Below are 235,357 nucleotides of genomic sequence, written 5' to 3'. Positions count from 1 at the left end.
TCTCTACACTGTGTCGGAGCAGTGGATCTCCAATTCATGGCTTGATGAGGTCACATTTGGTGGACGGGTTCCCTTAATGAGTGTTGGTTTCTTCCTCTCAATCTGAGGGCGTTCTTCCACTGGCTTGCTCAAACGAGACCCGGGCCCGGATCTCTGTAAAGCTGCTTTGTAAACACCATTAATTGTAAAAAGCCTATAGAAACACATTTGAAGGTGTGTGCTGCTGGTACGAGTGTGTTGTTGGTGTTAACACACATCAGTATCACTCCTAGGCTGAGAAGGGGTCCACCCCCCCCCCCCAAACAATATCCAGAGCAGGGAAGGTCTCGATGATCTACGGGCTCTAACTGTGCACCAGCCAGGTGGGTCTACAAGAGAGGGGTTTCTAATAAAGTGGCCAGTAAGTGTACATACAATGTAGGTATCTACTGGTGTTGTGTGAAGTGGAGTGTGTGGAGACACTGTGGGAAGCTGATGGGGAAATGTCAGCCTATTGTACCACTGCAGTTCTGCATCAGCTCTAACGCACTCAAGGGTGACACTCATTAGGATCCGGCTGACAGGAGTAGCAAGAAGTGTGTGTGAGAGTGTGTGTCGTAGCCATTGTGTCTTATCGTAAACCCCCAAAATCTCCAGCGAGGGTCCTCATTTTCATGTCTATGAGGAGCCGCCACTCCATTTACACTTGAGATGCAGGCCCAGAATGTGCTTTATCTAGAACCTCATCATGACACAGACTGCCTGCTTATCAGTTCATCCCATGACATTGGAAGGCAATATGCCCCCTAGGTGTTTAATACCAATTAGCCATAACATTAAAACCATGGCTCCAGTCAAGGGGTGGATCTACATATTAGGCAGTAGGTGAGCGGCCAGTTCTTGAAGGTAATGAAGGTGCTGAAGCAGGAAAAATGGGCAAGCGTAAGAATCTGAGACACTTTGACAAGAACCAAACTGGGAGGTTCTAGACAAGCCAGACTGGGTCAGAACATCAGGCAGGTCTTGAGGTGTGGTGTTCCCGTTATGCAGTGGTCAGTACCGTACCTACCAAATGTGCTCCAAGGAAGGACAACCAGTGAACTAGCGACAGGGTCATGGGCACCCAAAGCTTATTGATGTGATCCATGGAGGTCTCCCCTCCTCACAACTTACAGGATTTGAAGGATCTGCCTCTAATGGCTCGCTGCCAGATACCACAGGACACCTTCGGAGGTCCTGTGGAGTCCATGCCTCGACGGGTCAGAGCTTTCTGCTGTCAGGTTCAAACGGGACATTAAATCTGGAAGCTCATTCCTGCCAGATAGAGGAGAATTAATGTCATTATTAATGTCATCAAAATTCAGCCTGATGTCATATCAAATGCACTATATGGGCAAAAGTATTTGGACGCCTGCTCATTCATTTTTCCTTCTGTAATCAAGGGTATTAAAAGAGTTCATCCTGCTTCTGTTGGAGTAACTGTCTCTACTGTCCAGGGAAGAAGACTTTCCACTAGATTTTGAAGGAGGAGCATGGCTGTGAGGATTTGATTGCATTCAGCAACAAGAGCGGTAGTGAGGTCCAGATGTTGGATGATGATCACCACCCCACCTCATCATCCCCAACTACCCGACTCCTCATCCCAAAAGTACTGGATGGAGCTCCACCATCCATCATTCCAGAGAACACAGACCTTCCACTGCTCAACAGCTCAATAATGCTGGGGGGCTTTTTATATATACCCCTCTACTAGCCCACACCTGGCATCATGTTTATCTGCTCCAGAGTCCTATTCTATTGGCAGTGTGTGTGTGCATTTGCACATCTGTGTCAGCAATGGGTGCAACTTAAAGTAGCTGAATGCATTGATTAGAAGGGAGAAGGCATGTATTGATGAAACTTAATGTGAACCTAATGCATGAATAGCCTTCATGTATATCATTATTCCTCAGCTCCGCCTCAGCGTGCAAACAGCTGAACACTGTAGAACAGTGGATTATCTCCCATCTGCAGATTCCCTTCTCCAGAATGCTTATAGAGCTGTAGGTCCGGATGGTGAGAGAGTGAAAAGCTTTTATGTGGGATGGTCAAAACGCGGTGAAAGAATGGCCTTCTGCTGTCAGCCTTTTATTGCAGATCTTTCTTTTTTTTCCATCGAGCATTTTCATAGTTAGCTGCTTGACACACTGTGGAGGGCACTACAGAACATGCAATCCACTATTGCCCAAGTAGAAATTCACCATGGCAACCGTGCCACCGCAGCAACTGGAGCGCCATTCTCAGCAACAGCCGACTCTCAGCACGGCTCAGATCGAACCGGGGCTTTGCCTGCTGCAGATTGGGCTTTAAATATGCACACCAGCACCTCTGCATTATTAAAGGCTTGATTAATAATGGAATAAACATATGCACTTCAGTGTGTGTGGATATACATTTGTGTAAGACCAGTGTTACCATGTGTGTGTGTGTGTGTGTGTGTGTGTACACGTGTGCAATTAATTTATGCACTAAAATGTGTGTGCACGTGAGCTATGCATGCTTGGGTATTAATAGACACTGCTATGCTTGATCTGTGTTATATATGCATCACTATAAATAGGCACACGTGTGTGTGTGTGTGTTTGTGTGTGTGTGCGGGCCTGTGTGTGTAAACCTATGTAAGTTAAGGCAGTCACAGAAATTGTTTCAAGCTAACATTAGAACAACCCCCAAAAACATAAAGTCAGTGCTCAAGGAGAGTGTCTACCTGTAATTAACTCTATATAACATTAGAATAAACCCAAATAAACATAAAGTCAGTGGTCAGCAAGAGTGTCTACCTGTAATTAACTCTATATAACATTAGAATTAACCCAGATAACTGTAGTCAGTGGTCAGTAAGAGTGTCTACCTGTAATTAACTCTATATAACATTAGAATAAACTCAGATAAACATTGTCAGTGGTCAACATTAGAATACACCCTTATAAACATAAAGGCAGTGGTCAGTAACAGTGTCTACATGTAAAAATCATATATAACATTGGAATAAACCCTAATAAACATAAAGTCAGTGGTCAGTGAGAGTGTCTACCTGTAATTAACTCTATATAACATTAGAATTAACCCAGATGAATGTAGTCAGTGGTCAGTAACAGTGTCTACATGTAAGAATCATATATAACATTGGAATAAACCCTAATAAACCTAACGTCAGTGGTCAGTGAGAGTGTCTACCTGTAATTAACTATATAACATTAGAATAAACACAAATAAACATAAAGTCAGTGGTCAGCAAGAGTGTCTACCTGTAATTAACTCTATATAACATTAGAATTAACCCAGATAAACATTGTCAGTGGTCGGTAAGAGTTTTTAAATGTAAAAATCATATATGACATTAAAGCACACCCTTATAAACATAAAGTCAGTGGTCAGTAACAGTGTCTACATGTAAAAATCATATATAACATTGGAATAAACCCTAATAAACATAACGTCAGTGGCCAGTGAAAGTGTCTACCTGTAATTAACTCTATATAACATTAGAATAAGCCCTGGGAATTGGAACTGGAAATGCTGGTCTTCCTTCAGAAGAGAGCTGGGTGCACTAATACACTCACATCCAAGTGTACAGTGTATTTTGCGCAGTGCTGTATATAGGACAGGTTTGTGCTGGATGTGTGAAAATGTGTGTGTGTGTGTGTGTGTGTGTGCATATGTGCAGGATATGTGTTTTCTCAGAATGGGCTGAACGTCTGCTCTGTACACTCTGAAAAATGTGATTAAGACCCAATAAAGCAACTATCATCACATAACCTCGCATCACATACTGTACTCTAAAGCTGTGGGAGGAGATTATAGATTAGATCTGCAGAGAAAATCCTGCTAAATTTGGATTTCAGTGCAGTTCGGACAGACAGAGCGGCAGAGTGGAGATTTTGCATCCATAAGTGTCATAATCCAACCCATCATACAAAACCATGATGAATATTAAGTTAAAAGCTGTCAGAAGTATTGGCATGCATTCCTCAGGTAGAAGTGAGTGGAGATACTAGGTTTTAAAAGACTTCTATAGAAGCTGAAGTATCAACTGAAGCTTTTTACTCCAGTAAAAGTGTAAAAGTACTGGTTTCAGATCGACTTCAAGTAGAAAAGTAAAAGTAATGGAAGGAAAACAAAGACCGAAAGCTTAGGCCGCGCCACAGGGGTCTATAGTGCACTACCCCCCCCCCAACCCCCCCTCCCCAAAAACCCATTTCTCTAAAAGTCATAATGAGGAGAATGATCTATTAAAATGTTGATGTTAAAAATGTTGGGCTGCACTAGGCTCCTGTTTCAGCTGCAGATCTGCCCATTGAAAATGAAGCATTTCAGTAATATCAGCTCTATTAAAGGAGCGTCTCTGTGCTCTACTGAGCATCAACATGAGCTTCATGGAGGAAAATATGAGGAGTCGTTGTCTAGAAGTTCTGTAAAGCTGCAGAAAGTCAGACTTCAGAGGCGTGTGATCAATAAGCTTTATTGGAATGTAAATGTGGGGCTCAGTCGGGACGTTTCACTGCAGCTCTCTTGAGTCTCTGCCACGGACACAGTCTTCATACTAGACTACAGACGTCTGCTGTGAGCTCGCTGGAGAGGGACGGGACGTGTGCAGGTGTGATGGATCTCTTATAAACCAATAGGGAGTCAGAATGGTGTCTGTTTATACTTCTCATCCAATCAGGATCAGATTCACAGGATTTATCTGGAGAGGGTTTTTATTGATGACGAGCCGGAATGAAAACAAAGGGAAATGAAATAGGAGAACGAGACTGTTTTTAAAATGTAAGGAGGAGAAAGTTCAGATAATTGGGGGAAAATGTAAGAAGTAGAAGTAAAGAATTACTCCAGTAAAGTTTAGATAACCAACATTTCTACTTCAGTAAGATACAGAAGTATTTGTACTTCATTACTTGACACCTCTGATGAAATTATTATAATGATAATCTAATGTTATGAAACTGAACTACCTTCTTTATCTGCATTTAGTTTTGTCTTTTTGGGCCTGGCACCCTAAAAACTTTTGCCCCATTAAGACAAAATATTTCAGGCACTCCTGCTTTAGAGTTAGTAACAAATCACAGGCCCTGTCCTTGCACTCTTCTTGTGTTTGGACATTTCCCAGAATACTTTACTCTGGATTTAAAGAGAAGATAATTGTCTCAGATCATAATTTCCACACTAACTACAGACACTAAGCACCTGATGATCCACAGCGCCATCTGCTGACATATCTTAAAAAGTATTCAACTGTAAAATAATTTCAATTTGAAGTTTCTGTAATTTCACACATCAGTTTTTCCTCTATGCAGCCTGAGACTCAACAGAGCCCAAAAGCCCAAACATTAGAAGGTGAAGAATATCAAATGTGTAGATTTTAGTATTTAGAATGTGTTGTCAAATTAAACACAGAGGTAGATGTCAGATAGATAGACAGATAGATAGATAGATAGATAGATAGACAGGTAGGGAGATAGACAGACAGACAGACAGACAGATAGATAGATAGATAGATAGATAGATAGATAGATAGATAGATAGATAGATAGATAGATAGATAGATAGACAGGTAGGGAGATAGACAGACAGACAGACAGACAGATAGATAGATAGATAGATAGATAGATAGATAGATAGACAGACAGATAGACAGACAGACAGACAGACAGACAGATAGATAGATAGATAGATAGATAGATAGATAGATAGATAGACAGATAGATAGATTTTTTGATAGATAGATAGATAGATAGACAGATAGATAGACAGATAGATAGATAGATTTTTTGATAGATAGACAGACAGACAGACAGACAGACAGATAGATAGATAGATAGATAGATAGATAGATAGATAGACAGACAGACAGACAGATAGAGAGATAGATAGATAGACAGATAGATAGATAGATAGATAGATAGATAGATAGATAGATAGATCGACAAACAGACAGATAGACAGATAGACAGATAGATAGATAGATAGATAGATAGATAGACAGACAGACAGATAGATAGATAGATAGATAGATAGATAGATAGATAGATAGATAGACAGACAGACAGACAGACAGACAGACAGACAGATAGATAGATAGATTTTTTGATAGATAGACAGACAGACAGACAGACAGACAGATAGATAGATAGATAGATAGATAGATAGATAGACAGACAGACAGACAGATAGAGAGATAGATAGATAGACAGATAGATAGATAGATAGATAGATAGATAGATCGACAAACAGACAGATAGACAGATAGACAGATAGATAGATAGATAGATAGATAGATAGATAGATAGATAGATAGACAGACAGACAGACAGACAGACAGACAGACAGACAGATAGATAGATAGATAGATAGATAGATAGATAGATAGATAGATAGACAGACAGACAGACAGACAGACAGATAGATAGATAGATTTTTTGATAGATAGATAGATAGACAGATAGATAGACAGATAGATAGATAGATAGATAGATAGATAGATAGATAGATAGACAGACAGACAGACAGACAGACAGACAGATAGATAGATAGATAGATTTTTTGATAGATAGATAGATAGACAGATAGATAGACAGATAGATAGATAGATAGATAGATAGATAGATAGATAGATAGATAGACAGACAGACAGACAGACAGACAGATAGACAGATAGATAGATAGATAGATAGACAGACAGACAGACAGACAGACAGATAGACAGATAGATAGATAGATAGATAGATAGACAGACAGACAGACAGACAGACAGACAGATAGATAGATAGATAGATAGATAGATAGATAGATAGATAGATAGATAGATAGATTTTTTTGATAGATAGGCATTTTACATTGACTTCCATTTAAAGTTACGTTTAAGTTAAGTTACAAGGTTTTTGCATGGCAGAGACTTTATACATGTGTAGAGAGTGTGTGTGTGTGTGTGTGTGTGAGTGTGTGTGAGTGTGCTGTGCAGGCTCCGTGCTCTGCAGTCAGTGTAAAGGGACTAATTTGCCAGAATCAATCTGTCACAGAGCCGATCGCCCCGAGAGACGAGCTAATGACAGCTTGCTAGAATGCTGTGGCCATGACGATGGCGTCAACACACAGCGGTGTGTGAACTCAGAGTCCAGCTCGAGATTACAGTCACACACTGGAAAACTGCACTGGGTCTTTTGAATAATTTCACATGGTCAGTCTGACACCCCTGTTTTCTGTGAATCACTATCACTGCTCTCCAGGCCCTTTACCATCACTGGCCACTTTATCAGAAACCCCTTCCTCTGTAGCTCCACCTTTCTGGTGTAGAGTTAGAGGCTGTAGCTCATCTGTAGATGCCCACAATGTGTTAGTCATCCTCTAGGCCTTCATCACTGGTCAGTTTCTGACCACAGAGTCATTTCCAGCACTCCAGGTCCAGAACCGCAGGGACGTGAGCTTGAGAGGGTGACAGATGTGCCAGTATGTGAGTTGACGACTGAGTGTGAAAGGCAGAGGCCTTCTCAGATGTGCTGGGTTTATGAGGATGACCAGACGCTGAGGTTGTTTCACACTGACCCTTCAGATGCCTTCCTCGTGCAGTAAACTCAGAGACGTCCAGATTTACAGCTCATTGCAAAGCAGATAGATGGACAGACAGAGTGAGTGGAACTGTGTTCTCTGGAATGATGGCGGATGGATGGAAAAGTGGATGCATGGATGGATGGATGGATGGATGTAGGGAAAAGTGAATGAATGGATGGCACCATCCAGCCACCCATCCATCCACTTTTCTATCCATCCATCCATCCACTGTTGCCCTCCATCCATCTATCCATCCATCCACTGTTCCCCTCCATCCATCCATCCATCCATCCACTGTTCCCCTCCATCCATCCATCCATCCATCCACTGTTCCCCTCCATCCATCCACTTTTCTATATATCATCCATCCACTGTTCCCCTCCATCCATCCATCCATCCATCCACTGTTCCCCTCCATCCATCCATCCATCCATCCACTGTTCCCCTCCATCCATCCATCCATCCATCCATCCACTGTTCCCCTCCATCCATCCACTTTTCTATATATCATCCATCCACTGTTCCCCTCCATCCATCCATCCATCCATCCACTGTTCCCCTCCATCCATCCGTCCACTTTTCTATCTATCCATCCATCCACTGTTCCCCTCCATCCATCCATCCATCCACTGTTCCCCTCCATCCATCCATCCATCCATCCACTGTTCCCCTCCATCCATGCATCCATCCATCCATCCATCCATCCATCCACTGTTCCCCTCCATCCATCCATCCATCCATCCACTGTTCCCCTCCATCCATCCATCTTCTTTTCTATCTATTCATCCATCCACTGTTCCCCTCCATCCATCCATCCATCCATCCACTGTTCCCCTCCATCCATCCATCCATCCACTTTTCTATCTATCCATCCATTTACTGTTCCCCTCCATCCATCCATCCATCCATCCACTGTTCCCCTCCATCCATCCATCCATCCACTTTTCTATCCATCCATCCATCCACTGTTCCCCTCCATCCATCCGTCCACTTTTCTATCTATCCATCCATCCACTGTTCCCCTCCATCCATCCATCCATCCATCCATCCATCCATCCATCCACTGTTCCCCTCCATCCATCCATCTTCTTTTCTATCTATTCATCCATCCACTGTTCCCCTCCATCCATCCATCCATCCATCCATCCATCCATCCATCCATCCATCCACTGTTCCCCTCCATCCATCCATCTTCTATCTATTCATCCATCCACTGTTCCCCTCCATCCATCCATCCATCCATCCACTGTTCCCCTCCATCCATCCATCTTCTATCTATTCATCCATCCACTGTTCCCCTCCATCCATCCATCCATCCATCCATCCACTGTTCCCCTCCATCCATCCATCCACTTTTCTATCTATCCATCCATTTACTGTTCCCCTCCATCCATCCATCCATCCATCCATCCACTGTTTCCCTCCATCCATCCATCCATCCATCCATCCACTTTTCTATCTATCCATCCATTTACTGTTCCCCTCCATCCATCCATCCATCCATCCATCCACTGTTCCCCTCCATCCATCCATCCATCCATCCACTTTTCTATCTATCCATCCATCCACTGTTCCCCTCCATCCATCCACTGTTCCCCTCCATCCATCCATCCATCCATCCATCCATCCACTGTTCCCCTCCATCCATCCATCCATCCACTTTTCTATCTATCCATCCATCCACTGTTCCCCTCCATCCATCCATCCACTGTTCCCCTCCATCCATCCACTGTTCCCCTCCATCCAACCATCCATCCATCCATCCACTGTTCCCCTCCATCCATCCATCCATCCATTCATCCATCTTCTTTTCCATCCATCCATCCATTCTATATACACACTACCAGTCAAAAGTTTTAGAACACTCCCTGTTTTCCCAGACCATCCAAGACTCCCAGACCATTCACTTTTCCCTCCATCCATCCATCCATCCACTTTTCCCTCCATCCATCCATCTGCTTTTTTATCCATCCATCCATCCACTTTTCTAGGTATTTTTCCATTTACTCACTTTTCCCTCCATCCATCCATCCATCCATCTATGTTTCCCTCCCTCCATACATCCATCCATCCATCTATGTTTCCCTCCATTCATCCATCCATCCATCCATCCAGTTTTCCATCCATCCATTCATCTCATGTTTTATGCATTTCTGTCCCTTGACAAATAGAGAGGCAGAGGCAGAGAGAGAGAGAGAGAGAGAGAGAGAGAGAGAGAGAGAGGCTTACACCCGATCTCAGGATCTGAGTTGTGACCACCGCAGGTCTTAATACACACCCTCACACTCTCTCCTCTGATCAATAAAGCCGGGGGAAGGGCAGGCGTGGAGGCTTTATTGGATTATGACAGTAAAGTGGGTTAAGTAGCTTAATGGATGGCAGACACATGATGGGCATCGGTCTGCTGCAGGCCACAATGGGCTCCTTCTCAGAGAGGGAGGACACAGTTCATTCGCTTGAATGGAGAGAAATAGAAGTAATAGAAGAACTGAATGGTATTACTGAGCTGGAACACAGGAACAGGAGCCTGAATGGCTGAATGTGAAATCAGAGAAGCGTAGATAAGAAGGCTGCTGAACTTCTGTAACCCATAATTGAAGCTCCAGAGCTGGTTATGCCATTATTATAGAACAGCATCAGCAGGAAGAAGAACCTCACGGGTGAGGGCTCACAGTTTAACACACAAGTCTGGCCTATAGTGACAAAAGTATTGGGACACCTGTTTATTCGTTATTTCTTTTGAAATCAAGGGTATTTAAGAGAGCTTATTATGCCGCTGTTGGAGTAACTGTTTCTACTGTCCAGGGAAGAAGACTTTCTACTAGATTTTAGAGGAGGAGGAGCATTGCTGTGAGGGTTTGATTGCATTCAGTGAGGTCAGAATGCTGGATGGCGATCACCACCCCACCTCATCCCCCATCCCCAACCAACTCCCCAACTCATCCCAAAAGTAGTGGATTGAGCACTATCCATCATTCCAGACAACAGTGATTGACAGGCCCAGGTGTGTGTAGCTCTGAATGCCAAGATCAGCTTGAGTTTAGTGTCTTAATGGCCACCTATGTTTTCTCCAAAAATCTGGTCGTAAATACCGCCACTGACCTTGGTGGTCATATGTGGAGGAGTCTTGTCTCATGTTGTGGTAGTTGATGAGGAGGAACAGGATGTCAGATGACAGATGCAGCCAAACAAGCATCAGGTTCAGTTATTTAAATGGAGTGTTGTTATTTTTACACACAAATCCTCTACTACACTAGGCAGGCTGGGTGCATGGGTGGATGGAGGGAAGCAGATGGATGTATGAATGGATGGAGGGATGGTTGGGTGGATGGATGGATGGAGGGAAAAGTGGATTGATGGATGAATAGAAAAGCAGATGGATGTATGGATGGAGGGATGGTTGGATGGATGAATGGATGGATAGATGGATAGATGGAGGGAAAAGTGGATGAATGGAAAAGCAGATGGATGTATAGATGGTTGGATGGGTGGATGAATGGATGGAGGGAAAAGCAGATGGGTGTATGGATAGAGGGATGGTTGGATGGATGGATGGAGGGAAAAGTGGATGGATGGATGAATGGAAAAGCAGATGGATGTATGGATGGGTGGATGGATGGATGGAGGGAAAAGTGGATGAATGGAAAAGCAGATGGATGTATGGATGGTTGGATGGGTGGATGGATGGAAGGAGGGAAAAGTGGATGAATGGAAAAGCAGATGGGTGTATGGATGGAGGGATGGTTGGATGGATGGATGGATGGATAGATGGAGTTAAAAGTGGATGAATGGAAAAGCATATGGATGTATGGATGGGTGGATGGATGGATGGAGGGAAAAGTGGATGAATAGATGAATGGAAAAGCAGATGGGTGTATGGATGGAGGGATGGTTGGATGGATGGATGGAGGGAAAAGTGGATGGATGTATGGATGAATGGAAAAGCAGATGGATGTATGGATGGGTGGATGGATGGATGGAGGGAAAAGTGGATGAATGGAAAAGCAGATGGATGTATGGATGGTTGGATGGGTGGATGGATGGATTGAGGGAAAAGTGGATGGATGGAAAAGCAGAAGGATGTATGGATGGAGGGATGGTTGGATGGATGGAGGGAAAAGTGGATGGATGGATGAATGGAAAAGCAGATGGACGTATGGATGGTTGGATGGGTGGATGGATGGATGGATGGAGGGAAAAGTGGATGAATGGAATAGCAGATATGGATTGGATGGGTGGTTGGATGGTTGGATGGGTGTATGGATGATGGAGGGATGGATGGATGGAGGGATGGAGGAAAAAGTGGATGGATGGATGAATGGAAAAGCAGCAGGCTGGTTACTTTTTACATTGCAGTTTGCAGAATTTCATGATGAACTGGCCAATAGAAATGCTGCACAATGACTTGGAATAAGATGTTTTAATTAAAAGGTGAGAAGGGTTCTCCTGTAAATTTGCTATTTTATAGATACAAGGTTTTTGTGTAACATTCAATTCTTAGATGCATTTAGAGCCCTGATAAATGGACACCACTACACTTACTGTCTTCTCAGTTAACCTATTATGTTAATGTTCAGACTGTCAGCCCTAATTTCTAATTTCTAAGATTTCTAAAAACAAATAGATCCAAACCACATTCAGTCTGGATACTCTGGATGTTCCAATCAGATTTCAAGATTTCTTTCAGCTACTGACAAAGAAATGCACCCATTGCCGACACAGATGTGCAAATGCACACACTAGTCCCTGTAGAGAAGCACTCTCCGGAGCAGATAAACCTGAACCTATTGCCAAAATACTTAAAGGGCTAGTAGAGGGGTATAACACCCCCTCAGTATTGAGCTGTGGAGCAGTGGAAGAACTGTGTTCCCTGGAATAATAGATGGTGGAGCTTTATCCAGTACTTTTCCTGACCTCACTGACCACACTCTTGTTGCCGAATGCAATCAAATCCTCACAACAATGCTTCTCCAAAAGCTAGTAGAAGGCCTTCTTCTCTGGACAGTGGAGACAGTTACTCAACAAAAGCAGGAGAAACTCTTTAACACCCTTGATTTCCGAAGAGACAATGAATGAGCAAGTGTCCCAATACTTTTGTCCATATAGTGTATTAATCTTGAAGCGCTTGTTCCGGTAGCATTGTTGTCAGAAATGCCTGAGGGTCTTCTTATCACTCAGGCATCTGAAGGATGGCAGATCACCAGGGCCAGGATTGGTCACCTCTGCCCTACTGTGTCTTGCAGATCTCTACTCAGAAGGTCTAAAAAATAAATCCTACATGTCCTTCATTAGAGGCTGCAGTAGGAATGTCTCACCCTGTTGCTAACCTCCTTTTTACAGGCCATGTAAATATACACAGTGGCTCGTGTGTGTGTGTGTGTGTGTGAGAAAGGTTGACCCCTGACTGGACCCTGTGAGCTGCTGCATGTCCAGATGATTTATAACACTGTTTTCCAACTTTGGAAGCAGAGTGTTCTGCTGTGGTCAGACCATGGTCAGACCAACACACTGTCCTTCATTCCTACAGTAACGTTCAGCAGGTCTGAGGATGCTGCTGGTCCGGCATGGCGGTCTGAGCTTGTGTAACTATGCAGCAAATGTCAATATCTTTTCATTATCTGCCACCATCGTGGGTGGGGTTCCTCAGGGCTCTGTGTTAGGGCCCTTTCTTTTGTGCATATATCAGTATTTTCAGAGTGGATGTGTCAAAATTGATGTTATTGTTTTCTTAAATGTTTATTTATTTGCTTTCCACCTCATAAAATTCATAAATAATCTAGAAATGTATCAGTCCTGTATCAGGTCATGGTCTTTTTTCACTTAAGGAATGAACACTAAGAGATTTGGCCAGTTATTAACCTAAATGTGAGGCTTGTATTGATGCGAATGCCATAAAAGAGCCATTTATGGTTCAATAGAGAACCTTTTTAATGAGAAAGGTGCGAGTGTGAAGAACCGTTATATTGATGTATTTACAGTGGTTCTTCATGGAGGCAAAATTGGTTCCTCTATGGCATCCCAAGTGCTCCCAAGCCAGCCATGAGATATAATCCCTCGAGCAGGTCCTGGGCCTTCCCTGGGTCTCCTCCCAAATAATTGTCCCGGTCCACCTCCAACAGGACGTGTCCAGAGGCCATCCATATTAGCTTGCCCAAACCACCTCAGCTGGCCTCTGGGACGACCACCAATAATAATAAATCCTTTGCTCGTGTCGACTGCTTCTCGTTTCAGCAGCGTGCAGTACTGTGACTGTCCACCAGCTGTCTATCAGAGAAAGCCTGAAGAAGCTTCACCCAGAGGGAGATGTTTTGGGCCCCACCCCTTTCTTAGACTCCTCTTCTTCACCCTCACCTTCATCCCCCTCCTTAAACTCCTCTTCTTCACCCTCATCTTCATCCCCATCCTACCCTCCTTAAACTCTACTTCACCCTCACCTTCATCCCCCTTCTTAAACTCCTCTTCTTCACCCTCACCCTTATCCCCCTCCTTAAACTCCTCTTCTTCACCCTCATCTTCATCCCCATCCTACCCTCCTTAAACTCTACTTCACCCTCACCTTCATCCCCCTCCCTAAACTCCTCTTCTTCACCCTCACCTTCATCCCCCTCCTTAAACTCCTCTTCTTCACCCTCATCTTCATCTCCTTCCTTAAACTCCTCTTCTTCACCCTCACCTTCATCCCCCTCCTTAAACTCCTCTTCTTCACCCTCACCTTCATCCCCCTCCTTAAACTCCTCTTCTTCACCCTCATCTTCATCCCCCTCCTTAAACTCCTCTTCTTCACCCTCACCTTCATCCCCATCCTACCCTCCTTAAACTCTACTTCACCCTCACCTTCATCCCCCTCCTTAAACTCCTCTTCTTCACCCTCACCTTCATCCCTCCCTTAAACTCCTCTTCTTCACCCTCACCTTCATCCCCCTCCCTAAACTCCTCTTCTTCACCCTCACCTTCATCCCCCTCCTTAAACTCCTCTTCTTCACCCTCATCTTCATCTCCTTCCTTAAACTCCTCTTCTTCACCCTCACCTTCATCCCCCTCCTTAAACTCCTCTTCTTCACCCTCACCTTCATCCCCCTCCTTAAACTCCTCTTCTTCACCCTCACCTTCATCCCCCTCCTTAAACTCCTCTTCTTCACCCTCACCTTCATCCCCCTCCTTAAACTCCTCTTCTTCACCCTCACCTTCATCCCCCTCCTACCCCTCCTTAAACTCTTCTTCTTCACCCTCGCCTTCACCCCCCTCCTTAAACTCCTCTTCCTCACCCTCATCTTCATCCCCCTCCTTAAACTCCTCTTCTTCACCCTCACCTTCATCCCCCTCCTTAAACTCCTCTTCTTCACCCTCACCTTCATTCCCCTCCTTAAACTCCTCTTCCTCACCCTCATCTTCATCCCCCTCCTTAAACTCCTCTTCCTCACCCTCATCTTCATCCCCCTCCTTAAACTCCTCTTCCTCACCCTCACCTTCATCCCCCTTAAGTGCATTTGCTGCCTAATATCATAATCAGTGTTATTCACTTCTCCTGTCACTGGTTTTAATGTTATGGCTGGTTGGTGTATATGATGTTCCTTTATAAGAACCCTGTGTTTACAGCTAGTTTCAGTGTTTATGTAAACAGCCCAAATAGTTTGGAGTGGGCAGGCTTTTACAGAGTTTCTTGGGGGGGGCGTGGGGGCGTGGGGGCGTGGTCTTTAAAAAAAAAAAAAAGGGAAGCGCACTCTTCCCTGATTGGTGCGCTGGCGTGTCAATCACAGCGGATCTACCCGCCCTCACTTACCCACGCTGCCCTCGTAAGCAGCCAAGTAGTGTCACAGCGGGTCTCAGAGGGTCGAAGTTTCTTCAACTGCTCGCGGTTTCTCCTCCACACAGCTGGTAAGAAGCTCTCCTTCCTTCCGCAGAGAAACACACGCTGCCTGTGCTCCTCAGGCTGCTTCAGGGTGCTGTACTGGCCCGGCTGGTTTATTGGATCAGCTGGCTGATGCTCAGGGTGCTCTTCAGTGTGGTCAGCTGTTCAGAGCTCCACTCACTGCTGCAGTTTGTTATGTGTGCATGTTCATTAAAAACCACAGCAGCCTAATTTCCCCTCCAGGGTCTCATCTGACCTGCTAATGCTGCTAAGCGTGCAGAAGTCTCTCCATTAGAGGGTTTGCACCCCAGGATCCAGCAGATTAAATGACCTGTAGAAGTGTGAGTGCACATTCACACCCATTCGTGTTAATCTGTTTAGGAGTCCAGTCTAATATCATGCATGTGTCAGTGTACACCACTATATATATATATATATATATATATATATATATATATATATATATATATATATATATATAAAGAATTGGGGATATATTAAAAATATACATACAGTATATTATATCTGGGCATATATGTCATAAATTAATGAGTAAATATCAATTATAGTATATCAACATATTTATTTTAAAAATAAATATACTATAAATTATAGTGTATATATATATATATATGGATTGGATATATTTACATTGATATAGTTTATGTATACTGTAAGTATCATGTATTGGACATATGCATAACATATGGATCACACATATGTTTGGGGTTGATATGTAAATACATATCTGGGCATATATGTTGTAAATATATTAGTAAATATCAATGATAGTACATATGAGTGCTATATGAATGACATATATAGTAACTTTATGACATAATGTAAATCTGAACCCTGCTTAATTATTAATATTGTGTTATCTGTTTTGAGACCTAATCATAACTTTTATTGTATGATGCATTAAAAAATCATTGTATAATATTATATTATATGGATATCTTCGCTGTCATGCAAAATCCCATTTTCATTTTTGTTTACATATTTTACTTTTTGACGGAATTTGAATCTGCAGTTGTTGTTGTTGTTGTTGTTTTATTTTAACCAATATGTCAATTTTTTAATTAATGGACCAAAACATATACTCCAAAAGGACTTGGAATTGGATATTTTTACATTGACTTCCATTCAAAGTTAGGAAAGTTTTATTTTTCTCTCTTGTAAAGTTGACATTTTTGAGATATATGTTTTTTTTAAGTAACACCATTAATTTTCTACCATATATTGATAAATATATGTGTTACACATATATGTTTGTATGTACTGATATATGGCTAAAATGTCCCATATTTGAATTGTAAATTAAATTAAACATTTTGGCAGATATGTCCCATATATATAAAACTTCAGTAAGCTGGATATAAGGAAATTCCACATCTTCCATTAATATATACATATATATCATATAGTTATAATCTATGTATGACCATATTTGGAGATCAACTGGATCTAAGCGTTTTTCACATGTACATTTGCTTAAAACTCAAAGTCAGGACCCTGAACTGCTAGGCTAGGCCCTTTCACCCACTTTCCATTTGCTCCACTGTGCTGCTATTTTCTGGTTCTCTGCAACAGTAAGTGAGCAATAGCGATGACCCTAGCTGCTGTATTAGCATTTGCATTGCATAAATGAAGTGCATGGCTCAACATATCTCATCATATTTGTGTCCTTTAACACTCCTCCACTAAAACACCTGTGTCTGCGATTGCACACTCCTTACTAATGACTGTCTATTTACCACAATTCACTGCCGGGAGTTCTGTTGCTGCGGGAGCAGATGCCACAGGAGATTTGGTGCTCAAGGCGCTGCTGATCAGATTAGAGCAGATTAGAGGAAACTGCTTCATGGCTACAACTGAGTGGGGAACTGTCCTGACCATGTGGAGCTATACTGAGCAGCCTACAGGACACACACAGACAGTTAACCTGTTCTATCAGTCCACATAAGGCAGGAGCACTGTGTCGTCCTCTAACTCCAGACTGCCTCCATCTGTTTCTCTGCAGACTCTCTTATCAGCCTCCCCTCACCCTGTTTGTTCCTCAATGCTCAGGACCCCACAGGACTGACCACCACAGAGCAGACTGTAGTATTTATTTGGGTGGTGGGTCAGCATTCTCAGCACTGACTGCAGTGACACTGACTGACCTGGTGGTGGTACGAGTGGATTAGATGCAGCAGTGCTGCTGGAGTGCTTAAACACTGTGTTGTCCACTCACTGTCCACTCTCTATTGGACACCAAGACTACCTAGACAGAAGCTCTGATCTGTTGCTGTGTAGTAGTTTGTGTTGGTCATCCTTTAGTCCTGTGTTCAAACACCTCACCTGATCCACTACTCGTACCAGCACGCCACCACCATGTCAGTCAGTGTCACTGCAGTGCTGAGAATGCTGACCCACCACCCAATAGCTGCTCTGTGGTGGTCAGTCCTGTGGGGTCCTGACCATTGAAGAACAAACAGGGTGAAAGGAGGAGGCTGATAACAGAGTCTGCAGAGAAACAGATGGAGACAGTCTGGAATTTGATCTGTAAAGACAAGGTTGGGTGAGTTTGGTGTGGAAGGCCTAACCCCACAAAGGCTCTTCTGAAGGAATGGGCAGAACATCCCATAGACATACTCCAAACTCTTGTAGAAAGCCTTCCTAGAAGAGTGGAAGCTGTTATAGCTGTAAAGGGGTGTGGGGGGGGGCACAACTCCATATTAATACCTATGGATTTAGAATGAGAAGTCATTAAAACTCAGTGTGTAAATGTAATGTGTAGGCGTCCCAATACTTTTGTCCTTGAGCTTGTGTGTGTTTTTTTAATTAAATATAATTCTAAATCACACTAAAATGGTCTGATTGAACTGTGGTGAAATCTGAGATTCCCAAAAGGCTCAAAATGAGGTCAAATATCTACACTCCAGAAAAGTGCCGTGTCATTCCGTGCCCCTGTTTCGGACAGCGTGGCCGTAAAGTCCGGTGGTGGAGATGACATCACCTGTTGACAGTCCTCTGGGATGAACTACACGGGGTCACAGTGGGGCTCCTTTGGGGCTGGAGCTCTGGGTGGCCCACTATTCTTAGATACGGCTCAGGCCTTCAGGAATGCAGGAAACAGCAGGGTTAGCTTACTCATCCCTTTGAGGCGATGGCCTCTACAGAAGGCCTAGGCTTTCTAGCATAGCTTCACAGCTTGTGGTTTTGTGTAGTATCTCCACTTGCAGCCCAGAAGAGGAAGGATTGGTTCCTCTCAATGGTACATTCTTGGCCTGGAGTCTGGGCCTGGCCTGAATTTTAAAGAAACCAAAGTAGGCTTAAAATTTAAGATGGAAAATTGTTATTTGAGGGATGTGAGAGAAGAACCATGTTTGGTTCTACGTACAAAGAACCATGGTGACCTCCCTCATAAATAAAAAACAGGATCTTAAGCTTTATTTATGAGGGATCTCACCAACAGATCTTCGTATTAAAGAGATATTTAGCAGTGCAGAACCTTTTAAAGCCTTAGGAGAACCTTCAAGTCCTCAACAAACTGTGTGTAGAACCTTTATTTTTGTAAGTATAAGAGATTTAAGTGCAAACACAAGCCTAATTACAGCAGAGCTAGTGTTGAGGTAGGAACTCTTGAACGAGAAGGTCTTCAGTCTGCATTTGTGGACAGTGAGACACACCTCGGTCCACCACCTCGACTTCCAAATGTCTTAAAGGATGGCGGGTCAAGCCGAGCCACGCTTGAGGCTCAGAGGGCTCTTGGTATGTACTGGGTTTTGAACCTGGTGATGTGATACGTATCGCGATACAGGGGTTACGATCCAATATATTGTGATATATTGTGATATATTGTGAAACTGTAAGCAAAAAAATATATTACAATTTTAAAAATGAACATTTTAGGAAAACATGCAGAAAATCTGAGTAATCTGAGTTGCCTTTTTCATCCAATCAGAACAGTGGGATCTAAAGACAGTGAACAACACTGCCATCTTGTGGTCAGAGTTTAAACACAACACTAAATGAACCAATGTCTGCCACCAATCTTTACATCAACTTAACACAATAATTTATCGCGATACTTCCATATCTCGATATCTTCCTACATCCCTGCTGATGGTAAAGGTCAAAACCCAGTTCTTACCAAAAGCCCTTTGAGCCTCAAGCATTCCTCAGCTTGACCCGCCATCCATTAAGACGTGTGAAAAACAGGGATGTAGGAAAATATCGAGATATCAAAGTATCACTATTAATTGTTCTGCAACACTGTATCGATTTTGGTATTGATTGTTTATGAATAGCTTAGATGTAAAGATTGGTGGCAAACACAACACTAAATGAACCACTGTCTGCCACCAATCTTTACATCTAGTCTATTCATTAACAGTCAATACTGTGTTTTTGAGAATCGATACAGTCTTGTAGAACAATTTATCGCAATACTTCAATATCTCGATATTTTCCTACATCCCTGGTAGTAAAGTCTAGATGCTTGTTTTTCACACGTCTTAATGGATGGCCGGTGAAGCCGAGCCATGCTTGAGGCTCAGAGGGCTCTTGGTATAGACTGGGTTTTGACCTTTACCATCAGCTGGGATGTAAGAAAATATCAAGATATCGAAGTATCGCAGTAAATTGTTCTGTAATACTGTATCGATTCTCAAAAACACCGCTAATGAATAGCTTAGATGTAAAGATTGGTGGCAGACATTGGTTGATTTTGTGTTGTGTTTAAACTCTGACCACTAGATGGCAGTGTTTTTCACTGTCTTTAGATCCCACTGTTCTGATTGGATAAAAAAGACAACTCAGATTACTCAGATTTTCTGCATGTTTTCCTAAAATGTTCATTTTTAAAATAGTAATGTAGTTTTTTGCTTACAGTTTCATAATATATCACAATATATCACAATATATCGGATCGTAACCCCTGTATCGCGGTACATATCATGTCACCAGGTTCTTGCCGATACACGGCCCAATCAGGTAATGCCATTCTTGGCTTTGTAGGTTCTAGGTTTAATGGTTCTAAATCTGATGGCCAGTTAGCACAGTAAAGAAGGACATGGCTGACTTTTGAACTGGGAATAGTGGAACTTGGTGGGTTTAAGGGGTTGAGAACCAAATGTGGAACAGTTCATGACACACTCATTAGGATTGCCTGTTCAGTGGAAGCATGTTGATTGACGTTAGCCAAGCGCTTATGACTAATGTGACCGTGGGAGCAGCTGTAGGAGTGGCGGGATGCTTTTGAGTAACTGGGCCGTGTGCTGTTATGTGTGAAGCAGATGCGCAGGGTTGAGTCAGCAGACGGACAGAGACAGGGCGGCTGGAGTCTGCCTCACTTTTCATGAAAAGTAAGAGGAGTAAGAGGAGACGGCGGGCCACTGAAACACTGAGCCCCCTGCTGGCATTTCACAGTGGAATTGCTTAGACTTGTATTTGAACTGTACTGCAGGATTCAGCAGACGTGTGATGGTAGATGTTATTTGTGTAAAATTATGTATTATATGGTTTTTTTTAATATTTGGAAAACCTTGGTTAGTCTTTGTAGTACTTTGCATTGCAATATCAGCCTACAAATGGCTACATACTTAATATGTAGTGTAAATATATATATGCCATTTAAAAGTTCATAATCACTTTTTTTGTGTTAATATGGAATTATATGGTTGTAATATTATAAACTAATTACTAAAATGTACTTTAAGATTCTGTTTTAATTGTTACATGTATTATCAAAGCAATAAGTCATTTAAGGATTAATAATAAGTAATATATGAAAAAGTAAACTTTTCAGATTTTACATGATTTATTTGTTTATTAATTAATAACATAATTAATATTTTGATTATTAATTTAATATAATTAATAAATAATTATTTTTAATTAAAACAAAACTTCATATATTGTTTTGCTTGCAATATTGCAGTACATCAAAATATATGGAACAATAAGCCATTCATAGATAAATAACTGTATAACATAATATAATAATGTAAACTATATCCATTAATTTAAAAATATTGGGAAAATCTATTGTCTCATTTTTTCAAGTTATTCTGTTAATATCTTTGTTAATATCTCCAATTATAAGTTCATTTTTAAGTAAAGTTATAGATATATTGTGGATTTCAGAGTTAAAATGTTATATTTCTTACTAAAATTGGCGAATATTTGCTTTTTTTTATACACATTCGGTTTCCAAAAGCTTAAAATATCAGTTTAACTATAAAATAAACCTTATTGTTTGTAGTAAAATATTGAAATGATTGACTTTTGTGTTTTCTGCTCAGAGTAATTAATAGTTCATGAATTATAGAAATTATATTAGATAGATTATATATAATCATATTTATTATATAGATTATATTTAATATGTACTAAATAACTTCAAACATTCAATTTAGACTCATTCTGGACACATCTAACATTTATTTATTTATTTATTTATTTCTGCTAAGTCTTTGTGTTTGTTTTATAGCTTCCTTCTGAATCATCATTAGCATTGCCAAACTTTGAGTCATGCTGGTCCGCTGCAGTGCACTGATCTGAAAAGCTGAATGATGAATGGTTGTGAGCTCTTGCCTTAGGCTGACCTGGTTGTCAGTGAAAGCTGGCAGTGTGTGTGGAGGTCACCCACTCGCACACACCCGCAATCAAATCCTGTCAGGCATTGGATTATTTTTGGCAAATCTGTGCGCCGGTCCCACCAGCAGCGCTATTTCTGGAGTGTGGCAGTGAAGTCGACGCTGGTGATCTATGAACGGTCACTGCAGCAGATCTGTATCAGTTTCAGCTCCTAGAGTCTGACCTACATCAGCATACATCATCGTCCATCAGGCAGCCTGTAAAAAGGACAGTACATGTGATCTATAGAACACATACAGTACACCCCCCTATTCATCCTACAGCAGTTTAGCCCCGCCCACTCACACTGAGGTTATAAGCGGTGTTGCGGCCTGGACAGGGCAGCCAGTCAGAAACCAAACTATGGACAAAAGTATTGGGACACCTGCTCATTCATTGTTTCTTCTGAAATCTTCTAAGGCTATTAAAAAAAGCTGACCCTGCTTCTCTTGGAGTAACTGTCTCTACTGCCCAGGGAGGAAGAAGGCTTTCTACTAGATTTTGGAGAGGAGCATTGCTGTGAGGATCTGATTGCATTCAGTGACAAGAGCGCTAGTGAGGTCAGGATGTTGGATGATGATCACCACCCCACCTTACCCCAAAAGTAGAGAGAACCCAGTTGCACTCCAATACTGGCTGTTTTTGCTGCGTAAACACATTAACTTTATAGGTAGGAGTGGGATACACAGCAAGAGAAATGAGGATATGGGCCCTTTTTCTTAATTAGCTTAATTAACTAAATGCATTTAATACATTTCATGCATAAATGAGCTTTATTTGGAGCGAATGGACCAATGGACTGATTAGTGTCCAGAGGAAGCTGTAGTTCACATATTGACCAGTGTGGTTTTGTTGGGGTGGATGGGGTCGGGTGGACGGGGTAGGGTGGGGGTATTAAAATATGTAGTAAAATGAATGTATTGTTGTCTCTCCAGAGTCAGGATGGAAGAAGCAGAGCTGCTAAAAGAGCGACTTCAAGCCATTACGGTAAAGTAGTAGACTTGTAGGTGTTATTATGTAGGTCCACCTCTTCCCCTCACCTCGGTAGTTTTAATGTAATGGCTAATTGGTATATATTACTTACCAAATATACAGTGCCACCACTTCTATTGTACTTTAAATGTTTACCTCCAACAGTGCCGCTATAATGCTATTATATCAGAGAGCCTAGTAATTAGCCCATCAAGCTCACTGATGCTGAGGCTAAAGCTTGCCTTCCACGTTTCTGCAGGACAAAAGAAAGATCCAGGAGGACATTGCTGCAAAGCGGCTGGAGATTGACAGGGAGAAATTAAAGCTTCAGCACCTCAAGGTACCTGCCGCTGTCCCCTTAACCACGTCGGCTGTTTCGTTGTAAAATAGATATGAGTTGTTTGACAGAGAATTCAATTAAGCTGTACGTGTCAATTTTCACATCAAACAGAAAAAGTCCATGAGGGATCTCTGGCTGATGGATGGTGCAAGTGCTGGAAATGGTCAGGGGACACAGAAAGCCCAGGAGGACGCTCAACAGACCAAACTACTGCAGCGCAACATTCACAGGTAGGCCTGAGTGGACTCTCTGGGGACTCTTTGAGTCGTGGCCTGGCTCACTTTCCAGGTCTGAAATGCAAGCAGTCCGTCTTTGATAGGAGGTGTTGAGTGAGTATTCACCACCCTTGAATAAATAATGGCTGATGCATTAAATAGGACAAAAGTATTGGGACACCTACACATTACACCTACAAGAGCTTTTAGGACGTCCCATTCTAAACCCATAGGCATTATTAATATGGAGCTGGTCCTCCTTTGCTCTAAGCTCTACCAGCAGCAGCAGGTCTGGAGCTCTGCTGCAGTTACTGAGTCAGTTGGACGCTTTTCTGCACTCTGCTCTGAGGTCAGCACTCGGCCCTGACCCCGCTCTGTAACTTTACGTGGTCTGACAGACACTCGGTGGTTTACTGAGCTGCTCTCTGTGAGCTGTTCCTCCTAAACTCTTCCACTGTTCAATAATAACACCACTCACAGCTGATGGAGGTCTAAGATCTAGGAGGGAAGGTCTAAATTTCACCAGCTGACTTGTAGTTGTTGGTGCAGCGGTGTCTCCTATTACATACAGAACCACGCTGGAGTTCAGTGAGCAGAACCTTCAGAACCTCCCGTTCTTTCACTGATGTGTGTAAGAAAGGCAGACAGCAGGACTAGGAGCTTGATTTTATACACCTGTGGTAGCGATGGGATTGAATCAAACACCTGAATTGAAGGATTAAGAGGTGTGTCCCAATACTTTTGTCCATATAGTGTATGTGAAACTAATCAGGTCAGATGTACATAATAGAACAAAAACTTGAACCTAACTGTCTGAAGAATACGTTCACTATATGTCCAAAAGTTTGTGGACACCCCTTCTAATGAATGCATTCAACTATTTGAAATTGCACCTATTGCTGATGCAGATGATACAGAACATACACAGCTTCTCTAGTCCCTGCAGAGAGGTACTGCCACTAGAATAGGACTCTCTGGAGCAGATAAATATTAATCTATTGGCTCCATGCTGCCTAATGCCAGGCGTGGGCTAGTAGAGGGGTATAAGGCCCCCCAGCATTGAGGAGCTGTGGAGCAGTGGAGGAATTGTGTTCTCTGGAATGATGGATGTTGGAGCTCCACCCAGTTCTTTTTGGGATGAGTTGCGGTGAGATTAGATGGGGTAATAATCATCCAATATATTGACCTCACTGAAGCTCCTGTTGCTGAATGCAATCAAATCCTCACAGCAATCCTCCTTCAAAATCTAGCAGAGACAGTTACTCCAACCAAAGCATTCAAAAATCGTTTTAAATACCCTTGATCTCAGAAGAAACAATGAGCAAGTGTCCCAATACTTTTGTCCTTATAATATACCACACGTGGTTTTAAATATTCTATTACACAGAGCTTTACCGTCGCAGTCAGTCGTCTGTTGCTGACAATGGCGTATAGATGACAGCAGTGTTTTCCTGCTCGGTGCCCCTCAGCTTTGCCTGCTTCCCTGCCAGCCAATAAGACAGAGGCATGAGGCAATAGATGTGCAAGTTGCAGTGAAGCCGGCCCATATTTAGAAAGCTGTTGCACTCCGCTTGGGCAATCCGGGAGCTGGCAGGCAGTGGCGCCCGCCGCGTTCATGATGAGTTTGTGAAATGACTGAGAACGATGATAAGACGCTAAAGGCCACACCGTGCATATCTCACTCCAGCGAGGGTGAAATCATCACTCAGCATCAGCAAATACTTTCTGCGGCTTACAGGCAGCCTCGCCAGAGTGGAGAGTGTCCGTTGGGAGGGTGCCACCTCCGGTCCATCCCACTCTGTTAGTAAATGCCAGGCTGATGGGGTTGTGTGTGAGGGAAGCAGTGCCAGGGGAGACTCGCTAGCATGGTAGCACTAATGCTGTACCAATGCCTAGCCAGCTCTGACCGGTCGAGGCTTGGACTCCACAAGACCTCTGAAGGTGTCCTGTGGTGTCTGGCACTGAAACGTTTTAAGGGGCCTCCATGAGCCTTAGGTGCCCATGACCCTGTCACCCTGGCCTTCCTTGGAGCACTTTTGTAGGTAGGTACTGACCACCCGCATACCGGGAACACCCCACCTCAAGACCTGCCTGATGTTTTGGAGGTGTTCTGACCTGCCCAGTCGTCTAGAACATTAGTTGTATCAGATTCTGAGGCTTCAACACCTCCACCTTCAAGAACTGCCTAATGTAGCCACCCCTTGAGAGGAGCCACTGGAAGCAGATAATCAGTGATCTTCACCCTGATCTGTCTCCTGTAGGATAGAGAAAGAAATCGAGGCTCTGGAGAGAGAAGAGCTCAACATCTCCACTAATGAAGGCCTGATTCTGAAGAGGCTGAAAGCCATTGAGAAGTCCACCGAGGACATCATTAAGGTGAAGTGAATTTGAGTTTTTTTGAAGATCGGTTGAAGAAGACTCTCGCCAGCCACTTTATTCGAACCTCGTATCTTGTGCTTGCACTCACTGGCCACTTTATTAGAAACAACTACCTTATGGCCCCATTTTTTTAGGTGAAGGAAGAGAACTGATGGTCTACAGGTGCAGAGCTACAAGAGAGGGGTTTCTAATAAAGTGGCCGGATAAGATGCTCATTAGTTTTATGAACTGATGTGATGATCATTGACAATTATTTACATGTTGAGGTGAAGTGGAGCAGGTTGTACTGTCAGATGGTAGGTGGGTGGGTTGGTGGTGGTTGTGTTCAACCAAAACATGACATATTCATCTGTGATGGATCCAACTGTTAACCTAAACCTTGACGATATTTCCTTGCAGGCAGCAAATGAAAACTTCAAATCAGGTAAAGACGATTCTACAGAGTCACAGTTCCAGTGATTACACAACTAGACCTGCTTAGAAATGCACATTTATTGGAGTGCAGTGAGATTCTGCTCCGTCATACTTACAGCGCCTTTGTCATTTTCCTTGTAGAGCCAATCCACGTTTACTCCGAGATTCAAGACAAACCAAAAATATATACACCTTTAAACAGCAGGAAACAGTCGACTCCACACAACCAAGACACCCAAAATGACCAAAATAAACCAGGTAAAGCTGATTTACTGAGTGTTTACCTACGGTTCACTATTGTTGCTCGTTACTGAGTAGTGTTATGGTAATGGTATGGAGGAACTGGGATGACTGAGATACAGCTGATATAATATCTGTATGTATGTGTGTTTGTGGGAGAAAGGTACCTTCAGTCAGTATCTACTCCCAACAATATTGATTGTTCTGTACATTAATATTATATATATATACTATGTTTGTCCACCATCTCTGTATAGGTGTCCAAATACTTTTTGTAAATAATGTAATAATAACAGTGTTTTAGGTAGGGTAGGTTGTTTCCAATCACCCCCCCCCCCCATGTTTGTGTGTGTGTCATATATATATATACATACATGTAAATCAAATGTAAATCTATTACATTGTTGAATTTTATTCAATAATACATACATAAATTGTGGAGTTAGGAGACATAACTAAATTTTGGGTGAAGGGCCACGCCCCAAACTCCTCCTCCTGGCCCTCATGCCCCTTATTTAACCCTGCTTCTCAGTCCAATTTTGTGTCGAACAAACGTCACACCCACCTCCACCCCATCTCCTCCATTTCTTACATCTCTCACCACGCCAATTTGGGGTCCGGCTCCTCAAGCAGACCACAGGAAAGCCAAAAAAAAAGAAATCTGAATCCACATTTTATTTATTTTAAATATATACTGAATAATACAGTAATACTCTCATCACCCCTCTCGCGCCCTCTCTCTCTCTCACACAGCCTTGTTCGCCATGGAGATCAACGTCCAGAAGGACCTGCGCACGGGCGAAAGCCGCGTCATCTCCACCTCCACCGTGTCCACCCAAGAGCTCCAGCACCGGGGCATCAAGGTGTACGACGATGGGCGCAAATCTGTATATGCTCTCCGCTCAGACGCCATCCAGCCTGGAGCCAACGGGGTGGATGAACTCAGCCCTACAGAGGTGGAGGAGCTCCTCCGACAAGCTACGGAAAAGAAGAAGCGGCTTCAGGAACGCAAGGAACCTCCGCTCAGCATGAACTACAACCGCTCACCTTCACCAAACAAGCCTCCCCAAGACCAGTGCTCCAACAGCTGCCTCGCAGAGCCTTACTGTGTGGACGTGGCGGCATGGCCGGAGTTGATATACTGTGATGGTGGTGGACATTATCCTGAGCAGGACATTCACCCACCTTCACACATGTTCCACCACTATGATGATGGAGAGGCTGAGTATTACTACAGCAATGAGAACGGGTATGAAGATGAGCTACACCAAGGAGAAATGAGACGACACAGTCATGGGCCGTTCTACAACCCCCAAGACAGACAGCGAGGAACTCTTCCCGTGGGCCCGGATTTGAACCACAGGCCGTCCTCAGCCTACAGCACTGACTCCAAAATCAGCGTGCTAAACACCTTGCCTTCAGACGAGCCCGTCACGATGATCTTCATGGGCTATCAGACTGCAGACGAAGATGCTCCTGACAGCTACGAGGGCTCCGTCCGGGCCGAGCTCGTCGTCATCGGAGATGAAGAAGGAGGTCAAAGTGTCCGGCCTCACCAGAACTGCAATGCCAACAATGCGTCCCAGCGCCAGCTCCAAGCCACAGAGGGCCCCAAAGGTAGCCAAACGACCAAAAAGATTAAAGGGAGGCACAAGCGCTGCTGCATGCTGATGTAGCGCCCCGTTGCCTCTTCCTTTGCTAACTCTTTAACTCTGACTGTCCTTCCTCAAGTCCTGACTCAACTCACGGCTGCAGCTTCTCACCAGCATGACTGATTTCACTTCTGCTTCTTCTTCTGTGTCTTAACAAACATCCCATGGATTAGCCATCCATGGCTAATCTGCCATTGCTGTCCTAACAAAACCTCCAAAACTGCTAGCTGTGTCCCAAACTGTGCACTATTCACTATATAGTGCACTACTTTGGGGTTCAGTTAGGGAGTATTATTCACTTTTACTCCACTGCAGTAAATACAAATCACACTGTGAGTGCCCCCTCATGAACTGATGTACACATGCATTGCTGGACAAGCTGAGAGCTGCAAAAGCTTGATCTGAAGGTAGAGAAGCATGTGGACTGTAGAGGCGGTAGAGTAATACTGACTCTATGGGTTACGCAGCGTTACACAGCAGTTCTGGAGAGAGGTTCTCCTCCTGCACCTCCACCACCAAAGCTCCATATAGTGCAGTAGCAGCAGCGTTCCGGCCCGGAGTGGGAATGACGGAGACGCCGTTCTCCCTGTTCCAGATGTGGAGCATCAGCATGATCCTGAATCTTCTGTATGTTGCTTTAAATCGACAGTATTTTACTCCAAGCTGTCGTGGACCATTTCTAAAAAAATCAATATTTAAAAAAGCATCCATCCCATCCAAAACCAATTGATACCAAGACTAATAGTGTTACTCTTTTAGCCTCTACTCTAAAGTCTTTTTGTGCACATAGTCTAAAACTAGTGAACATGTGGGACTATAATCACACCCAATGACATTATTTAAACTGTCTCTCAGCAATAGGAGAGTTTTTTTACTGTAGAAACTCTAGATCCCACCAGAACAGATGCAGGTAAACATAAATACAGTAAAAAGGAACCAGCTGCATGTGGGGAAATCATCTTCCCTGAACAGGAGGTCCACTCCTCCATGCTTTCTCTTTCTGTGAGTGTATTTTCAGAACCAACTGGTAAGTCCAACCTTCCACTGAGCAGCTGAATTCAGCATCATCACTAAAAAGGGGGCCTTTAAAGGGAAGACCCACTTTTGCATCCCTTTCAATGGATGGTTCTTTAGAGAATGACACTAAGGGCCCTATCTTCCACCCCGTCAACAGTCTATTTCCACTCCTTCCTCCTGCATGGTTTAAACAGCAGCGCTGCTTGTGAATATCTCTACGCTGATGGGCGCGGTGGTCTCAAAATGAGGGGTGTTCAGGTCAGTTTCTGGAGTATTGCTGTGTATCTCAGCAACGGAAAACACAGCAGGAGCTCCACTGACTGAAAACAGTCTAGACAGACGTTCGTTCGTCAACAGTCAGACGTTCGTTCGTTGCTGTCTCGGCAGTGAATTGTCAACACAGGCGCGTGCAGCCCGATGCTCGTACACCCCCCCACGCTTTACACCACTGAAATAGCAACCCACCAAGGTCAGTCTGACCGCACCTGGCTCTTAAAGGGATGGCGAGAGACACGCTGATTGGTTTATTGCTGCACGTTACGCCCAAAACAAACACACCCATCATTCATGAAGAGACTCAGTACATGACTTTTGTGAGTTTCGAGCCAAGCAAGGCGAACTTTCCCCGTCGTTACCATAGCAAAGACACACCGACACGCCCCCTAAATCAAGCTGCGCAGTGCGTGGTTGGCGGCTCGTCTAAAGATCGTTAAAATAGGGCCCTTAAAATGAGATAGGAGTGTCAATTACCTTTTATGGCTTAAAGAACCTTCAAACAATGTAAAGGTTCTATATGAGGTTAAGGGGTCTTTTAATATTATATTAATATTAATATTATTATTATTATTATTATTATTATTATTATTATTTTACTAAACAGTAAAATAGTAGCCTGTAATTAGCCCGTCTGATGTCACAGAAATGTATTTACATATATGTCTATTAATTCCACTGCAGGTTAGCCCCGCCCACTTATCTTACAGTCCTCAGCAGTGTTTCTAAGTTCTTCTTGAATAAGGGCACAGCCAATCAGAACTGAGCTCATTTATTTACATTTACATTTATAGCTAGTTTCAATAGACTAAAAATTCTAAATATACCTCTAATCTTAGACACTACTAAACACAAGTCAATATGGAGACCATAATACTCTTCTCTTCACGATAATTTATCATTTATCTTATACCAGTTTTAAAAACACAGCAACAGAACCATCTTGTATATCGTAAACAAGAAATTAAAACCTGTTTATGGAAGATTAAAATCACACAGACTCTACAAATGGACCTCAAAGAATATAAATTAATAGTAAATGACACTTAATGGCACTTTAATACTCATTTTATTTTAAATATAATATTTCAATGTAATATAATATTTTATTTGAATGTTTTATGTGAACTTGTTTATAAAATCTCAAAGAATGACTCTTTTATTACTACTGGTATCAGGATATTAGCCTTGGTATGAATTGGTATTAGACTAAAGGGTAAATGAGGGGTGTCGCCTGTCCAGAGTAATCACAGTATGTTGTGAGCATCTCGTGTGTGTGCTTTGTCTCCCCCTTGTGGCAGAAGGCTGAACTCTATGATCATTTCTGCACTGCTGCTCTGCAGCATGAAGGGAAATTTATTTCTGTTGATATACAGAAATATGAAGGACTAGTGCTAGAACGCGTTTGGGCTTTGGGTTCTTGTAGTGAATCAAGAATGAGATTTTCAGCTTCTAGTTGAGAAACATGGGAGATTTGACTGAACCCATCTTCTGCTTTTCGGGCAGTGTGTTCATCCCCTCGGTCATACTGTCCTGTCCTCTGAGCATGGCAGCTTACCATCTGTTGCTGTCGTCCTCTTCTGTCTTGTGTGTTTGTGTGTGTGTGTGTGCGCAGGTGTGTGTGCATGTCATTTATCATAAACTTGACTGAATATGTTTATAATTGTTTTCTTTTTAAGTTCTCAATTAAATGGGGGGCGGGGAGGGGGGGTGACAGAGCTGGAGGAGGAGACCTGTGTTAAGTCCTCCGGGTCGCCTCCGGGTCGCCACCATAGTCAGGATGACGTGGCTTGGGGGGTTCAAGTAGGCCTAAGTTGTAGGACTGTGGCAGTTTGTGTGTGTGTGAGTGTGTGAGGGTGGAAATACCTCCCACATTAACACACACACACACATTTACTCATTTAGCAAAAGACCAATAAATAGCCCAACAAAGCTTAGACGACCAGATCACCTCCTTTCTGGTCAGGGTACAAATTAGGCCTACTGAAAGCCCCCCGGCCACGACATCCGGACATACTGTCCACAAAATATGTTCAGCCGAGCATTTAGATCAAATGTTTTATGATGATGATGATCAACCAGTGTGTCCAAACTTTTGACTGGCACTGAATTTAATACCTAAAATATTTTTTAACATGAATTTATTACATGGCAATTTTTTTTTGTATTTTTAAAAGTTCCCCTGATTGAAGAATCACCCAATTATTAAAAACGTAAAATGATCAGATGTTGATTATGTAATTAATAATTGCTGATTAAATGATTGATTACATTGATTACATGCTAATTAGAGTAGTGCATTTCTGGGTGATCGTATCACCCACCCAACCACTGCTGCATATTAAGAGGAGCGTATTTCATCTCTGCTTCTAGAAAAACCCGCAGCGTTTAGATCTGCAGCCAGTCTATAAACTGAAGCGTGAAATGGCAGCCTAATTGTGGAGCCGGTTCTGTGGGAGGCTGGATGTTCGGCTTAAATGGCCCGTGCACTCCCACACAGCTCACTGTCACTCAGCGTAACTCTGAAGAACACACTGCGGTGTGGGAAACACACACACACACACATACACACACTCTCTCTCGTGAGGACAGAGGTCCCTGACCTTACACTCCTGCTGAACCTGGCAGTGACTGAGTGAGGCCGACTCCGGTGTGTTTGAGCAGGAAAAGCACAAAACTGGGCCGGGAATCCGGTCCAGGAGTTCCTCACCCCTGGTTTAGGGTCGATTCCAGGCTGTGTAGTGTGTGTAATGGTTGCTGTGCTCCACCTAACCCCAGCTCTGACCTTAAAGGAGAGCTTAATGAGTAAAAAAAGTGAAGGAGCGTGATTGATCACTGACCCCAGATACGGTCGATCAGGCAGGACATGTTTGGTATCTGATGTGTACTTCTTTAGTTCAGAATAAGAGATGCTAGGCTAACATTGCTAACAGTCACTTGGGTTAGAAAGTCCCCAAAAAACTGCTACTACTTTACATACACTATTTGGACAAAAGTATTGGGACACACTTCTTAATCAGTGAATTCAGGTGTCTGATTCAATCCCATTGCCACCACAGGTGTAGAAAACCAAGCCCCTAGCCCTGCAGTCGGCCTTTCTTCCACACATCAGTGAAAGAACGGGAGGTTCTGAAGGTTCTGCTCACTGAACTCCAGCGTGGTTCTGTATGTAATAGGAGACACCGCTGCACCAACAACAACAAGTCAGCTGGTGAAATTTAGACCTTCCCTCCTAGATCTTCCTCCATCAGCTGTGAATGGTGTTATTATTGAACAGTGGAAGAGTTTAGGAGGAACAGCTCACAGAGAGCAGCTCAGTGTCCACCGAGTGTCTGTCAGACCACGTAAAGTTACAGAGCGGGGTCAGGGCCGAGTGCTGAGCTCAGAGCAGAGTGCAGAAAAGCCTCCAACTGACTCAGTAACTGCAGCAGAGCTCCAGACCTGCTGCTGCTGGTAGAGCTTAGAGCAAAGAGGGACCAGCTCCATATTAATACAGCCTATGGGTTTAGAAAAGCTCCTGTAGGTGTAATGTGTAGGTGTCCGAATACGTTTGTCCATATTGTGTATCAGTATCAGCAGGGAAGTGCATACCATCAACCTAGTTGAGAGGACTTTACTCACTTCTGCTCAAAAATGACTGGGATTTCTGCCACTGCTGGTAGACCCGAATGACCGTATGCTTCCATACACCTGGCCACGCCAAAATGCGATCACTCCTTTTAGCCAACCATTAACTGCATCTGCTTTGTGACTCATTTTCCACACATCCAACAAGACCCCATTTTATTAAGCCTTTAGAGCTGCCGGGGGTGTGTTACATAGCCACAGAGTGGTCAGAGTGTCCATGCTAACCCCTGTCCACCACCAAAATCTCCTCCAATCAATTCACGAATAACAAAGGGCACCCTGTCCTGCACATTTTGGTGATTTTCCTGCTCCCATCACTCCTAATTCAACTAATCAGCTCATTAATAAGGCCTTTCAGAGCTGCAGGGGGTGTTTTCCATGGCTACAGACCAGTCGGAGTGTCCATGCTAACCCCTGTCCACCACCAAAAACTCCTACTTACCTTGGAATGAATCTGGTCCTGGTCCTGATTTTTTTTCACGTGGACGTTTGGGTCCAACAGAACATTAGGCTGGTGGTCATAATGTTTTGGCTCATTGTTGGATGTCGGTATCTGTATGTATTATAATAAGAATATTTGATGCCTAATCCTAAACCTAACCCACCCTTAATCTCTGTAATCGAAAAGAAACATGGAGCTTTTATAAAAAGGCTGTTTTTTATTCATGGTTTGATGGTTTCTGTCCTCAAAATCTACAAAAACAAACACACACTTTCTCCTCTCACACACACACACACACACACACACACACGGATCTAAATGACGAGCCGTTAATTTGCCCTGCATGTCTTCCTCAATTTAAGAAGCTTTTAAGAAGCTGGGGTGGCACGCTGGTGGTTTTAATATGCTCTCAAGACACTCTTACGTAAGCACTCTTACGTTTTTGGAGATTACATAAGCAGGAATAACTGGTTGCTATGGCCAAGCTCCACCAATCTCCGCCGTCTTCAGTAATTCAGATTATCTGTTCTGTCCTGGGCCGCACATTCGGACAGAAAGCAGGTCAGAACAGGGCTGGGGGAAAATGCTCCGAGATAATAATGACCTACCAGTGTCCTGTGAAGTTAATGATATTGTTCCACAGCCGACAGGACCAGAGTGGCCTTGCTGTGTCCCCCCGCAGTGTGTGTCGTGCTGAGCGCCTGCTGGTGGAGCTCAATCGATTGCTTTTTCTCTCTCACTCCTCACAGCTACACAGATGGGGAATGAAAAACAAGGCCGGAGAGTCTAGGCCTTGGCGGAGTCCAGCCCAGAGAGGCCAGGAAGAGGCCGGAGAGGCCAGGAAGAGGTGAGGGAAGGGGATTACTGACCAGAGACTCGTGAAGAACCACCAGCTACAGCTTTCTGAAGATATCCAGCAGAATAAATGAAGCAGGAATGTCGTTGAAGCTCATTTAGATCAAATACGGCCAAAAGTTTGCAGACATCTTGCCTTGAATTACATTATTATGGATGTTGCTTTTAATTAAAACCCCTGGGAACTGAAATACCCCTCAAAAACCCCCAAAAGGCCCTCATCAACCCCTCTGAGAACAATCTGGGCCTGGTCTTCTAATATTCTAATGAACGTGCGTTCATTACTGGCGGCCCTCCATCACTGCTGAGCAAAATGTGTTACCAGCGTTACCATGGCGACGCACACAGCCTCGAGACTATAGAGAATATATAGATATATATATATAGATACAAGCTTGAGCACCACATGCCCCGTCATCCCTCCCATCCGGCACCTGTCGCCTCTCCGCTTTGGCAGCCGGCTACGCACTGTGCCAGTAGGGCGGGGTACGAATGAGCAGCGTGGCAGCTGATCTCCCTGGCTACGGTGCTGCCTGTCCCGGCACCCAGAAGCTCAATCACAAGGTGAAACGGCGGGGCGGAGCGGCGGGGCGAGCTGCCACTCCCCCAGTCATGGCTCGGGCTTTAGCTCGCCAGGTCGCTCAGACTCTAAAAGAGGGCGGAGCCATGTTCGCCTTGTGATTGGCCAGGGGTATGCTGCCATAAACCTGCCCCCCTTTTTAGGACCGCCCGTTTCACATGGCGAGGAGAGCAGTACGTACAAGAAGACGTTTATGAGACTTTGGGAAGACCTTCTTAAGACAGACTTTTTGAACATTTACTCCGGGGGCCCCGAGGGGCCTGATTTACTTCATTAGAAAGAAAACTGAGATTTAGGTTCCCAGGGGCTTTAAGTAGAATGTCGTTAGTACTGTCACTAATATTCATGTGTGTGATATCCTCCTCTGAATAAACCTGCATAAGCTTTAATATATCCACCATTTAGCCATAACATTAAAACCACTGCCAGGTGAAGTGAATAGCATTAATAAGAGGCAGCGAGTGAACAGGTGGTCAGTTCTTGAAGGTGATGAAGGTGCTGAAGCAGGAAAAATGGACAAGCGTAAAAATCTGAGACACTTTGACAAGAACCAGACTGTGATGTTCTAGATAATGGCTGGGTCAGAACATAGCGTCCACCTAGCGTCTACCAAAAGTGCTCCAAGGAAGGCCAACGGGTTGAACCGGCGTCAGGGTCTTGGGAGCACAATGGAGGCCCCACCTCACTTACACTTACACCCCCAGTTGCAGGGGGTCCGGTAAACAGTTCAGGGCAGGGTGCCCCCAGGGCCAAGGTTGAGAAACACTGACTTGCAGAACTTTGCACTGCAGGATCAGCTTGGTGCCTGCCAGATACCACAGGATGGTCTTCAGAGGTCTTGTAGAGTTCCTTGGTGCCTTGGTGGTCAGAGCCCACAATAATAGGCCAGTTTTAATGCGTATAATGCAAACAGACGTAGATTAATAAAGGGGAATATTTAATAAATATTTGACGGAAACTAGATGTACTGTTCCCAAACTTGGGAACTGATGGGCAGGGTAGATCAGCAACACACAGATTACTGTGAGAACAAGGCAGATCCTGGATAAACAATGGCAAAGCTAGAGTCACTCCAGCTGGATCCAGGACAAAGTGGGGTTTCATTCATCCACAGAGGAAATGAACAGTGTCAGGCCTTCAAACGCTCAAAACTGGATCCTTTTTACTCAAATCTTCTTGGTCGTGGTTTTGAAAGCCGCTCAGTGTGAGAGTGGATGAAAGGGGTGGTTTAAATAATGGCCTAAATAAGTATTTACAGATTTCCAGAGCTCTCTCTTGTTCATTATGAGCGCCTTTTGCCTTGCATTGTAAGCAGCACCTTTGCTACAGACTAATGAACCGTCCAGGATTAAGGCTGATGGTGAGATGTGTGCCTTTAATGTCTATGCTGTCATTAATGACTGCTATCAATTCAATTAAAAATCTCATTTAAATAAAAAAATAAATAAATAACATTTTTGAGAGGTGCTTTTATTCAATGTTGTAATATTAAGCTTCCTTACAAATCTAAAAATGGGTTCCTCAAGGGTTCTTTAGTAAAGGCAATGGTTCTATAGGACCATAATGAGGCAACGCTTCTATATGACCAGTCAAAGAGCCAGGTGCACCACTGTTATTATTGAGTCAACCCAGCCAACATACTAGGTGGGTTTCAGGTGGGCATGGGCTCTGAGTGGGTTTGTGCATGTGTTGTTACTGGGACCCAGTTGGGCTTCTTAAATGGGTCCCATCAATCATTACATTAGAGCCCACCTTAATCTCACATTGGCCTCATCTAGGCCCTGTATGCAGTGGACAACAACCCAGATGTGGCCCATGTTTCACCCCTCCTGGTCCCATCACTGACCCATGTGGGCATCCCTATGTGGGGCCAACACGGAACCCGAGGACAAAGCCTTCTGGTTCCCAGTTGCACTGCCCATACAGGTCCCACATGGACGTGTTAGCTGGAGTGTACAGTTTAGGCTATTAGCCTAATTTTAATACAAAACAGCAATATATTGATATTTGATATGTGGACAAAAGTATTGGGACACCTGCTGGTTCATTGTTTCTTCTGAAATTAAGGGTATTTAAAAGAGCTGATCCTGCTTTTGTTGAAGTAACTGTCTCTACTGTCCAGGGAGGAAGGCTTTCTACTAGATTTTGGAGGAGCACTGCTGTGAGGATTTGATTGCATTCAGCAACACAAGTGTTAGTGAGGTCAGCTCATCATCCCCTACTCCCCAACTCATCCCAAAAGTATTAGATGGAGCATCACCAGAGGTCTTCCACTGCTCCATAGCTCAATGCTGGGGGGCTTTACAACCCTCTACTAGCCCATGCCTGGCATTATTAGGCAGCATGGTGCCAAAAGCTTCATTATGTATTATTATATCCATAGCAACCAACAGATATGTCATAGCAACACCTTAGCAACCACCTAGCAATTGGCACCTCTCATTTCAGCCGAAAGTTTGTGGACACAGCTCTATTAGCCACTAATATTGGATGGGCTTTTGGACCAACCGTCTTTTGGTTAAATGTTTAAGCACCCTACATTTTACCCCACACTTATACTATAGCAACACCATAGCAACCGCCTAGCAATGGCTTAGCAACCAACAGCACAGCACATGTCATAGCAACATTTACTATAATATACTATACATAGCATCTATACTAAGGAACACCTTAGCAACCACCAAGCATGGGCTTAGCAAGCAACAACTACACAATTACAACACCATTGTAAACACCTAACAATGGCTAAGCAACCGACAGCTATGTCATAGCAACACCTTGGCAACCACCTAGCAATGGATCAGCAACCATTAGCTATACCATATCAACTACCTAGCAATAGCTTAGCAACCATTTTCTACAGGGACTAGACAAGCTGTTTGTATGTGTATGTGTGTATTTGTACATCTGTATCAGCAATGGGTGCAACTTAAGGTAGTTTAAAGTAGGGGTGTCCACAAACATTTGGACATGTAGTGTATAAGTAATAGGGATGCACAATGACATCACGGTTAAATCTGTAAATGGATGATCGCTGCAGATGATCAGAGGGAGTGTGTCTCACTAGGAGTCCTGTGGAGAGCTGGAGGTGAACGGTGGGTAGTGAAGTGTGTGAGAGGATCAGTGGGTAGCCTGTGGCCAGGACAGCTGCTTATGTCACTTCTGTTACACACAGCTGATTGGGTCGGTCTGCACCGCTGGCCTAGAGGACCTAACCCCTCATAACAGGGACATTTCAGTGTTGACATCACCACCCAGGGCGAGATTCAGACACGGCCTGGTGTTATTCTCTCATGCAGACGGGCTGTAATGACTGCAGAGGGCAATGATACCATTGATCTTCTTTGTTTATTATTATTATTATTATTATTATTATTATTATTATTGCACCTGTTTTTTAAGACCCTACTCCTCCTGCAGTTTGCGAGACATTGACACTGTTCTAACTATCAAGACATATAGTATAGCTTTTGGAAAAGGACAATAGTATTAATACAGTAAGTGTCCAAAAAATTATTGTGGCCAAAACACTCCCATAGGATAGCATTGAAATATGTCCATAAACTTTTAACTCCTCTACAGGTCACTTTTTCTGAGCTTCAGCCACCGCAGCTTTATGCTTTATGCTTTTTGAACCCGATCCAACCGACGCTTTGGTAAAATTATCGGACAGTTTCGCACGTTTCCTGTTAGCCAAACGTATCAGAACTTTTGGACCAACCGTCTTTTGGGCAAACGGATTGGCACCCCTCATTGTAGCCAAAAGTTTGTGGACACAGCTCTATTAGCCACTAATATTGGATGGGCTTTTTGACCAACCATCTTTTGGGTAAATGTTTAAGCACCCTACATTTTACGCCACACTTATACCATAGCAACATCATAGCAACCACCTAGCAATGGCTTAGCAACCAACAGCTATATTATAGCAACACATTAGGAACCACCTAGCAAGGGCTTAGCAAACAACATCTATACTAAGGAACTATACTAAGGAAGCAAGCAACAACTACACAATAGCAACACCTTAGCAACCACCTAGCAATGGATCAGCAACCATTAGCTATACCATATCAACTACTTAGCAATAGCTTAGCAACCATTAGATATACCATAGCAACTACCTAGCAACCAACAACTATATAAGAGCAACACCATAGCAGCCACCAAGCAAGGGTTTAGCAAGCAACAGCTACACCATAGGAACCACATAGCAATGGATTAGCAACAGTTAGCTATACCATAGCAGCACCTTAGCAACTACCTAGCAATGACTTAGCAACCAACAGCTATACCATAGAAAAACCTTAGCACCCACCCAACAATGGCTTGGCAACCAACAGCTATACCATTGCAACACCTTAGCAACCACCTAAAAATGGCTTGGCAACCAACAGTTATACCATAGCAACACCTCAGCAACCACCTAACACTGGCTTGGCAACCAACAGTTGTACCATAGCAACACCTTAGCAACCACCTAACAATAGCGTGGCAACCAACAGCTATACCATAGCAACCCCTTAGCAACCACCTAACAATGGCTTGGCAACCAACATCTATACCATAACAACACCTTAGCAACCACCTAGCAACGCCTTTCTCTCAGCAACACTGCTGAGCTGCAATCACACTCACGGCTTCTGCAGGAGCTGCACTCTAGGTCCAGTATGATGGGGTTTGGGGTAAATCTGTTACTATTCTACCCACCTGTCCAGATCCAATATCCAGTCCAAATGATTAAGTGCATGTTCCTCATTATTCATGAGATCTGAGGTTCTGAGGAGATCAGACAGAAGATAATCTTAAGGAGAAAGTCAAAGGTTCCCAAATATAGAGTTCAAAAATTGGCTCAAAGCTACAAACCTAACAAACCTCTCAGATTGTCAACAAATGCACGTGTACAGCTGTCCATCAGGGGGCGCTCAAGGTGTGATTTGTGATTTATATTTACAACAAAAATAACACAGAACTAGAATCACACAGAGATGCTAGCAGAGAGTCCAGCACTATATGTAGGTGTGGGCTATAGAGGGGTATAAAGCCCCCCAGCATTGAGGAGCTGTGGAGCAGTGGAAGAACTGTGTTCTCTGGTATGATGGATGGTGGAGCTCCATCCAGTACTTTTGGGATGAGTTGGGGATGAAGAGGTGGGGTGGTGATCATCATCATCCAACATCCTGACCTCACCAACGCTCTTGAGACAGTTACTCCAACAAAAGCCGGATACACTCTTTCTAATACCCTTGATTTCAAATGAAATGAATGAACAGCTGTCCCATTACTTTTGTCCACATACTGTATATTTAAATAATAAAGTAAGGCCTCTATTATTTGATTGTAACCAGGATCTTTTTAGCCTTGCCACGTTTCCTATGTGTGTGTGTGTGTATATGTGTGTGTGTGGGTATGTGTGTGTGTGTGTGTGTGTATGTGCCTGTCACATCTGTCACCAAAGCCGCTGTGCTGTCATTGGTCGATTCCCACGCACTCAATCAGGGTGTATTGCTCGTAGCTGCGGTCACACACTCTCACAGACTCATGCGCTCCCCCCCAACACACACACACACTGATAGAGCGGCAGACAGAAGCGGGCTCCGTCTGATCCAGCCAAAACAACTCCCCTCATCCTGCACGGAGGGTAAGTACACACACCACACATGCAGCGTCTCTCCGGCCAGGTCTGAGGAGCTGGGGGTGAGTCACTCATCAGCTTTAGAAGCTCCACTGTTGTTCCTCCTTCTCCAGAGTTTGGCAGAGGGGTCAGTAGAGCTAGCAGAGCTGTTCGGAGGCGGCATGGCACAAATGCCGAGCTTCTGTGGGTGGGAGCTGAGAAAGAAGGGAAAAAGCAGAAGGTAGGGAGTGTGTAGGTGTGTGTATAAGTGTGTGTGTGTGTGTGTGTGTGTGTGTGAGTTTCCAGCCTGTAAAATGCACTGGTGTGCGCGTTGATCATCTAGACTCAAGTGTGTGGGCAGCAGCACAGCTTGAGTCAGTATAGAGAGCGAGAATGAGGGAGAATGATCTGCACACTGAACCAGAATGTTCCTGGTTGAAATGTGTGTGTGTGTGTGTGTGTGTGTGTGTGTGTGTGTATGATGTGCGTTAGGGGGTCGGTGTCTTCTGCTCACCTGGGTCTGATGCTCACATTTGACTTTTTTGACTCTCCAACCTTTTGGTTGGTTGGTTGGTTCTCAAGGTCAGGGTCAGTGCAAATTTCTCGCCACTGCAAACTTTAATCCAGATGTGTCCAGATGTTGCCGACCTTTCTGGAGCTTCATGGTTACTATAGCAACTGTAATACTCTTAAAAGTAAAGGTGCCAAGATGAGTTAGTTGGAGGGAAGCTATGAAGGAACCTCTTGTAGAAGCTCTCAGGGCACAGTCGTGTGCCTGGGATCTCATAGGCCTCAGTATGACAGTATTAGGGACCCCCCCCAACACACACCGATCCAATCCGAGTACCTTAATGCGGGTGGTGGGCCGATACCGACCCAATCGGTGTTCAGGGGAGTGTTCAGGGGTCCTGTCTGGGGCTGTCGGGATGTTGGGCCCTATGACAAGATAATAGACTACTTAATTAACCCCTTAACACTCCAAGGCCTATCACACACCAAGGTGACAGGGACCTCTGTACAAACTGGTGGGGCTAATAGCACTTAGGGGTTAATTTCTTTTTTGGACCCCTGTCTTGAATGGGGTCCAAAAAAATGCCCCTGAGGGTGTTTACTATCCTATAACAGAGCATGCTCCCAGATCCTCCAAAACACTGCAGTCAAATCACATTGTGTGTGTGTGTGTGTGTGTATGTGTGTGTGTGTGTGTGTGTGGTACACCTCATAACCCACAGGACTCGTCCCAGATACCACAGGACACCTTTGAAGGTCTTGAAGGTGGCGTGCAGAGATTTTCGGTGGCAAAAAGGGGACATGCAGAATATTAGGGAGGTGGTTTTAATGTTATGGCTGATTGGTGTAAATAAGGCCTAGGCTTTACTAACGGTCAGCAGGACGGACATCTACCTCCATAAATATTTATATCTATAAAGGTCTGCTCCAATACGTGTCAATTTAATGGCTTTATTTCCCTCAGTGGGAAAACCTTGTATCTCCATTTTTGTTTCCTGTATTTCGTTTTTCACTTTTTGGCACAATCTCAATCTGGCCGTCGTTCTTTATATTATATCAGAACTTCATGATGAATGGACCAATAGAAATGCTCCGAAATGACCCGGGATATAGTCTCGTTACATTGACTTCCATTGAAAGTTAGGAAGGTTTTTTCCTTCTCCTGTAAAGTTGTTAGTTTGGAGACACGTGACAGCTGTGGTGTGTTCCCTCGTGTCCATTAACAGATCCTGCTGTTAGAGCCAGTGGCTCTAACTAATACATGATGCCTATTGAATAACTTTTGTAGGCCGGCTGTAATCCAGCGAGCATGGCTGTGTTGGCTCTGCTGCTGTCGCTGAAGTCAATCCTCAGTGGAGTTCGGCCTCTGCCAGCCTCGGGGATTCAGAGCCACAGTTAAAGCCCAGCAGGGTTTATGTGTAAAGCACAGAAGCGGATTGCTCTCCGAAAGCACCAAACTGTCACCGGTGCTCGTCCAAGCCTCCACTGCGCCCCTCACCACCCCTACTGCTCTACTCTCTGCTGTAGAGCTGGCAGGGTTTCCCCAGTGCAGGTGGTGAAGACGTGGAGACCTCTCTGCAGACGTGGGCAGAGATGTGTCCACTAAGATTGGGGCATTCAGCACAAGCAGGTTCACGTTCATGCTGGACGTGATGCAGTTTGCTCTTCTACTGAGGGCTCCAAGAGAAGATAAACCAGCAGACCGGCCATCGAATGCATACAATTTATAGACAAAAGTATTTGGACACCTACATAAGCTTTTAGGACGTCCCGTTCTAAACCCATAGGCATTATTAATATGGAGCTGGTTATCTAAGCTCTAAGAGCAGCAGTTATTGAGTCAGTCCAGTGGGGCACTCACTGAATCTTCATGATTCAAATGAATCACAAATGAATCCCCTCCTGGTCAAGCGACCCATCTGCATCGTCAGAGAGAATGACCTTGGTGAAATCGACTTTGAAACTAAAGGGGCGTGAGCAAAAGCAGCCAGTCGATAGCTGCCCACTGCCCGCTGCCCAAAGTGCAGGCTACCTAGAGGGCGACGCGATCTGACCGCGTTTAAAGTGGCTTATGTCACGGGCCGCTCCTCCGCATGGTCCCAGTGCTGCAGGAAACCTGCCCTCATTGTAGCCCAACTGCACTTTATTAGGAACCCCCTGGTGCCGAGTTGTGCTGATGCCCAGTTGGGCTGTGTGTTAGACATCCTATAGACCTTCATCAGTGGTCAGTTGCTGACCATAGAGGAGCCATTTTTGGGGACATACACTATGTGGCCAAATATTTGTGGACACCTCTTCTAATAAATGCATTGAACTACTTTAAGTTGCACCTATTGCTGCTGACACACACACAGCTTGTCTAGTCCCTGTAGAGAAGAAGTACTGCCAATAGATTAGGACTCTCTGGAGCAGATAAACATCATGAACCTATTGGCACCATGCTGCCTAATACCAGGTGTGGGCTATAGAGGGGGTTCTGTGTCATTTTCTCTTGAATATACTATATGGACAAAAGTATTGGGACACCTGCTCATTCCTTGTTTCTTAGTGAGGTAGCGTAAGTGAGGTCAGGATGTTGGATGATGATGATCACCACCACCCCACCTCATCACCCCCAACTACTCAACTCCTCATCCCAAACGTATTGGATTGAGCACCACATTCCAGAAATGCCACTCCTCCACAGCTCCTCAATGCTGGGGGGCTTTATACCCCTCTACTAGCCCACGCCTGGCATAAGGCAGCATGGTGCCAACAGGTTGTTGTTGTTTACCTGCTCCACAGAGTCCTATTTGACTTTACTAGACTAGACAAGCTGCGTCAGTGATGGGTGCACCTTTATAAGAAGTGGTGTCCACATACTTCTGGACATTTAGTGTAAAGAATTTAAGAACACCTTGTCATCTCTGGTAATCTCTGGTAATCCTGGTAATCAGTGCACTACAAGGTAGGTGTTTCTGATAAAGTGGACAGCGAGTGCAGAAACTGAAACCGTGCGCCCTCTGCTGGCCATTACGCACAGTTTTACGCGCAGGCTCACTGCCACTCCTGCCAATAGCCATTCCCTCCGCTTCACTTCACACCCCTCCGCCGCTGACTGATCGATACACAGCGAGGAGGACGCAGCCCGGACCTCCCGAGTTAAAGCATCTCTCTATGAGTTACTCCCGGCGCGTGGCCTCCTGGTTGTTCTCCCTGTCCGCACGTGTGGTCCAAGCATGCTGGAATAAGCTGGAGATGATCTCCGTTTGGCTGCTGTTTCTGAAGCTGCTGGTAGGTACCAACGATGCCGAGGCTGCTTTTTGCACCGTTTATGTGTGTGTGTGTGTGTAAGAAAGAGAGTGTGTGTGTGTGTGTGTGTGTTTGTGAGTGTGCGTGCGTGCGTGCGCGCGCTGCATCCATCATCACACCTGCTCTGATAAAATGCTCTGCATTGAGGCGAAGCGCGGGAGAAAGAAGGGGGGGGTGGGGGGGTGGGTGGTGGTATTGGTGGTCGAGGAGGGTATCTGGCGCGCGTGCGCTGGTTCACAGCATGCTTTACCCCCCCCCCACCCCCCACCCCCCCATCATCCCCCATTTCTCTACTCTCTGCTGTAGAGCTGGCAGGGTTTCCCCAGTGCAGGTGGTGAAGACTCTCTGCAGACGTGGGCAGAGATGTGTCCACTAAGGTTGGGGCATTCAGCACAAGCAGGCTCACGTTCATGCTGGACGTGATGCAGCTGGTCCTCATACTGAAGGCTCCAAGAGTGCATACAATTTATAGACAAAAATATTGGGACACCTACAGGAGCTTTTAGGACGTCCCATTCTAACCCCATAGGCATTATTAATATGGAGCTGGTCCTCCTTTGCTCTCAGCTCTACCAGCAGCAGCAGGTCTGGAGCTCTGCTGCAGTTACTGAGTCAGTTGGAGGCTTTTCTGCACTCTGTTCTGAGGAGCTCAGCACTCGGCCCTGACCCCGCTCTGTAACTTTACGTGGTCTGACAGACACTCGGTGGACACTGAGCTGCTCTCTGTGAGCTGTTCCTCCTAAACTCTTCCACTGTTCAATAATAACACCACTCACAGCTGATGGAGGAAGATCTAGGAGGGAAGGTCTAAATTTCACCAGCTGACTTGTTGGTGTTGGTGCAGCGGTGTCTCCTATTACATACAGAACCACGCTGGAGTTCAGTGAGCAGAACCTTCAGAACCTCCCGTTCTTTCACTGATGTGTGGAGGAAAGGCAGACTGCAGGAGTAGGGGCTGGATTTTATACACCTGTGGTGGCGATGGGATTGAATCAGACACCTGAATTCACTGATGAAGAGGATACACTTACAAGTCTTACACCTGTTTACATCTGGTCACTTTATCCGTGTTGAGTATCGGGATTATATCTGGATATCCCATCATATCAGAGAAATCCCATCACTCAAATCACTTCAGCAGCTGGTGTGGGCTGCATTTGAGCCACAGGTTGTAGCAGTACAACCAAAACTCCTCCCAGTACAACCAAAACTCCTCCCCATGCATTACGTCACTGTGCATGTGACCATGGAGGACGGTCAGACCCTGTTCACACCTGCTCACTTCATTGGGCTAGTATCTAGAATCTGGATTGTATCCTGATCAGATTTGAGGGACATGTATTTACACTGGGTAGTCAGATGCGTCTCCGGTTAGTCTGATCACTGTACGGGATGAAGTATGCAAATTCACCCATTGCACAGCAGTTATTACTGGTGTATTGATTGTACTGGGAGGGGTTTATGTTGTGCAGGGAGGGGTTTTGGTTGTACTGGGAGGGTTTTCGGTTGTGCAGGGAGGGTTTTCGGTTGTATTGGGAGGGTTTTCGGTTGTATTGGGAGGGGTTTATGTTGTATTGGGAGGGGTTTATGTTGTATTGGGAGGGGTTTTGGTTGTACTGGGAGGGTTTTCGGTTGTGCTGGGAGGGGTTTATGTTGTATTGGGAGGGGTTTTGGTTGTACTGGGAGGGTTTTCGGTTGTGCAGGGAGGGGTTTATGTTGTATTGGGAGGGGTTTTGGTTGTACTGGGAGGGTTTTCGGTTGTGCAGGGAGGGGTTTATGTTGTATTGGGAGTGGTTTATGTTGTGCAGGGAGGGGTTTATGTTGTATTGGGAGGGGTTTTGGTTGTACTGGGAGGGTTTTCGGTTGTGCAGGGAGGGGTTTATGTTGTATTGGGAGGGGTTTTGGTTGTACTGGGAGGGTTTTCGGTTGTGCAGGGAGGGGTTTATGTTGTATTGGGAGGGGTTTCGGTTGTGTTAGGAGGGGTTTCGGTTGTGCTAGAAGGGGATTCAGATGTGTAGGGAGGGGTTTGTCTGAACCTGGCACAGTCTGAACTGGCCATGTTGGTCAGCCGTCCCACTGTAAATGATTTAGTGGACAGTGGAAGAGTGACTGATTTCTAATGGCCCCTTCCCAGACTCCTCTGCATCTCCAACCTTCTTTCTGAAGGCATCTGAGAGCTCTTTGGATCTGTCCATGGTGGTGATCTTCTTCACCACTCACTTTAACCATCAAGAGTTGATGGTTTAAATAAGACCAGTCAAATATTTGGACACACCTGATTGAATGTGTGCTGATCAGTATCTTTAATCTTGTCTATATGACCAGATCAGCTCTGTTCAGGTCAGCCTACAACTTGGGCCTACTTGAAACCCCCCCAGCCATGAAATCCTATCTACAGTGGATTCCCATGGGTCCCCAGTGTCCTCTTTGGTATGGTCAGCCTAGCGTTTGGACCAAAAATGTATAAGATGATGATCAGCACACATTCAACTAGGTGTTTCCAAACTTTTGCCTGGTGCTGTATGCATGTTATACAGTAGATATTCTTGTTGCAGTGGGCGGAGCTTATGCCTCTCTTTTGAGCCTCCTGTACTGAGCTCTGCTCTGCGGGTTTATCCTCAGAATAAAAGTCAGAGGAAGGTTGCGATAGGGATTTGAACCCAGATTAACTCAAATGGATTTTCACATTTACAGACAGACAGACAGACAGACAGACTCGAATACACGCTCGATAGGGTGTATTTGGGGTGAATGATGGTCACTCATCATCAGCGCTCAAACCGAAGAGGACACGCTGCCCTTTCCATCCAATAACGTGAATAGATTTTTATTCGTTGCCCCGATTTCAGTTCATTCACAGTTATCCTGCATAAAACCCAGTAGATGGATTAACTAGCCGAGGCCTGTCGGAGCCTCGCTGGCTGAACGTTCAAATAGTTGCTATTCTTTAATAATAAGCAAGACTGCTGGATGGATTTCCCTCGGAGGCGCTGCTGGGAAGACTGTGTTACCAAGCAACCATTTCTTGCTGTTTCCTGCTGGATTGTGACACAACGTAAAACCTGACACTCAGCAGAACATATTCTAGAGCTTGGAGATGGTGTTATGGAGATAAAGAGCAATATGGTGCCTCTCTCTCTCTCTCTCTCTCACTCTCTCACTCTCTCTCTCTTTCTGTGGCGCTCATACCTCTGACTGTCCTCTCTGAGGATCCCCAAAAAAGAAGAAGAGCGAAGTACAGTCTCACAGATGTCAGATATTATGCTGATAGATGCTGAATGTTGCACAGGGTTCTTTGAGCAATGCCACAGGAGAACCACATTTGATTTTGCACAGAACCTCTATATAATATATGTGTGAGAACCTTTTAAAAGGCTTAAAGAGTATCCACCCTCAGTATCAGCTGGTCTCCCGCCCCCTCAGCATGTTTGATAAATGCACATTAGGGGGTCGATAACAAGTGGGTGTGGGGGCGGGGCTTAGTGAGGAGCGAGCAAGGTAGAAAGCAGCCAATCAGAGGCACGGTCGCCATGGCAAACCGTGGGAATATTAGCATTCGGACGGATTTTCCCTTCATCTCTCTCTTCATCTCTTACAGACACAGAATCAGAACTGATTTGTCAGCCTCTAGGGGGCGCATTAGCCACCAAAGTGACATTCTTCAGCATAAAATACATCATATGGACAAAAGTATTGGGACACCTGCTCATTCGTTTCTTACTCACGCTTTGAAGAACCTTTCACTTGATCTACTCGAGGTTCTTTAGCTTTTCTTAATGGAACCAATTGTGGTTCTACTATGGCATCACTCAAAGAGCCATGTGAAGCACCTTTCTTGAAGTCATTATGTCATTGCATTATGGTTGAGTATGGGTTTGGGCTCTTGGTACCCCTGGTCACCTCCCTTTAACTCAGTCATACACTATATGGACAAAAGTATTGGGACACACCTCCCACTTAATCACTGAATTCAGGTGTCTCATTCAGTCCCATTTCCACCACAGGTGTATCAAATCAAGCCCCTAGCCCTGCAGTCTGCCTTTCCTACACACACCAGTGAGAGAACAGGAGGTTCTAAAGAGCTCACTGAACTCCAGAGTGGTTCTGTATGTAATAGGAGACACCGCTGCACCAACAACAAGTCAGCTGGTGAAATTTCCTCCCTCCTAGATCTTCCTCCATCAGCTGTGAGTGGTATTATTGAACAGGAGGAACCACAGAGAGCAACTCAGTGTCCACCGAGTGTCCGACCAACAGTCTCCAGCGCTCTGCTGACTCAAGGGGATGAAGAACTGGGCATCATAAAAGCTCCTGTAGGTAGAACGAGGAGGTGTCCCAATACTTTTGTCCATATAGTGTATCTCTCTCTGTTTCAGAGTCTGGCCGTCTAACTCAAAGCAGAAGCTACCAGCCCAACTCAAGCCCAAGAGTTCTCCCCTGGGTCTTAGAGTCACCTCCCACATTATCATTATACTGATGGCACTCTGTTATAATTTATATATATATATATATAAAACTTATATATCTTATATACCACTTAATACATCAGCCATAATGCAAACAGACTGCACAAACTAACCTAAATACAGCAAAAATGCAGAGAAAGCAGGGGTGTGAAATTCAGGCAGCTTCTTATGCATATGCAAATCATAGCTTTTCTCCAAGCTTTACTGTGGGCTCATTTTTTTTAGCCTCCAGGCAAAGCTGCCTGTCTGCTTATGTCCCTTTTGGTACTACAGCATTGATCTTGGGTTTTGCATATATATATATATATATATAAGTAGGACGAATATTGTCCACGTGAGTTCTCAGGGGGTCACGTGTTTAGCGTTCAGCTCCAAGGCCAATAAACCTCCCTTTAATGTAAAGTCTCAACCCACTTAGACAGATTCCATGCTCGGTTTGAAACCTGCCTCATGGTGAGTTACCCTCTCAAAGACTTCCGCCCACCTCTCATGTCTTGCAGCATGATGGGTGGAGCGTCTCGGTGAAATTTAAGTGACAGGGTGCGACCAAAAACATCGTAAGACAGTCGTGCCACCTCCTTAACTCCTTAACGTTGCGTTATAGTCAATCATCCCTCGGAGGGAGGGCCTGTGTTGGTCTGAGATACGTTTGATGTTGTATGTCTTCCCCTACTCGTGATCTTCCCTCATTCTAAACAGACCCTTTTCAATCTTACCTCCACAGAGAGCCACAGCTGGTGTGAGAAGGCCAAATGGGAGTGAAATAGATGAAGCCAGGAGAGACTCTTTAAATCAGCAACAAAAAGAGCAAGAATACCTCTCCAAGGCCGTCACCATGGAGACCGGCCAACTTTCAGAAATGGCTGATCCGAAAGAATATAAAATGGATCTGGGGGATGCAGAAGAGGAGAAATGCCAGCGGAGCGAGGAGGATCAGACAGACTGCTTTGATGCATTTTTCTCCGAAAGCCTGGATACTGAAAAGAGCAACTCCCCAACCGTGATCGAGCACAAAAGCAACGAGGTAGCCAATGATGGTGAGAGTTCTGAGGAACCAGTCAAAAGAACGCTCTCGCAGGGCGAGGCGGAGAATGAGAAAGAGGAGTCAACGCATCTCGGAGAGTTCACATCGTCTCCAGAGCCAGACACCGAACTCCAAGTGCAGGACCAGCCAGTGGTAGAAGATGACAACAACCCACCTACTTTGGAAGCCAATGGGACAGAGCATCAGGAGCCACAGGAAGGTCCAGAATTGGAGCAAGACAACAGCAATCCGTCCACTTTTGAGACCAGTGGGGAAGAGCACCAAGAACCACAGGAAAGTCCACAGTTGGAGCATGAAGACAGCAATCCGTCCACTTTTGAGACCAGTGCGGAAGAGCACCAAGAACCACAGGAAGGTCTGAAAATAGAGCAAGAAGACGACAACCCATCTACTTTGGAAGCCAATGGAGGAGAACACCAAGGAGAGGACGAGAGTCCAAAGGTAGAGGAAGAAGACAACAACCCATCTGCTTTGGAAGCCAATGGGGAAGAACATCAAGGACAGGACGAGAGTCCAAAGGTAGAGGAAGAAGACAACATCTCATCTGCTTTGGAGGCCAGTGGGGAAGAACATCAAGGACAGGACGAGAGTCCAAAGGTAGAGGAAGAAGACAACATCTCGTCTGCTTTGGAGGCCAGTGGGGAAGAACATCAAGGACAGGACGAGAGTCCAAAGGTAGAAGAAGAAGACAACAACTCATCTGCTTTGGAAGCCAGTGGAGAAGAACACCAAGGACAGGACGAGAGTCTAGAACTAGAGCCAGGAGACAACAGCCCATCCACAGTTGAGCCCAGTGAGATGGAGCCCCAAGAACCGCAGGAGAGTCCAAAAACAGAGCAAGAATCCATGTTGGAACAGCAAATCAAGGAGCTAGCCGTTTCTGATGCCTCCACAGAATCTTGCCATGACAATGACCAAGATGATCTGAGTGACTGTCTGCAGGTAGAGATAGCCATTGTTTCATCAGACAGCGATGCTGATGCTGAAGCGTTTCCTCCTGTTGTTGACACAGAGGATACTGGTGACACTGTGGGGTTGGATGGATTTGATGCTTGTGAAGAACCACACAGACAAGAAGATGTAGACGGAACCAAGGTAGAAGAAGAAGATAGCAATACAGCACTGGAGAATAACGTGGACCTTGAAGAGGAAGCTCTGGCTGAGACGATGGACAGCATCGATATCTTGGAGCAGCCAGAATGTCCTACAGAATGTGAGATAGAAGACCTTTCATATGAGGGCTCTATACACTACCGAAGTTTAACAAAGATCCCAGAGGATGAGGAGGATTTGAACCAAAACCCGAAGCACAGCTTGCAGCGCTTGTCCGCCTCAACCTCTGAGCTGGACAAGAAGTTGCCTCAAGACTACTGCGTGGTGGAGGAGACAAAGAGCGAGAACGTCAGCACCGAACATGTGGACTTCAGGATGGCTCGTCAGCAGTGGAAGAAGATGGAGGAGCAGAACAAGGGCCAATTGCACCAGACCCCCGTCAAACAGGCCACCAGTCCGGGTGGCCATAACTTCATGTACACACCTGTGCGTAACCTGGAGCGTCACAAGAAAGACCAAGACTCTGACAGTTTAAGTCTCGGTGATTACCAGTACACCCAGTTTAGCCCTTGTTCAGAAGACTCCGGGCTGGACGATACAAGCTACAGGTCTCCTTACGATGAACCTGAAACTCCAGTTGAAAAGGAGATACGTGAGACTATGGAGCGAGAGGAATCATTCAAGCGAGAGAGGGCACTATCAAGGCCGTCTTCTGGTGAACCCATGCAAAGTAAGCCCAGACCAGCCACTTTGCTGACAGGTAGATCCGACCCAGAAGAAAGAAAAAGAGTGTATAACACTCCCGAGGACAGGTGCAGGTCTCTGAGATCGCCCAGCTCCAGAACCCCAACCTTCTCCATCACAGCTTCACCTTCTTCGAGACCAACCTACCATGAGATGGTGGCCAACAACGTCATCATCCTGGAGCCAGATTCTTATCCCACAAGCCCAAGGCACAGGGGGAAAGGTCTGCTCTCTCCAGGGTCAAACAGGTTCCACGAGTGGCCCTCAGACATGGCCAATGTCATCATATTGGAAACCTCGAATCTCATTATCCGAAGTGCCTCGGAGTTCTGCCTGAGCACCGCATGCCAGGAAACGCAAGAGAGCACCTTCCACAACAACCCTTTCTTCAAACTGAGATCCCACAGCACACAGTCGCTGGTGGATCAGGAGATCAAAGTGGTGAGGCAGAGAGATGAGGAGTTCAGGAGACAGAGGGCCCAGTTGTATGCCAAAGAGAAGTACGACACTGTCCTGGTGTCTCCCAGCTTACTGGAGAGTTTCAACTACGATAGAGCAGGTTTGAAGACTCGTTGAAGATTTTGCAAAGCAATTAGCAACAGTATAGTACTGATACCTGGTTTTCCTCATAGAGCTTAGAGTGTTAGGGTGACTGTAACGGCAGTTGTTTATTTTCCCATTGGACTTCTGACTGTCCCATTGAACCATTAGTGAGAGTTTTAAGACAAATGGCAAATATTTACTCAATAATTAATGGATTGCTCAAAGTTTTACACTTCAAAAAATGAAATCTTAGCAAGTGAAATCCTCTTAAATCTTGTCTAAATCTGATATTTCCCATTTTTAATTGGTAAAAAATTATTATAGGATTTTTTGAAACTTATTTTACTTTTATTTGTAAGTATCTTTATCCACTATCGACTACTACCTAAAGTGTCTTATTCTACTGCCGACTTATTTATTTATAAAAAGAGTAATATTACCTGTCAAAGGAATAAGTAGACTAAACTAAAAAACAAGGTCATTAATCCTATAATATTCCTATTACAATCTCAAAATGAGAAACTGTAGATACCCTATATGGACAAAAGTATTGGGACACCTGTTCATTCCTTAATTCTTCGTCCGAAAGCAAGGGTATTAAAAAGAGTTCATCCTGCCTTTGTTGGAGTAACTGTCTCTACTGTCCAGGGAAGAAGTAGAGCTCTCTGCTAGATTTTAGAGAGGCATTGCTGTGAGGATTTGATTGCGTTCAGTGACAAGAGTGTTAGTGAGGTCAGGATGTTGGATGATGATGATCACCACCCCACCTCATCATCCCCAACTCCCCAACTCATTCCCAAAGTACTGGGATTGTCCACAGCTCAATGCCAGGAGGCTTTACACCCCTCTAGCCCATGCCTGGAATTAGCCATGGTCCTAGACAAGCTGTGCGTGTGTGTGCATTTACACATGTGTGTCAGCAATGTTACAATTGCTAAAAGCATTCTTTAGAAGGGGTGTCCACATACATTTGGACATACATTTAAGAGGATTACACTTGTTAGGATACTATGTAGTAATCAATAATTGCAGGTTGTCGTCTAGACCTGCAGACAGGTGTATATTTCTTAACGAACTGTCTTCCTTCTGCAGGAGATATCCCAGCCAGATGCAAGTCCTCCCCTTCCTCCCCTTCGAAGATACGCAAAATGGACCGATCCGTTTTGTCCTGTGATCAGAAGGTATTCCCCCTGCCGTTACTTCTACCTCCTTAGCATCCAAGCCTTATTACACCCTCAGGCGCATTGGTCAGTACCCACATGGAAAACATTCTGGTGGGTCCTGGCCAAAAGGTTAATATCATGATTGCTAATTGTCCATGTAATCCCTTTAATTAGATAAAAGGCCCAGCTGTTGGCAGGTTCTAGAGCTTTGCTAAAGTCTGATGTCTAACACTCGGATTCACCCAAAGCCCCTTTCACACCCTGATATTTCCCGGCAATTAAATGAAAGCCTGGTGAAGTTGACCTGGCAATTTACCTGCAGGAGAACCAGCAAAGTACTTGGGAAGTTACTGGGAGGCTCATGTCTGAACAGAATCTGATCGATACCAGGAAATACAGCAGCATCTAGATTACAGCCAGCCATTGAAAGGTGACTACAATGCTTTTGTTTACTGGTTTGGTGTTTTGGGTTGTTTTTGGGAGTGCAATTGGAAAGGAAGTGTATATAAACCTAGAGAAAAGTGGCCGGTGTTGACGATGGTGTGTATTTTTGTACATTGTTCAGAAATAAAGAACATTGTTAGCTTTGATGGCAAGTATGAGCACATGCACCCTAGTAAAACACCATTTAAAGCAGTATTATGCAAGAACTACACTTTTACTCCACTGCAGTAAATACAAATCATGCTTTGAGCGCCCCCTCATGGACAGCTGTATATGTGCATTTCTGGACAAGAAGCTTGATCTGAAGGTAGAGAAGCATGTGGACTGTAGAGGTGGTAGAGTAACACTACAGGATTTTACACTAATATGACTCTATGGGTTACGTAGCGTTATGCTAACAGTTCTGGAGAGAGGTTCTCCACCTGCAGCTCCACCACCAAAGCTCCATATAGTGCAGTAGCAGCAGTGTTCCGGTCCAGAGTGGGAATGACGGAGACGCCGTTCTCCCTGTTACAGTCAGTGGAGCATCAGCATGATCCTGCAGCTGATGTTTTAAGGTAGAACTGCTGCATGATGTTGCTTTGAGGGCTGCATCATATGACAGATATTCTGGGGAAGGATTTTATGTAATTTTGGTGGGGCATTGCTGTGAGGATTTGATTGCGTTCAGTGACAAGAGCGTTAGTGAGGTCAGGATGTTGGATGATGATCACCACCCCACCTTATCATCTCCAACTCCTTAACTCTTCCCAAAAGTATTGGGATGGTCCACAGCTCGATATCTGGGGGCTTTACACCCCTCTAGCCCACAACTGGAATTGGGCATGGTTCTATTCAGTTGGCAATACTTCTCCACAGGGACTAGACAAGCTTACGGGGAAAGAAAGGGGCTTACGGTTGAGCTCCCATAATGTAAACATCATATGACAGATATCTGGGGAAGGATTTTATGTGAGTGTGAATCCATGCAGATCTGTGCACCCCAAATGCATCCCGCCCTCAGCTGACGCTGTCAGCGTTCATCATATTACACCCTACCCTTTCACAAAAACTACTGACTTGCTATTAAACTTTGCACATTTCACCTTGAAACTGGAAACTGCATGCAGTTTTACAGGTGAAACTCTCCCCTTTAGTTCCCTGAGGCACCTTACACCGGAGTCCGGAGGAAGAGCGCCCTGGCTCAGAGATGGGAAGCAGGGATCTTCGCCAACCATCAACAGGACTGAACGATAGCCCAGAGCGCCCTAACAGAGTATGCTACATACCCACATTCAGCTATTTACAGAACTGAAGACTTATATTGAGTATACTCATAAATATAAAGGGTGCTACACAGAGTTCTTTACGCAGGTCCATAGAAGAACCACTTTTGGTTCCATAAAGAAGCATTTTTCTATAAGAGATGTGAGAATGACCCTTAAAAGTTGGTGAAGTACCTTTACATCATTTGAAGGTTTTTCAACCTGATAAACTGATACAAATATGGGTGTTTATGGGTCAAAAGTGGTTTTCCAAAAGTGGGCCTCGCCCAAAGAGCCTTTAATTAGGTGAAAACCCTTTGAAGAACCATCAACTGAAGGTTCTTCAAAGGGTTTTCACCTAATTAAAGGTTATTTATAATCACATTTATAATATTTTATGTTAAAAGGGTTCTTGGTGCGATGCCATAGAAGAACCACTCAGAAAGGTCTTTGGGTCCTTATGGATCCAAACGTGGTTCTTCTATGGCATCGTCCAAAGAATCCTTTTAACATAAAAAAGATGATTATGAATAAAATTTAAGTTGATGAAGAACTTTTGCATCATTTGAAGGTTCTAAAAGGTTCTGCACATATAAACATGAGTCCTTATGGATCCAAACGTGGTTCTTCTAGGTCTTCAAATCTCAACATTAAATCCAGCTTCCAGTTCTGGACCTTGTACTCCATGGTAGGTGTGACAACTAAGTGACCAATCAATTACATTAACTGTTCCTTTAACTTCCAACAAGAACAAAATCCAGGACTGGAAACTGGACTCAAGGTCCATATTTGGTGACTTGGGTTCTATTATTCTGCTTAAAGAACCCTATACAAGATCTGAGTGAAAACATTTAAATTATTGAAGAACCTGTTCATCAACTGAAGGTTCTCCAAAGCTCTTAAAGGTTCTTCACATATAAACGTGAGTCCTTATGAAGCCAAAGGTGTTTTTTATTGCTTTGCACAAAGAACCCTTTTAATATAAGAAATGTGAGAATAAATATAATATAAAAGTTGATGAAGAATCTTTAAAGAATGACTGATTGAGGGTTCTTCATACTTCTAAAAGGTTCTTCACATACAGGCATGGGTCCTTATGGAGCCAAAGGTGGTTCTTCTATGGCATCGTCCAAAGAATCCTTTCAACATGAAAGATGATTATGAATAAGCTGTTATATAATAAGTTGGTGAAGAACATTTGGGTCAATTGAAGGTTCTTCAAACAACTCAAATGTTCTCCTTTTATAAAAATCCTTTTATATAAATCCTTATTGAACCAAAAGTGGTTCTTCTATGGCATCACCCAAAGAAACCTTCAAAAATACGAAATGTGAGTATAAACAACCTTTAAATTACTGAAGAACCTGTACATCAACTGAAGGTTCTCCAAACCTCTAAAAGGTTCTTCACATACAAACATGGGTCTTTATGTTGCCAAAAGTGGTTCTTCTATGGTATATTCCAAATAACCCTTTTAATATAAGAGATGTGAGAATAAATAACCTTTAAGTTGATGAAGAACCTTTAAAGAACGACTGATTGAGGGTTCTTCATACTTCATAAAGGTTCTTCACATACAAACATGGGTTCTTATGGAGCCAAAGGTGGTTCTTCTATGGCATCACCCAAAGAACCCGAGATGTGACAACCTTTAAATTACTGAAGAACCTGTACATCAACTGAAGGTTCTCCAAACCTCTGGAAGGTTCTGCACATTTAAACATGGGTCCTTATGGAACCAAAAGTGGTTCTTCTATGGTATCATCCAAAGAACACTTTTAATATAAGAGATGTGAGAATGAATAACCTTTAAGTTGATGAGGAACCTTTAAAGAGCGACTGATTGAGGGTTCTTCAAGCTTCAAAAATGTTCTTCACATATAAACATGGGTCCTTATGGAAGCAAAAGTTTTTCTATGGCATCCCTTAAAGAACTCTTTGTAGCACCTTAGCTTTTTTAGGAGTGTAAAGTTTGCTGTGTTGACTGGATGCTATTCTTCTGAGGTGAGTGTCAAAGTGTCCAGGAGTGCCGTGGGGTCGCAGTTTGCAGTGCAGTTGACCTTTTTACATATTTTGATGTACTGTTTTGAGTCGTATGACATCAAACACACTGATGGTATTTTCATAATATATTTTCTCCTTGAAAAATTTTGTAATATGACATGAAGCACAATTTCTATGATCGTGAAGTGCGTTTTCAGACCGAAACGGAGAAAGAAAGGACGGAGCGAAGATGCCAAACAGATTTTTATTATTTGAATTTCAGCTGTTCTTGATGAAATGCATTCCTTATAATAACTACTGTCATATTTATGAGCCTTAGCGTATAGGTTTACAGTTACTGTAGAGACACCGTACGCAGATCAGCCATAACAATAACACCACCTCTCCCTGTTACTACACTCACTGTCCATTCTATCAGCTCCACTTCTCATATGGGGACTCAGGACCCCACAGCACTGACCACCACGAAGCAGACTGTAGTATTTTTTGGGTGGTGGGTCAGCATTCTCAGCACTGACTGCAGTGACACTGACTGACCTGGTGGTGGTACGGGTGTGTATGTAGTGTGTGTTGCGCTGGTGATACGAGTGGATCAGACACAGCAGTGCTGCTGGACTGAGAATAATCCACCAGAAATTGCATCCTGTGGGCGGAGTCTTACCACCACTGATGGTGGGAGGGTCTAATAGAGAGTGGACAGTGAGTGGACAGACACAGTGTTTAAGCACTCCAGCAGCACTGCTGCATCTAATCCACTCAACACACTACTAACAGACTCGCCGCCACCACCAGGTCAGTCAGTGTCACTGCAGTCAGTGCTGAGAATGCTGACCCACCACCCAAATAAATACTACAGTCTGCTCTGGTCTGCTGGTGGTCATCCTGTGGGGTCCTGAGCATTGAGGAACAAACAGGGTGACAGGAGGAGGCTGATAACAGAGTCTGCAGAGGATCAGATGGATACAGTCTGGAGGTAGAGGACAGGAAGTGGTGCTGATGTGATGGACGGTGAGTGTAGAAACTAGGAGAGGTGGTGTTAATGTTATGGCTGATCTGCGTATTTCCACAAGTGACTTCACAATAACCTGCTGTAGATTATAGACTGTAGAAGTGAAGTAGTCCTAGCAGAGCCAATCAGATAATTACTGAATTCATTTTAGAAGAAATGACCATATAGGACATGAACAGACTCCAAGCAAGCAAGCCAGTGAATGTTTACCAGGCTGTCGGTTCGAGTACTGTAGTTATTTCCAGCGTTTTTATGGTTTTTTTTTTTTTCAGACTTAATCTTGGTGTTGATCCAGTAGATATTGATTACGGTTGCGTTCGGCTGCACTGAATGTTTTGCTTTGTGGATTTTCTGAACATTGATGTTTCTAAGCAATGACTATCGCCTGCTTATCTCATTTATCCTTGCCAGTGAATAATCCCAGAAGACGAGTACATGTAGACGTTCATTATTATTCATTATTATTTGCTGTGCTGCGGACGGTGCATTAATATGAAGCTCGATTCATTTTCCTTACGCCATGTTTTCAATGCGGCCTATTCGTTTATCCTCCAAATAAAGAGATTTAACTGCTGAAACGGATCCGTGTGGTCATACATATGAGACGTGAGCCCTTCCTTGTTCTCCGGGGTCATTTCCAGTGAGCGTCGGGTCTGGAAATGTTGGTCATACTGCACTTATTGAGCAGAGGAGAGCGATGCAGAACAGGGAGCTCCCACCAACAAGCACAGCAAGGGTCACCAATTTGAACTTGGTGTCCTGTGGGGAAGAGAGAGTGTGTGTTAGCACTGGTTTTCCTCAATAGACACTCCCAACGCCACACCTGATCATGTGTAATAAGGTTGGGGTGGTGCTTCATAGAGTGATTGAGCACAAACTGCAATCCACCACATAAAAAACAATCCACAGACTTACGATATTAGGACAAAAGTATTGGGACACCTGCACATTCTTTGCTTTTTCTGAAATCAAAGGGAATTAAAATGGTTTATCCTGCTTTTGTTGGAGTAACTGTCTTTTTACTAGATTTCGGAGAAGCAATGCTGTGAGGATTTGATTGCACTCAGCAACAAGAGGGTTAGTAAGGTCAGGATGTTGGATGATGATGATCACCACCCCACTTCGTCATCCCAAAGTACTGGATGGAGCTCCACCACCATCTATCATTCCAGAGAACACAGTTCTTCCACTGCTCCACAGCTCCTCAATGCTGGGGGGCTTTATATTACCCCTCTAGCCCACATTCCTGGCATTATTAGGCAGCATGGTGCCAATAGCTTCATCATGTTGACCTGCTCCAGAGGGTCCTATTCTATTGGCAGTACTTCTCTACAGGGACTAGACAAGCTGTGTGTGATTGTGTGCATTTGCACATCTGTCTCAGCAATGGGTGCAGCTTAAAGTAGCTGAATGCATTCACTAGAAGGGGTGTCCACAAACTTTTGGACATATAATGTATCTACATTTCTGCAATTAAACTGGGTTTAGTGTTGAATGCTCTGTTCTGGTGGTGAACGGATATTAGCTATTACAGCATATGTTGGCCCATGCCTGGGACTTTTTGAGTTTAGTGGTCAGTATTTGGCCTAAAATGTACTTTAATGGTGGAGGGATACATGCAGGGTGCTGTGTAGCAAAATAGTCCCAAACAAAAAAGTATGTTTCCAGGTTTTCCACTATTTTACTAACATCAGCACACATGAAACCCATATAAAGACCCTATAGAGACATGTGGAGGTTCACTGGTGGGTTTGGATAGTAAATTAAATGGCTGCTATTCGTGATGTAGTCATGGTTACTGTCTGGTTCCATTCACCACCACTGTAATGAAGTCTTTGATGGTGAGTTTCTCTACAATGAACCACTAAATCAAATCCCCACTCTGAACACCTGTTTACATCTCACACACTGAATTATACAGAAATTTGAAAACTCGGTGTAATTTCCCTTTAAGTCAAACACTGAAAGGCAAAGGAGCGTAATTTAAATGTAATATTAAATATGTGTGTTTTAAAATGCTAACGGTGCCAATTTGCATCTTTATTTGAATTTGACTGAGCTACTATCTAATCTACTGACACAGCACATTAGACCCAGCATGCACTGCTCTATAATTCAGCAGGCTAATTGGTTAGCCTGACGTGTCGTGTACTTGGGTTAAGTTAAGGGCAAATCTGATGTGAACACCATTGACAATAATGTGCTCGTACTGCCGTCTTACCCAATCTCTGCTCGCTGCAGGATTAGCCAGAATGGCTTGTTCATCCAGTCTGTCAGCGTCTACAGAAAGAGGGGAAACACTGAATCACTTACTGATACGTATTATTATTATTAAATATTATCATTTTGAGACATATTTATTCAGAAAGGACAATTTAGATGCTTTGTAGGAACTTGACCTGCTTTTAATTCTATTGCAGTCACCTTTACTTAAACCTAATCCTGGACCTGACCCCGAGTCTAATCCTGATGTTGATGTGAAGTTCACCTGAGTTTGATCTACAGGAGGTGATGGTGGACTATCCAGTGCTGTAATATAACCTTATTAACCCGTAGAGCCGAGGTCACCCTGAAGGCCTGTATGTAGGCGCACACTTCAATTCTTTGACATCCTAACACATCATTTACACAGTAGTTTCATAGCAATTATGAAATCATTTATAGCAGATACAGAATTATTTATTGTAGATATCAAATCATTTACAGTAGATACTGAATCATTTACAGTAGATACTAAATCATTTATAGTAGATACTAAATATTTGATTGTAGATACTGAATCATTTATTATAGATTCTGAATCATGTATAGTGGATACTAAATAATGTATAGTAAATACCAAATCATTGATCATAGATACAGAATAATTTATTGTAAATTCTGAATCATTTATAGTAGATACGGAATCATTCAATTGTAGATACCAAATCATTTACAGTAGATACTAAATCATTTATAGTAGATACAGAATAATTTATTGTAAATTCTGAATCATTTATAGTAGATACTAAATAATTTATAGTAGATACAGAATCATTTATTGTAAATACTGAATCATTAAATTGTAAATACCAAATCATTTACAGTAGATACCAAATCATTTATAGTAGATGTTAAATCATTTATAGTAGATACCAAATCATTTACAGTAGATACTAAATCATTTACAGTAGATACTGAATCATTTATAGTAGATACTGATTCATTTACAGTAGATACTAAATCCTTTACAGTAGATACCAAATCATGTATAGTAGATGTTAAATCATTTATAGTAGATACCAAATCATTTACAGTAGATACTGAATCATTTACAGTAGATACTAAATCATTTACAGTATATACTGAATCATTTACAGTAGATACTAAATCCTTTATAGTAGATACTAAATCATTTATCATAGATACAGAATAATTTATTGTAGATTCTGAATCATTTATTGTAAATTCTGAATCATTTATAGTAGATACTAAATCATTTATAGTAGATACAGAATCATTTATTGTAAATACTGAATCATTTATAGTAAATAATGAATAATTTATAGTACATACAGAATCATTTATAGTTAATACTAAATCATTGAATTGTAGATACCAAATCATTTACAGTAGATGCTAAATCATTTACAGGATACTGAATCATTTACAGTAGATACTGAATCATTTACCTTAGTATCTACTAAATCCTTACTAAATCCTTTATAGTAGATACCAAATAATTTACAGTAGATACCAAATCATTTACAGTAGATACTAAATCATTTACAGCAGATACTGAATCATTTACAGTAGATACCAAATCATTTACAGCAGATACTGAATCATTTACGGTAGATACTAAATCCTTTATAGTAAATAATGAATAATTTATAGTACATACAGAATCATTTATAGTTAATACTAAATCATTGAATTGTAGATACCAAATAATTAACAGTAAATACTAAATCCTTTACAGTAGATACTGAATCATTTATAGTAGATACTGAATCATTTACAGTAGATACTAAATCCTTTACAGTAGATACCAAATCATTTATAGTAGATGTTAAATCATTTATAGTAGATACCAAATAATTTACAGTAGATACTGAATCATTTACAGTAGATACTAAATCATTTGCAGTAGGTACTGAACCATTTATAGTAGATACTGAATCATTTACAGTAGATACTAAATCCTTTACAGTAGATACCAAATCCTTTATAGTAGATACCAAATCATTTACAGTAGATACTAAATCATTTTTAGTAGATACTGAATCATTTACAGTAGATACTAAATCCTTTATAGTAGATACCAATTCATTTACAGTAGATACTGAATCCTTTATAGTAGATACTAAATCATTTACAGTAGATACTGAATCATTTACAGTAGATACTGAATCCTTTATAGTAGATACCAAATAATTTACAGTAGATACTAAATCATTTATAGTGGATACCAAATCATTTACAGTAGACACTGAATCATTTATAGTAGATACTGATTCATTTATAGTAGCTACTGATCCTGTAGTACCTTCTGTGTCCATGATGAACCCCATTACCACCCCGTCACCTCCACTTAACTATATCGCATATCAGAATATTCTTCTCCCATATTATCCTAAATATTCAGATATCAAAATGCACCCCAGATTGGCGTGAATGATACTCACCTCGCTTGCAGAGACCTCTTCTGTGTACAAACAGCATAATCTTCAGAAATATCACCAAAACGATAAATCCAGTGAGAACCCCAGAGGTCCAGGAAGGGAGAAGTAGAGACTGTTGCTGCATCCCAATAAACATGGCAACACCTGTGGAGAAGGGGATTCCCATATGATGAGAGACTGGTGTGATAAATGAAGCAGGTGTATTAAAAACGAAGGGATATTCAGAGCAGATGTTACCTGCGATGATTTCAGCAGCATTTCCAGATCCCCAGTGCAGCCAGTTGAATATCCACCTCCTGAGGAAAGACATGCAGGAGGTTAGGAGGGCCTTCATTGTTTAGTTTACTGTACATCCAATCCAAGCGCAGCATCCAAACACAGGTAATTGTGCTTTCAGAGCTGTCAGATGATCAGTACTGTAAATGGGAGCAGTTTACCGGGATGAGTCTGGTGCTGGTCTGCAGGCCGCCATTATGGGCTGTATTACAGCGAGGGTCATCACAATGCAGCCCAGAGCAGCGTGAGCACTGGCTCCCTGCACAAAACACACTGCATTATGGCACATAATGATGAATTTTTTATTATGAATATATCGTGCATTTTGGCACCAAACCCCTTTATATACACTAAATGGGCAAAAGTATTGGGACACCTGCTCATACATTGTTTCTTCTGAGATCAAGGGTATTAAAAAGAGCTGATCCTACTTTTGTTGGAGTAGCTGTCCCTACTGTCCAGAGAAGAAGACTTTCTACTAGATTTTCGAGATGCATTGCTGTGAGAATTTGATTGCATTCAGCAACAAGAGTGTTAGTGAGGTGAGCTCTTACTCCCCAACTCCCCAACTCATCCTAAAAGTACTGGATGGAGCTCCACCACCATCATTCCAGAGAACACAGTTCTTCCACTGCTCCTCAATGCTGGGGGCTTTATACCCCTCTACTAGCCCACGCCTGGCATTAGGCAGCATGGTGCCAATAGGTTCATGATGCTTATCTGCTCCAGAGAGTCCTATTCTATTGGCAGTACTTCTCTACAGGGCTAGACAAGATGTGTGTGTGCATTTGCACATCTGTGTCACCAATGGTATGTATATATATATATATATATATATAGATATAGATATATATAGATAGATAGATAGATAGATAGGTAGACAGATAGAGACATAGATACATAGATAGATTGTTACTTCAAGCTGCAACCATTGGTATATATATATTATTAATTAAATTTAAATAAAAAAAATTGTATAATTAAATAACGTAAAGCTGGACCCAAATGACTAATACAGCACAGTGTACATAAAGAATATCAGGGATTTGGAAATCAGAGAATCTGTGCAGATGTGCATTCTGCAATCTGTGAAATGTACCACATTGATCCTCACATGACCTTACAGTCATCTGAAATGAAACAGAGCCCCCTACTGGTCTGAAATTACAGTTATGAGTGGAGTTTGACCCGTATCATCCAACTGACTCACTTTCCACAGAAATACAATAGTACAATTTCAGCTCTTTTAATTGAGTTAGATTGGGATACAGTACCATACTTTCACTATAGTACAATTTCAGCTCTTTTAATTGAGTTAGATTGGGATACAGTACCATACTTTCACTATAGTACAGTTTCAGCTCTTTAATTGAGTTAGATTGAGATACAGTACCATACTTTCACTATAGTACAGTTTCAGCTCTTTTAATTGAGTTAGATTGGGATACAGTACCATACTTTCACTATAGTACAGTTCAGCTCTTTTAATTGAGTTAGATTGGGATACAGTACCATACTTTCACTATAGTACAGTTTCAGCTCTTTTAATTGAGTTAGATTGGGATACAGCACCATACTTTCACTACAGTACAGTTTCAGCTCTTTTAATTGAGTTAGATTGGGATACAGTACCATACTTTCACTATAGTACAGTTTCAGCTCTTTTAATTGAGTTAGATTGGGGTACAGTACCATACTTTCACTATAGTACAGTTTCAGCTCTTTTAATTGAGTTAGATTGGGATACAGTACCATACTTTCACTATAGTACAGTTTCAGCTCTTTAATTGAGTTAGATTGGGATACAGTACCATACTTTCACTATAGTACAGTTTCAGCTCTTTAATTGAGTTATATTGGGATACAGTTTGGGCTCACCTTAACTTCTACATTAGAGCACATTCATCAAAACACAGAACTCTCACCCTGCTCCAGTGTCCCCTGTAGATGAAGGGAAGAATGAAACCCACAAAAGTGAGCATCACCGTCAGCATCATCAGGCAGTGATGCACCTACACAGGTAAGTATTTCATTAAGACAGATGGGCTACAATTTATATGGAAATTTAAAGAATGTGTTTCTAATAAAGTGGCCAGTGAGTAGAGATACAAGGGAAGTGTTTCCAATAAAGTGGCCAGTGAGTGAAAGTACAAGGGAAGCTACAATGTGCTACAGTTTATATGGAGTTAAAAAGCAGGTGTTTCTAATAAACTGGCCAGTAAGTGGAAGTGCAATAGACATGTTTCTAATTAAGCGGCCAGTAAGTGGAAGCACAAGGTAGGTGTTTCCAATAAAGTGGCCAATATGTGGACGTGTAAGGTAGGTGTTTCAAATAAAGTGACGAATGAGTAGAAGCACATGGGAGGTGTTTCTAATAAAGTGGCCAGTGTGTAAATTCAGTGTGTTGCTTCTGCTCGTTGTGGTAACTATGGAGTTCATTATAATACCTGAAACCAGACTTTCTGCCCAAACAGTGTCTTTTCAGGCCAGTCTGGTTTAAAAAAGGCTGCCATGAAGATACCAGTGCTTCCCACCATCATCCACGCAATCAGCATCAAAGCACCTGCAGTGGATTTCCAGCAGATGCAGAATGTTTAATGAGGTTTAATTGTACAGACAGTGTTTATAATAATTACTGATGCACTGATATGGAAATGTATAACATATGACCATATCTAATAAGTGTATATCTGAGTACATCAGTACTCTTTTAATAGTTACTAATTATCTATTGATATTAAAATAAACTCAAATATGATTTTTTTCTGCACAATGTAGTACACATTAAAATAAATACACAAATAAATTAATTAATAATAATTTATATAATATAATTTATATATATATATATATATATATATATATATATATATATATATACTGTATATATGCACGTGTCTTTGTGTATTACACTGGTAAACAAGAAGTGCTCACCGTGGTATTTCATCAATAAAGGAGAGCGGGATCCGGTCACTATCTCCGCCGGGCCGGTAATGGCCTGCCGATGAGCTGATATGAGGGGCTGACGTTTATGTTTATGGATCTCACCTGAGGCAAGAAAACACACACACAGGTTAGCACAGCTATGCTCCTTTATTACATACTTTACCACTGTCCTCATAAACTACAGCAGCAATACTAATTTCCTGTTTAGGCCTGGATGAAGAGCTGGACTAGCTGTACAGCTCTGTCATAAATGAGTGTATCATTGAAAACAATGGCTAACCGAGTGAAACAGCATGTTTCGAGTTTTATCCACAGTTTTATCCCTTATCCCAAATGCAGCCAATCACCAACAAGCTGGATTATAATGGACACTTATACCCCACCAGTTAGCATGGTGCTAACATCCTCTGTCCTCAAACCGCATGGAGGTGTTTGATTTGATTTGATTATGTGGTTTCTGACACTGTAAGACTCACTGTTATCTAGAACATGGACTAAAGTAAAGAGTGAATTCAGGCTTTAACTGATTTTAGCTATGAAACAACACACCATTTGGACAAAAGTATTGGGACACACCTTTCACTCTTACTTAAAATTCAGGTGTCTCATTTAGTCCCATTGTCACAAGTGTATAAAAATAATGCACGAATTACTGAAAGTAATACTAATAGGAGACAACAGCAAGTCAGCAGGTGAAATTTCCTCCCTCCTAGATCTTCCACCATCCAGGAGAGCAGTACCTGCCTGACTGCACTGTGCCAGCCGTAAAGTTTGGCTGAGGAGGGATAATGCTATGAGTTTGTTTTCCAGGGGTTGGTTTGATTAATGCTTCAGCAGTCCGGGACATTCTGGACTATTTTTACATGTCCAACGTTGTGGAAACAGTTTGGGGAAGGTCCTTTTCTGCTCCAACATGACTGACTGTACCCCAGTGCACAAAGCAAGCTCCATAAACGCAGGATTGGGTCCAACATCGGTGTTTGACCTCACAAAGGCTCTTCTGGATGAATGGGCAGAACTTCCCACAGACACACTCCACAATCTTGTAGAAGGCCTTTCCAAAAAATGAAGCTGTTGTAGCTGCATAGACCTCAGCCATGCTCTCGCTGAACTCGCCGAGACGTCCGAGCCTCAAAATCAGGCCGAACTTTGCTTGGAGGCCTGCTTCTGGTCTTGCTTTACTGATAGCAATATCATGTTTAGCCTATTAACACAAGCATAAGGCTAGGCTTTATAGGAAACACCAGAGCACTTCACTTAGTGACTCTGGATAAGATCACTGTTAACGAAAATGTACATTATGTGGACAAAAGTATTGGGACACCTCATTCACTGCTTCTTCTAAAATCAAGGGTATTAATAATAGTGTATCCTGCTTTTGTTGGAGTAGCTCTCTCTACTGTTTAAACATCTGTGTCTCTTCTGGATGAATGTGCAGAACTTCCCACAGACACACTCCATAATCTTGTAGAAGGCCTTTCCAGAAAATGGAAGCTGTTATATTATTATATCATATTAAAGTGAAAATGAAATTAAAGCTCCTGCTGGAGTAATATGTGGGCGTCCCAATACTTTTGTCCATATAGTTATATATCTTTGCTCACTTTTATGGAGGTGTCTCAACAGTTTGACATGGTGTCAAGTGAGGATGTGATGATTTCCATAAGACGTCAGTTGCCATGCTAGTTGGTGGTGTAGCTATACACTTCTAATTCTTGCTAGCTAGCTACATTAGCCTGGTAGCTCCAGTGTTAGGCTAGAAAAAGTAAACTGTCTGGAATACTGCTGCTTTAAGTCTGAGGAAACAGAGCTAAGCTCACATGCTGTAATCCAGTTTTACAGCCCGTGCACTCATTGACCCGGCCATTCCCATTTATCGTTGGCATGCCTTCGTGTATCATCAGCAAGTGCTGATATAGTTCAATTTTCCGGATCCTCAGAATCATTTAGGAAGTGCAGCGGCGCAATCAGTGCTGGATGTCATAAAAAATGACACGTTTACTGGCCAGATCTACTGGACTCGTCCATTACACTATGAGCAATGAAAACAAGGCCTTGAGATGAAACAGAGTGTCGTAATGTTCATCCATTAACCTCAGCCATGCTCTTGCTGAACTCGCCGAGACGTCCGAGCCTCAAAATCAGGCCGAACTTTACTTGGAGGCCTGCTTCTGGTCTTGCTTTACTGATAGCAATATCATGTTTAGCCTATTATCACACGCATAAGGCTAGGCTTCATAGGAAACACCAGAGCACTTCACTTAGTGACTCTGGATAAGATCACTGTTAACGAAAATGTACATTATGTTGACAAAAGTATTGGGACACCTGCTCATTCACTGCTTCTTCTGAAATCAAGGGTATTAAATGAGTGTATCCTGCTTTTGTTGGAGTAAGTGGGGTCTCTACTGACAGGGGGGAGGGCTTTCTACTAATTTTTGGAGGAGCATTGCTGTGAGGATTTGATTGCGTTTAGTGAAAAAAGTGATGTGCGGAGGGAGAGCCATCTACCCACCCTGGAGGGTGCCTCGGCTGCCGATGGCTAGTAGGATGACCGGGATTCGAACCAGCGATCCTCTGATCCGCTTCATCACAATAGCCTTTAAGTTATTGCTTTATTTGCTGTAAGTCTTGAACTGAACTGTACTCACCATGCTCAGCAGCGCCATGTGCGATGAAGAGATAGTAGGTAAGGTTGAGGCTGAAGCGCTGGGGGTCCTCAGGGATGTAGATGGCTCTACGAAACCTGCACTGAATCACTCCATCAGCGACTCTCCAGCCAACATCACTCAGCACAGCCTGCACAGACCAGTACAAGTGGAGCACTCTTCCCTTAAAACCAGCCCAATAAATACTGATAAATACAGTACACTGTAGAACACTACATGTCCAAATGTTTGTGGACACCCCTTCTAATAAATACATTTAGCTACTTTAAGGTGCACCAATTGCTGTGCAAAGTCACACACACACACAGCTTGTCTAGTCCCTGTAGAGAAGTACTGCCAATAGAATAGGACTCTCTGGAGCAGATCAACATGAAGCTGTTGGCACCATGCTGCCTAATGCCAGGCGTGGGCTAGTGGAAGAGTATAAAGCCCCCCAGCATTGAACTGTGGAGCAGTGGAAGAACTGTGTTCTCTGGCATGATGGATGGTGGTGCTCCATCCAGTACGTTTAAATAGGATGAGTTGGGGAGTGGTGGATGATGAGACGAGATCCTGAACTACACTCTAATTGCTGAATGCAATCAAATCCTCACAGCAATGCTCCTCCAAAATCTAGTAGAACACCTTCTTCTTCTCTGGACAGTAGAGACAGTTACTCCACCAGAAGCAGGATAAACTCTCTTTAATACCCTTGATTTCAGAAGAAACAATGACTGAGCAGGTGTCCCAATACTTTTGTCCATACAGTGTGTGATGTACAAAGCATACCTTCTCAGCAATCTCTGGGTGAGTCCGGCCGGTCACGTATGCTGCTTCTGCACTGACACGCCCTCCGTCATTCACACACAGATAAACGTCATCATTACCCTGCACCAGAAACACACATGATAAAGGAGTCACGTACAGGACATACGGGACATACAGCACATATTTCATAAGCAGCTAAAAATATGATTATATATTACCATAAGATGTTAGGACTCTAAACTGCAAAACTAATAAACCATATTTGACTATTTACAACGTCTCACTCACCATCCATTTATCCTCAGACAGAGCGAAGGACACGTATCCCTCTGCCGGCCCACTCAGCTCAAACTGCACACTCGGCCCCTCAGCGCTGTAGGACAGGAAGAAGCAGTGTGTGTCTGTGGCAGGGTTGCAGTGGGCTGGATCCAACAGGCAGGATTTCTGCTGACCGCAGCCCTCCGAACTGAACTAATGAGTAAAAAATAAGAAGAAAAGCCCACCTTAATGCCTCCTAATTCAGTATTGGATATGAAATACCAGCAGACCTGCTGTTGGGACCTGCATTCACTCAGCACTGCACTGGACACTGATTCAACACAGGGTACGAAATACCAGACTCACTGGATCTGGACTGATCCGAATTGCATGTTATACCTATAGACTCGGGGCAGTGGTGGCTCAGCGGTTAGAGCGCCGGGATATCGATAACAGGGTTGTGGGTTCGATTCCCGGGCTCGGCAAGCTGCCACTGTTGGGCCCTTGAGCAAGGCCCTTTACCCTCTCTGCTCCCCGGGCGCTGGAGTTGGCTGCCCACCGCTCTGGGTGTGTGTGTGTACTCACTGCCCCTAACACGTGTGTGTGTGTGAGTGTGTGTTCACTACCAGATGGGTTAAATGCGGAGGACACATTTCGCTGTACAGTCCACACTGTACAGTGACGAATACGTGCACCTTTATCCTTTTATCCTTTATCCTTTTTATTGACTCAATCCTGTGTAGGATATACCTGTAGAGACATACTGTGTAGGACATACCTATAAAGACATAATGGTATGTGTAGTCAGTACTGTATATGTATCAGCCACAGACTCACTACTTGGGTGTGTATTGAGTCAGTACTGTATATATGATACCTATAGACTCGCTAAGTGGATGTGTATTGACTCAATCCTGTGTAGGACATACCTATAGAGACATACTGTGTAGGACATACCTATAAAGACATAATGGTATGTGTATTGATTCGGTACTGTATATGTTATACCTATAGACTCGCTAACTGAATGTGTATTGATTCAGTACTGTATATATATAATACGTATAGAGACCTTAATTTGATGTGTATTGAGTCAGTACTGTATATATGATACCTATAGACTCGCTAACTGGATGTGTTTTGACTCAATCCTGTGTAGGACATACCTATAGAGACATACTGTGTAGGACATATTTATAGAGACATATTGTGTAGGACATACCTATAGAGACATACTGTGTAGGACATACCTATAAAGACATAATGGTATGTGTATTGATTCGGTACTGTATATGTTATATCTATAGACTCGCTAACTGAATGTGTATTGATTCAGTACTGTATATATAATACGTATAAAGACCTTAATTTGATGTGTATTGAGTCAGTACTGTATATATGATACCTATAGACTCGCTAACTGGATGTGTATTGACTCAATCCTGTGTAGGACATACCTATAGAGACATACTGTGTAGGACATACCTATAGAGACATAACGGTATGTGTATTGATTCGTTACTGTATATGTTATACCTATAGACTCGCTAACTAAATGTGTATTGATTCAGTACTATATATATATAATACGTATAGAGACCATAATTTGATGTGTATTGAGTCAGTACTGTATATATGATACCTATAGACTCGCTAACTGGATGTGTATTGACTCACTACTGTATATAAGACCTACAGGGCCCATAATGATATATGTATTGAGTCAGTACTGTATATGTAACACCTATAGACTCATTAACTGGATGTGTATTGACTCAGTAATGTAGACCTATAGAGTCCATAATTCAATGTATATTGAGTCACTACTGTATATGTAATACCTATAGAGATCAAAATGTGATGTGTATTGAGTCAGTGCTGTATATGTAACACCAATAGACCAGCAACTTGGATGTGTAGTGACTCACTACTATATATGTAACACTTATGGACTTGGTAACTGAATGTGTATTGACTCACTACTGTATATATAAGATCTACAGGGCCCATAATGGTATATGTATTGAGTCAGTACTGTATATGTAATACCTATAGAGACCCTCATTTGATGTGTATTGATTCAGTACTGTATATGTAATACCTATAGAGATCAAAATGTGATGTGTATTGATTCAGTACTGTATATGTAATACCTATAGAGATCAAAATGTGATGTGTATTGAGTCAGTACTATATATGTTATGCCTATAGACTAGCAACTTGGATGTGTATTGACTCAGTATTGTATATATGAAACCCATAGAGCCCATAACTGGATGAGTATTGAGCCAGTACTATATATGTAACACCTATAGACTCACGTATTGGGTGGTGGGTGGTGTATATTCACTAAGTACTGTATATATGATACCTACACTCCATCACTGGATGTATATTGAGTCAGTACTGTATATGTAACACTAATAGACTCTGACTGTACATGAAACATAGACTCACTGATTGCGGCAACACTGCGGTGGTCTCAGTAGTAGCGCTGGTGAAGGTGGTGGGCTGGGTTGGAGGTGGGGTCACTCCATTCTGAGTTATTACAGGACTGGGGATCTTGACCCAGAAATTGTTGTAATGAGCCAACGCTGTTGCCCTGAAAGCACAGAAACACTCACTTATAGAGAATACTGATGCTGTCAGACCAAGCTCGCGTTTCTCCTGAATGAAGAGGGAAAAAACTTCTTAACTTTGAATGGAAGTCAATGGACGTCTGTAGGTCCATTGACATTCATTATGAAAAATCAAAGTTGCATTTTTTTTAATTTTCATGAAGGATAAATACTTTCTTTTTTAAACCCTCAACAGGGAAGATATGTTCATCCTCCAAAAATATTTCCATATTTCCATCTCAAGAATAAAATCCTATTTAATATTATTAACATTAATATCATGTTAATGTACACATGGGAGCTGTAGTCACAATAAAACATAACAGGGTGGTGTGTGACGGGGTAGTGAATGTCACCCTTAAATGCCCATAGTTCTTCATGTGGTTACGTTCCTGACCTAGCTTGCATCCCAAGTCATTTGAAATATCATTCGCTTTGCATTAATAATGTAAACATTTTAATAAACTACAGAAGGTTTCCCTCTCTATTTTGCGTGACGGGGTGGTTTTTGAGACAAAACAAAGAACAACTGCTAAATTCAACTCATTTCAAATAATGTAAAGTGAAAAATGGCAACGGTAGAGTGTGTAAACATATTATTATTATATCGTAATATCTTACAGAAAGTGGATAGTCGGAGGAGCATCAGCGGGAGCCGTCCATATCACACCAACCTCGGACTTCTTGGCTTCACTGGTGTGACTGACAGCAGAACCCTTTCACACAAATACAGATTAAAACACCGGTCACACTCTCGCTGTCAGGAAGTTGGATTTCTCAGGGATAATACATTGCCAATAATACATCATAAATATATATATATATATATATATATATATATATATATATATACATTTATTCTCTTGGTTGGGTATATTTGGTTGAGTCCATGGATTCCAGCTGTCACCAAACTCTGACCCTACCATCTGTGATCCTCAGCAGAATTCCAGGCTCATCAGACCAGGCTACGTTTCTCCTTCAGTCTTCAGCTGTCCAGTGTTGGTGAGGCTGTGCTGAGCCACTGCAGCCTCAGCTTTCTGGTCTTGGCTGAAAGAAGTGGAACCTGGTGTGGTTCTGGCTCTATATCCTATCTCTTCTAAGCCTTCGAAGGGCTGACGTCCAGACAGGGTCGCTAGGAACATTGGTATGCAGTTCAGTCAGATGTACACTATTTGACAAAAGTATTGGGACACTGCTCATTCATTCAAGAATGTTTCCTCTAAAACCAAGGATTCAAGTATGTGCCTCTACTGTCTACTGTCACTGGAGCATTGCTGTGGGAATTTGATTGCATTTAGCCACAAGAGCATTAGTGGGGTCAGGGTGTTGGATGATGATCACCACACCACCTGATCATCCACAACTCTTCAATTCACATAGCTCATCAAGTACTGGCTGGAGCACCACCACTGTTCTTCCACTGCTCCACAGCTCAATGCTGGTGGGGGGCTTTATACCCCTCTAGGCCTGATTACCTTCACTGGAGACTTCATTAGAAAGCCTGCTGGTGTTCAGTTAGAGAGTGTAGATCATCTGTTGATGCACAGTTTGTGCTAATCATCCTCTAGACCTTCACCAGTGGTTGCTTTCTGACCACAGAGCTTCTCTTGGTTTGGTATATTTGGTTTGGAGCCCATGGATTCATTTCCTCAGCAGAAATCCAGGCTCATCAGACCAGGCTACATTTCTCCTTCAGTCTTCAGCTGTCCAGTGTTGGTGAGGCTGTGCTGAGCCACTGCAGCCTCAGCTTTCTGGTCTTGGCTGAAAGAAGTGGAACCTGACTTCTGGTTCTTCTGCTTCTGTTGCAGCTCTATATGCTTCTCAGGGTTGGAGGTGGTGGTGTTCAGTCTGAGATACTTCTCTGATCTCCACAGCTGTACAGGGTGGTTCTCTGACTTACTGTAGACTTCTCAGCCCAGCTCCAACCAGTCTGACCATTCTCTGTTATTGACCTCTCTATCATCAGCAAGGTTGTTTAGGTCTTCAGAACTGCAGAAGATGGTTGTGCTGAAACTCTCAGAAGATCAGCAGGTCTAGAAATGCTCAAACCCGCACAATCATGCATTACCTGAAGCTGCTGGACTCTATCTACATGATTGTATGCACTGCACTGCTGCCACATGATTGGCTGATTAGAGAATTGCAGGAATCAGTAGAAATCACCTGAACTGATTAGACAGAAATGGCCGTAACTCGAACCTGGATGTCGTGGCAGGTCAAAAGCTGGCTGATCTCAGGACTGGTCAGAGTGAAGGAGCCGATAGCAAGTCCATTAGGATTCTCTGCATCTCTGGCCTCAATCAGAAAGCCTTTGAAGGGCTGGCGTCCAGACAGGGTCACTAGGAACATTGGAACGCAGTTCAGTCAGATGTACACTATTTGACAAAAGTATTGGGACACTGCTCATTCATTCAAGAATGTTTCTTCTGAAACCAAGGGTTTTGTGGATCATTGCTGTGGGGATTTGATTGCATTTAGCCACAAGAGCATTAGTGAGGTCAGGATGTTGGATGTTGGATGATGATTATACCCCTCTAGCCCACACCTGGCATTAGCCAGCCAATAGGTTCATGCTGATTTGCTCCAGAGAGTCCTATTCTACTGGGACTGGACAAGCTGTGTGTGCGTGAGTGTGTGCATTTGCACATCTGTGTCAGCAATGTATGCAACTTAAAGGGGTGTCTACAAACATTTGGACATGTTACAAGTGTATTTACAGTGTTATTATAGTAAGGCCTATAATAAGCCTACCTTTGATCCGATCTCCGGGCTTGAATGTCTTGACGTCCACACTCAGGGAGTACGGGCTGGCCGTGGTGTTGGGTTGACCCCCATGTCTTGGTACCATGGTGTCACATGACTTTTCCACTTTCCCATTTTTGAATCCAGTGACTGTCAAAGTCTCAAGAACCAGCACAGCAGCCCAGAGAAGGACTGCTGTCCGGGGAGTGGGGGCCATTTGGAAGGTCTGGTTGTCCTGTTTGAGGATAAATACAGAGAATACAGCACCAAAATTACCGTAATATACTGAAAATGAGACTGAAAAAATGAATCAGACATGAATTAACCAATAAATAGAATTTATCAAATAAACCTTGGGTGGAAAGGTACATATTATGACATTATTTATTCAGCACCACAGAAAATATGACTGAAAAATTAAAAAATGCAAATTTCTAAAACCATATTATATATATTTGTTCTTTAGATTATATCTTTTCTTTAATATTCTGCCAGTTTAGCTCAGAAAAGCAATATATAGAGAAAAACGTTGATATTTCAACCATTGGAGGAAAGAAGCAGTGCAGAAAAGTCTGCAGAGAGCTGCAGAGAAGTGTCTCACCTGTACTCACCTGGATGGACGCCTGTCTCCTCAACTCTTCTGCACAGGTAAAGCTCTTCAATGAGCATAACGACGACGTCACACACACAGGGCGGGGCTTAGCTTCTTTCGCCTGTACTCAGCCTGACCACAAGAGGGAGACAAAGAGCAACAAATTAAATTATTATTATTATTATTATTATTATTATTATTATTATTATTATTTTATTATTATTATAAATTGTTATAATTTATAATAATAATATATAAACAATAATATATAAATTATTATGAATTATTATTAAGCAATTATTTTTTATAAAAAAAAAATAAACAGGATGATCTGAATAATGTCCAAGTCTGTCATACATATCAAATTTACAAAGTTAAAAACATCTAGATCTTCAAACGAGAATCCTTGTAGTCCAGCAAGATGTGCATAAAATAAGTAAATAACATAAATAAAAATAATACAAAAACAAAATAGTAATATTAAATCAATATTAGTATCAATTATTTGTTTTAAAAGGGCAAATAAGTACAAATAAGTAACCTAAAAGCAAATATATTAAAAATGTGTGTTTTGCATTGGTGTGAAACGCTCAAACAGACCTGCCATAACATTAAAACCACCTGCCTAATATCATAGAGGTTCCCCCTTTTGCCCCCGAAGCCGTCCTGTGGTGTCTGGCACCAAGACTATAAGTCCTGTAAGTTGTGAGGTGGGTCCTGCATGAGCATCAGTGAGCCTTGGGTTCCCATCTCACACCGAAAAGTGTCCTCTCTTGGAGCACTTGGAGCAGGTACTGACCACTGCATACTGGGAACCCCCCACCACAAGACCTGCCTGATTTTGGTTTTGGTGGAGATGTTCTGATGACCCAGTCGTCTATCTAGAACCTCACAGTTTGGTTCTTGTCAAAGTGTCTCAAATTCTTACACTCTCTCTTTAGTCTTGCTTCAGCACCTCCATCACCTCCATCACCTCCATCACTGACCGTTCACTTACTGCCTAATGTATCCACCCTCAACAGGAGCCACTGGAAGCAGATCATGTCATTATGGGTTAATGTCATTGATTTTAATGTTATGGCTGATCATTGTATCACTAAATTGTTTATTTATTTATTTTTATTATTATTTATTATGTTGAAATAAGTAGTAATTCACTTGCCAAATAGTTTGTGGGTAATCCTCCAAAAAATATTTTTTTTATTTGTTTATGTGAATAATTTTTTTTTGAATTTAAATATAATCTAGTGTAAATAAATCGTGTGCACGAGCCATTTATGGTCTTAAATAAGATCTGATGACCGTAAGTATTAAAATATCCCTTAAATGACAATATTGCTGCCTCCTCTAATTATTGGAGTACAATGCAAACACTGGCATCGACACACAGCGGCCCAAATGCGCCTCTGGGTTAAACGACACCACCATAAACCATCAAATTAAAAGTTTTATTGGTTTAATAATAAATTCGGTCAATAATAATATAATAATATGTATAAACGTGAGTCAGGAGTTTTTCGTGGGCTCCTCTATTAGGTACAGTACGGTAGAAGTGGGCGTGGCTTCGCCGCTCCTCGTCCACGCCCCCTTCAGCTGCACCGAGAAGGACGTCCTGGTCGGGCAGCAGGAACAGCAGGCAGCGGAGGTGGGTTCATTTATTTATTTACGCTATTTTAACGTTTATTCCACGTTTATTCCACACAAACGTCGCGGAAACGTTCGTATCTGTCGTGACTGACAGCTGTCGAGCCGCAGCGCGTGTTGCTGTTTGTGCTCAGGCTCTCGGGCGTCTCGCGCGGCTTTAGCTGCAGCACTTTTGAGCCCCTGCCTGTGAGAAGCAGCTGGTCTGTTTGGGGACTCTTCGGCCTCTCGAGGCTGTAAGACGTTTGAGGGTTGGAGCTTGGAGATGTTGAGATGTTGTGGAAGAGCACTGGAGGCCTGCTGGCTTCACTAGTGGCTTCCCTGGTGGGTCTGCGTGCGTGCGTGCGTGCGTGCGTGCATGCATGCATGCATGCATGCATGCATTGCAAAAGCATTGCAAAGTTGACCTGGTGTTGCAATGACTGCTGCAGCCCTGCTGAAGGTGTGTGTGTGTGTGTGTGTTGGGGAGGGGGGGACTGTGCTGGCCTGCTGCAGATTCTGGTGGTGCTCTTTGTACACACACACACACACACACACACACTGTCAAACATGGCCCAAACTGGGTGGCCTTGGGTGACCTGATGCACCTGCTGCTTACCCTCCCCTCTGGTTAATCTTCTGTGGGTCAGATAGATACATGACTGGGTTAGCTTAGAACTGATGATCTAGGGGGACAAAAAGACCCCCTTCCCCAAACATGCTACACCAATAAGACCAAGACCCCTAACTCTACGTTCTCCTACCTCTGTTACATAAGTCACATGATTTAAATATAAATATAGACCAATTAATGTTGTATTTGTATTTATACAGGCCCGATTTTTTATGCCCCTCTTATATTTTAAGTACCTGGGCTGGGGTGGGCTGCGGATTCTACACAGCCCAGTTATGGTGTGTTATGATGCAAAAAAAAATATATATGAAAAATTAGGCCTTGAGCCACAATTATGTATTAAATATATATAGAATGTATTTCTTTAATATATATTTATAATTAAATCATGTGACCCATATGAATCATGGTACCGAGGTGGGAGAATGTACAGGTAGGTGTCTTGGTCTTATTGGTAAAGGTAAAGGTGCACTTTAGGTGTATTTGTCACTGTACAGCGAAATGTGTCCTCCGCATTTAACCCATCTGGTAGTGAACACACACTCACACACACACATGTGTTAGGGGCAGTGAGTACACACACACCCACCCAGAGCGGTGGGCAGCCAACTCCAGCACCCGGGGAGCAGAGAGGGTAAAGGGCCTTGCTCAAGGGCCCAACAGTGGCAGCTTGCCGAGCCCGGGAATCGAACCCACAACCCTGTTATCGATATCCCGGCGCTCTAACCGCTGTAGTGTGGTTGGTTTGCCTGTCCAGGAAATCAGACCCTATTTGCAGTTTTTATGATTTTATGATTTGGCCATAATGAATCCAGCATGGCATTAAACCTGAAGTACCTGTTCAAGCATCATGGAGCAATATTAACTTAAAGTTTTCGCATAATATGCAGAAGTCCATGCTTGGCAAATTACTATTATTATTATTTTAATCTAAAATAATTATTAAAATCATTAAAATAAATCTGAATTATTTTCTAGATTTTTGTTTTTCTATAACACTAAATGAATTGTGTAGAGAATACAACAGCTGCTATTAAAACTAGTGTATCGGCAATAAAGAGCACTGATACCATGAAGCTCACTGACTTTATATATATAAATACTCCAATGTGTGTGTAATATATATATATATATATATAATTATATAATATAATATATATAATTTTTGTTTGCAGACTTCATGAAACCAACGAGTAAAACGACGAGTAAAAGCCAGTTATAAATATTTATTATCTATTAAACAGTGGAATATTTAATGAAATATTTAATACTTTCTGTTTCCATCTGCTGTTTCTTTGGTTCTGAAGCCAGAGTTTCTGCAGCTTGTTGTGAGGCCTCTGGGTGCAGGTGTCTCTAAAGGTCGCTCATCTGTCAACTGTTATTATAGCAGTAAAATTACAGGAATTATAAAAGCAGTGAAATAAAAAACAAATTATAAAATTTTTACAGTTAAAAAAAATCATTATTATTACAATTGCGCAACAGCTTGACTCCGTTCTGCATGACTGTGGGTGTTTTCTGTTTTACCTGGCCTTAAAGATCATAACTGGGTATAGTTGAGTGTTGTGATTTTGATATTTTGAAGATTTTATGACATTTGATCGTATTGGGATTGATTTTGTTCTGGTGATGCCCAGACTGCTGGTCAGAGCACATCATGGACAGCTGGTGTGTTTTGTCTCCATGTTGAAATATTGAGATATGTACTGTGTATTGGATTTTTGAATGTTTTGATATAATATTTTGAGCAAATCACCCACACATAATCATAATCAGATATAGACTCTGTCCTGAAACCTCCTTGTATCTTAAGGAGCCCCACTGGTCACATCCTGCAAAAATAAAACTGACCACAGTCTTGTTCCTTAATCTTACTAAGTAGTGGGCATGACATAATTATCTTGTCCCCACACCTTACTAAGTCATGGCCACAACTTAATTATCTTGTCCCCACGCTTTACTAAGTCATGGCCACGACTTAATTATCTTGTCCCCACGCTTTACTAAGTCATGGCCACGACTTAATTATCTTGTCCCCACACTTTACTAAGTCATGGCCATGACTTAATTATCTTGTTTTCATGCCTTACTAAGTCATGGCCACGACTTAATTATCTTGTTTTCATGCCTTACTAAGTCATGGCCATGACTTAATTATCTTGTTCTCATGCCTTACTAAGTCATGGCCACAACTTAATTATCCTGTCCCCACGCCTTACTAAGTCATGGCCACCAAAATGGCTTGGGATAAAATCTTTTCCATTATCCAGTGAAGCTGTCAGCGATGATGTAGGTGTGGGTAGTTGTTTGTATAGTTGCAAGGATGGTTCCTGGACTTCTGGGCATTCAGAGGCCCACTGGCCCGGTCAGTAATCCTTCCCTGAAACAAAGCTGAATACGAAAACCAACTTCAGGTGGTAAAGTCAGTGCGTTTTGCCCACCTGTGTCTGTCCCCTCTTTTGCAGTGCAGTAAAGGGGGTCTAGCTGAAGCCCAGCGTACAGTTTCCTCTGCAGTGGGAGATAAAGAGCGGGATCATGTCACCGAGTAAACAGATTCGAGTGCTCGTCCTTAATGACATGGAGAAGCTTGACAGGACCCTCTTCCGTTTGGAGCAAGGTAGGCTGGGTTTATTCACTTTATTTTAGGGCTTCCTCTCAGGTAAGGGAACCACCTCACAGTTCTGTTTCACTGAAGTTTGAACCAGCTGGATCTCAGTAGAGGTGCTCAGACAGGACAGGGTGGACTAAAGGTCTGAAGGTAGCTGCTCTCATGTAACTGCAGCCGAGTGCTGTTGGTGGGACAGCTGCAGGACTTTTATAGGGCTGTCTGTTTGACCATCGGAGATTCAGCTTAATATCAGTAGGAACTGGATACTTTATTTTTATGATTTATTTATTTATTATTATGATTTTACATTATGGAGAACAATAGAACTTAATAAAAACAGGGTCCATTGAGGGCAGCTGTGAGGGAGGAGACATGTCCTGAGACGTCCTGAGATCACATTGAATGCTATTGTGGGATTTTGCCTTAAAAAATAAAATGAAATGTTTATACATGTAGATTTGACTCATTGTCAGAGCTGGGCAATATGACGATATTTTATTGTATCGTGATACATTTTGTTATTGTGATGATCAAAAGCTTATAGCATATTTTCTAAGTATATGGAGGAGACTGTTAGTGTTAATAAACACTGATCAGGTGCTGGTTTCATTACTAACAGTGTAATTAGACTGGGTTAATTAAATGAAGAGCAGCAACAGTACAGGAGAAGATCTGAATAGTAGTTTATAAGAATCTGCGAGTTACTGATACTGATGTGTGTAGTCTGCGATTTACATGTATCTTGATAAATATCTTGATAAATATTGTGATAAATATTTTGTAAAAAAAGTCTTTAAATATCGTGATGGAGTATTTTTTACCACATCGCCCAGCCCTACTCATTCTCATTGACAGATGATGGAAAAAAATACCATTAAGCAATATCACTGCATCTCTACACTAAATATGCATCGGAAAATCAGCTTATGCTCTTATTCTTGATTATGATATTGCTTGTTTTTGAGGTTTACTATTGATGTAGGAATTTCATAAGTTTTTATAAGAATATATCAATTATTGTTCAATTAGTAAAAATATAAAAAATAATCTGCTGCATGTAGACTGTTGCCTACTGATGTCCCCTTTCCCAATCTGCACCCCAATTACTTAGTAGTTATTCATGATTATTATAAATTGTTTGTATAAAACTATGCATAAAACATTTATAAAACATTTAATATTCTAATCTGTCTGTGCTAGGAGGGATCATTTTTAGTGTAATCATGATAATCATTTATAGTCAGTTTAAATTTGATAATGCAAGTGTGTGTGTGTGTCTTGTGTTTTGATAAAACTACCCAATTCTATTTATATATATTAGTAATATAATGACATAATGTATATTGTATATAATGTATTTTTACATTATACAAAATTAGTTTTACAAAGTTAAAAGTTAGTTTTAAAAAGTTATACCTCAAAAATAATTATAAAGGTAAAATAAAATAAAAAATAAATTGAAAAATTGAATGAATAAATGTAAATTAATTAATTAAAATACGTGAATAAAATATAACTAGAAGCCACAATAAGTCAAAAATAATACAAGATCAAATAATAGAAAAGCTAAATGTAAAAGCATATTTTTTAAGCTGCTGGGTCTCTTTTTTATTTCTGACTAAAATCTTGATTATTGGCCAATAGTGATCACACTTTGCTTTATTAATAATACAACATTATGTGTAGCAGTTTTCCAAACACGCAAAAGTACCCCACAAAACATCGTTAAAGGATTGGATCTCTGGAGTCTTTCTTCCCTTTTTTTTGACCTGGTACTCACACCCGTCAGTGCCAGTATGGCATCTCTACATTGCCAATTCCATCCGAGTGGCAGGACTGTAGCTGTCCTGCTGCTCGTTCGGCTGAGTGTGTATCTGATCACGGTTCTGTTTTCCTGTCTGCAGGTTTTGAGTTACAGTTCCGGCTGGGTCCGACTCTCCAAGGGAAAAACGTGCATGTTCGCACCAACTTCCCAGCTCAGGGCGGGCAGTTTGACCGGCGCCGCTTTCGTTTGCTGGACTGGATCAACCCAACCGGCAGAGAGGACGACTCGGACAAGTTCTGCTCCCTCAGCCTGCATATCGCCGGCTCCTACCAGTATTACTTTGGACAGGGGTGAGTGAAAAGCACAAAGCTGTAAACTGTTCATGAACAAAAGCAATAAAAACGATTAGGGGATGAATCAAGTGCACTTGGAGTACTGATTGTGCTCCATCCAATACATTTGGAATTAGGTGGGGTGGTGATCATCATCATCATCCAGCACTCTGACCTCACTAATGCTCTCATCACTGAATTCAATCAAATCCACACAGCAATGCTTCTCCATAATCTGATAGAAAGCCTTCTTATCTGGACAGTAGAGACAGTTACTCCAGCAAAAGCAGGATCAGCTCTTTTTAATATCTGTGATTTTGCAAGAAATGAATGAGCAGGCGTCCCAAAACTTTTGTCCATGTAGTGTTTATTCCACCACTGTGTTAATAGTAATTTCTGCCCATACAGAAATCTGATATATGGCAATTAAATTCTCTATATCATATATAATTATATATAATTTTCTCTCTCTCTCTCTCTCTCTCTCTCTCTCTCTAGATTGATTATATATGATATAGAGAATTTAATTGCCATATATCAGATTTCTGTATGGGCAGAAATTACTATTAACACAGTAGTGGAATAAACACTACATGGACAAAAGTTTTGGGACACCTGCTTATATATTATATATATAGAAGACTTATATTATATATTCTATTTTATAGGAATTCACCCATCCATCTTTTTCTGTTCCGATATAGATACCGATACATGAACTTTGCGTCGGATCAGCCGATCCTCGATGCCGATCCGATACCATTGTTAAATTAATAAATCATATATCTCACCATCTTGGAGAGACTTAAGGCATCAGGATTGACTTAAACATAACTTTCTTTGAAAAACATACTATGACAAATGAACACAGATATAAATGAACCCAGTTTCTATTTATTTGTCACTAAAATATAAATATAATAATTGTGCTGGACTTCGGCACAGTGTGGTCTAAGCCCAGGACTTTTATTCTGAAATTCATCTGTAATTCGAAGTCTGTGAGGCTTATATATAGAAGACGAGCTGAATTACTCGCTGAGAGATGATGTTGACTTGCGGTTTGCTACGATCTGTGATCTGATCACATCTGCACGTTACTCTGGTCCTGAGTTATGAAGCCTAGAACACCGGCGTACGAGAATCAGGTTCGATGAAAATGGATCAGTCTCTTGGGGTAGACTAATTATCCGATAGTCGATCCAGCTAATTTTGTTAGTATCGGGACCGATATCTGATCCTAGTATCGGATCGCTGCATCCCTAATATTTTAATCACGTCTGTGTTTACTGCATATACTGAATGTACATGTACGTATTTACCTGTTTCCAGAGACGACGAGAAAAGTGGAGGAGGGTATATAGTGGTGGATCCGATGCTGCGAGTAGGAGCCGATAACCATGTCCTGCCCTTAGACTGCATCAGCATCCAGACGTACCTGGCCAAGTGCTTAGGGCCTCTGGATGAGTGGCTGGACCGACTCAGGGTGGCCAAAGAGACAGGTACGAGGAGAGCTCTGTGCTCCCCTCAGTGTTCTTCTGTTTGACATCGCTTTAGGAGTTAAAACCATGTAGTCAGTGGTCTGATTTGCTCCCTGCTGGGAATACAGTTCTTATAGTTATATGAGTTATATATATATTATTTAGTTCTTATAGGTTTTCATATTTTATAGTGCTGTATAATATGTTTTAATAGCATATAGGGTTGTATGAGTTTATTAATATTTTTTCATGACCTGAATTCCCTTGATAGTAATTAATTAATAATGATATAGTTATGTGATACTCATAACTTACAGCACATAAAGTAGATAATTACTCAGTAGTTAATTTTATTTATTTTTTATATAATTGTTGTGTAAGTGTTTAATAATTTACATTTTATTAATAATTTACATTTTATAAATTTCTAGCTATGAGTTAAGAGTATGAGTAAATAATAATTATTATTTCACACAATATAAATTTAAAGATAGATACGTTATTGATCACGAAGTAAATTTATCAGCCAGTAGTAATTACAGGGTACAATAATTACAATAATAAAAATAATCAATAGAATAAAAGTCAAAAACTTTAAATATGCATTTGAAACAACCGAAGATGAAAGGCAGTGCAGTTATAAAGAATAAGGAATGAATAATGTACAGGAGGAGTGGGTATCAGCAGAAAGACGACAATACTGAAGAAATATAAATATGTGCATATTTATATTGATTATTCAGTGTTAATAAATAGTATTAATAAATAATTTATTAACAAATAGCATTACTAAATTGATCATTTGTAGCTGTAGAAGTCTTTAGTCTGATGTGGGTTTTGCTATGTGTGCAGTATATGCAGTAGCGTATGTGTTGTATCCTATAGAATGATATCATATAGTGTCGTGTATAGAGCTGTGGCAGGTTTTTGAGTCATGTGCTTTTATATGAAATAATAAATACTTTTTGATTTTCTGAACTTCATTAATAATAGTAATGATGTAGTTCTTTGGTACTCGTGACTTATACCTTACTATTCACAGTTACTGAACTAGTTCAGTTCAGTTGCTCAGACTACTGCAATGAGTCCAGCTGATACACCCTGGTTGAGAGAAGGGGGGGTTTGTAGAAACTGGCTGAGAATGGCTGTTTAAGTGTGCTACAACAGGCATGCAGGCAGTCCTGGGAGCACGTCTCCGTTTACTGTGTAGTAGTGAAGTTCCGCTGCTGTTGGATTTGACCCTGTTTCAGTAGCGCTTAACCTCTGCTTATCTCTCTGGTTTGTTTAAAAATGGAACTGTCCCTGATCAATGGACTAACTGGTCATGGCAATCAATAAGATGGACAAGCTACATCGGTCCACTGACTACTGACTGTTTAAAGAGGAGTGTCCCAGTAGCACAAATTAATGGTGGGTGGGTAGGGGGGTGGTTTAGATAGGTAGGGGAGTGGTTTAGGTAGGTGGGTGGGTGGGTGGCTGGATAGATAGGTAGGTAGGTAGATAGGTTGGTGGGTAGGGGGGTGGTTTAGGTAGGTGGGTGAGTGGATGGATTGATAGGCAGGTGGGTGGGCGGGGGTGGTTTAGGTAGGTAGGTGGGTAGGTAGGTGAATGGGTAGGTAGGTGGGTGGATGGATGGATAGATAGGTAGGTAGATAGGTTGGTGGGTAGGGGGTGTTTAGGTAGGTAGATAGGTTGGTGGGTAGGGGGGTGGTTTAGGTAGGTGGGTGGGTGGATGGATTGATAGGCAGGTGGGTAGGCAGGTGGGTGGGCGGGGGGTGGTTTAGGTAAGTAGGTGGGTAGGTAGGTGAATGGGTAGGTGGGTAGGTGGGTGGGTAGGGGTGGTTTAGGTAGGTAGGTGGGTGGGTGGGGTGGTGGTTTAGGTAGGTAGGTGGGTGGGTGGGGTGGTGGTTTAGGTAGGTAGGTGGGTGGGTGGGGTGGTGGTTTAGGTAGGTAGTTGGGTGGGTAGGGGGGTGGTTTAGGTAGGTGGGTATGTAGGTGGGTGGATAGGTAGGTGGGTGGGTAGGGAGGTGGTTTAGGTAGGTAGGTGGATGGGTAGGTAGGTTGGGTGGGTAGGGGGGTGGTTTAGGTTGGTGGGTAGGTGGGTGGGTGGATGGATAGGTGGGTGGGTATGTAGGTGGGTGAGTAGGGGGATGGTTTAGGTAGGTAGGTATCTCTATATTTTATATCTCAAGATTTCTTTGCTGATCTTTCCAGGCTATAACATGATCCACTTCACACCACTGCAGACTCTGGGTGAATCTCGCTCCTGCTACTCTCTGGCTGACCAGCTGGAGCTGAACCCTGAATTTTCTCCTCCTGGGCAGAACTACACCTGGACCGATGTTGGCAACCTGGTGGAGAAGATGAAGAAGGAGTGGGATATGCTCTGTATAACTGATGTGGTCTACAACCATACAGGTGTGTGTGGGGGGGGAGGGGTCACTTTATCAACACACCAACTCAATATACTTGAACATAACTGACTGCAATACCATTTACATGGATACACTATATGGACAAAAGTATTGGGACATCTGCTCATTCATTGTTTCTTTTGAAATCTCTTTTGAAATGTCTCTACTGTCCAGAGAAGAAGGCTGTGGAGCAGTACAGTACTTTTGGGATGAGGTGGGATGATGATCATGTATGCTCTCGTTGCTGAATGCAGTCAAATCCTCACAGCAATCCTCCAGTCTGTATCCATCTGATTCTTGGCAGACTCTGTTATCAGCGTCCTTTCACCCTGTTTGTTCCTCAATGCTCAGGACCCCACAGGACGGACCACCACAGAGCAGACTGTAGTATTTTTTGAGTGAAGGGTCAGCATTCTCAGCACTGCAGTGGCACTGACTGACCTGGTGGTGGTAGGAGTGTGTTAGTAGTGTGTGTTGGGCTGTTGGTACGAGTGGATTAGATGCAGCAGTGCTGCTGGAGTGCTTAAACACTGTGTCTGTCCACTCTCTATTAGACCCTCCAGCTTGTAGATGAAGGTAAAGTCAGAAACTGAAGCTCTCTGATCTGCTGCTGCACAGCTGGTTTGTGTCGGTCATCCTATTCTCAGTCCAGCAGCTCTGCGGTGTCTGATCCACTCGTACCACCAGCCCAACACACACACTACTAACACACTATCTCACCACCACCTTGTCAGTCAGTACCACTGCAGTGCTCAGAATGCTGACCCACCACCCAAAAGATACTACAGTCTGCTCTGTGGTGGTCAGTCCTGTGGGGTCCTGACCACTGAAGAGCAAACAGGGTGAAAGGAGGAGGCTGATAACAGAGTCTACAGAGATACAGATGGACACAGTCTGGAGTTAGAGAACCTGGACAGTGAGTATAGAAACAAGGAGGTGGTTTTAATGAAGTGGCTGGTCAGTGTAGCTGCTTCATGAAATACATGTGGATACTGTGAGAGTAGTGGCCTTTAAGGACCCTATAGGTTTGATTGAAAGGTCAGACTGCTTAAGTGATGCACTGTACACTGTCTGGCGCTCTCTGCGGCCGCTTGTGTGTTGAGTTCAATGCTAAAAATACCTCGGCCTTGTTGCCGTGGAAGTCCTAGCAAAACAAACCCTCGTCTGGGTCCCGGCGTGGAGCAGCTTCGGTGTTTAATGTGGCACCAAATGAGGCCTCGGCCTGTGAGCCTCAAATCAGACTACTTGAGCCTCTGGAGTGTAGAAGGGCTTTTTGGTCATTTAGAGTTTTCGTCTTCACTAAAGCAATGAAACGTATAAATATAATAGTAAATAAAAATGGAGAGACGCAGAAGCCCATCGGTCAGTTTCACACTAATCCATAGACGTACGCCAACAAATCCACCAATTACAGACAAGAGGAAGATGACGGGCACACAGATCCACCAGTAGGACACAGCCAGGGGCAGAGACGAGTATCTCACCTTGTCCCCATCCCATTCCCAACAAGAGCAAGTGTTTGTCACTTTGCTATGTACAGTGAAATGTGTCCTCTGCATTTCACCCATTGGTAGTACACACACACACACACACATACACACACACACACACTAGTAAACTAGGGGCAGTGAGCACACACACACAGCAAAAGCGGTGGGCAGGCAACTCCAGCGCCCGGGGAGCAGAGAGGGAGAGGGTGAAGGGCTTTGCTCAAGGGCCCCAATAGTGGCAGCTTGCCGAGCCCGGGTATCGAACCCACAACCTTGTCATCAATAGCCCAGAGCTCTTCTGACTTCTGAGATACTGGATGGAGCACCACTATCCGTCATTCCAGAGAACAGTTTTTCCACAGCTCAGTAATGCTGGGGGGCTTTATAACCCATTGCTGACATCTGGAACCTGAAAGTAGCCGAATACATTTATTAGAAGGGGTGTCCACAAATATTTGGACATAGTGTATGTTGGTAAATGTGCATGATCAGGGTGGAATTTATTAATAATAATAATAATAATAATAAATACCAATTCTTACATAATTATCCCTGCACTATCCACACTTCACACTACAGACTAGTTGTTGACTAGCTGGAGTTTGATTGCATTCCAGGATCCGGACGTGACACTGCTCACTGCAATCTCTGCTGGACAGTTTTAGTGCGCTAGCTGTTTTAACGGCCTCCCTGTGCAGTAGTTCAGAGTTCACACTCCTGACCTCAACACACACACACAGACTTAAAGGTCAGTCCGTGTAGGAAACTTTATCTTCACTTCAGTCTAAATGCCACATGCTTAGATAGAGGAGAATAGCTATGTGTGTGTGTGTGTGTGTGTGTGTGTGTGTGTGTGTGTGTGTGTGTGTGCTATGAGAAGCAGTCTGGGATCTAACGACACCTACTGACCCGTAAGAGTCACACGTTGCTTTATTTTTAGTTGTGCACTTCAGTTTTACGCCAGATTGCTCTTTTCCTTACAGTGCCTGTTTCAGTATCAGGGCTGTGTATTATGAGTCAGTACATTGGGATTGTATTTTGATACTGGTTTTAAGTTTTTATTAAATTTATTATAGTTATTATAGCTATTATAGTATAAAAACACCCTTATCTGCATAAAAGTGGAGTAAAATTAAAGTTTACTTTTTATGCAGTCATAACAATGGGGTCTGACGACTACACAGAGGACTACTACTACAGATTTGTGGACACCCCTTCTAATGACTGCATTCAGCTGCTTTAAGTTGCACCCATTGCTGATGTGCACAGATGTGCAAATGCACACACACACACACAAATACACACACTGCTTATCTGGTGTCTGTAGAGAAGTACTGCCAATAGAATAGGACTCTCTGAAGCAGATAAACATCATGAACCTATTGGCACCATGCTGCCTAATGCCAGGCGTGGGCTATGAGAAGGGGTATTAAGCCCCCCAGCATTGAGCTGTGGAGCAGTGGAAGGACTGTGCTCCCTGGACAGTAGAGGCAGTTGTATTGGCAGTACTTCTCTACAGGGACTAGACAAGCTGAGTGTGTGGATTTGCACATGTTAAAGTAGCTAAATGCATTCGTTAGACGAGGTGTCCACAAACATTTGGACATATAGTGTACCAAGTCTGGAATCTGCCCTGCTGTAATTCGTTGAGCTGAAATCCAGTATGTGTGTGTTTTAGCTGCTAACAGCGCCTGGATTAAGAAGCACCCAGAGTGCGGCTATAACCTGCTGAACTCTCCCCACCTGCGTCCAGCCTGGGTTCTGGACAGGGCGCTGTGGCACGTGACCTGTGACATCGCAGACGGAAAATATGCAGACCGGGGCGTCCCTGCGCTCATACAGACCGAGCACCACCTCAACGTGAGTGTGTGTCTCTCTGTGTCTGTGTGTGTGTGTGTGTGTGTGTGTGTGTGTTTGTGCGCAGTTGAGTGTGTGTAGTTTACTATGTGCTTTTTCTCCTCCTTAGTCCATACGAGGGATCTTCTGGCAGGATGTGTATCCCAAGATAAAACTGTGGGAGTTCTTCCAGGTGAAAGTGGAACCTCTGGTGGAGAACTTCAGGACTTTGCTCCAGAATGGTGGGTTTTTTGTTTTTTTTAAAAAGGGGGGGTAAAAAATGGTACAACTGATAAATTAAGGTCCTTTTTTTGAAGATTTGTTTAATGATAAGTACTGTAGTAAAACTACCCTTAGATGCATCTCCACTTGTTAAGTCTAAGGCTTAATGGATGGTAGTTTAATTTGTCATGCTCCAGTGTTGTGTAGTCCAGGTTTCTCAGACATTGTATCTACAATCAGCTGCATTCCCATTGCAATAAGCCAATCAAACAAGAGCAATTAAAATATCTCAACACAACTAACAGCACAAATGCTTCTCCAAATTCCACACAAAACCCAACTTTTAGGGACGACTGTAGTCTCTGAATTATTCAACCTTTAGTCTTTAGTCCTTCTGCTGTTCTGACCTGCTGCAAACATGATGTACAGCCAGACTCCAGCTTCTGGCAGCAGCGTTCCTGAGGAATCGTAGCCCATTCCTCATGGCCAGTGTCCTCCAGTTCACTGATACTCTTGGGTTTGCTGCTTCTGCAGCCGCCTTCCTCAAATCCCACCAAAGATTTCCGGTGGTGTTCAAGTCAGGCGACTATGACGGCCACTATTTCAGAATCTTCCAGGACTTCTTCTAAAAAACCAAACCTTGGTGGACGTTGAGGTATGCTTGGGATCATTGTCCTGTTGCAAGGCCCAATTACGCCCAAGCTTCAGCTTCCTCACATGATGTTTTCTCCAGGTGTTTTCTCTAATACTTGATTGAACCCATATTGCCCTTCCTCCACATTCTGCAGGTTTTCAGAGCCAGAGGAAGCAAAGCAGCCCCAGAATATCACTGAGCCACTGCCATGCTTCACTGTAGGCAGGGTGTGCTGTTCAGTATGGGCTTCATTCTTCCGTTTCCAGACGGTATGTCTGATCCAAAGGCCTGGGCAGGACAGAACAGAATCCCAAACCTTCTGTAGAGCGATGAAGCAGAACTGGAACTTTAAGGGCCTAAAGAAAACCCTGCCTACATGGCGGTGGATTGGTGATTTTCTGGGGCTGCTTGGGTGTTTAATGCGGCACCCAATGAGAGCCGCAAATCTCATGTTTAGCATTCTGGACTATGAAAGTATGAAGTTGTAGAGTAGAGCATCATCATATAGGCACCAATTCCTAAGGTCGGAAGGTGCAGAATATCAGGTTTGATTAATAGTCATTAATGGCCAGCCTAGGGCCACATCCTGACTAGGGATGCACCGATCCATCTTTTTCTGTTCCGATACAGTTACCAATACATAAACCTTGCGTATGCGACGATACCCGATTTCGATCCGATGCCATTGTTGAATTAATAAACCATATACCTGACCATCTAGGAGAGACTTAAGGCCTCAGGATTGATGCAATCATTACTAACTACAACAAACTATAACAAATGAACCAGATTTCTGTTTATTGGTCACTAAAATTAATAACTGTGCTGGACCTCGGCACAGTGTCGTCTGGGCTCAGGACTTAAAGTCTGTGAGACTAAAGAGGAGCGAGCAGCTCCTCCCTTCTCAGTTCTCCTTATATGGAAGACAAGCTAGATTTCTCGCTGATAGCTGATGACAGGTCGAGGGGACCATGCTGGTTAGATAGGGGGTGTCCTGCTGTTTGCTGTGATCTGTGTATGATGTCTGTAGGTTACTCTGATCCGAAGCCTAGAATACAGACGGTGCTGGAATCGGGTTCCGTGAATGGATTGGTCCTTTTGATCAGACTAATTATCTGATACCCGATCCAGCTAATTTCGTTAGTATCGGGACTGATAACTGATCCTAGCATCCCTAATCCTGGCCGTTCTAAAAATGTCTTAAATGACCTTAAATACTGTTTTCACAACATCTGTGAAAGTATTCATCAGTAGAATCAGCGGTTTTAATATAATACCCATTTCCTCTCAAACTGTGTGCAGGAGCCAAATCTGCCAAGACTGCAACGGATGGTAAGAAGCAGCTGAAGATCATCCAGGACCCTCAGTACAGACGCTTTAGAAGTACAGTGGACGTGAATACAGCTCTGGAGATCTTTGTTCCCAATGGGTCAGTGTGATAGTGTGTGTGTGTCTGGGTTAGGCTGTGTTCACACAGGTGTTTTTGTAGACCATTACCATTAATTGCCACTGAATGACCGCATACATAGACGAACACCAGAGTTGTCCAACATACCTGTGTGTCAGCCAGTAGGAGAGAGGTGTAGGGTTGGCCTCCAGTCTGTCAAGGAGATGGTCTGAGCAAGTTGTAATGGTTGTAATCATAGCATTACTGGCGTCGTGGTTATATCCACATTAGGAGGATGCTACAGGAAGGAAGAGCCTGCAGTGATGTAATGACTGAGGTTTACAGCCCAGGCTTTGGGACACAGTAACTCTGTTGCAGAAATCGTGCTGTTCTTGAACGCCTCCTCCACTGTTACACTCTGGTGTATTTGATTTATCACATTTTTAAGGCGGATCTCCAGGTGTTCTAGCCCTGGAACCGGTGTATAAACACAGAAATGCATACAGAATAAACAAGCAGAAAAAGCACCATGTAGATCTAAATAAATTGTAATAATAGAAATAACGTGGTCAAAAATGCATTAAAATCGAATAATGTAATAAAGCCTAATAATGTCTAATGATATTTATATTAATTATTAATACAGGGCCTTGATTATTATTATAAAGCCATTTTAAATATTTTAACACTCAACATTATTGGGAATTCATTACATTTTCCAATTGTTTTTTGTAATACTATATTAATACTGTATTAAATAATATTATTAGGTTTTATTATATGTACTGGATGATTATTTGTATAAACTAATTAAAATATCATGTTCTATTACATTTACAGGATGATTTTGTATAAACTAATTAAAATATCAGGTTCTGTTACATATATAGGTTCATTATTTGTATAAACTAATTAAAATATCAGGTTTTGTTACATTTACAGGTCGATTATGTGTATTAACTGATTAAAATATCAGGTTTTGTTACATTTACAGGTCGATTATGTGTATTAACTGATTAAAATATCAGGTTTTCTTACATTTACAGGTCGATTATGTGTATTAACTGATTAAAATATCAGGTTCTGTTACATTTACAGGTCGATTATGTGTATTAACTGATTAAAATATCAGGTTTTGTTACATTTACAGGTCGATTATGTGTATTAACTGATTAAAATATCAGGTTTTCTTACATTTACAGGTCGATTATGTGTATTAACTGATTAAAATATCAGGTTCTGTTACATTTACAGGTTGATTATGTGTATTAACTGATTAAAATATCAGGTTCTGTTACATTTACAGGTTGTTTATGTATCATACCTTCCTAAGTTACAGGGTTGTATTATATTTACAGGTTTATTATTTGTAAAACCTGGTTAAAATATTGGATTTTATGACATTTTTAACTGAGCTAGGTGTACAATTGTGTTATATTTCTGGGATTATTATATTTTTAGAAAATTATTACAATAAAGTGCTTCATGCCACCTATGAGGATGAGCATAAGGATATTTCACTGGAATTGTGGGGTTCTGTTATAGAAACAGTCCTGGGGCCATTGAGGACTGCTGTAACTGGTTCAGGAAGAGACTGGAGGAGCTGAATGGAGAACAGTTCAAAGAGGTCAACTATCATCAGGAACAGGTCAGCTCCACTGTCTGTCTGTCTGTCTGTCTGTGTGTCTGTCTCTTGTCCCTCCCTAGGTTTTAGGTAAGGAGTAATTGTTACTCCTTGTCTTCCTCCAGGCTACTAATTGCTGTATTGGTACCGTGTCTTATGAGCGCCTGGCGGATCACGGCCCCAAGCTTGGCCCTGTCACCAGAAAGCATCCTCTGGTCACAAGGTGATGCTGTAGCACTTTTTAATGGAAGTCTCAACAAAGAACCGGCTCCAGAAACGTGCTGAACTGCCCTGTGCTTCTGCTTGTGCAGGTATTTCACTTTCCCGTTTAAAGAGGCGACTCTAGAGCAGGACCTGCCACTCATGGACCAGCCAGACAAGGCCTGTCACTTCCTGGCCCACAACGGCTGGGTAATGGGGGATGATCCACTGAGGAACTTTGCAGAACCAGGTAAGCCATTCAGAGTGGTCAAGGGGGTCTTTTTCACTACCTGATTAGGGGTCAGCTCTCATGGTTTAGAGGCAGGTTCGTCGCAGACAGGAATCAAGATCCCTCAGTCAAGTCACCTCAGCTCTGACCACATGGTGGCGCTGTTAGCCCTGTTTTTGAAGAGGAAGAGGTTGAGGAAGTCGTGTAAGCTCTGCCTTCTTCTTTCTACCTTGCTCAGGCTCTAACGTCTACATCAGGAGAGAGCTGATTTGCTGGGGTGACAGCGTGAAGCTTCGCTATGGCAACGGCCCAGAAGACTGCCCATATCTGTGGGCCCACATGCAGAAATACACCGAGATCACAGCCAAATACTTCACAGGCGTCAGGCTGGACAACTGCCACTCAACCCCACTGCATGTGGCTGAGGTACAGTGCCCAGTCGGATATGTTTCTGTGAAGAATGATGGAAAGTATGTGGCCACTTTATTAGAAACACCTATCTTGCACTTCTACTCACTGGCCACTTTATTAGAAACACCTACCTTGAGCTTTCACTCATTGGCCACTTTATTAGAAACGCCTACCTTGTACTTCTACTCACCGGCCACTTTATTAGAAACGCCTACCTTGTACTTCCACTCACTGGCCACTTTATTAGAAACACCTACCTTGTACTTTTACTAACCGGCCACTTTATTAGAAACACTAATCTTGTGTTTCCACTCACTGGCCTCTTTATTAAACATTTTTGCACTTTACTCACTGGCCACATTATTAGAAACACCTACTTTTTACTTTTACTCACCGGCCACTTTATTAGAAACGCCTACCTTGTGCTTCCACTTGCTGGCCTCTTTATGAGAAACGCCTACCCTTTACTTTTACTCACTGGCCACTTTATTAGAAACACCTGCGTTGTGCATCTTCTCTAGTCGCTTTATTTGAAACACCTTAAGCTTCCTTGCACTTGACACTTTATTAGGAACACCTTTAAGCTCTCACTCATGCTAATGTGTCTCTGACAGTATGATACACTGACATGAATCAGAGTATGTGATCAGCTAGTTTTACTTTCCTTTATAACTGACCTTCTGTTATTGATTATTATTATTGTTGTTATTATTGTTGTTGTTGTTTACTAAATGCATAATGTCTTGACTGATATAAACGGACAGTTGTGTAAATGTTCACTGAACCTTTACTGTGATGGGACACTGAGTAGTACACTGTGCTTTTTGAAGCTGTGATGAACACACTCTTATGGTCCGTTCTCACTCTGCAGGCCATGCTGGCTGCAGCCAGAGCGGTCAGGCCCAATCTGTATGTGATAGCTGAGCTGTTTACGGGCAGTGAGCTGATTGACAATGTGTTTGTAAACCGGCTGGGAATAACCAGTCTGATCAGAGGTACTGAGGGGTGGAGGGTGTGTGTATGTGTGTGTGTGTGTGTGTGTGTGTGAGTGTGTGGGAGGGGGGTTAGTGGGTTAAAGCTGTGTGTTAGCATGACACTAACGAAGTCTCTATGTGTGTCTTTTTGTCCCCAAACTTTAATATCTCTCCATTTCCCCTCTATCTCACCATGTATAAACTATTCACCTCTTCCACCTTCTACCCAACACCTCCTCTCCCTCGCTCCCTCCTCCTGTTTGTCTCTGTCCCCTCTGTCTCTCTAACTGAATGTCCTTGCTAGCACACTCTGCCTCTTCTCTCTCTCTCTCTCTCTCTCTCTCTTTCTCTCTCTCTCTCTCTCTCTTTCTCTCTCTCTCTCTCTCTCTCTCTCTCTCTCTGTGTGCTATGTGGTGGTCTAACCCCGACCTTTGCGGTCATAGTTCATGCTGGCCGCAGCCCGCACCATCAATCCTGACCTGTACGTGGTGGCTGAGCTTTTCACGGGCAGCGAGGAGCTGGACAATGTTTTTGTGACTAGACTAGGCATCTCCTCACTCATCAGAGGTAGGCCATTTAACACTCCATCTAACATAGAAAGCCCTGCGCTCAGCGTTGTAGTACTTGAGTCCCTCTGAATTTTCCACAAAGTGAAGTAGATCGCACGCAAAAACCTTGTGTCTCCAAAACATCAACTTTATTTCGATGTAAATTAATGTAAAATGTTTATTTCAGTCATTTTGGAGCATTTTTATTTGTCCCCTCGTCATAAAATGTCGACATCCTGTGAAGAACAACTGAAATCAAACAAACAAATTTGGTCAAAAAGTGAAAAACAGCAACAACAAAAAAATGGAGATACAAGGTTTTTTTTGTGTGGAAATATACAATGGTCTAAGCCAGCTTTTACTCACAATCAACAGAGCAGCTGTGGGTGAATCGTCCCATTGAAACCCAAACTCGGCATGAATTGACCTGAGCTGTGGTTGGTGTTTTATTGGGCGCTTGTCTAACAGTTTGCTCAGTACCTGCCCTTTCATGTGTAGCCTGAATTCACTCACCGCTCCCACCAAAATCCTCGCAACTAGGAACGCCGTGTAGTCCCGGGGTCGGTCTCACAAAGCAGGTTCCACTAAACCTACATTTACATTTACATTCATGGCATTTAGCAGACGCTCTTCTCCAGAGCGACTTACAAAAGTGTTTTGCTATTTACCCAAGAAAAACCTCAGCTAGTTTAAATAGACTAAAAATTAGTTAGTCAATATGGAGACCATAATACTCTTCTCTTCGCCTGAGCACTCTCAGAAGAGGAGGAGGGTCTTCAGTCTGGGTTTGAAGACAGCAAGCATTGGACTCGTACTTGAAGCTGGAAGGGCTCTCTGTGCAGATCGGCTTTTGACCATCGCCATCAAGTACGGACCAAGCAGTCACCTGAAGCTCTTTACTCTGCTAGATAGCAAAGCAAGCGACACTGTCGACACGGACATTTATCCTTATCATGGGGACGCCCGAGGCCACTCGGGTGCTCATTCAGTCTCTTGCCACTTCAAGACTTGATTACTGCAGCTCTCTTCTGGCTGTTAACATCCTTTTCAATAAACATAAAATAATTAATTAATTAATTAATTAATTAATTAACTTAAAATACTTTTTCTGATCGCTGTTTATGGTCTAAAATCCTGAACTTGGCATCAAGGATCAAATTAGGAACTCAGGATAAGCTGCCATGGTGATGCAGCTCAGCGAACGTCTGATCAAACTTAGCTTGAAGTTAACTGACTGACCAAGAAGTCCTGCTTCCTGAGACTGACCCCAGGTCAAGCCTCTTTTAAAGATAATCCATGTTCTAAAAATAGTAATTCTTGAAATATTTTTTATTTGTTTAAATGATTTATTTTTCTTTTAATACTTTGTCATTAATCCTTAGAAGATTTATTGTTCTTTGCATGAATGTAATTACATAATTTCATAATTAATATACTTCATAAGTACATTCAGTATTGGCAGCCGTGTTACCCATAGGTGACCCTTTTTCCTTTTCTTAAGGAACACATATTAGATTTCTTGTCCCAGTGATTATTTATGCACTCTGCACTAACCTTTATTCATTATGACCTTTATTAGTATATAATTGGAGATCAGGTACGTGAAGATTACTAATAACTGCATTATTATTTGTAATAATACACAATAAACACTTGTGTTACCACCCTGTTATGTGAGTTATTGAGTATGAATTTTTACCAAAGTCGACATATTAGTTTATTGAGTTATTAGGAGTAATAATTAATACTCACTAATATATACTTAGCAATTATAGATCTAAAAAAGTATTTGATTACTTTTAATTAATTAATTTGCATCAGATATTCAGTAGCAATTCATACTTTGGCTACTTTTTTGGCTGCCAGCTTGCCGGTTGTGTACTGGTCATTCCAGGTGCTACTCATAGGATCAACTCATTATTAATTACAGACTAGTGGTTAATTTGACAGCCAGCCAGCCAGACGGACAGCCAGCCAGCCAGACAGCCAGCCAGCCAGACAGCCAGACAGCCAGCCAGACAAAACAGGCTAGATCTGAGTAGACCGATGTAGTATAACAGGGTGGTAAAGTCTTTATTTTGTATTATTACAACTAATAATGCAGTTTTTAGTGATTTCTACACAACAGACCTTTAATGTCATAATGAATCAAGCTTAATACGCAGCAAATAAATCAGTTATAAAAGTCTAATTCAGGCTTTATTGACCAACAAGTAAGACCTTAATAACCCCCTAATCTGTGTTCCTTAAAAAAGTAGAATTTAATTAAAAAAAACTTCTACTGTAGTCGTGTGCATGTGGCCGTGCCATAGAGATGGTTCTCTAACGCAGTGTGTGTGTGTGTGTGTGTGTGTGTGTGTATGTCTGTGTTGTGGCAGAGGCGATGAGTGCAGGGGACAGTCATGAAGAAGGCCGGTTGGTGTATCGTTATGGAGGAGAACCTGTGGGAGCTTTCCTTCAGCCCAGCCTCCGGCCACTCGTGCCCAGCATTGCGCATGCCATGTTCCTGGACATTACCCATGACAACGAGTGCCCCATTCAGGTACCTGAGCTTGAGCACTTGGGGCCTGTTTCCCAGGCAGGGATTAAGCCTAGTCTTGGACTACAGGGCATTCTGAATGGTGATTCTCTAATAAAAGTGCAGTTCAGTCTAAGACTAGTTTTCATCCCTTTCTGGGACTCCAGCTCTGAATGTTTTATTTGTTTATTTAATGATTATTTATTAATGGTTTTATTCATGAGATCTACTCAAATAAGGGAAATATCTTCAGATCTTCCACCTCTTAAATTTCTCCCTTCTGGAGGTCAATTTTCAGCATCATTTAGGGAACTAAAATCTATGAAATTTGATAAAAGCTGCTTAAAAGACAAACTTTTTGTCCTATGTATTGTCTTTAAATGTGTATTTACTTTCATTTTGTTTACATAAAAGTCCATGTTTACATACATTTCTTTGTTTTTATATTGTGATATAACTGCTTAATATGGTTATATTAACTTTACAAATAAATTAATCTTACATGCATATAAATGAAAATACCCACACACAATATATATAATATAATATAATATATATATTGTGTATGTGTGAGGATATATCTTAATTCATATGTTTGTAAGATTCATTTATTTGTAAAGTAATATAACCATATTAAGCAGTTTATTTGTAAAGATAATATAATAAAAGATCAGTACACAACCGGCAAGCTGGCCAGTTTAACCCTTTTTAAAAACCAGACACTGATAAACTGAACTCCTGGACGGACTGAACTCACACTGACATAATAATAGAGATTATGTTAGTAGAAAATGTATTTTTGTATGTATTCATTTTTAGATATATTACATTATATCAAAATATAAAAACAAAGACATGTATGTAAACATTGACTTACATAACATATATATATATATATATATATATATATATAAGTCAATTATGTAAGTCAATGTTTACATCGTGTCTTTGTTTTTATATTTTGATATAATGTAATATATCTAAAAATGAATACATACAAAAATACATTTTCTATGTATATATAATATATAAACCGTTTTTTGTTTTATTTGTTTTATTAAGGTTAGTTGATTTTTATATATATATAAATACACATACAGTATATATAATATATATACTGAATTTTATATATATATACATATATATATAATATTTTGAAATTGCTTTATATAAGCCTCTTTTTTATTTTTAATAGTGCAAATAAATGAAATGAAACCAAACTATTAATAATTAAGGAAATGCTCCGTTTACAGCACTGTTTATATCATGTGTGGATGAAACGCAAACATATTAGAGGTTATTTTAATAAACATATTGCTTTTCCATGTTAACAAATAGTCTTTATAATATAACATACATCATAACTCATCTTATATCATATTATAAACTATTATTATTATTATTATTATATATCATACATATATATCATATCATGGGTTTTTTTTGTACTGTATTATAATCTAATATAATACATAGTGTATAAGATTAACCAGCCTGACAACGACATCATTGCAAAATTGAAGCTCCAAAAAGTTGATTGATGGTTAACACTGTGTGTGTGTGTGTGTGTGTGTGTGTGTGTGTGTGTGTGTTGCAGATCCGCTCTGCGTTCGATTCTCTGCCCAGTTCTGCTATCGTCTCCATGGCCTGCTGTGCCACAGGCAGCACGCGAGGCTACGACGAGCTTGTGCCTCATCAGGCAAGAAACAGCACAGTGCCGAACACCACCTCAGCGCTCAGCTCAGGCACTGCAGCCTCACCTGAAGCTAACGCTAATATGAGCATCCAACCCCTTCATTTGCATATAGTATAGTATAGTACACAGACACGGTGCACTTGCATGGCTTAGACCCATACTCCCACACTCACACTGTACACACGTCTCTGTTTTATGATACAGGGTCTTCAGCAGTGGAATAAGACATTTGATTTCTTTAGTATTGTATAATATTTTGCCTCTTATAATATTCCTGTAAGGCTTTATCTGCAGTCTTGACTGCATTCACTGTAGTATTCCTCCAGGAGTTCCATAGCGATGGTACATCTGTATGGTGGGGGGGGTTATAGGTATAGGTATACAGGCACACCGCAGCAGTGGCTGCCCACCGCTCCGGGCATGTGTGTATGGGTTAAAGGCTGAGGCCAGATTTCATTTGTGTCCAACACTGATGGTGAAGATGGTTGTCTAAGCCTGTGATTAAGGAATCTCCATGTTTCTCTATTCTGCTGTGTTGATCTTTCCAGTTCACAGTCATGTCCACACTGAGCTCCGGTGAAAAACATGTATCTCCAAAATGCTGGCAATGTAAAATAAGAGCTCCTTCCTGGTCATTTCAAGCTTTTCTATTGGTCTATTCTTTCAGCATTATTTATACAGTGTACAGAAGCAGCTACAGGGTCCAAACTATGGAGAACAAAATGGAGATACATGGTTTTCCCTGCACACTTTGTTACATTTGTGATGCTGTTTACAACACCAGACCTGGTCTACCTCAGCATACACATCTGAATGTACTCTACTCTCCTTCTGTTTACACACACACACACACATTTATTATTATTTCTTGCTATTTATTAGTTTAGTGCCTTTTTAGTGTTTAGGGTCCCAGGTTTTACCTGCTGCAGCCTAACAGTGTTTCATTGCCCTGTGTTAGTAATTCAGTTCAATTCCATTCAATGGAGTTGAATTGAGCTTCTCTCTACCATCCTACACTGACAGATCTCCGTGGTGTCAGAGGAGCGTTTCTATCAAAAGTGGAACCCTCAAGCTAAGACCTCCACAACCGGAGAGGTCAGCCTGCAGTCAGGCATCATCGCCGGCAAACTGGCTCTGAACCGCCTGCATCAGGAGCTGGCAGCAAAGGCCTTCAACCAGGTCAGTGAGTGCATCTGTCCACTGTTATAGTTGTTCCATTTTACCTGAACTGGGATTAGATCTTCACCACAAGTCCTAAAACTAGATGAAGACTTGCTAATTCAACCAATTGTGCAAAACCTATGCAAAAAATGACCCTCAAACATTTCAGGTATCTGGTGATCAGTCCTGTGCTAAGATTTAGAGGAAATTTGGCCCATTGCTCCTATCAAAAATGCTTGAACTACTTCTGCTTTAACCTACTAAGGGTCATTGTCTTGCTGCGTGATCCACTTCCAGTTAATAGTTCCACTTACAGTTCATAGTTCTGCTGATGCAGTCCAGAATGCAGTACGAAATAACAAGCTGTTGTGGACCTGAGACAGCAAAGCAGCCCCAAACCATAATGCTACCGCCCTCATTCTTAACAGCTAGGACCAGGCTCTAGTGTTGGACTGTACTGTTGGTTGCCAAATGTACCATTTTTCATTTGAACCAAAATCTTCTAGTGTAGGACGTAGACGTTTTCACACCTCACTTTTTTGTCTTGATGAATCTGGTTCGTTTTCACCCTCACTGCGATTCATTTGGGCCGCTGCGAATATAGTAATCGCACTCGGATGCGGGCCGAGACCCTTGAGAGGAGGTGGAGTCCGAGCCACCTATCGTATACACTCCACAAGTTTGAGCTGAACGGCTCCAGTAGCCAGGTGCTAATCTGGTACATTGCCCAGATGATTACCACTACTACAGCTCTGAACAGAGGCCGATCAGAGTCAGGTCTGACCAATAAGCAGAGAGAATGCGGTGAGAGGTTCTCGCATGGTTTGTTGTGATGCTTTTGGTATTTATCCTGGACATCACCTCTTCCAGACACTCCCCTCTGGTAGAAGACTCAGAACCATCAAAACCAGCAAAACACGACACGCTAAAGGCTTTTTTTTCCCCAGAGCTGTACCGCTCCTCAACCACAGAGGACGCCTCACACCCTAATCTATAAACCTAATCTATAAGATAAGATAAATTACCAATATATACACCATATAAATAATAGAAGTAAAAATGACTCTTAATAGCATGTGGGGGGGGTACTGCACATTGTATTTGTACATTAAGGGATCTCTATTCCCTGAACATGTGTGTGTAGTTTAAGTATGTGTGTAGTTTAAGTGTGTGTGTAGTTTAAGTATGTGTGTAGTTTAAGTGTGTGTGTAGTTTAAGTATGTGTGTATGTATGTGGTCCGCTGGGAGCAGTGCTGGTTGTGGAGTCTGACGGCAGCAGGAAGGAAGTGAAGTGAGCTTTGAAATCTCACTGAACTGAACTGGACTTCACTGCAACACAGTACTGATACTAGTACTGATATACAACATGCAGAACATTTGCACTAGGATTATTGCACAGCTGTACAGATGTTAATTTTCTGCAAATATTTATATAATTATATCTGTACATAGTAGTTTTTTTAACAGCTATTTATTACTTTTAATACTTTTTTCAGTGTAATTCTTGCTCACACCAAGTTAACTTCCTTGTATGTGTAACACACTACAAATATAAACTGCTGCACTCTACAAGAAAGGCCAGAGCAGACTCTACGTACTGAAAAGACTGAGGTCCTTTGTGGTGCAGGGAGCACTCCTCCAACACAGTGGAGGCATCTGCCATCTTTTATGGAGTGGTCTGCTGGGGCAGTAGCATCTCGACAGCAGATAAGAAGAGACTGAATAAGCTCATAAAGAGTGCCGGCTCTGTCCTGGGATACTTCTTAGACCCAGTGCAGGTGGTGGGAGACAGGAGGATGACAGCCAAACTGAATGACAGCCATGCTGAAGAACAGCTCCCACCCCATGCATGAGACACACGCACTTAACTACACACACATGTTCAGGGAACGGAGGTCCCTCAATGTAAAAATACATAAATAATATTTTACAAACCAACCATAGGTGTAAAAAAAAAAAACACCCATTCGCCCAGCGTACTTCTGTCTTAACTACACTAATGAACCTGAGCATGTCCGATATCCTATACCATTCATACACACCGTTTTTTTTTTTTACCATGTCCTGTGTGCTTGTATTACAGGTGTATGTGGATCAGGTGGATGAGGATATTGTAGCAGTGACCCGCCACTGTCCCAGCTCCCACCAGTCCGTAGTGGCCGTGTGTCGCACCGCCTTCAAAAACCCCAAACACCACAAGTACTCAGACGAGGTTCCGCCCATGTTCATCCCGGGTCAGTCAGAAAACCTCTGCACACACTGTGGTTAAGGCAGTAGTTCAGCCCGAGGTCAGACTCACACTGTCCATCAGGGTCTTGCTTGTTTAGTTTTGCTATGGAGCTACATAAGCTTATAAGTATACCCCCCCCACCCCCACCACCACCACCACCACCAATTAGCACTGATTGGACACAAGTATACACAAGTACATTGAGCTAAACACAGCACTAGCAATTATCTTAAAGCCTGAACTTTCTCAGATGGTGAGTATTTGTAGATAGCAGGGAATAGAGCTGGACAATTCAGGCCCAGAGTAGGAAACCATATAAGCAAGTTCCCCTATCTCACGTGAAATCACTATACCCTCCCTCTCTCTTTCTCTCCGCTGCTCAGGTAAGATCGAGGAGGTGGTGCTGGAGGCACGCACGGTGGAGAGGCAGGCAGGCTCTTACAGGAAAGACGAGAAGAGCATTAATGGCCTGCCTGCTTTCACAGTGGAGATTAAAGAGCACATCCAGGTAAGAGGAGTTCACTGGAACAGCTCTAATTAACACATTGTCCCTGCCTGAATAACACACACACACAGCACTGACACCCAAACAGCCCCTCACACACTCTATCAGCAGTAGAGGGGGGCTTGCTGCACTTCCTGCACTCCAAAGCTATGGGATCTGCAGTTCTGTTTACGTCTACCTCTGCCTTACCACTTGAGCTGCGACCCTTATAATTCAGAATATCATTATTATTATTATTATTATTATTATTATTATTATCATAATCAGCAGTAATGTGTTTAATAAAGGAGCATGTTAATTATTCATGAAAGTGTAAGCAACGAGGGACAGTGCTGTCTTTTTTTTTTGTGTTGCAGCTGAAGGACAGCAGGGTGGTGAAGCAGGCCGGGGTGACGTCCCGAGGCCGCAGCGAGTTTGTGCAGGAGATCGTGTTTGAGCGTCTCACGCCCGGCAGTGTGATCGCGTTCAGGTCAGATCAGCCAGAAGCGATCCATATGGGCACCTGTGTGATCTGTGATAATTGTGTGTGTGTGTGTGTGTGTGTGAATATATTAATATAGATATTAATATTTACAAGAAACAAGAGTGTGATCTGTGTGGCTTTAAGAAATATGACACCTGTCAGTAATCATATTTGACCCTTTTATAAACAATAACAGCTACGAGTACAATGACCGTTACAGTTCAGAGTTACTGGTAAGAGTTTAAAGTGTGGAATCACTTGTTATAGGAATTGTAATTGTGTCTAGTTTTAAATGTTTTGGTCGATATTTATATTAAAAGTTGGGGGGATGATGATGATGATGATGATGATGGTAATTCACATATAAACAGTACACTTATTAGTATCCTGATTCCCTTCTTTAAAATATAACATGTAATTGGTATAATAATCTATAACCAAAATAGACATTTTAATTGTCTACAGATCCGTTCATCATTCTGGACATTTAATATTTTTTATTTAACCCCCCCTTTTTTATCTTTTTTATACCACATTTCTTAATTTTAGCACAATAAGCATAAATATGCATTTATATATATATATATATATATATATATATATATATATATATATATATATAAGGGAAATATATATATATATATATATATATATAAATATATATATATATATATATATATATATATATATATATATATAGAGAGAGAGAGAGAGAGAGTGAGAGATAGAGAGAGAGTGACAGTGAGAGAGAGAGAGAGAGAGAGAGAGAGAGAGAGAGATGTGCCCCATGTTTGTTATGTATATCTTTGTATGCATGTTTATATATATTTGCTTATTGTGCTAAAATTAAGAAATGTGATAAAAAAGGGGGGGTGGCTTTTATTAAAAATATTAGATGTCCAGAATGATAAACGGAGCTGTAAACGATAAAAATGTCTATTTTGGTTATAGATTATTATATCAATTACATGTTATATTTTAAAAAGGGGAATATATATATATACTATGAATGACTATATATATATATACTATGACTATGAACGGCATAAAGTCCCAACAGCAATGTGAAAGACTAGTGGAGAGCCGGCCTAGACATGAGAGCTGTGATTGGCCGTCGAGGTTATTTCATCATAGTGATTTCTGAATGCTCTCAAAGTTCAGATATTAGCACTGTGTTTAAATCTGAATAATAACTTCTTTACATTATAATTATTCTAATCATTTCTTTGCATTATTTGAGCAGTTGTTTTTGAGCAGTCGTCATTTCTGCAAATAAATAAATGATCTAAATATTAATATTTTTATTTGGAATTTAGGGGAAATGTTATCCATGGTTTGTGAAATACAACACAAATGTTAATTTCCCTTAAAACATTACCTATAAATAGTAAAACCAGAGAAACTGATCATGTAGGGTAGTTTCTTCATTTTTTTCCAGAGCTGTATAATCTCATCAGCTGTATAATCTCATCTCCAAAAATGGTGACTTTACAGAAAAAGGCAAAAGTGTTCTAAACTCTGAATGGAAGTCAATGTAAAATATGAGTTTATACCAAGAAAAATGGAGATACATGTTTTTCATTGTACAGCAGCGATACTGTATATGCATACTCACACATATATCTCTACCTCTCTCTCTGTAGGGTGAGTTTGGACCCTACAGCTCAGGAGCTTGTGGGGATTCTGAGGACTCATCTCATTCAGTTTAACCCTCACTATGCCGCAGGCAGCATGCCTGACAAGAACGCCCCGGAAATTCTGAAAACGCCTCTGACGCAGTGAGTTCCCCTGCTGAGTCCTGAGTCTCCTCTAGTTACATTTGTGTGAAGTAGGGCTGGATGATTTGGTATGGTTACGATATCACAAGATTTAAAGACTTTTTTTGCAATTTATCACAATACCTGTAACCACAGACTAAAAACATCAGTAGCGACACTGATCTACTATTCAGATCCTCTCCTGTACTAAATACAGTGATTTCTACTCAACATCTGCTGCTCTTCATCTAATTAACCCTTCAGTCTAATTACACTGTTAGTAATGAAACCTGCAGCTGATCAGTGTTTATTAAGCACTAACAGTCTTCTCCATATGATTAGAAAATATGCTATAAGCTAATTATCATCACGATAAACAAAATTTATCACGATACGATAAAATATAGTCTATGCCCGGGCCGGCACGTCAAATTCGATGTTTCTGTTTATAAATTTGCGATTATACAGCGTAGAAATACGGTTCAAAGTTTTCCTGAATCTGTACAGCCCGGCCTTTGCCCTAGGCTACGAAGATGGGTCGAGATGCTCGTCTCTGCTTCTCGCTCTGAGGCAGATTTGTGTTTCCGTCTGTAGTTTAGTGTAAAACTGACCAGTGGGTGCTCAGAAACTCGTTTCCTGCCTCTCTCTAGTGACGTATTTATGGTCAGTCAGTGTTTATCTGCTCAGTAAATCACTGATATTAGAATAAACACTAATAATAACCCTCCTACAGAAAGTGAAGGTGGTGGTTCTCCATCACTTTGTTCATCATTAGAACATCTCCAAAATTCTCCTCATGCAGTCTAGTATTATTTAGAGTTCGGCGTGGACATGCAGCTCACACACAGCTCGGGGGGCTCAGTGAGATGTGTGGTTTGCTAGAGGTCGGTAAATGTGGGTGGCGTTTATCTTCCACGCAGAATCATGGAGAAGCTGTCGCTGGCGGATATGAACATGCTGTTGTTCCGCTGTGATTCAGAGGAGAAGGAGGACGGAGGGGGCTGTTACGGTATTCCTGGCTGGACCACCCTCAAGTATGGCGGCCTGCAAGGTACAGATCAAGCTTAGTAAAGACAGTCTGATAAATCTGATACATTCATGGACAACTGAGTTAGTACACTAGACAATACAGTTCTACTAGCAATCTGTTTTTCATCACACAGGTCTGTTGTCAGTGATGGCTGACATTCGGCCTAAGAACGACCTGGGCCACCCTTTCTGTGATAACCTGAGACAGGGTGACTGGATGATCGATTACGTGAGTAACCGGCTGGTGTCCCGCGGAGGAACACTCGGAGAGGTGAGCAGAAAGTTCGTTTGAATAGACCTCATGTCACAACATCTGTCTATCAACTCTATGTCCAAATGTTTGTGGACACCCCTTCTAATGAATGCATTAGAGAGAAGAGAATAGCTCCCACCCCTTGCATGAGACTCTGGTAGCACTGTGCAGTTCCTTTAGTGATAGGCTGCTTCACCCTAAGTGTGTGAAGGTCCCCAAGGTCACCCCAAGGTGCTGCCATCAGACTCCACAACCAGCACTGCTCCCAGCAGACCACATACACACACACTTAAACTACACACACATGTCCAGGGAACAGAGGTCCCTTAATGTAAAAATACAATTGCTTTTTACTTCTATTATTTATATTGTGTATATAGTGGTAATTTATCTACTTTTAGCATCTGAGTGTCTTGCTATCCCTTTTCTGTCGTGTTATATATATATATATATATATATATATATATATATATATATATATACTATAATAATATATTATATTATCTTATCTTATCCTGCTACTTTTAAGTTGCACCCATTGCTAACCCAGATACACACACACATACCCATAGAATAGGACTCCCTGGAGCAGATAAACAGCAGCGCTCCTCCAAAATCTGGTACAAAAGCCTTCTTCTCTGGACAGTAGAGCCAGTTCCTCCAAAAAAAGCAAAATCAACTCTTTTTAATACCCTTGATTTCAATGAATGAGCAAATGTCCAAATACTTTCGTCCATATAGTGCATTTGATATCACATCAGGCTGAATTTTGATGACATTAATAAAAATCTTAAATAAATCAGAGAGAGAAAAGTTGACTGGTTCTCCTCTATCTGGAGGGAAAGGGCTTCCAGATTTAATATCCCATTTGAACGTGACAGCAGAAAGCTCTGACCCGTCGAGGCATGGACTCCACAAGACCTCTGAAGGTGTCCTGTGGTATCTGACAGCGAGCCATTAGAAGAAACAATGACTGAGCAGGTGTCCACATACATGAACACAGTGATGGAGAACCACCACCATCACTTTCTGTAGGAGGGTTATTATTAGTGTTTATTCTAATATCAGTGATTTACTGAGCAGATAAACACTGACTGACCATAAATACGTCACTAGACTGCAGGTTAGTGGGCTGTGGGTGGGTTAGTGTTAATCTGAGGTGAGGTAATAACAGAGGATCTGGATTAGTCAGAGCTGCTCTCTGTGGAAGACCTTCAGAGCCAGCAGGTAAGAGCTGTACCATTAAACTTTGGTTCTCCTGGCTTTTATAGGTTGGTCAGTGGTTCCAGGCCATGTTCGGCTACCTCAAACACATCCCTCGCTACCTCATCCCCTGCTACTTTGACGCTATCCTGGTTGGGGCCTACACCACTGCCCTGGACACTACCTTCAAATTAATGTCCAGGTTAGTCTCTTCTCCACCTTAAATAGTTAGGTTTGCACAAACACTGTTTTATTTATATATATATATATATATATATATATATATATATATATATATATATATATATATATATATAATGGAATGACAAAATATTAGGACCAGTTACTAATTCATTCTGTTAATGTTAGTTGACCAGCTTAGCTCTTAACCAGTATAAAGAACCAGTATGACCATCTTGGTAAAGTTGGTCATGCTGATTGACCAGCTAGTCCATCAAACTCAAATGAAAGTGTACTCTACGCTGGTCAAGAGGTAAGCCACCATCAGTGGTGGTTGACCAGCTTAGCTCTTGACCTGCATAGGGTATGTTTCCATTTGGGTTTGATGGTTTAGCTGGTCTACCAGCATGACCAACCTGACCAGAATAGTCAACCAGTTTGACCAAGCATGTTGACCAGCATGACCAAGGTCATAACCAGCCTGGTCAAGTCGATTATGCTATGCTATCCATCAAACTTATACTAAGCTGGTCAACCATCTTACCAGTCGCTTACCAGTATAAGGTGTCTTTCCTCATGGATGACCAGCTTTTTAACCACCTTCACCCTTTAAGACCAGCTTAGTCAGTCCATCCGAAACCAGTTACCAGCAAAATGTATATAATTACAATACAGTATATACAGCTTTTGTCAATGATGTGTGTGTGTGTGTGTGTGTGTGTGTTAGTTTTGTGCAGCAGGGCTCCTCCTTTGTGCGCCAGCTGGCTCTGGGCTCAGTTCAGATGTGTGGCGTCGGCCGTTTTCCTGGTCTACCACCTCTCTCTCCTGCGCTCACCGACGTACCATACAGAACCAACAGCATCACCAAGCAGAAGGAGCAGTGCTGCGTTTCCATGGCAGCAGGTGACCTAGCAACGCTTCCTTAATTTTCACATCATTACATCATTAATTTTAGACCATCATTCAGGACGTTGGTGTCGGACATAAGTGTCATTGCGAACCCCTCTGTGTTTGACAGGTTTGCCTCATTTCTCCGCTGGAATTTTCCGCTGTTGGGGCCGAGACACCTTCATCGCTCTGCGGGGCCTCCTGCTGGTCACCGGACGACACCTGGAGGCCAGGTAATGGACAGTATGACTACATCACTCATAATTCATGATGTTTGTGTTGAGTATTCAGTATTCCCTCTTTCTCTCTCCCAGGAACATCATCCTGTCCTTTGCTGGTACTCTGAGACACGGGCTGATCCCTAACCTGTTGGGGGAGGGTGTGTCTGCTCGGTTCAACTGCCGTGACGCCGTCTGGTGGTGGCTGCAGTGTATCCAGGACTACTGCACCATCGTGCCTGATGGAACCAGAATCCTGCGGTGTCCCGTGTCCCGGATGTACCCCACAGACGACTCGCAGCCACAAGATCCAGGAACAGTGGTGAGATACTCACAGATCTCACTCACACACACATGTGTGTAGATGCACTGCCTGGACACTTTATTAGAAACCCCTCTCTCAGTAGCTCTATCTTTCTGGTGAAGAGACATCTGAAGTAGCTGATCTGTTGGCGTATAATTCCTGGGGTAACAGGTTCAGGGTGTGTCCCAAATGCAACTGTTACACTGTATGGACAGAAATATTTGGACACCTGCTCATTTGTAGTGTCTTCTGAAATCAGGGTCTATCCTGCTTGTGTTGGAGTAACTGTAATCTCTACTGTCCAGGGAAGAAGAAGGCTTTCTACTAGATTTAGGAGAGGAGCATTGCTGTGAGGATTTGATTGCATTTAGTGACAGTAAGAGCTTTAGTGAGTTCAGCTCATCCCAAAAGTACTGAATGGAGCTCCACCATCCATCATTCCAGAGAACACAGTTCTTCCACTGCTCCACAGCTCCTCAATGCTGGAGGGGGGCTTTCTACCCCTCTAGCCCACGCCTGGCATTAGGCAGCATGGTGCCTATAGGTTCATGATAATCTGCTCCAGACAGTTCTATTCTATTGGCAGTACCTCTTTTGCTTGGATGGTCAGCTTTTTAACCACCTTGACCATCAGGTGCCTAATGCACTCGTACCATCACCACACCCAATAAACATCTGGAGCCCTGTGGTCAGTGACTGATAATCTGGACCAGCATATGGAATACAGTCTGTAACTGTACATCAGTATGGTGGAGCGAAAAGGAAAATGTGCTGAATGAAGTGACCAGAGAGGGAAGGTCCTGTATAGTGTGTGTAATAATAAGTGTGTGTGTGTGTGTGTGTATCTGGTGTGTGTGTGTATTTATTGTTTCTGCAGGATCAGCCTCTATATGATGTAATTCATGAAGCTCTGCAGCGCCACATGCAGGGAATTGAGTTCAGAGAGAGAAACGCTGGACCTCAGATTGACCGCAACATGAGAGATGAAGGTGACGTCTATTAAAAAAATAATATTTTTAATAATTAATAAATGTTAAAAAGTAGCATAATAAGCATGTGGTCCACATTGTTTGTCTGGAAATGCTCCCGAGCTCAGATCTCTTGCTCTTTATCAAAGCTTTAGTCCTAATGCAGAAATAATTATGGAACATATGGAGTCCCACAGGGTTCTGTCTTAGGGTTTGTTAAATTTATGCAAATTGATGCGAATTGAGGCAGCATTGTAACAATATGAGTGAAAAACTGACGTGTGGGTCTTCACACAGGGGTTTAAGGGGTTAAGGAGTGTTGGGAACAGTGGTAAGTGGAAAAAAATCAGATGTATTTGTACAGCTCCTTTTCCATTGAGAATCATCCCAAATCAGGCTTACAGAAAACAAACCAGAGGACAGTAGCAAGACAAACTCCCTCAGAGTAGGTGAAAGAAACCTGAAGATGAGCCAAGACTCAAAAGAGGGAACCCATTCTTTTCTAATTGAAAGCAGATCAAATAAATAAATAAAATAAAATTTAGATTAATAAGAAATGACGTGGCCGTTTCTTAGGCAGACAGATTCAAGTCAATGAGAGAAAAACCAACAACAAATATTGACAGAAACCTAAAATCTTAATCACTGAAATGTGATCATTTAAGCTCTGAGTGGCTCTGTGGTTTAATATGCTGCCCCCTATGGCTCAGAGGACGCATGTTCAAATGCCAGATCATGCGACTTTGCCATCAGCAGCCAGAGTCTGAGAGAGCACAACTGGCCAGTTTAAAAAGAGTATCGGAGGAGATGTGTTAAAGTTCTTACCCAGCTAGTGTCAGGAGCATTGCTAGTGCAAGGAGGGGCTACAAGCACCAAAATTGAGAGAAAAAAGGTAAAAATTCAACAAACAAAATAAAAATAAAAAAAATATTTTTTTATATATAAAATCACTGGTTTGCTTTCATAAATTAGAACACATTTCAGTAAAAAAAAAAAATATATATATATATTGAATAATTGTTAAAGAAAAAAAATAAACAATTCTTGTGCCCAGCCCTGCAGCCCTGTAGTTCGCCAACAGTAGGCAGAGGTTGCTACGCAACATAATGGCATAAGATTAGATGTTTATTATTAATACAGAATATTCTTCAAACAATAGCACAATGGTTGCTAATAACGTACAACATTAATAAAGAACACTTAATGCAGTAGATGCAGTAAGACTACACTGTCATACTATACGCGTGTCCCCAACCAGGGGACGGATTAGTCTTTAGAAGGAAATTCATTTTAAATGTTCTTTTCTTCACTTTATGCTTAAGTTATTTATTCATATCAATCCTCACTTTTTTTTTCAACATTCATTTTAAGAACAACTGGTTTACTATATGGACAAAAGTATTGGGACATCTGCTTTTTCATTGTTCCTTTTCCTAAATTAGTCATATTAAAATTTAGTTGGAGTATGTGTCCGTACTGTCCAGGGATGTGGGGTTTCTACTAGGTTTTGGAGGGGCATTGCTGTGAGGATTTGATTGCATTCAGTGATGAGAGCATTAGTAGAGATTAGGATGTTGGATGATTATCACCACTCCACCTCATCATCCCCAACATCCCAAAAGTACTGGATGGAGCTCCACTATCCATCTTTCCAGAGAACACAGTCCTTCCACTACTCCATAGCTCAATGATGGGTGGCTTTATACCCCTCTAGCCCACACCTGGCATTAGACAGCATGGTGCCAATAGGTTCATGATTATCTGCTCCAGAGAGTCCTATTCCATTGGTAGTACTTCTCTACAGGGACTAGACAAGCTGTGTGTGTTTGTGTGCATTTGCACATCTTTGTCAGCAATGGGTGCACCTTAAAGTAGATGGATGCATTTATTAGAAGGGGTGTCCACAAACTTATTGACCTTTAGTGTAATTTTAAAAACACAGGCCAGATTTATAAACATGTCTTAAGAAAGAAATCTTTTTGTAGCTTAAAGAAAAATGAGAAACTAGAGTTATTATTTAAAAAACATAAACTTCTCATGAGAAAAAGAACAATTGATATTTTTAAATATTTAAAATTATATAGTAAAAAAAACATTATGACAGCCTCACACAGGTCTCAGACTGTAAAAGGTCAGAAGGTCAGCCTCTACAGTGATCGGTTTGAGTAGACGGATTACACAATGACTGTGGAATTTAACTGGGAAAGAAAGTGGAGCTTGGTTTTAAATTACTGTCAGTTTCTACGTAAGGAAAATAAAGGTAAAGGTGCACGTATTTGTCACTGTACACTGTACAGCGAAATGTGTCCTCCGCATTTAACCCATCTGGTAGTGAACACACACTCACACACACACATGTGTTAGGGGCAGTGAGTACACACACACACCCAGAGCGGTGGGCAGCCAACTCCAGCGCCCGGGGAGCAGAGAGGGTAAAGGGCCTTGCTCAAGGGCCCAACAGTGGCAGCTTGCCGAGCCCGGGAATCAAACCCACAACCCTGTTATCGATATCCCGGCGCTCTAACCGCTGAGCCACCACTGCCCATAACGGCCGTCTGGCATCACAGTTCTATTTTCAGAGGAGGATTTTTTCCTCCACCACCACTTCTTCTAGCTTGTGTTGACTGAAGATGTTTAAACGTTTAGTTTGATTCTGGTTTTTGGTTCTTCTGTAAAATTCAGAATGAAAGACTTAGTTAGATTAGATCAGTACTTTAGTAGAAGTACAAGGCAACGAAATGTAGTTAAGCATCTAATCAGAAGTGCAATAACAACAAGTGCAGAATGTACAGTAAAGACAGTTTATACAGAACAGGCAGATATATATGTGAATATATATTCTAGAGATGTTCTATTGTATAATATACATAGGGAATAATTTACAGGTTAAATTACAATGGAAGGGTTGGTGTGTATATATAATGTATATACATATGTAGAAACTATGATAATGCTAATGTATAATTATGATAAATATGACAATTTATGTATAATGGAATAAATAATACAGAAAAATATTTAATATATAACCAGAATGTGTGTGTGTGAGGATTACCAGTGGACAGTGTTCAGTGAGGAGACAGCTCTATGGGAATCTACTAGTCCTGTGTACAAACCACTAAAAAAATTACAAAATCACACAACTCTCTTAAGAAACCCTAGAAATGAATGTTTAATGGCAATAATAGTAAAATAAATAATTATTTAAATAATTTCTTAAGCAGCATTTTTTTACTTTTTTTTTGTATTGCATTCATAATATTGCTTATTTTTTCTACACTCTTGCTACAAAGAGTTCTACATGATGCTATAGAAGAACCATTTTCTCATTAGTAAAGAACCGATCCTGAGTATAAAGAACCTTTAAACTAGTAAAGAAAGTTTACATCCACTTCTTTAAACTCTAAAAAGTTTCCTCACACCCACCTCTTTTTTTTTGGTTCTTTACGAAGCCAAATATGGTTCTTCTGTGGCGTCGCTCAAAAAAATAAAATATGATTTTTAAAAGTGTAAGAAATCTTTTGAAAATGTGACCCGTGGCTTTAAAACCCCTTAACTTAAAGCCTTTGGCAATAAATAACATGAATATATATGAAATATAATGTCAAATAAATATATTACATTCATATTAAATTACAGTTTCATTTGAAAAAAGATAAGTAACTCTTGCACTGTTGTTTTTGTATTCATTTTACTTAAATGCTTCAGTTTTGTAAAAAAAGAATTTTACGAACAAAATATTGAAGGATGAAAAGTATCGTCTAATTATCGTTATTGACAAAATCCCAGAAAATATCGCAATATCATTTTTTGTCGATATCGCAGACCCCTATTCCTTAGTTATGGGTCATATTGTGTATTTAGGAATATTATTTTTTGTGTTCCTTTACTAGGCTTCAACATCGTCGCCAAGGTGAACCCAGACACCGGCTTCGTTTACGGAGGAAACCGCTTCAATTGTGGCACCTGGATGGACAAAATGGGCGAAAGTGAACGAGCACGCAACAAAGGGATCCCTGCTACACCCAGGCAAGTCCCGTAACTAACCTTACCCCACTCCCAAACAGCAGCAGATACCAAGCAGATGCCTGTTTGTTTACGTTTCCACTAGATTATATGTTTTATTAGGAGATTAACCGTGGTGTGGGCGGGGCCTAAACCTTAAATTAACACAGATTATACTGGAGTACTCTCAGTTACATCAGTCACCCTCTTCTTCTTTTGTTTTGGATCATTTTAGCCTAAAATAACATACTGCAGCTCAGAAGTGGAGGGTGTTATTCCAAAAGTTTGTGGACACCCCTTCTAATGAATGCATTCAGCAACTTTTAAAGGGTCGAGCGAGCTTCACCCTGAACACTTTCTCTAATACTTAAAATGATCAGTTTAGTTACACTCCAGCATATATTATGTGTCTAAAGGTTAGTCCATGTAGAGAAGTTCTGCTAATAGAATAGGACTCTCTGAAGCAGATCAACATGATGACCCTATTGGCACCATGCTGCCTAATGCCAGGCGTGGGCTAGTAGAGGGGTATTAAGCTCCCAGCACTGAGGAGCTGTGGAGCAGTGGAAGAACTGTGTTCTCTGGAATAATGGATGGTGGAGCTCCATCCAGTACTTTTGGGATGAGTTGGGGAGTTGAGGGGATGATGAGATGGGGTGGTGACCATCATCCAACTCCTGTCGCTGAATGCAGTCAAATTCTCACAGCAATGCTCCTCTTCAAAATCTAGTAGAAAGCCTTCTTCTTCCTCTGAACAGTAGACAGTCACTCCAACAAAAGCAGGATCAGCTCTATTTAGTCCCCTTGATTTTAAAGAAACAGTGAATGAGCAGGTGTCCCAATACTTTTGTCCATATGGTGTATATAGGTGTCCTGTTTTATTTTGACACTTTTTCCACATTTTATTTGTCACATCTGTCGTCGTTGTGAACAGTACCCAGTTTTCTGGTTGTGATGAGTGTGTGTCTGCTGTGACAGGGACGGCTCAGCGGTGGAGATTGTGGCTCTGTGTAAATCTGCAGTGCGCTGGCTGGTGGAGCTCCATAAGCAGGGCCTTTTCCCCCACGCTGTCATAAACATCGACAAAGACGGTGAGAGCAAATAACACCTCCCTTACCTGCAGCTTATACTGCCCGATCCAGCCCTGCACTGTCGAACCCCCCTGAGTCAGTCTCAGGGTCGGGGGCTCTGTGTGAAGGTGGAAAAGTGAGTTATTTAATTCCCACTCTGCGACCATCACATTCTGAAACGTTACAGGGTTGAAGGTTTTGTGCTATAATGGCTAAAGCCTTTCTGTGCTAGCAAATACTGTTGTTTCCACAACAGATATTTATGCACTGTGCCAACTCCCCAAAATGATTGTGATGCCACCTTCTCAAAATGGAAAATATATATATATGTGTATATATATATATATATATATATATATATATATATATATATATATATATATATAAACATTTTAGGGGGGGTGTTGAAGTGTTACGGGGTTGAAAGATGGAATGATGAACTGATTTTAAAACAAAAAGTGAATTATTTAATGAATTATTACTTATTTTAGTTACATAATTATTAAGTTAATAATAATGTTAATAAACAAAAAAAAGCAAAATAAATAAATACATAAAGCATTTCTAAATTATTATTTATTTATATAATTTTTCTAAATCTTATCAAATGTGATGTCTCGGCCAAAATGCTGATATATGTCAGGAAACTATACTTTTTTTATTTTTATGTTAATCTCTTATGTAATATGAGTCAGTTACATATGAGTGAATGTCCTAATTGATCATATTAACCATATGTCTTAAAAACATAACTTCTAAACCCTTCTTAAACTCTGTATGTAACCCCACACTTCACTACTATCATAATTTGCAAAAGCTGCATAGGGCTTAAAATAGAACCCTGTGGGACACCGCAAAGTCTTATAGGCTCAATGGCAATACGGTCGTTTTCGCTTAAGAAATACCAAATGAATCATTAACTTGGGATTTAAGAGGTTAATTGGCACCAAGTCCTGAATAGTTCTCTATTATTGTATGTCAGACTGAAGACTAAAGCTTGAGAGATGGGGTGGGGGGGTGATGTCACCAAGTAATACAGATAGGAGTTGATTGAATGGAAATCTGAAGAGTTCAATGCCTGTAAAAGCTCCCTCACAGAACGTTCCTACATCTCATTACACACAGTTTTACCAGCACATTGACCGGCTTTTGCCCTGAGACATCTCCATCCGTGGTGGGGGGACACATGCGGGACGCTGCGAGGCAAAATAGCCCCTCTACAGTGAACCAGTTCACACCAAACCCTCTCATCATTGGTTTCTTACACTCCTATCCACTCCTGTTTCCTGTCGTTCTCCTCTGTAGGTACTAAACTCACTGTGTCCTACGAAGACTGGAACAGGAACGTACAGAACAACTTCGAGAGAATGTTCTACGTGTCCCAGGACCCCAACGACCCCAATGAGAAACACCCTGAGCTGGTGCACAAGAGGGGAATTTACAAGGACAGCTTTGGAGCCTCCAGCCCCTGGTGTGATTATCAGCTCCGCCCCAACTTCACCATCGCCATGGTGGTGGTAAGCACACAGCCCAGTGGAGAGTCTCGGGTTGCTCTTATTGTTTTAGCCTTAGAACAGGGATCTGTTGTTTTTAGGACTTAGTTGGGGTTTGTTTTACACAATGAAACCAGTTTGTCAGATCAACCTAAAACCCATTACTCCAGATGGTGACAAGCAAATCACCTGCTTTCCTTCAGCTCCAATAAAACACGGCAAGGTACTGCTAATTTTAGTGTAGTTTACTTAAAGCTGCAATATTGTAGCATTTAACCTTAAATCTGCAGCTTCAGGATCATGCTGATGCTCCACGTCTGGAACAGGGAGACCGGCGTCTCCGTCATTCCCACTCTGGGCCGGAGCGCTGCTGCTACTGCACTATATGGAGCTTTGGTGGTGGAGCTGCAGGAGGAGAACCTCTCTCCAGAACTGCTGTGTAACGCTGCAGAACCCATAGAGTCATATTAGTGTAAAATCCTGTAGTATTACTCTACCACCTCTACAGTCCACATGCGTCTCTACCTTCAGATCAAGCTTCTGGAGCTCTCAGCTTGTCCAGAAATGCATGTAAGCATGTGCTTCTTGAGGGTTCTTATAATACTAATACTTATAATAGTGTCCTGAAGCATTTACTCCATGCAGAAACTGTTCTCAAGGCTCATGTTCCAGTCATCAGCGTTCTTAGTTGCATGAAACAAGCGAAATATCATGTTACCATTTCTTACAATTGTGATCATATTAAATTGGCCGACTCTCCGTAGCTAACAGGGCATTTAGGAGTGTGAAGCACTTTTGTAAGTCTAAATGCCTTAAATGTAAATGTAAACCAGTTATTAATTCATTCATTAAGTCATTCATTGATTGACTCTTCTGCAGAATTCATTTGACTTGTCATTTTTTTATACTTTCAAAGCAAAAAGTGATGAACGTAATTAATGTAGAATAATTCATCATTTTTTTAATATATATATACTTTTATTAGATTATTATAAAAGAGTATTAACTTTAGCAAATTTACAAAGCTGCCAAGACACGTTTGGTGTCTGAATCTTATCTCTTTAGTTTTTTCCACTGGATCCTAACCTATTTTAGGACTTTAGGCCTTAGGTGGATCCACTGGAAAGCACATGGTGCCCTAGCCAGGTTTGGGCCAGGTAAGTGCGACAAGGAGTACGTATAAAAGAAAAAAAGTTTACTTGCACTTAAAGAGGCTGGTGGTCCCACTTTGTCTTAAATAACTGTGTAGTCCCAGAATAATCCATGTAATAACACTGTAACTACACTGAGCAGCCAACTCCAGGCGAAGGGCCTTGCTCTTGCAGCTTGCCGAGCCCGGGTATCGAACCTACAACCCTGTCATCCATAGCCTGGAGCTCTAACCGCTGCTCAGCCCCCACTGCCCTGTAACTACTGGTGATGTAGTGGCTGTTCCAGATGCTTTACAGTAATACATAAACACTCATTTCTAAATCACTTCAGTTCGACAGATTATTACTCAAGAGTATCTCAGGACAATCAGCAGCCGCCAACCTCGTCTTATTACACATTTATAACCACACAAGAACCAATCTGTGTTCTAGACGACTGGGTCAGAACATTGCCAAAACATCAGGCAGGTCTTGAGGTGGGGTGTTCCCGGTATGCAGGGGTCAGCACCTACCAAAGGTGCTCCAAGAAAGGACAACCAGGAAACCAGAGCAGATGGTTGCAGGTACAAAATGCAACAGGAGTGAGCGGCGGCGCGGTAAGCGGTCGGTCAGTCGGGAGATGTTGTCTTCTGGGCTTTTAGTGGTTTCGAAGGGTCAGAGCTTATAACATATTTATAACCACGTAGGAGAATAACCTGTTACAGCTGTTGAGATACACTTGTCTAAATGCATGAGTGGAAAGTTCAGTTGATGCACATGTATTTACACATGCACATCACCAGCAGTTACATTGTTACTGCAGGCATTATTCATGTGTTACTACATAGTTATTAAAGGTTGTGACGTTTGACATTTTGTGCCACTGATATATTCATAATAGTATATAGCTTAATATGCAGCATAACAGTCTTTTATAACTTTTTTTATTAAACTTATTAAACTAAAAATATTCAGACATTAAAATTGGAATACAAAAATCTTGAAGCCTCCTAAATACATAAAATATAAATGTAATAAAACTGCTGTTTCACCGTAATGGGATGTGTGCATTATTCATGTGTTACTACATAGTTATTAAAGGATAGTAAATACCCAGCTTTAAGCTTATTCCCTTTGTGTGTGTAGGCTCCAGAGCTGTTCACAGCTGAGAGGGCCTGGGAGGCTCTGAACATTGCTGAGAAGAAGCTGCTGGGACCACTGGGAATGAAGACGTTAGATCCAGAGTAAGATTAGGCCTTTTTTTATTTATTTTTTTGAGGGGGGGGTGGGGATATATTGTCCCAGAAATAATTGTGATAAATGATATTATTGTCATTTTAATATGCAGCATAAAGTTTTTTTTTTTTTACATTTTTATTAAACTTTAATATTTAATATTACATTTAAAAATATTCAGACATAAAGGTTTTTTAAACGTTTTTATTAAACTTTAATATTGAATATTAAATAAAAAATATTCAGACATAAAATTGGAGTATAAAAATGTTAAAGCCTCCTAAATACATAAAATATAAATGTAATAAAACCACATTTTGTTTTTAATCAAAATGGACACACCAGCTCTTTCACAGTAATTAGCTCAATCAGCAGCATCAAGGTCCGCAAAAATGATTTAGGTCATGTCAGTGTATTTTATTTTATTTTTATTGATCAGCCATAAGATTAGCACCACAGTCCGTTCTTAAAGGCGATGTGTTGGAAGCAGGAACAACGACCAAGCAAAAGAATCAGAGCCAACAGTGACAAGAACCGGACTGTGATGTTCTGGACAACTGGGTTAGGCAGGTATTGAGGGGTGTTTCCAGTATGCAGGGGTCAGCATCCACCAAAAGTGCTCCAAGGAAGGACAACCGGGAAACCAGAGCAGATGGTTGGAGGTGCAAAATGCAACAGAAGCGAGAGGCATGCGGTCGGTCAGTCGGGAGATGTTGTCTTCTGGGCTTTTAGTGGTTCCGATGGCACATTAGCTGGTTTGTAAAACTGCTGAACCAATATGAAGGACTGTTTACTGTGCTGATTTGGGTCTGCTGTGGTCCTGTGGTCCAGATACCACAGGACACCTTCCCAGGTCTTGTGGAGCCCATGGCTAGAAGGGTCAGATCTGTTGTGGCGGCACAAGGGGGACCTACTCAATATTAGGCAGGTGGTGTTAATGTTATGGCTGATTGGTGTAAGTCAGTAAGTCAGTAATGATGTTGTTTTAGTCGGTCAGTAAAGCTTAGCGCTTTCCTGTCCTGAGTCACCATTTTTCCTGACCTCTCTCTTCACAGTGACATGGTTTACTGTGGCGTTTATGACAACTCTCTTGACAACGACAACTACAACCTAGCCAGAGGCTTCAACTACCACCAAGGCCCCGTAAGCAAACACCAGCTTCACTTCCTCATGGCCGTCAAATATCCAGACGTTTCCTTGTTTTTGTTTACGTCTTGATTCATGATAGCGGGATTCTTATCTCCTGTATGTTTAATTGGGTTTCCCTCTCCAGGAATGGCTTTGGCCTGTTGGCTACTTCCTCCGTGCCAAGCTATACTTCGCCAAGAAACTTGGGAAGGAAACCTACGACAAGACGGTGTACCTGGTGAAGAACGTCCTCTCTCGTCATTATGTCCATCTGGAGAGGTAATCATGCCAGCGCTCACTCAGTACGGATGTGTGAGGCAGTGTGACTGATGGTACACTCATAAATAAATAAATAATTATAATAAGGGTGTCTATAAAGGTTCTTTAAGTGATGCTGCAGAAGAACCGTATTTGGTGCCTTAATAAACCACTGCTTTAGAGTAGAGATGTATGGGTGTGAAGAACCTTTCCTGATGTTAAGGTTCCTCACTAATTTAAAGGTTCTGCACACATACATCTCTATTACAAACCTGGTTCAGAGACCCTCAGAAGACACCAGAAGGTTCTACGCTGCCCACCATTGTGGTATACATTTCAAACATCTCAGCATTTCATGGTTCTTCGGTATTAAAGAGTCTTTGGATATAAATATTGGATCCAAATACTAGGGTGACCATATTTTTGGTATCCACCTCATCATCCCCAACTTATATTACATGGAGCTCCACCATCCATCATTCCAGAGAACACAGTTCTTCCACTGCTCCAAAGATCCACAATGCTGGTGGGCTTTATACCCCTCTACTAGCCCACGCCTGGCATTATTAGGCAGCATGGAGCCAACAGGGTCATGTTGATCTGCCCCAGAGAGTCCTATTCTATTGGCAGTACTTCTCTACAGGCATTAGACAAGCTGTGTCAGCAGTGGGTGCAACTTAAAGTAGCTGAATGCATTCATTAAAAGAGGTGTCCACAAAAATGTGGACATATGGTGTAGCATAAATGCTTAAAATGATTCTCATCCCATAGTTCATCTGTTTTGGTTGTTCCCTCGACCCCATGACCTCTAAAATACTCTCCTGTCTCTTTAAAAGGTCCCCCTGGAAAGGTCTCCCAGAACTGACCAATGAGAACGGTCAGTACTGCTCCTTCAGCTGCGAGTCACAGGCCTGGTCCATCGCTACTGTCCTGGAGGTCCTGCATGACCTGTGAGCTTTCAGAAGCTGAGAGGCATCAGACTTGGGTGTTCCTCTGGTTGCACCTGAGCTTCTTGGAGGCAGTAGAAACGGTGTACACTGAGTTGCTTGTTTATTAGGTACTACCTACCTGTCTCACCTACCTGTCTCACCTACCTGTGTCACCTACCTGTTGGGTTTATTAGGGCCTACCTACACTGTAGCTCATCTGCTTTAGTACAGTTTATCAGCCCAGCTTTACCGTGTGACCCTGTGAGTCTGTGAGTGGGGGAGGACCACCATAAGACCTCTTGGTTATCCATCTGCTGACCAGATATTATTTTGAGTAGTGGACCTTTCTCCAAAAACAGCTAGGCTAGGATTAGCGTCCAGGTAACACTGGTCTAAGCAGCAGGACACCAGCTAATGGAGCAAGAAACACAGGAGTTTCCAATAAAGTGGCCACTGTATAATGAAGAATATGCCTTTTACACACAACCACGCCGCTTCCACTTCCATGGTGGCTAATAGACTGTGCAGCAACAGATGCATCCATATGGTAGGTGTTTCCAATAAAATGACCAGCAAGCGTAGGCACAAGGTAGGTATACTAAATAAACTGGCCACTCAGCGTAAGATAAAGTACATCTACACTGTACGGTACTGTAAGTTACACACACCTGTGCTCTGCCAGTATTACTAGGATGTCCAATCCCTGGCCTAACCCACTTCACATGTCCCAGCAGACGAGCAGATGAAGAACTGCCTTCGACTCCTAGTTTAGTCTTCCTCTAACACGGAATTCCCTTCCAGTGATCGAACCGACGGCCGTAGTCCTGCTGCTGTTTCTGTAACCGTGTGTCTTCGTGGTTTGCTTGTGTGTTTACTGTGTGTGTTTAATTTAGAAGGGCTGGTTGTGTCTTACCTGTGTCTTACCTGTGAATGCACTTGATGGAATTTACACATAGACGTGTACGATTAGAAAACACTGGAGACTCGGAAAATAAAGAGAGAGATCCAGATGGTTTCAGTGTGCTTTATTTGATTAGGCCTGTGAGATATTTGAAAAAATGGAAAGATGGTGGTGTAGAAACAGTCCCGGCTGAGGAATTTCGGCCAGTTTATTGGATGAAACCGCTGGACGCAAAAAATTGAATAGTGATGAAAAAATATAAATTAAGACAAAAAGTTTTAAGAAAGTTTAAACAAGGTAAAAGAAAATAAATTAAATTGAAGATGAGCCTTTCAGCCCAGCTTCTGTGGTAGTCGTATTTGCTCTCGGTGCTTAAAGATCGATCAGTCGGTTTTAGGAGTGTAGATAAACACTCAGCGTAACGCTGGCGGACCACTTCATTTACATTTACAGAATTTATCCAGAGCGACTTACAAGGTTACTGGTATTACAGAGGAGGGCCAATGTAGTGTTAGGAGTCTGGCCCAAGGACTCTTATTGGTGTAGTGCAGCATACCCAGTCACCCAGACCAGGAATCGAACCCCAGGTAGTGGTGTTATATATGCAGAACTGCATCTGCAAAGACCTTCCCCCACAGTGTCAGTTACACTTTTTATAGCCCACAAATACACAATGACATGTGCATTACGGACATTCACACTTTCAATCAGCTGACCTTTCATGTCCATAAGCTGGTAACGCTGGTTTTCTGAGCCCTCTGTGGTGAGGTGGGTGTGAAGTTGATAGACCTCAACCACACAGTTCACTCTCACTCCCAACTAACCCCGACCCTCAAAGTCTGCACATCCCGACCTCCCTCCAGCCCGAACTCACTTATGTTTTTCAACATCGGAATTGAGAACACCCTGGCGCACCCGAAGACGCATAGTGGTGATGTGTCCGTTATGTTATGATCCCTGATAAATATGAACTTTAATAACATTCTTTTTAAAGATTATATTTCTGATTCTGTAAAACTGTTGAATAACAAAGTTGGATGGGTAAGATCCTCAGATCTCTTACAGCCTCTTTTTTATTATTATTATTATTATTTAGATGACAAATACAATCTACATGCAGTCCAGTGCTCCAGAGTGGGAACTGGGAATTTCCTCTAATCTAAGAGGGAAAACTCAGTTTGTATGTTCTCCCATTTGGAAAGTTGGAGTTACTCAGTGGTTCCTTTTCTGTTTTGTGTATTATTTGCAATAAGAGGACTGTCCCACAAAACAATTCTGACCACATTTTTATTTTATTTTTATTCTTAATTAATTATGTATTTACTATTATTATTAATGTGATTATACATTGGATTTCGCAACATAATTCTGCCCAGTTTTTTAATTCTTAATTATTTATTATTATTATTATTATTATTGCTGTTATTATTATTATTATTATTATTAATGTGATTATACATTGGATTTCGCAACATAATTCTGCCCAATTTTTTTATTCTTAATTATTTATTATTATTATTATTATTGCTGTTATTATTATTATTATTATTAATGTGATTATACACTGGGTTCCACAATATAATTCTGACCAGTTTTTTTTATTCTAATTATTTGTTATTATTATTATTGCTGTTATTATTATTATTATTATTATTATACACTGTGTCCAAATTTTTTTCATTTTTATTCTTAATTATTTATTATTAATATTAATATTAATATACACTGGGCCCCACAACATAATTCTGCAATTTTCTTTTTTTTTTAATATAAAATAAACAGAATTTCAGTGAGTTTCTTAAAGGGTCTGATATTATGGTTTGTTTTTAGGTTCCACTGTAAAACTGCAGAACCTCAACTCCTTTATTTACCTTCTGAGAACGTCCGCACCGCTGCCTTAGAAAACCATTTACCTTTAGTGTTCGACACATGGAATTTGGCCTCCGTCTTTAACCCATCCATGCAGTGAGCACATACGTGTGTGTGTGTATGTGTGTGTTTTCACTGCCATGGCTGGGTTAAATGTAAGGCTAAATTCTGCAGCACTGCTGTGTAATAGCTATAGAGGATCAGCTTGGTCTCTTTCAGAAGCAGACGAACAAGAACCGACTCACTGGGAGTGTTTCAGAGTTTCTATGAATCCTTTTGATGGTGATTTTAACCCTTTTAAAAGCCTGAACCATCGATTGGTTCAAATTGTCCAAAAATGAATGAATGAATGAATTGAATTCTGCAGAACTGGACTGTTTATTTATATCTGACCAATTATTTAAAAAAAAAGAAAGAAAGAAAGAAAGAAAGGAACACTTTTTTTGTTTATAGGACTTTTATTTTGTATTATATTTGATACATGTGGAATTTATTGCTCATAGTTGTTGTTTTTTTTACTTAAACACAATTATAGAACACATTTATTAATGAACTCCTTGTACTTGGAGATACCTAAAATTTGTACTCAATGAAATTAGAATCTGTATGTATTTTTTGGGTGCATGCAGTGCACAGATAATCCCCCAGGGGGCAGAAAACATGTTTTTTTCTTTTATGTAATTCACAATTATTATTTTTTTATGTTTTATATGTTATTGTTCATATTCGTGTATTTAAAAAGGTCTTCAAAAAAAACTTCCATATGTGTCCAATATTATACACATGGTTAAAGACAGTGAGATGATTGGTTGGTCCAGAAGAAACCGGTAGAAGGTTTGATAGTAAACATGTTATTGGGCCACGTCGGGTTGTGCTGCTACTTCCAGGTTCTCTTCCAGTTAGGGTAATAAAGTTGTCACATGTTTTTATTGATGTTTGAGGTTCCATGAGCTAAAGTGGACCAACCTATGAGTGGAGTTTAAGGGACTGAGCTGAAGATAACAGCAAGTGCGGTCAGGACGCAGAAACCCGTGACCTGGGCCGAAAGCGAAACCTGTCGACAGCAAAAATGAGGAAAACTCTGTTTGGCTGCGAATCACAAGTGACCCATTTATGGATTATGGACTGGAAGACATTGCTCACCACTGAACTGGCTGAGGTGACGATGGGGCTCCTCACCATGGTCCAGAAGTGGGAGTAGTTCTTTACAAATGTTGCACTGAAACAGAACCACAGAACCCTGTAATTAGTCAGTGGAACCCGGTTATGGCTGGGTTATCCATTGATGAGGCTGATTGATTACCAGAACTCAATGTTGCCTGGAGAAGATGTTAGAGGTGCAACCCAAGTGGCCTCAAAGTTTGTTTTGTTTCTGTCAGAGGCATGGCTGATGGTGGAGTTCTGGAGGCAGGAACGAGAGAGGTTTAAGGCTTGTGGCCACATTAAAGTTTGCATATCTAATTTTTACCCAATTTTTAATGATCCAGCCAATCACATGTAATGCTCCCAACACTGAGAGGGTGAGGCCACCGCCTCTTTTCCAACTGCCTCGAATGCAACGACATCAGGCAACCAGCACGCTCAGAAGACTGCGCCAGGTACCCAACTCTAAAGCATGGGCTAGCAGACGACCACGCTGGCTATGTGATGTGTATAGGAAGAGAGAGAGCCATCTACCCACCTGGAGAGAGCAGGGCCAGTTGTGCTCACTCTAGTTCCGACTGCTGATGGCGAGCAACTGGACCCGGGATTCTAACCAGCGATCCTTGGGTCGCCTTCGTCCACCAGAACATGTTCTAACCTGAATGCATTCAGCTTAACGTAGTTCAGCTTGGCTTGCCTGCTGCAGTCTGTACACCAAAGCCCCAAAACATTATGACCACTCTGGCGATAACTCCTAAAAATAAAGCTGCTTCAAAGGGTTCTTCAAGCAATGCCATGAAAGAACCACTTTCGGTTCTAGAACCGTAATAGAACCGTGTCTGTAATAGAAGTGAATGTGTGGAGAACCTTTAATTTGGTTAAAGTGATGGTTCTAAAAGTGGGTCAGGTTTACATCAGCATACCCCTGACCAATCACAAGTCCTCAGGTCTACCAGTGGTAGATCCACAAATGCAGTCATAATCCTACAGATTGGAGCTTTGCACCAGTGGCCCCTTGGCCAAGCACACACCCCGAAAGTCAACAGGGCTCCACCCTCTCTTTGAGTCTGAGGAGCAACTAAGGGGGCGGCTGCCCTGAGTGCCCCATGTAATTTAGTCAGCTGGGTCCCGGGACGGACGGAGGTATCGGCGCAGCACCATGGGACACGCGGGGCAGGTGCTTGTATCTACATATGGGCTGGTATCTCAGTTCCAGATATCAGTACCTCAATAAACCTTTAAAGTAAAAAAAAAATGGGTGGTTGCCATGGTAACAGAAACAAAGGATCTAAAGAACCACCACTTGATTCTTGGTTCTTTACCAAACGTCTCCGAAATGATCTGCGATGGGAGGAACGTGTCCTGATACACTGTACAGCAATCAACCAGTTGGAGTGCCCATGCTAACACCTGTCTACCCTCGAAAACATCAACAGTGGACATGCTAGCATCTGAACTGGACTTTGCAGTGAAGCAAGTTTCCTTTCCATCACATGGACAGCACCAGGTGGAACAGTGGTGAGTCAGTGGTCTGAGGCGGGACAAACAAACCACGTACTGGCCACTGGACTTAGCGAAGCGCGAGAGCAACGAAGGCTATCCCGCTGGGTCTGCCATGACAGACGAACTACTGGGATCTGCGATGGGAGGAACGTATCACAATACACTGTACAGCAACCGACCAGTTGGAGTGCCCATGCTAACACCTGTCTGCCTTCGAAAATGTCAACAGTGGACATGTGATGCAATTTTGGACAGGTGGACAGTCCAGGTGAAACAGTATGTCTCCACCGTCCAACTTACGGGACCTAAACGATCTGCTGGATCGTGTTGGTGCAAAATACCACAGATACCACCTTCAGAGGTCTTGTAGAGTGAGCTGTGTTGGTGGCACGTAGTGGACCAACAGCATGTTATAATGGTCATAATGTTTTGGCTAATCCGTGTAACTCTAACACATATACCAGGTATCAGAAACCAGCCTAAGCCAAAGTAGGCCAGCTTGTTCGATTACGCTGTGTTTGAAAATCCCATCGGTGGGACCATTTTATCCAGGGGCCACCAACGGCCAACGCCAACAGTGGGGCCGTACTTGCAAAAGGCTGTTGTGCATCTAGTACTATGTAATACAGTAATAGCTATAAGCACCATCCCACTGAAGCAGTCGTGGAGTCTGAACAGGCTGGTGTTTGCGGAGCTGAAGGAGCCCACGGCCGCCCCGTTCGCTGTCCTGCGAGCCTGCAGCATGAAGCCCCGGAAGCCAGTCCCGCTATCCACTGCCTCCAGCATCACTACAAGGTAAGCATTCATGTAACACTGAGGGTCATTCCATGTTAACACTGACTTTACACAGTTACATGAATACACTGCCCACCAAAGGTTTTTGGACACCTACCTTCATTTATTATCCAGTAAAAACAGCCATACAGGACAAGGTATTCATACACCATATGCCCAAATGTTTGTGGACACCCCTAAGTTGCACCCATTGCTGACACAGATGTGCAAACACACACACACACAGCTTGTCTAGTCCCTGTAGAGAGGTACTGTGATTCAGTGGTTAAACACTGGGTTATTGATGACAGGGTTGTGGGTTCTATACCGGGGTTAGCCAAGTTGTTGGGCCCCTAACACTCACTGCTCAATGGGTGCTGTGACAGAGGCTGCCCACTGCTCCGGGCCTGTGTACTAATCGCATGGATGGGTTAAAGTCTCTGTCTGGTTGTCTTGGTCAATGAGGGGTATAAAGCCCCCCAGCATTGAGCTGTGGAGCAGTGGAAGAACTGTGTTCTCTAGAATGAAGGATAGTGGAGCTCCATCCCATACTTTTGGGATGACTTGGGGTGCTGATCATCCAACATTTTGACCTCACTGATTGCAATCAAATCCTCACAGCAATGCTTCTCCAAAATCTAGCAGAAAGCTCTACTTCCCTACAGTAGAGACAGAGTACAGTAGAGACAGTTACTCCAACGAAAGCAGGATACACTCTTTTTAACACCCTTGACCTCAGAAGAAACAACGAATAAGCAGGTGTCCCAATACTTATGTCAATTTAGTGTATGTGCACTTTAGATTAGATTAAAGCTTAGAATTATATATCTGCAGAAGGAGGAGGCTCGACTGACCCATGATGGAGTCGCCAGGTCTATAGGAGGTGCTGTTGACTCTGACTTGGTACAGTGGGGCGGTGGTTTGAGCAGCATTGTCATGCCCTGGCAGCATGGAGACGCACACACTGCTCACAGATCCATTGGAGTAAGCAGAACTGAACCCCATACAGCTCATCCCCACCAACACCAAGAGCAGAAGACCCATCTGAAAAAAGAAAAACAGACACATGAGAAACAATGCAAGTCTAAAAAAGCTCATTTTTTAAAAGCTGGCCAAACGGGTGCATTAATATTAATGATTATTAACACAAATAACCCCTCGGTTTATGATTCAGTTATTAGTCCTAATGCAGAATCCATCCAACTTTTATTCACATTCATTCCTCAGGTAGAAGTGAGTGGAGATATGAGGGTTTAAAAGACTTCTGTAGAAGCTGAAGTATCAACTGAAGCTTTTTACTCCAGTAAAAGTGTAAAAGTACTGGTTTCAGAACAACTTCAAGTAGAAAAGTAAAAGTAATGGAAGGAAAACAAAGGCCGAAAGCTTAGGCCGCACCACAGGGGTCTATAGTGCTCTATACCCCCCCTCCCCCCACCTCCCCAAAACCCCATTTCTCTAAAAGTCATAATGAGGAGAATGATCTATTAAAATGTTGATGTTAAAAATGTTGGGCTGCACTAGGCTCCTGTTTCAGCTGCAGATCTGCCCATTGAAAATGAAGCATTTCAGTAATATCAGCTCTATTAAAGGAGCGTCTCTGTGCTCTACTGAGCATTAACATGAGCTTCATGGAGGAAAATATGAGGAGTCGTTGTCTAGAAGTTCTGTAACGCTGCAGAAAGTCAGACTTCAGAGGCGTGTGATCAATAAGCTTTATTGGAATGTAAATGTGGGGCTCAGTCGGGACGTTTCACTGCAGCTCTCTTGAGTCTCTGCCACGGACACAGTCTTCATACTAGACTAGACGTCTGCTGTGAGCTCGCTGGAGAGGGACGGGACGTGTGCAGGTGTGATGGATCTCTTATAAACCAATAGGGAGTCAGAATGGAGTCTGTTTATACTTCTCATCCAATCAGGATCAGACTCACAGGATTTATCTGGAGAGGGTTTTTATTGATGACGAGCCGGAATGAAAACTAAGGGAAATGAAATAGGAGGAACGAGGCTGTTTTTAAAATGTAAGGAGGAGAAAGTTCAGATAATTGGGGGAAAATTTGAGAAGTAGAAGTAAATAATTTCTCTAGTAAAGTTTAGAGAACCAACATTATTACTTCAGTAAGATACAGAATTTACAGTATTTGTACTTCAATACTTGACACCTCTGGATAGTAAATATAATGGCTGTGTGTGTGTGTGTGTGTGTGTGTGTGTGTTGTTCACAAAAACTTTCCTAAGACAAATCTTATGAGGAATCTTGAAACAAACACTAAACAAGTCAAATCTTCTCTTAAAGTTTTAATTTATTTCTTAATATTTCTTAAGAAGTACGTTACTTTACGACCAATTTCCTTCTTTAATCCGGTTAAATTACAATGAATGAGAAAAATTCTGGAATTTAACTACTTAAACTGATCGGCTTTGAGGCTTATAGTCTAAAACCAGTGTGAGGCCGTCGCAAGATTAAGAAAATATTTAAAAAATAATTTTTGTTGTTCTTAATTAAAAAAAACAAAACAAAAAAAACAGAACAGAACAAAATATGAAAAATATGAAAAAATAAATCTTAGGATTTTTTTTAAAGAATAATCAGTCCTTAGCTTTTTTATAATTGTATGCTTATTGACTTACATTTATTGTATATATTGTATTTTGTTATTATTTGTATGTATTTATTGTAAATTTATTGATTTACAGAGCTTGAAATATACAAAGCAAAAACAGCGGGAGGTTCCCATACAATATGAATTGAATAGCTGATTGAGTAAAACAAAGAAAAGATACTACTACTACTACTACTACTAATAATAATAATAATAATAATAATAATAATAATAATAATAATAATAATAAATGGGGCAAAACAGCATTCAGGGCAGTATAACAGACATAGATCATTTATCACAGTATATTGTGTATTGTATGTAAATTATATGTAGAGTAGCTGTGTATTGTTAATACTAGACAGATGCTAACAGCTGGAACAAATTCATTGTGTGTGTGAACATACTTGACCAATAAATCTGATTCTGAGTCTGATTCTGAATCTGAATCTGATTCTGGCTCTGAATCTGATTCTGATTCTAATCCTGAATATCCTCCCGACTGATGACCAGATTTCCCAAACCTTTGCTGCCTCTTATGAATCTCAAAGATAAGCTTCTGTAGTGGAAAGAGGTCTGATATCTGAGTCAACCACATTTTAAGTGAAGGAACATCTGAAGTGTGAAGGAACATCTGAAATGTGAATTTCCCCACTGCGGGACTAATAAAGGACTATCTTATCTTATCTTAAGATATCCACGACAGCAAGACGCGTTTCAAAGTCCCTAACAAAGAAGCCTGAGAGTCATTTAGAACCAGATCAGGACTCAAAAGATATAAACCTGGTGACATATCATAACTTAAATATGAAGCAAACACCAGTCAGCCACAACATTAACACCCCCTGCCTCACATTAAGATCCTCACAAGATCCCTTTAAAACAAGTTCTGTAAGTCGTCAGGTGGGACCCTTGAGGCCTTGGGTGCCCATGACCCTGTCAACAGTTGTCCAGTTGTCCTTCTTGGAGCACTTTTGGTAGGTACTGACCACTGCATACTGGAAACACCCCACCTCAAGACCTGCCTGATGTTTTAGTGGAGATGATCTAATGACCAAGTCGTTTATCTAGAACCTCACAGTTTGGTTCAAAGTGTTTGAGATTCTTACGCTTGTCCATTTTTCCTGCTTCAGCACCTTCAAGAACTGACCGTTCACCTACTATCCACCCTTTGACTGGAGCCGCCGTAGATGACGAGATCAAGTCTATATCTTTTTCACGTCACCTGTCAGTGGTGTTAATGTTATGGCTGAATTTCTTCCTTCACTTTTGTGAATCTAGAACCTGGTTCCTATCAACACCGCCGCAACGAAGCCTCTATAATGACCCTCAATTTCACACCGAAGCCCAACTTCTAGAATTCAATTATAAAGAAATGTTCAATTTAAAGAATTTAAGGAATTTAAAGAATTTAAGGAATTTAAAGAATTTAAGGAATTTAAAGAAACCTTTTCTTCATACGTTTCCTCAATCCTGCCGTTTTCCAGTTAGAGTGGAGTTGGTTAATGGTTCTGTATGTATCCTAATAGTATCAGACCCTTGACTTACCTTCCACAGTCTTCTTGTTTTGCTGTATGCTATGACCTCCAGCTGTAACAGTGAGAGAAACTCAGAGACGTAATGAGGAGAGAACGGGATCGCAACCCTTTTTAAACCAAGCGCTTCAGTTTCATGTGGGCGTGAAAGAAGCATCTTGTGTTTCAGGCTAATTTTAGTGGAATTCATGCAGCCCGACCAGTTTGGAGCTATAATAACGATGTGAGCAGTGTCCAGTTTGTGTTTGTAGCGATGGTAGCGAGGAACTGGTGGGTTGTATGTGCATAAGAGCTTCAATTGAGGGAACCTGAGAGCCACAGTCATTAATTCAACTGAAGCATAAAGTAATCCAGAACACAAAACACTGGGCAGGGACAGTCTGCGAAACTCGAAATACACAGCCTGAGCAAAAAGCAGTAAGAAACCACCACCAAGAAGAGGCAGAACACAAGTGAGGCTACAAACGACCTGCCCAGTCCAAACACACAGAACAAGGACATGTGCAGTACATAAGTAGCCCAGGAGGGGGAGCCGTCCAAAACAGTGACCAGTCCAGTGACCAGTCCAGAAATCAAACTCAATGCACATGGCCCTGGTCCTGTGCAGCACCCAATAGTCCCATTGGGGGGGGGGAGCTATTGTGGCATTGCCTGACCTGTAAGGTACGGCTCGAGAAGCACCAAAGGGAAGGATGGAAGGAAGGCCTGGACCACAGAAAGGCACGGCTGGTGTAGGGAGAAGGTCCACTGCATAGAGCAGTTTCCCAAATTTTCCCCTGAAAAGGGACAAAGGGTCATGACCTTGCAGAGTGCAGGGACAGGAATTCACTGAGGTGCAAAAGCTGGGGTCACTCTGGGCACTGCGACTTGGGAACCACCACAGGCTCAGAGCGACTTGAAGGGAAGGGAAGTGAAGGGGATGCGTTGCAGTAAATAAGGAGTCCAGGAGGGGGAGGTGAAGTGACCAGTCTAAAAATAAATAATAAATGCAGCGCACATGGCCCTGGCCCTGGGCAGTACCCAATAGTCCCGTTAGGGGGGAGGCACTGCGACAGAGCCCTTTAAGGTATGGCCCCAGACAGTAGGCCTGGACCGTGGAAAGGTGTAGGGGGTTGGTGCAAGGAGAAGGTCCACTACAAAGGGCAGTTCACAAATTTCCCTGTAAAAAGGGATGGAGTTCTGGTCAGAGCACAGATCAGAAACCTAGTAGAGTCATCTCGAGAGCAGGAACAGGAATCCCTTGAGGCGCTAAAACTGGAGTCATTCTGGGCAGTGTGGATCCACGGGAGAGGAGGGAACCTGGGAACCACCATAGGCAGGCTCAGAGCGTCCCATGGGGAAGGGTAGTGATGCCTTGCAGTAAATAAGGAATTCCATGAGGAGCTGATGTCACCAGTCCGAAAACTGGCCCCGGCCCTGGCAGTACCCAATAGTCCCATTAGGGAGGAAGCACTGTGACAGAGCCTCTAAGGTACGGCCCCAGACATTCCTAAGTGTAGGCCTGGACCATGGAAAGGTGTAGGGGGTTGGAACCCCACAGCTAACGTTCTGTAGCATATCTAAAGCACATAGGTTTGTAACAAGGTCAGGATTAAGGTTCCCTTTTTAATGTTGGGCAAGCAACGCTGCACAGTAGAACAGTGCACCACTGTTAGACAGCTGCTCATAGGAGTCCAGGTTGACGAGTGCTTGTTTGGCAAGGTTTGAAGAGTTCGATGTAAGACCTTGTCCAAAGTCACAGGGTATCCAAACTTTTGAACAGCCCGCTTTGAATCATTCAAATTTGTTCATTGGGATTTCTGAGAAAATGTTATAAAAATGAAGGTGCTTCGAAGGGTCCTTTGAGGGACGCCATAGAAGAGCCACTTGTAGTTCCATGAGGATGTGATAGAGATGAGTGAGTGTGAAGAACCTTCTCCAACAAATGAAGGTTCTTGAGAGCTTTAAGAGGTTTTTCCACACTCACACACAACATTTATGGAAGCAGAAGTGGTTCTTCTATGGTATCCCTCAAAGAACCATTCAAGGCACCTTTATTTTTAGGCCCGTAGCCAAGGCTGAATGTACTACTTCTCAATAAACCGAAAGTCTAATTATGCAAAGGGTGTCCAAAATACCTCATACACACAACCCTAATCATGTCGAAATGGAACAAATGATAAATCGTTTATTACTGTATGGCAGAACAACTCATCATCTCGTCACACAGTGGAGACGCCCGGCTACTTTCCTCGTCCCAACCAGGTCACTCATTAACTCAGTGTTTACCAGTGGCTGTTCCTGAGAGTGTAATAACCTAAATCAACCTCAGTATTTCAGGAATTAGCCCGTGTGCTTCCGCCATATCTCGGCTGTTTCCTCCTTCCTTTCCAGAGGCCGCAGTAATGAGGATGTGTGTTTAGGAGAAAGAGCTGGTGTGTGTATATATACACACTCATCTGGCCATCCTACATACACAGATACACAGATATCAGTCCTACTTACACACGCTGGACTATAGCACACTCATAACGACTCTGAGAAGGTAGGCCTGCTGTCTAACCCTGTTTTTTGTTTTGTTTTATTATTCAATATTTAATTAACAATCAATTAACAATACAAAACTTCAGGTATCATGATCTGGTATGATGTTTTTTTTTTATTTAAATTATTAAAACTTATTTAATGGCATAATAGTATATAGCAAATATATTTATATAATCAATTATAGTATATATATATAAATATATATATATAGTCAAAATACAATTAAATATTCATATATATATCATTCATATCCAAATATCTATGGTATCTTGATCTGGTATGATGTTATTCTAATTGGAATTATTCTAATTATATATATATATATATATATATATATATATATATATGTGTGTGTGTGTGTGTGTGTGTGTGTGTGTGTGTCTAATCAAAATACAATATGACAATGTGCATTTAATTCATATAAATTACAAGGGAATATAGATTACAATATAGATTATAGATTTTTATAGATAAATTACAATAGGAAAAGTATTTATAGTAAAAAAGGGAATAATATTAAATACGTTTTTGATTTAGCGTTTGTTTAACATTCTGGTAAACATTGCTGCAGCATTATGAGGAGCTCGTTTTTGGGTTTTAAGTAGTCAAAGCGTTTTTTGATTGTTGATTGTTGAAAAAAAGTCCAAAACTTCATGATCTGGTATGATGTTATTGAAATTTTAATTATTAAAACTTATGTAATGGTAATATTATATATTATATATATATATATAAATGTGTGTGTAGGTGTGTAGTCAAAATACAATATAATATTGCATGCATGTTCATGTATGTATTACTAAGGAAAAGTAAAAATATCTCTGGTCAAAACATAATTTAATAATAATTAAGACATTCCTAGAAAGTTTTTTTTAATTAAATTAAATGTTTTGTTTTTTTTATTCTGGTAATGTTGCTGCAGCGTTACAAGGAGCTCATCTTTTAACTTTCTTATAAGTCCAAAACCTCCGATATCATGATCTGGAATAATGTTATTCTACCTTATTTAATATAATAATCTAATTTATTATGATATATATGTATTTATGTATCGAATATAGTATTGCCTTTAATATATATATGTACATATAAATATATAAGGAAAAGTATCAATGTTTATATTCAAAACATAATGTAATAATAATAAAGACATTTCTAAATTAATGTTTATTAATTAACGCTTTTTTAACGAGGAGCTCATTTTAGGTTATCAAAGCGTTTTTTCTTACGATCTTATATCGCTCTCTATTAGCTGGGTAGGTGGATACTGGGAAATGCCTCATTGTTTTGGTGACATCACAAACATACTGGATTTGAAATGGGCAGTTTTTGGACTCAGGAATGAACAGAGTTCTGAAAGCTGGTGAAATGGGCCCTCTAATCTTCTAGTCTCAGGCCGGGGAATGTTCATCTGTCTGTATTTACAGCATTGGTCTGTCTGCTGTTTCAGATGCACGGTGCCTTCATTTTCCTGGTTTTGCTGGGAGGCTCCTCTCTCTCCAGAGTGTCAGCTTTCTCGAATGGTAGAGTAACTCTTGCTTGTGTTGGAATGACACCAGGTCATGGCCTTGCTCCCATCTCGACCCCTCCACCCTTCTCGGTGGTATCAGGCAACTTGACCTACATGGCTGGCCAGAAGATTACAGGTGGGATCACAGCAGAGAGGACGGTCTGTCCAGATCCTGCAGGCTCACTGAGTCCACGGTCAGATGGATGAAGGTTGATGGTGTGCTTTTCTCCACAGTGACCCTGCAGGCCAACCAAACGGCGTTCAGGGGTTTTCTACTTCAGGCTCGAGACGCAGTGACGGGAGAGGGGCCGGTCGGGATGTTCAGTGTGATGGGGAGTGAAGCTCAGCTGCTCGACTGCAGCGGGGAAGTAAGCGAGCCCTCTTTCTGCGGCAGGGTTCCTAATGTTTTCCCTTAATGTAGAACTAGAGGCTTCTCAGGTTAGACAGCTAGGGTCAGAGTGCATGCTACAGCTCACTTGGTGCAGAGAGAGGGCCCAACAGGGGCAGCTTAGCAGACCCCGGTATCGAACCCGCAACCCTGTGACCAATAATGGAGTGCTTCAACCACTGAGCCGACACTGCCACTGAAGAATTAAGGATGAGTGGGAAAGCAGCCCCCTTACTTTCAGAACTGATACAGTCGAGATTCCCACAGTTGGGGAGTTTGCAGTGGTCAGCACAACCACCTTTGTGATCATGGTCACGCAAAAACCTTGTGTCTCCAAAACATTTGGAGATTGTATTCCGGGTCATTTTGGAACGCTTCTATTGGTCCATTCATCAGGAAAATTTGGTCACAATGTGTATAACAAAAAAATGAAAAACTGCAATGGTGGAGATACAAGGTTTTTGCATAACATTGACAATTTATACAGTTTTCTGTTTAAAAACACTATTTTTCCCCTTTTTGTTGGATTCATACTGGCTTCTGGCTGCTCTGGCTGTAGGCTCATGGACCACTAGGGGGCGTTTGTAGTTCGTAGCTGTTCGCAGCTGTTCTGTAGCATCCTGTAAAGCAGCAGTGGGCAAAAGGGGCTGAAGTCCAGCACAGTGTACTGATTTCAGTGCTCTGACTGACCTACTAAACCTGGAAAATGAACTGGTGAGGAATCAGCTGAGCTTGAGCAGGAAAAAGCACAGGCCTCCAAGACCGAAATTGCCCATCCCTGCTCTAACGGATGCTTAAATACCTTTGTAAAGGTTTGGAATTACGTTTATGTGAATATATGATTATATATATATTATATGATTATATATATATATATATATATATATATATATATATATATATATATATATATATATATATAGTATAATATTATAGTATATAGTATTAAAATAGTGTATATATATATTAAAATAGTGTATATATATATTAAAATAGTGTATATATATCTGGTATTTTAAATCTCATAATTAACTCTCATACTATCTCTGTCTCACTCTCAAACACACACAGTGTGTCAAAACTACAAAGAGATAAAAACTAGCTACTCTTATTGACACATTTATTATTCTAAAAATTAAACACAATGAATGTGTTGAGTGAGTGTTTTCAAACTGTAAACTGCAGAAATGATCTCATTTTTCTCCATGATGTGAATGTGGCCGTTGTTTTTTGCTAAATGGATCAATAATAATGCTCTAAAATGACTTTGACTTCCATTGAAAGTGAAGAGGGTTCTTTCCTCCTCCTATAAATTGGCTGTTTTGAATATATGAGGTTTTTGTGTGACCATGATCACAACGGTGGATGTGCTGACCACTGCAAATTCCCTAAAATGTGGGAATCTATATATATATAAGCTGATTGCAGGAATCCAGCCCTCTAGTACCAGAATTGCCCAGCCCTACTCTAAAGGATGCTTAAATACTATGAAATACTAATATATATATTATTATTATTATTATTATTATTATTATTATTAATAATAATAATAATAATATAATATTCCAAAATATATTTGGAACTAATTCTATATACAATAACCTACAATGATGAGCTGCTGACTGGATCCTCCCATACTCAAACTATGCAAGTTGTCTAGAGCTACACATCCAGAGTGGTGGGCAGCCACCTTAAACACCCAGGGAACAATTTGGGGTTAGGTGCTTCACTCGAGGGAAGGATGCTGCTCCTGACAATTGAACCAGCAACCTTCTAGTCCTAAGCTTGTGTCTCCATCCTTAAAGTCACAGCTGCCCCAAATACATTCAGGATAACATGAAAACAGCACAGCAGCGTCATTCATTACTGTCACTTTTACATGACCTCCTCCCCAGGCCTCAGCAGTCAGTCACACATCCAGCAGCATGAAGACAACTGTCCAGGCTACATGGACGCCCCCGGCCAGCGGGGTCAGGGATATAGAGTTCAGGTAGGCGTGCTCTAAGACTTCACACTTACTGAAGGCCGTACGGTTCGCGACGAGGACAGGGGGTCATACTGTGTTTGTCATTGTCTTCCAGGGCTACCTTTGTACAGAACTTCTCCACATTCTGGGTCGGGGTGCGAAGCGCTCAGATTCTGTTTACTGGCGTAATTCCAAACACGACCGAGGCTCCCAGAACGACTACGGTTCCAGGCCTCGGAAACTCTACCCCCACCACGCCGAACAGCAGCCCCTCACTGTCATTCAGCCACTCTCTTCTCCTACTGCTCCCTCTGCTGCTCCTGACTTTCCCTAACAGGCACTGAGCTTCACAGACCTACAGCATATATATACATACACACACACACACACACACACACACACACACACACAATATGTCCAAATGTTTGTGGACACCCAATCTGATCAGCTACTATAAGTCGGACCCATTGCTGACACAGATGTGCAAATGCACACACACACATATGCACAGCTTTGCAGTCTAGGCTTATCCAGTCCCTGTAGAGAAGTACTGCCAATAGAATAGGATGGTCTGAAGCAGATAAACAACATGAACCTATTGGCATCATGCTGCCTATTAATGCCAGGTGTGGGCCATAGAGCTGTGAAGCAGTGGAACTGTGGAACGGGTGAATATTAGTTGAACGTCTGGTGAGCATCTAGCCAGATTACTGATATTAGCGTATTGTGGCTGTATTGTTTATAAGCATATGTTTACTTCATGCTAATGTTGTATAATAAAATGTCTGATTGAGATGCTGTTCTTTATAAAGCATGTTTGTTATTGCATCAAGCTGAAATCCAGTGAGCCAAATGAGCAGAACTGGGTTCCTAAGGTGGCCTGAGCTAAGAATACAATGAGTATTTGTTTTAAGACTAAATAAAGACCTGCTACAATATGCAAACAGCTTAAAGCAGCAGTCCTTAATATTTTTTTTCATTTAATTTATCAATCAAGTGGTCTGTCTGAGAGGGGAGGGGCAAAACTACTGTAATCAATAGTATCAGTGTGCTGAGCGACCGTCCCTGCACAGCCTCATATATTCCTTTTTCTAAAAACAGACAGAGTGGTCTGGTAGGTTTTCATGGGAGCCTTTATCTGCTCATTCACCCACTGTCTCACCAGAGAAACTGACTAAAAGGAGACCGCACCACAATGCACATTTTAACAGTGCTCTTCCGCCCTGCCTGCTGCAATTACATATTCTCACCAGAGAGGTCTCCAAATCCCCAAATCTTATGGACTGTCTCTTTAAATTTTGGTCTGGTAGGTTTTCATGGGAGCTTTCCTGGCCCTGTCACGTCTTTACATACTTCCATCACATGTACAGGCTCTAAAAGAGGATCCAGCACCGTTCACTGGTTACCTGAGTAATCACGACGCTGCTAATGCTGCTGATACAGACAGAACAGCTAATGTGAGAGCTGCTGCGAACATGGAGATATCAGAGCGGCTAACTTAGCCTTCATCTGCTGATTCACCCCCTGTCCGACCGGAGAAACTGACTAAATGTAAACACGCAGTGTTTAAATTCATCCGCTCTGAAAGGAGAACGCACCACAGCGCACATTTTAACAGTGCTCTTCCGCCCTGCCTGCTGCAATTACACATTCTCACCAGAGAGGTCTCCAAATCCGCAAATACCCAAATCTTATGGACTGTCTCTTTAAATTTTGCCCACTTTCAGATTTTACAATCCTCATTACAGTGGACTACAGTGCAAGCATCTAATCGACTGTTGGGTCTCTTTCCATCACTGCATGGCTACACTATTTTGTGTTGTGTACCAAAATGCACAATTTACATTAGACATGGTTAGGTGTGAGGGTGTAATAATAATAGAGGAACCTCTTTTTTCTTCTAAAAACCTTTTCATGAAGGTTCCTCAAAGCACCTTAAGAGTCCACAGTTTCAATACCTTTAACAGTGTGGTAACACTATTTGAAGGAACACAAATTAGGGGTTTATTATGGTTCATCTTGTGTGATCTAATGGCCTATATTAGTACAATATTGGAGCTCTGTCATGTGATGATCATCATTATTTATGCTTTTCACAACGAATGTCACAAAACAGCTTTACAGAGATCACACATATGACAATTTCTTAGTATATTTATGCTTAATAATTGACATAGCAGAGTGGTATATTGTTTATTGTGCATATTTATTGTGTTATTACAGCTAATAATGCAATTATTAGCGATTTTCACATAACAAACTTCCAATTATGTACTGATAAAGGTTCTTTTATGCTTAATAATTTACATAACAGGGTGGTAAAATGTTTATTAAAACTAATAACGCAATTATTAGCGATTTTCACATAACAAACCTCCAATTATGTACGAAAAAAAAAAATTTAATGCTTAATTTACATAACAGGGTGGTATATTGTTTATTGTGCATTATTACAACTAATAATGCAATTTTTAGCGATTTATACATAACAAATCTCCAATTATGCTATTTATGCTTACTAATTGACATAGCAGAGTGGTACATTGTTTATTGTGCATCATTATAACAACTAATAATGCCATTTTCAAATAACAAACCTCCAATTATGTAATGATAAAGGCAATTCTATGCTTGATTTGCATAACAGGATGGTAAATTGTTGATTAAACTAATAATGCAATTTTTTTCACATAAAACTCCAATTGTGTACTGATAAAGATACAATTATGCTTAATAATTGACATAACTGGTTGGTGCATTGTTTATTGTGCATTATTACAACTGATAATGCAATGATTAGTGTTTTTTTTTTTACATAACAGAACTCCACATCACATAATAAACGAAGTATAATGCATAGAGAATAATCTTTTATTCTCTACTCTAATAAACCCCTAATCTGTGTTTTAGAATATTTAGAATAAAGTGTCCCCAGTACAGTCTATTTAGTATTTTATCATAATCATACTCATCATATCCTGCTTATGTATGTCAGGTTCACATTTGATTAAGTTTACAATCCATGCTACAGCCTTTTCTTCATTGCACTGTTCACTCATCATACCCACACTGAGCTCCACTAGCTCAGGGACTCCCCCTGCTGTATACAAGCAGTGTACTGTTCTCTCTCACCTCGTTTACAACACCAGTCTGGTCTACCTCAGCATACACACCTAAACTCTGCTCTAAATTTACACACACAGCTCATCACTGCTCTACATATTTACTCCATTTTACTGCTAGTATAGTAACCTAGTCAGGACTTAACCATCCAGCCTTCAGCACACATTTCCCCATGCACATATTTGTACTTATTGTCTATGCATCCTGTCTCGTGTCTATTGTGCAAGGACAATGTCCCTCACTTAGCCTAACAGTGTTTGACTCTGGCCTACAAAGCCAATACTGGACCAGCCAGCCCCTCCGGACTTAGTCAAAAGCCGATCCGCACCAAGAGCCCTTCCAGCTTCAAGTACGGCTCGGCTCGACCTGCCATCCTTTAAGATCCACGGAAGACGAGCGTCCAGACTTTTTACTGTCCTGCACCGAAGTGGTGGAACGAGCTTCCCCTGGGTGTCCGAACAGCAGAGTCCAACACTCGCTGTCCTCAACCCCAGACTGAAGACCCTCCTCCTCTTCTGAGAGGACTTCCCAAGATTAGAGGGGTCTTTTGGATCCTAGTTTTTACGAACTAGCTCAGGGTATTTTCTGAGTAAACAGTGAAGCACTTTTGTAAGTCGCTCTGGAGAAGAACACCTGCTAAATGCCGTGAATGCACTGTACTGACCTGCATTACTGAAGGAATTACTCACAAAACCACTTGTCTTGTGTACTGATTAGCACCAAACACTTTATTTCACTGTTTCATCCATCACAGGTGACAACAAAACACATTTAAAACAAAAGAAACTTTGTACAAGTAACAAAAAGTGTGTGTGTGTGTGTGTGTGTGTGTGTGTGTATATGAGTAGACTCAACGATACAGTACAACCAAATGTAGATTGCTCCAGACACTGGCACACCGACAACATAAAAAAAAAGCCATGCACTGAATTTACTTGACTCAAATGTACACATCATTTTCACACGGACACCCCAAGTGTTGCAGAAGCTCAAATTCCCAAGCTTAAGAAGTTCTCTGACTCAACCATCAACTATGGCCTCCTCTAAGCAACGTCCTAGGGTAACTGGTGCCCATAAGGCAGAGGAAGGCTGTGAGGAAGGCTTCTACAGCACAGAATGTTAGAAAGAAAAGGCAAGGGTCAAGTTCAGGTCTGGAAGACCAAGACAACTGAGATAACCGCTCATATGCTGGCAAGAAAGGCAAGGCAAATCCCCTTCTGTTCCACTGTGCAGCACTGCTTTCATAGACATGATCTTCACGGAAGAGCCATAAGAAGGAAATCTGACCTGCGACCTGGTAGGCTGTAGCCTTGCAGCCGCTTAAAAGAAGGCTAAAGAACATCTAGAGGAGCCTCATCGGTGCTGTGGGCTGATGAAGTTAAAATAGACCTCAGCAAAGGTACACTATATGTCTAAATATTTATGGACACCCTGTCTGGTCAGTGGATTTAGCTACTTTAAGCTGCTCACATTGCTGACAAACATAGCTTGTCTAGTCCCTGTGGAGAAGTACTGCCAATAAAATAGGACTCTCTGGAGCAGGTAAACATCATGAATCTATTGGCACCATGCTGCCTAATAATGCCAGGGGTGGACTATAGAGGGGTATAAAGACCCCCAGCATTGAGGAGCTGGGGGGCAGTGGAAGAACTGTGTTCTCTGGAATGATGGATGGTGGAGCTCCATCCAGTACTTTTGGGATGAGTTGGGGAGTTTGGGGACAAGATGAGGTGATGATCACCCAACATCCTGAGTGCAGTTAGGATGTTGCAACCTTCATAGCAAGGCTTCTCCAGAGTCTAGCAGAAAGTTCTACCTCTTCATTGGACAGTAGAGACAGTTACTCCAACAAAAGCAGGATCAGCTCTTTTAATACCCTTGATTTCTAAAGAAATTATGAATTAGCAGGTGTCCAAATACTTTTGTCCACGTAGTGTACTTTGGGAGAAGAAAAGGAACTGCATTTAATGAAGAGAACACCTTGCCCACTGTGAAGAACGGGGGTGGATCCATCATACCAGCAGACCTTGGATGTCAAACCATCTGCTAGAAAACATCTGAAAGGCTGAAAAGATCCAAAGCACAGCTTAAAAAAAAAAATTATAATAATAAAAAGACGCCATGGACCACCTAGAGGGACCACCTAGAACCTTTAAGATGGCCCTCACAGTCCTCAAACCTAAACATCACAGAAACATGGTGGACAGACCTTAAACAAGCAGTGCACGCAGCTTCGTGTGGACAAATCTGAAGCAAGTAGATTCAATGCATCGCTCTTCTCAGTGTAACAAGACAGCATCAGTTAACTGTGGTCAACCACATGCAGTGCCTTCTCAACCAGTGGGCCAGAGACTGCAGTCCAGTCACGGGAGCTGCCTGTAGGGGCCTGTGGAGCAGAGCCCTTTCTTATAGCACCTTCGTCTTTATGCAGGTTGCAGGGTTTACAGTGCGCCCAGTGTGTGGGGTGAGGGGGGGGTTCACATTGTGTGGAATGCCACAGCTTGGGTCCAGCAGCTCGTTACTGGCCTTTCGTCTTGCAGGACAGACAGCAGGCCTTTCTGTAGTACCAGTGTGTGCACAGCTTCACCCGCAGGACCAGAGCGCAGTTAGCCGTCGCCTTGTCCTGACAAGCGTCTTCAGCTGGAGGAGATACAGGACAGACCAAAGCTTGTAAGTAGAAAGTAGAGTTGCAAAGGGTGCAGCCTGTGTGTGTGTGTGTGTGTGTGTGTGTGTGTGTGTGTGTGTGTGTGTGTGTGTGTGTGTGACCATCTCCTGTCAATATGCCATCATCGCTTTTACCCTGTAGCTGCACTCTGGAAGTTTACAGTCACAGGACACAGGACTGAGCAGATACACTATTTGGACAAAAGTATTGGGACACCTGCTCATTCACTACTTCTTCTAAGTTAATCCTGCTTTTGTTGGAGTAACCATCTCTACTGTCCAGGGAAGAAGGCTTCTACTAGATTTTGGAGAAGCATTGGCTGTGAGGATTTAATTGTATTCAGCAACAAGAGCATTAGTGAGGTCAGGATGTTGGATAACGATCACCACCCACCTCATCCCAAAAATAGGTTCATGCTTATCTGCTCCGGAGAGTCCTATACTATAGGCAGTACTCACTGCTTTTCTAAGGAGGCACAGAATGCCGGGCAGCCAATCACAACAGAGCTCATTTACATAGCCTATAGCCTATTGGCACCATGCTGCCTAATGCCAGGCGTGGGCTAGTAGAGGGGTATAAAGCCCCCCAGCATTGAGGAGCTGTGGAGTAGTGGAAAAGTTGTGTTCTCTGGAATGATAGATGGTGGAGCTCCATCTAATACTTTTGGGATGAGGTGGGTCATCCAACATCCTGACCTCACTAACGCTCTTGTCGCTGAATGCAATCAAATCCTCACAGCAATGCTCCACGAAAATCTATCCTTCTCCTCTGGACAGTAGAGACAGTTACTCCAACAAAAGCAGGAGAAACTCTATTTAATATCCTTGATTTCAGAAGAATTCAGTGAATGAGCAGGTGTCCCAATACTTTTGTCCATATGCTATATAAGGGGGGAGGCCCTTTTCATTATTTGGGGGCTGATAAATACGGTCAGTATTTTAAAACCCACAAAACCAATGAGTGTAGACATGTGGCAGTGTGTGGTTGTGTGTGTGCGTGTGTGTGTGTTAGTTACCTGGTGCCTCGGTGGGACAGGCCTGTACCTCACAGCTCTGTCTGGCCTGTGGCTTCAGAACTGAATCACAGCTATGGCCAATCTCCTCCCCCTGGTAGCACTTCACCTCTCTCACCCGCACACCACTCCCACAGGTCTTACTGCACTGTATAACACACAATCATACACACACACACACACACACACACACACATTAAAGCAAAGGTCTGAGCTCTAAGATCTATTATACAATGTAAACACCAGTCTCTGGAGTGCATTATAAAGCACATGCTTTAATGAATAGCTTGACCACACATCCTAACGTAGCTACCGCCCCGCCACCAGCTCACAAGCTGTAAATTCTATAATGTGAACCGGAGGATTTTAGGTCAAACTACTTGCTTAAATAACCCCCCTCCACCCAGCAGCTGAAAGAGAGCAGTGTTACCTGGGACCAGGCCGTGGTGAACCATTTGGAGCAGGGTCTCTCAAAGCAGGCGGTGTTTTGCTCGGGCTTCAGCGCTCCGGCACACATGTGCTCCGGATACTCCTTAAACACACCGGTTTCCAGTCCAGCACACACCACCTGCCGGGTCTTCACCCCACGGCCACAGGTAGCATTACACTGCACACAATTCGGGGAATTTTAGTGACAGCACAAACACACTACACTGGAAATAGGCAGCTTCGTTTGTGGACCGCACAGACTTGGGAAATGCTATGAAAGAATATGCCACGCAACTTTACCAATGTTTACATACTGCTTTATTACACATGTTGATGGGGCTCTTTAATTTATTGATACATATGGAATATTTCTAAAAAAAAATGAGGCCAAGAACAGCTTATAATCAAAGCAGAGAAACAGCACATTTATACAAAATACATAACATTTTATATATATATATATATATAAGATAAAAAAACATAACATATATTACGCACAAAGCCTTAGCATTTTACTTAAAATGAGATATACATATGTGTATAATTTATATATAAATACACACACACACACACAGAGCTAGATATAGTGCAGCAACTTATGATGTACATTGTAATGTTTTGTCATTAATTTATAAAACTATGAAAATATATATATTTCTATTTTAAGATATGCAAGGCATATATACATACATACATATACACACACATAAATATCTTAAAATAGAAATATCTATATTTCAATTTTAAGATATGCAAGGCATATATACATACATACATATATATATATACACACATACATACATATTTATATGTATTTATAAAATTAAATATATATATTAAATTGTCTTACATTAAAAAAAATTTTAATGCAAGATATAATTAAATATATATATTTAATTAAATATTTTATATATATATATATATATATATATATATATATATATATATATATATATATATATATATATATAAATATAATTAGGGTTGGTTCTGGCCAGCATGTATTACACTAAGAGAAAAATACACTAAACAATAAATAGAAATAAATAAATAAATATATATATATATATATATATATATATATAATTTCTCCATATTTATTATATTTTTATTATTTGTACTAATGTATCTCTCTCTCTGAACAACTACATATATGTATTAAAAATGATTAATATAGGTAATTGTACATGGAAATTAATGACAAAACATTACAATTTAGTCAAACAGCTGTTCCACTGTTTTCCCCTCTGCAGCCAAAACTTCTGAAAGCTGAAAATCAGAGGCAAATCCAGTTACCTGCTCCCACTCCTGCTCCACCCAGTGGGCGGGACAGTCTCGGTCTCCACAGGGATGCACTGCCAGGGGCTTCAGGTCCGGGTCACACTGGCCATCTGAGATCACCTTACCATTCCCACTCTTACACACCACGTACCGGGTCATCCGGCCTTCTCCGCACGACCCTGAGCACTTCGACAGCAGCCAGGAGGAACGAGGGCAGAACCGGCGAACAGATCCGGGGGTGAAGAGATGGTAACAGACAGCTTAATACTAATGAATCAAAGCATTAGAGGCAAGACAACGAGGAATTCCAAAGATCTGCTTAATTACAGGGAACAGTTCACAGTGCTGGTGAACGGAGCGTAATGCCTGTAAAGGCTTCCTCACTGAAAGTCATTTTATTCTATTCAATTTTATATTTAAATTAAATCCAATTAACCAAGACTATTTATAGCGATATTTATGATACACTATCTGGACAAAAGTATGTGGACACCTGTTCATGAAAGCTATTAAAAAGAGTTAATCCTGCTTTTGTTGGAATAACTGTAATCTATACTGTCCAGAGAAGGTTGTCTACATTGCTGTGAGGATTTGATTGTATTCAATGAAGACAAGAGTGTTTAATCTTAGGATGTTGGATGATCATCACCCAAACCTCATCCACAACTCCATAACTCATCCCAAAACTACTGGATGGAGCACCATCAATGCTTCTCTGCAGGGACTAGACAAGCTGTGCACACGCACACATCTGCACACCTCTGTCAGCAATGGGTGCGACCTAAAGTAACTGAATGCATTCATTAGAGGGGGTGTCCACAAATATTTGGACATAGTGTATACTCAGCAAAGAATGTCAGATACTGTGATTAATTTATCAAAAATGACTCAATTATGCAAAAATTGTAAACTTTAGTTGATTGAAGTTCACATTAGGAAACATTAGACTTTAAAAATGATCAAATAAAGCAAATAATAGCAACTAATAATAAACAATAATCTGAGGGTGTAAAACAGGGGCGTCCTTCTATACCACGGTGAACAATACTGTTAATGCTACAGAAAATATCCCAGCAAAAACACAGAGAAACTCACAGGCCCCCAGTCAGAGACCGTCCATCGGCGGTCACACGGTGGCCCTTCACACTCCCTTTGGCTGGGAGGACGAGTAGATTCGTTACACAGGCGAGCGTCCATTGAGCAGCGCACCTCCCTACTCCTCACACCACGACCTCCACAGCGCGCCGAACACTGCAGCACAGCAAACACACGAGTTCTTACACTTACACTCCGATACCACACACACACACACACACACACACACACACACACACACACACACACACACACACACAGGCTGGGAGTTCAGCCAGTTAACTCAGATTACACACTGCATGGCTATTGAGAAAACCACACCCCCTGCATTCACTGTTCATTCCTCTATCACATGTACAGCATCTGTCCAGATGATTTCTAATTTGTATTGTTCTGCTTTAATGTGTATTGTTGACAAAAAAAAACAAAACAAAAAAAAAAAAAAATTGAATTGAATTGATGATAGTAGTGTATGAGTGTATGGTATAGTTAATTTAAATGATCCAATATTTCCTATACATTTTAATAAATTTGCATAATTTCCCAAAGTTCTCAAAATGTCTATGGAAAGTAAAGAAAAAGTTCCCAAGCTAAAGTGCCCAGTATAGATAACAGTAATTTACTGGACATTTATCAGAAATTTTCCACTTCTTTGCAACGCTAGTTAAAACCAACCCATTAGTTTTTTCACCTACAGTATATAATAACCTGTGGCTTAAATTTATTAAATGGAGACAAAAGGTTTTTTTTTATATATAAAAGCAAAAAAACAACATTTAAATTAAATTCTGTATAGAACCACTTTATCAAAAAAATTAATAGATAAAAAAATGTAGTAATAATAAGTAGTGGCCTTTTCTAAGTGAGTACAATAGTCAGCAAACTATGCAAGCAATCTAGACCAAATTCTGACATCAGGGATAATACGACTGATCATACACATACAAAACAGAAGACCCTTAAACAGCTCATTCTGCTGCTTTACATAATGAACTATATTTACGTTTGAATGTGTATGAGTGGTTTTGATGCCAAACAATAACATAATTAACCGAAGTAATAAACATAATCTACTAACAAACGCATGGTATGAACTTAAAGAGTGATATAAAGTACAGCAAGAGGTCTTCTAGGGTGAACACAGTGCTGACCTCAGACCAGTCGGACACCTCCCACTGAGGGCCACAGGATTTGCTCTTGCAGGCCTTGCGAGCCATGGGCTTCTGCAGCTCTGCAGCGTGGCACAGGTCATCATACACAGAGCTGTCGAACCCCGGGGCCATCATCTTCCAGCAGCGCACCGTCCGAAACTGAAAACCCTCGCCACACGTCCGCGAACATTCACTCCAGCGGCTCGTCTCCCACCTTACACACAGGTCCAGAACAGCAGGCCTCAATGACTTGATTTCATTTTATACTGATTTATATTCTTTAATTTAACATCAAACAGTAAGTAAAATCTCTAATTAGTGCAAATCAGTAACACTGGCACAGAAAACAACCATATAGTTCAGCGAACGGAGTGTCTTTATTATAGGTGAGGTATTCTATATATTTTCTACATACATTCCCTTAGAACACAGCGGTAAAAACAAAGGATCGGAACTGAATCAGGCTTATATTACCCAACAGATATTTTTTTCTAGCAGACCCTCTGGACTAATGCACATTACTCCCTGCCTGCAGCAGTGAGGCTCGTTCTCAGAAGGCAACAGAACAGTTAGAGGCTGCAGTGTGGAAATATTTTACTGTGGAAGATGAAAATATCCATCTGTGGTTCAAGAGCTTTGACTGAAAGTGAGCCGCTTGAATCTAGACTAGAAACAGCTAAACTAAATCAATCAGTCCAGAATGTCTCATTATAGGAACTGCTGTTAAAAATAAAGTGTTTTTATTTCAGTATTAATTAGGATTTAGCAGCTCCTATCTTCTTATCTAAAGTGTGTGGCTGTATTATTATTTATACAAACAAAAGGATTGGAATTGATACATAACATGCATAGCATTTGCACTATGATTATTTGTACAGCTGTATATACAGATCATTATATCTGTACAAATAATTGTAGATAGATGTCTACTCAGGCTACATATGGACGATTACAGATTTTTTTGTATTTTTTTTTTACATCCATTATTATTTTTAGTACTTCTACATATATTTATACATTTACTTATATAGGTACTAAAAGTAATATATATATATATATGTTTTTTTTTAACCTTTATTACTTTTAGTACTTCTATATATTATTATTCTTTATTCTATTTATTGTTTAGTGTATTTTTCAGTGTAATACATGCTGGGCAGAACCAAGCCTGATAAACTGTACTCTTACATGGACTGAACTCATACTGATATAACAGAAACATAAATTGTTTTTACAACCAAAGAATCATGAATACTAAAGATAATGGACTAATTAATAGACTCATTAAATTAGTCATGATGTGAACTTCACTTTAAAATATAGAACAATTCTTGTTGTATTAATAAAGGTTCCACTATCTACAGCCCACATGAATCAAAGTGCTGCCAATTACACCCTAATAACACGTAATACTGCATGCTCAGTAATTTGCATAAAATGATGCATCAGTGCTTTTTTTTTTTACAGCTAATAAGACAATTAGTGATTTTCACATACAAATCTAATTGTGCATAAATAAAGATTATAATATATAAATAAATGTAAATTAACGACCAAAATATATATATATAAATGTAGAAATGCATATCAGACATAATCAAACACAGACTACACACTACTACATTCAAGCAGCCATACACACACACACACACACACACACACACACACACACACACACACACACACACACACACACACACACACACACACATTTACACATGCACTGCATGACAGACACACACTGCATCTGCTCTCCCTGACCTTGGTGGGCACTCCTTGCCTGTGCAGAACTCATGAGTGGGCTCCGGTCGGGTCAAAGAATCGCAATAGCTCTCATCCACCTCTGAGCCATCATACCTCACACACAAAGCATAGGAGGTGCTGATCCCTACGAGAAAGACAGAGAGAGACAGAGGGGAGTTCAGACTGAGGTGCCCAAGTGTGTAATTCGCTGGGTTAGTAACAGTGTGTTGATCTGTACACACTTCTCTGTGTGTGTGTGTGTGTGTGTGTGTGTGTGTGTGTGTGTAAGTACACTTGCACTAACTGTACTTGAACTGTCTGTGTGGTGGTGGTTCATAATTGCACCTGTGGTACATGTTGAACTGCAGGGTGCGTACGCAGATACCTTCCATCGGTACATATCAGCCAGACTGACGTCATGGTCGAGAGACACCACGTCAAACTCATTACTGCAGTGGAGAGAGAGAAAATAAGGAAGCAATTTTAATATAATATACACCATATGTCCAAATATTTTTGGACACCTATTCTAATGAATGCATTCAGCTATTTTAAGATGCACCCATTGCTGACACACATGTGCAAATGCACACACACAGCTTGTCTAGTCCCTGTAGAGAAGTACTGCCAATATAATAGGACTCTCTGGAGCAGATAAGCATGATGAAGCTATTGGCACCATGCTGCCTAATTCCAGACGTGGGCTAGAGGAGCTGTGGAGCAGTGGAAGACCTGAGTTCTCTGGAATGATGATGGTGGAGCTCCATCCAATATTTTTTGTGATGAGCTGAGGAGTTGGGGATGATGAGGTGGGGTGGTGATCATCATCAAACATCCTGACCTCTTTAATGCACTTGTTGTTAAATGCAATCAAATCCTCACAGCAATGCTCCTCCAAAATCTAGTAGAAAGCCTTCTTGTCTAGACAGTTACTCTAACAAAAGCAGGATAAATGCTTAATACTCTTGGATTTCAGAAGAAACAATGAATGGATAGGTGTCCCAATACTTTTGTCCATATAGTATAATAAGCATACCCTGGTGTTTCCTTAAGGCAGCATTATTTGAAGTCAACTGAGCACTAAAGAAACAAGAGTAAGTATAATTACAGTAGTATGCAAAAGTTTGGACACCCCAAAATGTATGCAAAAAACCCACTAATTACTACTTTATTTCCAGATCTGAAGCAAAAGTTTGGGCACTGCATGGTCTTGCTTGGGGGATTTGCGCCAATCATTCTTCCTGTAAAAGGCCTTCAGATCTGTTAAATTTAAGGGTTGTCTTGCTGCTCTGCTCTTTTGAAGTCTATCCACAGATTTGCAGTGATGTTTATATTGGGGGGCAGTGAAGGCCATGGCAAAAACCTCCAGCTTAAGCCTCCAAAATCATCATCATCATCATCATGGCACTGTACTTTCCATCTCTAAAGACATGGACGCCCCTTACCTCTCAGTGTGAGGGACCTGCACTGGCTCTACCTGGTGGAGCCGGAGGAGGTTAGTTTGGCGGGCCTTTGTGCTGTTGGCCTCAGACTGCTGCCCCAACACCAGCTCTCCTTCAGAAGCGTGCAGGTCCAGGCTGCCGGGGTAGACCTCCAGAGCCAGGCTGTTATCCAGAGAGGAGCTGGAGTTGAGCTTCAGGAGGGCACAGTCAGAGAGAGCCGCAGGGTCTGTGCATGGCAGCTGGGGGCCTGTGGCCTGGGATAGAAGCTCATAGACGAGACCCTTCGCCACAGGCTGGCCAGCGGTCTGGGTCTCATTCTTCAGGCTGGAGGAGTCACCTTCAATGAGGTTGGAGTCTGAACCTGGAGGAGACCAAAGTAAACAATATGGACAAAAGTATTGGGACATCACCCATTTGGAAGGGAAATTTGTATAAGAAGCCAACATATGTAGGGTAGTCTCCAGTATGTGCTGTACCTACAACTCTCTCTACAGTCTGTACAGATCATGCAAACTCTATTTTCTCACCCACAACCTCACATAAAGGCAGTTTCCCCCATTTCTTTCCTTTTGGGGCAGTGCAAATAGCTGCGGGAACCTGTTTTGGGGTTGTGTAGCAGATGATCCCTAGTTGTTTAGCGTGCGATGGACGTTTTATCAATACCAATCAGCAAAACTCAAATCGGGACGTGTGACATACACAGTCTTTTATAATCTGCAACCACTTTAACCTCTTAAACCCTGGGTCAACAATTAAGTTATTAATCCTGAAGTGTAATCTACTACACAGCTGTTTAGCTTAGCGGAGTCTGTGGAGTCCCTCAGGGTTCTATATTAGGCCCTATTAAAAACTAATGGAAATTATGGCAGGGGTTAAAAGTCATGAAGTGTTCCCAAGGTTCCTGAAGCTGGATGGGCTAGACTTTTCCTCTGTACTGATATACTTGTACTACTTTACAGACATTATGCAGTTCTGAGAGTTAGGGATTGAAGTGTGGCCCAAAAAAACAGGCCTTTAAAAGGTCTAAAAGGTTCACTGCTCTTAACTGATGTCTAAAATCTGTGCTTACCAAAGGCAGGACGGTGTACACCGCTCTCCAGCTCATTGTGGAGCTCAGCCGGTCTGAAGGGCAGAACCACTGCTGGTTTGCTGAGGTTATGTGGGGCCTGGAGCTCCCACCGCACATCTTCAGGACCGCCACGTACCTCCAACCTTTCCTTAGAAGCAGCAGGAGAGCTTTGGTTCACCTCCTTCTTTAACTGTCCACGAGCCTCAATCTCATTTTCGGAGAAAGGGAGGACTGGAGAGGAGGCGTTGGTTGCAAGCTCTGGAACAGCTGGGGCTTTGAGTGCTGCCACCATGAGACTGCCCAGCTGAGGCTGCTCCAGGGTGGAGGAGGCCGGGGTGGACGTCCTAGGGTCTTCTATGCGAGGCACTGTGTACTCGTACGTGATGTGAGGCATTTTTCCGTTGAGGTTGTAGTACTGAAAACAGAGACAAAAGGATAGTTATTCAAGTTAAAGATGAAGACGACAGATGATGAAGACAATGAGCTACAATGAAATGCCAGTCAAAGGTTCTATTGAACACTGCCTGACAATTTTTTAGGCACACCTGTCTAGTGCTGTACTGAACTTTCCATGGCCTTTAGCAGGAATTTGCTTGACCATAGTTTCTGCAAGATGCTGTAGATGCTGTGTGCAGTTGCTGCCAACTAAATAGCCCTTTCCATTGTCTATCAAAGATGCTCAATAGAGTTGGCATCCAAAGACTAGATAAGCCACAGACGAAAAGCCATATTTCTGGAACCATTCAGAGACAGAGAACCATTCATGCCAGATGTTCTTCAGCACATATATTTACATTTATGGCATTTAACAGACGCTCTTCTCCACAAAAGAGCTTCACTATTTACTCAAGAATAACCTCAGCTAGTTTAAATAGACTAAAATTCAAAGCTCCTCTAATCTTAGACTCTAGTCAGTATGGAGCCCATAATACTCTACTCTTCACCCAAGTACTCTCAGAAGAGGAAGGTCTTCAGTCTGGGTTTGAAGACAGCGAGCGTTGGACTCTGCTGTTCGGACACCCAGGGGAAGCTCGTTCCACCACTTCGGTGCAGGACAGTAAAAAGTCTGGACGCTCGTCGTCCGTGGATCTTAAAGGATGGCGGGTCGAGCCGAGCCGTACTTGAAGCTGGAAGGGCTCTTGGTGCAGATCAGCTTTTGACCATCGCCATCAAGTACGGAGGGGCTGGCTGGTCCAGTCTTGGCTTTGTAGGCCAGAGTCAGGGGTCTGAATCTAATGACCTGGGCAGCAGCTACAAGAAGCCACAGTGAAGAGAGAACTCAGCAGCAGATGAGGAGGAGCTGAACATGGCTGAACTTCGAAACGCAGAAGACGACCCGACCTGTGCCGCTGCATTCTGGATCAGCTGCAGGGGCCTGATGTGGTCTTCCTATGTGTGCCATAATTCCCTCCAGCTGATCCAGAAAACACCAGCCCAATTCAACCGTCACCATTGCCATGTTCAGCCATATAACTCTTCTACCGCCTTCCCTTCACTGGGTTTCATGCCTCCTCCAGCAATTTTGTGCACTGCATTGCTGCCTACTGATCATCAGATCTTCAATTCACACACCTGATCCATGGTACAAACTAAACCGGACTCCACTAATACCTTCATCATTTGGCTTTGGTCGTCACCAAGTCTCCTGCTCTTGTAGTAGAGGTGTGGAAGGACATGTGACCAAGTTAGAAACCCTACACCTTCCCTGCGTTTGACCTGCTGTCCTCTATAGGGATTACACTATGTTTGAGCCTTGGATAGAAGGCCAGTAGGTACGGGAGCCCTTATCACTAACAGGACCATACACAAGAAATCACCGTCCTCCTTAGCACTATATTCACCCTCCCACTAACTCATCTTAGGGCCCCCATGGCCTCAGCAACATAACCCAACCATTAACTGGACCCAGCTAGCTAAAGCTGGCCTGTATATCCACCTTCATTAAGAGTCCTCAAGTCTCCAACCAACCTATGCATGATCTCATGGAGGTATTCAGCACAACCAAAGCCACATGTCTGCCTCCACATCTCCCCAGGGATAGTGCCACTGACCTTCTCGCTGGAGATGCTCTTCCACACAGTCATGTTTATCCCTTATTGGTAGCAGAGATGCTCTTGCACTGGGATTCAAAAGGTCTTCAATACAACTGGCTTCCACTTGACATTTAGGCAGAGGCCTCTAGCCACGCCTACTACTGTTCCTGACCCCAAGACTTATTAAATGATATCCTCACTATTTGACTGTTTCTCAATTACCATTACTTATTGCTTAGTTACATCTAAAGCTGGGCGGGAAAAAAATTATATCACAATATTTAAAGACAATTTTTTACGATATGATATTTATCGCAATATTTTGTAATGTAGACTAAAACGCACCAACAGCGTACAATTTTTGAAACTGCTATCCAAATAATCTCCCATACCGAGTACCATGACGTACCCATGTAAAAATAAATAAATAAATAAATATATTTTTTATTTTTACATGGATTGATTTCCTTTATTCCTACTGACTGTTTTATATTTTTTCTTACCATTCCTGCATGTATTGTTATTTTAATTGATGTTTTACAATTTTAGTAATCTTCCTTTGTTTTTACTTCATGTTCTTAATTTTTTATTTAAAACTTTTTTTGTAATTTATTTTTGCAAGTTTCTGGTAATTGTAATTGTCTTGTATAATCCTTTCTGAGGTGCCAGGACACTATAAGCTGCATTCTCTATGTGAATACTCTTTTAATTGCCACTGTTTATGGTTTAAGGTGCTAAACAAATAAACTTGGTCTCTGGTCTTGACTGCCATTAATTATGAATAGGTGAGTCCAAACATTTGACTGAGATTGTATGTAGGGGTGGGAGTATATAAAAAAAAAAAAAAAAAAAAAAAACATCTCTATTTTTGAAGACATTTTACAATACTTGAGGTCACATGATACAGTACATTGTACCTAATGCACTCCACGCAACACGGCATAAATCAAAATGTAGAGTTGTCTTAAGCCAAGTAACTCCTCTGCTGCAGACCCCTGACGCTGGCCTACAAAGACTGGACCAGCCAGTCCCTCCGTACTTGATGGCGATGGTCAAAAGCTGATCTGCACCAAGAGCCCTTCCAGCTTCAAGTACGGCTCGGCTCGACCCGCCATCCTTTAAGATCCACGGAAGACGAGCGTCCAGACTTTTTACTGTCCTGCACCGAAGTGGTGGAACGAACTTCCCCTGGGTGTCCGAACAGCAGAGTCCAACTCTCACTGTCCTCAAACCCAGACTGAAGACCCTCCTCCTCTTCTGAGAGTACTCAGGCGAAGAGAAGAGTACTATGGTCTCCATATTGACTTCTGTATTTAGTAGAGTCTAAGTATATCTAAGAGAGGTCTTTTGGATCCTAGCTTTTACGAACTACCTGAGGGTATTTTCTGAGTGAACAGTGAAGCTCTTTTGTAAGTCGCTCTGAGAAGAACGTCTGATAAACCAACTGGATAACGGGATAAATGATCTTTCACGACAGACCAAAGCGAAAACACTTAACAGCAGAAGTACATACCTATATACCTACCATGACGTGTAGCCCGTGCTGGATGGGGCCCTGGGCCATGATGTACTCGAAGCCATCTGAGAAGAGGTTAGCCGGCCTCCTGTACTTAAACACTGTTCCTGCGATGTGGAAGTTCCGCGGATTGTCGATCGCTGTGTTTCCGTTAAAGAAGAAGTGACCAGATTCATCCGACAGCGCTAGAGGGGACCGGAGATGAATTATTAGTGCATCTGACCACAGAACTACATGAGCGTCTTACACACTCATGCTATTGATGTGTCTAATCTAGCAGTTATCTAATGTTGGATTAGAGGTTTCGAGAGATTTTACCCAATATGTTTTCAGTCTTCCGTCGCTCAATGATCTGGATGTCCGTGGCTCCAATAGGTATATTGGTTATAAAGGCATAGCCTGATCAATCACAGACAACATTAACAATTACAGATTAGACCCAGACTTCTCAATCTAAAAAAAGTGACTTGAGTAGAAGTAGAAGTTCTTTAAACTCCAGACTTAAGTAGAAGTACTAAAGTGTTCAAGATTTTCTGTACTTAAGTACTGCAAGTAGTTTAGTATTCTAAAAAGTACTGCTTAAGTACTGACAGTAAAAGTACAGTACTGTGTTCTGTAGTTCTTACAGACAGCAGTCAAAAGTTTGGGTATCAGTGTTTATATTAGTTCAGATGCTCAGACTTGAGCACTGACTCAGTTCCTCTGGCTGTAGGAGAAGGACAGGACTGTAGAAGACAGAGCTCATGAACACGAGTCTTCAGTTCACTCTCTAAACAAACTCTCTCGCCCAAAAGAGAGAGAGAGAGAGAGCTGAGCAGACCTGACTCGACCCGCCACATACAAGAGTTTCATCTGTAGAACCAGTGAGGAGAGCAGCTCAAACCCCTGAGCTTCACTCTCTGTAAACTCAACTACAGCTGAAAGATCTCAGCCCATTCCAACACATACGAGTATTTGCAGGAGGTGAAGATGGAGGTGTTTCTTCTGGAAAGGCGGCTTAATCAAACCCGGTGACAGCGCCATCTAGCGCTCTGGAGGTGATAATGTGGGTTTGAAATGATTCGTACTGTTTTTATAATTGTAGCGAGTGACGATGCAGCACATAAACAAACAATGTAACAGAGTAAAAGTATTAAACTCATCCAGTAAAAGTAGGAGAAATAATAATCCTCCAGTAGATACAGATACAGTACTTTAGTACTTAAGTACAGTAGTGAAGTAGTTCTACTTCCTTACTGTATATCTCTGCAAATTAGTAAGTAATTAGTAAGTCATCATTAAATATATACAAATAGTGTAACAAAATGTAATTATCAAATAAACATTTTTTTCTTGAGTTGTTTTGTGTGTAAATACAATGATCCCATTTTAGCAGATTGCAGAGTGGCTTCAGAGGATACACGTGAATTGTGCAGTGTGATCTAGCAGCATGGGAACTGTGGAACTGGCTGGAAAACAGAGTCTCTTTTGTGACCTCTTAATGCCAGTATAAGATATACCTAACTGTGTGATCCCTTTCCGGTAAGATCCTGAGACGCGGTAACAAGAGTCTCCGTTTCCCCCGCAGACGCCACATTTGTCTACGGTTTTACTGGAGTACAATTTCCCATCACATCCCACCACCTACATGGAGCCAGACACGGGACATTAGCGCAGACAGATGTGCAAAGTCAAGCTATAGTTTCTCAAATAAACACAGTGAAAATAGCCGGGTTTACTTTAATGACAAGAGTCTGAGAGGTAACAACTACTGAGACCTACCTGCCTGAACCCCTTAGGGCCACAATTATCCCCTTAAACTTTACAGCGGCCAGCTAGTTATCACCATATTAGCGCTTTATAAGCAAGAGCAGTAGGAATCTGCTTCACCAGGATGCTAAATGAAGAGGTAAACCACTGTGCAGCCAGTATATAGTATTTGCTAATTTTTTATTGAAAAAAATACCTAAACAATATGGACAAAAGTTTTGGGACACCTGCTCATTCATTGGAGTAATTGTTTGTACTACCCAGGGACGGCTCTCTACTAGATTTTTGCATTGCAGTGAACTCCTCCCAAAAGTATTTTCATCATTCCAGAGAACACAGTTCTTCCACTGCTCCACAGCTCCTCAATGCTAGGGGGCTTTGTACCCCTCTAGCCCACGCCAGGCATTAGGCAGCATGGTGCCAATACGTTCATGCTCTAATCCTATTCCTATTCTACTGGCAGTACTTTTCTACAGGGACTAGACAAGCTGTGTGTGTGTGTGCACATTTGTGAGAGCAATGGTTGCAACCTAAACAGTGCCTAAATGCATTCAATAGAATGGGTGTCCACAAACATTTGGACATAGCCTCTTCTAATAAATTGAGTTTTGGAGCAATATGAACTCATTTAATACCCTTGATTACAGAAGAAAGAATGAATGAGCAAGCGTCCCAATACTTTTGTCCATATAGTGTATAATACATGCCACCCCCCACCCCACCAAATAAAAGGCCATACAGTTCATCCTGAATTCACTGTTTTTGCGATACATCACATCACCATGAAGAGGCGGGGCTTAACTGCTGTAGGCTAGAGCCAATCAGAGCAGAGTTCATTTACATATAGTTCAATCTTAAAGGCACAGTAACAAAAAACAGCCCTGAGAGTCTGAGGGACAAAGAGAGGCTGGAAACCTGGACTTCAACTGTTATGGGGTCAGAGGTTTCCACCTCAGGGGTCAGTGCGACATGCCGTACCTGGCAACGGCCCTCGATGCAGACCCCCTTATAGACGCCGTCCCTGCAGAAGGTCCCGTCGCGAGCTGGAACCAAAAGCTGCCTCTCTCCGGTGGTGGTCGTGCACTGGAGGTCGCACGGCTTGTTGGAAATGCTGATGTAATCATCTGGACAGGACATGACATCATTAGTGCTGCTAAACTCCAGGCTTTGGAGAGCTCCAGTGGAGATAGAAGTTCCTCATTGTGTTACAGAAAGGCCCTTTTTGTTCCTTAGAGGCCACGGCTTTCGGAAATAACCTCAAACGCGCATCTGCCAGATATAAGACTGGACCGGCTGGCCTGAAGCCATGAAAGATCAGTGGAAGTTCTGTGTTTAGCAACAGAGCGAAACAGGGAGAGGGTCAGAGGAGGAGGGGGGGTTGGAGGGGCAAAGAAAGAAAGAGGAGAGCATCTAGGTTGAGAAAGGAGAGAGAGATGGAGAGAAGCAGAGGGTAGAGGAGTGAACAGAGCTGAGATTTATTACCTGGGTAAAGGGGAACCCACTCGTAATGCTTCCTGCTGAAGGCTTTGGCGTTGAACTGGGAACACTGGTGCTGTTTGAAGCCGATTCGGCTGTTGGGGCACGGCTAGGCACGGATCCACAGATCAATAAAGACGCAGCTCAGAGAGCAGGCAGCATGTCAAACAGTTTGCAGATATTACAGCCTTTAACTAACACGTGTGAGAATGCCGGGGCATGCCAGCTGGCTCGGGCGGAATATTCCAACCCGGGCGATGCTTACACGATTCCCCTCATTTCTGCTTATCGCTTAATTATACCCAGAAACCTCCGACTTGGGAGATCTGGAACATCACGTAAAGGCGAGGTGAAACCTGTGCCCTACCTGGTTCGTGCACAACTGGTATTGCTTGGGGGACCCAATGCAGAAGGAGCTATTGATGTTCTGCGTGGTGGTGAGCCTAGAAAGAGACATTTACAGTTACGTTAGTCATGCACTGTTTTGACAAAAGTATTGGGACACCTGCCCATTGTTTCATTGTTTCTTCCGAAATCAAAGGCATTAAAAGAGTTTCTCCGGCTTTTGTTGGTTCCACTGTCTCTACTGTCCACGCAAGAAGGCTTTCAGCTAGATTTTGGAGGAGCATTGCTGTGAGGATTTGATTGATTGAATTAAGCGACAAGTGTGTCAGTGAGACCACCTCATCCCCAACTCCCTAACCAACTCATCGCAAAAGTACTGGATGGAGCTCCACCACCATCATTCCAGAGAACACAGTTCTTCCACTGCTCCACAGCTCCTCAATGCTGGGGGGCTTTATACCCCTCTACTAGCCCACGCCTGGCAATATTAGGCAACATGGTGCCGATAGGTTCATGATATTTATCCTATGCTCCAGAGAGTCCTATTCTATTGGCAGTACTTCTCTACAGGGACTAGACAAGCTGGCTGTGTGTGTGTGTGTGTGTGTCTGCACTTGCACATCCGTGTCAGCATTGGGTGCAACTTAAAGAGGGGTGTCCACAAACATTTGGACAAATAGAGTTACAATGGCATCCAGTGTGGATGAGTCAGCAAACGCGACTACTGTCTGACCATATGCACTGGGACCGACAACCTAGACTAGAAACTCTCAGGGGGTTGATGACAAGCATGTGCAGGGGCGGGGCTTGGGTAGGTAGGAGTGGCCAGGGTAGAACAGAGCCAATCAGAGACTTCTCTGCTTCATAGGTCACCACTGCCCCCCAATGGAAATACGAGCAAAATCCGCAGTTTTAATTTGAATTTCTAGCTCCAGGGCTCCCCCTACAGTTGCGGAGTGTGATTCACTTTTACTCCACTGCAGTAAATACAAATCATGCTGTGAGCGCCCCCTCATGGACAGTTTGTATTTCTAGCTCCAGGGCTCCCCCTACAGTTGCGGAGTGTGATTCACTTTTACTCCACAGCAGTAAATACAAATCATGCTGTGAGCGCCCCCTCATGGACAGTCTGAGAGCTGCAGAAGCTTAATCTGAAGGTGGAGAAGCATGTGGACTGTAGAGGTGGTACAGTAACACTACAGGATTTTACACTAATATGACTCTATGGGTTACGCAGTGTTACGCTGACAGTTCTGGAGAGGTTCTCCACCTGCAGCTCCACCACCTGCAGCTCCATAGTGCAGTAGCAGCAGCATTCCGGCCCGGAGTAGGAATGACGGAGCATCAGCAGACTGCCATTATAGGCAATTGATCAGTCCATGAACTCAAAGCTGAGACATCCTTAACCTCTTTGTAAGCGCTGATGTTTGGCAGCACAAGCCGTCCTTCCTCGCCTTGGATTACACACACACACACACACACACACACACACACACCGCCTCTCATGAAAAGCCTACCTGGTCTACAGATGTGGAACTTTCCCAGGCTTTTTCACAGCTATCCTGCACCACCCCTTCCAGCCCACTCCAGATGTGTGTCCTCCTCATCTTTCTGCTTCACTACACCCCACCCCCTCCCTCTCCCCAATACACACACACACACAGGGGAGTGCTAATGGGGGCCAGCTGGCCTAGCTCAACATAAGCCCTTATCTGCAGAGGAATCTTCCCGGACTGGCTGGCCATTTGCTCTAAAAGGCATTTTATAAATATGTTTGTCATTCTGACCGGAGTAGCTGGTGTCATGTGGGCCAGTGACCGGTAAATTGATGATCCTGCCACATGCCATTAGTCAGGCTGTAGGAGGAGGAAGGTCCGACTCAGACCTGGTTTGTTCAGGGACTGAAATACTGGTGGATTTAGAGAACGAAGGACATGTGAAGACGTGGTTTGGGACACAAAGTCATATATCATCATTATTATGATTATTATCATTAATAAATCAATACAAATCAATTACTGTGCTGCAAACCAGTCTACCCTAGGGGTGTTTCTGGATTACTCGCAGTCCACAGCTGTACCCCTCGGCTTGCCTAATAATATTATGTCTAGGCAATAATAACAAATTATTAGTTAATAATAATAATAATATTCAAATATTTTGTTAACAAGAATGCTAGTAATAATATTCATTAATAATAATTATTATGATTATGATTATTATTATTATTAATCATATTAGCAACATTAGTCACACACATGCATTAAATATTTCTTTTTGCTAAATAAAACCTGACCTTGCATCACCCGTTCATGTTAGCTAGCTAGCTGCTCAAACTTCTTGGAAAGACGCCGGGGCATTATGGGAAATGTAGTACTTTTGAAAAAATGTAGTATATTAGCATTTTTACTGTCACACACATGCCTGAAGTATTTCCTTGGCAGCAAAAAAACTACATGTGAAATTGTACTTTATTTTGCGGTGGCAGGGCATTATGGGAAAGGTAGTACTTTTAGTGGTGTGTTCTGTAGCTCAGCTCAACAATCCATGAGATCAATCCATGACTCTTAACCGATAATCTAATGACGCCCCTGCGCTAATCACTATAATTTGTGTACTCATTATATAAGCTATCAGGTTTTTTTGCAGTCTTAAAATATTTACAGTATTTTGCAGTAATTTTACAGTAAATGGTAATAAATAAACAAATAAATGAATAAATAAATAAATAAATATCGTTTTCATGCAAAGACCCAGTGCACTATATGTCCAAATGTTTGTGGACACCCCTTCTAAAGAATGCATGTACACACACACACACACACACACACACACACACACACACACACACACACACACACACACACACAGCTTGTTTAGTCCCTGTAGCAATGCCAATAGAATAGGACTCTATGGAGCCTTATTGGCACCATGCCAGAGGGGTGGGCTAGAGGGGTGTAAAACCCCCCAGCATTGAGTGGAACCGTGTTCTCTGGAATAATGAATAGTGCTCCATCCAATATGTTTGGGATGAGTTGTGGAGTTGGAGATGATGAGGTGGGGTGGTGATAATCGTCCCACATTCTGACCTCACTAACTCTCTTCTTGCTGAATTCAATCAAATCCTCACAGCAATGTCTAGTCAGTCAGAACCTAGTAGAAAGTCTTCTTCACTGAACAGTAGAGATTGCAGTTACTCCAACAAAAGCAGGATCAACTCTTTTTAATGGCCTTGATTTCAGAAGAAACAATGAATGGGCAGTGTCCCAATACTTTTGTCAATATAGTGTATTTATCTTTAATGAAGGGAAGACTGAGGCTCTAATTAGCTGTAATTATTCACCACTTTAGGCTGAGTGTTTGGTTACAACACAACACTGTGTTTCATCAGGAAACATCCAGCTAATGTAATTTTCCCAACTGTCACTTTCCTCCTTCCCTTACTTTAATGAGCACGAGGGGCTTTAAATTGGACACAGCTTTGGAAGAGAAACCCAGAATGAACCGGTTCTGAAAACGGAGGCTGTTAATGGAGTTGGTGAAGTGCTCGGAGGAGGGGGGGGGGGGGTTACTGTAGAGGCACTGAGCATTTAGGGCCATATAATCCCACATGAAATGCATTTTAAACCTACAAGTTGATGGTGAGTGACGCTACCCAGGGTGAGGAGGGTTCAGAGCAGGGTCAGGCTGACGGCACTCAGACACCGGAGAGCAGCCCATCAGACCTTTCTCCACTAATTAGCGAGCAGAGTCCAAACGGGTTGGACTGGGGGGTTGAGGGTGGATTAAAGTGTCTCTCCAAACCCAATAGCAGCCAGGTATTCATACAGACCTCAAACAATCCCACAGGTATTTTTTGGTCGGGTTCCGACAGAATTTAGTCGGGCTCTAGTCGGGTTCAGACAGAATTTAGTCGGGCTCTAGTCGGGTTCAGACAGAATTTAGTCGGGCTCTAGTCGGGTTCAGACAGAATTTAGTCGGGCTCTAGTCGGGTTCAGACAGAGTTTAGTCGGGCTCTAGTCGGGTTCAGACAGAGTTTAGTCGGGCTCTAGTCTGGGTTCAGACAGAATTTAGTCGGGCTCTAGTCTGGGTTCAGACAGAATTTAGTCGGGCTCTAGTCGGGTTCAGACAGAATTTCGTCGGGCTCTAGTCGGGTTCAGACAGAATTTCGTCGGGCTCTAGTCGGGTTCAGACAGAGTTTAGTCGGGCTCTAGTCTGGGTTCAGACAGAGTTTAGTCGGGCTCTAGTCGGGGGGGTTCAGACAGAATTTAGTCGGGCTCTAGTCGGGGGGGTTCAGACAGAATTTAGTCCAGCTCTAGTCGGGGGGTTCAGACAGAATTTAGTCGGGCTCTATTCGGGTTCAGACAGAATTTAGTCGGGCTCTAGTCGGGTTCAGACAGAATTTAGTCGGGCTCTATTCGGGTTCAGACAGAATTTAGTCGGGCTCTAGTCGGGTTCAGACAGAATTTAGTCGGGCTCTAGTCGGGTTCAGACAGAATTTAGTCGGGCTCTAGTCGGGGGGGGGGATCAGACAGAATTTAGTCGGGCTCTAGTCGGGGGGGGGGGTCAGACAGAATTTAGTCGGGCTCTAGTCGGGGGGGGGGGTCAGACAGAATTTAGTCGGGCTCTAGTCGGGTTCAGACAGAATTTAGTCAGGCTCTAGTCGGGGGGGGTTCAGACAGAGTTTAGTCGGGCTCTAGTCGGGTTCAGACAGAGTTTAGTCGGGCTCTAGTCGGGGTTCAGAGAGAATTTAGTCGGGCTCTAGTCGGGTTCAGACAGAATTTAGTCGGGCTCTAGTCGGGTTCAGACAGAGTTTAGTCGGGCTCTATTCGGGTTCAGACAGAATTTAGTCGGGCTCTAGTCGGGTTCAGACAGAGTTTAGTCAGGCTCTAGTCGGGTTCAGACAGAATTTAGTCGGGCTCTAGTCGGGTTCAGACAGAATTTAGTCAGGCTCTAGTCGGGTTCAGACAGAATTTAGTCGGGCTCTAGTCGGGTTCAGACAGAATTTAGTCGGGCTCTAGTCGGGTTCAGACAGAATTTAGTCAGGCTCTATTCGGGTTCAGACAGAATTTAGTCGGGCTCTAGTCGGGTTCAGACAGAATTTAGTCAGGCTCTATTCGGGTTCAGACAGAATTTAGTCAGGCTCTATTCGGGTTCAGACAGAATTTAGTCGGGCTCTAGTCGGGTTCAGACAGAATTTAGTCGGGCTCTAGTCGGGTTCAGACAGAATTTAGTCAGGCTCTATTCGGGTTCAGACAGAATTTAGTCAGGCTCTATTCGGGTTCAGACAGAATTTAGTCAGGCTCTATTCGGGTTCAGACAGAATTTAGTCAGGCTCTATTCGGGTTCAGACAGAATTTAGTCGGGCTCTAGTCGGGTTCAGACAGACTGGGCCTGTGTCGAGTGTTGCTCAGTGTACAGTCCACCACTGCGAGGGGTTTCTCAGTGTTAGTGAGGCTGCTGGTGGTCTACCTCTGCTGCAGACAGTGACGCTCCTGGGAGCGGACTCCTCCTCCGCAGGTCCAGCTGCAGGTGCTCCAGCTGCTCCATTCGCCCCACCACTGAGCTACTTCATCCGGCTGGAGCTCCGACCTCCCCTCACTGCTGTCCTGACGGAGGCAGAGACACATTGCTTCACTGCTGCACAAAGCACAACACATTGACAGTACACTATTGGGACAAAAGTATTGGGACATCTGCTCATTCACTGCTTCTTCTGAAATCAAGGGTCTTAAAAAGAGTCTATCCTGTTTTTGTTGGAGTAACTGTCTCTACTGTCCAGGGAAGAAGACTTTCTACTAGCATTTGGAGGAGGATTGCTGTGAGGATTTGATTGCATTCAGCAGCCAGACTAGATGATCACCATCCCACCTCATTTCCAACTTCCCAGCTCATCTTAAAAGTATTGGATAAGGGAGCTTCACCATCCATCATTCCAGAGAATATGGAATGTTCACAGTTCTTCCACTGCCCCACAGCTCAATAATGCTGGGGGGCTTTATACCCCCTCAACTAGCCCACGCCTGGCATTAGGGACTAGACCCGCAGGGTATGTGTGTGCATTTGCACATCTGTATCAGCAAAAGCTGCAACTTAAAATATGCATTCATTAGAAGGCGTGTCCACAAATATTTGGACATATGGCATTTCGTCTTTGAAGGGCAATAGTGGAGTAATTCTGGGGGGGTACAAGCTAGAAGCAAGTGACCGCATCGAACAGCATGGATGGCTATTAGGCCAAAAATCAGGAGAAGACGCTGCAGAGGGACCAAAAAGCATATTTAGCGAAGTTAGTGTTTACTCCAATGTGCAGATGTGCAGATGTTCATAAAAGGTCGGCTTTTGGAGGCTACGTGCCATTTGTGAGTCCCTCCTAATTTGTTTATTTGAGGTTCAACTGAAAAGCCTGTGAAAAAGATGATTAAAATTCCGACATTGTTCTCGTCCCCCCCTTTCAGCTGGGCTTGCGAGAGGAAAGTTAAAGAAACTGCATGTTTACTGTATAATAAACCCACCACAGTGGCCCTTATTGTAAGATGCAGCAGCAGCTGGCAGAGGCCTTTGGCTCCAGGCCGCTCCGCTAACGAGAGGGTTTACGACGCTGGAGGATCTTCAGACAGAAAGGAACTCGGATCGTGCCTCTGAAGGGCATCCACAAACAACAGTCAAAGCCCATATGTGTGAGGCATCTCAGAAAAGCGCTGATCCTTTGCCCATATAGCTCTATTCATTAGAGCCTTAAAGGAAAGACTGATCAGACTCGAGCTTTAATACATGCAAGGCCTGTATTAGACTGTCCAGCTATTTGTTTCCAGTCAGGGTCAAAGCGGATACTGTATTCATTATGAGAACATGATCTGGGTTTCCATTTGCACACATTTGCTGTTGACCCACACTAAAGGATCAGCCATTCTCCCACTGTATTTCTACAGTGCTGCTCGATATAGCGTTTCAGCATCGCCATCGCAATGACCTCGGACGAATTTCCTCATTTAGACACCAGGTCAGTAATATCTGCTAAATATTGTTTAGTTTACTCCAGTCTTGGATACGTGGCTGCATGATTTTTGCAATATTTCCTCGCTTATAGGTATATCTATGTGGTATAGGCTTGGGCGGTATAACGGTAATGCCGTAAATACCACAGTATTTAAAAATTATGACGTGTCTGATGTAGCCAAAAAAGCTCATCCACCCTCAATGTGCATTTAAGAGAGCCACAGGGTGGGGGCGCTGTGTGTAGCCACTGATTAGTGAGGTCAAGCTCCTTAAAAAACACTCAAGACAAGATCTAAGATCCACTCACTCAAATCTGTGCTCTCAGATATGAGGCTTTATCCTCTAAACAGGTGAGATTTGAGCCTCAGTTAGCTGGAACACGGCCTGTGCTGTTCAGAGGGGTTAAGTAATGAAGTACAAACACTTCTGTATCCTACTGAAGTTATAATGTTGGTTCTCTAAACTTTACTGGAGAAATTATTTACTTCTACTTCTTACATTTTCCCCCAATTATCTGAACTTTCTCCTCCTTACATTTTAAAAACAGCCTCGTTCTCCTATTTCATTTCCCTTAGTTTTCATTCCAGCTCGTCATCAATAAAAACCCTCTCCAGATAAATCGTGTGAGTCTGATCCTGATTGGATGAGAAGTATAAACAGACACCATTCTGACTCCCTATTGGTTTATAAGCGATCCATCACACCTGCACATGTCCCGTCACTCTCCAGCGAGCTCACAGCAGACGTCTGTGGTCTAGTATGAAGACTGTGTCCGTGGCAGAGACTCAAGAGAGCTGCAGTGAAACGTCCCGACTGAGCCCCACATTTACATTCCAATAAAGCTTATTGATCACACGCCTCTGAAGTCTGACTTTCTGCAGCTTTACAGAACTTCTAGACAACGACTCCTCATATTTTCCTCCATGAAGCTCATGTTGATGCTCAGTAGAGCACAGAGACGCTCCTTTAATAGAGCTGATATTACTGAAATGCTTCATTTTCAATGGGCAGATCTGCAGCTGAAACAGGAGCCTAGTGCAGCCCAACATTTTTAACATCAACATTTTAATAGATCATTCTCCTCATTATGACTTTTAGAGAAATGGGTTTTTGGGGAGGGGGGGGTGGTGCACTATAGACCCCTGTGGCGCGGCCTAAGCTTTCAGCCTTTGTTTTCCTTCCATTACTTTTACTTTTCTACTTGAAGTGGTTCTGAAACCAGTACTTTTACACTTTTACTGGAGTAAAAAGCTTCAGTTGATACTTCAGCTTCTAGAGAAGTCTTTTAAACCCTCGTATCTCCACTCACTTCTACCTGAGGAATGCATGTCAAGACGTTTAGGCCTGCTAGCTAACTTCTCAAAGTCCAAACAGCAGAATCAGTCGCCCAACTTTGCTCTCGGACATCAGTTTTTATGGTCAGCACTTTATCAGTGCTCAGCAGTTAGCCAACAGCAGCTGCACTGGGCCGTCGGATACTCTGTGAAGCTGTAGCCGAGCTAGCTAAGCAAAGACTGGCTTGGCGAGTGGGCTAAAGGTGGTGAACAGACTGTTATCCTGCTAACTAGTACCTGTAGTACCGTCTACCAGGGTATTGTTTTAGATGGTATAAGGCTATGAAAGTGGATACCGCCCAAGCCTAGCTGTAAGGCAGTGTGCATATTGTGTATTTTACAACAGGTTCGAGATTTCAGGACCAGAGTGCATCAGAGGGCCCCTTGGATACTTCCCGAAGGACTACAAGTAATACAAGTGCAGATCAGGGCACACAACCCAGACACAGAAGGAAAGACGGGCGTGCGAGTACCGTACTCGGCTGTGCTGCAGCCTGCGGTGATGAATGCTACCGGTGCGGCTAACCTGTCGCAGGGCAGCAGAAATGTAAACTCAATCAGTGGGTTTCAAAACAACACCTCCCTCCCAGCGCTCGCTGGAGCCATATAGAGGCACAGCACCGAGGAGACCTCAACACCAAACAGCTGTGCTGGAGGAAGCGGGTTTTGATGGGTTTGCCTCAGGTAAAGAGAGCAACCCTTTAAGAGCTTTGGGAAAGTTGAGAGAGAGAGAAGAATGAGGAATGAGAGACAAATGGGGGCAGAGAGAGAGAGAGAGAGAGAGAGAGAGAGAGAGAGAGAGACATGACAACATAATTGAAGAATGGGGGAGAGAGAGGACGAGAGAGAGAGAGACCCCCTCTGCTCTCTCCAGGTTTCTAATAGCAAGCCATGAGAGAAGAGAGAGAGAGAGAGAGAGAGAGAGAGACACACACACACATGACGACGTAATTGGAGAATGGGGGAAAGAGAGAGAGGGAGAGAGAGAGAGACCCCCTCTGCTCTCTCCAGGTTTCTAAGAGCAGGCCATGAGAGAAGAGAGCAAGAGAGTGCGAGAGAGCAAAGAGAGAGAGAGAGAGCGAGAGAGCGAAGGAAGGAAAGCGGAGACAGGACCGGCTGGAGGCCCCAAACGGCCCGGGCAGATGAAAGGCCCGGCGGCTGCAGGCAAATTACACTGACTCCTGTTGTCTAGACAGCAGGATAATCACTCCGCCCTGCAGCGTGCGTCAGTGCACTTTAACAACAGCCAGGCGCAGCATCACACACACCCTCCTCAGCCTCCACCTCCACCTCAACACGCTCCACAGTGCAGAGCCATTAGTGCAGAGAGCCAAGCGGCTTCAGCTAGAGCAGGAAGACGGCCTAACCCTACAGCACCAGGACACCAGGACTTTTGCAGGAAGAATGGACAAAAATAATAATAATAATAATAATAATAATAATAATCCCACAGACAAGAACCGAAAGACTCTTAACTGAAATAAAAAGACTAATAAAAGTAATAAAAGCTGCAATCGTTAAAGTACTGACTACGCAGGGTGCCCAAACTTTTGCTTCAGGGTTTTTTTTCCTTTTCGGTTATTTTTTATTAAAAATATTAAATAAATCTTTAATTTTATACCTTTTAGAAACCGGGTCACCTTTTCCTACCTTAACTTTTTACAGTAATAGACATTGATATGACCAAGGTGGGTATACACACATTCTCTTATTAAAAGTATTTTAAAATATTATATATAATATATATAATAACATTTCTCATTTATTGTTGTTTTTTTATTGTAATCATGATAAATATATATATATATATATATATATATATATATATATATATATATATATATTTGTAATTGAAATTTATAATTTATTTGAGGAGACTTTATTGTCATTGTGATACATGGGGTGGAACGAAATTGAGATCTCAAGGCTCCAATTACACCCAAAGAGCAATTATTGAATAAATATAATAATATTTTTTACAAATCTAGAATACAAGAAGGGTAATATGAGAATATATTAAATATATGAATTATTCAGATATAATAATTAAATATAATAAAAAAAAATTATATGGAATTGATGATGCAGTTAGAATTTAATTAATAGAGCTGGCCGATATGCAAAAAAATGTATATCACGATATTTAAAGACATTTTTCCCCGATATACAATATTTATCACAATATTTTTTCATGTATAAAAAATGCTCCATCAGCGTAATTGTTTTTTTTTAAACTGACACCAAATCCTCTCCCATACTGAGTACTGTGAATTTTACTTCAGTCGTATTTAATTGAATGGAGTACAGTATATTTGATTACACTCTGTAAAAAGCATATTCAGTGTACCACAATAACAAAATTCATCACAATAAGATCAAATATCGTCATATTGCCCAGCTCCAATTTATATATTAAATTAAATTATTTAAAAAACATTATGTAAAATAAGTGAGTGCATAAATATTCACCCCCTTCCAACCAACAGAGGTCCAGCAGGCAGCTGGTGCCAGTAGCTGCCTCTTGATGACCTCGCTCACTAGTCCCCTTCTTGCACGGTCACACACACAGATTTGCATGTGTGTATTCCCTCAGTTTCTTAAACGATGGATTTAACTGAACTCCAGGGGCACCAAGACGTTAGCGACAGATCCTGTAAAGTCCTGTAAGGTTTGAGGTCGAACCTTAATGGGTCAAATGATCAATTAGCCTAGACTGCCCTTGGAGCACTGTTGGTAGGTACTGACCCCCCACAAGACCTGCCTGATGTTTTAGAGATGTCTGACCCAGACATTGTCCAGTTTCCACCCCAGCTCACATTCGCACTGAACCGCCTAACTATAGCTCAGGTGGGTTAGGGTCCTCTGACTCGACACTAAGGGGGGGGGGGGTATTATTAGAAAGAATACCTTCTAATAAAGCTGTAATAGGGGGGGATTAAGACCACCTGTCAAATGTACTGTTGGTCCTCTGCATGACACCAAATCAGTTCCCTCTACAAGACCTCTGAGGGTGTCCTGTGGTATCTGGCATCAAGCTGTCCCAGCAGGTTCCACAACGTTCTTGTTCTAGCTCAGAACCTGTAACATCTCACAGGTAAATGGTGCACACACACACCTGGCAGAAGATATACAAGATATACAAGACAACAGGACAAATCGGACCAGGCCACCTTCTTCCATTGCTCCAAAGGTCCACTGAAGGCACTTTTAGTGGTGGACAGGGGTTGGCATGGGCATTTTGACTGGTCTGCCATATTAGCCCTTCTATCCCTTGTGCATCGATGAGCCTTGGGCGGCCAACACCCTGTTGCTAATTTGTGATTGGTCTCTCCTTAAACCACTGCTGACACCTGCTCTTTCTGTTTTGGAGACACGTCCCAACAGAGAACCAACAGGACTGGGTTTCCTGAAGGCATCTCAGCACAAAGATGACTCTTAAAGGGTCGAGCGAGCTTCACGCTGAACACTCTCTCTATTAGTTAAGATGATCTAAACACTACGATGCTTTTGGGAAACTGGGCTCAGTTCAGTTACACTACAACATATACTATATGTCCAAATGTTACTCCCAGTAGAGAAGTACTGCCAATAGAATAGGACTCTCTGAAGCAGATTAGCATGAACCTATTGGCACCATGCTGCCCAACGCCAGGTGTGGGCTATAGAGGGGTATAAAGCCCCCCAGCATTGAGGAGCTGTGGAGCAGTGGAAGAACTGTGTTCTCTGGAGCTCCATCCACCACCAATACATTTGGGTGAGTTGGGTGGTTGGAGATGAGCTGGGGTGGTGATCATCATCATCATCATCCAACATCTCCCTAAACGCAAATCCTTACTGCAATGCTTCTCCATAATCTAGCAGAAAGCCGCCTTCTTCCCTGAACAGTAGAGACAGTTACTCAACAAAAGTAGGATAATATGTCCACATACTTTTGTCAATGTAGTGTACAAGGTTTTTGTGCGACAGTGATTTGTCCAGTTCTTCATTCCAGCTCAATATAACACCCTCAATACAAATCTACAGCCTGTATGTGTGCTATACTCTGTCAGCGAACTCCGGGCTAGTCCTGGGGCGTCCATAGGTCAACTCCTGAGCAGGACTTTAAACATAAAGTAACCTTTGGTTGGTGTTTTCAGGGTTACGGTTGTTTGCCATTTACGCTCTGTGGAGCTTCCACAGCAGTTCAGCAGGGAAAAAACTGACAGTCAAAGGTGTACATGATGGGTTATAAAGTGCATAATGCTCTGCAGACCCGCTCCATGAAGCTCGAATAACTCTGAGAGAGCCACTCACCCCCACCCCCAACCCCCACCTTAAGCAGGGACCTTAAGCTTGTCCAAACAAGAGTTTGCATGCCCATATGTTTTGTGTCCGAATCTCCTTTGGATGTTTAGATGTGAAGTAGACAAAAGCCTTCTCCGCAGATACTTTCTAATGCACCACCAGCCTCTTAACCTCAGGGCCTCAAAGACCACCCCTCCACCCCAGCCCCCCCAACAAAGTTTAGAACAGGGACAAGAAGGAGGCATCCATAAACTGGAGGGTTCTTAAAGGGCCCATATCTTAGGTTCTGTGTGGGTTTATGAACCAAACACAGTCATAATTCATTTTTCTGTGATCATTTCTAACATCTAAAAGTTTTTACCCCTCAGAATTAAACAGGCTGTGCCTTTAAATCTGATTATGTAAATTACCTCTGCTCTGATTGGCTGCCTTATATCAATACACCTCAAACAAAATTGGAGGAAATACTAAATACTCCTGTTAGCTTCAGCCTTAAAGGTTGGAGTGGACTAAAAGTTGAATGTGTGTAACTGCTTTGATCTTTATGACATCACAAAAACAGCAACATTCTAAACAGGCCATAGATTAATACATGTAGCTGCTGTTACCTTCATGACATCACAAAAACAGCAACATTCTAAACAGGCCATAGATTAATACATGTAGCTGCTGTTACCTTCATGACATCACAAAAACAGCAACATTCTAAACAGGCCGTAGATTAGTATATGTAACTGCTTTTATTTTTATGACATCACAAAAACAGCAACATTCAAACGGGCTGTAGATGAATGTATGTAACTGCTTTGATCTTTATGACATCACAAAAAACAGCAACATTCAAACGGGCTGTAGATGAATGTATGTAACTGCTTTGATCTTTATGACATCACAAAAAACAGCAACATTCAAACGGGCTGAAGATGAATGTATGTAACTGCTTTGATCTTTATGACATCACAAAAAACAGCAACATTCAAACGGGCTGTAGATGAATGTATGTAACTGCTTTGATCTTTATGACATCACAAAAGACAGCAAATTCTAGTTGGAGTGTAGATGACTGTAACTGATTTAGTTTTTTTATGACATCACACAGTTCTAAATTCATTGTTTCTGTGATGTCATAAAAATCTCTTTGCATTTGCATATGCATCCATATACTGTATATTCAATCATTCGGCCTACAGCGGTTATAAGCCCTGAACCAGCCTGGACTGCTTTTCTAATGAGTCAATCAGAACTCTGGACATTTACAGACCTATAAGAGTCCAGAAGACACAGCACTGATGACAACAGTGATCAATTTCGGTTCAATAACTTGAAAGTACATAGTTCTGTTTACATGCTATTACATATGTGATGCTGTTTGCAGTTTACGGCTACTGTAACGTCGCTAGAGCTTAGTCTGCTGATGCTGGGAAAAGATGCCTGACAGGATAGGAACCAGTAATTCTAACATACATCTACACACAGCAGCCCTAATATAATATAATATAATATAATATAATATATATATATATATATATATATATATATATATATATATATATATACACACACACACACACACACACACACACACACACACTAATACAACCACACTTAGCAAATTACTGGTTAGTAGAACTTTACAACTTTTGGTTCGTCAAACGTTCAATCTGTCAAGTTTTCTAGATGTTTCCGACAACATTTTATAAAGGGCTTTTTTCTTTTTTGTCTTTTGGTTGATCATATAAACTTTTTTTTTTATTATCAGTGTAAATTACGTAAAATATTCAATTCTATGTTTAAATAAATGGTCCGTTTTTTTCAGTTATGGAAAACGTTTTATGTCACATTCAGTAAACGTTATGTATCAGTTGTATCAACCCAGCTAGAGAAAATGTTACAGGAACATTCAGCAGCATTCTCATTGGAAGATTCTAGGAAGGTTACTGTAACGTGTAACGTAATAATGGTTTGAGTCACAACAACGTTATAAAAGTGTAGTAAATACTGAGTTTCTCTCACAACATTCCCAGTTAGACAAACACTAACTTTATGGAAATGTCTGAAGTTACATTAAAAACACTGATTAAACTGATACTTAATCACACTGAAATCTCACTGATACGTAACATTTATTGAATGTCATAAAACGTTTTCCGAACTAATGAATTTTAGCATTTGTTTTTAAACATCGACCAGATTATCACCAAAATTTTCACTGATAATACATTTTCAGTGATGAACTTCCATTACTTGTCTACCAAATGAGAAAAATCTGGATTGAACAAATAAATATTACTAGAATGTTCAAAACGTTCAAGGAACATCTAGAAATCGTGACAGATTCTAAAATAAAATAAATAAATAAAAATGAATAAGATTCAGAAAACATGATCCAAAAAATAACAGCTCGACATTGTTTCATTTGGGAATGTTTTTGGGAATGTTACTTCAAACGTTTCTATAACGTTAGTGTTTTTCTAACTGGGCATGTGTTGTTTTTTCAGAACATTCCTGGAATGTTAATAGTGTTACATTAAAGGCTAACATGCCCGAAGTATTCTAAAAATATAAAATTTTTCTGATATATCAATGTTTAATTTGATAGAGACGTACAGTGTTTCTTTTTTAGTGTTGAGAATGTTTTTTCAAACATTTTGGGAATGTTATTTCAACTAAGAACACGGTGTGAGAAACGTTCTAATAATGTTGTGATCTGAACTATTATTTGATCACACGTTTTCAGAATGTTCCTAGAACGTTATTGCTGTGATGTTACAGACTCGCCCTCCCGGAACCTTTATAAAATGTTACTGAATGTTCTTCTGAATGGTCTCCAATTGAAGCAACATTCCCAAAACGTTTGAAGAAACATTCTCAACACATATATATATTTTGTTTTGGAACTGTAGTTATAGGAAACGTTTCTATAATGTTCACGTTTGTTTAACTGGAACATTTTAATAACATTCTAATAATATTCTAATAACATTATAACGTCACAGAAGGCTCACCTTCTTGGAACCTTTTCAAAACATTGCTGAACGTTTTTATAAACTGAAACATGTTTTGAGAATGTTTCCATAACATTTTCATAACAATAATGTTTTTCTAACTGGGCAGGTGTTGTTTTTTCAGAACGTTCCTGAAATGTTAATGCTGTAACATTACAGGCTAACATGCCTAAAGTCTTCAAAAAATATTACATGTTTCTATCATTGTTTACATTTTTTGTTTTGGGAATGTTTGTCTAACTAAGATAATGGTATAAGAAACGTTCTAATAATGTTGTGATCTGAACTATTATTTGATCACACGTTTTCAGAATGTTCCTAGAACGTTATTGCTGTGACGTTACAGACTCGCCCTCCTGGAACCTTTATAAAATGTTGTTAAACGTTCTTATAATGGTCTCTGATTGAAGCAACATTCCCAAAACGTTTGAAGAAACATTCTTAAAACTTAAAAATAAACACGGATTGATTAAATATATGCATCAGTGGTTTTGTGTTTTTTTTTATTTATTTTTATTTTGGAAATGTAGTTATATGAAACATTTCTATAATGTTCATGTTTGTTTAACTGGGAAACATTTTTAAAACATTCTAATAATATTCTAATACCATTATTACGTCACAGAAGGCTCACCTTCCTGGAACCTTTTCAAAACGTTGCTGAACGTTTTTATAAAAAGTTCTCTGAAGGAACATTCCCAAAAACTAAAACTGAAACACATGTTTTGGGAATGTTTCCATAACGTTTCCATAACGTTAATGCAGTGTTCGTCTAACGTTGTATTTCAGAACCTTGCTGGGACGTTCTTTCTGCAACGTTATGGTTGCAAGGAACCTTTAGAAAACGTTGCTGAACGTTCTTCAAACGTTCTTTGTTAGAAGTTAGGTAAGGTTCCTTCCTCGTGCAGTGATTCAGTGCTGAGCCCTGCTCGCTTTAGCCTCATTAGTCTCAGACCCTGTGCTCTCTAACAACTTCCACAGAGACAAAAAGGCTCCAGCTGGGCTTTGATCTGCAGAGGCTAGAGAGGCCAAACTCTGTGCAAGAAAAGGGGGAGAGAGAGAGCGAGAGAGAGAGAGAGAGAGAGAGAGAGCAAGCAAAAGCGTTGGGCTAAACACTTTCTCTCTGGACAGTCCGAGGTTTGCACAACTGTGCTTTAGTTGCACTGTGCTCGCTCCGCGCACGTGCATGTCGTGTGCAGAGAGAAGTGTGTGAAGTGCATGAGGAGTCTCGCGCCGGTTTGCTCGTCTTACCTTGCCGCTGGCCGCTGTGTGTAGGACCCAGGCGCTGAGCAGCAGTGTGTGTGTGAGGCAGCGTTGCATGGCTCAGGGGCAGAAACGCGGACAGCTGCTGCAGCCCTAATGCCGCGCGGGCCCGGCGGAGGGAGGAGGCACCAACCTGCAGGAGCGCGGGGAGGGGGAGTGGGCGGGGCACGGGGCGGGGCGAACTGGTTGATTGGCGTCTGAGGGATCAAACGCTGAGTTGAGGACTTGGACTTGCCTTAAAGGGTGTGATTATATGCATTTATGCAGTTTATAAAATTAATAATGCATATTTACAACCCTGTTATTTACAACCCTGTTATTTACAACCCTGTTATTTTATTACCCCAACTGTGCATACATTAACAGTAAGTGTGTGACCTTTGGGGTGAAAATGCTGAGATTGGGTTTCATTCAGGGGCAAAAAAAGACTTCATTTACCACCCTGTTGTTTTACCACCCTGTTATTTTACCACCCTGTTATTTTACCCCAGAATAAAATACAATGGTTTCCTTTTAAGGTGGGCTCGTGAAACTACGGGGAACAAAAAAAGCAGAGCTCTGCTGTTATTGACTGGTTTACGGCACGGTGACACCTATCCTAACCTAACATAGCCTAGCCTAGCATAGCTTAGCATAGTGCAAAGATCATTTGCTAGTGCAGGGCACAGGGCGGGGCGAACTGGTTGATTGGCGTCTGAGGGATCAAACGCTGAGTTGAGAACTTGCCTTAAAGGGTGTGATTGTATGCATTTATGCAGTTTATAAAATTAATAATGCATATTTACAACCCTGTTATTTACAACCCTGTTATTTACAACCCTGTTATTTACAACCCTGTTATTGACAGCCCTGTACAATGTCTTTCCTTTTAAGGTGGGCTTGTAAAACTACGGGGAACAACAAAAAAAGAAGAGCTCTGCTTTTATTGACTGGTTTACTGCACGGTGACGCCTATCCTAACCTAACATAGCCTAGCCTAGCATAGCTTAGCACAGTACAACGATCATTTGCGAGTGCCGACCACACCCTGAGGTGGAAAAGGAGGGCGGGCCTGGCCAGGAGTCCGAGTCGGCTTTCCGTGGTTTGTGTGCAAAGCCTGTCCACCCCCCCACCCCCATTAGAGTGGTGGTCCGAAGAAGAGGAAGGAGATGAGCGTAAAGTTTGTTGGGAGTGGCTAATTGATTTACCATTAGCTACCACCTCTGAAAAACGTGATGCTAATTTATCAAGACTGTGATGTAACAGTTCTGGGGTTTTGGAATTGGCCTGTTTTACACAGCTCTGTTTGGGGCAGTGGTGGCTCAGCGGTTAGAACGCCGCGCTATTGATAACGGGTGTGGGTTCGATTCCTGGGCTCGGCAAGCTGCCACTGTTGGGCCCTTGAGCAAGGCCCTTTACCCTCTCTGCTCCCCGGGCGCTGGAGTTGGCTGCCCACCGCTCTGGGTGTGTGTGTACTCACTGCCCCTAACACGTGTGTGTGTGAGTGTGTGTTCACTACCAGATGGGTTAAATGCAGAGGACACATTTCACTGTACAGTGACAAATACGTGCACCTTTACCTTTTGAAGATTTATTTATTGGCTTAAATAAATAAATTAATTAGTTACAGGGTTGAGTTTTTAGCATAGACACATACATAAAGCAAATCTGGTAGATGTTCCTCATATTGTATCATTTTTAACTTTTAACTGAAATCAAATGGACCAATAGAAATGCTCCAAAATGACTTGAAATATATATATATTTTTACTTTAACTTCCATTAAAAGTTAAAAAGATACTTTCCCGTCTTCTGTAAAGCTGCCATTATGGAGATACCCAATATGGACAAAAGTATTGGGACACCTGCTTATTTATTGTTTTTTGCCTGAAATCAAGGCTTTTAAAAAAGAGCTGATCCCGCTTTTGTTGGAGTAACTGTCTCTACTGTCCAGGGAGGAGGTAGAGCTTTCTACTAGATTTTGGAACAACACTGTTGTTCCAACACTGCTGTGAGAATTTGATTGCATTTAGCCACAAGAGCGTTAATGAGGTCAGGATGTTGGATGGTGATCACCATCCCCACCTCATCATCTCCAACTCCTCAACTCATCCCATCCAAAAGTCCTGGATGGAGCTCCTCCACCATCCATCATTCCAGAGAGCACAGCTCTTCCACTGATCCACAGCTCCTCAATGCTGGGGGGCTTTATACCCAGGGGGCACCTCCAGGGATTCTGGGTCAGTCCCAGACCTCTTTAGAATAATCCTGTTTATACAAGCTGCGCCCCTGTTTATAGCCCTCTAGTCCAACACTTAGCATTATGCATGGTGAAGTCCTATTCTATTGGCTAGTGCTTCTCTACAGGGTCTACACAAGCTGCATGTATGTGTGTGTGTGTGTGTGTGTGTGTGTGCATTTGCACATCTGCATCAGCAATCAGCAATCATTCATTTTGTGTCCACAAACATTTGGACACTCTCTAGAAAGGCAGTACGCCGCTTTATATGCGCTGTCTTCTCCTCCCGGCCCTGCCAGGTATCGCACATGGCTCGGCCGTGCTCTGTTGTGTTTGCAGTGGGACGTGTAAAAGCTTGTCAACTTCATAATGAGTTTAATCAAGTATGCTGTGGAGTAAAGCACAAAGGAGGGGGGGGGGCAGTGTGGGGTCGTCAGGACTGATTTGGGGATTTGGTGGAACTGCAAGACTTGTGGAAGCATAAGGTTATGTTACAGGTTAGAGTGACTGGAGGACGGAGGGCAGTTTATGTAAGTGGGACCAGGTTTTGGAATTAAAGCTGTTATAATAGTAGACAGTAGAAAAGACGAACAGCTGGTAAATTTAGGTTTCCTCATTCAGTGGCTTTTAAAAAGGCCTAAAACTGGCTTTGAGAACAAAGGACTGATGTAGACCATTCAGATTAATGAAGAAATAAACTGGCAACTCTGCTGATTTACAGATTTAAAGGCCCAAATCCTACATTCTCCTTTTTTCTTAGTCCTGAAGTCCACATATGTGGGCCTTTACAATTTTTAAATGACCCTCAGACCCTTTGTGACTGTGCTTATAATGCTCAATTTGGGGAGGTGGAGTAATGCAATTTTACTACAGGACGCCTGTAAAAGTAATGACCGATACATACGGGATCAGAAATCCCAGCATAAATGTCCAGGAAGGGAGTGGCTACTCGATTTATGCGCTGCCCCCACCTCCATAACCAGTCTTCTAACCCACCTACAGTAATAATGAAAATTAGCAGCTACTCGTTTATAAGCCGTATGCAACAATGACTTGCCTAAAGCTGCTCTGAGGAGTCCTTTGGCTCATCTTCTGGCTTTGACTGAGGTTTGCCACAGACTTGAATGAAGCTAAATGCCTCCTTGAGCGCCTCTTGACTTGCAAAAAAAAAGAAATGCAAAAAAAATTCTTTTCCATATAATATGATGGAATATTTCCCCACATGCAGATATGATCAGGATTCAAATAAGCCGAGGCTCGTTCTACAGACGGTAAAAGGCACCAGGATCTTTACTGAGGCAGGAGCACACAGGCCATTACAATGACTGACGTGTGTCAGCCCCTCGGTATCGCCGGAGCCACTGCCCACAGGCCCAAATAAGGACTTCTACCTTAGTCCTTACCTTCGTCATGTTCGTGTTCATGTGTGTTCGGTTCTGTTCACTTGTATGAGGTCACTCGAGAGGTTCCCCGTACGACTACTAAGGTGTGTTAAGGTCAGCTTGGGCTCAGTATCCGTGTTCAGGAGCAGGGCACTCTGCAATCCACGCTATCAGCGAGGCTCGCTCGCTTGCCGTCAGGATTCACTGGCTACCCACGTCCAGCAAGGCGACAGGCGCTCAGAGCAGGTTTGGTCGGCCTTGCCATTTTGCTTGGTGTCTGGTTCCCCAGCTCTCCCCCTTTTGTCTTTATAGCACCGGTCAAGCGCAACTTCAGTTAACCCCTGTTAACCCAGGCCCTGCCTGTAGGATTTCGTTCTCGTCAGCTTGGTGCTCACCGTTTTCCCCAGCTCAGCTCCCAGTTCCTCCCAGTCCCAGGTTCGTTTGGTTTCGCCCTCACGTTTGTCAGGTTTGTGTTGTGTTTACATTTGTACCCAGTAGTCGTTGCTCGTTCGCCCCTTTATGTTACCTTGGTTTTTGTTAATTAACAACTTGCTTGGATTCCGTCTGTGTCCCTAGTCTAGTGACTAAAATCACTGAGAGAATCTGGTAATGATTACATCCCCCCCCCCCATTTAAAACCAATGCAGTCTAAATAAGGGTTAGGTCAGCAGTCCTGGCTACATCTATGTGGATGGGCAGGGCTAAACTGCTGTAGGCTGAATAGCTGGACATGATTATTATCTGATGTGGACTAAATGAGCTGGTAGGTAAACTGCATGCAATTTGTATTACATACTATATATCTTATTTAATAAATACACTGTTTATAGCAACAAAAAGCACAGAAAATGGTTCTGTCCATTTCCTATGCTTGTTGTTGTATGCTTTGTTGCTATAAAGGCCCAGATCATGAACAATAACAGAGTATTTATTAAAGAAGAGATATAATATGTAATAAAAATTGCATTAAAGGGGAGGGGGGGGGAGGGCACAGAAATCCCCCTGATTACAGCTCTATACATGCAGACTGCACTTGCAGAGTGAGGTGAGAGCGCTGGTGGTGGGCTGTAAATTCAGGAGGATGACATCGCAGGCATGTCCTGACTTCCCTCTGAAGAGCTTGGCGACACTGCTTTCCACTGAGACCTGCCCGAGTGTGCATTCCCCTTAAAGAGTGAGGAATAACTTCAATACTCGTCTAAATAACAGTATTAACAGCAGAGTCAGAGTCAGCGTCTGTTAAAGCTGACCACATATGAACATATGCATATCTACACATATATGTATTTACTGTACTGACCCTTGATCAAATTTGTACTTATTAGTAAACACAAAAATATATATATCATAATTTGTATATTTTAATATTTTAGGTGTTTTGTTGAACGTACGTATATTTAAATGACCAGTCTTAATCTTAAACTTTAATAAGTGCATAAAATTAGGTTCAGGCACATGATTAGACATCCTCTCCAACACCCAAAGCTGTCAAAAGTATTGGCATGCATTCCTCAGGTAGAAGTGAGTGGAGATACTAGGTTTTAAAAGACTTCTATAGAAGCTGAAGTATCAACTGAAGCTTTTTACTCCAGTAAAAGTGTAAAAGTACTGGTTTCAGAACCACTTCAAGTAGAAAAGTAAAAGTAATGGAAGGAAAACAAAGGCCGAAAGCTTAGGCCGCGCCACAGGGGTCTATAGTGCACTACCCCCCCAAAACCCATTTCTCTAAAAGTCATAATGAGGAGAATGATCTATTAAAATGTTGATGTTAAAAATGTTGGGCTGCACTAGGCTCCTGTTTCAGCTGCAGATCTGCCCATTGAAAATGAAGCATTTCAGTAATATCAGCTCTATTAAAGGAGCGTCTCTGTGCTCTACTGAGCATCAACATGAGCTTCATGGAGGAAAATATGAGGAGTCGTTGTCTTGAAGTTTAGTAAAGCTGCAGAAAGTCAGACTTCAGAGGCGTGTGATCAATAAGCTTTATTGGAATGTAAATGTGGGGCTTAGTCGGGACGTTTCACTGCAGCTCTCTTGAGTCTCTGCCACGGACACAGTCTTCATACTAGACTACAGACGTCTGCTGTGAGCTCGCTGGAGAGTGACGGGACGTGTGCAGGTGTGATGGATCGCTTACAAACCAATAGGGAGTCAGAATGGTGTCTGTTTATGAACATATGAGCCGGAATGAAAACAAAGGGAAATGAAATAGGAGGAACCCAGGTCATCATATTCAGACCCCTGACTCTGGCCTACAAAGCCAAGACTGGACCAGCCAGCCCCTCCGTACTTGATGGCGATGGTCAAAAGCTGATCTGCACCAAGAGCCCTTCCAGCTTCAAGTACGGCTCGGCTCGACCCGCCATCCTTTAAGATCTACGGAAGACGAGCGTCCAGACTTTTTACTGTCCTGCACCGAAGTGGTGGAACGAACTTCCCCTGGGTGTCCGAACAGCAGAGTCCAACACTCGCTGTCCTCAAACCCAGACTGAAGACCCTCCTCTTCTGAGAGTGCTCAGGCGAAGAGAAGAGTATTATGGTCTCCATATTGACTTCTGTATTTAGTAGAGTCTAACATCAGATCTGCTAAATGCCGTAAATGTAAATGTAATGGGATCTGGAGCTTCCACAGTTAAACCTCTATTACTATTGAGAGCAATGGGTTGAAATGATGTGCTGAGGGGTGTAAAACCTCAGAGCAGGACATTTGGGCCATTTTAATATTAACACTGTCTTCAAATATGCTCCATAAATTTGCTCCATATTTATATTATTTTCTGGCTCGGGATGCCTCTTTGTTCCTCTTCTGTGATTATGATCTGGAGCAGTGACACAATGGGAAACCTGTTAAAACACTGGGTTTCATTAAGCTGCATAGCTATAGGTGTGTGTATGTGTGTTCGTGTGTGTGTGTGTGTGCATATATATATATATTTATATATATATCAAAGTCGAGACGAGCTTCATCACTTCCATGCAGCGCTGAGGGCCTTTGTGTCTGCACAATAGAGCGTTGTTCATGTGTTTAGTGTGTGTGTGTGTGTGTGTGTGTGTGTGTATATGTGTGTGTGTATGGGTGCCAACTATAATAGGTCGGCCTGTCACACAGAACGGAGTATGTGCGTTCCAGCAGAGCTGGAATGATCAAGCATTACTCAACAGAAAAGCCCCAGCTCTGCTGATTTGTGTGAGACAGCCAAATGACAGTCTTGGACGGGGGTTTCGTCATGCCGTCCTCTGCAACGCTCTCAGCACTCTGGAGTGAGTTATGACAGAAAGGCTTTATTGTAGATGTTCGGGGTACAGCACTGGCAGCTGGCGGGTGCACAGTGCTTGGCTTTCACCTCTTTATCTGCACACACCTGGCAGATCTGAATTTGTCACTGCAAATGATTTAGATCCAACCATTCGTGTGAATGTGAGCAGTATTGAGAGATAGAGGTAATGTAATTAAACACGTACAAGTGAGGATGTGCTGATCTAAGCTTTTTAACCCCCCATCTGATTCGAGTCTCAACCGATCCGATCTGATCTGATCTTTGTGTTTCTATAAATAACACAGCTCCACAATTTAGCTAAACCTCAATAACAATCAGCAGTAAAATCTCTATTTTAGTACCAGTTTCTAAAATTAGACTGAATTCTAATCTAATCTAATCTAATCTAATCTGATCTACTTAATTTTAAAACTCTATGTTGTTTAATATCCTTCAGTCCAGTCTGACCGACCTCCCTGACCTTTCAGCTCCCAGCTCCTTCAGCTACAACTCTGCAGTATGATCACTTAGCCTGTGTGTGCATTAGCATTAGCATTAGCCTCCTCCTTGGCGCTCACGGCCCAAAAATGGCCCTAAAGTTGTGGGCTGAACTGGGTAACAGTGACGGGAGCTGTACGTTAGATGGTGCTGCTGTTTAGTATTAGAATATGATGAGAACAGATGAAGCTCCAGTCAGGCCTGCAGTCAGGGGACTGACGACCGCATCAAGTAGTTCTTTACATGAACGCAAATAACTCATATCATCTTTTTTATAGTTGAAAAACAACCTTTTTGATTGATAATTAATACAAAGCTTCTGTTTTTACCACTGAAGCCCTGCGATTCCTCATGCTCATGACTGCACTCTTTAAAAAGGTGGTAGAAATGGATGCAATGACAAAGAACCACCTACGGTTCCCTAAAAACCTTTGATCAGATCGTTCTTTGGAAAACCTTATTTGCCAGTGAGATGCATGGGTGTAAAAATCTTTTAGGCATAGTCCTTAAATTGGTATAGATCCTTTAATTTATGTGAATGATGTATTGTACCTTGGTGGTTCCGAATGCACTGTTCAGAGCTGGTTTAGAACCGAATAAAGGAGCGTGGTTGTCTCGCTGGTAGAACAGAGCATTTCCACCATAGTTTTGGTTTTTAACTAGGCGTAATATCAGAGGAAAGATGGGATGGGAGGAATGTCAGATCTTTCCAAATGGAGATAATGGAATACAATAGCTCTGTCGTTGCACAGCTAGCTACAACCAAACTGGGTGGTTTTGGAAGTGTGGAGAAAAACGTGAGAAAATAAAGCAACATTTTGTGGAAGAGGGAAGAGTTTAGATCCTCTTCTGACAGATTAACTTACACACTCTTTACCTGCCATCGCTGCATCTCGTTTACAGCGAGGCTCTGAGCTAACGCTAAGCTGTTTTGTTGGCTGTTCCCCGAACTTTCCGTTCCACCTTAAATAACGCAGTGGCTCCGATCTGCTGCTAAAATGTACGCACTGTAACTGCGGTAATATTTAAGGTGGAACGAAGAGTTAGCATTAGAGCTAACTTTCAAATAAAATTCAGCATGTTTTACTCACTGAAATAAGGTCATAGATGAACTCTATCAAGGGTAGATTAAAAACAAAATTAATACATGCAGGAGCTTTCAAGTAATGGCACCTAGGGAACGCTAGATGGCGCTGTGCTATAGCAAAACTAAGGATCGGAAGTGGATCGGACCCTCAAGCAGTTCGGGACATCCCTACTTGTCCCGATAACATGAAGACATGTCTTTTTTTTTAATAAATAGACATTTTTTCTTACATTATATATATATATATATATATATATATATATATATATATATATATATATATATTTATAAAATGTAATTATTGAAAAGTAGCTCTTCCATTTCTGTTCCACATTGCATTGTGGGATAACAGCGTCCATCGCAACTAAAAATAATTTAAAAATATATATATAACTTTAGTATGCAATTGGGACACACCCCTATTTAAACCTCAGACGTTTAGTCTGGTCTGCTCTTGATGGTTGAAGGTGAATGGCCAGATCCAGAGAGCTCTCTGAGGCCTTCAGAGAGAAGGGTGGAAATGCAGAGGAGTCTGGGAAGGGGGTTACAAAAATCTCAGGACAGTTAGAAATCAGACGTTTCACCGTCCACTAAATCATTTGGAATCAAGTGGAACAGCTGACCAGCATGGCCAGGTCAGACCGTCCCAGCAAGTTCAGCCCAAGAGCAGATCAGCAGAACCACAAGATGAGTAAAGAAGCCTCCAACAGTCCTAAAATGTCATCATGGTAGCAGGTAGATCTCACCACAGCTGACATCAGAGTGCAGCATCTACCATCAGAAAGAGACCAAACTAGCTGGACTTTAATAGGAATACACCTGCTCGTCACCTGCTCGTCATTCAGTAACAGTCAAGTCAAGTTTATTTTTACAGCTTTTTAAAACTACAGCCGAGAAAGCCCAGCAGCGTCTCTACTTCCTCCGGAAGCTGAGAAAGACCCGTCTCCCTCCACCCATCCTCACCCTCTTCTATAGAGGGACCATAGAGAGCATCCTGAGCAGCTGCATCACTGCCTGGTTTGGGACCTGCACAGCCTCTGACCGCAAGACCCTCCAACGCATCGTGAGGACAGCTCACAATGCACTTACTTTACATGACTGGTTCCACTCATGTACTGAGTCCTCTGCTGTTCACCCTGCTGACTCATGACTGTGTTGCGAAAGCATCATAAAGTTCGCCGATGATACAACTGTGCTGGGTCTCATCAGCAAAGGCGACGAGTCAGCATACAGAGAGGAGGTGCAGAAGCTGACAGACTGGTGTACAGTCAACAACCTTCACTGGAATGTAGAGAAGACCAAGGAAATGGTTGTTGACTTCAGGAAAACAAGACATGACCACTCTCCGCTCAACATCAACGGCTCCTCTGTGGAGATCGTTAAGAGCACCAAGTTCCTTGGTGTCCACCTAGCGGAGAACCTCACCTGGTCCCTGAACACCAGCTCTATAGCCAAGAAAGCCCAGCAGCGTCTCTACTTCCTCCGGAAGCTGAGAAAGGCCCGTCTCCCTCCACCCATCCTCACCCTCTTCTATTGAGGGACCATAGAGAGCATCCTGAGCAGCTGCATCACTGCCTGGTTTGGGACCTGCACAGCCTCTGACCGCAAGACCCTCCAACGCATTGTGAGGACAGCTGAGAGGATCATCGGACTCTCTCTCCCCTCCGTCATGGACATTTACACCGCCCGCTGCATCCGCAAAGCAACCAGCATTGTGGATGACTCCACCCACCCTTCACACAGACTGTTCTCCCTCCTGCCATCAGGAAGAAGGTACCACAGCATCCGGTCCAACACGACCAGACTCTGCAACAGCTTCTTCCCCCAAGCCATCAGACTTCTCAACTCAACTCAACTTCTGAACTGATATCTTTTCTGTTACATGCACTGTTACATGTGTTGTGTTGTCTGTCTGCACTTGTGTTCTGTATGCACTGTGTCTATGTTGCACCATGGTCCTGGAGGAACGTTGTCTCGTTTCACTGTATACTCTGTATGTAGCTGAAATGACAATAAAACCCACTTGACTTGACTTGACTTGACTTGAAGCAGCTTTACATAATTAGTAATTAATAAAAGACAGAGACAAAAAAGAAATAACGTAAGAAGACATGAAGGATCCAACACCCCCAGTGAGCAGTTAATGGCGACAGTGGCTAGGAGAACCTCCCTCAGAGCTGGAGGAAGAAACCACTATCCCTACTAGTGTCTTTTGGACCTAAAAGGATACGCTGGGTTTTGTCACTGTTAAGAAGAAGGAGGTTATGTGACATCCAGAGTTTTATATCCTCAGTCCTCAATTTTCTGTAATCTAAATGTATCGTCAGGTTGTATCGTCTGATATATAGAGCTGTGTGTCATCTGCATAACAGTGGAAATTAACGCCACGTCTGCTTATACCTGAGCCCAGTGGTAACATGTATACTGTAAATAATAGCGGTCCTAAAATTGAGCCTTGAGGAACTCCATATCTTACTTCTGTGTAATATAGTATGATCTATTGTATCAAAGGCTGTACTGAGGTCTAGTAGGGCTAATAAAGATACATGGCCTTGATCAGAGGCAAGAAGGAGATCATTTGTAATCTTCACTAGGGCTGTCTCTGTGCTGTAACGCACTATAAACTAATGCTCATTTAAATATTTCAGCCAAAATCTAAACAAGTTACTTACATGATTGAAAAAATAATCACAGCTTTTAAAATCCTATAAACTAAACTCTCAGTTTGGATGGTTGTGGAGTTGCGTTAGGCAGGCAGATGGCGCTCACCGCCCAAAAATGGCCCAAAAGTTGTGGGCTAAACTGGGTAACAGTGACGGGAGCTGTATGTTAGATGGTGCTGCTGTTTAGTATTAGAATATGATGAGAATTATTAGCTCTGGAAGAACAGATGAGGCTCCAGTCAGGGGACTGACGACCGCATCAAGTAGTTCTTTAAATGAACGCAAATAACTCATATCGTCTTTTTTATAGTTGAAAAACAACCTTTTTGATTGATAATTAATACAATTAATACAAAGCTTCTGTTTTTACCACTGAAGCCCTGCAATTCCTCATGCTCATGACTGCACTCTTTAAAAAGGTGGAAGAAATGGATGCAATGACAAAGAACCACATACGGTTCCCTAAAAACCTTTGATCAGATCGTTCTTTGGAAAACCTTATTTGCCAATGAGATGCATGAGTGTAAAAATTGGTATAGATCCTTTCATTTATGTGAATGATGTGCTGTTAGGATATTTTTGAGGGAGAACCCAAGGAACTCGAACCCTTTGTGGCTAATCTATTTCTGAAGGACACAGAACGTCCAATGCAGTTTCATAGGCGTGCAATATTTCATGGTAGTTACTGAGTAATGAGTTTTAAAGGGCCAGTATGCACATTTTTATGTTATATTTTTAGTATTTTATTTTGTGCCCCTTAATTAGCTTATGGTGCTTTTGTGTTGTTGGGGTTTGTTTAACCAAAAATAATCAAATTTCATTTTTATTTGATTATTTTCTAAGAAATTCTTACTTCTTAAGCCCAATCCACACTAAACATAAGCAATCCGCTTCTATACTAACCAATTTAGCCTTTCACAGTGCCGCGGTAGCCCACAGAAATACAAACTGACACATGAAACATGGCATTCTAGCAGTTTCTAGTCAGAAAAAAAGTACAAAATGCAGTATTTGCAGGGTTATATATATATATATATATATGCAATATTCTCATAAATATATAATAAATATACAATCAAGTCAATTAACATCTTAGCAAACAACTACTTCTACAATGATAACACCCAAATTCAAAAGACATTATTAATAAATAACAGATTTAAAAAACACAAGTAAAGCCATCTACTTGTAAAAGCCATCGTCTCGAATGTCGCGTCCGGTGTGAAATAAAAAGCATTGCGGAATAGTTCCGGTGTTCCACACGCACCACATCGCTTTAAGTGTGAAACTCTAGGCTTCAGAAATGAAACAGTCTGCCTTTAAAACCGATACACTGAATGGACAAAAGTATTGGGACACCTGCTCTTTCACTGTTTTCCTGAAATGAGTTTCTCCTGCTTTAGTTGGAGTAACTGTCTCTACTGTCCAGAGAAGAAGGCTTTCTACTAGATTTAGAAAGAGCATTGCTGTGAAGATTTGATTGCATCAGAGACGAGAGCAGTTAGTGGGATGTGGTTGGTTGATGATCACCACCCCACCTCATCATCCGCCACCTCGTCACAAAAATATTGGCCGAAGCACCATCCATCATTCCAGAGAGCACAGTTCTTCTACTGCTCAATGATAGGGGGGTATATACCCCTATAGCCCACGCCTGGCATTAGGCATAGTGCCAATAGACTCTAGAGTCAGGTTGCAGGTAACTCCTTATAACTTCAGCCTAAATGGGCGGGGCCGAACTGCTGGAGGCTGACTGGACGGATATTGTTTGATTGACAATACAAAAGCTTAAAGCTTCATTTCCACATCTGCAGCCCATTGGTTGTCACTCATTTCTAAGCTCAACTTCTAAATCTCAAATTCTTCAGTTTGGGAAAGTGCGTCACTTGTGGTTTTCAGTGGCGGCGGCCCTTTAAGTTGGACGGCTGAACGCTAAGCCTGTCATTTAAAGGGTTAAAGAAGAAAGCTAATCACCTAGGGAAACTCCTCCCTGTCTCCAGCACTTCACTCAGGTCCTTCCCACTTCCTCCCAGCCAGCCGGCTGACCTTTCAGATCCCCATTCATCACTGGCCATCCGAGGCTCCAGCACAGCCTTCTGGACTCCAAGCAGAAGAAAACGTTGCTTCTATTGAATCCAGTGGAGCTCCTGGACAAACGATCAGTGACGGGTGATTAATTCAAGTCACACGAGCAGCAGGGTCATCAGGAAATAGACCTAACAATAATACCTCATTCAGAAGTTTTTGGACGGTCCAGTGAAGGATCCTGTACCAGCTGTGTGTGGATTCCTGGAGCTCCAGTACGATGCCCTCAAGCCTGCTGCTTTACTGGGTCTGCTGCTGGACGCTCTATTCGGCACCAGTGGCCTGGACCAGTGTAATGGAGCAGCAGACTGTCGCTGAAGAACTTGAAGGGAACGCCGCAGTTCTGGAGGATGAAATGGATAACCAAGAGAATATTTTAACACAGGTAATGTGTGTGAGCTTTCTGAGATGACAGAGTTTCACCATTCTGAAAAACATCTTCAGACGTGTGTATGAGCTATTATGGAAGTTTATACAACTAGGAAGAATATTAAAGATGTGTTTTATGGAGTTGAGTGTTTTGAGCAAAGTGGATTTGTTGGATTATTTGTGCATCCAGAAACAGATATCTGACACTAAATTGAGGGCTGTTATTAAAGTGAGTAGTATTATAGATCAAATATGTAGTATGCAGTTATTATACTGCTATATGGAGCCAACATAGTGTATAATTCTGACCATTTGTAAGTTCTGTGGATTAATTAATGGTTCTGTTCATCCATAATAAATAAATACATAAATATATATATTTTGTATATATATATATATATATATATATATGGCTCTTCATATGTACATTTACATTTTACATATGTGTATTTTACATATATGTATTTATATATAGACATATATGTGTATATATCTATCTATATATATATATGTAATGTATATTATAAAATATATAAATACATGTATACATGTACAAATGTAAATGTATATATGAAGAGCCATATATATATGTATATATACGTATATACATATATGTTTTATTATTTTATTAACACATATGTTTTATTTGTTTTATTAAAGTGAGTATTATTATAGATATAATATGTACTATGCAGTTATTATACTGCTATATGGAGCCAACACAGTGTATAATTCTGACCATTTTTAAGTTCTGTGGATTAATTAATGGTTCTGTTCATCCATAATAAATAAATACATAAAAATATATAAATATATATATATATATATATATGGCTCTTCATATGTACATTCACATTTTACATATGTGTATGTTACATATATGTATTTATATATTTATATATTATATATATATATATATATATATATATATATATATATATATATATATATATATATATATATATATATATATATACACTAAATTCCATAAGGCAAAAAATAAAAAATAAAAAATAAAACACCATGCAAAAGTTTGGCCACGCAAAGTGATTGACATTTATGTTTAAGGCGTTTAGCATCATGTTCTTCTCCAGAGCGACTTACAAAAGAGCTTCACTGTTTACTCAGAAAATACCCTTAGCTAGTTTATATCGGCTACAATCCAAAAGATCCCTCTAAGCTTAGATACCACTAAATACAGAAGTCAGTCTGGAGACACACTACTCTACACACTCTACACTCTGGAAGAGGAGGGTCTTCAGTCTGGGTTTGAAGACAGCGAGCGACTCTGCCGTTCGGACTCCCAGGGGAAGTTCGCTCCCCCACTTCTGACCTGTGAACTGATGAAGTCATAATCGCCCATGTTCCCTCAGTCTGCAAAGTCATGCCTGAAGATTAAACAGCAGAATTCCAGAAAAAGCAAACCTGCCCAACTGTTAGGCACGATCAGGCTTCAGGCTTGTGTTGCAGCCAGTGGCATGGGGAACATTTCACTGGTGGAGAGAAGAATGAATTCAACTAAATACCAACAAATTCTGGACAAACTAACAAACCTCACGCCATCTGGAAAAAAACTTTTACAGCAGGAAAATGATCTCAGACCACCTCAAAAAATACAATGGATTGCCTCAAGTGACGCAAGCTGAAGGTCTCTCAACCTCAACATCATAGAAAACCCTGTGGATAGACCTCAAAAGAGCCGAGCAGAAAGAATTCTGCAGAAAGAATAAGTGCAGTTCACCCAAATAAGAACTCATCTAGAGCCTCTAGAAAGAGAAATTAGAAGCTATGATACTTAATAAAGGAGGCTAATAAGTACTGATCATGCAGTGTGTCCACTATTTTTTGAAAATGTAAGAAATAGAAAAAAAATGATTATGATATTATAATATTAAAGAAGTTTTGCATTTTTAACTTTATGACTTTTTATAGTAGATACTGAGTAATTCATAACAGATGCTGAGTAATTCATAGTGGTTACTGAGTAATTCATAGTGGATACTGAATAATTCATAGTGGATACTGAGTAATTCATAGTGGACACTGAATAATTCATAGTAGATACTGAGTAATTCATAGTGGACACTGAATAATTCATAGTAGATACTGAGTAATTCATAGTGGATACTGAATAATTCATAGTGGATACTGAATAATTAATAATAGATACTGAATAATTCATAGTAGATGCTGAGTACTTCATAGTGGATACTGAGTAATGTATAGCAGATACTGAGTAGTACCATAGAATATACTGAACAAATCATGAAGGTTAATGAATAATTAATGAAAGATGCTAAATAATTCAGGGTATCTACTTAATAATACATAGTAGATACTCAACAATTCATAGTAGTTACTAAATAATTCATAGTAGACACTGAATAATCAATAGATACGGAATCATTTATAGACAGTGTAGTGGAGTTCCCCCAAACAAATCAACTCTTCTAGAGCCTCTAGAAAGAGATACCTTTAGAAAGGGGGCTAATAAGTACAGATTATGCAGGGTGTCCTAACATTTTTTTTAAACTGTAAGAAATGGAAATAAACGATTATATTATTATATAACTAAGCATAACAGGCCAGACATTTTTTATCATGGGTGTCCAAACTTTCGCATGTCACTGTATGAGTTGTACTGGTTTTATGCCATCATAAAAAATTATTTAAAAAAAGGGTTTTGCAGCTTAATTTCCATGCTTTCTTAAAAATAAAGGCTCTTCTAATGTTTTTTGAGTGATACCATAAATGAACCCCTAAATGAATGAAGCCATGCCGCTTTGCCATCAGCAGCCGGCGTCTGAGAGAGCACAATTGCCTGTATTTTTAAGACTGTACAGAACCTTTAACAGTGTATTTTCATATTAATTAACTCATTCATTTCAAAATATTGAGGAAAATGAATTCCTTCAGACAGTATACTTGGGCTCACTGTTGTGCCCAGACCTTCCAGGGTGTTCACTCTTTCTCTAAGGATGTTAATCTAACTGAGGGTCTGATCTGTTCTAACTGGCCTCTTTAGCTTCTAGGGGACTATGATAAAGTGAAGACTCTGTCGGAGGGACCGGACTGCCGCTGTAAGTGTGTGGTAAGGCCGCTGAGCCGGAGCGCCTGTCAGCGCATTGAGGAGGGGAACGGTAACCCTGAGGATTTTTACACAGTGGAGACGCTGACCGGTGGATCCAACTGCAAGAAGTGTGTGTGCATCGCCCCTCCTTCAGCCCTGAACCCCTGTGAGGGAGACTTCCGCTTTAAAAAGCTCCAGGAGGCGGGGAATACTGATATCAAGGTAAAGCTAATCTGGACCAATCAGGAGGCAGCATGAAACATGCCATTTCAATTCATAGTGGATACTAAGTCATTAATAGCAGATAATGAGTAATTCATAGTGATTACTGAGTAATTCATAGTGAATACTGAATAATTAATAGTGGATATTGAATAATGTATAGCAGATACTGAGTAATTCATGATGGATACTGAATAATTCATTGTGGATACTAAGTCATTAATAGCAGATACAGAGTAATTCATGGTGGATGCTAAGTAATTCATAGTGGACACTGAATAATTCATAGTGAATACTAAGTCATTAATAGCAGATACATAGTGATTCATAGTGATTACTGAAAACATCATAGTAGATACTGAATAATTATAATAATAAATATATTATATATTATATTTAATATATTAATATATAATATTATATATATAACTTTATAGTAAATTAAAAGTAGATACTCAGTAAAAGTAGATACTCAGTAATTCATAGCAGCTACTGAGTGGATATAAAGTAATTCATAGTGGATACTGAGTAATTCATAGTGGATACTGAGTAATTCATAGTAGATACTGAAATAATTAATAGTAGATACTGAATAATGAATAGATACTGAATAAGAGTTTGAATGAGAGTTTGACCAGATGTTTGCCTTGACAGCTCTCCACCATAATGGATTTACTCGAGGGGGCTTTCTATGGGATGGATCTGTTAAAGCTGCACTCAGTCACCACAAAACTTCTGGAGCGTGTGGACAACATGGAAAAGGTAAATGGTCCAAAAGTCTCTCGTGTGTTGCCTTACATTTAGTAACTAAGATCAAATGTACAGTAAATCTGCCATGATATGAAGGCCAGTAGAGAAAATGGGCTGCTGGTTTGCTTGACTGATTTTTCAGAGCCAGACCTTCAGTTTCGGCCAGAAATGTTAAAAGCTGGTCCAAAAAAACCAACCTCTATAATAAAGTTAATTTCTGATAGTGGTGCTGTATAAATGATAAATGTAAATAGTTGTAAGCTCAAGGTTAATGCTGGTGCAAATGAAGGTTTGGGGCATTTAAGATTAAACCCAGGTTAGATTGAGACCAGGTCAGGGCTGTTTCTGGGACTTCCAGACTCTTTGTTCTCACTAAATTGGTCCCATACTCTCTGCTTTCACTTCAGACACTTCAGGAACTAGACAAAGGCTAGTTCAGTTGAGCTGAATCATTTCTGAGCAAACCTTTTCTCCCCAGACGTTCTCTATAAACATGACAAAGGAGCGAGGGAGTGTGAAAGGAGAGAAAGGGCAGGGGAAGGGCTCGCGAGCCCACCAACGCCTGGAGAAGAAAAGACGCCTGAGCGAGTTGGAACCTTCCCTGCAGAAGAAAGTGGCAGCGGCCTTCTCACACACTGAGGTACAGGAGAGTTCCCTGTGTCGAAACACTGGATTCACACACTGAAGAAGATCTAAGGGTTTTTCATCATCAGTAAATGAGCTGCAGCCTAAACTGATTAAATACTGTGTAAGATGTTGAGTCTGTGGCTCCGCCCCCTCTATCTGTTTATTAGATAGAGACTAGATTACTCATTCCCATCTGCAGGTTAGAACTTCCCCCTATCAGATGACCTCCACAGACTGGGAAGCTTTTGCAAATGGGGTGCTGAGGCCTTGCTGGGGTTTAAACTAATGACCTCCTCACACTTGCTGAGCAGCAGTTAGACCGTAGGGCCGGTCAAGAGCTGTGAAACTCTACTACATAAAAACCCAGTTCTTAGCAAATTCACCTTCCCTTCTTTCTCAGACTCAGAAACGGACACGGCTTCACAGCTCTAGAGTGGAGCGACTGTCTAACTGCCTGCTTGAGTAAAAAGACTCAGGAGACCATGAGTTCAAATCCCAGCAACACTAAACACTTAACAGCCATGGTTAGAAGTCTGGGAATGAGAAGGCCTCCTTCCATGCTCTAACCTGCAGATGGGAATAAACAGTAAACAGATTGAAAGGGCGGAGCCACAGACTACACATCTCACACAGTATTGAATTATTGTTTCAGCTGGAGCTCATTTACTGATGATTTTGAGGCCTAACTTAGTATGGATTACTAAGGATTGGTCGAAATGAGAAGCAGAAGGAAAAAAAATGTGAGTTAGAAGAACTTTGAGTTGATAAAAAATTGAGTTAACTCAAAAAACACTCTGAAATCAGTCACTTTAGCAATTTTACAGTGACATTTTCTCTTGCTTTCTGGCCAGGCAAGAGGAGAAATTGTTAATAAATAAATAAATAGCTTATTTGAGTTGCAGTAATATTATTTCATGAGTTCTCTTTAATTCTAAACTCAAATAAACACATTTATGTTAAGCCACAACTTAAACCAGTCTATAAAGCCCTGGGGTTTACAGGACTAGGGTCAAGTCCGCCACCAAACACTAAGCCTGGCTAATCCAGGAGGCTTCAAACTACAGTCAAACACACATCCACAGGGGTTTAGAGTGCTGTCGGAGCACCAACGGGAGCTTTCTAACACATTACGAGACTACGAGAAGAATGCACGCTAAACCATCACACCTCCATCAACTCTCAGCTCTCCGCCCACAGACACACACTACAAAGCTCTGTACTCAAACTGCTAAGCCTGAGCTCATACTGGGTATCTCCTAACTAGGATTCAGTGAGGACCAGTAATTTGCAGGCCTAGCAGAGAATCATGCTAAGCTCCAGCTCTGTGGAAAGTATTAGCTGACTTTGCTGTGTCAGCCTGGCAGATCTTTCAGTACAGTATTATTAGATCAAAGCCAGCTGCCCCAAAAAGCCCATTCAAAGCAGCCATCCACACCACAAATTCCCCCCCTTATTGAAATCAAATCTGGTATTAATACCACCACGAGACGGAGAGCTGGAATCTAGGTTAAATAAAAAAAAAAAGTCTCAGCAGAATTTACGCAAATCTGATTCATCCTTTTTGGTTTGCAGAGGAAGTATGAGGAGAAGTTTGTAGGGGATCAGGGAGCCGGCAGACCACTGCTGAAGAGGAGTCACTCCGAAGGCCCAGAGGAGAGGAAGCCTGCGAAGTCCAAAGTGGGACCAAACGGGATGAACATCAGGAGCGTGACCTTCTATAAGGCCGATACTGAAGAGGAAGAGGATGGAGAACAGAATGGTCAGTATGCTCCACATGTTCACATACATTACATGTCCAAAAGTTTGTGGACAAACATTCTAACGAATGCATTCAGCTCAATGTAGAGAAGTACTGCAAATAGAATGGGAGCAGATTTCTGGAGCGGATAAACATGAACCTGTTGGCACCATGCTGGGGTATAAAGCCCCCCAGTAGCTGTGGAGCAGTGGAAGAACTGTGTTCTCTGGAATGATGGATGGTGAAGCTCCATCCAGTACTTTTTGGGTGGTGATCATCATTCAACATCCTGACCTCTCTAATGCTCTAGTTGTTGAATACAATCAAATCCTCACAGCAATGCTCTTCCAAAATCTTGTAGAAAGTCTTCTTCAGTTAAGTAGGATAAACTCTTTTTAATACCTTTGATTTAGGAATGAACAATGAATGAGCGTGAATGAGTGCCCAATGAATGAATGAATGAGTGTCCAAATACTTTTGTCCATTTAGTGTACTTTTTTTTTTACCCCTCCCCTCAGCAGCAACGGAAGAAGTCCTGAGTGGAGATGGTTCAATGGATTTAATAATAGAAGACCAGATCCCCAAGCAGCAGCACACTGCCCCAACCCCGACCACAGGCCCTTTAACCACAGCCACTGTGGCTCCAGAAGCAGGACCCGGTGCCAGCTCTCAGAACATCAACAAACCAGCTGATTCTCTGGACAGACCAACCACCACGAATGTGCTCACCGTGACAAAGCTGCAGCAGCAGACAACCGAGGAGGCGACTACCACCAGCTCCACAGTGTCTGTTGCCTTGACGACCTCAACCACAGCCACCACACAGCCGGTGGCCACCAACAAAGCGGCGTCCATCACTGCTCCTCCTACAGCTCCAAAACCACCACCCAACTCCAACTCCAACTTCAACTCCACAGCTGCCGATAAAAAACACAAATCCCGCCTCACCTGGGATGAAGGCCCTGCTGATACAACCACAGCGGTCCCAAAGAACTCTGGTGAGTCCAGTCCTGAATTATTGGTGATAGTAAATGTAACTGTACTATAGTGAAAGTATGGTACAGTACCACAATCTAACTCAATTAAAGAGCTGAAACAGTACTATAGTGAAAGTATGGTACTGTATCCCAATCTAACTCAATTAAAGAGCTGAAACTGTACTATAGTGAAAGTATGGTACTGTATCCCAATCTAACTCAATTAAAGAGCTGAAACTGTACTATAGTGAAAGTATGGTACTGTACCCCAATCTAACTCAATTAAAAGAGCAGAAACTGTACTATAGTGAAAGTATGGTACTGTACCCCAATCTAACTCAATTAAAGAGCTGAAACAGTACTATAGTGAAAGTATGGTACTGTATCCCAATCTAACTCAATTAAAGAGCTGAAACTGTACTATAGTGAAAGTATGGTACTGTATCCCAATCTAACTCAATTAAAGAGCTGAAACTGTACTATAGTGAAAGTATGGTACTGTACCCCAATCTAACTCAATTAAAAGAGCAGAAACTGTACTATAGTGAAAGTATGGTACTGTACCCCAATCTAACTCAATTAAAGGAGCTGAAACTGTACTATAGTGAAAGCATGGTACTGTATCTCAATCTAACACAATTAAAGAGCTGAAACTGTACTATAGTGAAAGCATGGTACTGTACCCCAATCTAACTCAATTAAAAGACCTGAAACTGTACTATAGTGAAAGTATGGTACTGTACCCCAATCTAACTCAATTAAAGAGCTAAACTGTACTATAGTATAAGTATGGTACTGTATCCCAATCTAACTCAATTAAAGAGCTGAAACTGTACTATAGTGAAAGTATGGTACTTTACCCCAATCTAACTCAATTAAAGAGCTGAAACTGTACTATAGTGAAAGTATGGTACTGTACCCCAATCTAACTCAATTAAAAGAGCTGAAACTGTACTATAGTGAAAGCATGGTACTGTATCTCAATCTAACACAATTAAAGAGCTGAAACTGTACTATAGTGAAAGCATGGTACTGTACCCCAATCTAACTCAATTAAAAGACCTGAAACTGTACTATAGTGAAAGTATGGTACTGTACCCCAATCTAACTCAATTAAAGAGCTAAACTGTACTATAGTATAAGTATGGTACTGTATCCCAATCTAACTCAATTAAAGAGCTGAAACTGTACTATAGTGAAAGTATGGTACTTTACCCCAATCTAACTCAATTAAAGAGCTGAAACTGTACTATAGTGAAAGTATGGTACTGTATCCCAATCTAACTCAATTAAAAGAGCTGAAACTGTACTATAGTGAAAGTATGGTACTGTATCTCAATCTAACTCAAATAAAAGAGCTGATACTGTACTATAGTGAAAGTATGGTACTGTACCCCAATCTAACTCAATTAAAAGAGCAGAAACTGTACTATAGTGAAAGTATGGTACTGTACCCCAATCTAACTCAATTAAAAGAGCTGAAACTGTACTATAGTGAAAGCATGGTACTGTATCTCAATCTAACACAATTAAAGAGCTGAAACTGTACTATAGTGAAAGCATGGTACTGTACCCCAATCTAACTCAATTAAAAGACCTGAAACTGTACTATAGTGAAAGTATGGTACTGTACCCCAATCTAACTCAATTAAAGAGCTGAAACTGTACTATAGTATAAGTATGGTACTGTATCCCAATCTAACTCAATTAAAGAGCTGAAACTGTACTATAGTGAAAGTATGGTACTTTACCCCGATCTAACTCAATTAAAGAGCTGAAACTGTACTATAGTGAAAGTATGGTACTGCATCTCAATCTAACTCAAATAAAAGAGCTGATACTGTACTATAGTGAAAGTATGGTACTGTACCCCAATCTAACTCAATTAAAGAGCTGAAACAGTACTATAGTGAAAGTATGGTACTGTATCTCAATCTAACTCAATTAAAAGAGCTGAAACTGTACTATAGTGAAAGTATGGTACTGTATCTCAATCTAACTCAATTAAAGAGCTGAAACTGTACTATAGTGAAAGCATGGTACTGTACCCCAATCTAACTCAATTAAAAGACCTGAAACTGTACTATAGTGAAAGTATGGTACTGTACCCCAATCTAAATCAATTAAAGAGCTAAACTGTACTATAGTATAAGTATGGTACTGTATCCCAATCTAACTCAATTAAAGAGCTGAAACTGTACTATAGTGAAAGTATGGTACTGTATCCCAATCTAACTCAATTAAAAGAGCTGAAACTGTACTATAGTGAAAGTATGGTACTGTATCTCAATCTAACTCAAATAAAAGAGCTGATACTGTACTATAGTGAAAGTATGGTACTGTACCCCAATCTAACTCAATTAAAAGAGCAGAAACTGTACTATAGTGAAAGTATGGTACTGTACCCCAATCTAACTCAATTAAAGAGCTGAAACAGTACTATAGTGAAAGTATGGTACTGTATCCCAATCTAACTCAATTAAAGAGCTGAAACTGTACTATAGTGAAAGTATGGTACTGTATCTCAGTCTAACTCAATTAAAAGAGCTGAAACTGTACTATAGTGAAAGTATGGTACTGTATCTCAGTCTAACTCAATTAAAAGAGCTAAAACTGTACTATAGTGAAAGTATGGTACTGTATCTCAGTCTAACTCAATTAAAAGAGCTAAAACTGTACTATAGTGAAAGTATGGTACTGTATCTCAGTCTAACTCAATTAAAAGAGCTGAAACTGTACTATAGTGAAAGTATGGTACTTTACCCCAATCCAACTCAATTAAAGAGCTGAAACTCAATTAAAAGTTTCTACCTCATAGGAGAATGGATAAATATGGAGAAATATGGTACATCATCTAGTTAAACCAGTAATAATGGACATATGAATTTTGCTCATTTATTGTTGCTCATTATTATCTGCATTGTTGATCATTTTCTCTCACTTTTTTTAATTTAAAGGTGTTTGCAAGGACACTTTATCCACCATCGGCGATCCTGTGACACACAACACATATGGTCGCAACGAAGGTGCTTGGATGAAGGACCCAAAAGGAAATGGCAACGTCATTTATGTCACAAACTACTACTACGGCAGCAATCTTCTGGAATTCCGTGATATGGATACGTTCAAGCAAGGTAATCTGACAGGGTAATCTTCACAGTCTTTAAATTCATCACTTATCTAACCACAGTACATACACTATAAGGACATAAGTATTGGGACACCTGCTCATTCATTGTTTCTTCTGAAATCAAGGGTATTAAAAAGAGTTGATCCTGCTTTTGTTGGAGTAACTGTCTCTACCAGCCTTTCTACTAGATTTTGGAGAAACATTGCTGTAAAGATTTTATTGCATTCAGTAATAAGAGCAATAGTGAATCATCCCATAAGGACTGGATGGAGCTCCACCACCATCATTCCAGAGAGCACAGTTCTTCCACTGCTCCACAGCTCCTCAATACTAGGGGGCTTCATAGCTGACATTAGGGAGCATGGTGCCAATAGGTCCATATTTCTCTGCTCCAGTAGCTAAATGCATTTATTAGAAGGGGTGTCCACAAACATTTGGACATGTAGTGTATCACATTGTAGGTCAGTGTAGGCCTTACTATATATTGCCTTTCTAATTTTTCTTTTCTCTCAGGACGTTTTACCAACTCCTACAAGCTTCCGTACAACTGGATCGGCACAGGTCATGTGGTCTACAATGGAGCTTTCTACTACAACCGGGCCTTTTCTCGCGACATCATCAAATTTGACCTGCGTCTGCGGTACGTGGCTGCCTGGACCACCCTGCACGATGCTCTGTTTGAGGAGGAGGAGGAGTCCCCCTGGAAGTGGAGAGGACACTCGGATATCGACTTTGCCGTGGATGAAAGCGGCTTGTGGATGGTGTATCCGGCTCTAGATGAAGAAGGTTTATACCAGGTCAGCTTGAGTTATCAGTAATCTCAACATCACTTTTGAGTCATTACTTGATTTATGGGTTGTAGGTGTTATCACAAGTGAAACACTGTGTCCATCCTGTCCCTTTATTAGTGACGTCTACCTTGAAGAACCACCTAGTGCAGGACACAATAGCCATAGCCAATCCTTTGCTGCACAGAAAATACTGACAGTAACATTAATAGAGTGTTTGTAATCCAGTATGAATCTCAGTGAGTATGTCAGTAATAGTTGTAGGGTCATTTTAATCCAGTATGAATCTCGGTGAGTATGCCAGTAATTATCATGGTGTGATTTTAATCCAGAATGAATTTCGGTGAGTAGGTCAGTAATAGTTGTGGGGTGATTTTAATCCAGTATGAATCTCAGTGAGTATGTCAGTAATAGTTGTAGGGTGATTTTAATCCAGTATGAATCTCGGTGAGTATGTCAGTAATAGTTGTGGGGTGATTTTAATCCAGTATGAACCTGTAGTAAGTATGCCAGTAATTATCATGGTGTGATTTTAATCCAGTATGAATCGCAGTGAGTATGTCAGTAAATATCATGGTGTGATTTTAATCAAGTATGAATCGCAGTGAGTATGTCAGTAAATATCATGGTGTGATTTTAATCCAGTATGAACCTGTATGCCAGTAATTATCATGGTGTGATTTTAATCCAGTATGAATCGCAGTATGTCAGTAATAGTTGTGGGGTGATTTTAATCAAGTATGAATCTCAGTGAGTATGTCAGTAAATATCATGGTGTGATTTTAATCCAGTATGAACCTGTATGCCAGTAATTATCATGGTGTGATTTTAATCCAGTATGAATCGCAGTATGTCAGTAATAGTTGTGGGGTGATTTTAATCAAGTATGAATCGCAGTGAGTATGTCAGTAAATATCATGGTGTGATTTTAATCAAGTATGAATCTCAGTGAGTATGTCAGTAAATATCATGGTGTGGTTTTAATCCAGTATGAACCTGTAATAAGTATGCCAGTAATTATCATGGTGTGATTTTAATCCAGTATGAATCTCAGTGAGTATGTCAGTAATTATCTTGGGTTGACTTTAATCCAGTATGAATCTCGGTGAGTATGGCAGTAATAGTTGTGGTGTGATTTTAATCCAGTATGAATCTTCAGTGTGTTCAGTTTTTACATTCTCAAACATCCAGACTCTGACCTTTTAAACCACTTCCATTATCCATTACTACTGCAGGAGGTGATCATCCTGAGCAAGATGAACCCCGCTGACCTGCAGAAAGAGAACTCCTGGAGGACAGGCCTGAGGAGGAATCGCTACGGCAACTGCTTCCTCATATGTGGGGTCCTGTATGCTGTGGACAGCTATGACCGCATGCATGCTAACATCTCCTATGCTTTTGACACACATACACACACACAGATGGTGCCACAGCTGCCTTTCATCAACAACTACACCTACACCACGCAGATTGACTACAACCCCAAGGACCGTATGCTGTATGCATGGGACAATGGCCATCAAGTGACCTATGATGTGATATTTGCATATTAATTACTGTAAGGGGTTCTATCAGTTAACTAAAATACTGCTCAGCACTTTTTGTATAAAATAAGGATTTAAGAAGTCTCAGTGGATTGTGGATCGGTCCACCTGTTCAGTACGTTTTCATTGTTTTAATAATTTGTCACCATTCTAATGATCTTACTGTTCTGTGTTTGTCTGGTTGTGTTGTGTGAAGTGTACGTTTGCCTCCCCTGCTGAAACAAACAATACAAAAAAAAAAAAAACAGCCTGGCCATCTTAAGCTGGTCAAGCCAGATGACAGGCTTACCTCTTGACCAGCACAGTGGTAGGTTTTCTGTTGACTAGTATGAACAAGCTGGCTGACCAGCATGATCTAAGCTGGTCGAGACCTAACCCAACCAACATGCTCATGTGGGGCTCACAGGGGTGGAACATGGGTAAGTTGGGTTCCAGGTGGGCATGGTGGGCACTGATGTGTTAGAACCCATTGCTACAGCCCGCCTACCATCTAGTCTCATGGTGGGCATCAATATATGGGGCCAACGTGGAACCTGAGGACAAAACTTTCTGGTTCCCAGTTGGGTTACCCATGCAGGTCCTACATGGACATGTTAGCTAGGAAGCTGGTGAACCAGCTTGAGCTGCTTGCTTACCAGCGTAGGGTATGTTTTCATTGGAGTTTGAAGGATTGGCTGGTCTGCCAGTTGGTCAACTAATATGACCAAGCTGGTTGACCAACAGTAACCTATGTACCTAATTTATGTCAACAGCTAAGCTACCAGTTAATCAACCAGCATAACCAAGCTTGTTGACTAGCATGATCAAGCTGGTTGTTCATTATGGCCTATGCTTGTCAAAACCTAAGAACTTTAACCAGCTTAACCAGCATGCTCACCAGCATCGGGTTTGCTTTCATTTGTTGACCAACATGACCTATTCCTGACAAAAGCTAAACTGGTCAACCAGCCTAACCAGCTTGATTACCAGCATGGCGTATGTTTTTGTTTAAGCTTAATGGTTTAGCTGATCAACCACTATTGCCAAGCTGTCTGGGCCGCATGACCTATTCTTATCAAGATCTTAGCTGGTTAACCTGGTTGACGGTCTGATGGTTGGGCTGGTCTACCAGCTACTCAATCAGTATGACCAGGTTTGTTAACCAGCAAGACCTAAGATCTAAGCTAGTTGAGACCTAACCCAACCAACATGCTAATGTGGGGCTCACATGGGTGGAACAAGGGTAAGTTGGGTTCCAGGTGGGCATGGGCTCTGATGTGTTAGACCCCATCGTTACAGCCCGCCTACCATCTAGTCCCATGGTGGGCATCAATATGTGGGGCCAACGTGGAACCTGAGGACAAAACATTCTGGTTCCCAGTTGGGTTACCCATGCAGGTCCCACATGGACATGTTAGCTGGGACGATGGTGAACCAGCTTGAGCTGCTTGCTTACCAGCTTAGGGTATGTTTTCATTGGAGCTTGATGGATTGGCTGATGTGCCAATATGTCTAACCAGTATGACCAAGCAGGTTGACCATCAAAGACCAGAAAAGGCTTCAGCTGAACTTTTCAGCAGGGTTCTGTGTGATCCAGTGATTGACTGTTCGGCTTGAAATGGGGCAAAAATGTTCCCTGAGGTGTCACTGACAAGGTTCTTCCTGTAACTGCTTGCAATGTATATGAGTGTTGTATATACTGTAGTTATTTAAAATAAATCTGGTGACTGTCTCACAAGGTGTTTTTAAGTAACTCACACACATAAATCTGTCTAGAAACTCTAGTCCACAGTTTCTGTCCAACTTCAGCCGAGCCAGGAATCTCAGTTTTGGAGTTTTGGATCCTGGGACGGAGCTATAAACAAATCTGATGTGAACAGGAAAAGAGAAATTGGGGTTTTCCGAGTGAATCGTCTGCTCTATCATTATATATTATATAATATTTGACAGCGCAAGATGTTGTGAGCCACCCGGGAGGTGAAAAAACGCCGATATTTGGCATCCGTCACTTTCCCAAAACAACAGACGCCGATCTTCTAAAGGATGCGCTTCTTTCCTCAAAGCACCTGCAGAATCCATCACGGAACACCAGGCAGCCAGGCCGGCTTGTTTCATGCAGACTGACCGAACTCCAGGGATTTACTGTAAGCGACGCCATGACACGCATACAGTGGGTCGGCCAACAGCTTCGTTATTCAACATCTGAACAGCTGAAATGAAGAAAGACCATTATAAAGCAAATTATATAAGACATTCCAACTCACTGTCGGCTCGCAGGCAGTGTGTGAGTTTATACGGGTTGGATTTACAGATGTAATACTGTGGGACAAAAGGGTTTCCAGACTTGGCAAGCGAAGTAATGGGAACTTCTAGTAATGGGTCTTTCTAGGTATTTTTTTAAAATTAGTTCTTGAGAAAAGTCCAAACAGAAAGTCTAAGTTCATGATGTGTTTTGAAGGATATAAGTTTTCAAAGCTCTTAAGGATGGATCCCACTGTTCTGTTTTAATAGAACATTCTCCTCATTATGGCTTTTAGAGAAATGGGGTTTTGGGGAGGGGGGGGTGGTGCACTATAGACCCCTGTGGCGCGGCCTAAGCTTTTAGCCTTTGTTTTCCTTCCATTACTTTTACTTTTCTACTTGAAGTTGTTCTGAAACCAGTACTTTTACACTTTTACTGGAGTAAAAAGCTTCAGTTGATACTTCAGCTTCTATAGAAGTCTTTTAAACCCTCGTATCTCCACTCACTTCTACCTGAGGAATGCATGGCAATACTTTTCACACCTTTGTCCACAGTTTCAAACTGAAGAATCTCCAAAGCTACCTCAAGGATTGTATAGTTTTAACAGTGTAGGGTGGGGTTTTACTGGTATGCAGTGGTCAGTACCTACCAAACGTGCTCCAAGGAAGGACAACCACTGAACTGTTGACAGGGTCATGGGCATCTAAGGCTCACTGATGCCCAATGGAGGCTCCACCCACCTCACAACTTGCAGGACTTTCCTTCTTTTTAAGAATGAACCAAACTGTGGATTTGGCCACTCCTAACGCTCTGTTATACTTTTGCGATTGTTCCCAGCTTTGATGAAAACCCCATAATTCACCACCAAAAATAATAAGAAGCATGTATTAAACCATAGTCGGGAGGCCTCTAAAGCCACAAAACAGCTTTAGGGCTAAACACCAGTTTCAGCAAAGACTCCTGATGTGGAAAAATGTACGGTTCAGGTCATTTCCAATAGACACACACACACACACACACACACACACACACACACACACACAATCTTGTGTTACTATAGTGAGTACTGCCACTGATTTGAACCCTAATCCTAACCTTAAACCTAAACCTAACCCTTATCATAACCTTACTAATCCCAAATCAAGACTAACCTAAACTCTACTAACCATAATCTTCACCCTAACCCTAACTTTCTTAACTCTTAAACCCTTAATCTTAACCCAGTAGTTAACACTACACCTAATCCTAAACATAAGCACACTAATCCTAAATTAAGACTTACCTAAACCCTACTAACCAGTATATTCACTATAATCCTAACTTTATTAACTCTTAAACCTACTCTTATCCTTAACCAATCCTAACCATAACCATAAGCATTAGTATTCTAACCCTAAACCCAATCCTAACCTTAGCCCTAATCCTACTCTCAACCCTAAACCTACTAACCCTAAACCTAATCCTAACCTTAACCTTAAACCTACTCTCAACCCTAAACCTACTAACCCTAAACCTAATCCTAACCTTAACCTTAAACCTACTTTCGGCCTTAAACCTACTAACCATAAACCTACTCTTAACCCTAAACCTACTAACCCTAAACCTAATCCAAACCTTAACTCTAAACCTACTCTCAACCTTAAACCTAATCTTAACCTTAACCCTAAACCTACTCTCAACCTTAAACCTATGAACCCTAAACCTACTCTGAAGCCTAAACCTACTCTCAACCCTAAACCTACTAACTCTAAACCTACACTCAACCTTAAACCTAATCTCAACCTTAAACCTATGAACCCTAAACCTACTCTCAAGCCTAAACCTACTCTCAACCTTAAACCTATGAACCCTACACCTACTCTCAAGCCTAAACCTACTCTCAACCTTAAACCTATAAACCCTAAACCTACTCTCAAGCCTAAACCTACTCTCAACCTTAAACCTACTAACCCTAAACCTACTCTCAAGCCTAAACCTACTCTCAACCTTAAACCTACTAACCCTAACCCTAATCCTAACCTTAACCCTAAACCTACTCTCAACCCTAAACCTACTAGCCCTTAACCTATTCTCAACCTTAAACCTAATCCTAACCTTAACCCTAAACCTACTCTCAATCTTAAACCTACTGACCCTAACCCTAATCCTAACCTTAACCCTAAACCTACTCTCAACCCTAAACCTATTAACCCTAAACCTAATCCTAACCTTAACCCTAAACCTACTTTCAATCCTAAACCTACTAACCCTAATCCTAATCTTAACCCTAAATCTACTCTCAACCCTAAACCTACTAACCCTAAAGCTAATCCTAACCTTAACCCTAAACCTACTCTCAACCCTAAACCTACTAACCCTAAAGCTAATCCTAATCTTAACCCTAAATCTACTCTCAACCCTAAACCTACTAACCCTAAACCTAATCCTAACCCTAACCCTAAACCTACTCTCAACCCTAAACCTACTAACCCTAACCATAATCCTAACCTTAACCTACTCTCAACCCTAAACCTACTAACCCTAAAGCTAATCCTAACCTTAACCCTAAACCTACTCTCAACCCTAAACCTATTAACCCCAAACCTAATCCTAACCTTAACCCTAAACCTACTCTCAACCCTAAACCTACTAACCCTAAAGCTAATCCTAACCTTAACCCTAAACCTACTCTCAACCCTAAACCTACTAGCCCTAAACCTAATCCTAACCCTAACCCCACTAAATCAACCCTGAACCCTAACCATTACCACACTAACACTAGCTTGTGTAGAAGTGAGGACCGGACACACGTCCTCACTTTACCTCATTTATCTGCAGTCCTGACATTCTGAGGACATCAGGTCCTCACAGAGATAGCAATACCAGCGCACACACAGAAGCTGGTTTCCTCATAACCACAACTGGTAGTAATCAGTGTGTGCCTCATTAAAAGAGGTAAACAGCAGGCAGTTGATGCTTCAGTGCCAGGGAGCGTTATGAAACCTGGTGAGGAGGTGTTTATACGTGTGTTTACTCCACTGCGTCAAGCTGGAGGACCTTCAGGAAAAAGCTCAGTTTCAGTTTATGGAGATGGATGGAAAAGTCCTATGGCATAAAATAAGAATGAAGGATATAAAACACATTTTACAAATATATAAATATGATCCGTCTACGGCGTGATAAACAGGAGGTGTACTGCTGTAATAACTGACATTATTATTTACAAGCAATTATATAACCATATAATTAAATACTTATTAATTAAATAATTAACTACATTTCTGTTCAGTTTCTAAAGTAATCTGATTTATGGCAATATTTACATTTCAAATATATAAGAATATATAAGATCACATAAGAATATATGGGGTCTCTTTATATATTTGTCAGACATTGAAAAATCCATTACATTGACAAAAGTATTGGGACATCTGCTCATTTATTGTTTCAAGGGGATTAAAAATAATGTATCCTGCTTTTGTTGGAGTCTACTGTTTCCACTCTACTGTCAAGGAAAGAAGGCTTTCTACTAGATTTTGGTGGGGCATTGTTGTGAGGATTTGATTGCATTCAGCAACAACAGCATTAGTGAGGTCAGGATGTTGAATGATGATCTCCACCCCACCTCATCATCCCCAACCAACTCCTCAAATCATCCCAAAAGTACTGGATGGAGCTCCACCACCATCATTCCAGAGAACACAGTTCTTCCACTGCTCCACAGCTCCTCAATGCTACACAGTTCTTCCACTGCTCCACAGCTCCTCAAACCCTACCCCTCTAGCCCACACCTGGGGCAGTGGTGTCTCGAGAACCAGGTTGTTGATGACAGGGTAGTGAAGGGTTCAATTCCCTTGAGCAAGGCCCTCTCTGTTTACCAAATTCCATTTGCGTCCAACCCTAATCCTAACCTTAACCTTAAACCTACTTTCGGCCTTAAACCTACTTACCATAAACCTAATCCTAACCTTAACCATAAACCTACTCTCAACCTTAAACCTACTGACCATAACCCTAATCCAAACCTTAACCCTAAACCTACTCTCAACCCTAACCTTAATCCTAACCTTAACCCTAAACCTACTCTCAACCCTAACCTTAATCCTAACCTTAACCCTAAACCTACTCTCAATCGTAAATCTACTAACCATAAACCTAATCTTAACCTTAACTATTAACCTACTCTCAAACTTAAACCTACTAACCCTAATCCTAACCTCAACCCTAAACCTACTCTCAACCCTAACCCTAATCCTAACCTCAACCCTAAACCTACTCTCAACCCTAACCCTAATCCTAACCTCAACCCTAAACCTACTCTCAACCCTAATCCTAATCCTAACCTTAACCCTAAACCTATTCTCAACCCTAAACCTAAACCTGGGGTCATGTTTATCCTTCATGTTAGTCCTATTCTATTGGCAGTGCTTCTCTACAAGGGCTGGACAAGCTGTGTGTGGGGTTGTGATTTGCACATATGTGTCAGTAGCAATGGGTGCAACTTATAGTAGCTGAATGCATTCACTAGAAGGGGTGTCCACAAACATTTGGACAGATAGTGTATCATAGATACATTACGTATATGTTCTAGAGTTTATTATTTTCTTATATATTTACTGCATAGTTGTACATATAAGCAAATATTATATAATATTAGGCACTGTGTATATATATATATATAACAAAGGATTACATATCTGTGTACAATTTACATGAGTATGTACATATATTTCTCAACATATGCCCAATCCTTAATATCACTGCTGTCCAATTAAAAAAACAAACATGCATCTCCATTTTTAGTTTTCTCCATGTTTTGAACCCTGCAGCTGCTTCTGTAAACTATGTAAATACTTGTGGATGAATGGACCAATAGAAATGCATTACATCACTATAATTAACAATTAAATAAATTAATTAACTCTTATTTTACTTATTTTAACTTTGACTTCCATTCAAAGTTAAGGACGTTTTTGCCTTCTCTTGTAAAGCCGCAATGTGGAGATACATGTTTTTTATTGGACAGCGACGATACGCATATACGGGCCTGTCTCTCTAGGGGTATTAACATAAGCAATTGTTAGACGGGTTGTCTCTCTCTAATGCCGGACTGAGATTTCTTCTCTTTTCAGCTTTCAGCTCTTTAGGCTTCCAGACGAGCCTCTGTCAGTTATCAAAGTCAGGGTATGGTTCCTTTTTCCACCACTTCATTGCAGATGAAACGTCCAGATCCCTCGGTATCCCCGGAGAAAGCCTCAGGGACACTCTGGCGAGACAGGAGGAAGGTGTATGCCAGGCTAACCCTCAGAAGCACAGCTACAGCAGTGTACTGTAGGCCTATGTCTATATGCGTGACACCATGAAGCAGCTGAATAACTCACTCCAAATGGGGGGAGGAGGCTCGTAAAACTCTCCCCACACATGTGTGAGCGGGACTTTCAGCGTCTGTCCCAGCGGACAGACTGGGCTCATCAGTGTCGGCCCAAAGATCTTAACCTCTCTGGATGGACTGCATTGGCACTGTGATGTCATAAGTGCAGGATGTTACTCGTGGGCCGTTATGTAGGCAGATGTCTGTGGGCCATTGTGATGTCATAAGTTCATAATGTCATTGGGGTGGACTATCACATGTGGGCTACTGTGATGTCATTAGGACAGTCTGTTTCTTGTAGGCTATAGTGTGATGTCAAGAAGACAGGATGTTACTTGTATGTCATTGTGATGTCATCAGGACAGGGTGTTACTTCTGGACAACTGTGATGACATCAGGACAGGCTATTTCTTGTGGGCTACTGTGAGGTCAAGAAGACAGGTTGTCACTTGTGTGTTATTGTGATGTCATCAGGAGAGGCCATTACCTATGGGCTATTGTGATGTCATCAAGGCAGGCTGTCTCATACGGGCTACTGTGATGTCATTGGGACTGGCTATCACTTGAGGGCTACTGTGAGGTCATCAAGACAGGCTGTCATTTGTGTGTTATTGTGATGTCATTAGGAGAGGCTGTTACCTTTGGGCTATTGTGATGTCATTGGGACAGGCTGTTTCTTATTGGCTATTGTGATGTAATTGGGACAGGCTGTCATTTGAGGGCTACTGTGAGGTCATCAAGACAGGCTTTCATTTGTGTGTTGATGTGATATCATCAGGAGAGGCTATTACCCATTGGCTATTGTGATGACATCAGGAATGGCTGTTACCTATGAACTATTGTGATGTCATTAGGACAGGTTGTCTCTTGTGGGCTATTGTGATGTCATTAGGACAGGTTGTCTCTTGTGGGCTATTGTGATGTCATTAGGACAGGTTGTCTCTTGTGGGCTATTGTGATGTCATTGGAACTGCTCTCATTGCAGTTACAGAGAAGCTCCATGCAGCTAAAGCTGCCAGACTGTCCTCAGTTCTGATCCTTCTTGACCTCTCCGCAGCTTTTGACACAGTGGACCACAAGATCCTCCTGTCTATCCTTGCCGGTCTTGGAATTACCGGCTCTGCATGGCAATGGTTCGCATCATACCTGCAGGGACGCTCATACCAGGTAACGTGGCAGGGCGACATGTCCGCTCCTTGTAGTCTCTCCACTGGCGTTCCACAAGGCTCAGTTCTTGGTCCTCTTCTTTTCTCACTGTACACTCACTCTCTTGGTAAAGTGATATCCTCCCATGGATTCTCTTACCACTGTTACGCCGACGACACTCAACTCATGCTCTCTTTCCCACCGTCTGACACACAGGTTTCTGCCCGTATCTCAGCATGCCTCGCCGACATCTCGTCTTGGATGGCGGCTCACCACCTCAAACTCAACCCCAGCAAGACGGAGCTGCTGTCCATCCCGGGAACTGCTGGACCAAGAAACGATCTTGCCATCACCTTCGAGAACTCACTGGTCACTCCCTCTACTGAAGCCCGCAGCCTTGGTGTAGTGATGGATGATCAGTTATTGTTCTCAAGTCATGTTGCAAACGTAACTCGGTCCTGCAGATTCCTCCTGTACAACATCCGGAGAATTCGACCCTTCCTCTCTAGAGAGGCCACCCAGGTGCTTGTTCAGTCTCTCGTCACTTCTAGACTTGACTACTGCAACTCTCTTCTGGCTGGTCTCCCTCTGCGCACCATCAGGCCCCTGCAACTCATCCAGAATGCAGCGGCACGGGTCGTCTTCAATGTCCCAAAATTTAGCCATGTCACTCCACTGCTGCGTTCTCTCCACTGGCTTCCTGTAGCTGCCCGCATCAGATTTAAAACCCTGACGCTGGCCTACAAAGCCAAGAACGGACCAGCCCCTCCGTATCTGATGGCAATGGTCAAAAGCCGATCCGCACCAAGAGCCCTTCGAGCTTCAAGTGCGGCTCGGCTCGACCCACCATCCCTCAAAATCCGCGGAAGACAAGCGTCCAGGCTTTTTTCTGTCCTGGCACCAAAGTGGTGGAACGAGCCGCCCCTGGATGTCCGAACGGCCGAGTCGCTCGCTGTCTTCAAACGCAGACTGAAGACCCACCTCTTCAGAGAGTACTTGGACGAATAGTTCTATGGTCGCCTTATTGTATTGTGTTTAGTAATGTCTAAGCTTGGAGGTATCTTTTGTATTAGTCTATTCTAACTAGCTGAGGTTTTCTTGGGTAAATAGCAAAGCACTTTGTAAGTCGCTCTGGATAAGAGCGTCTGCTAAATGCCGTAAATGTAAATGTAAATGTAAATGTAAATGGAACAGGCTGTCGCTTAAGGGCAACTGCAAGTTCATCAAAACAGGCTGACATTTGTGTGTTGATGTGATGTCAGCAGGAGAGGGTGCTACCTATGGGCTATTGTGATGTCATCTGGACAGGCCTTACTCCTGCGGACTACTGTGATGTCAAGAAGACAGGCTCTCTCATATGGACTACTCTGATATCATCAGGACAGGTTGTTATTGTGGGCTACCGTGATGTCATTGGGACAGACTGTTACTTTTGGGTTACTGTGATGTCATCAGTTCAGCCTGTCTCTTTAGGGATTACTGTGATGTCATTTGGACAAGCTGTTACTTATGGGTGGTTGTGATGTCATCAATGTAGCCTATCACTTATGAGTCATTGTGATGCCATCACCGCAGACTGTTATTTCTGGATCATTGTGATGTCATCAGGAGAGGCTATTACCCATTGGCTATTGTGATGACATCAGGAATGGCTGTTACCTATGAACTATTGTGATGTCATTAGGACAGGTTGTCTCTTGTGGGCTATTGTGATGTCATTAGGACAGGTTGTCTCTTGTGGGCTATTGTGATGTCATTGGAACAGGCTGTCGCTTAAGGGCAACTGCAAGTTCATCAAAACAGGCTGACATTTGTGTGTTGATGTGATGTCAGCAGGAGAGGGTGCTACCTATGGGCTATTGTGATGTCATCTGGACAGGCCTTACTCCTGTGGACTACTGTGATGTCAAGAAGACAGGCTCTCTCATATGGACTACTCTGATATCATCAGGACAGGTTGTTATTGTGGGCTACCGTGATGTCATTGGGACAGACTGTTACTTTTGGGTTACTGTGATGTCATCAGTGCCGTCCATCACATATGGACCACTGTGATGCCATCGGGGCATTCAATCCATATTTTATGTCTCAGCTTAGCTACATTGTAAATGAGGGTGTTCCTCAATGTACTCAGAGTTTAAAGAAAGGTTGATCGATTGATTAATTGATTAATTGATTGATTGACTGAGTTTTTGTATTTCTAACATGTTGGCAACCCTTCTTAATTCTTGCTGAGCTGATGTGATGAGCTCAGCAGTTGTATATTTACGTAATGCGGTCTCACCCCAGAGTCGAGTCCAGATATACAGTGTGCTTGTAGGAGCCTGGATGGCTGCCATGTCTGCAAAACCTCTTGAAATCGGGACTCCCCCAAGGAGTCGGCTCAGGCTTTGTTTTGGCCGAGGCCTCTGTCTGCCTGAGACGGCTCCTAATTGCAGCCACACACAGTTCCCTGCACGAGTAACATCAGTACATTAGGCCCTTCCTTCTGCATGAAATGTACCATTCCTGAAATCAGACATAAGGAATAATCCTCTTGGTTTCATTCCTGAATATGTGAGTTATAGCCCTATGACCCATCTCAAACCCATTGAGACCATCACCTCAAACCTTCAGTGCTTCGTCACTGCTCCAGAGTTTGAATTGGAAGCTCAAGCTGATGATGCACCTGGGAGAGCTGTAAAAAAAAAATCCATTCCCAGTATCAGAGATGTACAGTAACTACTTCTCTACTGTACTTAAGTACTAAAGTACTGTATCTGTATCTACTGGAGGATTAGTGTTTCTCCTACTTCCACTTTTACTGGATGAGTTTAATACTTTTACTCTGTTACATTGTTTGTTTATGTGCTGCATCGTCACTCGCTACAATTATAAAAACAGTACGAATCATTTCAAACCCACATTATCACCTCCAGAGCGCTAGATGGCGCTGTCACCGGGTTCGATTAAGCCGCCTGAGCATTGATCAGAATGCTGCTGTTCTTCCTCTCACTCCGCTGCTGCAGTGAGGACACTAACGCTAGAGCTCTGTTAGTTTATCTCCAGAAGAAACACCTCCATCTTCACCTCCTGCAAATACTCGTATGTGTCTGAATGGCCTGAGCTCTTTCAGCTGTAGTTGAGTTTACAGAGAGTGAAGCTCAGGGGTTTGAGCTCCTCACTGGTTCTACAGATGAAACTCTTGTATGTGGCGGGTCGAGTCAGGTCTGCTCAGCTCTCTCTCTCTCTCTTTTGGGCGAGAGAGTTTGTTTAGAGAGTGAACTGAAGACTCGTGTTCATGAACTCTGTCTTCTACAGTCCTGTCCTTCTCCTACAGCCAGAGGAACTGAGACAGGCCTTAAGTCTGAGCATCTGAACTAATATAAACACTGATACCCAAACTTTTGACTGCTGTCTGTAAGAACTACAGAACACAGTACTGTACTTTTACTGTCAGTAATTAAGTACCACCTTTTAGAATACTAAACTACTTGCAGTACTTAAGTACAGAAAATGCTGAATACTTTAGTACTTCTACTTAAGTCTGGAGCTTAAAGAACTTTTACTTCTACTCAAGCTCCTGTACTTTTACTCAAGTCTGGGTCTCTGGTACTTTATACATGTCTGCCCAGTATAGTACTGCATGCTGTTTTCTGTTTAAGCTGAAGTTGGCTCCAGGTTTTAATTCTAATTTTCCCTTCCACCTTAAATAGTGCACCAGTTAAGGTGGAATGTGACATTTCCAACAAGCTCTCATAAATATACCACTAAAATTAGAACATTTTGAACATTTGCACGACCCCCTGTCCAATATTCCGAACATATTTCACAATTCACAAGGAGCTCCCATCCACTGGTGGCGCTGTTTTGCCAAAATACACACAACCCAGCCTGTCATATCCTCGAAAAAGAACAACAAAAAAAAGGGGGCGTTACAGCATCCTGCTTTTCTCTGTAAAGCGATATTTAGCTCTGTCACACGTCATCTATGCAAGAAGGAGATGGAAATGTGTGACCTTTGGATGGCTGCAGCCCTCCTCCGTCTACAAGCTGACTCAACCAAATTCACAACACATGATAAATGATAATGTTCAACACATTACTGGAGACACGTCAAATCACAGAACTCAATTAAACTCTATTAAAGACAGCTACTGTCACCAGTCCTGTGCTTAAGATTTTCCAGGCCCAGCCCTGCGAATCAGCTTCTAGCAACTACTCAGTACACAGTAACCTCTGACTAGGGCCTGGCTGGTATCACTTCAAGGTTGCGGCACCCTTTGGCATCCTGGGCACCTAAGAAAGTCAGGAATTGAAAATATAAAAGTATTGGGACACCTGGTGATTCATTGTTTCTTCTGAGATCAAGGATATTAAAAGAGCTGATCCTGCTTTTGTTGGAGTAACTGTAATCTCTACTGTCCAGAAAATAAGGCTTTCTACTACATATTGGAGCAAGAGCGTTAGTGAGGTCAGGATGTTGGATGACTTCCCTCTCCACCCCACCCCCAACTCCCCAACTCATCCCAAAAGTATTGGATGGAGCTCCACCACCATCATTCCAGAGAACACAGTTCTTCCACTGCTCCACAGCTCCTCAGTGCTGGGGGCTTTATACCCCTTCTAGCCCACACCTGGCATTAGGCAGCATGGTGCCAATAGGGTCATGATGTTTACCTGCTCCAGAGAGTCCCAATGTGTAGCTTGCAGCCCTGTCCCACAAACTGTTCACTATTCCCCCACTCTTGCCCTGGGTTGTGTTGCTGCAGAGCTTGTTTAAGGTCAAGGGATTGTGAGGGCCCTTCGAAAAGCTTCAGTTCATGTCTCTTCAGGTGGTCCATGGTGGATTTTCTCCCCAGTGTTTAAGCTGGAATGTGTGAATATGCTCTCAGGCCTGGAACCAGTTTCTGCAAGCTGGACATGCTGGTAGACCAAGAAGTCAAGCAAACTCAAACTTATGAAAACTTCTGTAATACTGGTCAGGAGCTTAGCTGGTCAACCAGTTTAAGCAGCTGTCTTACCAGTACAGGGTGTGTTTTGCCTGGATGAGCAGCTTATCAACCACCTTCAGCCACCTTGACCATCTGAAGCCAGTTGCCAGAAAATGGCAAAATTTCGATCAGTGTTGCAATGGTCAGTTTCTTATACTGTGCAGAAAAATGCATGCCAACTTAACCCCTTAAGTTCTTGGGTAGTGGTGGTCAGTGGTTAGAGCTCCGGGCTATTGATGACAGGGTTGTGGGTTCGATGCCCGGACTCGGCAAGCTGCCACTGTTGGGCCCTTGAGCAAGACCCTTCACCCTCTCTGCTCCCTGGGCTCTGCAGCAATGGCTGCCCACTGCTCCAGGCATGTGTGTTCACTGCACTGAGGGGATAAATTGACACTGTAACTGATTACAGAGCATTTTTTGAGTTAACTCAACTTAGTTGAGCCTAAAGTTCTCCTAACTCACATTTTTACTGTAAAAAATTCAATCCTGTGTAAGATGTTTACTCTGTGGCTCCGCCCCCTCACTCTGCTCACTGTTTATTCCCATTCGCAGGTTAGAACTCACTCGGAAATCCCAAAAATATTTGAGTTAACTCGAAAAACACGCTGGAATCAGTTACTGTATCAATTTACATTGACCTGACCTTTCTTTCTGTACAGTATGATAATTATTAATAAATTATATATTACTTTTGAATATCTTGTTTGCATATATCCTAACAGAACTGTGCTAAACGTGGATGTCCTGGGACTGAAAGCGGCATCTGTAAAGAATTCCAGGCTCTCATGGGAAGATGTCTGAAGTTCTCAGAAGGACTTCTGCGTTTATTAGGGACATAAACACTCAGGGCATGTGTAAATCGCAGTGGGAAGCCTAACCCACTTCTCAGCAGCACCATTCGGCGGTGTGCTACTGATCGTGGATCAGTATGATCCTGATGAACGATGGTGATATTGAAGATTTAAGGGGTTTTAATGGCCGGTCTAAACATATTCCAACAGGAAAATTTGGGTGAAATCTCAGATTTTTTTCAGATAACTCCAGGAACCCCCAGAACCAATATGATGTATGAGCCTAAAGGAGTCACAGATGTGGAAAACGCTCTGCTCGAGGGGAAAAAAGGCTCCTGGAGGGACCGTGATAAGCCAAAGACAGACGTGACGAAATATGAATATGCACTTAAGCTGCGTACACAGTTCTAAAAAGCTCTTATTGGATGTTTTCCAGGTTCGGAGCTGTCAGGATTGCACATGCAAGCCTTGAGGAGCAGATCAGCTGTGGTGGCTGGACATTGCTGGACATGCTGGATGGTTCCTTTCCGGTTAAGCTGGTTGACCAGCTTAAATCTTGACCAAGGGAATGTTTTCGTTTGAGCCATGGTGAAGCCGGTCCACCACCACAACCAGCATGGCCAAACTGGTTGACCAGCATAACCAACATGACCAGTATGACAAGCTCGACCAAACTAGCCAACCAGTTTGGGCAAGCTGGACATGCTGGTAGACCAAGAAGTCAAGCAAACTCAAACTTATGAAAACTTCTGTTATACTGGTCAGGAGCTTAGCTGGTCAACCAGTTTAAGCAGCTATCTTACCAGTACAGGGTGTGTTTTTGCCTGGATGAGCAGCTTATCCAGCTTATCCAACCACCTTCAGCCACCTTGACCATCTAAGACCAGCTTAGACCATCTGAAGCTAGTCATGAGCTGAATCTAGCTAGTTTGCTAGCCAGCTAACTTTAGCATGACTTCTAATGCAATGGCTGCTTGTACTAGTGCCTGTTCTGCATATGTAGGTTTTTTAAGCGCTTGTATTTCGTCTGGGAGGATGTGAAGGATGTGTTCTGGATTTCGGATCAAGCTCTCCAACAAAACCTTTCACTCCTTCGTTTTCCCAGAGCTGCTGAGTTCCTCCCATTCTAGCAAACTCCCAGACTGCAGCTGTGCTGTGTGTGTGAGCATGCACCGGTTCGCAGCTTGGCCTTGTGAAATCAGACACTGCAGCCCGTTCATTCGACCAGCCGAAGGAGTAGCAGATCCGCCTCGACCTGCACTGTGTGGTCAAAGGTTTGTGGACACCCCTTCTAATGAATGCATTCAGCTGCCTTCTGTTGCACCTATTGCTGACACGGATGTGCAAATGCAAACACTGAGGGTCTTATCCCAGAGGAGAAGTACTGCCAATAGATTAGGACTCTCTGAAGCCAGGCGTGGACTAGTAGAGGGGTATAAAGCCCCCCAGCATTGAGGAGCTGTGGAGCAGTGGAAGAACTGTGTTCTCTGGAATGATGGATGGTGGTGCTCCATCCAATATTTTAGGGATGAGTGGAGTCCAGGGGAATCTGGTAGAAAGTTTCTTCACTGGACAGTAGAGACAGTTACTCCAACAAGAGCAGGATCAGCTCTTTGATTTGAGATGAACTGATGAATGAGCAGGTGTCCCAATACTTTTGTCAGTGTAGTGTAACCCAGCCAAGAATATTAAGATTGATTTTCTCAAGTAGATCTGATCATTCTGTCTAAGATGTGTTTTGCAGTGTTTCTGGACATCTCTCTCTCTCTCTCTCTCTCTCTCTCTTACTCTGTCTCTCTCTCTCCAGCCACAGTTCAAACAGAACCTGAAACAACACTGAAATCAGGCCATATCACCTTTTCCCTTCCCATGAAACTTTCTGATTCTGGCACAATATCAGAGAGAAAGCCACTTCTGAGTAATCATCAGGTGGGAATAATGCTGAGAATCAGCCCTGCGGCTTCAGAAGGCCAGTCTGAATGGGGCTAATTGTCGGATTGTTATCCCCGTATGCCTCTCAGACCCCTGGCTCCTAAAAGCCCTCGCTGTAAAGCCAAGGGCAGACTGATTTATCAAGACTAGGAATCAGGGGAATGCTTTTTACTGAACATTTTTATCTGAGGAGCCGAGAAACACACCGGGAATTCCTGGAGCCCTTTCAGAGAAAGACTCAACACACCGCAACTCTGTCGCTCTGACCACTTCAGAGGATAGCCGGAGCTGAACATGATTACGCACATTTGGGCTGGAGATACGGAAGGACTGGGGACTGATGACCAAAGCGCTGCTGACGTCTTCTGATTTGAGTGAGATATCAACTCTGTAGGAGGACAATGTCTGAAAAGGCCTGAAAAGGGCCTAAGAAGTGCCAAAACATTATGACCATTACATGATATGCTACATTTGAACTGAGGACCTATGTGTCGCCACTCTGTCACATGTTCCACATTCTGCTGGAGGATCTCAAAAGTGTAGAAACCCCACAACGATCCTGACCCCCCCCTCCTCCCTCCTCCCTCCTCTCTTTCGAACCGTGGAGTAGCATGTGTGACGGCAGCTGAATCAACACAAGCTCAATGATTTGCAGAAATCAGGAGGTCCCCTAATCACCAGGCTTTCTGCAGACATTCCTCTGCAAACCTTGTCGGCCTCTCCTGTTACAGCGAGGAGGGAGAATCCCGTCCCTGCGGCCATGACACACTCAGTCTAGGCCTGGCAGCATGCGTGGAGCATTAGCGATTAATGAAGTCATGGCTAGCCTGGACACAAATGTCTGTGAGACTCATGAGCACTCATGAGACACGTTCAGCAAGGACTTCATGGTTTCCCTGCGTAACCCATTCTTTAGCACCTGTGGAGACATAATTCCTGGCTGGTGGGCTGTGCGACATTCCAGTCAGAGGCCCTGGGAACTGCACTATATGGGCAAAAGTATTGGGACGCCTGCTCATTCATTGTTTCTTCTGAAATCAAGGGTATTAAAAAGAGTTGCTTCTGCTTTTGATGGAGTAACTGTCTCTACTGTCCAGGAAAGAAGAAGTTGCTGAAGTTGCTTACATTGCTGTAAGGATTTGATGATTGCATTCACCGACAAGAGCATTAGTGAGGCCAGGATGTTGGAGGATGATCACCACCCCACCTCATCATTAATGCTTATTAATGCTGGCATTAGGCATCTGCGTCAGAGAGTCCTATTCTAGAGACAAGCTGTGTGCATCTATGTCAGCAATGGGTGCAACTTAAAATAGCAAAATGCATTCATTAAAAAGGGTGTCCACAAACATTTGGACACATTATGTACTTTGTGTTTTTGATTGCACTTGCTTTTTGCTTATTCCATCTACCAGATCTCTAGAAGGGCTAGCTAGCTGCCCTCCTCCAAACCTCCCTCAGGGGACAGATGGAGAGAGGAAACTCCCTCCGCACTGCTGGTTACCTCCCTGACCGCTCTGACACGGGAGGCCAGTGATGCAGAACTGTTAAAACAGATGCTACGCCGTGGCCTTGATGAAAGAATGCCACAGTGCGAAGAGTTAAAAGGCCAGGAAACCCACAGAGCGTGTGCCTCTGAGGCATTTCCATTACTTCAGGTTCTTCGGGTAGCTACACTGGCACAGGTGGTAGTGTTGATTGATGTGGCCTATTGCAATTCTTGACGTACACGTTCCACCATGTGCAACCCCAGTACTGAGAAAATGCCAGGCTTGCAGTGTTTTGATGAAAGTGGTGTAAAAGGACTCCCAAAAAGTCAGTTTACTGTTCAGTAATGACATGGACAGCAAAGCAAGGAAGTCTGTGGCCTGCTGGCAAATTCTGGCCATTTAAATAATGGGAATTCTCCTGATTTCTCCAAATTTAAGATGTAACAGTCATTCAGGGCAGGTTTGGTGTGAAATTGTGCTTCACTGTAAAGAAATCCCTGATTTCTTACTGATGTCTTTACAGTGGTGGTGAATGGAACCACCAATATAGCCCTTTTATTCACTATCCAAACCCACCAGTCAACCCAGTTAATGTGTCTTATGTGAGTTATGAGGGAAACCAGTCCCCTAAATCTGGCTTAACCATTACCAAGGGTGTTCAGCCATGTCACTCCACTGCTGCGCTCTCTCCTTGCTGTAGCTTCCTGTAGCTGTTGCCCTGGTCATCAGATTCAGACCCCTGACTCTGGCCTACAAAGCCAGGGCTGGACCAGCCAGCCCCTCCGTACTTGATGGCGATGGTCAAAAGCCGATCTGCACCAAGAGCCCTTCCAGCTTCAAGTACGGCTCGGCTCGACCCGCCATCCTTTAAGATCCACGGAAGACGAGCGTCCAGACTTTTTACTGTCCTGCACCAAAGTGGTGGAACGAACTTCCCCTGGGTGTCCAAACAGCAGAGTCCAACGCTCGCTGTCCTCAAACCCAGACTGAAGACCCTCCTCCTCTTCTGAGAGTACTCAGGCGAAGAGAAGAGTACTATGGTCTCCATATTGACTTGTGTTTAGTAGAGTCTAAGATTAGAGAATCTCTGGATTTTTAGTCTATTTAAACTAGCTGAGGTTCTTCTTGAGTAAACAGTGAAGCACTTTTGGGAGTCGCTCTGGAGAAGAGCGTAAGTGTAGATGTAGAATTAGCAAGGGATGGTGGGGACATGTCTCTATCAATATCCAGCGACTACTGAATTGTCCTCCGGCAATAGTTTTAATCAAAAATGAGAACACAACCATCTGTCAGTGTCTAGTCAATGTATTGGGTACAGAAATGTCCCGCCTCCCTGCTCCACATCACTAGCAGGATTGGCTTTGCTGTTTCTTGCTAACATGTGAGAGGCTGTGGCTGTAAGAAGCGCCGAAGCTCTTATTATTAAATAAGGAACGATTATGCTGTTATATGAAACTAGTGGCAACAACCCTAAATGTTAGCATGTGTGTCTTTGTGTGTAGCCTAATTAGTGAGTCAGTAATTGTGGTCAGAAGCCTCAGCTTCCAAGGGGCCCCCTGGACTGCTTTTATGTCCCCACCAGTGTCAAAACCAAACTAAGACTAAGTAAAATAATAATGACTAAGTCTGATACACAATGTTGAACATTTTTGCTGCAAGTAAAAAAATCCATAACTAAACTAATTCATAAAGTAAAAATAACAAAGTACGGAAATAATAAATAATAAAATAAGCAAATTGGACAAATTGGTGGAAAACCAGGGATGAAAAGAGGCATTTTGTCTAATACTCCGTTTAACCACTGGCGGACCGCCCAGAAAATGCTGAGCAAAATGCCAGTGGACCGCCAGCTTTGCCGTTGGAGGCCCAACAGTGATCCACTATCCTCTCGCTTATAGGGTCCCAAAACTGGCCGAGGCTGGACCACCCTTCAGTAGCTGCAGGAGAACGCTTACAATCCGAGATGACCTGAAAGCAGTGCTTGTAGTGGAAAAAAGTGCCAGTACTGCCCTTATTTACATGTGACCCACTCCCCACACCCCCAAATCCCCACCTCCAAATCCCCACCTCCAAATCCCCACCTCCAAATCCTCACCCCCAAATCCCAAAAACAATAATTTAATTATTGGTTTAAAACTCAGAGCATTCGGGATATTTGGGCTACTAACTGATTTGCTTATTTACCTCGATGTTTAGGTGTTTTTAGGCTGTTTGTAGTCAATCACCATCTCTCTCTCTTTCTCTGGGAAGCAGTTAGACCAATAGTGGCAGCAAGAAGGCGGGGCTTAAACAGACATGATTAAAGATGTAAAAATCTCAAATAAACTAACATGTTTTATTTGATATATTTTTCTAATTTTACCCCATTCTCTACCCAATCCCTGTTCAGGAGAACTCCCTCAATCACTAGCAGTGCCCCCAACACTACATTAACATTTACGGCATTGAGCCGACGCTCTTATCCAGAGCGACTTACAAGATTACTCGTATTACAGAGGAGGGCCAATGTAGTGTTAGGAGTCTTGCCCAGGGACTTGCCCAAGGCGTAGCGCAGCATAGTCAACCAGACTGGGAATCGAACCCCAGTCTCCCACTTGGTCTAGTAGCTCCCTGGCAGGTAGTGGTGTTATTCGTTGTGCCACACCAACCACCAAACATAGGGAGGGTAAGGACTAGCACACAACTCCTCCACCACGTGTGAAGACACCCACCGCCTCTTTTCGAGCTGACGCTGATGCAGCATCTCTAGGTAGAAAAGTAAGGATCCCCAGCTCAAGAGATCAACAGCTAACAGACGACAGTACTGACCAACATCACACTAGGAGTGAGGTGTGGAGGAAGTGCCATCAACCCACCCCTGAGAGAGCAAAAACCTCTACTGTGCTCTCTCTGACTACGGCTGCTGATGGCAAGCAGCATGACCTGGGATTCAAAGCAGCTATCCTCGGATCATAGTGGCAGCACCTTAGTCAAAAATGCCCCATTTGAAACATTTTATGCATAATCACCATCTACATAGCGTCATTATGAATTGCCCAGAACCTGATATGGTCAGAAAAGACTCCAGACAGGTTCCAGTGTGCAGAAAACGTCCTGGTGTGGGCAAGAGTAAAATGTAGTGTCATTTTTTCAGTGTTTTGCTCAGCCAGAAGAGAGCTGCAGTAGTCAACTCTTGAAGTGACGAGAGACTGAACGAGCACCTGGGCGACTCTTTAGAGAGGAAGGGTGGAATTCTCCGGATGTTGTACAGGAGAAATCTGCAGGACCGAGTTACGTTTGCAACATGACGAGAACGATAACTGATCATCCATGACTACACCAAGGCTTCCAGCTTCTGTAGAAGGAGTGACCAGTGAGTTCTCAAAGGATTTACGCTGATACGCTGCGAATTGGTACAATACTCACTGTACTCCTAATATGTTAACGCTTAATTAAATACAGCATTAATTATGTCCTGGTAAGCAGTTGCTTTGGGTCGTTGCTCACTGTATTGGGTCCTAAATGGTCCTTGTGTAAGAAGACGTCAGAAGGGATAGGATGTGTCACGACACCGGTACTGTCCTAAAGGCCGGTATTTGGTGTAGACTGAAGTACAGTAAGGGGACGTGAGGTCAGTTGTGAAGTGCTTTGTGGTGATGCGGGAGCACTTTCAGATGCTGAGGCTAAAAGCATGTCTGAGTTTGGTCTGTACGTTTCTCTGCTTTGTTGATAACAGTCAATCGTAGACCAAACATGCCTTAATGCATTTAGTGTAAAGAAGAAAACTGTAAATTATCACTGAACCATCACTTTCAGCACCACTGTAAGACATAAGAGCACCTCCATCCACGACTGTGGTCACTTTTGGATTTGTACCATTCGCAGATACAGAGTTAATCTGAAGCATGAGGGAGACCGAGAGCGAGATTCCATCAATATATCCGTCATTTGAAAACTCTTCTCAACGCCTGAGGGCTGACAAAACTCTCACAAAACTGAAAGAAGTTGGGTCGACCTCCAGAAGCTACAACCCCCGATGACCTTCAAGCCTGAGATGGCTGTTATTTAGTGTAGACTGGGGTACAGTAAGCGGAAGTGAGGCCGGTTGCGAAGTGCTTGGTGGCGATGTGGGAGCACTTTCAGACGATGAGGGTTGCCAGACTTGGAGAGTTGGGTCGTAACTCAATGGAAAAAACTTGTGCTGGGTTACATAAGCTGACCCAGTCTGCTCTTAATGGATTCAGCACAGTCCTGCATGCCTTCAGCCAGACACACACACACACACACACACACACACACACACACATACACAACATAGCCGTCCTCGCTTACTTAGGCGCTAACCCACAGCCAGCCCCAGCAATTAGCACTAAGATTTACCAAACAGCTCAGCTCTGAGGAAAGGAAAGTAGAAGGAATGACAGAGAGCGTAATGGTTGTATAAAAGGGTATATGAAGATTTCTACAGCAGCCACTTCATGGAGAAAATTAAAAATGGTATATATATAAAGCATATTATTATTATTATTATTTGTTTTTATTATTGTTTTGATAACAATTTTAGTAAGATTAGAACATTAGAAAGAGCATCAGCATCAAAAAAATAAAAAAACAGGGGGCGCTAGGTCCTACTGACACCTGACAGGAACCAGTTAGACTCCACTCCTCCACTCAATCACCTGCAAACGTACAGACAGCTGGAACTGAGTCTTGTCCAGCACTAATCTCTGCTGAGTATCATGCTGTTTGCCATCATTAGCCGGAGTCAGAGAGAGCACAATTGGGGGTTGATGGCACTTCTTCCCTACATCACTCCTAGTGTATCAGCCCAGGCAACTGATAGCTGTTGTATCTCCAGACCTAGTATGGAGATGAGGAGCCACGCTTTCCTCCTGAGCATGCTGGTTTCCTAGCATTTGAAATGGGGGGAGGGGCTTCACATGTGTTGGAGAAGACATGCTAGACTTCACCCTCCTAGTGTTGGGGCATTGCTAGTGGTAGGGAGACTGGGGAATTGGGGAATTGGCCTTCCAAATTGGGTAATAATTTGATCAAATTATGAATAGAATATATAAAAAAGTTATAATAATTGGAGTTTCCAAAACGAAGACCTGGTAGACCACCAGCAACATTGCTCCCGTCAGATAAACAGCACTGAAAACTGTTATCTTTAAGAGAGAGAGGGGAGAAAATAAAAAAAATAAACAAGGAGGAGCCTACTGGGGTCCTACTAACGTCTGATGGGAACCAGTCAGATTTTGCTCATGTCAATCATCTGCAAACTTACAGACAGCTGGAACTGAGTCTTGCTCAGGACTAATCTGTGCTGGGTATGATTATAGAAACCTAAGGGCCTCTGCTCTGTAATGATTGCAACATTTGCACAAGGAGGAGCTTCATCAGGTGTTTCCTGTTCTGCTGTGCTGGTCTGGGTGATGGTGGAGTCTGCAGATGGATGCTGGGTAGTGCGTTGGGATCTGGAGGTCATTACGCAGAGGTCATTTAGTGTGGAGTATGTTCACACACGTACTCAAACACACACAAACATAAAGGGTACTTTGTCTAGTTTCCAGTCGAAACATCCAAGTCATTACATCCAAGTTCAGGAAGAACTGGGCTCCATGGTTCATCACCATCAGCAACCAGAGTCGGAGAGAGCACAACTAGCCTTGCTCTCTCAGGGGAGGGTTGATGGCACTTCCTTCCTACATCACTGCTAGTGTGTCAGCCCAGGCGTCTGTTAGCTGTTGTATCTCCAGACCTAGTATTGAACTGGCAAACCCTTGGCTGGCATTGGAAAAGAGGCAGTGGCTGACTGTACATGTGTTTGAGAAGGTATGCTAGTCTGCACCCTCGTAATGTTGGGGGCACTGCTAGTGATAGGGGGATTGGGAAATTGAGGGATTGGGTAATTTGCCCTCCAAATTGGGTGGAAAATGGAGTTTCCAAAACGAAGACCTGGTAGACCACCAGCAACACTACTCCCATCAGATAAACAGCACTGAAAGCTGTCATCTTTCAGAGAGAGAGAGAGTGAGAGAGGAGACAGGTATGTGTTCATCCTTCCAATGTGAGAAGGTGGCTCCACACTGAGGGGTCTGGAAGGATGTGGAGCTTTCAGAACTCAGAACAACAAACTGACCACCCCAGAGTCCGGACCTCGACATCATCATTAAATGTGTATGGGAGGGATGGTGCGAAACAGAAAATTCTAAGACTGAACTGAACTGAGGTGTTAAAACTCTCCCTGCAGATTTCCGAACTCTCCCACCACCATGTTTAACAGATGAGGTGATGTGCTTTGGATCTTGGGCAGGAGGTGTCACCTCATCTGTTAAACATGGTGGTGGGAGTGTTCGGAAATCAACATCTAATCTTTTCTGTTTCGCACCATCCAAGCCCTCCCATACACATTCAATGATGATGTTAAGGTCTGGACTCTGGGGTGGTCAGTTTGTTGTTCTGAGTTCTGGAAGCTCCACATCCTTCCAGACCCCTCAGTGTGGAGTCACCTTCTCATATTGGAAGGATGGACACATACCTTTCTCCTCTCTCTCTCTCTCTCTCTCTCTCTCAAAGATGACAGCTTTCAGTGCTGTTTATCTGATGGGAGCAGTGTTGGTGGTGGTCTACCAGGTCTTCGTTTTGGAAACTCCATTTTCCACCCAATCCCCCTATCACTGGCAGTGCCCCCAAGATTACGAGGGTGCAGACTAGCATGCCTTCTCAAACACATGCCAGCCAATGGTTTGCCAGTTCAATATTAGGTCTGGAGATACAGTTTCCTGGTAAGAATGGAGGATGTAATAAAGGTAAAGGTGGAGCTCTCAACACTCAAACATCTGATATTCGTTGTTTTATAGAGCCTCAAACAGCCCTTTCAGCGTTGCGGGAATGTGTTACGTCAGTGTTTGGTGTGAATAAGAACAATATTTACTGCAAAGTAGAGACCAGAGAACAGAGAGACAGCAAAGGAAGCACCAGCAGGCTTTGATAGTGTGCAGTGTCGATGTTAGGAGTCTGGCAGAGGAGCTCAACAAGGCCTAGGACTGGAGGTAAACTCGGCAGGCTTCTGTTAATAAGCAAATACTACAGCGGACAATGAGAGCAAACAAGCGTCCTCCAGCGCTCCATCGTGGCGGCCAGGACAGACTTACGGCACAGTTGGCGCCTCTTCACAGTTTATTTAACAAACACTGCAGATGGGTTTGCAAAGACGTGGCCACTTGGGCCTGACAGAATGCAATCGCTCTAAAAATAAATGCCAGCTGAGTCTCAGTTTGACGCTTCGGCGTTCCTGTTCCCGAGGAGCCTGAGAGCATGGAAAAGTCCGAGCAGCCCCAGGGCTCAAGTGGGGCCAATTTTCCAAAGCATCCATCAAAAAGTGTGCTTGGACAAAGTCCGGTTTTCCACAACACCATGAGGCAGAAAGAAAAAGGAGGGGGAAAAAACTTGGACTTAATTCAAACAGCGTGCCGGAGTAGCCGGAGCAGCTGGAGCAGCCGGAGCGGCCAGAGTAGCCGGAGCAGCCAGAACAGCCAGAACAGCCAGAGTAGCCGGAACAGCCGGAGCAGCCGAGCCACATTCAGGCTGAAGCAGATCACTCACTCTGACCTCCAGCAGGGCTGCGAGTGGCCTAACTCACCTCTTGTTTAGTTAATGTGCTTCACCTGAGACTGGGGGCACTTAAGGAGCTTCGACGCTGAGTTCCTGGCTGAGAATTGCAAGTTTGGAACCTTGAGGTAGCCGAGAGGTTCCCGATACGGCCCACGGTACGGTGCTTCGTCCATGTTCTCGAGCAGACCACCTGGACATCCATGGATTCAGCGAGGCTCTCGCGCTCGCTACCAAGATAGACCTACGACTCTGGCTCCAGCTAGGCGACCCACTTCCACTCAGCAGTGCCAGGTTTGGTGGGCCTAGCTGTTTTTGGTTCTGCGTCTGGTTCCCCAGCCCTCTTCCCCCCGTTTGAGTAGTATCAGCGCTGTACTAGTGCGTCCTTATTTCTCCCCTGGTTTCCCCAGACTCTGCCTGCTGGTTTTCATTAGTATTCCTCCTTTTCCCTGCCCTGCTCACCAAGCTCAGCTCCCAGAGTCCCCCAGTCTCAGGTGTGTTTTGTTTTCGCCCTCTGGTTTGTGTAGTTTGCGTTGCCCTTTACCTGCTTGCATTGGACCAATCTCTGCAAGTCATCATTATTTAATAATTACTATGAATTATGCAGCATTTACTGTAAAGTATTTGGTATCCACTATGAATCATTATTTAATAATTACTATGAATTATGCAGCATTTACTGTAAAGTATTTGGTATCCACTATAAATTATTATTTAATAATTACTATGAATTATCCAGCATATGCTTTAAATAATTTAGTATCCACTATGAATTATTATTTAATAATTACTATGAATTATGCAGCATCTACTGTAAAGAATTCAGTATCCACTATGAATTATTATTTAATAATTACTATGAATTATGCAGCATCTACCGTAAAGTATTCAGTATCCACTATGAATTATTATTTAATAATTACTATGAATTATCCAGCATATGCTTTAAATTATTTAGTATCCACTATGAATTATTATTTAATAATTACTGTGAATTATGCAGCATCTACTGTAAAGAATTCAGTATCCACTATGAATTATTATTTAATAATTACTATGAATTATTCAGCATATGCTTTAAATTATTTAGTATCCACTATGAATTATTATTTAATAATTACTATGAATTATGCAGCATCTACTGTAAAGAATTCAGTATCCACTATGAATTATTATTTAATAATTACTATGGATTATTCAGCATATGCTTTAAATTATTCAGTATCCACTATGAATTATTATTTAATAATTACTATGAATTATGCAGCATCTACTGTAAAGAATTCAGTATCCACTATGAATTATTATTTAATAATTACTATGGATTATTCAGCATATGCTTTAAATTATTCAGTATCCACTATGAATTATTATTTAATAATTACTATGAATCATGCAGCATCTACTGTAAAGTATTTAATATCCATTATGAACTATTCAGAATCATAGTAAAGTGAGGTGGATATTTGGACCCATATTCACACCCATGGAATTTAAAGAGTTAAACAGTCAGAAAAGGCTGAATGTTTTACGGACCGGGTTTGAATGTTCTCTCAGTCATCTTTAATAACGCCCCGTGATCAATTTCTTGGAAAAAATCTGCAAGTGGTGAAAAAGTCCTTTCATGTGGTTCAGGTTCCAGTCAGTGGTCTGTTCTTACATTCCTGCATTCTGACGACTCACACAACCTGCAGCGTGTAAGACGAAAGGCAAGAGAACAGCATTGACATCAGACGTCTGCAGACTACACAGAGCCAAGCCAAGGGATTCAGAGTACTTCACTCGTGTCTGCAGCATTTACACTATTTTAACTATTACATCAGCAGAACGCCGCCTCTCAGGGTGCGCCCTCACGCATTCAGACAGGTGGTCCCACCTAGCATTCAGACCTCAGCCAGGCTCTCTGAAGCTGAGTCTGGGTGGTACATGCTTTGATTAGTAACTCCACCAACACCTTCAGGGCTAAACCACCTGGCACATCACTGGATCCATTAAGACCCTCATGATGGGTACACTGAGTCCCCTTTCTGTAGCTCCGCCTTCTTAGTGTACAGTTAGAGATCTGAGATGTGTCCTCTAGCCCGTTATCATTGGTCAGTTTCTAATAACATGTGGCCAGTGAGAGGAAGCACAAGAGAGATGTTTCTACTAAAGTGGCCAGTGAGTGGAAGCAGTAGGTAGGTGTTTCCAATAAAGTGGCCAGTGAGTTTTCTAATAAAGTGGCCAGTGAGTGGAAGCACAAGAGAGGTGTTGCTAATAAAGTGGCCAGTGAGTGGAAGCACAAGGTAGGTGTTTCTAATAAAGTGGCCAGTGAGTGGAAGCACAAGGTAGGTGTTTCTAATAAAGTGACCAGTGAGTGGAAGCACAAGGTAGGGGTTTCTAATAAAGTGGCCAGTTAGTAAAAGCAGAAGGTAGGTGTTTCTAATAAAGTGGCCAGTTAGTAAAAGCAGAAGGTAAGTGTTTCTAATAAAGTGGCCAGTGAGTGGAAGCATTAGGTAGGTGTTTCTAATAAAGTGGCCAGTGAGTGGAAGCACAAGGTAGGTGTTTCTAATAAAGTGGCCACTGAGTGGAAGCACAAGGTAGGTGTTTCTAATAAAGTGGCCACTGAGTGGAAGCACAAGGTAGGCATAGGAAATAAACAAAGAACAAAGCTTCTGTTGTGCTGCGAAAAGCAACATCCCCCACCTCCCATCATCAACCCGTCTACTTACACCTCCAGCAGTAGCTCAGGGACAGCACAGGGTCCAGCTGCGTCCAGATCAGGTGCAGCAGCAAAGATGGAAATTATGCAATCAAATCCTCACAGCAAACATGCAAAGCATTTTAAAAGATTCTTGACATTGACATTGACAATTTCAGCAATCAGAGTGTTAGATGAGTTTCTCACAGTTCTAAAGAACCATTGAAGAACCTCTGGTTCCAACCTCTGGTCCCAGTGGTTCCTGTCCAGGGGTGGATATATTAGGCAGCGAGTGAACGGTCAGTTCTTGAAGGTGATGATGGAACATCTCCACCAAAACATCAGGCAGGTCTTGAGGTGGGGTGTTGGTGGTATGCAGTGATGCTCATGGAGGTCCCATCTCACAACTTACAGAGCTTAAAGGATCTGCTGCAAATGTCTTAGTGTTCCTGATACCACTGGACACCTTCAGAGACGCCTCGGGTACGAGCACTTTTGGTGGCATGAGGGTGGGTGGTTTTAATGTTGTGGCTGATTTTTCCTTGTAGATCAATGAAGTTCAATGATCTTCTCATGGCCAAATCAGGAGTTTCTCCTGCTGCAGTTCTGAAATCCCCATTCTCCTACAGCCAGTGCACAATACCCTCCAGTACGGTTATGGCTAAATGTCCAGGATGTAGGGCATCTCCAGTGTCCTCTTTGTTCAACCGTTCAACGGATCTCCACTCCTTTGTGCTTCCAGTCGGTCTAACGGCTCCAACTTTCAGAGCAATTTCAGTTCCGACCACAATGTTTTATTTGGTTTCCTAAGAAACCTTTTCAATTCTGGGAGCGCGGCCATCCGTGAGGTTTCTGAGGAAAATAAAAACCGTCTGGATGCAGAAGAGAGGACTGATACAGTACAGCTTCAGGAACCATAACCAGCCCACGACTGTAGAGTCAGCACTCTGCCACTACAATAACACTACTGTAAACCTACAGCTGGAACAAACAATGGCGGCCAAAACTGATGTTTAATTCAAGCCAATCCCCACCTAGAGCCCTAGAGCCCTTCGAGCTTCAAGTTCGGCTCGGCTCGACCCGCAATCCCTCAAAAACGAGCGTCCAGGCTTTTTTCTGTCCTGCACCGAAGTGGTGGAACAAGCTTTCCCTGGGTGTCCGAATGGCAGAGTGTCACTCGCTGTCCTCAAATCCAGACTGAAGACCCTCCTCTTCTTATAAAGGTGCACGTATTTGTCCCTGTACAACTCCAGCGCCCGGGGAGCAGAGAGAGTAAAGGGCCTTGCTCAAGGGCCCAACAGTGGCAACTTGCTGAGCCCGAGACTCGAACCCACAACCCTGTTATCAATAGCCTGGCGCTCTAACCGCTGAGCCACCACTGCCCCTCTGAGAGGACTTGGACGAATAGCAGAGTGCTATGGTCACCTTTTTGACTTGTGTTTAGTAGAGTCTAAGCTTAGAGGTATCTTTGAACTATTAGTCTATTCTAACTAGCTGAGGTTTTTCTTGGGTAAATTGCAAAGCACTTTTGTAAGACGCTCTGCATTGATCTGCACTTCTGGAGTGTAACTGATCACAGTAGAGACAAGCTGTGCACTTCACAACAGAGACATTTGTCTCCCGTTCTCACAACACTGGCTCAGCAATGACCCCACTGACCATAAATCAGACCAAAGAGGAGGACTGTTTCACCTTCAAACAAATTGGCCTGAGAAGGTGAGTCAGGAGCTTGAGACACACTGACACACTGTCCATTATTATACTGTACGATATCCTGCTCTACTGGTGTCCCCAACAACTGTGTCTGTCTTTACAATGATGGAAAGAACAGACACAGGACTGGATCATCTCTGTGAGCTTTAAAGAATTTCTTACAAGGACAAGAGGTCAAATCCAGCTCATAACATCAGACTGGATGGACGAATGAATAGATGCATGGATGGACAGATGGACGGAGAGACGGACTGATATATGGATAGATGGTGGGTGGCTGGCTGAAGAGAGAGACATCTAACCGTTAATGGCAGTGGAAATTTCAGAGTCAGCGTCTGGTGGAATTGAACAAATCCTGGAGGTCACAGAGAGTACAGCAACCATGCCCATTATTTCTAATTGCGCTCTTCTAATTGTGCTCTTCTAACTGTGCTCTTCTGTGCTGTTCTAACTGTGCTGTTCTAACTGTGCTCTTCTGTGCTGTTCTAACTGTGCTGTGCTGCTCTTCTAATGTTGTTCTTTGTCCCTCCAACTGTTCTTCTAACTGTGCTTTTCTGACTGTGTTTTTACTATGTTCCTCTAACTTTCCACTTCTAACTGTGTTTTTTCTAACTCTGC

The 235,357-nt window shown here is 42.3% G+C and overlaps 7 protein-coding genes across 9 annotated transcripts; 4 read left to right on the top strand and 3 right to left on the bottom strand.

Moving 5' to 3' along the window:
* Positions 1 to 15,374: 15,374 nt before the first annotated feature.
* On the top strand, positions 15,375 to 36,436 carry palmda (palmdelphin a). 2 transcript variants are annotated; one of them, XM_072691038.1, is made up of 9 exons: positions 15,375 to 15,438; positions 22,972 to 23,023; positions 23,268 to 23,348; positions 23,460 to 23,578; positions 25,825 to 25,939; positions 26,342 to 26,366; positions 26,498 to 26,614; positions 27,350 to 28,213; positions 34,357 to 36,436. In XM_072691038.1, exons 2-9 carry the CDS (start codon positions 22,979 to 22,981, stop codon positions 34,395 to 34,397), a joined length of 1,407 nt encoding a protein of 468 aa, XP_072547139.1. In that variant the 5' UTR covers positions 15,375 to 15,438; positions 22,972 to 22,978; the 3' UTR covers positions 34,398 to 36,436. The 2 variants fall into 2 exon arrangements, with proteins under 2 accessions (XP_072547139.1, XP_072547138.1); XM_072691037.1 differs by lacking the exon at positions 34,357 to 36,436 and having other exon boundaries at positions 27,350 to 28,272.
* A 7,793-nt stretch (positions 36,437 to 44,229) lies between these two features.
* On the top strand, positions 44,230 to 58,753 carry LOC140565508 (uncharacterized). The gene is made up of 4 exons (XM_072691441.1): positions 44,230 to 44,442; positions 49,651 to 52,327; positions 53,404 to 53,492; positions 55,055 to 58,753. The coding sequence occupies exons 1-4, from the start codon at positions 44,326 to 44,328 to the stop codon at positions 55,145 to 55,147; spliced, it is 2,976 nt and encodes a 991-aa protein (XP_072547542.1). The 5' UTR covers positions 44,230 to 44,325; the 3' UTR covers positions 55,148 to 58,753.
* An 88-nt stretch (positions 58,754 to 58,841) lies between these two features.
* On the bottom strand, positions 58,842 to 75,201 carry frrs1a (ferric-chelate reductase 1a). The gene is given in 15 exon segments (XM_072691442.1): positions 58,842 to 58,934; positions 59,118 to 59,168; positions 62,817 to 62,983; positions 63,077 to 63,135; positions 63,277 to 63,374; positions 65,041 to 65,127; positions 65,563 to 65,678; positions 66,050 to 66,163; positions 68,713 to 68,860; positions 69,499 to 69,597; positions 69,766 to 69,948; positions 72,193 to 72,337; positions 72,975 to 73,069; positions 74,553 to 74,692; positions 75,105 to 75,201. Coding segments are annotated over 15 exon segments (1,692 nt in total).
* A 2,062-nt stretch (positions 75,202 to 77,263) lies between these two features.
* Positions 77,264 to 123,718, top strand: agla (amylo-alpha-1, 6-glucosidase, 4-alpha-glucanotransferase a). 2 transcript variants are annotated; one of them, XM_072691439.1, is made up of 34 exons: positions 77,264 to 77,332; positions 80,407 to 80,558; positions 82,454 to 82,664; positions 83,976 to 84,145; positions 86,339 to 86,542; positions 89,707 to 89,888; positions 89,995 to 90,106; positions 92,023 to 92,149; positions 93,653 to 93,755; positions 93,857 to 93,954; positions 94,043 to 94,182; positions 94,400 to 94,587; positions 95,990 to 96,113; positions 98,473 to 98,636; positions 100,210 to 100,311; positions 101,332 to 101,487; positions 103,553 to 103,703; positions 104,083 to 104,207; positions 104,561 to 104,673; positions 106,311 to 106,445; positions 107,345 to 107,475; positions 107,588 to 107,724; positions 108,978 to 109,111; positions 109,817 to 109,992; positions 110,108 to 110,210; positions 110,292 to 110,517; positions 111,377 to 111,488; positions 115,361 to 115,496; positions 116,451 to 116,563; positions 117,848 to 118,059; positions 120,312 to 120,409; positions 121,457 to 121,544; positions 121,675 to 121,808; positions 122,624 to 123,718. In XM_072691439.1, the coding sequence occupies exons 2-34, from the start codon at positions 80,477 to 80,479 to the stop codon at positions 122,739 to 122,741; spliced, it is 4,605 nt and encodes a 1,534-aa protein (XP_072547540.1). In that variant the 5' UTR covers positions 77,264 to 77,332; positions 80,407 to 80,476; the 3' UTR covers positions 122,742 to 123,718. The 2 variants fall into 2 exon arrangements, with proteins under 2 accessions (XP_072547540.1, XP_072547541.1); XM_072691440.1 differs by having other exon boundaries at positions 77,282 to 77,332; positions 80,412 to 80,558.
* Positions 123,719 to 126,465: 2,747 nt separating this feature from the next.
* On the bottom strand, positions 126,466 to 134,376 carry LOC140565661 (putative ferric-chelate reductase 1). The gene is made up of 7 exons (XM_072691700.1): positions 134,341 to 134,376; positions 133,055 to 133,096; positions 129,761 to 129,950; positions 128,778 to 128,920; positions 126,790 to 126,887; positions 126,630 to 126,705; positions 126,466 to 126,540 (listed from the first exon to the last, which is right to left on the bottom strand). The coding sequence occupies exons 1-7, from the start codon at positions 134,374 to 134,376 to the stop codon at positions 126,466 to 126,468; spliced, it is 660 nt and encodes a 219-aa protein (XP_072547801.1).
* A 10,299-nt stretch (positions 134,377 to 144,675) lies between these two features.
* LOC140565183 (ADAMTS-like protein 2) lies at positions 144,676 to 178,502 on the bottom strand. Its single transcript, XM_072691004.1, has 18 exons — positions 178,434 to 178,502; positions 167,033 to 167,169; positions 161,583 to 161,658; positions 161,222 to 161,324; positions 160,718 to 160,863; positions 159,490 to 159,613; positions 158,309 to 158,389; positions 158,000 to 158,175; positions 154,442 to 154,856; positions 153,376 to 153,733; positions 152,276 to 152,379; positions 151,949 to 152,075; positions 150,188 to 150,401; positions 149,037 to 149,192; positions 147,957 to 148,127; positions 146,662 to 146,838; positions 146,235 to 146,379; positions 144,676 to 145,194 (listed from the first exon to the last, which is right to left on the bottom strand). Exons 1-18 carry the CDS (start codon positions 178,500 to 178,502, stop codon positions 145,073 to 145,075), a joined length of 2,901 nt encoding a protein of 966 aa, XP_072547105.1. The 3' UTR covers positions 144,676 to 145,072.
* A 13,353-nt stretch (positions 178,503 to 191,855) lies between these two features.
* On the top strand, positions 191,856 to 204,859 carry olfml2bb (olfactomedin-like 2Bb). Its single transcript, XM_072691107.1, has 9 exons — positions 191,856 to 192,020; positions 195,030 to 195,296; positions 195,951 to 196,058; positions 196,525 to 196,686; positions 198,246 to 198,432; positions 198,930 to 199,409; positions 202,346 to 202,522; positions 203,032 to 203,315; positions 204,542 to 204,859. Exons 1-9 carry the CDS (start codon positions 191,856 to 191,858, stop codon positions 204,857 to 204,859), a joined length of 2,148 nt encoding a protein of 715 aa, XP_072547208.1.
* The last annotated feature ends 30,498 nt before the right edge of the window (positions 204,860 to 235,357 follow it).

This window comes from Salminus brasiliensis, chromosome 11, assembly GCF_030463535.1.
Source record: "Salminus brasiliensis chromosome 11, fSalBra1.hap2, whole genome shotgun sequence".
Classification (NCBI taxonomy): domain Eukaryota; kingdom Metazoa; phylum Chordata; class Actinopteri; order Characiformes; family Bryconidae; genus Salminus; species Salminus brasiliensis.
This window is presented reverse-complemented; position numbering and strand designations above follow the sequence as displayed.

What these genes read in the sequence shown, in the direction of transcription:
- palmda (XM_072691037.1), top strand. Translation starts at nt 22,979, where the DNA reads ATGGAAGAAGCAGAGCTGCTAAAAGAGCGACTTCAAGCCATTACG. An exon ending in CTGCAGCGCAACATTCACAG is followed by an intron (nt 23,579 to 25,824) that starts GTAGGCCTGAGT and finishes TGTCTCCTGTAG; the next exon opens with GATAGAGAAAGAAATCGAGG. An exon ending in AAATGACCAAAATAAACCAG is followed by an intron (nt 26,615 to 27,349) that starts GTAAAGCTGATT and finishes TCTCTCACACAG; the next exon opens with CCTTGTTCGCCATGGAGATC.
- LOC140565508 (XM_072691441.1), top strand. Translation starts at nt 44,326, where the DNA reads ATGAGTTACTCCCGGCGCGTGGCCTCCTGGTTGTTCTCCCTGTCCGCA. An exon ending in TTTCAACTACGATAGAGCAG is followed by an intron (nt 52,328 to 53,403) that starts GTTTGAAGACTC and finishes TTCCTTCTGCAG; the next exon opens with GAGATATCCCAGCCAGATGC. An exon ending in TTTTGTCCTGTGATCAGAAG is followed by an intron (nt 53,493 to 55,054) that starts GTATTCCCCCTG and finishes TCTCCCCTTTAG; the next exon opens with TTCCCTGAGGCACCTTACAC.
- olfml2bb (XM_072691107.1), top strand. Translation starts at nt 191,856, where the DNA reads ATGCCCTCAAGCCTGCTGCTTTACTGGGTCTGCTGCTGGACGCTCTAT. An exon ending in CGGCCTTCTCACACACTGAG is followed by an intron (nt 196,687 to 198,245) that starts GTACAGGAGAGT and finishes TTTGGTTTGCAG; the next exon opens with AGGAAGTATGAGGAGAAGTT. An exon ending in TATGGATACGTTCAAGCAAG is followed by an intron (nt 202,523 to 203,031) that starts GTAATCTGACAG and finishes CTTTTCTCTCAG; the next exon opens with GACGTTTTACCAACTCCTAC.
- agla (XM_072691439.1), top strand. Translation starts at nt 80,477, where the DNA reads ATGTCACCGAGTAAACAGATTCGAGTGCTCGTCCTTAATGACATGGAG. An exon ending in CCTCTTCCGTTTGGAGCAAG is followed by an intron (nt 80,559 to 82,453) that starts GTAGGCTGGGTT and finishes TCCTGTCTGCAG; the next exon opens with GTTTTGAGTTACAGTTCCGG. An exon ending in AGATTAAAGAGCACATCCAG is followed by an intron (nt 104,208 to 104,560) that starts GTAAGAGGAGTT and finishes TTTGTGTTGCAG; the next exon opens with CTGAAGGACAGCAGGGTGGT.
- LOC140565661 (XM_072691700.1), bottom strand. Translation starts at nt 134,376, where the DNA reads ATGGGACGCTCTGAGCCTGCCTATGGTGGTTCCCAG. An exon ending in AAACAAGAAGACTGTGGAAG is followed by an intron (nt 129,951 to 133,054) that starts GTAAGTCAAGGG and finishes TTCTTTTTTCAG; the next exon opens with ATGGGTCTTCTGCTCTTGGT. An exon ending in ACCTGGCGACTCCATCATGG is followed by an intron (nt 128,921 to 129,760) that starts GTCAGTCGAGCC and finishes CTTACCTTGTAG; the next exon opens with TGATGCTGGAGGCAGTGGAT.
- LOC140565183 (XM_072691004.1), bottom strand. Translation starts at nt 178,502, where the DNA reads ATGCAACGCTGCCTCACACACACACTGCTGCTCAGCGCCTGGGTCCTA. An exon ending in GAAAGGGATCACACAGTTAG is followed by an intron (nt 158,390 to 159,489) that starts GTATATCTTATA and finishes GTGATTGATCAG; the next exon opens with GCTATGCCTTTATAACCAAT. An exon ending in TGGAGCAGGAGTGGGAGCAG is followed by an intron (nt 146,839 to 147,956) that starts GTAACTGGATTT and finishes AATTGTGTGCAG; the next exon opens with TGTAATGCTACCTGTGGCCG.